Source organism: Clavelina lepadiformis, chromosome 5 (assembly GCF_947623445.1).
Source record: "Clavelina lepadiformis chromosome 5, kaClaLepa1.1, whole genome shotgun sequence".
In the NCBI taxonomy this organism is placed as follows: Eukaryota; Metazoa; Chordata; class Ascidiacea; order Aplousobranchia; family Clavelinidae; genus Clavelina; species Clavelina lepadiformis.
This window is the reverse complement of record NC_135244.1, coordinates 1,019,626-1,232,604: the sequence shown is the minus strand read 5'-3', so window position 1 is coordinate 1,232,604 and position 212,979 is coordinate 1,019,626. Positions and strand designations below refer to the sequence as shown.

Genomic DNA, 212,979 nt, shown 5'->3' with positions numbered 1-212,979 from the left:
CAACTAAACATTGCAGCAAAATGAACGACTTTTTTTCACGAAAGACGTTTTATATAACCCTGCAGCCAATCACAATGTAAGGAAACATGTTAGAAATCATCACAAAATCCAATCAAATCCAATGGTAACAGCCAATCATATTGTGCCGCTACGTATATAAAACCGCTTCAAAATAAAGTGACGTCATCAGTTTGATTGTGATCACACCTGAGTTAAGATGTACAGCAGCAAATCTTTCCTAGTGCTTTTTCAACATCTAGTGAGCGAAAATTGATGTAACATCTCAAATAAAACAACGAAAAGTACAACAAGCAATGAACTGTTTTGTATGAACTGTATGCATAGAATCAGCACGCGTGAGGTTTGGATCAGTTTCAAGTGTGGTAATTTTTTATGTATAAATCAAATTTTAAATGATAGATATCAAGTACCAGTATAAGTTAGACCTACGAGGACACGCTATTGGCCTACAGGCAAGACAACTACAACCTTAAAATCATAAGTCAGATTCAGAGATAGGCTTACAACTCCTGGGAAAAAATTGTATTTTATGAAATTGATACCCAGTAGACATCCAAATGTTGTAAATTGTTTGTAAGTCATAACATTGGCTGATGGTAAAATTTGGCAAGTTTGTTTGCATTCTGAAACAAGTTCTTGAAACTAAAATATGATTCACAAGTAACTACAAATGTTGGTAAGGTGTTGGAATATTTGTCGTCAGACTGAGAAAAGTTTTCACGATTTAAACTTGAAAATGATTCCTCACTACTCTAGCCCATGTTACCAAGCTTGTTGTCTGCGTGCATTGTTAAATATATTTTTTCTTTTTTGCTATTATTGTGACCTTGTCTGAACTTTTGTATAAATTTTTTTTACTACATTTCTATTAATTTGTTATCATATGTTTTTCAAATATAACACCTTTACATAAAATCTTTACTATGTTAAGTGCAAGTGGAGAATGATGATAGCTAAAGCATATGTGCACAATCAATTTTCATGTTTATATAAGTTATGCTAATATACTGTATATATTACACCAATTTTGATGATGATGAAAAGAACAAATTTAAATTGTCTTCGAATTACTAAATCTTTTTCAGGTTTTATAAACAAAGTTCACTGTAGGTTCGGCTTAAGTAGTATTCTCATGTTTAGAACACTTCTTTGTTCATGTTGTGATATACTGCAGGATATCAAATAGATATTATTTTACTGGAAATTTTGTATCAACATATACAGATACATTTTCCTTAAAAGCGATTTATTGTAAAATGTACAATTTGTTTTAAAATGCAAACAAACTTTTCAAATCTAACCATCTGCCAATATTACGACCTCATAAATATTTACAACCTTTGGATATTCACTGGATATTAATACCATAAAGACAATTTCGTTGCAGTAGTTATAAGCCTAATTCTGATTCCCGTTTACGGTTTTAAGGTTGTAGCTGTCTAGCCTGTAGGCCAATAACGTGTCCACATAGGCCTAACCTATACCAGACCTTGATATCTATCAATTAAGATATAATTTATACATATACATACACGTCATACAAAAAAGAACACACAAAACAGTTCCTTACCTCTTGTACTTTTAGTTGCTTTTATTTGAGATGATTCAACAGTTATCGCTCATTTAGTGTTGAAAAGCATTATGAAGGATTTACTCTTGTACATCTAATCTCTGTAATGATCACAATCAAACTGATGACGTCACTTTTTCTGAGACACTTTAATGTACGTACCGGCGCAATGTGATTGGCTATTTGAGCACCTATTGGAGATTTTTTGATTTTATTTCTAACTGTGTTTCTTTACAATGTGATTGGTTTCAAAGTTATTCAAAAGGTCTTTTGTGAAAAAAAGTCGTTCATTTTGCTACAATGCTTCGTTGTTTAAGCACTGCACCTAATGCTTTAGTACAAACTATTTCATCATTGATATAAGTTTTGCGGCTTGTTTCTACACGGAACTTCAGATATCTTGCTGTTGAAGTTGTTATAAATGTGGCATAACATTCGTTGCCTATAGTAGTTACATATAATAACTTTGTTCAGCCTAACAACTGAACGATGTTTTTTGCTCTTTGTTTAATTGAAATGGCTTATTTGAGTTATACAAGTAGCTGGAGAATTCTGCTTTAGGCTACGAGGGTTTTGCGTGTGATAAATTATCAAACAACAGCTTGCAAAAATTTCCCAGATCAAAGTTCTGATTCCAACATTCATAAATTGCACGTAGCCAGCCAGGCGATCCTAGTAGCCTACCTGAACTAAAGCAAACTGTACACAGTATTTATACTGCCTGTCAACGATTCTACGACAGTGTTCAAGAATACTTTCTTGTTGTCTCCGAGCGGACTTTAAGTGTAAATATTCGCAGCAGGTGGTAGTTTGCGTGTCACTCCAACATGTCTGTTGTGGAGTGTGAAAATTCATTCAACTTACTTTTAATTCAAATCACTGTTTGTATAAAACCTGTTGGTTTCTTGAGACTTTGAATGATGCCGAAAAATCCAAGGATATTCAACTACTATTTGTTCGAATGTTTCTACGTGTAGTCATCAGATCCAACGTTTTAATGCTACTGTGTATTCGGTGGCTTGAGCTTGCAAAAATAGGGAAAATGTGAACTTCATTAAAGGAGATACAGTACATTTAAGCAAGCATTTTCCTTTTCAACGACAAGGCAATAATCCATACAGACATTTTGGTACTACTGAGGTTCGGCATTTTCGTGATATGTGTTTTGGTACTTTCGAACATTTCGTTCACTTTTGTGAACGCTTTTTGCTTCTCACTTTCCTTTCACCTTAACTTGCAGGATAAGTTTGGCAATACCATTAGTTCTAACGTTGGTTTCAGTTCAAATTGTCGAATTCAATTTTTAATTTAGAATTGTACTTTTGCACAACTCTAACTATTAAGTTGGGATGAAATTTATGTTTATTCTTTTCCTACATTGCCTGTAAAGTAGGAGAAGCAGTTAGCGGCGCACTATGAGCCGTTAAATTTTGTTTAGACAATATTTGATTAGCTTAATGAGGCACTATGAGGCGTTAACATCTTATGAGCTTAATTGTTATTGTTGTTACAGATTCAGATTTTATTTGTTTTTTGATTAATTTGACGAAATGATTACATTTTTATTACAGAGTACCAAATGTGTTCGATGCTGACTTGTCGGTTTTACAGCTTTTAAAATGGGTAATTATGGGATGGTATAAGCCTACTTTATTGCATGCCATATTGTTTTTGTAAAGTTTACCATCCTAGGAAAGTCTCATGTAAATGTATTGACAACGAAAACATAAGCGGCAACGATTATATATATTTTCCCATTTCATCAGAGAAACAGAAAAACAAACTATGCGAAAAAAGCTCATTATCTGAAGGCAGAAAAATCTCCTTCATTGATCCCAGCGACCTTGCTTCGTCAAGTCCAATATTGGTGTCATCAGCTGCATCGGTAGTTTTACAACAACCTCTCTCTGTAAGTTCGACGCCGAAAATCAACGTGTCCTTCAGTGAAACAACAGCTGTAAGTGAGTGGAGTTCTAGCAGGTTAAGTGGAAGCTTCAACAATATTTCTTACCAGCGACGGGATGGAAAACCAAAAGCCACGATCTCTACAGATAGAATTGGACATTACAGTGAAGCTACGGCCAGAAGTTTCTCGTTGGGTAAATGTAACGTAACAAGTAATTTAACAGTTTTATTATTGAAATCCAATCCTATTTTATATTTGGATTTTCGCAGCAAGATTGAAAAACAAAACTGTAATCGAACCCGGCGACCGACCTTTAAGTTTTTTACCGTTTCCTTTTTCGGTGCCAATGTTTCTACCGCGAATACCACTGCCACCAAGCTCTATATTGGCTCCAAATTACGCATCAGTGATGCCACCACTTCCAAACTTGACTAGTAACGTGACATACATTGAAGTAATTGACGGTGTAAGCAAAGTTTTGCGGCACAATCCTTACTTGCCTCCAGATCATACGCCCAATGTATTGCCATCAGCAGAGAGCGTAAGTTTTAATCAAGCTGTGGTTGGCGAGTTTTTTCTCGGTATCAATGTTTCAACGCAAATATTATATAGTAGGCTAAGTCTTTTCATTATTGAAATCGCAGGAAGTAGTGCCAAAAAAGGCTTGCTTACTCGGCAACCAGGAAGTCGAACACTCACTCGAAGCCAGCCAACAAGCTACGTCAAGTTTATCTTTGGCATCATTGTTCCCATCAATGATCCCACCACAAGCCCAAAGCTATTCTTCAAATCGGACGTCGACTATCAGCATCACTTCCACTGAAAGCAATGTCGTGAGTAGACGTGTAGCCTCATAGCAGCTTGTGCAGACGTTTCATTTCTATTTCTTAATAAAGCCAATATCAGAGAACAACGGAGACATTTTCCACAAATAATGAGAATATCTCTGCACCTGCTGCCAGCTTGTGAGCGCTGCTTGAAATCCAAACTACAATTTTAACTTGCATTTTTAGGAAGTCATTACACGCATTGGTGAAGGTCAAACGAAAACTCTGACGTCAGCCACAAACAGTTTGGGTCAAGCCACGTTCAGCAACTCCACGCCTGGTATCATTGTTCGACAAAGCTTTTTAAGAGTTTTATTATTTGTGAACTAACAATCAAAATTTCGTTTTTTAGCTCAGAAACTACAATCCTTGGCCAAATTGACACATAAATTCTCTAAAGACCAGTTAGATATTTTGAGAAAGGAGTTTGATATGGACCAGTGCCTTTGGTTCGGGAGAAAAGGCAAAATTGCGATCAAGGTCAATCTTACACCAAAACAGGTGAAAAGTTGGTTTGAATATCAAAGAAGGAAATTAAAAAAGGTCAAAAAAATGCCATAAAAGGGAAGCAGCGAACTGACCCATTTTTAAGTCTATGGGAAGCCAAGTAGTTTCGTCCAACTCATCAGCGTTACCACCGACATCTCATATCTACAACACGGAAATACCTCAGCCGGTGCAGATTGTGGTCAACTGCTGTGAGTGGAAGCGACTCCAGTGACGTAACCACTACTGCAACCAATCCGAAAGAAAACAGCGATGCGCCAAATTAACACACCATCCCGAACTTTCATGACGAGTTGTCTAAAGGCAACTAATATGCAGAAACAAGTTCTGCTTAAACTGAGTGTCTATCACCGTTTATATTTTAATAAATATAGCCTATATGTTACTTACATTGCGGAAACTTTTCAGATTTTATTGTTCAACTTTTGTGCTTTTGGGAAATGTCTTAATGTGTTTTACCGCAAAATACAAACAATGTTTTTATGTGTATTTCTTTAAGCGCTATATACCGAATTTCTATCGTAAACGTAAACTAAATTTGCATAATAACATTATTTCGGAAACACCAAAGATAACTACAAGTAAACAGGAATACAATACGGAAGTACAAATTGATTTACGCAACAAGATCTTTGTTTATTAGAAAAATTCAATGATCTTTTCATCATATATACGTGGATTATATGGCGTTGCAAAATTCTTGTACGTACTACGTAGTGTTTCAAAATTTTTCCCTCAGATCTATTCATCGCTGTTGAACAAGAAATACTACGGTTCCCCATAAGCGCTAATTAGAGTAGTTCTGGGGATCCTTTTTACAAATTACAATGTCCAAATAAAGTGTACGAAATTGTCAGGAAATTAATATTTTGAAGTTAGCAACTGTCTTGGCCAACAATCGTCTTAGATTGAATAACATTTCATGCTAATATGCCAAGTCTTTATTTATAAGTCTTGTATAGCAATTATGAATTAATCATCAATCATGTTCTGGTCAGTTGAATAAAACTTTACAATTTGATGATTTGAAAAATGAATGAATATTTGAAATATTCTTTTAAACTTTACACATTTCATTTAACGATGAAACTATCAAGTTACAAATAAATCACATTTTAAACATACAAGTTATAATTGAGGAAAAGTTTCTTATCAAAATACAACAACGCAAATAAACTTTCCAAATCTAACCATCAGCTAATATTATGATTTATAAACAATTGAGAACCTTTTGATGCTCGTTGGGAATCATTTTCATAATAGATAAGTTATTTCCATCAGTTAAACGCTTAGCTTTATGAATCTGAATCTCGTTTATGGGTTTAAGGTTGTAGCTTTGTATTCCAATAGCGTGTACTCGTGGGCCTAACCTTTACCTGTACTTGATATATATCATGTAAGATATGATTTATACAAACAACTACCACACTTGGAATTGATCCGAACCTCACGCATGCTGATTTGGAATACAAACGCATGCACTTTCCGGTGTTTTATTTGAGATTTTCCAACAATTATCGCTCACTTTGTGTTAAAAAAGCATTAGGAAAGATCTGCTGCTGTACATCTTAACTCAGTAGTTATCACAATCAAACTGATGACGTCATTTTTTCTGACGCGTTTTTATCTACGTACCGGCGCAATGTGATTGGCTAGAAAAAAACCTATTGAAGAATTTGTGATTTATTTCTAACTATGTTTCTTTATCATGTGATTGGTTGCAAAGTTACATGAGACACCTTTCGTGAAAAATTGTCGTTCATTTTGTTGCAATGCTTGGTTGTGTAACCACTGCATAGTGATGCTGTAGTGCAAAGAGTTTCATCATTGTTATAAGTTGTGTGGTTTATTCCCCAACGAAACTTGAAATTTGTTTTTGCGGTTGTTGAAGTGCTTTTAGTATTTTGAGTGATCAATACACCACAAAGTGACGTAATTGTCTAATTCATTGCTAAATATTGCTGGCAAGATGGTTTAAGATGTGCTTTGACCCTTTACAGGAGCAACAGATATTAACTTTGTTCTGCCTGAATATTGGAGGTTTTTTGCGCTATATTAGTTTTTGAAAAGCCAGTTGGAGATATGTATGTTGCTGGAAATTCTGCTTGAAGCCAAGAACTTTTCGTGTATGAAGAATGAGCAAACTACAATTTGCCAAAATTCCTCGGTCGAAGTTCTGCTTCAAACATTCACACATATTGCTCGTAGCAGCACCCAGCCAATCAAAGTAGCCTACCTCAACAAAAGTAAACCATATACAGTATTTATTCTATCTGTCAACGATTCTACGGCAGCTATCAAAAAAACTCTCAAGTTGGTTACGAGCAGCTTTTGAAAGTTTATCTTTGCAGCCTGGGATAGTTTGTCTGTAGCCCCCAACAAGTCTTCCGTGCAATCTTAAAACTCTAACTTATGTATTTTAACTCGTGTAACTGTTGGCATGAAACCTATTGCTTTTTTGAGATCTTGAAAAGTGAAAAATATTCCAAGTGTATCCATCTAACCTTCCAATGTTTCTAGTGTAGTCGTAAGATCCAACGCTTCAACGCTACTGGTTGTTCGGTGGCTTCAGCTTCTCAGCATCGGAGAATTGTTCGCTTAATTGTGGTTGATACATTACTCAAGCATTTTCCTTTTCACAACAAGGTAATAATTCATAAAGACGTTTTGGTACTCCAGAGATTTGGCATTTTCATGACGTATGTTTTGGTACTTTCGAACATTTTTGAACGATTTTTGCCTCTTCACTTCCACCGTTACATTGTACCATGTAGGCGAAATTTTGCAATACCATTAGTTCTAACGGTGTTTTCAGGTCAAACTATCAAACTCAACTATTTAAAATAGGGCTTTTTTGGGAAAATGTGGGTCCGTCACCATCCTATTACAGTAGCTTAATTCTTGTTGTATTTCCAGATTTAATGTTTATTTTGATTAATATAACTCTTAATGATTTCAATATTATAACATGTTTTTAAAGCTGACTTGTCTGTTGAACAACTGTTAAAATGGGTAAGCATGGAATGGTAAAAGGCTTCTTTATATTGTTGCCATATTCGTTTTGTAAAATTTATCAGCCTAGCCAAGTCTCATCTAAATACATTCATAGTGAAAACATAAGCGGCTTCGACGATATTTTACTATTTTTATCAGAGAAAACCAATCCAAACGGAAAAAAGGCATTATCTGAAGACAGCGAAACTCCCTCAATCGATCACAGCAACAACCATGTTTCGTCAAGTTCGTTATTGGTATCACCAGCTGCACCGGTAGTTATACCAAACCTCCAACCACAATCTCAAAACTCTTCATGCTCGATATCGTCTCTCTCCACTGGCAGAAATGTCGTGAGTAGGCGTGTAGCGTTACAACAGCTTGTACAGACGTTTCAGTTATATTTCTTATTCGAGCCAATGCCATAGATCAACAGCGACATTATCTACAAATAATGAAAATATACTTGCACATGCAACCAGCTTATTAGCGCTGTTTAAATCTAAAGTATAATTCTAACTTGCTTTATCAGAACGTCATTCCGCCTCTTGGTGAAGGTGAAGCATCAAATCTGATGTCAGCCACAAACAGCTTAAGTTCGGGTGGAGTTACATTCACCAACACCACAACTGGTACCACTGTTCGACAGAAAGCATGTTAAGAGTTTTATTATTTATGAACTCAATCACATTTTCGATTTTTAACAGAAAAACGGCAACAGGTGCCGAAAGAAAAAAATGAACACTCCGAACACCAGTCAAAGGTTTTACAAGACGAGTTTAACTACGACCAGTACCTTTGGCTGGGAAGCAAAAAGGAAATAGCGATGAATGATAATCTTACCAACATGCAAGTGAATAATTGGTTTAAACCTACAAGAAAATCAGAAACAAAGCCAGGAGAGGAAGAAACGTCACCAAGCCAAGAACAAAATAGGGATAGTTTTGACGAGATCAAACAAAGGCAACGAGCTTTGGCCGGATTATCGGTACCAGTAACTTCATCACAAGCACAACATTCATCATGTGATTGGTCGGTTCCGATTTCTGTATCATGGACTTCACCGCAAGTACAACATTCGTCAAGTGGTTGGCCGGTTCTGATTCCGACATCAGAATCTTCACCGCAAGTACGACAATGGTCAAGTGGTTGGCCGGTTCCGACTTCAAAATCAGGGTCTTCACCGCAAATACGACTTTGGTCAAATGGTTGTCCGGTTCCGACTTCGAAATCAGGGTCTTCACCGCAAATACGACATTCGTCACGTGGTTGGCCGGTTCTGATTCCAACATCAGGGTCTTCACCACAAGTACGACACTCATCAGGTGCTTGGTCAGTTCCCATTTTGTCATTAGCGACTTCACAGCAAGTACAATATTTTTCAGGTGCTTTGTCGGTTTCCATTTTGGCAACAACAGCTTCACCGCAAGTACAACACTTGTTTGGTGCTTTCCCGGTTTCCATTTCGTCCTCGGCGACTGCACTACAAGTACAACATTCGTCAGGTTCTTGGTCGGTTTCCATTTCAGCATTAGCGACTTTAACACAAGTAGGCCTACAACATTCTTCAGTCGGTTCTAATTTCGTCATCAGGGAATGCTCCACATGTATAATATACTTCAGGTGGTTAGTCGGTTTCGATTTGCCTAGGAAAATGTACTTGTTTTGAAGTCACTGTCACATTTGACAATGCTGTCATCAAACATCAACTCTGACAACAGCCAGAAACCGAAAACATTTTGGTCAAGTAACAGTCATTAAAAAATGCCAAGTATTATTGTTTTCCAAAAAAATATTTTAACATATTTATATTATTAAATCATCTCATATTGACAAGTTCCTATTTTTGTAACACAAAGAGAAAACAACGCGGAGGCAAAACGACAAATCGATTCACTTCTGAGCAGTTAGAAATGTTCCAAAGAGAATTTAATCTTAACCCGGCTCTTTCCAAATTACGAAAGCTCTAGAATGAGCTCATAGAAAAAGTCATTGCATTCGGAGCCAGTCTTACCATAGTGGTTTAAGATGATGATAATCCCCACACAGCTCAGAAGCGAAGAGTCAGAAAAAGGTCAATAGGATTCGTTTTGCTCTTTGTTGTTACCATCGACATCTTATGAAACACTTAAAGTTAATATATTTCTTGAGCATTTCCCTTTCTACAACAAGGAAATAATACAATATCATTAGTTCTAACGGTTATTTCAGGTCAAACTATCAAACTCAATTATTTAAAATAGGCTCGAACTTTTGAACAATACGCACGGTTTTAGTTGGAATAAAACATATTTCTATCCTCTTCCTACATTGCCCTGTAGAGAAGGAGACAACAAATGTAAGGCTTTCTGGGAAAATGTTGGTCAGTCATCATTTAACCATTAGCTTAATTGTTATTAATGTTCCAGATTTAATGTTTACTTTCAACAATTTGACTCAGTGATATTTGCTGCACGCATCACACTGAATACCAAGTACTATTATTATAACGTGTGTTCGATGCTGACTTGACTGTAGTTGTATTGTGTTGTATTGTATTGTTACATGTTGCAGGGAAGATGGTTTCACATGTGCTTTGACCCTTTACACTTTACAGTGTGGCTTAACATTCAGTACCTGCAGCAGCAACAGATTTTAACTTTATTCTGCTTGAAACTTGGCCGGCATTTATTGCGCTGAATGTCATATTTGAAATGGCCTATTGGAGGAATGCAAGTTGCTGGGAATTCTGCTTCAAGCAAAGAGGGTTTTTCGAATGAAGAATGAGCAAACTAAAGCTTGATGCCAAATTCTTCGGTCGAACTTCTGCTTCAAATCTTAGCAGCAGGTGAAATTATGCCCTGTCACTCTTCTGCTATCAACGTTCATACATTGCTCGTAGTCAGCACCCAGCCAATCCAAGTAGGCTACCTCAAATACAGCAAATCTATCAACGATTCTACGACAGTTATCAAAATAACTTTCTTGTTGGCTACGAGCGGCTTATGTCTAATACCTACTGATTTTTCGAGACTTTGAAAAGTGCCCAATAATCCAAGTGTTTACACCTAACCTTTGTTAGAATATTTATACGTGTAAATCGGTTTAATGTTACTGTCAGTTCGGTGGCTTGAGCTTCCAAAAATCAAAGAATTGTGCGCTTCATCAAAGTGGAGACATTGTTAAAGCATTTCTCTTTCCACGACGAGGCCATAATCCATAAAGACGTTTTGGTGGATAGACGTTTCCAGATACTAGGCATTCCCGTGTCGTTAGTTTTGACACTTTCGAATACTTCGTTCCTTTTTTGAATGCTTTTTGCTTGAGATTTATTATTATGCTTCTCCTACATTGGCAGTAAAGAAGGATACGGAGCTAGCAAATGTAAAGCTTTCTTGGAAAATGTGGACCAGCCACCATCTTATCAACTTAATTGTTATTATTGTTACAGATTGAATGTTTATGTTGATTAGTTTGACCATATTTGCTCGACACATCACACTGCATATAAAATGCTAATATTATAAAATGTTTTCGCTGCTGGCGTGTTTGTTTTACAACTTCTAAAATGGGTAAGCATGGGATGGCCTAAGCCTACTTTCTTGCATGCCATATTGGTGTTGTGATGTTTCCCATCCTAGCCGAGTTTCAACTGAATGTATTCACAGTGAAAACATAAGCGGCAGCAACAATACATTTAACCGTTTTAATCAGAGAAAACGAAAATCAAACCTAGTGGAAAAACTTCATCATCTGAAGACAGAAACATTCCGTCTATCGATCCCAGCGACCATGCTTCGTCAAGTTCGTTATTGGTATCACAATCTGCACAGGTAGTTCTACAAAAACCTCACTTTATACGTGCGTGTCCTGTAGTGAAACAACAACAGCTGTAAATGAGTGCAGATCTAGCTGGGTAAGTGGAAGCTTTAACTACATTTCTTACTAGGGACTAGAAAAAAATCCAACAAATTTGTTATCTGAAGAAAGAAGTGGACATGCCAGTGAAAATACAGCTGGAAGTTTTCCCATGGGTAAGTTATGTAACAAGTAATTTAACGGAAATATTATTGAAATTCAATCCTTGTTTTATATTAGAACGAAACATAATCTCAAATGTGATTGTGTTCTGCAGATCCCCAGACAAATGAGAGTACAATGGAACCCGGCAACCGAGCTTCAAGTTCTTTACCGGGACTATTTTCGGCGTCAGTGTTTCCATCGCTTATACCATTTCGGCCAGGCCCTTCATTGGCTCCACGTTACGCATCAATGATGCCACCACTGCGAAATGTGGGTAGCGACGTGACATACATTGAAGTAATCAACGGTGTAAGCAGAGTTTCGAATCACAATCCTTACTTGCCTCCAGATCAATTCCCATATACAACACCAGCAACAGAGAGCGTAAGTGTCAATCAAGCTGTGGTTAGCGAGTTTATTTTGGGTACAATTGTTTTAACACACATATTATATAGTAATCTAATTATTTCACAATTATATTTCACAGGACCACACGCAGCAAAAGTCGTGCTCACTCGGCAACCAGGAAGTCGAACGTTCAGACGAAACCAGCCAACAAGCTTCGTCAAGTTTATCTTTGGAACCATCGTCTTCATCAAAGCTCCCACCACAATCACAAAACTCTTCATTAAGCCTGACGTCGACTATCAGCATCATTTCCGCTGAAAGCAATGTAGTGAGTAAACGTAAAACGTTACAGCTGCTACAGAAGCTTGTACAGATTTTCAGTTTTTTTTTTGAGCCAATAACACAAATCAACGGCGACATTTTCCACAAACAAGGAAGTATGTTTGCACCTGCGACCCGCTTGTTGGCGGTGCGTAAAATCCAAAGTATAATTCTAACCTTGTTTTTTTTTCAGGAAGTCATTTCCTCCTTTAGTGAAGTTCAAACATCAACTCTGACGGCAGCCACAAACAGCACTATTTCATATCAAGCCACGGTCACCAACAACAACCCTGGTAAGCTGTTCGACAGAAGTCATTTAGAACAATCTCAAAATCAGATTCAGTTGATAGAAAAACGTCACCAAGCCCAGAAAAGAACAGGGAAGTTTTTGACGAGTCCGAACAAAGTGAACGAGATTCGACGGGATCGTCAGTCTCAGCGATTTCACCACAACTAAAACATTCGTCAGGTTTTTGTTAGGTTCCGAATTCGGCATCGGGGACTTCATCACAAGTACAACATTCTTCAGATTCTTTGTCGGTTTCACTTTCTCTGGAATGTTTTATTTGTGGTGAAGTTAATGATGCCGTCACTTATTGGAACGTCATTTCACCTCTTGGTGTAGGTCAAACATTACCAATGAACAGCAAACGTTGTGATCAATCAACGAAAATGTCGAGTACTTATAATTAACATATTTATAATAAGTCACCTCATAAAAACACGTTCGTTTGTTTTTAGCAAAAAAAAGAAAGAAACACTGGAGAAAATCGAGAACTCGATTCACTCCTGAACAGTTAGCAATACTCCAAAAAGAATTTAATCTCAACCCGGCTCTTTCTAGACGAAGAAAAAAAGAAATTGCACTCAGGACCAATCTCACCGAAGAAACAGTACAATCGTGGTTTAGTAATAATCGATATAAAATGAAAGTCAAGATGAATGAAAACGCAAGAAATCCCTGCAACAAACAGGAAGTTTTTGACGAGTCGGGTCAACAGGCTTCGTCTAGCTCTTCGGTGTTACCATCAACATCTCATGAACACGACACTGAGGTGTCTCAACAGGCGGAGATCGTGATTAACTACACTGCGCCAGCTAGTGGGAGTTTTAGTAACACTGATGACGTAAGCAATGTCGTACGGTTTCTGCAAGAAAACAGCCATGCGTCAAGTTAACATATAATGCCGTACCACCATAAAACGTTAAAGGCAACACCAATGCATAAATGGGTTTTGCTTAAACTGTTTTTATATACGTTTGATTTTAATAATTATAGCCTATATGTTACTTAAATTTGAAACGTTTTCAGATTTTATTATCAATGTTTGTGCTCGTGCTAAATGTTTTAATGTGTTTCACCTCAAAATACAAACAACATTTTTATATGTATTGTTCTTTAAAAAAGGATTTACAAGCGCTACATATCGAATTGCTGCTGTAAACGAAAAACATATTTGCATATGAACTTTATTGCGAAAATAATTTCAACTCTGTAACAATTAAAGGGTAGGAAGCACAAGTACGTCGGTCAGTTAGCTATTGACATAAAGCTGCTATAGGCTGCGATTTTTTTATTTCAATCTGATGCTCATTGCTGTTGGTATTGTGCTTGGACGTGCGTTCGCAAATCATAGAAAATCTTGTAATTCCAATTAAAAATGTCAATTAATTAATAATTTTGGTCTTAAATCTTTGTGTTCGCAAGTATCTCAGAATATTTGTTTATCAGAAAAATTCACTGATGTTTTCTGATTAATATTGTTTTGGTTTAAGATATCAAATTATATCTGACAAATATAAAGCCACCTGATCATAATACTTGCAACTTCATAATATATCAGAGCAACAATTAAGGCAATGTTTCCAACCACATCAACATTTCTAACTCAACCAGTTATTTAATCTGTATTCAACCCATTGCTTTGTCTCATCGCCCTCATGTTTGTTTAAGTTTTTGTGTATTGTTAACTGGAGCATTTAACAGTTTCTTGGTAAAGTTAATTTGTGTAGGTTTGGCTTGATGTCATTGAACGTTAAACATTTTATCATAAATCGCTTTTAAGGAAAATGAATCCCGAAAGAATTTGCCACTTCTGCACATGTTGAAGTGACGTTTCCTATAAGATAATTTCTATTTGATATCATGGAGTATATCACAAGATGAACATAGAAGTGTTGCAAGTGTAACAAAGAAATCAGATTACTGCTTTACCCGAACTTACAATAAAGTTTGTTTATACAACCTGACAAAGACTTGATAAGTCGAAGACAATTTAAAATTGTTCTTTTGATCATCATGTAAGTTGGTGTAATATATATATTGACATAATTCGTATAAACATAAAGATTGATTGTGTGCATATGCACTAGTTATTATCATTCTACAGTTGCATTTAACATAATAAAGATGTTATATCTGAAAAAAATTTAAAAACAAATTAATAGAAATGTGGTAAAGGTAAAAAGTATGCAAAAATTCGGGAAGGATCACAAAAGTCGCAAAACATAAAATTCTATTTAACAATGCACGCAGACAACAAGCTTGGTAACATGGGCTCGAGTAGTGAGGAATCATTTCCAAGTTTAAATCGTGCAAAACTTTCCTCAGACTGACGACAAATATTTCAGTATCATACCAACATTTGTAGTTACTTGTGATTGATATTTTTAGTTTCATCAACTTGTTTAAGAATGCAAACAAACTTGTCAAATATATCTATCAGCCAATATTATGACTTCTAAACATTTTACAACATTTAGATGTCCGCAGGGAATCAATTTCATAAACAAATTTTGTTTAAACTTTATAATATATCAGGACAAAAATTAAGACAATGTTTTTAACCACATCCACATTTCTAACTCAACCAGTTATTTAATTTGTATTCAACCCATTGCTTTGTCTGATCGTTCTGATGGTTGTGTAATTGTTTGTATATTGTTAACTGGAGCATTTAACAGTTTCTTGAAAAAATTAATTTGTTTTGGCTTGGCTGCTTGATGTTAATCATTGAAGATTTTAAGATAAATCGCTTTTAAGGGAAGTGAATCCCGAAAGAAATTGCCACTTCTGCACATGTTGAAATGAAGTTTCCTATAATATAATTTCTATTTGATATTCTAGAGTATATCAAAAGATGAACAAAGAAGTGTTGCAAGTGTAACAAAGAAATCTGATTGCTGCTCCTGACGGCCGAGGTGTCGAAATCGACACCAAGATGATTTTAGGGGTGCAATAGATACAACATCGTATTCATCTTATTCTTATTCATCAACATCTTATAGGTACAACATCTTATTACATCGCGCGTTTGCACTTGCAACTATCATATACCTGAGATTACCCTAATTTTTATCTTTTCGATCATCATACACGTACTTTGTCGGTGTACGTTTGCACAATTCAAAATTTCTTTGTTTTGCAGTGAAAACTAACTGTGAAATGCACACGGCAGTTTTTGCGCAACGTATGGATTTTATGTTACAGCAGTAAGAATAAGAGCATTATACGTTTGCCATATTATAAAAAGGATAATTAAAAATAAAAACATCCAGTAATAGTTTTTTTTTATTTCATACGCTATTAGCAGAGCTAGGTTACAATCTGTACAGTAGGCAACAAACTGCAGGCAACAAGCAAAAAACTATTTTACGATATTAATGAATATTTTCATATGCAGATTTACAATTAGTTTAGATAACTTTTAGATAAAGATGTCATCACACAAATTTAGGGTTAGGTACACAGCGGCGGAAGCCGTAACAATCCTTCATGAAGATTCTGACATTGATGAGTCTGATGATCCAGAAGATATGCCAGATGAAGTTTTTCAAGTATGTGACAGTGACACTTCAGGTGACGATGATTTGTATGATGCTGGCAGTTCTTCAGACCATCACAGTGATGGTGGAAGCTCATCTTCGGTTCAATATACAGATAGAATTGGAGCAATGTGGACCTCTTTGTTGTGTGCAAGAACATTGCGTTTAAATCCTGCAAACTTAGTGCGGGTGAGACCAGGTGTCAATCCACGTGTTCGCTTCCAGTAGCTCTTACAATTGCAGGAAATTGTTTGTTGACAACACTATTTTGATCCCCATAAAAACACTTACAGTAAGAGAAGCTACCAAAAATGAGCCCAACTTCCTTTTACCAATGGAAAAGCTGGAGGCCTTCATTTCCTTACAGTACGCAAGAGGGATTTACGGTAAAAGCCATTCTGTTGACTTTTTCTGGAGTGAAATATACGGCCCTCCTATCTTCAGGGAAACTATGTCAAGAGCTGACATAGGAAAAGATATATTAGATTTGATAACAAAGATTTCCGAAGTCAGAGATTGTTGGCCGATAAATCTATACACATTCGTGAGCTTATGGAAGCATTGGTCTCTAATTGCATAAGAAACTACAGGCCGGATTGGAGTTTAACAGTGGATGAGCAGTTGTTTCCGATGAAGAACAGATGTCCTTTCATTGTTTTCATGCCAAACAAACCGGACTAATTTGGGATAAAATTTTGGGTACTAGCTGAGGTGAGCTCCAAATATGTTTGTAATATCTTGCCATACCTCGGCGCTCTGGAAAAAGATCAGCGAAATGGCAGACCTCTTGTCGAAGATGTTGTGATGAGACTTACCAGCAACTTGGATAGAAATGGCGGATGCAACATCACAACAGATAACTTTTTTTGCTAGTGTGCATCTTGCTGTTTTGCTAAGCCGAAGAAATATGACAATTGTAGGAACAGTTCGACCTAACAGCAAAGGACTTCCCAAAGAGATAACCAGAGGAGAAGAATAAAAGTTTTCTAGCAAGTTCTTCAACAATTTACCGAAAAACTGTTTGCTTGTGAATTTCCAGTGCAAACAAAAGAAAAATGTTAACCTTTTATCGACAATGCACAACAGCCCAAGCACTGATGCAACAGAAAAAAAGAAACCTACAGTTATACAATTCTACAACCAAAACAAGGTAGGCGTGGACGTTTTCGACCAAATGGCAAGAAAATACACAACGTATGCAGCAAGTAGACTATGGCATTTGGCTGTTTGGGCAAACGTACTGGACATAGTAGAGCTAAATTTCCTGGATTCTGTACCGAAAAAGTTCCGGTAGCAACATCAGCCGACGAAGCTTCATACTCCAGCTTATTGAGGGGTTGAGGGATGCTTACGTGGTGAAGCGGAAGCAAGTGGTCCAGAGAGAAGTTAACCCAGCACACAAAAGACCATCTGGAAAGCGAAGGAAATGTGCGAGACGAGGTAAGTTACAGTTTGCAGTCACTGCAGCAATCTGCCAACTTGCGGAGTGCGTGGTAACGGCGACTGGAAGCATACAGAATGCAAAAACTGCACGACGTAAATTGATCAACATGGGTCCTGCTGTAAACTCTAAAGAATTATCATATTGTGTGTAGGAATCATATCACCTTTATCTACAATAGTTAACGTTTTGTTAAGATACCTACCATCAGCATAGCGTTTGATATTTTTTTTAAATCATAAATGTTGTTTTTTTTCGTTCCTTACAAATCTGTGCAACGTCATACAAGATCGACTTGCTGTAGCTATGTTAGTTTTTGTTTCAATTGAACAAGCAAAATACATCCTAAACTCATTACGGAAGTATTTAGTTTTAAATTTTTCACTAAATTTAGTCAAAAATTACATTTTTAGGATAGTGTCGTTTTCGACACTACCGGCTGTTGGAGGTAAACTTGATTTCCGGCCGTTCTAGTGTAAAATAACTACACTTGTGAATGTAGATTACAAATCTACACCAAAATTCGGGCCAACAGAATAAAGGAACTTTTACCACTTTTAAATTGACAAAACCCAATTTGCCACCACAGGAAAGAACATTGGCGACGCAACGGTGCTGTTAAGAGATATCTATGACCACAACCTAGATAAAGGACAAAAGGGCCACCTAGTCTCACTAGATTTTAAGAAGGCTTTTAATTCCATTGGTCACAGATGGCTTTTAAAAGTTTTAGGCCAAATGAGTTTCCCAAGTAGTTTCTTACAAGTAGTAAAAAACATGTGTACAAATTGTTCAATCAATGTAATGGTAAATGGTTTCTAGTCGCCGGCTTTTGAACTAAAATTTGGGTTCAGACAAGGAGACTCTTTGAGCCTATTTTTTTTTTAATCGCAACCGAACCACTGATTGCTAAAATAAAGTCTAAAAGCGAAGTTAAAGGTTTTCAATTAAGCGGCAGACGAGAAATAAAAAAACGTCTGTAATGCCAACGACATTACGCTGACACTTAAAGACCACCACTCAGTCGATGCGACCCAGGCGCTTGTCCAAAATTTTGCTGCGGCATCAGGCCTACATTTATAAATAAACAAACAACGCGAGACTTAACGATAATAATCGGCGCCATACCAACTTACCCCCTTACGGAAATAGAATGGAATGTTAAATCACTTGACCTGCTGGGCGCAAAAATAGGTAACACAAATGTACCACAATACTGGAAAAAACCGCAAAAAGAATTAAAGAGGAAATAATAAACATTAACCAAACGTATGCCACGTACGGCGCCAAGGAGACCCTCATAAAAGCTATACTTCTGCCAATAACCAATTTTGCGGCCCAAATGTACCCCGCCTCACGATCGGAAAAAACAATAATAAACAACCAAATAACAAGAAAGTTGTTGGCAATAACACTTATATAACGATAAACGAACTGCAGCAACCGAAGCTTCAGGGAGGACACAGAATCCCCAATTTCGAAATATACGCTTACCTTATGTATGTAAGAGCAATAAAGAATTACCGCCGCGCAAGGATATTTAACGAACCTCTCTCTACGCATGACTGCTATGTAGAATATCAAATTGGCCATGCGATGTCAGACATTCTGGGAGTAATAAGACTAAACAACCTGCCACACGCGCAAAAACGTTCACCTTTTTATGAAAGCATAATCGAAATTATAAAGAAATATCACTTCCAAACAAATGAGTTGGCCGGTGGTAAAATAGGGAAAGCATATGACCGCATAATAGGAGAAAAGAAACAGATAGCAGCAACATGATTAATCAATCGAAAAGAGTCTACTTGCTTTCATTGCCCAGCTATTTAAGAACTTTTGATTACCGATGCGTTTGGAACATTCTACCCTACCACATAAACGTGGGAACCTACGCACCTAACACCGATACTAGTTGCAAAATTGGTCCAATGGCGCCAAATGCAAAAATTTGTTAAAACCATCCTAAATTGCAACTTATTGTCGTATCCACTAAATGACATAGGATACGAAAGACAGGACAAAATTCTAACGGAAATTATAACAACAACTAGACACCAAATATGGAAATTTAGGAATAGCTGCTTGTATGAACAACAAAAATTTCCCCTGACATCTTGAGTTCTTGACCCAAAACATAAAAAGAGCGTTAGATAATAATCGATTAAACCGAAACACAGACCCTACCCCTTCGCTTATTTCCAGTTGATATACACCGTGTAATTTCTTTTATGAACATGCTTTCGCAATACGCGGCCTGCGATTTTGACGATATATTTTGTTTTTTACTAATGAATTCTTTGCAGCCTAAAAGCTCATTCAAGTTACTTCAGGTCATGTCACTGTTTGTATAAAACTTGCTAAATTTTTGAGACCTTCAAATGTATCAAATGTAGCATGTTGCAAACAACCAGGGGAATAATACTAAAATCCTTCTTTTTCGAATGCTTCTACGTACGGTCATCAGATCCCAATATACAATGCTGCTGTGTTTTATGGTTTGAGCTTCCAAAATTCGGAAATTGTGCACTACATTTAGTGTCATTTTCCTTTCCAAAGCAAGGCAACAATCAATACAGACATTTTGGAATACGGCGATGCTTCATTCTCATGGCATGACATGAGGTTGAAGTAGAATTACCGGTTCTGCTGATGATACCAATAATGAATTTAACGAAACAAGGTCGCTGGAATTCGATTGAGGGAATTTATGTCTTCAGATAATGATCTTTTTCCGCTTGGTTTGATTTTCTTTTTGTAATGAAATGGTGAAGTATATCGTCGTTGCCGCTTGTATTTTCACTGTGAATACATTCAGATGAGACTTGGCTAGGATGGGAAACATCACAACACCAACATGACATGAAATAAAGTAGGCTTATACCATCTAAAACTTACCCATTTTAACAGTCGTTTAACAGACAAGTCAGCATCGAACACACGTTCTAATAGTAGCGTTTGCTATATTCAGTGTGATGTGTCAAGTATGAAATCACTGAGTCAAATTAATCAAACTAAACATTAAATCTGTAACATTAATAAGAACTAAGATGATGGTGACTGACCTACATATACCCAAAAAGCTTTTTACATTTGCTATCTTTTTTTCCTTCTTTAGAAGCAATTAGAAGCAATGTGGGAAATAGATAAATATAAATCTTGTGAAGAGGCAAAGAACGTTCACAAAGGAACAAAATATTCGTACCAAAACATACATCATGAGAATGCCCAATATCTGGAGAAACAAAACGTCTGTACGAATAATTTGCCTTGTCGTGGAAAGGGAAATGCTTAAGTAATGCTTAAGTTATTTTGATAACTGTCGTAGAGTTGTTGTGGGACAGTACATATACTGCAGATGGTTTGCTTTAGCTCAGATACAGTAGCCTGAATCGTTAAATTTTGGTAAGTTGTAGTTTGCTTATTCTTCATGCGCAAACCCTCCTTGCCTAAAGCAGAATTCCCAGCAACTTGCATACCTCCAATAGGCCGTTTTAAAGAAAACAATTTGCGCAAGAAATTCCGTTCAGGTATCAGGCATAACAAAGATAAAATCTGTTGCTACTGTATGTACTGAAAATAATAAAAGTACTTCAACAACAACAACAACATATTTCAATTTCCGTTGAAGATTAAGCCACATAACTTTCAACAATGAAGAAACTTTTTGTACTAAAGCATCACTATGCAGTGCTTACACAACGAAGAATTTCAGCAAAATAAAGGGAGATTTTTCACGAAAGGTCTTTTATAACTTTGCAAAAATCATTGTAAAGAAACACGGTAAGGAATAAATTACAAATTCTCCAATAGGTGATTTATAGCCAATCACATTGCGCCGGTACGTAGATAAAACCGCGGCAGGAAAAATGACGTCATCAGTTTGATTGTGATAACTACTGAGTTTAGATGTACACTAGCAAAGCTTTCTTAATGCACTTTCAACGCTACGTGAGCGACAGTTGTTGGAACATCTCAAATAAAAAAAAGAAAATTACAATAAGCAGGAACTGTTCTGTATGATATGTATGCATAGAATGCATGCGTGAGGTTCCGTGACGCGACACCTTATCGAAAGACACTTTATCGAACGACACTTAATCGAACGACACTTTATCGAAAGACACTTAATCGAACGACACCTGATCGAAACGACACCTGATCGAAACGACAGTTGATCGAACGACACTTTATCGAACCGAAAGTTGATCAAACGACACTTTATCGAACCGACAGTTAATCGAAACGACAGTTGATCGAACGACACTTTATCAAACCGACAGTTCAAGCAAGATTTTTGCGTGTTTCTCAAACATTGCAACAATGGGTCATTGTGATGTTCAGCTATCTGTCCATGTTTGTTTGATAAAGTTGGATTTTGTAATTTTTGAGATATTGTGATATTTATATAATTTTGCTCTCTCTCCGCATTGAAACGTATTACTCATTTACGCACCAATAACTTGACTAACTAATCTTTTTCGTTCTCTTTTCACAGCGGGGGCGCGGCGTAACAAGAAGAATTTATAGAAATGTGACACTTTTAGAAATACCTAATTTACACTAAATTCACTTTCTTTAGTTTTACAATTATGATGTATACAGGAAGCCAGATGATGTTTCTACTAACCTGTAATAATCTCATCAGTCTACGACGCATAGGTTTTTAGTAATTAACGATTGCAAGTGTGTGTGCGGGGTTGGCCACACCTAGTTTTTTTAGTAAACTCGCGAGCCTGGTTAGGATAGGGTTAAAAGATCCACAATTTATTGAAACAACTGACGATATGCACTGTTAAAAGAACGACAATTTATTAAAAGAACTGACAACATGCACTGTTAAAAGCACGACAACTGACGAAGTGCACATTTCAATCGCATTCATTTAATTACAAGTTGTGTGCAATTGCTCGAAGATAACTTTTTATGTCCATATTTGTTGAGTCATAATTTTCAACTATGCTCTTCAGCCGTTGGTTGACAGCGTCGTAGCGCTTCTTCCGAGGTGGGCCATCGATTCCAGCACTCAATTGCTCAACTAACATTTCGTTGGAACCTTGTTCCCGCTTAATTTTTTTGACGAGTCTTCGAAGCGTCGGATGGGATAATGAGACACGCTTGCTGAACGCATTGTGCCATCCTTCAATGCTATTATTCGTTCTTGGAAGGTCATCTTGAACCCGGTGGAAAACATTCCAACACCGGATAGGAAATAGAGATTGACGACGATTCCTGCGACACAATCGTCCAATCCAAGTAGTTTCAAAATAGTCAATGTATTCAGACAAGACAAGACTACTCATAAATAAATAATAACATATAAATAAATGAAATATTTCCTGTTGATTATGAATTTATATCACAGACTACGGTAACACTTTTTCCCTTCTAGCGGTTAGTCACTTTATTTACTTACCTGATGCCTCATTAATACAATAATTCACACTCACTTCAGTACATTGACTCTGCAATCTCAATCGTACCAATCACAAGAAGAGCAAAATATCTGTATTCACACTTCAACAACACAGCATTAAAGTGACACTTGATGCTGCTTGCTTTGTGAAAGTTTTTCAACATCTGGTGACAAGTCATATGAAGCAATAACCAGAACATTTTCTAAATAGGCGTCGGAAATGCGTGATCTTAGCTTGCTTTTCGTGAATTTCATTGTTGAAAATATTTGTTCACATGTGTACGTGCTACCAAGCATCGAAGCCATTTATTTTGCGCTGTCGGTCAAGCTGGGATAAAGACTACTTTCAAGAAGCTACTTTGTGTAAAAGTCAGGCAGCGACATGCCCCTTGCCATAAAATTTTGCCTTCAATTCCTTACTCTTTGTATCTATAATGACTAGTCTAGTCTACTGTACAGACAATCTCGTACTTAGTAATTCTCGTGCGTATTCTTGTGATATCTTATTAATATGTGGGCGGGCCGGCCGCCATGCGAAATCGAACACTTTATGATACAAATATAAAATATAGACATAAAATATAAATTGTCAACTTTATGATATATACATCACAATTCATTAATGCACACCATTACAAAGACCGCACATCACAATGGCTCATTGTTTCAATGTTTGAGAAACACGCAAAAATCTTGCTTGAACTGTGGGTTCGATAAAGTGTCGTTCGATCAACTGTCGTTTTGATTAACTGTCGGTTCGATAAAGTGTCGTTCGATCAGCTGTCCTTTCGATAAAGTGTCGTTCGATCAACTGTCGGCTCGATTAACTGTCGTTCGATAAAGTGTCTTTCGATAAGGTGTCGTAGTACCGTGAGGTTCGTGTATAAATCATATCTTAAATGATAGATATAAAGTCCCGGTATAGGTTAGGCCTACGAGGATACGCTATTGGCCAACAGGCATGACAGCTGCAATCTTAAAGCCATAAGCATAAGCAATATTCAGAGCTTTTAACTGCCGGAAAAAAATTGTTATTTATGAAATAGATACCCAGCGCACATCCAAATGTTTTAACTTATTTAAAAGTCATAATATTCGCTGATGCTTATATTTGACAAGTTTGTTTGCATTCTTAACCCTAGAATGCATAACAGGGGTCAAAATGACCCAAACGTTGCTATTCATCGTAACTGCTTAACACATATTGTGAATTAACTCCTGGATTTTCTTGACTTTGTTAGCCTTTTATACTTATACATGATGAGAAAACGGTTGTTCTGTAAAATTTTACCTTTGACAAGAAAAATGCATTTTTCATTAAATACCCCTAGAATGCATAACAGGGGTCATTTTGACCCGCAGCATGCATCACGATATAAGCATTGACGAAGAAGACACAAAAAAGAGGCCTGAGATCATCAGGTTTTATAACAAGACAAAGATTGGTGTTCACTTGGTTGGCCAAATGGTTCAAACATATACTTGCAAACGACAAACCCGCCGATGGCCTCTAGTTCTCTTTTACACTCTGCTCGACATCGCAGCTCTAAATGCATATACCATATGCAGACAAGTATATCCTGATTATCAGAGTGGACAAGGTTCAAAGCGACGAGGTTTCATAACAGATCTTGCTAACTGCCTCATTTTGCCCCACATGATGACAAGACAGAAAATTCCTCAACTCCACAGAGCCACAAGAGAGGCTATGGTGAGATGTGACTTAGCTTCTCCAAGTACATACCTGCAAACAGCAAACACGTTGCAGCAGTAGAAGCGATGTTCCTTATGTCCACACGCAAAGGATAAGAAAGTTAGTTGCAAAATGTTGCAGACCCGTGTGTCCAAAGCACAGCGTGACCATGATCACATGCAACAAATGCAGTGAATGACTCAGGCTATTCGTTGTAATGTGAACTGTTTTGGACTTTTCTTTCATTTTCTCATCGACTTCTTTATACTGTTTTTCGTCGATTGTTTCATTAAAACGCAGCAAAAACTGTACATATGTCATCATAACACCAACGGAAGAGACAAGGAAAGAACAAGAAGAAAAACATTCAATTTCTTTAAAGTAGAATTGCATGTAATAGCATTACGGGTCAAAATGACCCCTGTTATGCATTAGCGTAAGTTTTTTCATGTATGCATTCTAGGGTTAAACAAGTTGACGAAACTCAAGACAAGGCTATCAAGCTTGTTGTCTGCGTGCATTTTTAGATAAGTTTTTTTTCTTGCTCTTTTCGTGATCCTGCCTGAATTTTTGCATACACCTTTTCTGTACCACATTTCTAATAATTTGTCATCATACTTTTTTCAGATATAACATCTTTATTATGTTAAATGCAACCGAAGAATGATGATATCTGGTGTATATGCACTCAGTCAATTTTCATGTTTGCACAAATTGTATCAATATCTATATTACACCATTTTTAATGATGATCAAAAAAACAAATTTAAATTATCTTCAACTTACTAAATGTTTGTCAGGTTGTATAAACAAACTTTATTGTAAGGTCGCATTAAGCAGCAATCTGATTTCTTTGCAACCTTTCTTTGTTCATCTTGTGATATACTTCAGAATATCAAATAGAAATTATATTATAGGAAACTTCATTTCAAAATGTGCAGAAGTGGCAATTTTTTTCGGGATTCATTTTCCTTAAAAACGATTCATGGTAAAATGTTCAATGACATCACGCCAAACCTACACAAATTGACTTTATCAAGAAACTGTTAACTGCTCAAGTTAACAATACACAAAAATTTAGACAACCATCAGGACAACCAGACAAAACAAAGTATTGAATACAGATTAAATAACTGGTTGAATTACAAATGTTGATGTGGTTGGAAACATTGCCTTAATTTTTGTCCTGATATATTATGAAGTTGCAAGTATTATCATCAGGTGGCTTTATATTTCAATGATTCCGAAGACTTACATATAATTAAGATTTATGCAACTGCTATTTTGCAAGTAATGTCAAAATTAAATGAAGTGGCAACACATGATTTCGCTGTATGATGTGGGTTTTTTTTAAATGTACAGTCGAATCCGCTTAATTCGGACACCGGATAACCCGGACAACCGCTTTATTCGGCCAAAATGCTCGGGAACGGAACAAAAGTAAAAATTGAACGTAAAAACTCCCGTTAATTCGGACACAGGTTCGCAATTCCATCGTTACATCGTTAGGTTATGAAACAATAAACAGTACTTGGTTGGTTTTAACACAAGATGCAGTTGCATTATGAGTGATTTTGGTGAAAAAATGACGATTGATGCGGTAACAATCGACAATGAACTCATATAACGCCGTGCCAGCTTCATAGTCGCTTTTACTTCGGTACAATTGCGTCCATCTTGTAGGACAGAAGGGTACAGAAAAGTTTTGAAGAAAAAGTGAAATTGCTCACTAAAGTAAACGAAGAAAAAAATGACGACGCTTCCTTGACAGTTCGGCAGTTAGTTGCGTTGGTGGGGATATCAAAACGTACTTTGCAAGATTGGCAGAAAAATGATGCAAATCTGCGTGAACAACGTGAAGAGACTATGCTTCGTGGACGAGGTTTAAAGAGGAAGCGGCTCAGAATGTGCGTTTTATGCGTACTCATTTACTCGTACTCTTGTGCGTTTTATGCGATCAGTGCCAATTACTGCAGTATAGCGCAGGTGCAATTCATTTATTACGCAACACTACAGTATTTTAAATGCGTTGTTTGCCTTTACGCATGACCATGAAATGAACAATCGATTTTCCGCTTAATTTGGACAAAGCCGTTTCTCCGCTTAATTCGGCCAAAAGTGAGCGGAACCAAAGTGTCCGAATTAAGCGGAGTCGACTGTATTTAAAATCATTTGTTTAAAAACTTTTTTATTTTTTAGATTGATATCAATATTATTCTCACTCATTGTCAAATGATACATTTTTGATTAGATAGGGCTTTTGTTTTGCAATAGAGATGATAAAAAGTTTAGTTTTTGGGTCCTGAAAGTTAATTACTAATATAATTTATTACTTTTTGTTATTTCTTAGTTGAAAAAGACTTTAACTGTTGACTTTACCGTGTGAAATTGCGTAATGATACAACACTTTTTATCAAATATGCAACTACTTCGTTTTCAATTGGCAAGTCCTTTTCTTTTCAGAGCATTATTTTAATTATCTTAAACTGTAATTTGATTATATTTTGATTAGTAACTAGTCCTCAAATATATAAATTTTAAACGAAAATTTCATATGTTAATGGAAAAATTAACTAAACCGAATTTTTCATGAACTTTGCTGATAAACAAAGATTCTGGGATTTTAAAGAATTTTCGCAAGCATAAAGATTAAGATTAAGATTATTTATTAATTAAAATTAGTAATTAGGACTAAAAGACTTTAAAAGACTTTGCATTTACAAACATTTGCAAGTGAATGTCGAAGCACAATACCAGCAACAATGAGCATCAAATTGAAACACCTGTAGCCAGGTCCTTAACTAATTGTGTAAGGGTCCAATTTGTTTTTATTTTCTTCAAAAATAATTGCTAAAGTTACGATTGCTTAATCAACGAAAGATAAACTCCTGGTGAAACATCGCATAGCAGCTTTATGTCAATAGCGAACTGACCATACCAATGTGTTTTCCTGCTTCTAGTTGTTAGAAAAGTTTACATGCAAATGTATTTTTCGTTTATTGCAACAATTGGGTGTGTGACGCTTGTAAATCGTTTCTTAAAGAACAATACAATTAAAAATGTTGTTTATACTTTGTGGAAAAACACATTAAAACATTTCGCATGAGCACAAAAACATGGGACAACAATAAAATCTAAAAACTTTTTTCTCAATTTAAATAACATGTAACCTAGGCCCTAAGCAGAAGAGCTAAACGAAACCTATTGACCTTGTTCGGACTAGTTAAAAACTTGTTATTTGCTGCTGGGCTTTTTAGGCGTTTTCATTAATTTTGACTCTCTTTGGCGTTTATTATTAAACCACGCTTGTACTTGTGGTTCGGTAAGATCCGCCTCCTCCGCAATGACTTGTTTCCTTCCACGGTAAAGGGACTTGTTGCGAGCATATGCTGCTTCTAAAATATTTACCTGGAAATCGGTGAACTTACTTCTCGATCTTGGTCCGGGTTGCCGTTTTTCTATTAAAAAGAGAACTTGTGATTAGGGTCCAAGAATAATAGAAATCTTTAAATGATTTCTATCGAACAGCGGTACCAGGCGTGGTGTTTTTGTCCGTGGCTTGATCCCAAATTGCGCTGTTTGTAGCTGCCGTACTAGTTGATATTTGACTTTCCAAGGGTGGAATGACTTGCTGAAAAGGAAAGTTAGAATTTTACTTTGGACTTAAACAGCGCTAACATGCTGGCTGTAGGTGGAAACATTTTTTTCTTGTTTTGCGGCCAATGTTGCATTTGTTCTGTGACTTTGGCTCAAATTAAAAACATAGTTGAAATTTCTCCTCGGGCAGCTATTAAGCTACACGTCTACTCACGACATTGCTTTCAGTGGAAGTGACGTTGATAGTCGACGTCCGATTTGAAGAATAGCTTCGGGCTTGTGGTGGGATCATTGATGGGAACAATGATGCCAAAGATAAACTTGGTGTCGTGTTTTCCTGCGAAATACTTACTATGGTACCCAGAATAAACTCGTTAACCACAGCTTGATTGACACTTACGCGCTCTGTTGCTGGTGTTGTGTATGGGAATTGATCCGGAGGCATGTGAGGATTGTGATGTAAAACTCTGCTCACACCGTCAATTACTTCAATGTATGTCACGATGTTAGACAAATTTCGCAGTGTTAGCATCATTAATGCGTAATTCGGAGCCAATAAAGGGTGTGGCAACGAAACCGGTAAAGAACTTGAAGCTCGGTTGCCGGGTTCCATTGTACTCTCAACTGTCTGGGGATCTGAAGAATACAGTTCATGTTTGAGTTCTTCCGATCAACTATAAAATAATATTTGGATTTCAACAATATTTCCGTTAAATTACTTGTTATATAACTTACCAAGCGGGAAGTTTCTGGCCGTTGCTTCACTGGAAGGTCCACTTCTGTCTTCAGATAACGTAGCTGTTGGTTTTTCATCTTGTCCCTGATAAGAAATATAGTTGAAGCTTCTACTTACCCTGCTAGAGCTCCACTCACTTACAGCTGTTGTTTCACTACTGGACACGTGGACTGTCGGCGTCAAACTTTTAGAGGTTGGTTGTTGTAAAACTACCGGTGCAGCTGATGATTCCAATAACGAACTTGACGAAGATTGGTCGCTGGTATCGATTGAGGGAAGTTCTCTGTCTTCAGATGATGAACTTTTTCCGCTTGCTTTCATTTTTGTTTGCTCTGATGAAAATGTTAAAATATATCGTCGCTGCCTTATATTTTCACTGTGAATGTACTCAAATGAGACCTAGCCATGATGGTAAACTTTACAAAACCAGTAAGCTTATACCATCCCATACTTACCTATTTTAACAATTGTAAAGTAAACAAGTCAGCATCAAACACTTGCTTTAATATTAACTTTTGGTATTCAGTGGGAATTGTCCAGCAAATTGGAGTCAAATTTATCTAAAAACTAAACATCTATTAACTAAAACATTAAATCTGTAACAATAATAAGAATTAAGCTAATAATTTGGTGACTGTGGCTCACATTTACCAGAAAGCCTTACATTTGGTAGCTCCTTTTCTTTTTAGAGGCAATGTAAAATACCATAAAAGCAAAAATAAATCTTGGAAGAAGCAAAAAGCGTTCACAAAAACAACAAAATGTTCGAAAGTATCAAAACATACGTCATGAAAATGCCCAAAATTCTGAGTTCCCAAACGTCCACACAGATTATTGACTTGTCATGAAAAAGGAAATGCTCTTAAGTGATGCATCAACTTTGATCAAGTGCACATTTCTCTGATTTTTGGATCTCAAGCCACAGAACCCAAAATAGCATTGAATCGTTGGATCTGATGACTACACGTGGAAACATTCGTGGAAAGGTTAGGTTATACACTTGGAATATTCGGCACCTTTTAAGGTCTTGAAAAAGTAATAGGTTTTCCACAAACAGTGACAAAAATTAAACTAAGCTTGAAGGAGTTTTCATTTACACTTGCACTGCTTAGAAGACTTGTTGGTGAGTGACAAGCGAACCATCTCCTGCTGCAAAGATTAGACTACTCGAAGCCGACAAGAAAGTTTCGTTGAACACTGTCGTAGAATCGTTGACAGATAGAATAAATACTGTATATGGTTTGCATTTTCGAGCTAGGCTACTTGAGTTAGCTGGGCGCTGGCTATGCGCAAGTTAATCAATGTTGGAAGCAGAAATCCGACCTTGGAATTTTGGCAAGCTGCAGTTTACTGATTCATCACACGCAAAATCCTAGTAGCCTAAAGCATAATTTCCAGCAACTTGCATACCTCCAATAGGCCGTTTCAAATAAACTTATAACAAATAGCGCAACAAATTCCTCCAATTTTCAGGCAAAACAAAGTTACTATCTGTTGCTACCACAGGATTGAACGTTAAGCCAAATTCAATATAACTTCAACAACAACATATTTCAAGTTCCAAACAAGCAAACAAACGTAGTACAAAAAAGTAGTTTGTACTAAAACATTACCTTGCAGTGCTTACACAACGAAGCGTTGCAGCAAAATGAAGAACATTTTTTCACGAAACGCGTTTTATGTAACCCTGCAGCCAATCAAATTGTAAAGAAAAACAGTAAGAAATAAATCACAAAATCTCCAATAGGTAATTTCTAGCCAATCACTTTACGCTGGTACGTAGATAAAATCGAGTCAGAAAAACTGACGTCATCAGTTTGATCATGATAACTACTGAGTTAAGATGTACAACAGCATATCTTTCGTAATGCTTTTTTAACGTGACGTGAGCGACAATTGTTGGAAAATCTCAAATAAAACTAATAGAAGTACAACAAGCAAGGAACTGTTTTGTATGAACTATATGCAGAGATTCAGCATGCGTGAGGGTCGGATTACTTCCAGGGCTGGTAATTTTATGTGGAAGCTTTGTTTTGTAATTACAGTAATACATTTTAAGAAAGCAATTACCCGTTGCAAAGAAGATTTATTTTGATCACTTAGATTCACAAGTTACGGTACATTTACTACTCATGAACACACATAGGCTTGATTGCCACTTCATGCCAATCAAATTCAAAATAGAAATTATGCAGACTAGTGGGCACGTGGTACTAGTAAGTACGGTAGGTGAAGATTGTAATCTGACCCATATTAGATCATGTCTCTGACTCCGTTGTTACGTAACCGTTTCCCGCCTAATTCAAACTCAGTCTAAGTGCATTGTCATCTTATTTTGGGTTAACTTTCTTGAATTGAGTTGCTAATAATTTCACACTTTGAGGCGGAAATTCAGTTTGAAGCGTTTGTTGTAAATTCTTCAATATCGTTTTTATTTCGCGGTAAAACACATTAAAACATTTCGAACGAACCATATACGGTAAAATATACAATATGCAATAAAATCTGTTTGTGCAATTTCTGTCGCATTATTGGAAGCAAGCTGCAAGAACACAAATACTTTAACTGGAACACTTTAGTAGATAGTTAGTTTCAGTGAAACCATTTGTACATAGTATTTGCCTCAAGCCTACTTGCCTTGAAAGGTAACGGCATGTGGTGTTAAGTGCAGATTGTGTTCGACATAACTTAACTTCGATTCACATCGCCCAGTAAAGACATCGTTCGTTTATATAAGATGTCGATATTATGGCTGATGAGCTGAACGATGCATATTAGCAAGCTGCCTTCGAGTTCGTCAAAAACTTCATGGATTCCGGCGGGGTAACTTTCTTCTACGTGTTAATTTTCAGTTTTTGGCGATGGTTGTCAAAATACACTATAACTTGACGTTCGGTTAAACCGATCTGTTCCCCAAGTTCTTTTTTCTTGGCGGCGGTAAGATAGACATCTCGACTGAACGCGTCCTGCAACGCCCTCAATTGCTTTCTTGAATAAACTGTTTTCTTTCTCCACTTGTGTTGCAAGTTATTTGCTGAAAAACAAATCTGAAGTTACGAATTGCCTTACTATAAAACTATTATAATATTTTTTATCAAGAAATAGTACCTTGGGCAGAGCTGAACGGTGTGGCCTGAACCGAACTTGCACTGTTCCCTGTTGACGTCACACTTGCTGTTTGACCGTCACAAACGCCTCCGAAACTTCTGCTTGTGCCACTACAGCTACAGCCACTCACAACAGCTGTTGTCGGTGCCCGAATTACAGGAAAGTTATTAAATTGAGTTGGTGCCGCCCATGGTACAAATGATGGTCTCGACCAAGCTTGGCCACTGGTTCTCATTGAATTTCCAAATCTCTGATGATCTAAAAAATAAAACTTGGTTGGTCGTTGTTTCATTGCTTAAGTGTTAAACTTTTCACTGGGTTTAAACAACGTTTTGAAAAAGATGTATGAAGCGAAGGCACTCGGTGTGGACATGCTGAACGCACTTGCAGTATATGTCGGTGGCATCGCGGTCGTTGGAGGCAAGTAAGGATTATGATGTAAAATTTGTGGTACACCGTTGGAATCCATTTCAACGTAGGTCACAGTGTCAGTTGGAATCAGGTTTGTTGTAAATCTGCGAGGGACTGGCCGAAACATTGGTGGAGCCGATGGTACGAAAAATGAGTTTGACGAAGGTTGTCCACTGATTCCAATTGATTGCTCAACCATCTGAAGACCTGCAACGCCGCAAATTATTAGTATTTTGTTGAACATGTTAACTTATTTATGTGGAATGCTGTACCTGGTGTGGAATTTATGACTGCAGCGCCATTGTAACTCGCACTACCCGTTGTCGACGTCACAGCTGATCTTTGACCTTGACCCTGGTTAGAAATATAGTTGAAGTTCGACCGTACACCGCCAACCGTCAGGTCACTCATAACGTAGGTTGAGCTGCTTGTCGACGTCACAATCATAGAACTCCCAGAGTGTGATGCGACCATTGATGCAGCGCCCGGTAACGACGGTAAACTCGCTGAACTTTGGTCGCTTATCACGTTGTTTCCAGGGTGTTCAAATAAAGTTCCTTTTTGAGACATCATTTTCTTTCTCTCTGCTGTAGAAATAAACGAAAAAAATTACTTGTGTTTCTCTTCTGCTGAGTTATTTGTTGTCACTGAACTTGTTGCATTTACATCAGCGTATCGAGTTAATGAACTTACTGATATTGCTAAGCTTGAAAAGGCTGCTTTTACTTTGTTTAAAGTTTCCAGCAGCGATATAATTTTGAACCTAACCAAATTAAATCATTTACACCTAAGTCAAACGTAACATCTGTAACCATACCAACTTTTTAAACTGTTTCATCTTTACTGTGTTTCTTCACTGAACCAGACAAACCCGGACCAGAGCCTTTAAACCGCTTTGGGCGGACAGACGCAAAAACTTAAAACAGAATTGCAGCTTCTTCGGCTGACCCACTCCTAATGAACTTAATTGAACTAACAAAGTGAGTTTAAGTGATCGTGACAAACGTGACAAAGTGATCTTCCCAAACGATAAAACAAATCTTCCAAAGTAATAAAATAACTCTCCACACGTAGGAATAACTCCACTGAGGTTCGATTTCCTGAGTAGAACTTCACTCAAACGACTGTATCAATGGATGAACATTTTGGGTCAAGTGACCATTCCTTGCATTGCACGAACCTAATTCACCTTTTTTATAGAACATAACCACGAAATTACAGATGACCGAAAATTAATTGCAATCCCGATCGCAATCCAAAGAAGAGGGATTTTAAGGGTTCATGGTGTAACGTTGTAAGTTTCAACATTTTCTGCTCTGCAAATTTACTTCATTTACTCATTCCACCACACTGAGCTGACCAAATGACCTAAGTCTGAAACGCGCTTTGCTCAACTTGCCTATAGAGCTGTACACAAGTATTCCTTTAACTGACTTGGCAAAAGACTGTTTAGGAAAATTCACAAATTGTTTAGAGACATCGAAGAATTACGTTTTAAAGCACACGCTTTTGTTACTTCGATGAATGAAAAATCATCTTTAAATTGTCTGAAGAACAAGAATAAAAATACGTTTAACTTGGCCAAACTGCAGAATTTAGGACTGTCTATTAAAGAGCAGTAAATTGTTGTTGTGGATCTTAGCTACTTTTTAGTGGAAAACACTGGACGTTTGGGCATTACAGTATACCTGAAACCATAACGCAAAACAAGAAAGAACTTGAAGAAAAAGTCAATTACGCCACAGTGTTAAACCAAATCTGCATGCATGTAATGAACGAAAAAATGATAAGACATGACATTTATAGCAAACTAAGCTAAATTCTGACCAACTTGTCTGCGAGTCAACGCTGAAAATACCTTGTACAGCCAATTTCAAAACTTCGAGTTCAATAATATTGTTTTTTATTTGTCAGGTAGCCTAAGGGTGAAACCTGCGACTACTTCAGTTCATAAAGTTTAGCTACATTGAAAAACGGTTAACAAAGATATAAAGCCATCATGTCAGCGGCCGTTATGAGGCAATATTTGTACAAGACATAACAGCAACTGTTATTTAAGCCGTCAACAACAGGTTTCTTCAAGTTTTACAGGGGAATTTGTGACAAACCTTACAAAAAAAACTTTTCAGAAAGAAATACTTCACAATAATTGGCTCTGCTAACCGAAAGAAGCACCTCAGTCAACTGAACAACAGTTTTTAACTAAGTACTGGATTGCGGACTTCCAGTCAATCAGATTGCACATGAAGACAATTAGAACGAAGTAAAAAATTCCATTTGATTTCTCAGCCAATCACGTCGCACCACTACTGGAATATACCCCTTTCGTGAAACGTGACGTCATCAGATTGAATGAGACGTAGGCTACCGCGCGACCAGCAAAATTTTGTATTCTTTTCAAACACTGGCGATCTTCTTAAAGTGAACAATAATAACTCAAGTGACATAGTTTTAAGCCAACAATAGGTTTTAATATGTTTGAAACAATAATTTTGCTTTTTTGTTTGTTTTTATGTTTTTTTATGAAACATCTTATTAAAGTGTTACCTTATTAAGTGGTTCTCTAACTCCCTTAGCATGAGGTCGAAGTAGAAAACTGTCATTAGAAATCGCACAACAAATTGATGGGTGTTTCAAAGGAAGAGCTTAATGCAAACCGGTTTTATTTAAAAGTGATAAATTAGATTACATCGAAATAGGGCGTAAAAACTATATCCAATAAAAGTTTAAAATAAGGGGCAAGTCTAAAACAAGTTGACCTTAAATAAAAATGAAGTTGATAGTAAATATACTGTTGAAACAAAATTTAATAATATGTAGTGGTTAAGCAGTTATTGCCAAAATTGTATCACAAATTTGGCCTTCTTTCATGAATAAGATGGCGGCACAATGGAAAAACAATACACTTGATGAGTAAGGTTTGTATTAGGTATGGTAGTAGTGTTGGTGTGGTAAAATGTACCTGTAAAATCATCTAACTCTATTGCTGCGTGCGGTTAGATAGAATACTCTAACCTTTTGTCGGCGGAAAAGTTTTAATATTGCAATAGAAATAGTTTACAAGAAAAGGTTTTTATTGTAGGTGCTTTACACTTTCTAAGTAATACGAATAAGCAAAACATAAGTGATACTGCTGCGTATAAGATGTCTATTTACTTGTGTCCATTAATACGAAGCGGTTATTTAAAAAACGTAAGATAACAATCACAATTAAATTAACGGCACACATTAAAGTTACACGCAAAGTCCCAAAGCAGCAGAAACATTTCAAGATTTAAAGCAGGTGATAATATCATCTACTTTGCAAAACACTAACCAAACTTTGCAGAGAAAATAAAAAGTCACATTTTCCGAATTAAAACAACAATGATTGTGAGTCACAATGAATGTTACGACGTCGCCAACTGGTTTCTACACTGCACGCATAGACATCACAATAATATATAAATGAAATTATACGAAGCAAACGATATCTTACACAGTATGTCTACTGACAACTGCTCATTGATTTAAAGCTGACTTGTTTGTGAACTTGCATTTTACTTTAGGAAAGTAGCTTTTGTTGATAATAACGTTACAATCATCATTGTAGACAAGATCACAGTAAAAATAATTAAGCAATAAAAATATACAAAAGTGATGACTTTTTTCATCGTGGTTTGGTTTTTACTACTTTTTTGCAATTTTATTAGGAGCTGAGTTTGTAATAAAGGTTTAAACGAGACAAAATGTTTCATTCTGACGTCACTATCGCCTCTTTGAGCTCAGTACTACATCATCATCATCAACTTTAACTTTCAACTAAGTTTGAATATCGCCTAAAGATTCTTGAATTCTTTCTCGTTCATCTTTCCCCCATCGTGACCAATGAAGCAATAATGTATTCACAGCTTATCTCAACAACCCAATGCATCTGTGTTTGATGATTGAAGGTGGTTATAGAGATTCTTCATCCTTCCTATCTAAGAGTTGATATATTTGTTATAAATTATATTTGTTATATAAATGACTTGGTTTAATAGCACTAAGTCTCAAACCAAGAAGTCTCAAACCAATAAGTCAGCGACTCTTTGCAATCTCAGAAATAAAACTGCTTGTGAAAGCTTTTTTCCTTGTTCCTTCCTTTCCTTTGCATTGATTCTCATGAAGTTAACTGCTCAACGACATATTTATTCAAAGTCCTGAAAATAAATTGTACAATCAAGTAAAAACTGTTGTAAAAACTGTTGTAAAAACTCATCAGCAACAATGCTAGTGTTAACAATGAATACCGCTGTTATTTATAAATAACAATGACTGAGATAGAACACAAAGTAATAACCATCAGTATCGTATGCAAGTTAGTATGAAAAAAGGAAAATTCTGTAAAATTGTTGTTATGCAATCAATTTGTTGTCGGCTGCTCAAATTGACAGGGCATTTGGCTTCTTGACAATTCTGTTGGTAGTCACAATGTCAAACATTTTCTTCCCTCTCAGTGCAATTGTACAGTATCTCCAACAATCATGATGGCAGTTGAAGTCACCTGCATAAAGAATACATAAGAATAAAGTACGGGACTACTGACGACGATGCCATGTACAAGGGTGGAGGCTTGTACAGTACACGTTGATGATTTTACAGCCTGTATTTGTGGGGTTAGCTATTAAATTGGACCTTGTGATGTTTTCGGGATATTGGAAACTTCGTCCTTAATTTCTTCTTTAGGCTGAAATCTCAGCAATTACATCTGACAATGCAATAGCTGGGATGAGTATAAATATGGTTGACTGCTGAGTGAAGTAGAGTTGTTTGTTTGTTGTTTATTTACAGTTGTTTGTTGAGCTGTTGAGTGTAAATTCGACTCAGTGATTATGAAAATATTGTGGCAAATAGAATTGACCGAATTGATCCTCAATTATCCAAAGTTTACAACCTTCGAATTAACAATGACATGCATCACGTGACAGCGCCCTCGCGATTTTACCAACACGCGCTAAAATTGAGAAATATGCACCAGGCAACTTTGAAAGAACTCTGCACGGGAAAGATTAAAACAACATATTGGCGTTTACGGAAGGATAAAAGGGACGGTGGGCAGGTAATCACCAAACGTGGAAAAATGTCCACATCCCAATTTCAAACAACTGACAAAAAACGGTTAATTACAGATTTGCCAGGAATGACCTAAGCTTTAGGTCAAATACGTTCAACTTTCATCCTTTTTCAGACACCGCATGTCGGTTCTGCTTGATCGGCCCCGGTGCGCCTTCGCATGTTTTATTTAAATGTAAAAGAAATCGCCGCTACATGGCGCTACGCATGCAGAGTAGGTACCGTTTCCACGGGAACTGCAATCTCCTTTAACGACGTAACAGAAATAATAAACATGCATCGCCCCGAAAACCTTGATCGTGAAGTGCTCGACATGAGCATTCGACATTTCTTTCACAATGGTTTCTTTTCTCATCCACTGATGTACAACACTGAAGCAAGTTTCATTCATCAGTTGTTTGGACACATCACCTGCTCGTCTGCTTAATTTCGCTTTTTCTATTTACGTTTTATGGATTTAACTAATTATAGGTTTAGTGGCCGTGCTAGTTGTTACCAGCAAATAGCAACGTTATTTCTCTTGAGCACGTTTTAGGCCTTCTGGGATTGTTACTTTTTCCTGTTCATTGGCGCGTGTTAGTAACAACTGGCTCGATTTTTCGTCCTCACCGCGCTTTTGTCGAAAAATAAAATGATTGATTGATGACGATTTTACTGGTTACAGTAATTAAACATCAAATTTGGCGCCACAGGAACGCCTTCATTTTTGAAGAGGAGATTTTTAGCACAAAAACCATAATTGCTGCGATTGAACGTTCCCTCTACGCGAGACGAGCCAGGGCCTTTAATCAGGACACGACCTATCACGACCAAATAGTTAAAATTAGGGAAGTCCTTGGACGCGAACCCGCATAAACGTTTGTATGTATAAGGATCGTGTTGTATCTCACATTGCTAGACACCGTTGTATTTTGTTGACATGCGCACTTGATGCGTTATTTGTGAATGAACAGTGATTTGTAAATTCTTTGTGTTTTTTGCCTCAATAAAATATGCTGTACATCACGCGCTTCTATGACGTAATAAAGTAAATTGTATTTATATTTTAACTGGAATCATAGAGAGGAGTTGTAAAGCACAGAACACGTCTTCAACAATTACATAAGAAATCGCGATCATAAAATGCAAATTTAAAAACAATTTGAAGAAATGTAGAAGTGACCACGACATTGCTGCATTGACCACTCGTAATCGCGCTCAAGTAAATGAACTTCTCAATGCATGAGTGACGTCATCAACAACGACCAAAATTAATTTCATAGTTTTAATAAAATTTTGAATTTCTCAGAATGGTTATGAACAATTTAACTATATCTGCTTGTTACGCCATAATAAGTAAGATGTTTTCGCCTAAGTTAACAAATTACATAAAACAAACAAATAAATGCAAGGTTGTACAATGACATCACAATTAATAGTTATCGCGAGCGTAACGTGGTGCAAGGATGAAGCGATCTTGTGTTTTCCGCATCATTTAGCGCAGGGGCGGGCAACATACGGCCCGCGACGGGATTTTGAGCGGCCCGCAGACAGTTTCTGGTCTTACATGATAATGTGGCCTACAGCCATATTCTGCCGCAATCTACATACATTTATGAGCAAACATTTTCGACCATGAACATTAATAAGACAAAGCTGCGTTCCAATCTATTCAGAAATCCGGCCCGCCAAGTACTTCATTTTCTCATATCAGGCCCGCCGAAGAAGTTGCCCCTGATTTAGCGCTTCTTGGAGTTTGTCTCGTTCATCCCGATTCACTTTTGTGAGCGAAGTATGATGAGACCATCAACGCCACCACCAACAACAACTTCCAACCTGGTTTGAATCTTGCTGAGATCAGTTTGGATTTTGTTGATTTCTTCCTGATTAGCTTGATGATTAACTTGCCTCCTTTCATCATCACCAACGAAACAACTGAACATCGACAGCCGATCTCTCACGACTCTCAACAACCCGATGACGTCATCGATGTTTGATGGTTGCAGATGGTTACCATGGATACCCATCTCTCCAATCTACAGTTGAAATATTTGTGATGACGTCAACTATAACTTTGTCAACTAAGTTCTAATGATGTCGATGCACAGATTCTATATTATTACCTCAAATAATATGCGTTTATATACAAAAGTACAGAATAAATTTTTCATTTGTGGTACCGATCAAAGTAGCAGCTGATTTGTTATGTTTGTTTCTAATAATACCTTAACTATGATTCAAGTTAACTGCAGTATATTGACATAAGTTGTCACTACAGTAATAAACAAGGTAAATAAACACAAGGTGGCGCATATCACAGGTTACCAAATTATCAAAACACCAATTGGGTGACTGGGGCCGGTTATTGACTTAAAGAGAGGGAATTGTGATTGTTGATATTTTGACAAACAGGCTTCGACAAATCTCCGCGTTGTTAAAAACTTGTGCTTCTTTGTGACGTAAGAATAATCTAGTGACGTAATCGGTAATTAAACAGAGCAACGTTAAAGGCGTGATTTAAATCGAGTTTGGAAAGAAAAACTTTTCTAGTTCACAATTTTAAGCGATAGTTTTACGAATTTTAATTTTAATAACTAACCAGTTACCGCCATAACAATGTGATGTGTGGAGAAGTTAAACAATGATTGTGTTGTGAAAATGACGTCAGAATAGATGACAACGCATGAGTTCTTCCATTTCACCAACATTTCAATGAGGTAAAAACAGCAAAGGCTTGAATATATACAGTGACATCAAATTACTTCAAAGATTGCCTCAGTTATAAGTGACTCATAGACATGACCGCACACATGACTTTTTGCCAACCTTACATGGGACAAGTCAGCAATTTAATATTTTGATTGGTCGGGAACAATTAGTCGGAATGTAAACAAACAACAATAGGTAATTGATGTCAATAATATCTTACTTGTCCTGGTTTCATCTCTTTTATGACCGAAGCGATCTCGTGAAATGAATTCGCATCCAGGCGACAGTAACTCAGACCGAGTACATCCAATTGCTTTGTGACGTGTTTCATGACGAAGCAGAACCCAGGAACCAGGTTTGAATTCATCGGCTGCGATAATGGGATTGCTGTTGGAAAATGCTCTGCTGCTTTGGTTGCAATGGACGAATCTTTTCCTTCTCCAACGCAAGCGTACAGGTCCAATAGTTTGTCTGTCAGTGCTTCATAACCTAAATAAACATAATACGTAGTTATAAAGCGATTATGTCGGTTAGAATTGCTACAATAATACATCCATAAAAGATGGACTATTCAGATATGTTTGGTGGTCAGCGGGAAATTAAACAAATAAAAATATAAACTGCATTGCTGTGTAGTCTCGTAAATCTGCAACCACACATGGCTAAACAATCAGCAATCCAGAAATATTAAAACTATAAATTATGATTATTACATCACAATTTCAAGTGTTACGTAAAGGTTGATGATAAACTTGCATATCTATAGAAGCATTATAGAATTCTATTAAGACACGGAAAAAGTCACCAGATAACCATACACGTAATAGGAGGTAAAGAGTAACGTCAATACATCGCGTTATGATGACACAAACATATTGTAAATAATTATGACGTGACATATCTTTGCTGTCACATTTGCTAAAATTATATCCAAGTGTGAGTTAAAGTATTGACATCAGCTCCCTATGTACACATGTGGAGACATGAAGACGGCTAGAGATGTACCGATGCCGATATATCACGTTGACTCGAGTATTTTCATCTCTGCCCTGTACACACGTGTTAAATAACGAATTATCACAACCGGTCTTATTTCTTATTTCGTCTGTCTTGCTTCGCTTTTGAAGACGTGGTAATTTAACACAGTTGTAAATCTTTATGCTGCGCAGTGTTATCGCTTTAGTCAGGTAGTTCTGTTCACGTCACAGTCTTCCATTACCGCGATACATTGCTTTGTATTCGCCTTTTTCCTTGAAAGTCTTCAGCGAAATGACAATGCAGCGCCTTGTTGCCAACACGAGCAGCTGAGACGCTTTGTTTGGTGAAAAATTTAACCGCATTTCCGCCGAGGCATCGTTTATATTAAAGCGATCTTTTTCAAACATGGTCGACAAATCAACCAAGTGAGATACTTCAAAGCGTCAATGATAAACCATAGCATTCATCTCATTCTTTTCGTATAAAGATGTTGATATCAAATGATGTAGTTGCAATAACTATCATCAGTATTCACAACGTAATAAAACCTAAGATAAAAGTAGGCTACGAATGCAACGACGTTAATAACGGAAGTTGAATGTTAGCCAAAAATCATCTCAATTATCTGTACGTCGACGCTCATGATTGTCAACAACACGTCAACAGACTTGAACAATTACTTCACGAGAAAATTTCCTTAATTGTATTGTTTAAAGTTGATCACGTGTGGTCTGTTTATTGCACGAACAGAATTGGGCCGATGAGACAAAAACATTTTCCAGACTTTTAGATGGGGCGAATAAACGTAAAACTTCATGTCGTTTTTGGCCAAATTATTTCGTCAAAATCGACACATTACACATCACAGACTGTAGGCTCAAAGTAGCCGTCACTCTAAACACGTGTCATTAGCGGATCGTGTTACAGAGTTTTTATTCAGTTTTGCTTTTAAGGCGAACGTTAAGAAATGTTAAAGGAACGCAACCAATTAAAAAATAACCGGTGACCGATAATTTTCTGCTGTATCAGTTGCAGAAATGTACATTTTGAGAGATCGTTAAAAAATTTTAAGTTTCGGTTCCAAAAACATCTCCAGAAAACGCTGTGCGCATGCGTATAAATACGGATTTACAACCGCAAAAGTTGCAAGTTAGCTGTTTGGTTTAGAAAACATAAAAATCCTATCTTACACGACACAGAGCGCAAGAAAAATACCACATCGCATTAAATGCTACTTTTGTGAAAAGTCACAAACATCGACCGATGCCGATGTTGAGAAGGCAGATACATCGGGATCAGTAACATCGGTAAAACCCCGGCATCGGTACATCTCTATCCTCGACCAATACTTGGTAACAAGGTGTCTGCACTTTATACACAAATCACAGTATCACCTTTTTTAAACACAAATCATCACAGCACATTTTTTCACCTCGTTAAAAACTGATTTAATTTACCTCGGAAAGCAAAAATATGATGTTCCATAAGCTTTTCTTTTTTATGGTGTTTCATAAGCTTCTCTAAATTGACTGCCAGCTGCTGGATGAGATGTTTCTTCAAAGTTTCCTTTTTCATTTGAAGATCTCCTGAAAATAAATCGTAAAGTCAGTAAACTTAAACACACTCGTTGCAAACTATCAATGGCGGCCATACTGCTGTTATTTTTAAATAAAACTGATATAGCAATAAAACAAAGCCACAACCATGGCCACCACATCCACATGGTATGGAAAGGAAAAACTTTTCAATGCTTAGTCATACAATGATATCAACTTGTAGTTTAATAACTAATCTGTTCAGAGCCCAACATGCACAGAAAAATGTGGGTTGTTAAAAAATTATATTATGAGTGTGAGATAAAGTTAAGTATCCATAAAATAATGGACAAAATGCCAAAACGACAGTGAATTACCAGCACAACATCGCATAAATTGCACATTTCTCATAACACGGCACACACTTAATTATGCGACAAAGTTGAAAAGAGTGAGAAGTATGAGATAGGGGGGAATAATACATGCGCTGTTTTATCGTATTTACTCGATTGTAAGCCGCGGAACAAAGTATCTTTTATCACCATTTGTGCGGTTTACGACGGAATGCCGCATGCAGTAAACGCGTCATCAGTGCACGATACGATGATGCTCTGTTGGTGAGGCAATTTTTTTTTTTTTTTTATCGGGAGTGGGAGAGGAGCAGGAGGAGCGGGAGAGGAGCAGAGAAATTCAACACAATGACAGATACCACTTATGTTGCGCGGCTTACAATCGAGTAAATACTGAATATAGTACACGCATTGTTCAAAATCTCACGACACCCCTGACCACTTTCATGGCAGCCCGGTTGGAAACACTGCTTTAGTTCATGGACATGGTGAGTTAAACAATAACAAAAATGGAAGGAAACTGTCCACACAAATGTGATAATAAAACACAACTTACTAAACATAACTTGTATTGACTTTATCATATGTTTATGTTTTTGTTGCTCTATGTGAAATATGAATTTTGCACAAAATTCCCATGCATGGTACTAAATCATACAGAGCATAAAACGTGACACATTGGAGTCAACAAAACTCTAATTGACAGGTCATTGCGAATTGCGAAATATTATTGAACAAGTTTCATTTAAAACAAAAAAATAAGTGTCACAAAACAGAAAAATTACAAGTAGAAGAAATAAAAAAGAATACAACTATGATGACACTTTTGCAGTTGTAATGACGTGTTTGGAACTACAGTAGCTCAAAGTTGAATGGAGTTAAACTAAAATAACCAAAACAATCAGAAGCAAATGAGCAAACACCACAACAAAAATATCAAACAAAAGTGAAACATCACAGTCTTTGAAGAAATTTCCCGGTTTAAGGTGGATATATGGCAGTGCCATACTGTGCAGTGTGCATGGCAGGACAGATATTAGGAAAATAACAAACAGATGCACAAAAGATGTCGAAAAGAAAATAAACACAACCTTTTTTCTTGAAAGTCTTCAGCGAAATGACAATGCAGCGCCTTGTTGCCAACACGAGCAGCTGAGACGCTTTGTTTGGTGACAAATTTAACCCCATTTCCGCCGAGGCATTGTTTATTTTAAAGCGATCTTTTTCAAACATGGTCGACAAATCAACCAAGTGAGATACTTCAAAGCGTCAATGGTAAACCATAGCATTCATCTCATTCTTTTCGTGTAAAGATGTTGATATCAAATGGTATAGTTGCAATAACTATCATCAGTATTCACAACGTAATAAAACTAACATAAAAGCAGGCTACGAATGCAACGACGTTAATAACGGAAGTTGAATGTCAGTCAAAAATCATCTCAATTATCTGTACGTCGACCCTCATGATTGTCAACAACACGTCAACAGACTTGAACAATTACTTCACGAGAAAATTTCCTTAATTGTATTGTTTAAAGTTGATCACGTGTGGTCTGTTTATTGCACGAACAGAATTGGGCCGATGAGACAAAAACGTTTTCCAGACTTTTAGTCGGTCGAATAAACGTAAAACTTCATGTCGTTTTTGGCCAAATATTTTCGTCAAAATGACACATTACACATCACAGACTGTAGGCTCAAAGTAGCCGTCACTCTAAACACGTGTCATTAGCGGATCGTGTTGCAGAGTTTTTATTCAGTTTTGCTTCTAAGGCGAACGTTAAGAAATGTTAAAGGAACGCAACCTATTAAAAATTAACCGGTGACCGATAATTTTCTGCTGTATCAGTTGCAGAAATGTACATTTTGAGAGATCGTTAAAAAATTTTAAGTTTCGGTTCCAAAAACATCTCCAGAAAACGCTGTGCGCATGCGTATAAATACGGATTTACAACCGCAAAAGTTGCAAGTTAGCTGTTTGGTTTGGAAAACATAAAAATCTTATATTACATTACACAGAGCGCAAGAAAAATACCACATCGCATTAAATGCTACTTTTGTGAAAAGTCACAAACATCGACCGATGCCGATGTTGAGAAGGGCAGATACATCGGGATCAGTAACATCGGTAAAACCCCGGCATCGATACATCTCTATCCTCGACCAATACTTGGTAACAAGGTGTCTGCACTTTTATACACAAATCACAGTATCACCTTTTTTAAACACACATCATCACAGCACATTTTTTCACCTCGTTAAAAACTGATTTAATTTACCTCGGAAAGCAAAAATATGATGTTCCATAAGCTCTTTTTTATGGTGTTTCATAAGCTTCTCTGAATTGACTGCCAGCTGCTGGATGAGATGTTTCTTCAAAGTTTCCTTTTTCCTTTGAAGATCTCCTGAAAATAAATCGTAAAGTCTGTAAACTTAAACACACTCGTTGCAAACTATCATTGGCGGCCATACTGCTGTTATTTTTAAATAAAACTGATATAGCAATAAAACAAAGCCACAACCATGGCCACCACATGCAACATGATATGGAAAGAAAAAGCTTTTCAATGCTTAGTCATACAATGATATCAACTTGTAGTTTAATAACTAATCTGTTCAGAGCCCAACATGCACAGAAAAACGTGTGTTGTTAAAAACATTATATTATGAGTGTGAGATAAAGTTAAGTATCCATAAAATAATGGACAAAATGCCAAAACGACAGTGAATTACCAGCACAACATCGCATAAATTGCACATTTCTCATAACACAGCACACACTTAATAATGCCACAAAGTTGAAAAGAGTGAGAAGTATAAGATAGGGGGGAATAATACATGCGCTGTTTTATCGTATTTACTCGATTGTAAGCCGCGGAACAAAGTATCTTTTATCATCATTTGTGCGGTTTACAATGGAATGCCACATGCAGTAAACGCGTGATCAGTGCGTGATACGTTGATGCTCTGTTGCTGAGGCAATTTTTGTTTTTTTTTATCGGGAGTGGGAGAGGAGCAAGAGGAGTGGGAGAGGAGCGGAGAAATTCAACACAATGACAGATACCACTTATGTTGCGCGGCTTACAATCGAGTAAATACTGAATATAGTAAAATTGTTAAAAGCTAAATTGTGCAAAATCTCACCATGCCCCTGACCACTTTCATGGCAGCCCGGTTGGAAACACTGCTTTAGTTCATGGACATGGTGAGGTAAACAACCACAAAAATGGAAGGAAACATTCCACACAAATGTAATAATAAAACACAACTTACTAAACGTAACTGGTATAGACTTTATCATATGTTTATGTTTTTGTTGTTCTATGTGAAATATGGATCTCGCACAAAATTCCTATGCATGGTACTAAATCATAGAGGGCATAAAACGTGACACATTGGAGTCAACAAAACTCTAATTGACAGAATATTGCAAAATATTATTGCACAAGTTTCATTTAAAACAAAAAAATATGTGTCACAAAACAGAAAAAATACAATTAGAAGAAATAAAAAACAAATCACAATTATGATGATACTTTTGCAATTGAAATGACGTGTTTGGAACTACAGTAGCTCAAAGTTAAATGAAATTAAATTAAATAACCAAAACAATCAAAAGCAAATGAGCAAACACCACAAAAAAAAATACCAAACACAAGTAAAACATCACAGTCTTTGAAGTAACTTTCCCGGTTAAGGTGGATATATGGCAGTGCCATACTGTGCAGTGTGCATGGCATGACAGGTAATTAGAAAATAACAAACAAATGCACAAAAGATGTCGAAAGAAAAATAAACATAACAAATACCAACAATAGAAGCAATTGGCCACTTTCAATGAAGTGAATGACAAACATGGCAAAATACAAGTGCTGGTAGATAATCACTGCTTTGATTGTTGCGTATTAAGTAGCAAGACAAAATGTGACAAATACAAGCACGGTACTTAATCACTGCTTTCGTTTGTTGTGTATCGTGGTAAATTATAACTCATTATTACCTGAAACAGCTTTCGACTCCAAATCAAACAACAGGCCACAGACAAATCTTCTAACCACTGTCCAATGCTCTTCAAACAGTGATGTTTCTACAAAAGCTTGAAATTCCTCCACTGGCATTCCGTAAACAACATAGGATGCTGTGAGATGTTCTTGAAAGGTCTGATGACAGAAGAGGAACTTGGTGTTGCCTTCCAAGAGACGACTGCTTATTGGACGTCGATGACAATGGAGTTGAACCACTATGTCATGGATGGTTGTCGGGTCCACGCCTTCATCTCTCAGCTCTTTAGCAGTTAGGACAACTTTTCTGTGCTTTGTTGCAGCAAACGCAAGGACCTGCAGTTTCCGGGCCAACTCATCCATGGTTTCTGGGAATTGAAAATTGTGACTGTATGTCAGGTTCTTCATCACTGTTGCAAATAGCCTTGTAGGGGTGGAAGCATTACCAATGTCTTCTGATGGATCGGTGTTGCTGGAAATGATCATCTGGAGCATCAAGGGATTTCTACACATTGACAGCATTTGACTTGAAGTTGCATTTATCTTCCTCCAGAGATCTTCATCAGCAAATGCGAGGAACAACTTCTTTGCGTCTTCAAGACTGAGGTCACTCAGAGCATAAGTGACCTGGGGTCTTGCTAGTTCAGGGAGGTAGAGAAGTGCATGTGGCCTGGATGTGATGATGAGGAGACTGTTGGGGAAGAAATGTTTTCTACACAAGTTAAAAACCAGGTCTTTGACAGGGACACAGGCATTGTCATTTCTATTTGGTGAAGTTTCCTTTAAGGAATATTGCGCTTGATCCAATCCATCCAGGATCATCACAATCTTGTCGGCGTTCTTCTGCATCCAGGAGAAGCAGGCGGCGTAAAACTCCTCATTATGTCCTGGAAACATGTTGTCAAGCAATAACTGTCTAAGAGTCAATGGTTCTTCATAATTGGCATCCATGAATTTCAGGTGGATACAGAGTCGCTTAAGCATGGAAAAAGCTTTTGCCAGCCTCAGGCTGAAGACGGTCTTTCCAGAACCAGCGCTGGCAACAATGCTGATGAATTTGTCTTTTTCTTCCAACAGATCTTCAAAACAAACTTCCTTTTTCATCTTATTTTTGAATAGTTCGTTCTGAACTTTTGGATCGTATCTTTCATCAACAGGAACTGTATCTTTGCCATAGTATGTAATCTCGTGAATTTTTGGATGGACTTCTGGAATTTCTTTTTTAGCAATGACACCTTGATTACGTAACTTTCCTTCTATCTCAAGGTAACTGATGCACAACTTCATCAATTTTTTAATGGAATTCCGCTCTGCAAAAATAACACAAGACTGATTAAAATTACAGCACATTTTGTAGTGAAAGTGTGAGGCAAGTGTTGAAATAAGTTGACTGAAAATGAAATAGAAATGTTACTTAATTATGCTGGTGGAAGAATTTTCAAAGATATTCTGCAATGACATCATTAATTTATACCTAAATTTGGAGAATATTATTACATCATAAAGGAAATTATGATGCATGACAACAAGGTGGTAAAGATCAAATTGTAGGTGACAACAAGCCTTAGGTTTCATTAGGCAACATTAGCTTCAAAGTAGATTAAATATGAAATATATTGCCTTGTCATACAAACCCAAAATAATACTTGCAACGTCACACACATTTAATTCATCAAATGTTTTGAGCTATAGCTTTGTGAGCTATAGCTACATTTTGTTTTGAAAACGTGTCCATAACAAGGTACAGAGTACAGGTTATATACCGACATTAACTAAACAAGGTTTTTATTTTGGCACATACAATATGTATATGATATAACTCATAACATAACTCAAGACATAACTTGATAACTCAGGCTCTATTGAGATAACTCATAAAACTTTGAGATAAATGCTGCAGATGCACTTCGCTTTGTTTTCTTCGATTTTGTCGTGTGGGAGTGAGCAGGTATTAGATATGCAGTAAGCAGATATAAGATACAGTCTATATAAGGTTAATCTTTTGTGTGAAAAGTTATTTTGTAGTATGTCATCGCTGCCAGCAAATGGATAGCAACTTTCTTGTTTTACTAATCATGCATTAAATTCGGGACCAAAGTTTAATCATTCACGCAACATTACAGCCAGAGCATGATGGTTCATGTGTAACCGAGAGCGTGATAATAAGTAACGGCCAGTGAGCAGCGTAATCATCCGCTGCAACCACAGTCTACACGTTACGTCAAACAATTGTTAGTTGTCCTGATGCAGTGATGAATAAGAAACGAGACATAAAGAGAATAGAGGATAATGCAACACACAGAAGCGCATGATGACTAAACACCACATAGAAGTTTATTATCTAAACAATGGGTGCAGGTTATACACCAGTGCGGGATATACTCCAATAAATACAGTAAGGCTTATTGATGAACTAGGAAAAGGAGAAACCACTATTTTGTGTAAAATTATATCCGCTCCGTTCTCATTTGCACTATGTATGTGTTTTGCGCTATTTTAAAAAAGTTTTTGCGTTTTTAAAAATGTTTTCAGTCACTCTCCTCGGAAGGCGCCGCCTCCGCTAATTAATGACGCAAATGGATTGCTCAGTTTTGTTTCCGAAGTGGATCTGAGTTCAGTTGCCTTTTGTTACGGCTGCAGAAGCCAGTATTTAAAAACCGTTCTTTGTTCGTCATTCCTTTGATCGTGGAAAATACATCATCTCCTTTTTCAATCGACTTGTTAATGTAAAGGAAACAGTTAAAATTTGGGAACTCGTTGTTCAATCATGGTGACTTACGTCCCATACAATCTGCCTAGCGCCCCAGCCGTTGCTAACGACTAGCAGATTTTACATTTCATTTCATTTCATTCCATTTCATTTACACATTTTACACTTCCACATTTCCCTTACAGAGTGAACAGAAGTATTTTCAGTTGTTAAAGCACAGATTTTCATTCCCACAAAGTACATTAAATTTATTGCACAGCCAGGGTGGGTGAAGTAAATGGGGAAACGTAACGAAAATTATCTTATTAACATAGATTGTTAATTCAATCAGATCGGCAGTTATGAATTGGTTGGATTGGTATATGAAGGATATCGGTGGTTATCAGCGCAAGGAAAAGATACAATGCAGCCTAACACTGACATCTAACGAAACATACGGTATCGGGTTTCACATTCTACGTTCAAAGTAATCACCACCTGATGCTTGCTATGACCAACACGCATCAATTTGATATTATACAACGTTGCTTGCAACTTGTCGCCACACACCATGACATCATCATGACATCAGACGTTAAATGAAAACACAACTTGCAAGTAATTTCTTTTGCTCGTAACAATAAGATGTTTGAATTATTTATTATTACTTCATGACATTTAAATTTCAATTTAATGAGAAGTGATTACTGACCATCTTCATCAGATGAGCTTGTGCTGGGTGGTTGCGTGTAGTTGACGTTGACAATCTTAGCATCTGGAAATAGATCACTTGACATTTATTGTTGTGTTACCAGCAAAAATATAAACCAACCAAACATGAACCGATTAAAGATTATATACTTTATATATAGTTTGTACTACTTTTTATATAACCTACCTTTTATAACTGGTGATTGGTTAAAAACAGCATCAGTAATATTTACATTTGAGCTTGTGCTTTGCTCTGCCATGACACTTTTCAGAGTTTTATTTGATACCTCACAACATACCTATTTGTATTATTTTATACCTTAAATAGTTTGCTCTGTAGAAACACAAATATCAGTTAAAGATTGCTAGATACTACCAACATAACATATTGACCTATAAAGGTATAATTTGCATGAAATATAACCACTTGATATCTGAAAGTTACAGAAACAAGTTAAATTACTTTAAAAGTTATGCGTGATTAGCAAAAGTGGCGACAAGTTTCAGACTGGGCGATACTGGTAATGACCCAGCCTATTTAAAAATCAGTAAATCTGCGTGGGTTTGATTTTATTTGATTGACAGGTTTATCAATAAAACCTGTTCATAACCTGCTTAATTCCATTTAATTAAAATTTAGCACAAAACAAAGTTGAGTTTAATTTCAACAAAACATTTTTAATTTATAAACTATATATATAACTATAATTACCTATACTATATATATAATAACTATATGTCTATCTCAATGAGTTTGAGATATTGTTGTTAACATGCAATTTTATTATAAGGGATTCTTTACGATCTACAAACTTATTTCCAGTTATTCAGAATTTAACATCAAGCAATGTTGAGTTAACGAATTTCCGCTGAAATTAAATCCATTAATTTTAATAAAACACCTTTATATACAAAATTTAGAACATTTTGCACATTCATCTTTCATCTGAGGAACAACATTACAACTGGTCGTAGCAAAGCTCAAACTTGTCATAAACGCAATTCCTTTCCAAATATGGAACTGAATTCGATTTATAAGTCCTCATAATATTGGTTAATCATTACACAAGATCATAAATAACCCAGTGGTCGTTTGTCTTTTGCCAGCTTTTATTGTATTATCAATCCAGTGTTTGAGGAAACGTTTACACAAAATATCAATCAATAACTAGAACAGGGCTACTCAACTATTTTTAGCAAAGGTCCAGTTACAAAAGTTCAAAATTTGCTTAGGTCCGTTACAACTCCCATGAAATAATTTACAATCGTACAAATGTATTAAAATACGGTACATAAAAAATTATAATTCCAAAGCTTAATGGTTTTGTATTAAACCTGTGTAAACATTGTTTTATCAACAAAACATGGCGCAAAATAACTTTTCCCTTTAACTTTGGGAACACTGACTATACAATAAACCTGTTGGGTTATATCATACTTTTGGTGCCTTGTACCAGGTACCTTTTATTGACTACACAATACCATTTGTATGGTCAAAAATATTGACGATACAAATTGACAATTAACTTTTGATAACCTGAATGTTTTACATAAAAATGCATCACCAATGTAAGTGATGTAACAATGTTATAGTTTAAACCAAATTGCAACAGTAACTCTGACAGTGTTATGCGTGGTACCATACATTCCGCTACTAGGGTTGTGTTCTTTAATCCAAGTTATTTATTGGGCATTAGTTATTCATATCATTATATCACAACAAACTGAAAAAGTTTGTCGGTCACAAAGCCTAATTTAAAGGTGTGTGACCCAAAGTACTGTATAAATGTGATATCGGTAAATTATTATCACTTAAACTTGGTCAATGTCCAATGATGCATCGTATTTATTTGTTTATCTGCCTGTCTCACTTTAACATTTACTAATTACTACCACGCACAAAATTTGTGAACATGCTTCATTTTTATAATTAGTTGTAAGTTATTGCCTTTGTGCTGAAGGTTTAGTGATATGTTACTTAGGTTTAAAATAACTCACCATTTCAATAGTTTTCTTGACATGTTTATCAGCTTTTTGACGGGTTTAAATTTATCCCTTTTTAGCACAAATCAGTGGCAAATATTTAACCAAATTTGGTTTTTACATTTTACAAGCATCTGAACAAAATTACAAACATACGTAAGCAATTTATATTTTGCTACAAAGAACATACTAACAGTAATATATTTCACCTTAAATTGCAAACGATGTAGTATCATAATCTTTATTCTTGGACTGAGGAAACTTTTGTGCAAGTTATGATTGTCACACATTTATTATTTATTGGTATTGTCCAAAGTTGAAATGGTTCATCAGGTTCACTGAAGAACAGTAAGTGCCATTAATGCCTTGCCCAAGGACATTATAATCATTGGGTGTCGAACGTGGGCCACACTATTGCACTCTAACCATTCATATTAATGGTGAACGTTTTGACCAATATACTGTGAATTGTCTAAGAATGCTTAGCAGTGAAGGACAATATGATTTCTCTGATTGAAAAATCACAAAGTCAATCAAATAATAAAATAATAAAGTGGTGTCTTCAAAGTGTACAGGTTTGCTTGGACCAACCTAAAATCATTAAGTTTGCTTGGATGGGTTGAAATTGTTGTTAAAACTTAACAACAAACGATGTGGTAATGTGGATGATGCGCATCCTGTGGTTGTGCACTTGTATACTAGACCTCAAATGTTTTATTTTTTTTCAATTACCACTGCGATTATAAAAAATTTTACCGTGTTAGTAATTACAATCTTCGCAATTTAACCTTATTTTCATAAATTAGAAAACTGTTGTTTATCTGCATACGTGCTGTACAAGCCTGTTCCTGGTTTCCTTGTAGTCGTTACAGTGTAGTAATGGTGTAATCTTGTAGTGGTTGTGGTGTAGTAGTAGTGTGGTAGTAGTGTCTTGTAGTGTCTGTTGGTTTTCTTGTAGTGAAGAATAAAAGGTTGGCTCATTTACCGTGGTCCATTGGAAGTTAATTAGTTCTTAAATTTGATCGGATGTTCCTTGTATTATTGCGGAGATGTTCTACATTTTATCAAGACCTATTCCATCAATCTGACTTTAGGAATGCAGCCGACAAAGAACAAGCACTAAGTTTCTTTTTAATTACAATGTCAATGTTATTTAACTTGCATGGGTGAATCCATGAATCCATGTCATGCATTTCAGACAATTAATTCCACAAGTGCACCAGTGAATTAAGGAAAGGTCGTGACCTCTCTCATGAACCAATTGTTTTTGTGGCACCCTGTAGGCGTTTTTAAGTCTTCATTACTTTTCATTTATCAAATTTTCTTGTTTGCGTCCGCTTATCTGCGGTCATCTAGAAATCCTATAATAAGCAGAGAAACAACGTTTCAAAATTGTACACGATAAATTTCCGCTATTTTTGTTTAAATATTTAATTAAAATTCCTTTTGAGGCGTAAAAAATCAAAAATTTACACTCCGCATATTTTCGATGAGCTTAGCAATGCTGGTGGTTCAGGTATTGTGTCAACAAACATTTGTCTCCCTGTCCTCAACCCAATCTTAAATTCGCCACTAGACACTGAGTAAGCGTTTGGTGGCATTACGTGTCCTCCTTTTCGGTGATTAAAATATGGTAACCCTGACATAACATTTGCGAGCATAATTTAACGAAAGAAATTTGTTTAATAAATCAAATTCTAGTTAGAACTTCCAATAAATGATATAAGTTTCATCATTGCCGCTTTGGTAAACGGGGATTTCTCTGCTTAGAGATAATTTGTGATTTCATTTATTTTAAGGGTTCATTTGTCCCAAGATTTTACCGACTTCGGCAGAAGCGAAAGTTTGTTTTCTTAACAATGAAAATCTGGCGAAGTTATATCATGACGTGAAATACATTAGCAGAAAAATAATTATTAAGTTAAATTTTTGTATATATACCAGACCTGCACAACATGCGCTCTGATAACACACATTAGGATTAGGTGGAACATAACGAAAGGGAATATTTTCTTCAATAATAAAGAAAGCAGAACACGGATACGGTCAAACGGTGACAGAGTGCGCGTTAATTAATGAAAAGCAAAAGAGCATTTCGTGGTCGTAGTCTTGGGAACTACGCGTAGCTTAGCAACAAGACAAAAGTGGGAAAAACGTCTCGATCGCAGGTCTCGATCGTTAAACTTTTTATTGTTTTATTTTCAAAGTGTTTTGAAACCGTCCACCCGGTCCACTGAGCAGAAGCAAATGACGTCAGTGAAGTGTCGTCAAAATCTTCCTCAAGGGAATTACAATGATTTGGCGCCACTAGGTGTCTATGCACAGCTCTAACACGAGGTGCATTTAATGCGTTTGAACCACTCGGCTACCAAGCTAACTTGTTTTGTAGAGTTCGTTGCCAATTTTATTGTTTTTACTTCAGTGGTTTAGGAGATACAACCGTTTAAGTTATGAACGTGGTTTTGTGTTCACTGAAGCGGAACAATTCTGCTGTTTTCACTTTAGTTGTCACTATGACAAGTTATATTTCGTTCGTTTGTGTATAACTTGTGTGAAGTATTAAATCGATCACATAATAAGGGGCTTATTGCATACAACATAAGTGTATATATAGGGGCACACCAGTTCAAACGTGGTAATTTATCTGACGTCATTGTGCAGTCTTAACAAGTGAGTGAGAACAGTAACAACCAACAACTCGTGACGTAACCGTCACATTATATAACACTTGCTTGAAAGCAAACCGTTAAGTTTAACTTAAAAGATTAGCATGACGTCATATCAACTCATCCAGCTTATATAGAGGAGCAGATTTCTTCTTCTCGCTGCAAATCATTGGTTTTGACTCACTGCTGCCACCAGCTGACATCAGGTTATGTTGAAACATGTGGTTTAGTAATTTTACATCTAACAATTCACAGTGACCTTAACTGGAATAATGACGGTTTCTTCCGAAAACAAAAGTTGGCGCCGATGTAGGAGGATTGCTATTTTATAAGATGTCGATGTGATCTACTTTTAAATATATTCTTTGTATCAGTTTTGCAGGCTCAATATTTGCAAAGGCCAAAGTCATAAAATAACGAAGGACAAATAGGCTAAATCGAAAAACCACACATTTCAATTTAGAAGGCTGAACTTCTTTGGCTAAGTTACTGTAAATATTTCATAAATTTTGTTTTGAAAACGCTTTTATAACATTTGACATTTATATCATGTTATTTAGTAACATGTTACGGATTTTGTGTCTGGCTGGTGTTGGAATATACTGCATTTCCCTTTCAGTGAATTATTTCGCAAAATTGTTAATTAAAACTTGTACAAGCAGTGCTGAGGCTGATGCAAGTGACAAGGTTTGAATAAGCGGCAGCAAATAATTTGACCAGATGTTCTTTGAAACTACACAGCGATTATTTTGCGAGTGACGCAAAAAATATTTTCTAAGAGAGCATCAAAATACGGTGTAATGAAAGTGGTATATTTTACCTTAGCCTGTAAGGTTTACCCACTTACACTACAAAGTCTGTTTCCTTGTGTATTAATTGACAGTGAACTTTGATAGACTTCAGCAATAATGACACAGGAATGACTGCTGTATAATTTGATTATATTTGAAGCTTCTTTGAACGAATACATCAAGATAGAACATTATGACAGCAACATCACAGAGACATGTTGCGGCGTTGAACGTACGACTGAAAAAAGGGACTGAATGAATCAAAAAGCACGCACAAGGGAACAATCGATTACGTCACGCAGTGTTATGCTTCACTGATTCCATAGATGAGAATTCTATGTAGTAAACAATTTTATATTACATTAAGTGATATATTTATCACATAACCTCCTCCTAGAAATTGTTTTAAAATGAAATTTTAAAGCAATTTATAAACGAAATAGAAACAATTCTCGATAAGCAATAATTAAAACAATAGTGTTGATAACAAAAGTCAATATAACACGTTAAATGTATATCAAATAACAATAAACGTTGAAACATAGTTACAATACAATTTATATTGGCAATATATTCGCAAAAAGACAGTAATATGTTTTCTGTAACTCAAAATTAGTATACAAAACAAACAATGATGACATTTATGTCACGACTTTGAATAGAAAACAGAATATCCTGACACGTCACGCGAATGCTTGCAAAATGAGGAAACGTCGGCAAATGTTTCATCTCACGTTTTTTCACGCCGTTTCCGTAAACAAAGTGGTATAAAATTCTCTTATGCTCACGCGATTTCAGCATCTGGTTTTACCAGTATAGCTGTGTGAATATTTCACTTGGAAATACGCGTATTACAAAATATATATAAAATTAGTCAAATACGTTTTGTAATTGACATTCAACATAGTGTATCGGTGTTAGCCTTGGGTATTTGTTTAACCTTCGAAAACAACCGCTATGTTTAAAGCATAACAAAATAACACAAAGAAATATTTCTCTCCGGTATGGTTGAACCGTTAGAGAGTATGGCAACTAAGCCACCATCAATTAAGGTAAACTACACAATAACGCTATAATATATACTACATAGAGAAAAAAACAAACAAAAAATCATTACTGAATGTCCAAATACCGACAAAGTGTTTTCACTGGAGTGCTTTGTTCGTCGGTCATTCTTGCATTCGAAGTTGGTCGAAGTCCAGGCGATTCTTCATCACCGTCGTTGTAGTTGATTTGTTCGAATATCAAATTGTCGAGATGTCTGTCGGCTATATCCAATGAGTGTTGTATGAGTTGTGGATGAGACATATCTTCGAAACTTCTAGTCTGAGATCACTAGACTTCTCTCAACCTCAAATTTAATTGTTCATAGGTTGCTCAAAAAAGAAAAGCGTAGTTCTCAGCGATTTCGGCTCCACCACACTTGTAATGGAAATGTCTTCTTTTATCGTCAATTCGTCCTCACTCGGTTGCATCAGTTTGTAATGAAAGTGGTATATTTTACCTTAGCCTGTAAGGTTTACCCACTTACACTACAAAGTCTGTTTCCTTGTGTATTAATTGACAGTGAACTTTGATAGACTTCAGCAATAATGACACAGGAATGACTGCTGTATAATCTGATTATATTTGAAGCTTCTTTGAACGAATACATCAAGATAGAACATTATGACAGCAACATCACAGAGACATGTTGCGGCGTTGAACGTACGACTGAAAAAAGGGACTGAATGAATCAAAAAGCACGCACAAGGGAACAATCGATTACGTCACGCAGTGTTATGCTTCACTGATTCCATAGATGAGAATTCTATGTAGTAAACAATTTTATATTACATTAAGTGATATATTTATCACAACGGCTTAAAAAATAAAGTTTTGACAAAATTCAGCAACTTTAGAAAAACAAGAGCCGAGGAAAAACTTCTGTATCAAATCATTTTTAAGAAACAGAACTTAATAAACGAACATTAACACGCATACATCTTATATCGGCTTCACCACAATGAAGGAAGGTCAAAGGTCAACCATAGAGTTGGAAAACCTCATTTCGTTCAACTTGTTTTGAAGATGAATCTTTCTCAAAGCCCCGTCCCCGCCCCTCTAACGTCACTCTCCCCCAGTGCCCGGGAGAAGCTGGAAGTTCTTGAGGACGACCGGATATCTGGATATCAGGGTCGAATATAACGTCATAACCCACCATGCACCTGAGCCAGTAGATGATGGCAGACTTGCTGATCGCTCTCGGCGCGTTCAACTTGTTTATCACCATGGGGGATGTCACCTCGAAATGGAACGTCACGCTTCTCTCCTACGAGTCGATCTCCACGCGGAGGTTGATCCTTGATCCGTCGTCCATCTTGTCCGACGCGTGTAGTACGCCGTCCGTTGTCATGGAGACGTCGCGCAGCACATTTCCGACCGCGACCTCGTAGTGGTGTTGGATGTGCGCCAAGTAAGCTTGGACCACTTCCAACCCACAACTCGACATGAACTCTAAGACCAGGTGGATTCCCTAAACAGAAAGCCTCGTTGAAATGTCTATGATTGATATAGTTGTGACGTCACAAAAACACAGAAGTCCCCAAAGTTGCCATAGAGATAGCGAGTCCCGCAGCACCAAGGTAATTCCCCGGGAGCCGCGAGAACCCGCGATACTTGAGTGCGCAGATAATTATGCCGCGCATCTTTAAAGTATGACGTGGCAGGTCTGACTCAATGACAATGAAAAGCTGCAGATTTTGATCTTGCGTGGTGGCCGCGAAAAATATCGGCTTCGTGTGTTCAGGGATGAAAACCTGGTGTGTGGTTGAAAATAATGACGTTATACTGCATAATGTTGTGTGATGTGATCAGGCAATTTCATATGATATCGACAATCATTAGTGATTTGTTAGAAACCAGAAACCAATTCATCGTTTCACCTAACAACTACCATGAAATTTTTCAGCATCATATGAAGCATCATTTTCAGCATATAAGGTCTGCAATGACAGAATTACAACCGAGCCATTGGTTCAGATAAGTCAGAAGCATCTCAGTGTTTCTCAGTTACATAAACCAATTCATAGATCCCCCTTTCTGTAGTATGTGGGACCTGGGTGGGCAGAAGCATATTTGGGGCCGACTACAAACATCCCCGATCAGAAAATATAGGCACAAATGGTGTCAAAAAATAGTTTGAACCGTTATTTGCTTCTACATCTGCATTCCTCGGTCCAAAACACAGTTTTCAACGACAAGCATCGCTGCTCGCAAATGAAGATGACTCCATGTGGTTGCCCTTCATATTATTATAATAATAATCACTATTTTACGAACAACTCACTGATCAATAGGAGTGAGGCCACCATCAGACTGCATAAAGAGTACGTTGATGTCTATGTTGCTGACGTCAGACTGAAAGCGTGCATATATTCTTTAACACACAGTGTGAGGTAGGCATCCACGCATGTAGTGAAGTCGTGCGGAACAATCTTGACCATGGACTTGATAGTGAGACTTGTTTGAATCCCATCTCCAAGTCAATAGTTTTAAGTGCTACTTGATGCTCGGGAAAGCTGCATGCATAGACATCTGATATCACAGTTAAAATTTATACATATTAACTAAAACTTAATTATACCAAAGCTTAATTACTAATCAATATATGAACACTGTCACTAATGCCAGAAATAGTGAAAAATGCTGAAATAAAGAAAATAACTATATCTCGAAAACTAGAACCAATTCAGCAAAACCAATGCCAAATTCGGAATCGGCGACCTCAAATTACCCTAAATCTGTTGAAACATCGCTGGCACCTCAAAAAAAAATTTGTAATCTGTAATTTTGTGAAGACGACATAAAGCAATCGAGCTCAAACTCAACATTCTTTTACTTTTGCTACCAAACAAAGCAAAACAGTTGTAGGCACCAAAACAGGTTGTATGTAATTTCATGCTGGAGGTGGTGGAGGTTTCCTGTTACTCACTCTTATGTCTGACTGCACTTGATTAACCTTTATATTTATTTGTAGGACGGGTGTTGTCGAGAAGGTCGTTTTAAGTTTTTGATTTGACTTTCAAGCTGGCTGACTTTCAATGTCATAGAAACCAATCAAAATGAGAGAATGTATTCTAGTGTCTATAAAAATTATGCAAAATGGGACGAGTACAAACGAGACAAGTTGTCTTTCTCCAAATTTTGAAATGTCACATTATTTTGCGAAAGTTTAAAGGTTAAAGCTCGTAAAATGATTGAAAAAAAACAAGATAGTCAATACAATATATAAACAAAAATATAACGAACCATGCAGAGTCCAAACAACACAAATAAGCACATATCAGCACATTGAGATAGAAAACACACTTTGTCCTGATGTTAACATTAACAGGAAAATTTGTGCCATTGTTGAAGTTTTGTCTTAAAATAAGATTTCAAAATAAAATACCTGCGGTGCTTGTATGGTGACACCAGCTGTAGTAGACTTGAACACATGCTCATATTCCTCGTCGTATCGACTTATATCTGTTGGTACTCCTGTATAATAATGGAAAAAAAATTATCACAATGCAAGTTTTTTCATGTCACAAAACATTTATTACAGAACAAAGAACTTGTCAGGATATCCACAAATCACATAAACAAGTGTCCGGCTACGTGTTTATGACGCCAAGCACTGGAATAAATGGTTCGGACACCACGATGACAACACAAGGACATAACTGACGTAATCTTAATATAATGTTTGCGTAGCTTTCGCATGCATGCAACGTACATACTCATACTGATACTGGATATCCTAGCGGCACCATACCTCCCATGTCGTACCAAATGCTGGGTTGGTCATCAAATGACGTCATAGCGTACCACACTACGCCACCTGCAGTACAGAAAACATGGCTCTACTTCTATTGAACTTGTAAATGCTTATATTGATACTGGATGTCTTAGTGACGACATATTTTCCATGTTGAACCCATTGACAGGATGGTCTTCAAATGAGGTCATATCGTAACCCATAGATTGCATTCAATATCTTGAAAGTGAAATAGATTAATCCCATAAGTGTTTATATAAATGATGTCTATGAATTAGAATTATTAAATTTTTTCATAACCGTAACAACATTGTAATGTTTATTTTTTTAAGCTATAAAGCTAAATCTGTTTCGTCTTGAGCTGCTCTCATTGTTTCTTGCAACCACTTAAAAAGAAAACGTTCAATCTATCGAGAAAGTGGTCTACATACGACCCACGATCTGGCCTAACCTTCGGCTGTGCTTGCTTTGCTGTCCCTTTAGCTGTGCTTGCTATGCTGTCCCTTTAGCTGTGCCCCTTTGCTACTACGTCACTGTTTTGGCATTTTATACCAACATTACCTAAGAATTATGATTTGTCACAAAGCAGTCAAAACTGACAGAACATGTAAGCTGCAAACTGCGTTCACAGCGTTTTGTGCTAACAATTGTCCTAACAACAATTTGTATTTTGTGCTTTGAAGTAAACAAAGACGAAGACTGCAAAGATGTGAACTCGCTCGAGAACAAAATCGAATTTGGCAAACGAGTGTTACTCATGCAATTGCAAAAACATCAATCTCAATAATCATCGAGCGCAATCGTACCCAGCTCTGGAATATTTAAACTAGAACTTTGGTAACTATGAGACTCGATGTGAATAAAGAAATACTCATCGAAATTATCACAATAGAAATTATCGCAACACCAGGTCGAGTACTCAGCCACGGATTCAACCTCATCCCTAGTGATAGTTCACATATATAAATAAATATAATGTAGATAATTACAGGAATATTACAAAGTTTTTAACTGATTAGATATATTCGAGTTTTCATAACAAACCACAGATGACAATAATTCATGACATGTTTCGATTATTCAAACCGGAATTAAAAGATTTTAGATTTACCATACAGCAATAGAAAGAAGTGTAACGCAAACACCAAAGCAACAGGACATGAGATACAAACAGAGCGAGAACCAGCTTCAGGTGTGTTTTATGATAATTTAGTGGACTGGCTGGGCAGGTGTACTAGGCTTAAACAACATCATCATCAATATCGGTTTATATTGAAGTGGTAAATCACGCTTTGACTTCAATTTTCCTCCAGAGTTGAACATAATTTCATTTAATAAAGATTAATTTTCCATGTTCTGATATTTAAAGCAACTTCGTCATTAACAAAACCCTTTGTTCAAGGAACTTCAATAAAGCTGACAATCATAGAAATAAAACTTGGTCAAACAAACCCAACCAACAACGGTCAAACAACTCACTCAACATAACTCAACAACTCACATTCCTTTTAAGCAATTTTGCTCCATTCATTAAACGATAAATCACAAACATAAATCAGACAAGCTGCTTCTTAACACTAACTGGTTCTCATTTATTGGCATCAATCTAGCACGAATCTTGGCCATAACTTGTGTCAATAACTCGGATACGTTTTCCCGTGAGCTTTGCGTCATTCTTGTATTTATTTCATCATGACATAATTTTCTTACTAAACCTCAGTCTAACAAATGTTGTTATTTTGCTGTCAAAAGTTGATATTGTGCATTTGTTTTATCAACGAAGAAACAAAATAAAAAAGTTAAATCAAAATCAACATTGTTTTTAATTTTGATGTCAAGGCAATAAGACAAATATTAGCGACTCATTGTTAATTTATTCTCATTGTTTAAATGCTAGTTTATAATAAATAAACAAATATCTACATTTTCCAATTGTGCACTTCTATCAATTTTTGTAATATTTGGTGTAAATTTGTTAAGCATAGGAACTATTTTGTGGGTTTGGTGGCCATGCTAACCTATCATCTAATTGCACAATTTTATTATTGCTATCCTGCATGTTTTAAGCCCTTGGGCTTTGCCACTTTTTCCTGCTTGTTAATTGTTCGTGAGCATGTGTTTTGTTGTGGTGTAATTGCAACAGTTGGCATCGTAACTTTTGCTCCAGACAGCTAAAGGCAAAAAATAAACAACACAATATTCAAAGGTGGCTAACAACTTAGTACCTACCATCTTATAGCAGTCAGCATCGTAACTTTTGCTTAGCATAGTCAGTGGCGGAAAATAAACATTATGGCGAAAATGCACACAACAATAATTGAGCCTTCCGTGCCAAAATTATCATCTTTGCACGCACAGGTTTCCATAAAAAATCGCCATACTTTTTATTCTGCCAAATAAAGAAAACTAGAATTTTAAAATTGCAGACTAGGTCAAAGGCGGTCTCCTAAGTCATCATCATCTCCTCAGTTAGTCAATTGGTGTTTAATGTTGGTAGTGGGTATTGCCAGAGGTGCACAGCAATACCCGGAGTTCCGGATCTGCTGGAGTGCAGTGTAACGCTTTCCTATTGCTACGTTACATACTTTTGAATGTCAGTCAGACAACAGACAGGTGGTTATTGACGAGGAAATTTCCAGAATAACGAGCATAATCCAGACTTTTATTCACAAGTTCGCTGCAATTAACCGATTATTAAATCTTCAACTTCCGGATCCGGCGGCAAGGGACGAAAGAAAACTACAACGAACCCGTAACCGAAGACAACAGGACAAAAAATATCCTGTAGCGAACCTTTAAATTTTATTGTTTTAGTTTTCTACACTCACAGACTCACTGCTTTTGTGTTTAAAATCGAGCAAAATCTGGGCATAAACATGCTCGATTAAAAGCGTTTTTGGCGACTTCTAATTTCACCTCCGGGAGATCCGGACCTGCCGTTTCTACACAGCACAGCTTTAAAATTTTTATATAAGTGGTTGCTTTACATTTTACATTTTACACTTACAGGCTCTAGTCTCTGCAATTTTAATTAGTATTAAACATGGGTATTCCCCTAACTAATCTCCAACAAGACCTGAGTTTAAAAACTTACGAGTAGAAAACAATTTAAAACAATGTTTAGGTAATGAGCGCCTCTCATATTAGAAAAAGTGATACTTGTTAAATTTGTAGTTATTCTTGTATTTATTGATACTTCATGTGGAATAAATATCAAAAATCCGTTCTAGTTGCCAATATGTTTTGCCTAGAAAAAGCATGATGGGTACAAAGAGCAAGAAACCAAACATGAAACTGGAAAAGAGTTAAAAAAATTACAAATTTTCACAACTACGCCAAAAAAACAGTAAAATAATGTGAACTGCGCACAAAAAAAAATATCCAAAAATGCAATAGAAAAAAGTGCGCAAAGTATTATCAGCAAATTAAAAACTTCTTGCTATTTGGCTAACAGAAAAGTAAAACGTTAATAGAAACTTAAAACGTTCAATTGCTTACATTATAGGTAATAGTCTGGTTTAGTGACTATGAAGGCAAAAAAGCAAATTCTACAAAAATTTGAAAACACAAAGTTGTGGGAGGAAATTTACAGCAAAACGCAAAAAAATTCCTTAGTAATCGTATCCGGGGAAAAAGTAGAGAAACTTGTCAAGATGTGATATCACCACCGATAGCTGCTTTGATTCATCGAACGACAAACGAGCCATCGCTTTTGTGAGCTAATAAACAAATATCATGAGTAAATATTTGCTGAGATCCGTGGCGAGGTGAGTCGAGGTAAAATAATTGTCAGTTGTGACGTTTCTTCCTTTTCCCAAGTATGGTTCCACCACCTTCATAACCACACTCTCAGACACTCTTTGCGTAGATGGTCTGTTTTCATCTTTGCCAACATATGATATGGTGTTCAGTATATTTAGAATCTACATCAACACCTCGCAAAAATTTGATACCGAATTTGTCCGGCTTGTTGACCATGTACTGTGTAAATCTGCAGCGGGGCAGTCTTGTGCTCCGCAAATCAAATCGAAGAAATCTCATGATTTCGTAAAAGCGATTTCTGCTCGTGGTTGCTGGAAAATAAAGGTACTCCCCATTTTTTATCCCAAAATCCAACGAATTGTCGGTTCTTTCCACATATTGTTCCTCGCACGTACAGCAAGGAAATAAAAGCTTTCAGTTTACTGGTAGTTTCCACTCATCCCTGTTTTGCACTCTATGCGCTTCTATGCATTGTTAAACATGGATAAGCATTGCATTATTGACAAGTAGCTCAAACACACTAAGCGGATCATCTGGCATGCGGTTGGCATCTCATTAGGCATATTGGCATATCCCACTTTCTGTTAGCACGTTCTGGGCTTGTAGCTTACCTCTCGATCCTGAAGAAAATTCGATGTATTCCCATTTTGTTCCGTCCTTAGCAACCAATCCATTTTTCGCCGTGTTTGGAGTAAGTCCACCCTGCGCTTGCGCTGAAGTTCTTGTATCATCGCTGCCATTGACAGAGCTGACAAGTTGACATGATGCAGAGTCAGTTTGCTCCAGGTTATCAACATCAGTCTCTGAATCCGAATCATCTGAAGCAATCACTTCCCAGGGAGGTCGAACTTGGTCTGAATTTGCCAACCCTTGATCTAATACTAATCCTTCATATTTAATGTATCGATTATACGGACGAAACGAAATCATCCGGAACGATCTAAGTTTTAGGTCAAATGCTTTCAACTTTACTGTTTTTTCAAACACCGCATGTCGGTTCTGCTTGATCGGCCCCGATGCACCTTCGCGTGTTTTATTTAAATGTGAAAGAAATCGCCGCTATATGGCACTACGCATGCAGAGTAGGTACCGTTTCCACGGGAACTGCAATCTCCTTTAACGACGTAACAGAAATAATAAACATGCATCGTCCCGAAAACCATGATCGTGAAGCGCTCGACATGAGCATTTTACTGGTTACAGTAATTAAACAACAAATTAGACGCCACAGGAACGCGATCATTTTTGAAAAGGAGATTTTTAGCACAAAAACCATAATTGCTGCGATTGAACGTTCCCTCTACGCGAGACGAGCCAGGGCCTTTAATCAGGACACGACCTACCACGACCAAATAGTTAAAATTTGTGAAGTCCTTCGACGCGAACCCGCATAAACGTTTGTATGTATAAGGACCGTGTTGTATCTCACATTGCTACACACCCTTGTATTTTCTTGACATGCGCACTTGATGCGTTATTTGTGAATGAACAGTGATTTGTAAATTCTTTGTGTTTTTCGCCTCAATAAAATATGCTGTACATCGGGCGCTTCTATGACGTAATAAAGTAAATTGTATTTATATTTTAACTGGAATCATAGAGAGGAATTGTAAAGCACAGAACACGTCGTCAACAATTACATAAGAAATCGCGATCATAAAATGCAAATTTAAAAACAATTTGAACAAATGTAGAAGTGACCACGACATTGCTGCATTGACCACTCGTAAGCGCGCGAGAGTAAATGAATTTCTCAATGCATGAGTGACGTCATCAACAACGACCAAAATTAATTTCATAGTTTTAATATAATTTTGAATTTCTTAGAATGAATATAAACAATTTGTCTACATCTGCTTGTTACGTCATAATAAGCACGATCTCGTCGCCAAAGTTAACAAATTACATAAAACAAACAAATAAATGCAAGGTTGTAGAGCAGAGGTGACGAACCTGCGGCCCGCCAAACCATTTTGTGCGGCCCACCAAACGATTTGACAAACGCCCATACATGCAAGGCATATAGGACTTATAGGAAAGGGTTGCTATACCGTCCGGAAAATTCCGGACATGTCCGGAATTTAGGGTTGAATTTTGCGTCCGGGAAACCAGCAGTCTTGAACGAAGCGTCTGGTGAGACCAGCAGTCTTGAACTTTCTTTCACCTGTTTCTAATTTTTGCGCAATGCGATATCAAAAGCTGATAGCACAATTGAGTCGCAGCAGTATGTCTTCAATAGATTGCCGCACTCAATCGATGTATTTATTGCGGCCGCGGGAGCAGCTAAAAATCCGCCAAATGAAGCGGTTGTGCTTGAATGCTAATTATTATGCAAAATGTTAAAAAAATTTTGCGGCCTGCTTGCTCAGCCGTAACTGACAAAGTGGCCCGCGTCATCGAATAGGTTCGTCACCCCTGTTGTAGAGTGACATCACAATAAAGTTATCGCGAGCGTGGTGTGGTGCAGGGATGAACAAGGATCTCCGATCTAGAGTTTTCCGCATCATTTAGCGCTTGTTGGAATTCGTCTCGTTCATCCCGATTCACTTCTGTGAGCGAAGTGTGATGTCAAAATCAAGAACAACTTCCAACCCGGTTTGGATCTTGTTCAACGCAGCTTGAAGTTTTTTTCTTTCATCCTGTTTAGCAACTCGCCATATCCTTATTCTTCCATCATCATCAATGAAGCAATTCAACATCCACAGCTCATCTCTCACGACTCTCAACAACCCGATGACGTCATCGATGTTCGATGGTTGCAGTTTGTTATAATTGATATTCATCTTTCCAATCTAGAGTTAAAATATTTCTGATGACGTCAACTATAACTTGGTCTATCTCGGTTCAACTCAGTGCTTCAGAGGTTAACTCAGTTATAAGTGACTCATAGACATGACCGCACTTACGACTTTTTGCCAACCTTACATGGGACAAGTCAGCAATTTAATATTTTGATGGGTCGGGAACAATTAGTCGGAATGGAAACAAACAACAATAACTAATTGATGTCAATAATATCTTACTTGTCCTGGTTTCATTTCTTTTATGGCCGAAGCGACCTCGTGAAATGAATTCGCATCCAGGCGACATACTGCCAGACTGAGCACATCCAATTGCTTTGTGACGTGTTTCATGACGTACAAAAACCCAGGGACCAGGTTTGAATTCATCGGCCGCGGTAAATAAAGTTTTCTTGGCAAATGCTCTGCTGCTTTGGTTGCGATGGACGAATCTTTTCCTTCTCCAACGCAGGCGTACAGGTCGAATAATCTGCCTTTGAGTGCTTCATCAACTAAATAAACATAATAGTTATAAAGCGATTATGTGGGGTAGAATTGCTACAATAATATATCCATAAAAGTGAGACGATACAGATATGTTTGGTGGTCAGCGGGAAATAAAACAAATAAAAATATAACCTACATTGCTATGTAGTCTCGTAAATCTGCAACCACACGTGGCTAAACATTCAACAATCAAGAAACATCAAAATTAAAAATTATGATTGTTACATCACAATTTCAATGGTTACGCAAGGGTTGATGATAAATTTGCATATCTATAGAAGCATTGTATAATTGTATTAAGGCAGGCGTGTACAACCTTTTTCACTGGAGGGCCAAATACAAAATTTTGAATGACAACGCGGGCCACATGATTTTTTCAGAAAAAATTAGCATCGTAAAACGACTTTCCTATGCAGTTTATGTAGTTAAGAAATAGATTTAATGCAGTCCACGACACACTTGTGCGACAATTTATTGAAAAACTATTTATGCAACGCAGCATTGTTGCATCACAAAGGGCAATATTTCTATACACAGCGTGCGAAAATTTCCATTGCTTTGATGTAAACTGCATGAAATAGTGATGGCTAGAATGAAGTTCTAACATTTTGCTGAGCACCACGCGGGCCGCACGGAACAACCTGGCGGGCCGCAGTGCGGCCCGCGGGCCACTGGTTGCACATGTCTGTAATAAGACATGGAAAAAGTCCCCCGAAAACTATATACGTAATAGGAGGTAAAGAGTTACGTCAATACATTGCATTATGATGTCACAAACATATTCTACATAACAATGACGTGACATATCTTTGCTGTCACATTTGCGAAAATTATATCCAAGTGTGTGTTAAAGTATTGACATCAGCTGCCTATGTACACATGTGGAGACATAAAGACGGCTAGAGATGTACCGATGCCGATATATCACGTTGACTCGAGTATTTTCATCTCTGCCCTGTACACACGTGTTAAATAACGAATTATCACAACCGGTCTTATTTCTTATTTCGTCTGTCTTCGCTTTTGAAGACGTGGTAATTTAACACAGTTGTAAATCTTTATGCTGCGCAGTGTTATCGCTTTAGTCAGGTAGTTCTGTTCATGTCACAGTCTTCCATTACCGCGATACATTGCTTTGTATTCGCCTTTTTCCTTATAAGTCTTCAGCGAAATGACAATGCAGCGCCTTGTTGCCAACACGAGCAGCTGAGACGCTTTGTTTGGTGACAAATTTAACCCCATTTCCGCCAAGGTATCGTTTATATTAACGCGATCTTTTTAAAACATGGTCGACAAATCAACCAAGTGAGATACTTCAAAGCGTCAATGATAAACCATAGCATTCATCTCATTCTTTTCGTATAAAGATGTTGATATCAAATGGGGTAGTTGCATTAGCTTTCATCAGTATTCACAACGTAATACAACCTAACATAAAAGCAGGCTACGAATGCTATGACGTTAATGATGGAAGTTGGATGTCAGCCAAAAAGCATCTCAATTATCTGTACGTCGACGCTCATGATTGTCAACAACACGTCAACAGATTTAGGCCGATTAGACATAAATTTTGACCACATTTTTAGTCGGGCGAACAAACGTTAAACGTCATCTCGTTTACTGGCCAAATATTTTCGTGAAAAAGACAGATTACACATTATAGAACAGCGGTGGGCAAACTTGTTCAATGAAAGAGTCACTTGCGGAAAACCATAAACACCAGCGAGCCGCAAAGTCAGTAATGATTGTCAATTTGGTTATTATACTATTAGTAGTCATTTTGGGATATTACTTTTCAGCTAGAAGACCCATAAAAACATGTCGGTTAGGCGCACTTTGACCACCTTTGCCATAGACTTTATGGCATAGGGCAGGGATGGCGAACCACTGACCCGCGGGTCACGAAGTGACCCATCACAGATTTTCCGTGACCCACTTATTTTTTTTTAAATAATGAAATTTAAACAAATATTTAAGCAAAGAATAAATGTTTCACTAAATATTTGTAATAAGGTCCCAACCTATTTTAATCTAGTACCGTACCGAATTGCCATATAGCAGTCTGACACAACTAAAGCCGTAGTAGTGCGTTATCAGTATCACGGCAAGTTACTGGGTGCTTATAACGTAATAAAGCTATTGTGCTCTTGATGTTAGAAAATCATGTTACATTTTTGTACTCTTTAGTGACTGCATGCCTTTTGGCTGTTCAGGATTAGTGTGGTCTGGTAAGCAAGTTTTTAACCACCAGTTTTTATGACCCACTTTTGCTTTTTCAAGGATTAAGGTCTCTTTTGTGACCCATGCACTAAAAAAGGTTCGCCATCCCTGGCATAGGGCATAGGCCATAGAGTATAGAATCTATACCTGAAAACAATGTTGGATTCTATGTCTACTGTTACGTCATAAAGGAAATGCTGGCCTAAATGAAGAACAAAATAGACAAAAACGTTCATAAACGATACTCTTGGTAGCCTTAACAATTTTTTTGGAATTTTACGATTCGACTAGAAGAGCCACAAAAAACATGCCGGTGAGCCGCAGTTTGCCCACCCCTGTCACAGAATGTAGGCTCAAAGTAGCCGTCACTCTAAACACGTGTCATTAGCGGATTGTGTTACAGAGTTTTTATTCGGTTTTGCTTCTAAGGCGACCGCTAAGAAATGTTAAAGGAATGCAATCAATTGAAAATTAACCAGTGACCGCTAATTTTCTGCTGTATCAGTTGCAGAAATGTAAATTTTGAGAGATCGTTGAAGAATTTTAAGTTTCGGTTCCAAAAACATCTTCACAAAACGCTGTGCGCATGCGTATAAATACGGGTTTACAACTGCAAAAGTGTCAAGTTAGCTGTTTGGTTTGGAAAACATAAAAATCTTATTTTACATGACACAGCGCGCAAGAAAAATACTACATCGCATTAAATGTTGCTTTTGTGAAAAGTCACAAACATCGACCGATGCCGATGTTGAGAAGGGCCGATACATCGGGATCAGTAACATCGGTAAAACCCCGGCATCGGTACATTTCTATCCTCGACCAATACTTGGTAACAAGGTGTCTACACTTTATACACAAATGCAAACACTGGCTACCGTCACTGTACTTTTGACGTGATTTCAAGTATTTTTCTGAAATGATTTCCAGCTGCTGAGTGAGATATTTCTTCAAAATTTCCTTTTTCTGCAGAAGATCTCCTGAAAATAAATCATAAAATCAGTCAACTTAAACACACTCGTTGCAAACTATCATTGGCGGCCATACTGCTGATATTTTTAAATGAAACTGATATAGCAATAAAACAAAGCCACAACCATGGGCACCACATGCAACATGATATGGAAAGAAAAAGCTTTTCAAAGTTTAGTCGTACAATGACATTAATATCAACTTGTAGTTTAATGACTAATCTGTTCAGAGCCCAACATGTACAGAAAAATGTGGGTTGTTAAAACAATTATATTATGAGTGTGAGATAAAGTTAAGTATCCATAAAATAATGGACAAAATGCCAAAACGACAGTGAATTACCAGCACAACATCGCATAAATTGCACATTTCTCGTAACACGGCACACACTTAATAATGCGACAAAGTTGAAAAGAGTGAGAAGTATAAGATAGAGGGGAATAATACATGCGCTGTTTTATCGTATTTACTCGATTGTAAGCCGCGGAACAAAGTATCTTTTATCATCATTTGTGCGGTTTAAAATCGATGGCGGCTTACATTTTCTTCTGGTTGCGTGCCAGACGTCGTAAAACTATGTTCATTGCTGCTGCATGCAGTAAACGCGTGATCAGTGCGTGATATCATGCTGCTCCGTTGGCGAGGCAACTTTTGTTTCTTTTTTATCGGGAGTGGGAGAGGAGCAGAGAAATTCAACACAATGACAGATACCACTTGTGTTGCGCGGCTTACAAACAAGGGTCGCTTTACAATCGAGTAAATACGGCAAATATAGCACATGCAGCTACTGCAAAACCGGTTACCGGTGATATGAAAATGGTCTACGTCGAAGCTTTCAAAACAATATTGTTCGTGATTAAAAGACACAACGCTTTTCTTATGTATTGTTCAAAATCTCATGATGCCCCTGACCACTTTCATGACAGCCCGGTTGGAAACACTGCTTTAGTTCATGGACATGGCGAGTTAAACAACAACAAATATGGAAGGAAACTGTCCACACAAATGTAATAATCAAACACAACTTACTAAACATAACTTGTATAGACTTTATCATATGTTTATGTTTTTGTTGTTCTATGTGAAATATGGATCTCGCACAAAATTCCCATGCATGGTACTAAATCAGAGAAAGCATAAAACATGACACATTGGAGTCAACAAAACTCTAATTGACAAATCATTGCGAAATATTATTGCACAAGTTTCATCTAAAAAACCATATGTGTCACGAAACAGAAAAAAAATACAATTAGAAGAAGAAATAAAAAACAAATCACAACTATGATGACACTTTTGCAGTTGTAATGAGGTGGTAGGAACTACAGCAGCTCAAAGTTATATGAAGTAACAGTGAAATAAACAAAACAATCAGAAGCAAATGAGCCAACACCACAACAAAAATACCAAACACAAGTAAAACATCACATTCTTTGAAGAAATTTCCCGGTTAAGGTGGATATATGGCAGTGCTATACTGTACAGTGTGCATGGCATGACAGGTAATTAGAAAATAACAAAGAGATGTACAAAGGATGTTGAAAGGAAAATAAACACAACAAATACCAACAATAAAAGCAATTGGTCAGTTCAAATGAAGTGCATGACAAACATGGCAAAATACAAGTGCTGGTAAATAATCACTGCTTTGATTGTTGTGTATTAGGTGGCAAGGCAAAATGTGATAAATACAAGCACGGTACTTAATCACTGCTTTCATTTGTTGTGTATCATGGTAAAACATAACTCATAATTACCTGAAACAGCTTTTGACTCCAAATCAAACAAAAGGCCACAGACAAATCTTCTAACCACTGTCCAATGCTCTTCAAACAGTGACGTTTCCACGAAATCTTGAAACTCCTCCAGCGGCATTCCGTAAACAACATAGGATGCTGTGAGATGTTCCTGAAAGGTCTGATGACAAAAGTAGAACTTCGTAGTGCTGCCTTCAAAAAGGTTGCAGTTCACCGAGCGTTTGGGTGCGTGAAGTTGCACAATAATATCATGAACAGTTGTTGGGTCAATGTCTGCATCTTTCAGCTGCTTATCAGTAATAATAACTTTATGGTTGTTTGTTGCAGTAAACGCAAGAACCTGCAGTTTCAAGACCAAGTCATCCATGGTTTTTGGAAATCGTATGTTTCGACTACCTTTTAGGTTTTCCATCACTGTTGCAAACAGCCTTGTAGGGGTGGAAGCATCACCAATGTCTTCTGATGGATGGATGTTGCTGGAAATAATCATTTGGAGCATCAAAGGATTTCTACACATGGACAACATTTGGCTTGAACTTTTCTTGATCTTACTCCAGAGATCTTCGTCAGCAAAGGCAAGAAACAACTCGTGTGAGTTGAAAACACTGAGATCACCTAGAGCATAAGTGACCTGGGGTCTTGCTAGTTCAGGGAGGTAGAGCACTGCATGTGGCCTGGATGTGATGATGAGGAGACTGTTGGGGAAGAAATGTTTTGTACACAAGTTAAAAACCAAGTCTTTGACAGGGACACGGGCATTGTCATTTATTTTTGGTGAAATTTTTTCCAAGGAATATTGCGCTTGATCCAATCCATCCAGGATCAGCACAATCTTGTCGGTGTTCTTCTGCATCCAGTAGAAGCAGGTGATGTAAAACTCCTCACTATGTCCTGGAAACATGTTTTCAAGCAAAAACTGTCTAAGAGTTAATGGTTGTTCATAATTGGCATCCATGAATTTCAGGTGGATACAGAGTCGCTGAAGCAGGGAAAAAGCTTTTGCCAGCCTTAGGCTGAGGACGGTCTTTCCAGAACCAGCGCTGGCAACAATGCTGATGAATTTGCCTTTTTGATCCAACAGATCTTGGAAACAAACTTCTTTTTTGATCTTATTTTTGAACAGTTCGTTCTGACCCTCTGGTTCGTATCTTTCATCAACAGTAACTGTATCTCTGTCATAGTAAGTGATCTGGTGAATTATTGGATGAACAACTGGAATTTCTTCTTTAGCACTGACACCTTGAAGACGTAACTTCCCTTCTTTTTCGAGGTAACTGATGCACAACTCCATCAATTTTCTCATGGAATTCCACTCTGTAAAATATAAACAAGACTGATTAAAATTACGGCACATTTTGTGATTAAACTGTGAGGCAAGTGTTAAAATAAGTTGACTGAAAATGAAATAGAAATGTTACTTAATTAAACTGGTGGAAGAATTTTCAAAAATATTCAGCAATGACATAATTTATATCTCAAACTTATAGCAAACTTGCCATGAATTATGATACACTTGTAGAATATTATTACATCATAAATGAAGTTATGATGCATGACAACAACTGATTAAAACTAACTGAACTGAAACGTTAACTGTAACTGAAAAGGTGCTAACAAGTAATGGCCAGCGAGCAGCGTAATCATTCCCTACAACCACAATCTACACGTTACGTCAAACAATTTTTAGTTTTCCTGATGCAGTGATGAATAAGAAACAAGATGTAAAGAGAATAGACTAGATCACTAGAGGATAATGCAACACACAGAAGTGCATGCTGAATATTCACCACATAGAATTTTATTAACTAAACAATGGGTGCAGGTTATACACCAGTGCGGGATATACTCCAATAAATACAGTAAGGCTTATTGATGAACTTGGAAAAAACAGGAAAATCACTGCTTTGTGTAAAATTCTATCCGCCCCGTTGTCGTCTACACTATATATGTGTTTTGCGCTTTTAAAATTGTTTAAACGGTGCCCCCTCCGCCAATTAATGACGCAAATGTAATTGCTCAGTTTTGTTTCCGAAGTGGACCTGAGTTCAGTTGCCTTTTTTACGGCAGGAGAAGACAGTATTTAAAAACCGTTCTTGTTTGTCATTCCTTTGATCGTGGAAAATACATCATCTCTTTTTTCAATCGGCTTGTTACAGCAAAGGAAACAGTCAAATTTGGGAACGCGTTATTCAATCGTGGTAACTTTAGTCCCGTACAATATACATATAACGTTATATACAATATATATACGTTATATACAATATAACGACTGGCAGATTTTACAGTTTCCATTTTCCTTACAATTTGAACACAAGTATTTTCAGTTGTTAAAGCACAAATTTTCATTCCCACAATTTTACAGATTCCAAAAGTACATTAAGTTATTGTACAGCCAGGATTGGTGAAGTAAATAGAGAAACACACTGACAAATAAACAAATGTTTTATTAACATAGATTGATAATTCAAGGAGACCGTCGGTTATCAGTGCAAGGAAAGATACACCGGAACCTAACACTGACATCTATCGAAACATACGGTATCGGGTTTCACGTTCTACATTCAAAGTAATCACCGTCTGATGCTTGCTATGACCAATACACATCAATTTGATATTTACCACCTGATCGGCAAACTGCTTCTACATTGCAAGCAGAGCAACTTGTCACCACACACCATGACATCATCATGACATCAGACGTTAAATGAAAACACAACTTGCATTAAATTTCATTTGCGTGAAACAATAAGATGTTTGAAGTATTTATTATTATTTCAAGATATTTAAATTTCAATTTAATGAGAAGTGATTACTCACTATCTTCATCAGATGAGCTTGCGCTGGTTGGTTGCGTGTAGTTGATGGTGACAATCTCAGCATCTGGAAATAGTTCACTTGACATTTATTGTTGTGTTCCCAGTAAAAATATAAACCAACCAAACATATACCGATATAAGATTATATACTTTGTATCTATACTATATACTACTTTTTATATAACCTACCTTTAATAACTGGTGATTGGTTGAAAACAGGATCAGTAATATTTACATTTGAGCTTGTGCTTTGCTCTGCCATGACACTTTTCAGAGCTTTATTTGATATCTTAAATAGTTTGCTCTGTAGAAACAAAAATATCAGTTAAATATCACTAAATACTACCAACATACCATATCAATCTATGAAGGTATAATTTGAGGGTAATGTAACCAATCAATAATTTCAGGTTATAGGATCTGTTTAAATTACTGTGTTTAATATTACGCTGTAATGAAAAGTGGGTATATGGTACCTTAACCTGTAAGGGTGTCCCACTACACTACAATGTTGGCTTGTCGAATTGTTTATTGTGGTCGATGGTATATGAGTCTCATAAGGTCGTTGTCTGCTTTTCTCACCCTCAGACTTAATTGTTCACCTTGACAGTCTATTGTCTGATGACAGGCTTCAATTTGCGGTGATCAATATTATAATGACTTGTTTTCCGCTGTTATAGCACTCGATCAAAGTCTTTATCACCTTGTGAAAATGACAATAAGGTTGTCTGTCTTAACACTGAACTTCTTCAAATTGAATTCAGCAATGGTTACACAGGAATGACAACTGTATAAACTGTTTATATTGAAGCTTCTTTGAACGGTTACATTTAGACAGAACATTGGCAGAATAAAGCTGCTGCTGCAGCCATGTTGCAGCTATTTTCTTAATACACACGCTGAATGAATGAATGAATGAATAACTCACGCAATATAGGCAGGCGCAATATTCAATCACGACCTAAAACGATAAACAGGAAATTATGAATAGGCAACACTACGCAGATTTGCAAAACCAGGAAGTATGCTTTAAGTCAACCTGTATGGCACATCATGCGCCGATCATCACATTACTTTGCATAAATTACTTGATCTGCAGAAACGTGATCTTGCGTTAAATAAGCCAAAATAAACGTTACCTGCAACCAATTGTCTACCTACGACATATGTGTCAAACTCCCGGCCCGCGGGCCACATCCGGCCCGCTTTTCAATAAAACTTGGCCCGCAATGCTATTTTATACATTGAACTATTTCCGGCCCGCGAGATTATTGTACAGTATAACCTAATTTTTTCAAGCAAGAAACAAGATTATAACAAATCGCACAATAGAGTAGCACAGCAGTTGCCCCATCATATGATAAAATAAATCGATTTATTCTAACGCTTGTAATCTGGGCTGCTTTTTTCTTTATTATTTGTTATTTCTTTAATGCTTTTGCAAGGAAATGAATGAAACATAATGATGTAACATGTATGTAAGAGAAGAATAACTTAATCAAAAATAGGCCAGTCAAAAATCGTCAGAAACATCAAAAATTTGGTCTTTTTTCGCTGCCTGTTCCAATTCATGTACTCGTGTCACGAAACGTTCAATAAAGTTTTATCCTTACGGCCCGCGGCGTTAAATAAGTTTTGAGTTTTGGCCCCTGGTGGGACTGAGTTTGACACCCCTGACCTACGGAGACGTCCAAAGTCCTTATTAGCTAACTTACATCCACTGCATTACCATACTTTATTTAAATGGCACCAGTTAAACATGTTGATTTGAAATTGTGACGTCACCATCACCGCCATCTTCGTTATAAATGCAAAATGGGTTTTCCGCAACAGCTACTTAACTAATTCATAATGCTGAAAAAATGTTTCTTCAAAATATGTTACTTGCTTAGTTTCAGATTATTTTAACAATTGTTCTTCGCCAAAATAAATTTATTCTAGAGCCTGCATATGCCTAATACCATTTTGTCAATACTCTGCTACGCTTGTCATCTTTCCTTGTAGTAAGTGCTGAAAGTTTTTGGAGCAAGCAAACACTTCTGCCGAGCAACAGTGAATAAAAAAGATAAAATTGCTTGTTTTACTTCTAAGCCATGGATCGAGATTAACCACTTCGCTTCGTTCCGGACATCCATCGAAATAAAAGAAACTCACTGAAGCGTGAGTGGTGTTTTGACGACTTTTGCGTCTTTAGGGCCTGTAGGCCTATCCGAAGCCCTATCTAAAACAATGCAAAGTACCATATTTCAATTTGAATTTGCTTCTAAACAAGCCCGGTCACCTGGCTGAGTTTTTGTATCCGCCGAGATGTAGGACAAAAGGTCTTAACGCAGTATTTTGAGCTAATTCTCGTATCTGGAATTCTCACACCAAATGCTTCAACTTTTTAACAACTTTTTTCCTTGTATTTTTCCAAAAAATCCGCCAAAAAGCCTTAACTTTGAACCAACACAAAACGTCAACTTTAGCCTGAATCTACACTCCGCACCCGCCATGACAACAGCAAACATTCACAATTTGAGGTCGCGTGCGCACTGGACCGGAACCATTGATACTTTTTCTATAGTGACGTCTTGCGACATTCGTCACAATCGCCGGGTTGCCGTTTTAAAACTACTGAAAATCGTACTACAGGCCCTTTAGCAACAAAGAATACCAACTATTAAGCACCCACGTTCAGTCGAGTTTTCTTTAGGGAATATAAGATATTACAGATGTTTATGCACAGAATATATCGAGGCGGGAGCGCTTGTGGAAAATCCATTCTTTATCTCTTGCTTATAATCTGTCTAAAATTTTGTGTCCAATCACACCTAGTAGCGCTTTTCAATGTACAATGAATTTATCACGTTTTCCTTGGTTCGGATGCTTCAATTTTCATCTTCACTCAACTAATTTTGTTACGTAATAACAGCAGAAGTAAACGGTTCTAAAATTTTGTTAATGAACAAAATGCTAAGAAACATGCGGATATCCCATTTATTGTTAACTAGTTAATTTGATTAAATCAAAGTATACCGATATGCAAATACTACAATGATGGAGAAACCTCTTTTCCACCATATGTTTATTCACCATATGTCTAAATTTATGGACTTCATTGCAGACACAATTTTCATTGAAACAAATTTCCCAAGCTCAGGTAAAGTTTAAATGTAAGCTTCCTTTGATAGTTTTATAATACTTCTGTGTTTTTTCTCATATACCCAACACTCATACGCAGCAACTTGAAAGAAATCTCATTGTAGCGGGAATTTGCTACTGCCGGCTTCCATGATGGATTTTAAGTTATGGTTTGTGCTGACATTATAATATAGCCAGCAGATCCAATGCAGCATAGAATTCTGTTTACGGAAATCTGCTTTACGAAACGTGGCGTTTATGATAGATAATGTTGCATACCAATAACTTCCTGTTTTCCGTTTTAAGCCGTGATTGAATATTGTGCCTGTCTATATTGCGTGAGTTATTCACAGTTGTTCATTCATTTGTGTACAAAATATCATTGCTGCAACATGTACGTCTTGTTGCTGTTGCTGTTCAAATGTTTTATCAAAATGTAATTACTCAAAGAAACTTCAATATAATCAGTATAAACAGTTGTCATTCCTGTGTAACCATTGCTGAATTCAAGTCATTATAATATTGATCACCGCAAATTGAAGCCTGTCATCAGACAATAGACTGTCAAGGTGAACAATTAAGTCTGAGGGTGAGAAAAGCAGACAACGACCTTATGAGACTCATATATCATCACTAGGGCAACCAGTTTTTTGACCTAAAAATTTTAAATTTTGACCTTAAAATTTGCAAATTTTGACCTCATTTTGACCTAAAAAGTTTACATTTTGACCTTATTTTGACCTAAAACGTTTAAATTTTGACCTCATTTTGAAAAACGCTATACTGATAGTCTCTACACTGTCTACAGCAACTTTCTAATCTAAAGCTGCATTTAAAAATGACAAAATGCTTTTCTAGTGTTGACTTTTTTTTCGTTTCTGCGTATTAAGATTGACAACTTGCAGTTTCAAATGCAATGCCGTCACATCGTGACGTCACCAAACGCGCTGAAAAGCCTTCCCTTTCTTTGTGTCTTTGGTTCTAAGTAAAATTTGCGGGACTGGAATTGTTTGCGGTGCAAGAAAAGAGAAAAACGGAAGAATAATATTACAAAATGGTTACATAATTACAAGTTTAATAGATTTTGACCTAAAAAAAGACCTAACGAAACAATTTGACCGTATTTTGACCTAACGTAACATTTTGACTTTATCTGACCTAATAACTTCTATACCACACGTCGTACAAAGCTGAAATTTGTTTTGTGCTTGTTTCATAGCATTCTGAGCAGGTAAAAAAAAATTGACCATATTGACTTTTGGTTGCCCTAATCATCACCTGCAATAAACAATTCGACAAGCCAACATTGTAGTGAAGTGGGACTATGGCGAAGGTTAACGCTGGTTACGTTGGTGGGTTGCTGACTCCTGACTCAGAAGGTTGCTGCTTCAGTTGTATGCTAGCTTCGCTCATATATTGAATAGAAAAAGACACGACCTTCTTAGTTCAAGGCTTTAATCGAACTCACGTCTTGTGCGCAAGCAGTGCAGAAAGGAATGGGATGGAAAAACGGACATGCAACGGGGAGTATTCTGAGTGCGCGAACCAGCGACAAAACAAGAAACACCCAACGGCCGCTAAATACATAACATCTTTCCTTCCCCGGCAAGAGTGAAAGAGGGGCGGGAAGCGACTAGGAAAACATAATGCGATCTAACAAAACATGCGTTTTCAACGAACGTTGAATAAAGCACAACTTACATATAGCCTACACCAGCTACAACTATGATTACACACAAAAGTTGCAAAAGTTGAACGTAGCACGCATATATGCGCTGAACTGCAAAAATAAGAAAATTTCAACATGTATCACAAATCATCAGATGTAAAATTTTTGTAGAAATGGTATTACGGTCTCGTCATATATTGTACAACAGTGAATTTGGGTGACATCTCAGCGCCACTGTCTTAAAGTATCGTGCAAAAAATAAGAATAAGTGTAGTAGCGTCAGCAGCGGGTAGGTCGTCACCTTCCCAAAACAGCCACTATGTGTACCGCATAACAAATGAACAAAAAGAAATATTTCTCTACGGCTGGGGTCAACCGTCAGAGCAGCATGGCAATTAAGGCCATTAAGATAAGCACAATCGGCAATATAACGCCATTACACGTAATAACAGATTGTGAGAAATATTTACCAAAGGTTATAATAAACCCTTGACAGGCACGACAAAGTGACAACTGGGCAATAAGAGACTAGGTCGAACTAATTTGAATTTAAATTTATGCGATAGTACATGATTCATGGACTGTAGGGCTATAGGCTAGGCGTCAAACTTAAGTTACCCTTTGTAGGTTTGAAAAAAAAATATACAACAAAATGGAAACGCTATACGCTATGGTACATATAAAAAAAAACAAAAAATCATTACGGAGTGTCCGAATACCGCGCAGGTTTCTTGACTGGCCTTCCACGTGTGGTGAATTGTTCAGCGTGCGATGTTTCGCCGTCATCCTCGCATCCGGGGTCAATTAAAGTATCATCAACCACACTATCGGCCTGCGGTGGCTCAGACACGCCAAAACCTTGCATAGGTTGTAGATACGACATTTCTTCAAACTTGTAGTCGGAGGTCACCACAATATATGGCGAAGGGTTTGTAGAGGTTGGTAGTTTGTCGAGGTTGTTGGAATGCAGAGGTTGATGGCGACAGGTGCAGATGCAGAGTTTATCAATCTTATCTTACGTTATTGACTTTAGTTAACCTACTACATTAATATCTGACTCTATTGTTGCGTGCGATTAGAATTCTCTAACCTTATTGACAGCCGAACGTTCTTATTATATTATAAGAAATACAGTTTACCAGAAAAGGCTTTTATTGTAGGTGCTGTACACTTTCTCAATATTACGCATAACCAGAAGTATAGCAAAACCACTGCTATTAAGATGTCTATTGATTTGCAATCACCACGATTACCGTAGTACGGTATTACATCTGTCTATAACTTTACGTCTGCGCCATCTTGCACAGAAGTTCGAGCTTATAAAACATTGTGCGATGTGCCGGAAATATATGACAAAAAAGGCATGAACATTTCAAAGCGTGTGAACGAGAAAAACAGTGCGTTTGTAATGCAATTTACATTCGGTTAAAGCTGGAAACAGTTTCTTGGAAGCGACTTGGTAACGTACAAAAAGGAGTTTTCACACGAAGTTATTCAGAGCAAGTTTCCAAATATTCCAACGATAATTGCAGTGTTTATGAAAGCTAGTTCATTAACTCAAATAAGTAACTGGAAAACACATTTCCAAGAATGATGTGGCGGAACTGAAAGTTTAAAAACTCCAATTGTTAACTGGAAAACACATTTCCAAGAATGACGTAATGGTATTACAAAAGCCACCCAGGCCGCCACATTCCTCCCCCGCTACGGAAGGAAAAAGATGACAATTAAAATGTAACATACTGAAGATGGCAATGGCGAGCAAGCACAAACAACAAAATGAAGTTATATACAAATGAATGAACTCTTACAGATGGTAAAATAACTACATAACAGAGGGTACCTCCGAGAGCAACAGGGTATGCAAATATAGTTTGAACTGGTCGTATAGCAGAAGTTTATCTGAAATTCTGCCTGCTTTGTCGTTAAGCGTCTCCAGCAAGTTGACAGAATGGACAGCAGGTGTGGCTGCTATCATGGAAAATATTTTCGTCACAAATTCAAGTTGTGGAACCAGCTCGAAGATCTCCTAATGAGATGGGTTGAGACAGCTAAACTCATGCGCGGGAATAGTGAACATGCAAGAAGGCTGGACCATTGAAAACGATACAAGCACAGGAATAAGCTACTAAGCATGCAACGAAGCAAAACAGTTACAAAATTGAAAGCGGCGACAAGGGAAAACGGCAAAATTGTACATGCAAAAGACATTAACGGTATTGAAAAGCAAGGTGATACACATAGTGAAACTTAAAGTGTGTGGGTGTTTGCGAAATCATCACGAGAAGATGAAGCGGGTGGTGCGTCATCCGAAGATCCAGACGGAGACGGTTCATCACGAGAACGCCGAGGCAAGGGCAACGGTCGTGGTAGCTGTGGACTTGCAACTGGCGCCTGCTGTTGGTGGCGCCAAGCGCGAATACGGGACACAAGGGATCTGGCATACTGCAAATGGTGCGGAGCTGATCGGATAAACCCGATGGTATGGAAGAGGGCCCACATCATGGCAAGGAGTTGCAGGATGAATATAAGGGCTGAGAGAAATGGATTCGTAATCTGCGACAGAGCAAGGAGTAACGTTTGTTTCGCGGCGTGTGCGAATGTGTCTGCGACGTAGGATCCGTTGATCATGGTTTCATCAGTAGTAGTAAGGCTTGTCATGACATGTCGCATCTGTTCCTTGAGAAGGTTGGCTTCAGACATAGAGCTGAGCAGCGATTGTAGATCAGTAAACGAATCAGAGTCAGGTAGCTCGTTGAGAATTTTCTCGTAGTCGGGTGCCTTGTAGTTGACGTGTATAGGCGACAAGGGTAAGTTGAGTTGGTGCACCTGCACATTTTCGTGCGATAAAGTATAGTTGTGATAAAGGACAGTGTGTCCCAGAACTCGGAAGACAAAACTTCTTGCTGGTCGATACGATTCCAGCAGGTGTACTCCCGGTAGGACAATGTTGTCTGAAATGAGTTGGCCGTATTGACTGTGGCCGTTTTGATCGCGATATTTGATGAGAGGACGTTGGCTGAATGCGTTTCGGTACGCAAGTGACGGTAAGACGGTACCGTTGATAGAGTGACATGCTGCTCTGGACATAAAATCTCCAAGGCTGGAACCCATGGTTTGATGTCCAAGAGTAGTAGTGAGTATCTCAGTAGGGAAGATCTTCCCAATTGCTTTGTAGAGTGTGCCAATTAGCTTCGTGAGCTGGCAATGTAGGAACTTGTTCTCTTCGTTGAAGGTAGTGAGAACTTCTGAAATAAGGTCGTCCTGTTGTGTGTCGAAGGTTGCAAAAAGTCGCTCGAATTGAGAGTATTGCGTGTGAGAAGGTCCACGCCTTAGCCGGTTAGGACGAAAAAGAGCGAGTCTGTCGAGCTCTGTACATTGTTGGTAGCGAAAGATAAAGTTGTTGTTGTCGCAGTGAATATGTTTGCCATAGCAGTTTTTTGCACGAGAGGAGCATTTCCTCCAGTGATGTACCGAGATCCCGAGATCAGGTAAGGAAACTCTATATAAGGACGTAGAGTTGTAATGGAGGAGCATCTTGTGAGTCCCAAGAGGCTTGGTTGGTGGGCAGTTTATATGCGAAGGTACTCGCCATATAAACATACGATTGCCCGTTAAGCAGTATCCACGCTCGATTGAGCACGATGCAAGAGATCCAAGAGACGACGTCATTGTGTCCGTGACGTAATCGTAGTAAATTGTAGTGTGAAACAAGAAGTCGTTGGTTACTGTTCCAGAAGCTGAAGTCGGCCAGACAAACTTATAATGGACTGCATTGCGTGTGGAGTACGCAGCAGGGTTAGACAGGATCAGTGGGCCATGTGATGAAACTTTGGTTTCATTCCACGATGAACATTCTGGGTTGTACGGTGGGTGTGCGTCAAAGGTGTTGGCCGATTTTTGATAACTCCCAAAAAAGAAGTAAGTTGTGCTCCAGGAAGTAATCTGTAAAGTGCAAACTGTTGCAGGAATCTTCTGGAGATGCAGATCTGGAGCAAACACGGTAGCAGAGCAGTTATGTATGTAGAAAGGTGTCTGCGTTTGACAATGTATGTCGTCATCAAAGGTATATAACCCAAGAGAATGCGAACGCTGACATAACAGAAATTTCTGTGTGTCCGGATGAAGATTCGTCTGAGCGGCGGATGTGAACAAAAAGAAACACGTAAGCAGCAGACAAACGAACATGTTGTGTTTTCAGTCAGAGAAACGTTTCGGTAGAATGATTTTGCGACCGGTCCGAGAAGTCTTTACAACTTCAGACGGTTTTATAGAATCAGGAGCAGTGACAGTAGGTGGTGTCGTTTGCTGTTTCGCTGAAGTAGCGGAGACTGACTGAGGAGCAGGATGTCGAGTCTGCAAAGAAAAATTTTGTTGATGCGAGGAGGATGATAGTGAGGGAGCATCAATATCAATTGTATAGCTAGGTTTGAGACGGTCAAGTGAGACGCGATCCGGTTTGCCATGGCGGGATATTACAAAATATTTTTCGTATCTTTCCAATACTGGAAAAGGACCAACATAAGGGCGTTCTAACGCACGTTTGACATGATCGCATCTAACATAAACGCGGTCACAATGTTTCAAATCCGGATGCACGTAGGACTGCATGAATTTTGTATGAGCTGTCGTTGGAGTAAACTGAAGGTCGTTGATGAAGTCTCGGTAGGCACCGAGGTAGCTGGATGTAGGAACTGCAGAGGCAAGTTTGGAGTCTGAAAAGAAACCACCTGGGAGCCGTAAGGTGTGTCCAAAAGCTAATTCAGCAGGTGTACATTTCAAATCCTGAAGATAGCGATTACGCAGGGCCAAGACAATAAAACCCAATTTGTGAAACCAACGTTCAGGTTCGTCTGAACACTTGATGGCGCGCTTGATTTCTGCATTTGCACGTTCTGTAATTCCATTGGAAGTGGGGTGGTAAGCTGTAGTCAGATTGTGTTGAATACCAAGCGAGCGCATAATTTCCGCCCAAGCGGAACTTATGAAACATGGTCCACGATCACTTGTGAGGATGATTGGAACACCGACCAAGGAACACCAGTGATTAACAAAGTAAGCAGCAACGGTTTCCGTGGTGGCATCAGGGATTGGTATGGCTTGAACGAAACGCGTATATCGGTCGATACACGTAAGGATGTATTTGTAACCGTGTGAAGTTGGAAGTGGTCCAATCAAGTCAACTGCAACATCAGAAAATCGTCCGTAGGGAATTTTAAATGTCCCCGGTGCGGTTTTTGTGTGGCGGAAAATTTTTCCTTCCTGGCAGTTTGGGCATTGTTGAACCCAGGTAGCGATTTGTTTACACATCCCCATCCATATAAATCTTTCCTTGATGAGCTTAATTGTGGCTTTTTTTCCAGGATGCGATAAATTATGTAAGTGCAGAAAGACTTGACGTTGGAAGGAGGAAGGAACCAGAACACGCTCTGTGTCAGTGGACACGTCACAAAGAATGGTAAAGTTATTATTGGGCAGCTTGCAGTCTTGAAGTTCGAGTGATGTTGTTGCGGTGCGTAGTCTTTGAATAGCAGGATCATTGGCTTGTGCTTGTGCTATTTTCTCATACTCTAAAGGAGGCGGAAGATCGGAGAGAGTATTAATGTTGGGTGCCGAAGGTTGAGACCTTGAAAAGAGGTCCGCCACAACATTGGCAGAGCCTTTGATGTGCTCAATGGTTGTTGTATATTCTGAAACGAACAACAATTGTCGGAACTGTCTTGGAGAGTAATGTTCGGAGAGCTTACCGAGACTTGAAACCAAGGGGAGATGGTCTGTACGCAAAGTGAATTGTCGGCCTGTCAAGAAGTAGCGGAAATGACGTATTGACTTGTAAGCGGCCAACAGCTCTCGGTCAAAGCAACTGTATTTACGTTGACTAGCGTTCAGCTGTCTTGAAAAGAAGGCCAAAGGAACAAGTTGATTTCCTTGCAATTGCTCTAATGTCGCTCCAATACCGGTCAATGAAGCGTCTACTGTTAGATAAGTTGGAGCATGGAGTTTCGGAAACGCTAATGTGCTAGCATTTGCAATAGCTTGTTTGCTGTTGGCGAAGGCGCGTTCGGCTTCGGCATTCCATGTTAAAGGGGCCGCGCGCTTGCTGCGACTGTTCGGAACCAGCTTGTAAAGCGGTTGTAAGGTTGTGGAACAATGCTTCAGGAAACGAAAATAATAGCAATAAATTCCCAAGTAACGTTTCAGCTGTTTGCAGGTTTGTGGCTGTGGGTAATCAAGAATGGCCTGCACTTTTTCTTGAGTAGGTCGTATACCTTCAGAATTTATGTGATGGCCAAGGTAGTCAAGAGACTTGCGGTTGAATTCACTTTTGTCTAAATTCAGCGTTAAGCCAAATTCCTCAAGACGTTGAAAAAGCAGTTTAAGATGTTCAAGATGTTCTGACAGGTTACTACTTCCAATGATGATATCATCGAGGTAAGCAAAGATTCCAAGGTGCTGAAGGGGACGTACCACTTCTCCTATGAGTCTGGAAAACGTCCGTGGGGCGCCGGACAAACCGAACGGAAGTCTTGTATATTCAAATTGTCCAAGAGGGCAAACAAACGCCGTTTTATGGACGTCTTCTGGAGCCACTTTTATTTGATGAAATGCAGCTTGAAGATCGCACTTAGAGAAGACAGTTTTACCATACAAAACATCGGAAAAACTATGTAAGAACGGAAGAGGATAACAGCTGTCGATTGTTTGTTTATTGACTAATTTATAATCAACGACAAGACGATATTTATTGCCAGAAGAGCCTTTAGGAACGAGCAAAGCCGGACTTCCATAAGGAGAATCACTGTAGCGGATAATTTCACGTTCCAGCAAGCTGTCAATTTCTTTCTTCAAGATCTGCATTGTTTCTGGGCTATATCGACGTGGACGCGCACGTACAGGAGAACCTGTGGTATGGATGTGGTGAACGATGGAATGCTTCACCGGTTTAACAGCTGACATGGGTTTTTGCAAGTCCGGAAATTGATGTAAAAGGTCTGCAACAGGATCTATTTGGCTGAGAATGGATATGTGAACAGGATCACTTTCAACAGGCTCTAACGTATATTGCTGTTGGTTTGGTACATCGACCAGATGCTTGGCTTTAAGATCCAAAACAAAGTTGTATGCAGTGAGAAAGTCCAACCCCAATATGCAGAAAGGTGTGTCCGCAAGCACAAATTCAAAGGGATAAGAAAAACGAGGGTGAAGAGAAACATTAAGTTGTGTAGTGCCATACGTAGTAATTGGCGTGCTGTTAGCGGCGAAAAGCGGAGTTTGCGGTTTGCGGTTTGATACGTCAGCTAAACTAGCGGACAAAAGCGAAGTTGCTGCCGCGCTATCTACATAAAAGTGAATACTATTTGCGTGATCATATACAGTTAACAAGGGGCAGCCTCTTTTTATAGTTGATGCGACCGACGGGACTGACAGGGTTAACGTTGCGTCGATCGCCACGCGTTTTTTGTCGGGCTGGATTGGTTTTCCCACATGCTACAAGTTGGGTGACAGCGGCGCGCATCCCTACCGAAGCGGGCGTGGTAATAACATAAGCCATTAGAAGCATCAGACGCGCAAGGGTAACTGCTACGTTGGTAGTCTGGTTTCTGAAATGTGTGGGATGAATGTGAAAAATTATATTTGCGTTTATTAGGAAAAGAAGAACCGTTTTGGCGGCGATTATCTCGATTAAAACCGTTGTTGCTGTACGATTTGTGAAACTGTCCATTGTTTGTGCGTGGTGAACGTTGTTGCCATGTTGAGTTAAATGAATTTCGTTGGTTTGGTGAATTATGATTTGTGAAATTTGTATTTCTTTGTCCGGAACTCTTTGTTGCATTGTTAGCGATAGATCGTGTATAATGCGGTGCTTCAGACAATTGAATTTGCTGTATTTGTGGTTGCATTGGGTAATCAATGTCATCCGTATCAGTGATAGCAAGAGAAAGGCTGTGAGAAGAAGTTTTCGGTTGTTTAAGCAGCAAAATTTCGTGCGCCTTGCTTGCAAGGTTCTGGAGATCGTGATGTTCCACGCTGGCTAACGCAATTGCGACGTCTGGTGGTAACGCTTTAAGAAACTTAGCACGAATTAGTTTGACGACTGGCGGAGTAAGATTCTCTTGACCTACTGCGCTCATTAATTCGCGCATTAAATGTTTGGGGGACTGATCGTGTAGCGTCAGGTCCGCCAACAAAAAATCTAAATGGTCCTCACGTTTATCAAAGTTTCTCAAGATTTCATTGATCAGTGTGTCGTAGCAGTTCTGTGTCGACGCAGAAGGTAACCGAAGGAGCGCGAGGTCTTTCGCAGGAATTGCCTCTACCGCTAACAAGTAACGATTAGTTTGAGAAGTGATTTGATAGAGAGAAAATTTATGTTCAAGGTGAGAAATCCACGCTTCGGGATTGAATTTCCAAAAGGTAGGAAGTTTAACGTGTGAAAACAAATCGTTTCGCAAAGTATTGTTCTGTGGTTGCGTATTTGTCCGTAATTGGTTATTTGCACCCAGACCAGATGGTCCAGCGGTGTCATTATCGGGAGGATTTGCAGATTCCTCCCCGTTTTCGTTCGACATAGTTGTATTATTAATTGACTCGTTGGAACGGTCGGTTGATCGTGTGCTCATGTGGAATTCTGTCTTAGCTCTGCCAGTCACCGAAGTAATTTTTCGTTGTGTCGGCGTGGGGGGTGGCATTTATCAAAACGGATGAAAAATGTTTTAGGCGGCGCACCGCAAAAATTGTTCACAATTGAACCAAAAAATATTTTACAACAAGAAAACTTTTATTTCAAACTGCAGCACAATGCAGCACAATAAGAATAGCCTAAGCTAAGTTAATAAGGTACAAGCTGATGAGCATGCACTACAAGCTATGTTGCAGCTAGTTAGCTAGTTGTATAAAAAGTGAAAAATCCACTTACCAGTGAAGAGCGGCTGTAAGGATTGGAACGCGTCGTTTTTGACACAAGAACGTCGGTGGTCACTGGAAATGTCGGTGGCTATTAGAACGTCGGGTTGTCACCAGAAATGTCGGTGGCTATTAGAACGTCGGTGGTCACTAGAAATGTAGAGGTTGGTAGTTTGTCGAGGTTGTTGGAATGCAGAGGTTGATGGCGACAGGTGCAGATGCAGAGTTTATCAATCTTATCTTACGTTATTGACTTTAGTTAACCTACTACATTAATATCTGACTCTATTGTTGCGTGCGGTTAGAATTCTCTAACCTTATTGACAGCCGAACTTTCTTATTATATTATAAGAAATACAGTTTACCAGAAAAGGCTTTTATTGTAGGTGCTGTACACTTTCTCAATATTACGCATAACCAGAAGTATAGCAAAACCACTGCTATTAAGATGTCTATTGATTTGCAATCACCACGATTACCGTAGTACGGTATTACATCTGTCTATAACTTTACGTCTGCGCCATCTTGCACAGAAGTTCGAGCTTATAAAACATTGTGCGATGTGCCGGAAATATATGACAAAAAAGGCATGAACATTTCAAAGCGTGTGAACGAGAAAAACAGTGCGTTTGTAATGCAATTTACATTCGGTTAAAGCTGGAAACAGTTTCTTGGAAGCGACTTGGTAACGTACAAAAAGGAGTTTTCACACGAAGTTATTCAGAGCAAGTTTCCAAATATTCCAACGATAATTGCAGTGTTTATGAAAGCTAGTTCATTAACTCAAATAAGTAACTGGAAAACACATTTCCAAGAATGATGTGGCGGAACTGAAAGTTTAAAAACTCCAATTGTTAACTGGAAAACACATTTCCAAGAATGACGTAATGGTATTACAAAAGCCACCCAGGCCGCCACAGGTTAACGCTGGTGTTATGTTGTTCCGTTGCTGACTCCTGACTCAGAAGGCTGCTGCTTCAGTTGTATGCTAGCTTCGCTCATATATTGAAAAGAAAGAAACACGTCCTTCTTAGTTCAAGGCTTTAATCGAACTTGCGTCTTGTGCGCAAGCAGTGCAGAAAGGAATGGGATGGAAAAACGGACGCGCAATGAGACAATTACCACGTGCGGGGGAGTATTCTGAGTGCGCCAACTAGCGACAAACCAATGAGCACCCAACGGCCGCTACAGGACAACCTTGCAGGTTAAGCTACCATATACCCACTTTTCATTACAGGTTCAAAAACAGTTCCTGTACATCAGCTCCTAAAATTATTTTTCAACATATGCCATAAAGGCTTTTACGCCTCAGCGATCTCCAGTTGTCAGATCTCGTGTCTACGTCAATAAACTCCGCTTGACCTGACTTCCATGAAGGCTGCGTGTTCTGCTCTGCCTGCGCTAACTACAGACAAAGAGTAAAACTCAAACTAAAACGTTTATTGGAACTCGTAAAACATTAGACAGTCTGTCAACATAAGCATTTACATAGCATGCCCAATGAAAATTATATGTGAGGAATGCGCCGAGAAGCTGGTAAAGCGAGATAATTCCATGTTGCATGACGGCGTGGCATTAAACGCCACACTAGCTCCCTCCCCTTGCAGATTAGGCTTGGGGTACAAACAAACCGCAATCGAAAAAGAAATAAAAACCTTAAAAGTGTGAAATCGGACTCCCAAGAGCTCCTCGTCGGTCCTCCTCAGTTAAAAGCGTCAAAGCCAAATCCGCTAAAACTCTATCAACTTAGCCACGCAACAGTACAACAGTTATTAGGCCCATGTTGCAAACTATTGTGTCAAATTGTTACGTCATACAAGGCAATGACCAACTACGCCGCATACATTTTAGCAAATTACATTGACATGCGACTAGTAAATTGCACAAAACATAGCACACACGTTTCAAGGCAATTAAATTGAATTGAAATCTTTGAAGAGGATAAAAAGAATAATACGCTAATGTTGGAAATAAAAAATTTGCATAAAAAGGCAGGAAAAAACTATATTTGATAGGAATGAGAAAGTAGAAATGTACACAAAAATATGCGGGGTCGGAACTTCTTAGTTGAACTATTGTATTGTTGCTCCCTCCTTTTCTGTTGTAGCGTCAAAATCTGTCTTCCAAGTGTGACGTCTTAGATTTAAATTTAATCACCGTTGGCAGAAGCAGAAAGGAAAGAAGAAAAAGAACAGAATCCCAAATGGCGCAGATGGCCGAGTTGGGATAACGAACACTTCGTCTTCAAGTTCTTCTAAAAGCTGAATTCTCGTCACTTATATCTTATCTATATCAGCAATGCAATAGCTGTGATGAGTATAAATACGATTGACTGCTAAGTAAGGTAGAGTTTTTGTTGTTTATTTACAGTTGCTTGTTGAGCTGTTGAGTGTAACCGTGATCTAGTGATTATGAAAATGTTGTGGCGTTTGGAGCCACACGATCATACCACATTCCATGGCTCCATTCAAATTTTCGGATCTTTCGACGCATTCCTCGGGTTTAAATATTATTGGTTTGTGCTGAACCGTAAAAGAAAGGGGGGCTACGAAATGTTAAATATCTCGCTGTATCGGGACCTGCTCTACTTAAAATCGATTGGATCATTCAGCCAGGAATTAATGATCGGACAAACAACAACCGAATAAAACAAACAAACAGAATTGACTAAATTGGTCATCAATTATTATCCAAAGTTTACAATCTTCGAATTAACAATCACATGCATCACGTGAAAGCGCCCTCGCGATTTTACCAACACGCGCTAAAGTTGAGAAATAAGCACCAGGCAACGTTGAAAGAACTCTGCACGGGAAAGATTAAAACAACATATTGGCGTTTAAGGAAGGATAAAAGGGACGATGGCAGGTAATCACCAAACGTGGAAAAATGTCCAAAACCCAATTTCAAACAACTGACAAAAAACGTTTAATTATAGATTGACCTGGAACGATCTAAGCTTGAGGTCAAATGCGTTCAACTTTCATCGTTTTTCAGACACCGCATGTCGGTTCTGCTTGATCGGCCCCGATACGCCCTCGCATGTTTTATTAAATGTAAAACGATCGCCGCTACATGGCACTACGCATGCAGAGTAGGTACCGTTTCCACGGGAACTGCAATCTCCTTTAACGACGTAACAGAAATAATAAACATGCATCGCCCCGAAAACATTGATCGTGAAGCGCTCGACATGAGCATCCGACATTTCTTTTACGGTGGTTTCTTTTCCATCCACTGATGTACAACACTGAAGCAATTTTCATTCATCAGTTGATTGAACACATTACCTGCTCGTCTGCTTAATTTTGCTTTTTCAACTATTGTTTTATGGATTTAACTAACTATAGGTTTAGTGGCCGTGCTAGTTGTTACCAACAAATATCAACGTTATTTCTCTTGAGCACGTTTTAAGCCTTCTCGGCTTTGTCACTTTTCTTGTTCATTGGCACGTGTTAGTAACAACTGGCTTGATTTTACGTCCCCACCGCGCTTTTGACGAAAAATAAAATGATTGATTGATGACGATTTTACTGGTTACAATAACTAAACAAAAAATTTGGCGCCACAGGAACGCGATCATATTTGAAGAGGAGATTTTTAGCACAAAAACCATAATTGCTGCGATTGAACGTTCGCTCTACGCGAGACGAGCCAGGACCTTTAATCAGGACACGACCTACCACGACCAAATAGTTAAAATTTGCGAAGTCCTTCGACGCGAACCCGCATAAACGTTTGTATGTATAAGGACCGTGTTGTATCTCACATTGCTACACACCGTTGTATTTTCTTGACATGCGCACTTGATGTGTTATTTGTGAATGAACAGTGATTTGTAAAGTCTTTGTGTTTTTCGCCTCAATAAAATATGCTGTACATCAGGCGCTTCTATGACGTAATAAAGCAAATTGTATTTATATTTTAACTGGAATCATAGAGAGGAGTTGTAAAGCACAGAACACGTCGTCAACAATTACATAAGAAATCGCGATTATAAAATGCAACTTTGAAAACAATTTGAAGAAATGTAGAAGTGACCAAGACATTGCTGCATTGACCATTCGTAATCGCGCTCAAGTAAATGAATTTCTCAATGCATGAGTGACGTCATCAACAACGACCAAAATTAATTTCATAGTTTTAATAAAATTTTGAATTTCTTAGAATGAATATAAAGAATTTGTCTACATCTGCTTGTTACGTCATAATAAGCACGATCTCGTCGCCAAAGTTAACAAATTACATAAAACAAACAATAAATGCAAGGTTGTACAATGACATCACAATAGTTATCGCGAGCGTAGTGTGGTGCAGGGATGAACCGATCTGGTGTTTTCCGCATCCTTGTCTCGTTCATCCCGATTCACTTCTGTGAGCGAAGTATGGTGCCATAATCAACATAAACTTCCAAACTGGTTTGAATTTCGTTCAGAGTTGATCGAATCTTGCTTCTTTCATCCTGATTAGCATCTCGCAATCCTCCAACATCGAAGCAGAACAACATCCAAAGCACATCTCTCACGACTCTCAACAACCCGATGACGTCATCGATGTTTGATGGTTGCAGAAGGTTAACACCGATATTCATCATTCCAATCTAGAGTTGAAATATTTGTGATGACGTCAACTATAACTTGGTCTATCTCGGTTCAACTCAGTGCCAATGATATCGATGCACAAATTCTACGTTAATATAACATACTGTGTGCGTGACTTATATACGAAAGTATAGAAAATAATTTTCATTTGTGGTACCGACCAAAGTTGCGGCTGATTCATTATGTTTGTTTCTAATAATACCTTAACTATGATTCAAGTAAACTACTGTAAATTTATATAACTTGTCACTGCAGTAATAAACAAATTAAATAAACACAAGGTGGCGCATATCACCGGTTGCAGGTTACCAAATTATCAAAACACCAATTGCGTGACTGGGGCCGGTTATTGACTTAAAGGGAGGGAAATGCGATTGTTGATATTTCGAAAACCAGGCTTTGACAAATCTCTGCGTTTTTAAATACTTCTTTGTGATGTAAAAAAAATCTAGTGACGTAATTGGTAGTTAGACAGAGCAACGTTAGATTCGTGATTTAAATCGAGTTTGGAAAGAAAATGTTTTCCAATTCACAATTTTAAGCGATGGATTTACGAATATTAATTATAATAACTAACCAATTACCGCCATAAAAATTTGATGTGTAAAAAAGTTGAACAGTGATTGTGTTGTGACTATGACGTCAAAATAGATGACAACGCACGATCTCTTCCACTTCACCAACATCCCAATGACGTAATAATAGCAAAAGCTTGAATATATATGTTGACATCAAAAATATGTATATATATACATATTTTTGACATCAAATATGTTTGAATATATACAGTGACATCAAAATTTCTTCAGAGATTGACTCAGTTATAAGTGACTCATAGACATGACCGCACTTATGACTTTTTGCCAACCTTACATGGGATAAATCAGCAATTTAATATTTTGATTGGTCGGCAACAATTAGTCGGAATGTAAACAAACAACAATAAGTAATTGATGTCAATAATATCTTACTTGCCCTGGTTTCATCTCTTTTATGACCGAAGCGATCTCGTGAAATGAATTCGATTCCAGGAAACAGGCGGCCAGATTGAGCTCATCCAATTGCTTTGTGACGTGTTTCATGATGAAGCAGAACCCAGGGACCAGGTTTGAATTCATCGGCGCAGGTAATTGGATTGTTGTTGGAAAATGCTCTGCTGCTTTTGTGGCGATGGACGAATCTTTTCCTTCTCCAACGCAGGCGTACAGGTCGAATAATTTGTCTGTATATCCATTTGTCTGTATATTTGTCTGTATATCTGCCGAATAATATATCCATAAAAGTTGGACGATACAGATATGTTTGGTGGACAGCGGGAAATAAAACAAATAAAAATATAAACTACATTGCTATGTAGTCTCGTAAATCTGCAACCACACGTGGCTAAACACACAACAATCCAGAAATATTTAAGTTATAAATTATGATTGTTACATTACAATTTCAATTGTTACGCAAAGGTTGATGATGAACTTGCATATCCATCGAAGTATTGTATAATTCTATTAAGACATGGAAAAAGTCACCAGAAAACTATATACGTAATAGGAGGTAAAGAGTAACGTCAATACATCCCATTATGATGTCACAAACATAATAATGACGTGACATATTTTTGCTGTCACATTTGCCAAAATTATATCCAAGTGTGTGTTAAAGTATTGACATCAGCTGCCTATGTACACATGTGGAGACATGAAGACGGCTAGAGATGTACCGATGCCGATATATCACGTTGACTCGAGTATTTTCATGTCTGTCCTGTACACAGGTGTTAAATAACGAATTATCACATTCGGTCTTATTTCTTATTTCGTCTGTCTGTCTTCGCTTTTAAAAACGTGGTAATTTAACACAGTTGTAAATCTTTATGCTGCGCAGTGTTATCGCTTTAGTCAGGTAGTTCTGTTCATGTCACATTCTTCCATTACCGCGATACATTGCTTTGTATTCGCCTTTTTCCTTGAAAGTCTTCAGCGAAATGACAATGCAGCGCCTTGTTGCCAACACGAGCAGCTGAGACGCTTTGTTTGGTGAAAAATTTAACCCCATTTCCGCCGAGGCATCGTTTATTTTAAAGCGATCATTTTCAAACATGGTCGACAAATCATCCAAGTGAGATACTTCAAAGCGTCAATGCTAAACCATAGCATTCATGTCATTCTTTTCGTATAAAGACGTTGATATCAAATGGTGTAGTTGCAATAACTTTCATCAGTATTCACAACGTAATAAAATATAACATAAAAGCAGGCTACGAACGCAACGACGTTAATAACGGAAGTTGAATGTCAGCCAAAAAGCATCTGAATTATCTGTACGTCGACGCTCATGATTGTCAACAACACGTCAACAGACTTAAACAATTACTTTGCGTGTAAAATTCCTTAATTTTATTGTTTAAAGATGATCACGTGTGGTCTGTTTATCGCACGAACAGAATTGGGCCGATGAGACATAAATTTTGTCCGCATATTCCGCGAATAACCTTAAAACGTCATATCTTTTTTTTGGCCAAATATTTTCGTCAAAAATCGAACATTACACATCACAGACTGTAGAGCAGACATGTGCAACCAGTTGCCCGCGGGCCGCAGTGCGGGCCAGGTTGTTCCAAGCGGCCCGCGTGGTGCTCAGCAAAATGTTAGAAGTTCATACTAGCCATCACTATTTGATGCAGTTTACATCAAAGCAATGAAAATTTCCGAAATTTTCGCATTTTCGTGTCGTGGACTATATTAAATCTATTTCTTAACTATATAAACTGCACAGGAAAGTCGTTTTATGATACTAATTTTTTCTGAGAAAATCATGTGGCCCGCATTGTCATTCAACATTTTGTATTTGGCCCTCCAGTGAAAAAGGTTGCACATGCCTGCTGTAGAGTGTAGGCTCAAAGTAGCCGTGTCATTAGCGGATCGTGTTACAGAGTTTTTATTCCGTTTTGCTTCTAAGGCGACCGCTAAGAAATGTTAAAGGAACGCAACTAATTAAAAATTAACCGTTGACCGCTAATTTTCTGCTGTATCAGTTGCAGGAATATAAATTTTGAGAGGTCGTTGAAGAATTTTAAGTTTCGGTTCCAAAAACATCTTCACAAAACGCTGTGCGCGTGCGTATAAATACGGGTTTACAACTGCAAAAGTGGAAAGTTAGCTGTTTGGTTTGGAAAACATAAAAATCTTATATTACATGACGCAGCGCGCAAAAAATACTACATCGCATTCAATGTTACTTTTGTTAAAAGACAAAAACATCGACCGATGCCGATGTTGAGAAGGGCCGATACATCGGGATCAGTAACATCGGTAAAACCCCGGCATCGATACATGTCGCCATTTTTTCGCCTCGTTAAAAACCAATTTTATTTACCTGGACGTGATTCCATGTACTTTTCTGAAATGATTTCCAGCTGCTGAATGAGATATTTCTTCAAAATTTCCTTTTTTATCTGAAGATCTCCTAAAAATAAATCATAAAATCAGTCAACTTAAACACACTCGTTGCAAACTATCATTGGCGGCCATACTGCTGTTATTTTTAAATGAAACTGATATAGAAATAAAACAAAGCCACAACCATGGGCACCACATGCAACATGGTATGGAAAGGAAAAGCTTTTCAAAGTTTAGTCATACAATGATATTAATATCAACTTGTAGTTTAATAAGTAATCTGTTCAGAGCCCAACATGTACAGAAAAATGTGGGTTGTTAAAACAATTACAACATGAGTATGAAATAAAGTCAAGTATCAATGCAAAAATGGACAGAATGCCAAAACGACAATGAATTACCAGCACATCATCGCATAAATTACACATTTCTCATAACACAGCACACACTTAATAATGCGACAAAGTTGAAAAGAGTGAAAAGTATAAGATAGAGGGGAATAATACATGCGCTGTTTTATCGTATCGGTCTACTGCAAAGCTTTCAAAATAATATTGTTTGTGATTAAAAGATGCAACGCATTTCTTATGTATTGTTCAAAATCTCACGATGCCCTTGATCACTTTCAGGGCAGCCCGGTTGGAAACATTGCTTTAGTTCATGGACATGGCGAGTTAAACAATAACAAAAATGTAAGGAAACTGTCCACACAAATGTAATAATAAAACACAACTTACTAAACGTAACTTGTATAGACTTTATCATATTTTTATGTTTTTGTTGTTCTATGTGAAATATGGATTTATGACACCACAACAAAAATAGCAAACATACAAGTACAAGTATAAAACAAATACAAAAAACATACAGTATACAAAAAATACAAGCACGACACCAGTACTTAATCACTGCTTTCATTTGTTGTGTATCGTGGTAAAACATAACTCATAATTACCTGAAACAGCTTTCGACTCCAAATCAAACAAAAGGCCACAGACAAATCTTTTCACCACTATCCAATGCTTTTGAAACAGTGATGTTTCTACAAAATCTTGAAACTCCTCCAGTGGCATTCCGTAAACAACATAGGATGCTGTGAGATGTTCTTGGAAGGTTTGATGACAGAAGAAGAACTTTGTGTTGCCTTCCAAGAGACGACTGTTTATTGGACGTCGATGACAATGGAGTTGAACCACTATGTCATGGATGGTTGTCGGGTCCACGCCTCCATCTCTCAGCTCTTTAGCAGTTAGGACAACTTTTCTGTGCTTTGTTGCGGCAAACGCAAGGATCTGCAGCTTCCGGGCCAACTCATCCATGGTTTCCGGGAATTGAAAATTGTGACTGTATGTCAGGTTCTTCATCACTGTTGCAAACAGCCTTGTAGGGGTGGAAGCATCACCAATGTCTTCTGATGGATGGATGTTGCTGGAAATGATCATCTGGAGCATCAGGGGATTTCTACACATGGACAATATTTGGTTTGAGCTTTTCTTGATCTTCCTCCAGAGTTCTTCATCAGCAAAGGCGAGGAACAACTCCTTTGTGTCCTCAAGACTGAGGTCACCCAAAGCATAAGTGACCTGGGGTCTTGCTGCTTCAGGGAGGTAGAGGACTGCATGTGGCCTGGATGTAACTACAAGGAGAGAGTTGGGAAATAAGTGTTTGATAAAGAGATTATGGATCAGCTGTTTTTCAGGAACGCATTCGTCATAATTGATTGTGGAGCACTTTTTATCAAGAGTATACTCAGCTTGATCGAACCCATCCAGTACTAAGATGAGTTTTTCGTCATTCTTCTTCAACCAGTTGAAGGCATTTTCGTAAACCTTTTCATCCTGACCTGGAATCATATTGTCCAGGAAGAGTTTTCTCAGTGTCAATGGTTGTTTATTGTTCATATCCATGAATTTTCTATGAATACACACTCGATGAGATGGAGAAAATGCCTTGGTAAGTTTCTTGCTCAAGACGGTTTTTCCAGACCCAGCCCTTCCGATGATGCTGATAAACTTGCTTTTAAGCTTCAACAAATCTTGAAATTGGACTTGTGTTATTATCTTGTTACTGTAAAGTTCTTTGTGGTCATCCGGATCATATTCTTCATCAGCAGGAACTTTGTCTTTTTCAAAAAAAGTTATTTCGCTGATCGATGGATGGACTGGCGGAATTTCTATTTTAGCACTGACACCTTGAAACTGTAAAACTCCTTCTTTTTCAAGACGATTGTTGTGCTCTTTCATAATTGTTTGAACTGCATCCCACCCTGCAAAATAAAATCAGAATTCATTAAAATCACGATATTTTTAATCATTTCCATAAATACTTAACTAGCACTAAGAATTCCATGATGTTAATAAAACTGACCATGTGACACGCATGACTAATCGTGTGTTAAATTCGTGGCCAAAGTTTAATCATTCACGCAACATTACAGCCAGAGCATGATGGTTCATGTGTAACTGAGAGCGTGATAATAAGTAACGGCCAGTGAGCAGCGTAATCATCCGCTACAACCACAATCTAGACGTTACGTCAAACAATTGTTAGTTGTCCTGATGCAGTGATGAATGAGAAACGAGACATAAAGAGAATAGAAGATAATGCAACACACAGAAGCGCATGATGGCTATACACCACATAGAATTTTATTAACTAAACAATGGGTGCAGGTTATACACCAGTGCGAGATATACTGAAATAAATACAATAAGGCTTATTGGTGAACTTGTAAAAAGAAGAAACCACTGTACTTTGTGACGAATCCGAAGTCCCGTTCTCGTGTACACTATTGTAAAGACGCAAATGTGATTGCTCAGTTTTGTTTCCGAAGTGGACCTGAGCTCAGTTGCCTTTTGTTACGGCTGGAGAAGCCAGTATTTAAAAACCGTTCTTTGTTTGTCATTCCTTTGATCGTGGAAAATACATCATCTCTTTTTTCAATCGACTTGTTACAGCAGAGGAAACAGTGAAATTTGAGAACGCGTTATTCAATCGTGGTAACTTAAGTAACGTACAATCCGCCGAGCGCCCCAGCCGTTGCTAACGACTGACGGATATTACATTTCCTTTACAAATTGAACAAAAGTATTTTCAGTCCATAAAGACAAAGGCAAGATTTTCATTCCGACAATTTTATAGAATCCAAAAATAGGTTAATAGGTCATTTCAAAAGTAAAAATTTCATATCATTCATTTCATTTCATACCAAAAACAATCTTTTCATGACAAAATAGGATTTTCAAATAGAAAATAGGATTCCTACATTAAATTTGTTGCACAGCCAAGTTTGGTAAAGTAAATCGGGAACATAATGACAAATATTTGATTAACATAGATATATATGAAGGAGACCAACGGTTATCAGTGCAAGGAAAAGATACAACGCAGCCTAACACTGATATCTAACGAAACATACGGTATCGGGTTTCAAATTCTACGTTCAAAGTAATCACCACCCGATGCTTGCTATGACCAACACGCATCAATTTGATATTTACCACCTGATGGACAAACTGCTTCTGCATTGCAAGCAGAGCAACTTGTCGCCACACATCATGACATCATCATGACATCAGACGTTAAATGAAAACACAACTTGCATTTAGTTTCATTTGTACGTAACAATAAGATGTTTTTGTTTGATGTTTGATGATGTTTATTTATTATTATTTTATGATAATTAAAATTTCAATTTAATTAGAAGTGATTTTCTCACCATCTTCATCAGATGAGCTTGTGCTGGGTGGTTGCTTGTAGTTGATTGTGACATTCTCGGCATCTGAAAATAGATAACTTGACATTTATTGTTGTGTTACCAGCAAAAATATAAACAAACCAAACATATACGGATATAGGAGTATATACTTTATATCTATACTTTGTATACAGTTTGTACTACTTTTTATATAACCTACCTTTTATAACTGGTGATTGGTTCAAAACAGCATCAGTAATATTTACATTTGAGCTTGTGCTTTGCTCTGCCATGACACTTTTCAGAGTTTTATTTGATATCTTAAATAGTTTGATCTGTAGAAATGGACATATCATTTAAATATTACTAAATACTCCCAACATAAACATATCAGACCTATTAAAGTATAATTTGAGGGTAATGTAACCACTCAATAATTCCAGGTTATAGGATCTGTTTGAATTACTTTGCATAAATTACTTGATCTGCAGAAACGTGATCTTGCGTTAAATAAGTCAAAATCAACGTTACCTGCAACCAATCGTCTACCTACGCCCTACGGGGACGTCCGAAGTCGTTGTTAGCTAACTTACATCCACTGCATTACCATACTCTATTCAAATGGCACCGGTTAAACAAGTTGATTTGAAATTGTGACGTCACCCTCACCGCCATCTTCGTTATAAATGCTAAATGCCTTTTCGGCAACAGCTACTAAAGTATTTAATAACGCTGAAAAATTCCTTCTTCAAAATATTTTAGCTGCTTAAGGTCAGATTGTTTTAACTATTTTTCTTGATTAAAATAAATGGATGTTAGACAGCTAGAGCCTACATACGTCTAATAATATTTTGTCAATACTCTGTTACACTTGTCACCTTTCCTTGTAGTAATTGCTGAACTATTTTCGAGCAAGCAAACACTTCTGCCGAGCAACAGTGAATAAAAAATATAAAATTACTGGTTCGACCTCTAAGCAATGGAGCGAGATTAACCGCTTCGCTTCGTTCCGGGCATCCTTTGAAATGAAAGAAACTCAATGAAGCGTGGGTGATGTTTCGACGACTTTTGCGTCCTTAGCAACAAAGAATACCAACTATTAAGCACCCACGTTTAGTCGAGTTTTCTTCAGGGAATATATGATATTACAGATGTTTATGCACAGAATATATCGAGGCGGGAGCGTTTGTGGAAAATTCATTCTTTATCTCTCGTCTAAAATTTGTGTCCAATCACACCTGGTAGCGCTTTTCAAGGTATAATGAGTTCATCACGTTTTCTTTGGTTCGGATGCTTCAATTTTCATCTTCACTCAAGTAACTTTGTTACGTAATAACAGCAGAAGTAAACGGTTGTGAAATTTTGTTAATGAACATCACAATTGGAATCACTGCAGGTAAAAATGGTAGAAAAAAGTTGACTACGGTTCATGAGTTTGCTTTTTTGCCTTCAGTGCTTCAGGTTCGGTTTGAGATGTGAAAAATGTAGCATATTAAGTTCTGGATTGTTTTCTTAAAAGTTTCTCCCTAATTCAGAAGATTCAAGTTCGATTTCGCTTCTGCTGTTTCAACCATAGACATCGGAAATATAAAAACTAGATGCCTAACTAGATTGCGTTGCTAAGGGAAAAAAATGAAGCAATCATGCGATTGACAAAAAATTCCAAAAAAACGCAAAAATGCATGGGCGTATATGGGCGTAAGGGAACGTTTCAAAGCATTGCCAGCTGTAGAGCAATTTTCGTGAGTTAAAAACACTTTTATTTTTTTAAGCAAAGTGGAAGTGACTTATCGAAAGCTTTATCTCCAGATTTTGCTTATACTTTTGATGTCTATGATATCAACCTTCGTGTTTGGCAACGACTTTATATATCGGTACTTCCCCTTTTCTGGGAATGACGCACTTTTGTACAAATACATTGATTTGAAAAGAGTGAAATGATTTTTTTCACCGACTTCTGTTTACCAAAGTTACCTAATTTTAAATTTGTTAAAGTTAAGAATTACTTCGTGGGTTTGTTGACAATGCTAACCTACCATCTTATACCAGAATGGCACAATACTATTATTGCTATCGTGCGCATTTTAAGCCCTTAAGCTTTGTCACTTTTTGCTCTTTGTCTGTTCGTGAGCATGTTTTTTATTGTGTTATAATTATAACTACAACGACTAGCATCGTAACTTTCGTTCCGCACAATTAATGGCGAAAAATCGACAACACAAGTTGAAAAATCGCAAAAAGGTTAAGCGCAGGTCTAACGAAGACCACCCTAATCTATTGAAGTGAGGAAATATTTGGGCCTGGGTGTTTTATTGTGTTATAAGTACAACGGTTAGTATCCTAACTTTCGTTCCGCATAATTAAGGGCGAAAAATGACCAATACAAGTTGAAAAATCGCAATATGATAACTTCAGGTCTAATCAGGACCACCCTAATCTATGGAAGTGAGGAGGTATTGGGCCTGGGGTAGTTTTGTCATAAAAAGTGAGAGTTGGTAACAGAGGGAATTAGTTTTGCAATAATTTAGTGATGCTGTTTCGTGACTTAATTCCCCACCTGGGTAGATTAGTGTTTCCGCTATTTTTGACCATTTTTTCAACTTTATTGTTGAGATTATTTCGGCTACTATCCAACCTGAATTGAAAATAAAATAAACGCATAATAATGGCCACAGTGCGCACGTGGTACGTCTGATGTTACTCACCGTGGTCCAAGGGACCGTTCAGGGAGTTACTGTGTTTGCTCAGACTCGTGAAAAATTAGAAGGAACATTGCTTCCAGGCCTGGCTTAGTTTAAGTCATGCAAAAGACATCAAGTATTACACACGCAGTGTCACATACATCAATAGCCTGTGATTTATCAACACATGTAACGTCAAACCTTTTTCACTTTTGCTAACCTATAATAAAAAAGAATCAAAGTTTTTTTTGCCAATTTATGAAATAAATGTGGAAATGAAACTTGAGCCAAATATTATGCCTTTACTTGCAGTTGCTATTTTCCTGTAACTGACATTATTTTAGTTTTTAATCTGGACGGTCTAAGGGTGCACGTGGCTACTTGTGGTGAAAACCTGTGCTTCTCTTTCTGGCACGCACAAAGATCTTATTGAAATCGGCTTTTCTTTAACGTCTAGTCTGGGACCTGGCTGCTGGTTGCAAGGATAATGGAAGTTGCAAATCGTGAACAAATTAAATAGGATTTATAGATGCCGTACATACCAGTTTTGTTTTTCCGTTTGCATATTGGTTGCTAGATTTAAATCAACAGAAATGAATTTGTGAAAAGCTTTTTTTTAAATTTTACTTTTGCATAATTTATAGCAGATGATTTTATTATTAATTTCTGTTATTAGTATCGTATAAGCAAATTGGTTAACCTTAAAAGTGTCAAGCATACAAGTGTTTTAACAGGTGCTATTCAATCTTCCAATTGCTAAAATGACTGCGTTTGGACGAACTACATTTGAAATAATCCAGTGCCCCACTGAGGAAAACTTAAATATGACCAACTGTGCCATATTGAATAAATGGGATATTAAAGACGTCTCGTAACTTGGCTGTTGAATCATTAAGCTGTGTTGAATCATTTATAGCCTAATCTTGTATGTTACATGATACATGATTAACCACCGAGCCAAAACAGTGTTTCCATGCTAGGAATTGTAAGAACTATTTTGTTCGATTAAAATTTACATTGGAGAATCTTTAAATGATTGACAATATGGTAAAGCAAGGCAATGGGAACATTGTTAGTAAAAGTTTAAAAAGTTTTAATTTGGACATTCGCCAATGAGGCAATAGTCCGTATATATTCGAAAAATTTGGTGAATTTGTAAAAATCTTTTAACCTGTTAAAATTTGAAAATAATCTTCACATGGTAATTCCTCAAATGTAACATAGTTGTTCAACTTGCTGAAACTCAACACAATTGATGTTGGCCTACTCCAAAGAGTAAAATATGTTTATTTTATAGTTGTTTGAAGTCTGGCCATATAGAGGTGAAAAATAAGCAAGGCAGAAGTTATATTTTTACCACTTCTTCGCATAGCAGCATAGAACCAGGATCAATAGGATTGCCACAGTTGCAGGTATTATGCAATAAAAGTTACTTCTTTAAAAGATAGACTATCACGCTATGATTTCCCTCGTACATGCCAACTTTTTGTGCTGTGACTAAAACTACATAAGATATGGTTTTAAATATTTCTTTAAATTTAATGTTTCCAAATGAACAAAAATCTTCAAACTATTTGCAGATGGATTGGGCAGGTCTTGAAATAGGTCACCAGGTTGTTGGTGAGTGTAACTTTTATTTTGTTATTCCAGAAATACCATTATCACTATTATTATAAAATCTAAGTAATTCTATGCAAAAAGTTTTGAAAATCTAAGTAATTCCACGGCATCTTATCAGAAGTTTTGTGTGACTTATTTTTTGAAACTGTTCTATTTCAGTCGATCAGTTTAGGTCAAAAAAGGCATTGGCACAAGAAGTTTCATTTGAAATTGGGATCTCAACTCCAGCTACAGACTCAAAATATTGCTTTTTTACTAACTCTATCAAAGATGTCATTTCCGAGGAGTTTGAAAAGCATAATTTGGTGTTGATGGAAACACAACAGGTTTTTTTCATTAAACAATTTGATTGATTGATCAGTTTCAGTTTTAATGTTGAACCTTTTCTAGAGACTATGATTATATTTTGAAATTAACTAACATGGTTTTGTTGGAATGCTTCCATATCAAAATATTTTGTAGCTTCAGTTTGTCATATCTGATGTTCTGTTGATATTCACCGTCAAATCCATTAAAAGTGACGATTCAATAACCTCAGTGTTTCAAAACCACAAGGTTGCAAAGTCACATAAAGATCTAACAAAGATGGATTTCAAGGCATCAAATAAATCCATCACTCTGATAGGTTTGTTTAGATTTCAATGGTAAAGTTAATACAATGATCAAAATTGAAGCACACCCATAAAAGTAACAGGTTGTTAACAAGTAATTTGCTTGTTTAACTATGTATTATATTACTAGGACAAGAATTACAGAATTACATTTGAATAACAGAGTAAAATTACAGAGTTACAAGTTTTTTCTATCTATTAAAATGGTACAAAGTCTCATGTTCATTCGTTATTCTTATCAAAGATGAGCCAGAAAGGAAAAACGATAAAGGAAATTCAAACATTATCAACCCTGACTTTGACTTTAAAGATCTTGGTATCGGAGGTTTGGATAAAGAATTTGGAGAGATGTTTAGGTAAAAATAAGTAACTTGTTGGTTAAAATGTGAAAGGAGCAAAACTACAACTCACATTTCGACAAATTTAAGTAAATCAACAAAACTCACTTCCACATTGTTACAAATTTTAGACGAGCATTTGTATCTCGCCTATGTTCACCCGAAGAAATTGATCAAATGGGGTTCGAGCATGTGAAGGGAATGTTGCTTCATGGACCTCCAGGTTGTGAAAAAACACTTCTGGCTCGACAGATTGGGAAAATGCTCAATGCCAGAGAACCACAGGTGAAAATCTACATTCTCCATTTTTATGTGCTTACCTGTGCATTGCGCACTTAAGTAAAATAAATTTGCTCTATTGCGTTTTTCGGGTAAATGGATGCCAACTTATCCCATGAAATGCACAAAAGATTAATGATGACAATAGCATATGTAGGCTATAATCTGTGGTGGTTTAAAACCAGTCTTGATTATATTTATCTGCTCCACCGTTGTGCTAAAGTTTTAAATATTGCAAATGCACAAGTTTGTCGTGTAATGCTGCGTGCTGTGCAGATTGTAAATAGCTCAGAAATTTTAAACAAACACGTTGGTGAATCAGAAGAAAATATCAGAAAACTGTTTGAGCCTGCTGAAATAGAACAAGAAAAGGTTTGTGCATTGCATTAATGGTAGAAAGTTTAGACAAAATTTCAAACTACTACTCATAAATAAAACAACTCTTTCAATTTTCAAATTAAATAGAAATCTCTATTGCTGCTTTTTTCTAGTTTGGTATGAAGAGTGGACTCCACATCATCATCTTTGATGAGATTGATGCGATCTGCAAACAAAGAGGCAGTGTGGCTGGTAGCTCGGGAGTCAACGACTCAGTTGTTAATCAACTTCTGTCAAAGATTGACGGAATGAATCCCTTGAACAACATTCTTATTATTGGTCAGCGTTAGAAGTTTTGGTGATTGCAGCTGTATGCGTAATGTAAAACGATAAGATCCACGCCATTACAACAACATGCAAAAAGTTTCGAGGTTAATTAAAAGCAAATGTGTTTGAGGACAGAGCTCTGTCAAAATATCAGTATTCTGAAGTTCACTTTATTTATCTTGTCTGATTTATAGATGCCACTTGCGCTTGCAATTTCACCTTTTTCTTAACACAATAACAGACAAAAAGTGTTGCTACATAGCCCATTTATTTTGATTAATTAACCTGATTTAATTCAACACAGGTATGACAAATCGTCATGATATGATCGATGAAGCTCTTCTCCGACCTGGACGGTTAGAAGTTCATTTAGAAATAGGTAAGTTTTACAAAAAATAACTGAATTGTATTTCTAATTTCGATATTAGTTAAATGTTTTCTAGGAATAGAATCTTATTGGATTCGTTTACAATTTCACAAACTTTGATGCTAAGGTCTTCCGGATGAAGAAGGTAGGCTGCAGATCCTCAGCATGCACACACAAAAGATGAAAGATTCCCAGACGATATCTGATGATGTCGATGTTAGGAATATCGCCGAACTCACTGAAAACTTTACCGGTGCTAAGCTGGCGGGTTTAGTTCGAGGCGCACAGTCTCGTGCTCTTGTGCGCCACAAAGGCCAACTTCAGGCCAGAAGCGATGTTGAAGCCGACCACAAAATCCTGGTTTGTGATCAAGACTTTATGGATAGCCTAGAAAATGATACAAAGCCTGTGAGTAGTTCAAAGATTTTTTAATTGCTGGTATCTCTAAAGGTGACCATATTACCTAGTTTTGACCTGGCCAGGTCAGTGATCTACGCGTTTGATCTAGTAGCGTTGCACCATTAACCGCACTTTAAAAACCCATTTCTGAAGCTTGCACTCGTGAACGCACTCGTTCAGTCATTGTCTAAGATTCTTGACTATAGATGAGAATTGGAAGGAAAACTGACTTAAAAATTGAGAGCTTTGTGGTCTTAGAAAGCTTTCGGCTTCATGACAAGCCAACATTGAAGCTCATGCATGACTGCACTTGCTTTGCCACTTCTGGTGTCTAATTCAGCCTTCCACCACTCGTGAGTTGCACTCCCAGATACTTGATCTTCTTCATCTTTTTAATTGTTTCTCCCCACAGTTGCAGTGAGCACTTTGAAGGGATACTTAATAAGCCGAGTAACTCAATTTTCGTCTTCACGTTTACTTTTCATCCCAGATTAAATGCAAGCCGTTGCAAAACGATCGAGTGCATGTTGAAGATCAGGTTCGAAAAAAGCCAGAAGAACCAGGTCATCTGCAAACAGCAAATGACTAATCCTACTTTTATCATTTATGACTATGACCAAGGCTGTGCTTCTTTATCCAGCTCAGGTAAACCATGACAAGGAGAGGTGACACCACACACCCCTGGCAGAGTCCAACATCCTCTGTGAAAGGTTTTGACTTAACACTGTTCAAGCGGACAGAAAGTTTTTGGCAATCCAACATTGAGTTAATTGTCATCAATACCGTGTTCTTCCAGTAGTCTCCAGAGCTTATCTCGAAGAATTCGTTCATACGCTTTTTTGAGATCAATTCATGTTCCTCCCACTTGTTTCTATAAGACCAGTTGGTTTTATCGTATCATGAAACATATCAATTGTGTGTCATTTGATGTTTCTACGACAAGTTCAATAGATTTTTAAAGCATTCTCTCCATGTACCAAGGATGTCATCCTCTTTAGTTAGGAAACCACCCTGTTGGTTTTTAACACAATTTCCAGCATATGATCTTTTGCCCCAAAGTCAGCCGATGGTTTGCTAGAATTATTTTTAGCCGTTCTGCAGTCAGACTCCAACTTTTGTCCAAGTTCCTTCCAGATCTGCTCTACGGCTTTTCGCACCTCTGTGCTCACGACTCAGACGAAGACTTGTCTTGGAACCAGAATTTGTCGTCGCCTTCTTTGCTTGATCTGCTTCTTTAACCCCTTAGTTCCACCATGGGGCTCTTTTCTTTCCATTCCTTGCCACACCGAGCCGTTTCCACCTGCAAGCACTGGTAGCAGGTGCCAGGACCGCAAATTTGTATGGCAAATATTCCGCCTCAATATCCTCCGTGCATCCTGAAAGTTTCTTGAACTTGGTTGACCTGTTGCCAGCAAAATTTTTGTACATCCTTGTCTGCTAAGGCTTCCCACTTGATTCTATAAGACCAGTTGGTTTTATAAGCTCTTGGGGTGCCAGAGGTTTTGGGAGATGTGAGTTGCAGACAGGTGGTGAGTCATCCCTAGTGATAGTTCACATTTATAAATAAATAAAATGTATATAATTTCAGGAATATTAAAAAGTTTTTAAGTGATTAGATATATTCGAGTTGCCAGAACAAAGCACTGATGACAATAAGTCATGACATGTTTCGATTATTCAAACCGGAATTAAAAGATTTTAGATTTAACACACAGCAATAGAAAGAAGTGTAACGCAAACACCAAAGCAACAGGACATGAGATAAAAACAGCGAAAACCAGCTTCAGGTGTGTTTTATGATAATTTAGTGGACTGGCTGGGCAGGTGTACTAGGCCTAAACAACATCATCCAGTCAATATCGGTTTACATGGAAGAGGAAAATAACGCTTTGATTTCAATTTGCCTCCAGAGTTGAACATAATTTCATTTAATAAAGATTAGTTTTCTATATTCTGATATTTAGAGCAACTTGGTCATTAACAAAACCCTTTGTTCGAAAATCTTCAATAAAGCTGACAATCATAGAAATAAAACTTGGTCAAACAGATCCAACCAACAACGGTCAAACAACAACTCACATTCTTTTTAAGCATTTTTGCTCCATTCATTAAACGATAAATCACAAACATACATTTATTTCAGACAAGCTGCTTCTTAACACTAACTGGTTCTCATTTATTGGCACCAGTCTAGCACGGATCTTGGCCATAACTTGTGTCGATAACTCGGATAGAATTTCCCGTGAGCTTTGTGTCATTCTTGTATTTATTTCATCATGACATAATTTTCTTGAGCCAGTGAGTAAAACGCTGCCAGAGTTGTAATCTTATGAGCCCCATCATTCGTTTCACTAAACCTCAGTCTAACAAATGTTGCTATTTTGCTGTCAAAAGTCGATATTGTGCATTTGTTTTATCAACGAAGAAACAAAATATTCAAGTTAAATCAAAATCAACATTGTTTGTAATTTTGATGTCAAGCCAATAAGACAAATATTAGCGACTCATTGTTAATTTATTCTCATTGTTTGAATGCTAGTTTATAATAAATAAACAAATATCTACATTTTCCAATTGTGCACTTCTATCAATTTTTGTAATATTTGGCAAAGATTTGTTAACATAGGAACTATTTTGTGGGTTTGGTGGCCATGCTAACCTATCATATAATTGCACAATTTGATTATTGCTATCCTGTATGTTTTAAGCCCATGGGCTTTGCCACTTTTTCCTGCTTGTTAATTGTTCGTGAGCTTACGTGTTTTGTTGTGCTATAACTACAACGGTTGGCATCATAACTTTTGCTCCGTACAGCTAATGGCGAAAAATAAACAATACAATATTCAAAGGTGGCTAACAACTTAGTACCTACCATCTTATAGCAGTTAGCATCGTAACTTTTGATTAGCATAGTCAGTGGCGGAAAATAAACATTATGGCGAAAATGCAAACAACAACAATTGAGCCTTCCGTGCCAAAGTTATCATCTTTGCACATACAGGTTTCCATAAAAAATCACCATACTTTTTATTCTGCCAAATATAGAAAACTAGAATTTTAAAATCGCAGACTAGTTCACACACGTTCTCCTAAGTCATCATCATCTCCTCAGTTACTCAATTGGCGTTTGATGTTGGTACTGAGTATTGCCAGAGGTGCACAGCAATACCCGGAGTTCCAGATCCGCTGTAGACAGTGTAAAGCTTTCCTATTGCTACGTTACATACTTTTGCATTTCAGTCAGACAACAGACTGGTGGATATTGACGAGGAAATTTCCAGCATAACGAGCATAATGTAGACTTTTATTCACAAGTTCGCTGCAATTAACCGATTATTAAATCTTCAACTTCCGGATCCGGCGGCAAAGCACGAAAGAAAACTACAACGAACCCATAACCGAAGACAACAGGACAAAAAATATCCTGTAGCGAGCCTTTAAGTTTTATTGTTTTAGTTTTCTACACTCACAAACTCACTGCTTTTGTGTTTAAAATCGAGCAAAATCTGGGCATAAACATGCTCGATTAAAAGCGTTTTTGGCAACATCTAATCTCATCTCCGGGAGATCCGGACCTGCTGCTTCTACACAGCACAGCTTTAAAAATTTTATATAAGTGGTTGTTTTACTGGTTCTAGTCTCGGCAATTTTAAGTAGTATTAAACATGGGTATTCCCCTAACTAAGTTTCAACCAGACTTGAGTTTAGAAACTTTAAATAGAAAACAATTTAAAACATTGTTTAGGTCTTTAGGCAATGAGCGCCTCTCATATTAGAAAAAGTGATACTTTCTAGATTTATCCTTATTCTTGTTTTTATTGAGACCTCATGTGGAATAAATATCAATAATCATTTCTAGTTGCGAATATGTTTTGGGCAAGAAATAGGCTTACCATACGTCCCGTTTTAGCCGGGACAGTCCCCCTTTTTTAACGTCGTGTCCCGGCGTCTTGTCTCGGTCGGCCAAACGTCCCGGTTTGGCATTCAGTCAGCCAGCATAGGCATACCGCATAGAAGCCAGAGTAGTAGTACTTAGTACTTCAAATACCAGAATGCTGTAATGTAGTTATAAAGGTTATAGGCCTATGTCTAAAAACAATTCTTTAAAGTATAATTAAGTTTAGGTGCAGCTTACATATTGTATTTTGAGTGTGGCAACAGTGCAACATTATCTGACTTTTACAATTATTTTATCAGACAAAACAATCACTGCATATGCTAATACATACGTAATTATGATCGCTGTGGAGGTATCTGTGTCTGACAATTGCCATCAAAGCTAATAACACATCACAACAACAATCTCTAATAGTAACATAGCATATTCTACATGATACAAACATAATTTGATTATATTTTATCACACACAACTGGGTTGGAACACGAGTGATTGAAGATATATAAAACGGTTGACATTCGCAGCACACAGATTGAACACGATTGGAAGCTCGAAACATAAATGCAAATAAAATCAACTTTTAACTTATATCCAATGAGTTACTATGTACATTGGCCTTTTTCTTCAAGTTCGATCGACTACGATGACTGACTAGAAATCACACTATAGTAACACAACACGACTGACCGCATGATGTTGCCAGAGCGCAATTCTAGGTCCAATGACTCAGTGCTCGCCGCCAGAGCGACCTGGGACAAAACCTGCTTGTTGCGATCGTTACTTCGATCTTACAACATTCCAATGGGATGAACGCAAAATTTTCCTCGCATCGGAAAAAGAGTTGCATCTCGATGCGGAGCAGTAAATCTTCATTGCGCTTCTTTAACAGCAGATTGATATCGCGGTCCCAGTTGATCAGCATCACTCATGCTGTGAGGTCGTGATGTGAAGAGGAGATCAAAATTTAGCATCTCTCATCCCATCTCTGGTCACACAAGCTGCAACATTCAGGTGTGATGGAGGATGTATGTGCAATGGAAAAAGCCAATCACTCAATACATCGCACTCACATATTATCAGCAAGTTACAACTTCTTGCTATTTGGCTAATAGAAAAGTCGTTAAAACGTTCAATTGTTTATATTATAGGTAATAGTCTGGTTTAGTGACTATAAAGGCAAAAAGAAAATTCTACAAAAACTGAAAAACACAAAGTTGTGAAAGGAAATTTACAGCACAAGCAAAAAAAATCCCTTAGTAATCGCATCCGGGGAAAAAGTAGAGAAACTTGTCAAGATGTGACATCACCACCGGTAGCTGCTTTGATTCATCGAACGACAAATGAGCCATCGCTTTTGTGAGCTGAGAAATAAATATCATGAGTAAACATGTGCTGAGCTCCGTGGCGAGGTGAGTCGAGGTAAAATAATTGTCAGTTGTGACGTTTCTTCCTTTTCCCAAGTATTGTTCCACCACCTTCATAACCACAAGCTCAGACAATCTTTGCGTAGGTGGTCTGCTTTCATATTTTCCAAGATATGATATGGTGCTCAGTCTATATTTAGAATCTACATCAACACCTCGCAAAAATTTGATACCGAGTTTGTCCGGCTTGTTGACCATGTACTGTGTAAATCTGCAGCGGGACAGTCTTGTGCTCCGCAAATCAAATCGAAGAAATCTCATGATTTCGCAAAAGCGATTTCTGCTCGTGGTTGCTGGAAAAAAAAGGTTCTCCACATTTTTTATCCCAAAATCCAACGAATTGTCGGTTCTTTCCACATATTGCTCCTCGCACGTACAGCAAGGAAATAAAAGCTTTCAGTTTACTTACCGGTAGTTTCCACTCATCACTGTTTTGCACTCTTTGAGCTTCTGTACATTGTTAAACATGGATAAGCATTGCATTATTGACAAATAGCTCAAACGCACTAAGCGGGCCATCTGACATGCGGCTGGCATATCGCATTACGCATATTGGCAAATCCCACTTTCTGTTAGTACGTTCTGAGCTTGTAGCCTACCTCCTGATCCTGAAGAAAATTCGATGGACGAAACGTCGGACGGACGGACGACGGACGGACGAAACGAAATCATCCGGAACGATCTAAGCTTTAGGTCAAATGCGTTCAACTTTACTGTTTTTTCAAAAACCGCATGTCGGTTCTGCTTGATCGGCCCCGATGCGCCTTTGCATGTTTTATTTAAATTTGAAAGAAATCGCCGCTACATGGCGCTACGCATGCAGAGTAGGTACCGTTTCCACGGGAACTACGATCTCCTTTAACCCTATCCTAACCAGGCTCGCGAGTTTACTAAAAAACTAGGTGTGGCCGACCCCGCACACACATTTTCAATCGTTAATTACTAGAAAACTATACGTCGTAAACTGATCGGATTTTGACAGGTTAGTAGAAAAATCATCTGGCTTCCTGTATACATCATAATTGTAAAACTAAAGAAAGTGAATTTAGTGTAAATTAAGTATTTCTAAAAGTGACACATTTCTAGAAATTCTTCTTGTTATGCCGCGTCCCCGCTGTGCGGAAAACCAGCTGACCGCGAGAAGAAAACGAAAGAGAATAGTTAGTCGAGTTATTGGTGCGTAAATGAGTAATACGCTTCAATGCGGAGAGCAGAGCAAAGCAGAGGAAAATTATGAAAATATCGCAATATCTTAAAAATTACAAAATCCAACTTTATCAAACAAACATGGACAGATAGCTGAACATTTTTTAGGAAAAGTCACCAAATTTCAAGTTTCTACAGCAAACAATGCAACTGTACGCCACGTTTTGCTATGACAGTGTGCGGGAGAAGCCAAGCTTAGTGAGAATAGGGTTAACGACGTAACAGAAATAATAAACATGCATCGCCCCGAAAACCTTGATGCACTCGACATGAGCATTTTACTGGTTACAGCAGGGGTGGGCAACATACGGCCCGCGGGCTGGATCCGGCCCGCGACGGAAATTTGAGCGGCCCGCAGACAATTTCCGGTCTTACATGATAATGTGGCCTGCGGCCACATTCTGCCGTAATCCCTGTATTGCGTCACTGAATATGTCCAAGTTTGCCAACCTGAGAAAGATGGCCTTAAATCTACTTGTTCTGTTCGGGTCTACATACATTTATGAGCAGACATTTTCGACCATGAACATTAATAAGACAAAGCTGCGTTCCAATCTATTCAGGAATCCGGCCCGCCAAGTACTTCATATTCTCAAATCAGGCCCGCCGACCGAAGAAGTTGCCCGTTCCTGGGTTACAGTAATTAAACAACAAGTTTGGCAACACAGGAACGCGATCATTTTTGAAGAGGAGATTTTTAGTACAAAAACCATAATTGCTGCGATTGAACGTTCCCTCTACGCGAGACGAGCCAGGATCTTTATTCAGGACACGACCTACCACGACCAAATAGTTAAAATTTGTGAAGTCCTTCGACGCGAACCCGCATAAACGTTTGTATGTGTAAGGACCGTGTTGTATCTCACATTGCTACACACCGTTGTATTTTGTTGACATGCGCACTTGATGCGTTATTTGTGAATGAACAGTGATTTCTAAATTCTTTGTGTTTTTCGCCTCAATAAAGTATGCCGTACAACAGGCATTTCTATGACGTAATAAAGCAAATTGTATCTATATTTTAACTGGAATCATAAAGAGGATGTGATAAATATATCACTTAATATAATATAAAATTGTGTACGACATAGAATTCTCGTCTATCGAATCAGTGAAGCATAACACTGCGTGACGTAATCGATTGTTGCCCTGTGCGTGCATTTTGATTTACTCAGTCCTTTTTGGTTTCTACGTTCAACGCCGCAACATGTCTTTGTGCTGTTGCTGTCACAGTGTTCTATCTTGATTTGTTCGTTCAAAGAAACTTCAATATAACCAGATTATACAGTGGTCGAGGTGTACAATTGATTCTAAGATTAAGAGAAGCGAAACAACGACCTGAGACTCATTTATCATCGAGGACAGACAACAAATCAGCAGACAAACATTGTAATTGAAGTGGTCGTCCTTACAGGTTAAGGAACGATAAACCCCCATTTCATTACAAGGAGTTGTAAAGCACAGAACAAGGCGTCAACAATTACATAAGAAATCGCGATCATAAAATGCAAATTTAAAAACAATTCGAAGAAATGTAGAAGTGACCACGACATTGCTGCATTGACCACTCGTAATCGCGCTCGAGTAAATCAATTTCTCAATGCATGAGTGACGTCATCAACAACGACCAAAGTTAATTTCATAGTTTTAATGAAATATTGAATTTCTCAGAATGGTTATGAACAAAATGAACTACATCTGCTTGTTACGTCATAAGTACGATGTCTTCGCCAATGTTAACAAATTACATAAAACAAGCAACAAATGCAAGGTTGTACAATGACATCACAATAGTTATTGCGAGCGTAGTGTGGTGCAGGGATGAACCATCTGGTGTTTCCCGCATCGTTTAGCGCTTCTTGGAGTTTGTCTCGTTCAGACCGATTCACTTCTGTGACCGAAGTCTGATGCGATAATCACGAACTACCAACCTGGTTTGAATCTTGTTAAGAGCTGATTGAATCTTTCTCCTTTCATCCTGATTAGCAACTCGCCTCCTTCCATCATCACCAATGAAGCAATTCCACATCACCAGCTCATATCTCACGACTCTCAACAACCCGATGACGTCATCGATGTTAGATGGTTGCAGATCGTTACCTTGGATATCCATCTCTCCAATCTAGAGTTGAAATATTTGTGATGACGTCAACTATAACTTGGTCTAGATCGGTTCAACTCAGTGCTAATGATATCGATGCACAGATTCTATCTTATTATAACAGAGGTCGGGAACCTATGGCTCGCGAGCCAGATATGGCTCTTTTGATGACGGCATCTGGCTCGCAGTGAAATCTAAGCTGGCTGGCATTTCTTAGCACAATTGTTACGAATAAAACTTTTCTGTTATTTGTAGTTTTGTAATTTCTGTACCATGCAGCACCTGAAATCGCATTAACCTTAAGTAGCATGATATTAAAGAGTAAATTCAGACATTTACCGTTGTCTAAAATTGTAGGTTTTGCATAAAAATGCACAAGTTAGTTGCATTAAGTGTTGAAAAATATTATATGGCTCTAACGGAAATAAATTGAACAATATGTGGTTTTCACGGCTCTTTCGCCAACAAGGTTCGCGATCCCTGTAATATGTGATAACATAATATGTGCGTGATTTATATACAAAAATACGGAAAATATTTTTTAATTGTGGTACCGACAAAAGTTGTTATGTTTGTTATGTTATGTTTTTTTCTAGTTGTTTTTGAAAGTTGTTATGTTTGTTTCTAATAATACCTTAACTATTATTCAAGTTAACTACAGTATATTGATATAAGTTGTCACTACAGTAATAAACATGGTAAATGAACACAAGGTGGCGCATATCACCGGTTGCAGGTTACCAAATTATCAAAACATCAATTGAGTGACTGGGGCCGGTTATTGACTTAAAGGGAGGGAAATGCGATTGTTGACATTTTGACAACCAGGCTTCGACAAATCTCCGCGTTGTTAAATAATTGTGCTTCCTTGTGACGTTAAAAAACTTTAACGACGTAATGGGTAGTTAGACAGAGCAACGTTATATTCATGATTTAAATTGAGGTTGCAAAGAAAAAGTTTTCAAGTTCACAATTAAAGCGGTAGTTTTTCGAATATTAATTGTAATAACTAACCAGTTACCGCCATAAAAATTTGATATGTAAAAAAGTTAAACGATGATTGTGTTGTGAATATGACGTCAGAATAGATGACAACGCATGATCTTTTCCATTTCACCAACATCTCAATAACGTAATAATATAGAGACATGAATATATACGTTGACATCAAAATTACTTCAGAGATTAACTCAGTTATAAGTGACTCATAGACATTACCGCACTTATGACTTTTCGTCAACCTTACATGGGACAAGTCAGCAATTTAATATTTTGATTGATCGGGAACAATTAGTCGAAATGTAAACAAACAACAATAAGTAATTGATGTCAATAATATCTTACTTGTCCTGGTTTCATCTCTTTTATGACCGAAGCGATCTCGTGAAATGAATTCGCATCCAGGTAACAGTAACGCAGATTTAGTATATCCAATTGCTTTGTGACGTGTTTTAAGACGAAGCAGAACCCAGGGACCAGGTTTGAATTCATCGGCTGCGGTAATTGTATTGTTGTCGAAAAATGCTCTGCTGCTTTGGTTGCGATGGACGAATCTTTTCCTTCTCCAACGCAGGCGTACAGGTCGAATAGTTTGCCTGTGAGTGCTTCATCATGTAAATAAACATAATAGTTATGGAGCGAATATATGTGATAAAATTGCTACAATACACTATATCCATAAAAGTGGGACGATACAGATATGTTTGGTGGTCAGCGGGAAATAAAACAAATAAAAATATAAACTACATTGCTATGTAGTCTCGTAAATCTGCAACCACACGTGGCTAAACACTCAACAATCAAGAAATGTTAAAGTTATAAATTATGATTGTTACATCACAATTTCAATCGTTTGCAAAGTTTTGTGATAAACTTGCAAATCTATAGAAGCATTGTATAATTGAATATAATTTGCGTATAAACTTTATGCGTAATAGGTGGTAAAGAGTAAAGTCAATACATCGCATTATGATGTCACAAACATAATTTACATAATGATGACGTTTCATATCTTTGCTGTCACATTTGCTAAAATTATATCCAAGTGTGTGTTAAAGTATTGACATCAGCTGCCTATGTACACATGTGGAGACATGAAGACGGCTAGAGATGTATCGATGCCGATATATCACGTTGACTCGAGTATTTTCATCTCTGCCCTGTACACACGTGTTAAATAACGAATTATCACAACCGGTCTTATTTCTTATTTCGTCTGTCTTGCTTCGATTTTGAAGACGTGGTAATTTAACACCGTGACCCGACACCTTATCGAAAGACACTTTATCGAACGACACTTAATCGAACGACACTTTATCGAAAGACACTTAATCGAACGACACCTGATCGAAACGACACCTGATCGAAACGACAGTTGATCGAAAGACACTTTATCGAACCGAAAGTTGATCAAACGACACTTTATCGAACCGACAGTTAATCAAAACGACAGTTGATCGAACGACACTTTATCGAACCGACAGTTCAAGCAAGATTTTTGCGTGTTTCTCAAACATTGAAACAATGGGTCATTGTGATGTTCAGCTATCTGTCCATGTTTGTTTGATAAAGTTAGATTTTGTAATTTTTGAGATATTGTGATATTTATATAATTTTGCTCTCTCTCCGCATTGAAACGTATTACTCATTTACGCACCAATAACTTGACTAACTATTCTTTTTCGTTCTCTTTTCACAGCGGGGGCGCGGCGTAACAAGAAGAATTTATAGAAATGTGTCACTTTTAGAAATACCTAATTTACACTAAATTCACTTTCTTTAGTTTTACAATTATGATGTATACAGGAAGCCAGATGATGTTTCTACTAACCTGTAATAATCTCATCGTCTACGACGCATAGGTTTCTAGTAATTAACGATTGCAAATGTGTGTGCGGGGCTGGCCACACCTAGTTTTTTTAGTAAACTCGCGAGCCTGGTTACGATAGGGTTAAAAGATCCACAATTTATTGAAACAACTGACGATATGAACTGTTAAAAGAACGACAATTTATTAAAAGAACTGACAACATGCACTGTTAAAAGCACGACAACTGACGAAGTGCACATTTCAATCGCATTCATTTAATCACAAGTTGTGTGCAATTGCTCGAAGATAACTTTTTATGTCCATATTTGTTGAGTCATAATTTTCAACTATGCTCCTCAGACGTTGGTTGACAGCGTCGTAGCGCTTCTTCCGTGGTGGGCCATCGATTCCAGCACTCAATTGTTCAATTAACAATTCGTTGGAACCTTGTTCCTGCTTAATTTTTTTGACGAGTCTGCGAAGCGTCGGATGGGATATTGAGACACGCTTGCTGAACGCATTGTGCCATCCTTCAATGCTATTATTCGTTCGTGGAAGGTCATCTTGAACCCGGTGGAAGACATTCACATGTGTACGTGCTACCAAGCATCGAAGCCATTTATTTTGCGCTGTCGGTCAAGCTGGGATAAAGACCACTTTCAAGAAGCTACTTTGTGTAAAAGTCAGACAGCGACATGCCCCTTGCTATTAAATTTTGCCTTCAATTCCTTACTCTTTGTATCTATAATGACTAGTCTAGTCTACTGTACAGACAATCTCGTACTTAGTAATTCTCGTGCGTATTCTTGTGATATCTTATTAATATGTGGGCGGGCCGGCCGCCATGCGAAATCGAACACTTTATGATACAAATATAAAATATAGATATAAAATATAAATCGTCAACTTTATGATATATACATCACAATTCATTAATGCACACCATTACAAAGACCGCACATCACAATGGCTCATTGTTCCAATGTTTGAGAAACACGCTAAAATCTTGCTTGAACTGTCGGTTCGATAAAGTGTCGTTCGATCAACTGTCGTTTTGATTAACTGTGGGTTCGATAAAATGTCGTTCGATCAGCTGTCGTTTCGATAAAGTGTCTTTCGATCAACTGTCGGCTCGATTAACTGTCGTTCGATAAAGTGTCTTTCGATCAGCTGTCGTTTCGATCAGGTGTCGTTCGATAAAGTGTCTTTCGATAAAGTGTCTTTCGATAAGGTGTCGTAGTACCATTTAACACAGTTGTTATTTAACACAACACAAATCTTTATGCTGCGCAGTGTTATCGCTTTAGTCAGGGGGTTCTGTTCATGTCACATTCTTCCATTACCGCCATACATCGCTTTGTATTCGGCTTTTTCCTTAAAAGTCTTCAGCGAAATGACAATGCAGCGCCTTGTTGCCAACACGAGTAGCTGAGACGCTTTGTTTGGTGAAAAATTTAATCCCATTTCCGCCGAGGCATCGTTTATACTAAAGCGATCTTTTTGAAACATGGTCGACAAATCAACCAAGTGAGATACTTCAAAGCGTCAATGGTAAACCATAGCATTCATCTCATTCTTTTCGTATAAAGACGTTGATATCAAATGGTGTAGTTGCAATAACTTTCATCAGTATTCACAACTTAATAAAACTTAATATAAAAGCAGACTACGAATGCAATGACGTTAATAACGGAAGTTGAATGTCAGCCAAAAATCATCTCAATTATCTGTACGTCGACGCTCATGATTGTCAACAACACGTCAACAGATTTGAACAATTACTTTGCGAGAAGAATTCGGTAATTTTATTGTTTAAAGATGATCACGTGTGGTCTGTTTATGGCACCAACAGAATTGGGCCGATGAGACAAAAACTTTTTCCAGACTTTCCAGGCGAATAGACGTAAATCGTCATCTCGTCTTTGGCCAAATAATTTCGTCAAAAAAGGCACATTACACATCATAGACTGAATAGTCAAAATAGCCGTCACTCTAAACACGTGTCATTAGCGGATCGTGTTACAAAGTTTTTATTCGGTTTTGCTTCAAAGGCGACCGCTAAGAAATGCTGAAGGAAGACAACCAATTAAAAATTAACCGGTGACCGCTAAATTTATGCTGTATCAGTTGCAGAAATGTAAATTTTGAGAGATCGTTGAAGATATTTAAGTTTCGGTTCCAAAAACATCTTCACAAATCGCTGTGTGCGTGCGTATAAATACGGGTTTACAACCGCAAAAGTGTCAAGTTAGCTGTTTGGTTTGGAAAACATAAAAATCTTATATTACATGACACAGGGCGCAAGAAAAATACTACATCGCATTAAATGTTGCTTTTGTGAAAAGTCACAAACATCGACCGATGCCGATGTTGAGAAGGGCCGATACATCGGGATCAGTAACATCGGTAAAACCCCAGCATCGGTACATCTCTATCCTCGAAGAATACTTGGTAACAAGGTGTCTGCACTTTATACACAAATGCAAACACTGGCTACCGTCACTGTATGATTCAACAAGGTTTAAATTTTTATTTTAAACAAATATGTTGTTTTTTGGTATTGCATTAAAAAAACACTGATAATTACTATTTATGATAATTACTATTTATTTATGAAAAATCACTATTTATGATATCGCCATTTTTTGACTCGTTAAAAACTGATTTAATTTACCTCGATATGATTCCATAAACTTTTCTGAAAACAAAACAATACGACGTGGTACCATTTCCATGTTCTCTTCTGAAATGATTGCCAGCTGCTGAATGAGGTGTTTCTTCAAAATTTCCATTTTCATCTGAAGATCTCCTGAAAATAAATCATAAAATCAGTCAACTTAAACACACTCGTTGCAAACTATCATTGGCGGCCATACTGCTGTGATTTTTAAATGAAACTGATATAGCAATAAAACAAAGCCACAACCATGGGCACCACATGCAACATGATATGGAAAGAAAAAGCTTTTCAAAGTTTAGTCGTACAATGACATTAATATCAATTTGTAGTTTAATAACAAATCTGTTCAGAGCCCAACATGTACAGAAAAATGTGGGTTGTTAAAACAATTATATTATGAGTGTGAGATAAAGTTAAGTATCCATAAAATAATGGACAAAATGCCAAAACGACAGTGAATTACCAGCACAACATCGCATAAATTGCACATTTCTCATAACACAGCACACACTTAATAATGCGACAAAGTTGAAAAAAGTGAGAAGTATAAGATAGAGGGGAATAATACATGCGCTGTTTTATCGTATTTACTCGATTGTAAGCCGCGGAACAAAGTATCTTTTATCATCATTTGTGTGGTTTACAATCGATGGTAGCTTACATTTTCTTCTGGTTGCGTGCCAGACGTCGTAAAACTACGTTTATTGGTGCTGCATGCAGTAAACGCGTGATCAGTGTGTGATACTATGGGATTGGGTGGTGTGGTAATGATGGTTTTGGGATGGCCTAAGCCCAACCCAGTCTTTCAGTTTTATTGTCTGACTCCTATGATTGTCTTTGACTCCGTTGCGTTTTACTGTCTCATTTGCTTCTTAAATCAACACCAACTTCATAAAATTTAGTTGTTATATTGTCCGAATAAGTTGTATCGAATTAGCAATATTTACACCATGATCCCACTTTCATAATAATTCAGTAATAACTTCAATTTTACAGAACAAGGGAAATAACTCAGAGAAGAGAGAATTTCCAAGAGAGCGATTTTAAACAAAACATTTCTTTTTATACTAAAGTATTGACCAATCAGCTTTTAGCCAATCAGCCCATAATCACGTGTCAGTTCCAATTTAAGCCTTTTTCTCACAAAGCATTCAAACCGCTTTACACCAGTACAAAAAAAACCACTTGACACACTTACTATATCACATATTGGTTTGAAACTACGCTTGTGATTAAAGATACTAGAACAATACCTGCTACCATAAACCACGTGTCGCATATTACACCACGAAAACAAGGTACTTGAAACACTTCAAACTTTACGCCGTAAAACAACGCTACTTGAAATACTGCAACTACCGTCAGCACGCTACAAGCTTTGCACATTATTATCTGCCTGGAGAAAAATCAAACTTTATGCAATGCCAATATATATAATTATTGCAATTATGAAATTGTCCGAACGCCACAATTAACTCCCCCAACCCAAAAAGCTTCGAGGTAGGAATATTGGCGTTGGCAGCTTGCAAGATTGTTGTTGTCAGCTTGCAATGTGAATGCAGAATTTGTTTTCCCTCCAGTCATATTTGTGCAGTCATCACAGGTCACACGAATTGATACATGCAATAGAAAAAATAGCAGTAAATATTCTTCACTAATACTATGTTATATAGAAGGGTTTTTTAATATTTTGATATATTTTTTTTTTTATGTTTTTATTTTTTTTTATATATATAGCTTTTACCACAAACCAAAGTAACATAAAAGAATCGTAATTGTAATTTCACACAAAACCTAATACCACACTACATATAAGTAGACACCTACATATAAAAAATAACACACAAACACAAGGTATGAATCAGCTATGTGAACCAGAGGAAACGCAAATGTAAAGGTAATTCGTTCGAAATAAACGTTCGCGCTGTACCTACGTCATAACCGTAATAGGACAACGCCGCGACAAGGCCTAATGCTGACGTAAATCGGGGTATAGCGGTTCATTGGGGTTTTCATCGGTATGCCGGACCTCTTGCGTTACAACTAAGTCCTCTCTGTTTTCTGGAGCATCGTCGGGAGGGACGTTTTCTTCCATGGCTGGCTGACGGATGCGACGGACACGAGAGATGAGAGATCGTGCCAAATCGACTACATGTCCTCTGTAAAACTTAATTGCCCAAATAGTTAAGACAAAGCCCCAGAACATTGCCATGAATAGTAAAATAACCAATATCCCGCCTAAAACAGGATTTGTAATAGAAGATAAAACACTCAAAAATACATTGGAGAAGGTATTCTCGATTGTGTGTCTGACGCTAGAGAAATCGTAATCCCTAGTTTGATCAGTATTGGCATCTAGAAAATGGTAAAATTTATCATGTGCGAGCTTGAAATGGCTCATCGACACTAACATATTTTGGATGTCTTCAAATCCTTGGTCTTCTTCTGAAGGATAATCATCGATAAAGGTTTCAAAATCAATGTCTGGTTCTGTAAAGTTCACTGGTGCGAAAGACGGCCGTAAAGCTTGCACATCCGAGTCTATTTGACTCAGAGAGTAATTCTCAAATTGATAGAATTGGTTACCAATGTTAAATGAGAATATGCGACCAGGAACATAGGATTCTACATATCGAACTCCTCTATAAAGATTTCCGTCTCGGTAGATTTGACCGAGCGATTTGGTACCATTATTATAGAAGAATTCAACTAAGGGCCTAGCAGAAAACTGACCCTTATATACCAGACTTCGTAATACGGTTCCCGATACTGGGTAACATTGAATTTTTGTTATAAGATCACCTATGGTGACGGCTGCTTTTTTCTGTCCGCTAATTGCGGTTAAAGTTTCCCCGGGGTATTGACGTGCGACCAGCGCATAAAGAGATGAGACGAGTGTTTCAACTTGACACTCTAGGTAATGTATATCGTCCACTAGATTAGACACATGGTCAGCCATATTGTCATTGCTTTCCGTCATGAATCTTGCAAGGGCACCGGCTTCCGAACTGGACGAGCGGCTATGTACGTCGTTGGATTGCTGTTTGATTGTCGCGGGTTTGTAAAAGTCTAAAGCTGCAAGCTCCGAACAATTTTGCGGAACCAGAATCAATCCTGTAGGCGTGCAAATGGCGTTTTGGCTGTAGCATTGAAATGTCTTTTCAGCACACTTTGCACGATGATGCACACTAATCCCAAGAGCTTTAATTTGCACTCGGTATAAATGTTCTTTGTGGTAATGTAGTAACAGTTTATGGACTCCCTGAGGAACAGTCTGAGGACATTGAAACGATTGTTTAAATTTCCATATAAATGTTCTGGCTCTCACAATACAGGAACCCGAAGACACTTGGCACTTCGATAAAGTGGCAATACTCGACATCAGTTTCTGCGTTACCGGATCATACTTTAAAATCGATTTGTTCAGGATGCCATTGATTGTTCGTGTAGTGGTAGTAGAGGGCCAGCTGTAACTGCGTTTGACTTTGTTTCTGGTCGCCCATGTGAATTCGCTTTGCTGCTTCAACTCTCCAACATTTGGTGCTTGAAAAGTTCTTCTCCAAAGATCGCAAGCATCCGGGTTAGGTGCAGGTCCTGCGACTGTACTATCATCGTGACTTTTGGATCCAAAGAAATAATGGGTTGCTATTGAGGTAGTTATAAACGTACGGCATACAAAAACCTCGATGTCGATTAGGCGGTGACTAGGATCATAAATTTTGGCTGTGCATTGGTGAATTGCAGTATGTTTCTTATGCAAACATGGTTCCGGCGGAGGTATAAAATATTCTCCCTTTTTGTAATGTGGTTGACACAGGTTAAAGGTTTGTAGGCCAATTGTCGGTTGGGAGACCACAACTATGCAAATCAAGTACAAGGCAAGTGGCACGTACATGCTTAGTCTTGAAAACGCTTCGGCAAATGAATTTGACGTCCTCGGCTTGTGGTGCGTAAAGGTGGAATGTCGGTTAAGGCGTCCCGATATATGTCGTCGACTGCAATGTCTTCCGCAGTGTCTACCGGAGAGGTCGGAAGTCCACTCAACTCAACGTTGGAATCTGCAGCGATAGAGATATCATTAGTATCACGAACCACTTCATCAACTATATCCGTCTCTTTCATTGGCGGAATGCTTATATCTACAGAATCAAAAACAGGCAAATGATTAGTATCACGAACCACTTCATCAACTATATCCGTCTCTTTCATTGGCGGAATGCTTATATCTACAGAATCAAAAACAGGCAAATGAGCTACTTTAAGACGGTCTACTGACACATTAGGATGCTGTCCTACAATAGCTAAGGTGAAATACTTGTCATATTTGGCCAAAACTTTATAAGGTCCTGCATACGGAGGAGATAAGCTAGGCCTAGAAGCGTCAACGCGAACGAACACATGCGTACAGTCCGCAAGACTTTTGTCTATGTACACTGGCGGAGTATCGTGATGTACTGGCGGTGTGCACCGCAAGGTAGCCATAAAGTCCGTTAAATGTTGCACATATTGAGAAGGTGAAGGCGTGTCATCGTCCAGGGCTTCGAAAAACTGCCCGGGAACTCGTAAGGTAGAGCCATACACAAGCTCAGCTGGGGAACAATTTACATGCTCCTTCAGCGATGTCCGTAAACCTAGAAGAACTAGTCCCAAGTTGGCCGTCCAATTCTGCGGAAATTCACACGCTCTCAAGGCACCTTTCAACGTTCGGTGGGTGCGTTCCAAAAATCCAAGACAGGAAGGCCGGAATGACAGGGAATGAACAAGCTTGACTCCAAGGGTCCTGCATACGCCTGTGAAAAGTTTGCTCATAAACACCTGACCACGATCGGTGTGAAGTTGCTCAGGTACTCCGTAGCGTCCAACAATGTGCAGCAGGAAATTTCTGGCAATGGTTGCTGCAGTGGCGTCTGGTATAGGAATCGCTTCAACCCATTTCGTGAACCTGTCAGCAAATGTTAAAATGTAACGACAATTGTCACTTTCCACCAATGGTCCAACAATATCTGCCAAAATAAACCGAAATCGTTCTGTGGGTTCACTGTGCGGCTGTAAGGGTGTTTTGTTATGTCTGCTAACTTTACTTTGTTGACATGGCAAACATGTGCGACAGAAATTTTTGATATCCGTTTTCATACCACTCCATACAAAGCGTTCTCCAATCTGTTTGAGTGTACTCTTATATCCACTGTGTGAGAGCGAGTGAATGTTGTGAAAAATGACGTCACGATACGCGGTCGGCACAATCGGTCGAAATCTCTTCTGTGAAATGTCACCCAGAATCGAGAGGTCCGAATCCGGAAGTTTACGGCGTTCCAATTTCAGGCCAGTTTGGTCGGTCAGCAGTGCTGTTACAGATGCGTCAGCCATTTGATCCTGAGCGAATTGTTCATAGTCGATAGTATAGTCCTGTAACTGAAAAGTATTGATTTCTATACGGGACAAACTGTCCGCTATAACATTACTAAGTCCACTTTGGTAAATGAGCTTGTCTGTAAACTGAGATAAGTAACTGAACTGACGGGTTTGTCTCGGGGACATTGATGTGCCGGCTTTTTGGAAAGCCTGTGTTATGGGGCGATGATCGGTCACCAGGGTAAGTGACCTGCCAATCAGAATATCTGCAAAGTGCCGGGTGGCCAAAAACAAAGCAGTTAGTTCTCTATCAAAGGTGCTATAGTTTCTTTGTGCTGAGTTGAGCGCTTTTGAAAAGAATGCCAAAGGCTGCCATTTATTGTCAATGCATTGAGCTAACACAGCACCAACTGCTTTTCCCGAAGCATCGCATGACAAAACATAATTTGCATTGATTTTTGGAAAACAGAGCTCCGTCGCTGAAGCTAAACGTTCTTTACAGTCCTGAAAAGCTTGCTGAGCTTCTTCAGACCATGCCAATTTCTGACTGGGCCGTTTGACTTTACACAACATCGAATTAAGGGGAATGAGTAAGGCAGCACAATGCTTAATGAAGCGTCTATAAAATCCAAACATACCCAAAAATCGGCGAAGCTCCTTTACCGTGTCGGGCAATGGGTATTTCCGAATAACAGCTACGCGGTCTCGTAAGGGAAGAATCCCGTTTTTGCTCACCATATGACCCAGAAACTTAATTTCCTCCTGGAAGAAAATGGATTTCTCTCTGTTAATCACCAGTCCGAATCTGGAAAGTCGTTCAAATACAGTGCGTAAATGCTCCCTATGCTCTTCCGGCGATTTGGAGAAGATCAAAATATCATCAATGAAGGTTGCCACGTTGGAAACACCTTGAAAAACATGATTCATTAAGCGCTGACAAGTCTGTGACGCGTTTTTGATCCCGAATGGAAGCGAATTATAGGAATAATTCCCAAAAATCGTAGTAAAGGTAGTTTTAATGACATCTGCAGGGTTTACGGGGATTTGATGAAATGCCGCCTTTAAATCGCAAACCGAAAATATGGTACTACCATCGAGTTCATTGAGAAAATCTTGCAGATGAGGTAAGGGGTATGTGTCTCTCGGAATTTGAAGGTTCGCCTGACGAAAGTCTGTACAAAGACGATATGAACCGGTTTTCTTTTTGACGAGAACAATGGGTGATGCCCATTGGGATTCCTGTGAAACGGGTGTGATGATTCCAGCTTCCAGCAGCTTGTCCAGCTCCTTTCGTAGTACGCGAGCCAGTTCCGGTGACATGCGTCGGCAGCGGCTGAAAACAGGCGGTCCTGTTGTATTGATATAATGTTTAATGTTATGTTTAGGGTTTAATTTTAGCCGTAAGGGTGCAGTAATCTCTGGAAACTCCTCCAGGAGCGCCAAAGGTGGCTTAGAATCGCTGTTGTTCGCGTCCAGAACGGGTTGTGTCGCCGAAGGGTCCTTATCTTCTGAAGTGCTTCGGTCGCAACGTGACGTATTCGCCGCTGAAGCTTGAAGTGGTCCACATATGCCCACGTCATCGTCACTGATAATATGATCCAGAGCAGTGCTAGATATGCCAATTTTCTTCCTGATTCCTCCGCAATACTGGGCGGAAACCTGTTCATGAGAATATGGATGGAGTAAACGTCTGTGCTTAACATCTACCAAAAGACCGTAATGGCGTAAGAAGTCAGCTCCCAAAATTGGCTGGCGTAACTTATCACAAATATAAAACGACCATGGACAGCAGAAAGAAAAACCTAAATCCAACTTGAGCTTGGTTGTCGCAGAACAACGGATGCTGGAGTGTACAGTGGGGCCTTGCATCGTGATTGGATGTCGGGCTCCCGTGCCTTTAAAACTACTGGGTAAGACACTGACATCGCTACCGGAATCTACTAAAAATGAAAGGGCAGAATTACAATCATATACATAAAAGGTAGCTCTTTGACTTCTGTTCTCCTCCACCGAATTTAATAAGGGCCGGGAGGAGAACCTTGGCCGTTTTTTGCAAATCTGGCATGGTAGACACATGGTTCCTTGCATTTGTAAGCATTTCGGCCGAACATAGCATGATAATAGCATACAGGTGGTTGGTTATGCTGTTGCGCAACTGGTCTGTTGAAGTGACTACTTCCATCCCTACGTCCGTCCTGGGCAGGACGAAAAGCTGGACGAAATGTTGCTTGGTGCGCAAACGGAACTCTCTGACGAAAATTTGTATGACCTGCATGGTCCTGCGTATGTCGATATCTTTGTGGTGCACGATAAGACGGATTTGAACGGTACACGTTATCTGCTGCTGAACCTCTTGTATCGTTTTGTCTTTGATTTAGAGCAGTAGTAAGTTGAGTAATACGTTGTTCAAAATTGTCATTAATAAGCATTTGCGTAGCATCCGCCCGTGGAGGTTGATGAACCCTTGTTTTAGCGTCTAATTTGCCTTCTGTCGTTTCCGCAAACATGTGTGGGTTAGATACTTGCAAAATGTTATCTGCTCTATCCGCCAATTCACTCAAAGTCAATTCTGGTGAAGCCGCTAAAATTTTGCGAACATCCGCTGGAAGTCTATCGAGTAAAAGCTTTTTGAGAAGCGTTTCCACCATCGGATCAATTTGACCATGTTGATTAAGTGTATTTCGCATATCGCGCAGCAAATCACTAGGACGCCTAGTCGTGCTGTTTATGTCCGTATCAGACAATAACTTGTTCAAGCGCAAAGCTTCACTGGCCATAAACTGCTTGATTAACTCATGTTTCAGATGTTGATACGGTGCTTCGGCGTTTGGTTGCAAAATTACATGGTTGACACGATCTATATGCCCAGAATCCAAAGCCGAAATAACATGTAAGAATTTTGAACGTTCGGATATAATGTTATGTTCGACAAAGATGTTTTCAACCACAGACACCCAGGCAAAAATATTCTTAGGCCAAAGCTTAGGTATATTCAGCGACGATCCTGAGGCGCGTACACCTCTATCGACTGGTAACCCATCGGAAGCGAAGCTACCACGTGGCGGGACTACGAACGTCGACATGACGGGGTTTTGTCTGCTCGATGTCGATGGAGAAACTGTCAGTTCACTCAAAACCGAAGTAACGACATTTGAATCCGGCAACCGACTTATACTACTATCGGGTACAGTTACGTGGGAGGTTACAGTAGCGAAAGTTTCCGTTGTAGGGTTAGACATTATACTGGTTCTAGATGTAGGACTTGTTTCTATAAGCGACTTTACAAAATTTGGGGTAGGCGTCGGTCGCGTTGTCCTATTAAAGATAGGCGATAACGTAGGTTTGGTTTTAGTCGAGCGCAAATTATACTTAGTGCCGAAAATTGGTGGAAAAGATGCCATAAACTAACAATAAATGAATAGAAAACTACCAAGGTAATGAAGAAATAATAACAAAGACATTACCGCAATGTTAAGCAGTTCGATAGATATCCCAAATGCATCCAACGTCGCAGAGTAGTAGTAATCCGAGTACGTTGTGGCCTTGAACTTCTTGTCTTGTTACTTGCTCTTCAGAGGTGCGTATTCTTCTTCTTGTTGTAGAAGAAAGTCGGGGTCACCATTTATGGGATTGGGTGGTGTGGTAATGATGGTTTTGGGATGGCCTAAGCCCAACCCAGTCTTTCAGTTTTATTGTCTGACTCCTATGATTGTCTTTGACTCCGTTGCGTTTTACTGTCTCATTTGCTTCTTAAATCAACACCAACTTCATAAAATTTAGTTGTTATATTGTCCGAATAAGTTGTATCGAATTAGCAATATTTACACCATGATCCCACTTTCATAATAATTCAGTAATAACTTCAATTTTACAGAACAAGGGAAATAACTCAGAGAAGAGAGAATTTCCAAGAGAGCGATTTTAAACAAAACATTTCTTTTTATACTAAAGTATTGACCAATCAGCTTTTAGCCAATCAGCCCATAATCACGTGTCAGTTCCAATTTAAGCCTTTTTCTCACAAAGCATTCAAACCGCTTTACACCAGTACAAAAAAAACCACTTGACACACTTACTATATCACATATTGGTTTGAAACTACGCTTGTGATTAAAGATACTAGAACAATACCTGCTACCATAAACCACGTGTCGCATATTACACCACGAAAACAAGGTACTTGAAACACTTCAAACTTTACGCCGTAAAACAACGCTACTTGAAATACTGCAACTACCGTCAGCACGCTACAAGCTTTGCACATTATTATCTGCCTGGAGAAAAATCAAACTTTATGCAATGCCAATATATATAATTATTGCAATTATGAAATTGTCCGAACGCCACAATACGATGCTGCTCTGTTGGCGAGGCATGTTTTGTTTCTTTGTTTTTATCTGGAGTGGAAGTGGATGCAGCACGGGTTAGAATCGAGTAAATACGGAGCATAGTACACGCAGCTATTGCAAAACCGGTTACCGGTGATATGAAAATGGTCTACTGCGAAAATTTCAAAACAATATTGTTCGTGATTAAAAGATACAACGCATTTCTTATGTATTGTTCAAAATCTCATGATGCCCCTGACCACTTTCATGGCAGCCCGGTTGGAAACACTGCTTTAGTTCAAGGACATGGTGAGTTAAACAATAACAAAAATGGAAGAAAACTGTCCACAAAAATGCAATAATAAAACACAACTTACTAAAGGTAACTTGTATAGACTTTATCATATGTTTATGTTTTTGTTGTTCTATGTGAAATATGGATCTCGCACAAAATTCCTATGCATGGTACTAAATCATAGAGAGCATAAAACGTGACACATTGGAGTCAACAAAACTCTAATTGACAGATTATTGGGAAATGTTATTGCTCAAGTTTCATCTAAAACAAAAAAATATGTGTGATGAGACAGAAAAAATACAAGTAGAAGAAATAAAAACAAATCACAACTATAATGACACTTATGCAGCCAATGACGTGTTTGGAAATACAGTAGCTTAAATTTAAATGAAGTTAAACTTAAATAATAAACCTAAACTTAAACTTAACAAACTAAAATAACCAAAACAAATAGAAGCAAATAAACAAGCATACAAGCACAAGTATACAAAAAATGTACAGTATAAAAAAAATACAAGCACGGTATTTAATCACTGCTTTCATTTGTTGTGTATCGTGGTAAAATATAACTCATAATTACCTGAAACAGCTTTCGACTCTAAATCAAACAAAAGGCCACAGACAAATCTTCTAACCACTCTCCAATGATCTTGAAACAGTAAAGTTACTACAAAATCTTGAAATTCCTCCAGTGGCATTTCGTAAACAACAAAGGATGCTGTGAGATGTTCTTGAAAGGTCTGATGACAGAAGAAGAACTTGGTGTTGCCTTCAAAAAGACAGCTGTTGACACTAAGTCCATGAGTGTGGAGTTGAACCACGATATCATGGATGGTAGCTGGGTTAACTTGGGCATTTCTCAGCTGCTCAGTAGTTAGCACAACTTTTCCTTCCTTGGTTGCATCAAACGCGAGAACTCTCAACCTTTTAACCAGCTCATCCAAGCCTTCTGTGTTACGGATATGTCCACTTTGAGTCAGGTTCTTCATCACTGTTGCAAACAGCCTTGTAGGGGTGGAAGCATCACCAATTTCTTCTGATGGATGGATGTTGCTGGAAATGATCATCTGGAGCATCAAGGGATTTCTACACATTGACAACATTTGACTTGAAGTTGTATTTATCTTCCTCCAGAGATCTTCATCAGCAAAGGCGAGGAACAACTATTTTGTGTCCTCAAGACTGAGGTCACCCAGAGCATAAGTAACCTGGGGTCTTGCTGGTTCAGGGAGGTAGAGCACTGCATGTGGCCTGGATGTGATGATGAGGAGACTGTTGGGGAAGAAATGTTTTCTACACAAGTTAAAAACCAGGTCTTTGACAGGGACACAGGCATTGTAATTTATTTTTGGTGAAATTTCCTCCAAGGAATATTGCGCTTGATCCAATCCATCCAGGATCAGCACAATCTTGTCGGCGTTCTTCTGCACCCAGCAGAAGCAAGCTGTGTAAAACTCCTCACTATGTCCTGGAAACATGTTTTCAAGTAATAACTGCCTAAGAGTCAATGGTTGTTCATAATTGGCATCCATCAATTTCAGGTGGATACAAAGTCGCTGAAGCAGGGAAAAAGCTTTTGCCAGCCTCAGACTGAAGACTGTCTTTCCAGAACCAGCGCTGGCAACAATGCTGATGAATTTGCTTTTTTGATCCAACAGATCTTGGAAACAAACTTCTCTTTTAATCTTATTTTTGAACAGTTTGTTCGGGCCTTTTGGATCGTAACTTTCATCAACAGGAACTGTATCTTTGCCAAAGAAACTGATCTGGTGAATTGTTGGATGGACGACTGGAATTTCTTCTTCAGCACTGACACCTTGAAGACGTAACTTTCCTTCTATCTCAAGGTAACTGATGCACAACTTCATCAATTCTTTCATGGAATTCCAATCTGCAAAATATAAACAAGACTGATTAAAATTACGGCACATTTTGTGGTTAAAGTGTGAGGCAAGTGTTGAAATAAGTTGACTTGAAATGAAATAGAAATATTACTTAATTATACTGGTGGAAGAATTTTCAAAAGTATTCAGCAATGACATGATTTATACCTAAAACTCGGAGAATAATATTTCATGATAAAGGAAATTATGATGCATGACAACAAGATGGTAAAGATCAAATCGTAGGTGATAACAATGATTAGGTTTTATTCAGGCAACTTTAGCTTCAAAGTGGATTAAATATGAAATATTTTGACTTGTCAAACAAACCCAAAATAAGAATTGCAACGTCACACATTTCAAAATTTTGTGAGCTATAGCCACACTTTGTTTTGAAAAAAGTGTCCATAACAAGGTGGGTAAAGGTTATATAATATATATATGCGGGTGTAATATATACATGCGGGTTATATACCGACACTAACTAAACAAGGTTTTTATTTTGGCACAAGACTTGTCGTCGATGCCTCTCGTATCCTGTTGCGTCGCCAGCAAATAAAATAAACACAAGCAAATAAAATATAAATCATATCTTGAAAACTCAGGTTCTATTGAGATAACCGACAAAACTTTGACAAAAATGCTGCAGATGCACTTCGCTTTGTTTTCTTCGATTTTGCCGTGTGGGAGTGAGCAGGTATTAGATATGCAGTGAGCAGATATATCATACAGTCTATATAAGGTTAATCTTTTGTGTGAATAGTTATTATCATCATTATTATCTCTTATTGTCATCGCTGCCAGCAAATAGATAGCAACAGTAACTTTCTTGTTTTACTAATCATGCGTTAAATTCGGGACAAAGTTTAATTGTTCACGCAACATTACAGCCAGAGCATGATGGTTCATGTGTAACCGAGAGCGTGATAATAAGTAAAAGCCAGTGAGCAGCGTAATCATCCACTACAACCACAGTCTACACGTTACGTCAAACAATTGTTAATTGTCCTGATGCAGTGATGACGAAGAAACGAGACATAAAGAGAATAGAAGATAATGCAACACACAGAAGCGTATGATGGATATACACCACATAGAATTTTATTAGCTAAACAATGGGTGCAGGTTATACACCAGTGCGGGATATACTCAAATAAATACAGTAAGGCTTATTGGTGGACTAGAAAAAGGAGAAACCACTACTTTGTGTAAAATTCTATCCGCCCCGTTCTCATGTGCACTATGTATGTGTTTTGCGCTTTTTAATTTTTTTTCAGTCACTCCCCTCGAAAGGTGCCGCCTCCCCTAATTAATGACGCAAATGTGATTGCTCAGTTTTGTTTCCGAAGTGGACCTGAGTTCAGTTGCCTTTTGTTACGGCCGGAGAAGCCTGTATTTAAAAACCGTTCTTTGTTTGTCAATCTTTTGATCGTGGAAAATATTTCATTTCTTTTTTCAATCGGCTTGTTACAGTAAAGGAAACAGCCAAATTTGGGAACGCGTTATTTAATCGTTGTAACTTAGATCCCATACAATCCGTCGAGCGCCCCAGCCGTTGCTAACGACCACTAAGTGGCGGATATTACATTTCCCTTACAAATTGAACACAAGTATTTTCAGTTGTCAAAGCACAGATTTTCATTCCCACAAAGTACATTAAATTTATTTTACAGCCAGGATTCGTGACGTAAATGGGGAAACACAATGACAAACATTTGATTAAAATAGATTGATAATTATTAATTCAAGGTGATCGGCGGTTATCAGTGCAAGAAAAGATACAATGCAGCCTAACACTGACATCTAACGAAACATACGGTATCGGGTTTCACATTCTACGTTCAAAGTAATCACCACCCGATGCTTGCTATGACCAACACGCATCAATTTGATATTATGCAACGTTGCTTGCAACTTGTCGCCACACACCATGACATCATCATGACATCAGATGTTAAATGAAAACACAACTTGCAAGTAATTTCATTTGCTCGTAATAATAAGATGTTTGAAGTATTTATTATTATTTCAAGATATTTAAATTTCAATTTAATGAGAAGTGATCACTCACCATCTTCATCAGATGAGCTTGTGCTGGGTGGTTGCGTGTAGTTGATGGTGACATTCTCAGCGTCTGAAAATAGATGAATTGACATTTATTGTTGTGTTACAAACAAAAATATAAACCAACCAAACATACACGGATATAAGAGTAAATACTTTATATCTATACTTTGTACTACTTTTTATATAACCTACCTTTTATAACTGGTGATTGGTTGAAAACAGCATCAGTAATATTTACATTTGAGCTTCTGCTTTGCTCTGCCATGACACTTTTCAGAGCTTTATTTGATATCTTAAATAGTTTGATCTGTAGAAACAAAACTATTAGTTAAATATCACTAAATACTACCAACATAAACATATCAATCTATAAAGGTATAATTTGGGGGTAATGTAACCACTAAATAATTCCAGGTTACAGGATCTGTTTAAATTACTTTGCATGAATTACTTGATCTGCAGAAACGTGACCTTGCGTTAAATAAGCCAAAATCAACGTTATCTGCAACCAATCGTCTACCTACGGAGACGTCCAAAGTCGTTATTAGCTAACTTACATCCACTGCATTACCATACTCTATTTACATGGCACCAGTTAAACAAGTTGATTTAAAATTGTGACGTTACTATCACCGCCATCTTCGTTATAAATGCAAAATGCGTTTTGCGCAACAGCTACTTAACTATTTAATAATGCTGAAATAAATCTTTCTTCAGAATATGTTAGCTTCTTAGGTTCAGATTGTTTTAACAATTGTTCTTTACTAAAATAAATGGATGCTAGAACCAGCATATGCCTAATGCCATTTTGTCAATACTCTGCTACGCTTGTCATCTTTCCTTGTAGTAAGTGCTGAAACTTTTTGGAGCAAGCAAACACTTCTGCCGAGCAACAGTGAATAAAAAAGATTAAATTACTGGTTCGACCTCTAAGCAATGAAGCGAGATTAACCGCTTCGCTTCGTTCTGGGCATCCATTGAAATAAAAGAAACTCACTGAAGCGTGAGTGATGTTTTGACGACTTTTGCGTCCTCAGCAACAAAGAATACCAACTATTAAGCACCCACGTTCAGTCGAGTTTTCTTTAGGGAATATATGATTACAGATGTTTATGCACAGAATATATCGAGGCGGGAGCGTTTGTGGAAAATCAATTCTTTATCTCTTGTCTAAAATTTTGTGTCCAATCACACCTGGTAGCGCTTTTCAATGTACAATGAGTTCATCACGTTTTCCTTGGTTCGGATGCTTCAATTTTTATCTTCACTCAAGTAACTTTGTTACGTAATAATAGCAGAAGTAAACGGTTGTGAACTTTTGTTAATGAATAAAATGCTAAGAAATATACGGATATCTCAGTAATTGTTAACTAGTTAATTTGATTAAATCAAAGTATACCGATATGCAAATATTACAACGATGGAGAAAGCTTTTTTCCACCATATGCTTTCGTGTTTTTTGATAAAATTTCTATATTACTTAAACAATACAAATGAGGGTTAGCTGCAGCAAATCTGACTCCAAGCTACCAAGACTGCTGTTAAGATCCTCGCTCGTGTATTAATTAATAGCTAAGCTCATCTGTGCTTTATTGAAGACAGACGCTTCACGAGCTCACTACAATTAATAATAGAACCACAGAATCGTTGAATGATAAACTGAGAAGAACAAGAATGAGAATAACAAACCTGCATGCAAAGATTTATAATACAAAATTTTCGCACAAAACGCAAACTAGCCTGAGAGCGCCCAACTGATCATATCTCAATGGCCGCTACAAGCGAACTGGTTTCGACTTTCGTTGGCTGACAGTGCTTTGTTCTGATTAGAAATGGGTTCAAAGTTTTGTGGCTTCGCAATATTTATCTTCGGACTGAGAAGAGTCTTTGTACGACTTAAACCCGACGATGTTCCCTCATCGCTCAAGCCACGGAGCTATGGCCTTAGTGCAAATTGCGTTTGCGTCCCATCAGAAGACTGGCCGAGATAATCGTTGTTAAAGAATAAGTTTATGGACTTCATTGCGGACACAATTTTCATTGAAAAAAATTTTCCAAGCTCAGGTAAGGTTTAATTATAAGCATCCTTTGATAGTTTTATAATACTTCTGTGTTTTTTCTTGTATAACCAACACTCATACGCAGCAACTTGAGTAGAAATCTCATTGTAGTGGAAAAGTTGCTACTGCCGGCGTCCACGATGGATTTTAAGTTATGGTTCAAAAACAGTTCCTGTACATCAGTTCCTAAACTAAGTTTTCAAAATATGGCTCAAAGGCTTTTACGCTGCAGCGATCTCTAGTTGTGAGATCACGTGTCTACTGTACGTCAATACACTCCGCTTGACCTGACTTCCATGAAGGCTACGTCATGGATGGTTGTCTGGTCCACGCCTCCATCTCTCAGCTCTTTAGAAGTTAGAACAACTTTTCCGTGTCTTTTACGCTGCAGCGATCTCTAGTTGTGGGGTCTCGTGTCTACGTCAATAAACTCCGCTTCACCTGACTTCCATGAAGGCTGCGTGTTCTTCTCTGCCAGCGCTAACTACAGACAAACAGTAAAACTCAAACTAAAACGTTTATTCGAACTCGTAAAACATAAGACATTCTGTCAGCACAAGCATTTACATAGCATACCCAATGACAATTATATGTGAGGAATGCTGCGAGAAGCCCGTAAAGCGAGATAATTCCATGTTGCATGACGGCGTGGCAATAAACGCCACACTAGCCCTCTCCCCTTGCAAATTAGGCTTGGGGTGTTAATATCGCTACTCTCGTGATATTATTTGTTGTTTTAAGTCGATAAGATGTTCGGCAGAATCTCTTGTATTTTAGACAGTCTTGAACATGAACGTTATTACTCCACATACGAATCACAATGCGCAACCAAGAGAGCACATGGCTGTAACATGGCCAACATAGAAATCTTATTAATTAGTTCATACCTATCAACATCCTCCTTTCTTTAAGTAAAGACTAACAGTGAGAAGGCTTTATGAGCACGCAGAAAATACTGAAATAACATCACACAGAAAATACTGAAATAACATACTACTCGCAATATATGTGAGGCACACTTGAAGTTTAAAACTACATGCATAATGTGTGGCAAGAAATAAAGCAGTGAAGGCAAGGTGACACAAACACAGTATTTACAGTACATAATCATTATATCTTACCGGTATTCTATGTGTACGATTAGGTCGTGTGTTAGCAACAGTGTAGTTGTTAGCTGTGGGTTGACTGTTTTGGTTAGGTGTCGAAAATGTAAAGTTAAAATCAGTATCTTCATACACATTGTTAGGCTTGCTATGGTCAACACGAATATGTACTCGATTACGACAATAACGAAAACCATCCAATGATTCTACAAAATATGAACGAGGCCCAAGTATGCGTACTATTTTACCCTTTTGCCATCCCTTCTTTTCCGCACTTTGGAAATAAACTCGTTGGTTGATATACAATTTTGACATTGGTTGACTTTAGCTATCGTAGGTTTGCTTGACTGAGGTGCGGCGTTGATGACGACGATCGACGTCAAAATGCTTTTTGGAATGTGAATCGGTATCACTGATCGAGTTGGTCTACCAAATAATATCTTTGTAGGACTGCAGTTGACGTCTTGTCGTAGTGTATTACGCAATTCCAGAAGTGCCAGCCACTGATCTTTCCCATCTTGTGCGGTACGTCTCAGCATGTTCTTTAGTGTTTTCACAGCAGCTTCTGCTTTTCCATTGCTTTGTTGGTGTCCTGGTGATGATTTGTAGTGTTGTATGGCCCATTTTTGACAGAATCTTTGAAATTCTGTAGAGATGAACTGGGGTCCAGAGTCAGATACAATGCATTTAGGAATTCCATATCGGGCAAAATGACGCTTCAACGAAATGATGACGTGCTTTGCGGTTGTTGAGGTCATGACATCAATTTCAGCAAAATTTGAAAAATAGTCAACCGTGACTAAATAAGACTTTTGGTTCAACTCAAATAAATCAACACCAACTTTTTCAAATGGTGATAAACCTTCGGGATGTAGCAGTAATGGTTCTTGTTGGTTGTTTGGCTTTTCTTGTTGGCATATTGTGCAATCATGAGCCAGTTGTTTTAATTCGTTTGGCATTCCTAGCCAGAAAACGGTTTCGCGAGCTCTTCGTAACATGCTATCAGCACCAAGGTGAGCTGAATGGAGTTGAGATTTGATTTCTGATCGAAGAGGTTGAGGGATGAAGGTTCTCTCGCCTTTCAGAATGATGCCATTTTCTTGACTCAGTGTGTCACGAATGGAGAAGTAGGGTTTGATGATGGGAGGCAAATGTTCTTTGTTGTCAGGCCACCCATTCTTGATGACTTCGAGCAGGAGTTGAGATTCCTCATTCTTTTGTATTGCATTCTTTATTTCTTTTAATCGTTTATCAGGAATTTCATCTAGAATTGGTTCTGTAACCACTTGTGCGATTCGGTTTGGTTGATCGAGAAGTTCCGGGTAGGCACGACTTAATGTGTCAGCAATTACTAATGCAGTGCCTGGGACATATTCAAAAACAATATTGTAACGATTTAGGCGCATAATGAGAGCTTGAAGACGCTTTGGTGCTTGACTCAAAGGTTTTTTTAAAACAGACTGTAAGGGTCGATGATCATTGTGAACTATTACACTGGCCAACAAAAAAAAATTTTTTTTTGAGTGCCAAAGATATTTTGATGGGTTCTGGGTAATTTTGGGCTGCTGAGTCCGAAAATAACATTCGTTTCTTTGAATTGGCTCTAGTTTTTGAGATATCGATATTTTTTATTTTTGACAAGAGAAAAATCGTTAATCGTACTTAGGATACTGAATTTTACGTATTGGTTTGCGCAGTTGTATTTAAGAGTTATGAGTTCATCACGAAGAAGCTGTCGCAATGATCCTGACAAGTTTTGTTATATCTGTGGGGAATATATCTTCAAAGACCAAAGGAAAGCTATCACCGATTTTGTGAGGAAGGTGTATCTTTCGTATTTTAAAGTGAAGCTTGGTGACCAAGACAAGCCATGGGCACCTCATATTGTCTGCAAAGCATGTGTAGAAAGCTTGAGAAAGTGGACTAAAGGTACCCTTAAAAATCTCAAGTTTGGTGTACCGATGGTCTGGAGAGAACCAAAAAGCCATTTTAATGACTGCTACTTCTGTTTGCTAGACCTAAAGGGGTTTAATCGTCGTAAGAAGAATACTTGGAATTACCCAAATTTAGAATCTGCTCGGCGACCTGTGCCTCAATTGGAGGAAGTACCTGTGCCTAAATTTAGTGATTTACCTGACACATCCTTGGAAAATGATGAGTTTCATGAAAAGGTAGAAAGCTCTGCAAGTGACAGCAGTGGAAGTGTGTTCGAAAGCCGTCCATTAATTCTAGAGCCATTCAAGCAGGAGGAGCTGAGCGATCTTATCAGGGATCTCAACTTATCCAAAGAAGCAGCAGAAATTTGGGCATCCCGACTCAAAGACAAAAACTGCCTTGGAACCGGAGCTTCAATAACATTCTACCGTACAAGAGAGAAAGAATTACGTCCGTATTTTAGCCAACAAGATGATCTTGTTTACTGCAAAGACATCGAAGGGCTTCTGCTGAAAATAGGAGTGCCACAACATAGACCTCAAGAGTGGCGCTTATTCATAGACAGTTCGAAAAGGAGTTTGAAATGTGTATTGCTACATAATGGTAACAGTTATGCATCTCTCCCAATTGGCCACTCAACAAAACTAAAAGAAGAGTACAACAACATTAAAACGGTATTACAGAAACTGGATTATGACTCTCACCAATGGTTAATCTGTGTAGACTTGAAGATGGTAAATTTTTTGCTTGGCCAGCAAAGCGGCTATACAAAATACCCATGTTTTATCTGCTTGTGGGATAGCCGAGCGCGCACTGATCACTGGGTGAAGAAAGGGTGGCCACCTAGAGATTCCATGAGAGTAGGTGAAGATAACATCATAAATGAACCTTTAGTTGCTAGAAAGAAGATCATTATTCCACCGCTGCACATAAAACTTGGTTTGATGAAGCAATTTGTGAAAGCCTTGCCTGCAACTGGGCATTGCTTCAACTATATTTGCAGAACATTTCCTGCTTTGACCATCGAAAAGCTTAAAGCAGGCATTTTTGATGGCCCTCAGATCCGCAAACTCATAAAAGATGTGTGTTTCGTGCAGTCCATGACAGACACAGAGTCTGCTGCTTGGCAATCGTTTGTTTTAGTCACACAGAACTTTCTTGGTAACCGAAAAGCTGAAAATTACCAAAAATTGGTGGAAGATATGCTTTCCAAGTTGAAAGATTTAGGTGTGAAGATGAGTATCAAGGTTCACTATCTCTTCAGCCACTTAGATCGTTTTCCTGCAAACCTTGGTGATCTAAGTGAAGAGCAGGGAGAAAGGTTCCACCAGGACATTAAGGTCATGGAAGAGAGGTATCAGGGCAGGTGGGATGCCCATATGATGGCCGACTACTGTTGGAGTCTCCAACGTGACTGCTTGGCTGCATCACATTCCAGAAAGTCGTACAAAAGAAAATGTATAAGCATCGACTAATTTTTTTGTATTACAGTACCGGTATATGATTGATTAGCGTGCTTTGACAGCTTACTAAATGTACTTTGAGCGTTACTAAAAGTAGTGTTTGTGCTTTGACGTCGCCTGTTTTTGCGTTACAAAAATCTGTTGTTTACTGCTAACATCGCCTAAGTTTTATAATTTTTGCTTGATTTTCACATGAAACATGATTCGCGTAAAGAAGGCTCTCTGTGTTAACGATTGCGTCTTTAACAATATCGCATCAGAAATAGAAGAATACTGTATGCACATGCTTGAAAACACAGATGTAGACTCATCAAAGTTGTAGTATAAAGAGAATTTTACCTATGTCAAAATTTGCGTATTTTTAGCACTTTTTGAAACAAAAATATGAAATATCTCAAAAACTAGAGCCAATTCGGAAAAACTAATGCCATTTTTGGATTCAGCGACATGAAAATACCCTAAAACCGTTGAAACTTTCTTGGCACCAAAATGTGTGTTGACTAGTGTTATCTTTCGTCCATACGTATACTGATCAAAACGTTCCAGACCAAACACAACAGAAAGAAGCTCTTTTTCAATCTGAGCCCAATTTTGCTCTGTCTTTGTCAGGGCTCTAGAAGCATATTCAATGGGTTGATCATTCTGAAGCAACACTGCTCCCAAACCACTTTTGCTACTGTCTACTTGAAGAATTAGATCTTTTCTTTGATCAAAAAATGTCAGAATAGGAGTTTCGCAGAGCTTTTCTTTAACTTTATTCATTGCTTTCTAACACTCTTCGCTCCACTTCTATTTTTCATCCTTCCTTGTCAGTTTCCGTAAGGGTTCCAGGTCATTGCCTAGGTTTGGCAGGAAACGAGCCAAATATTGTACCATGCCACAAAATCGTTTCACACCGGAAACATCTTCAGGAGAAGGCATACGTTGAATTGCTTCGATTTTCGCAGGATCAGGTGCTATTCCGTTGTTTGAGATCAAGTGACCCATAAATGTGATCTGCGAAGCTTTAGTTAGTTTTTTCTTCATTTAGTAAAATGTTACTTTCATGACATCTCTCACGTAGTTTTGTTAGATTTTGGTCATGGTGTGTTTCAGCCTCGATTGTGGTCTTTCCACAACCAATAACAATCACATCATCTGCCACTGCAAATACACCTTCCAGTCCAGACAGGGCTGAGTGTAGTCTTTTTTGGAAGATCTCACTGCTCACTTTGAGACCAAACGGAAGTCTGTTCCATCGGAATCGACCGTGAGGGGTAATCATAGTAGTCAGTCGGCTGGAGTCATCATCCAACTTAACGTGCCAGAAGGCATGCTTAACATCAAGTTTGCTGAACACTTTTGCACCCTTCAGAGCAGGCAATATATCATCCAAGGTAGGCAGTTTGTAATGTTCACGCTGTAAGGCGACATTGAGAGGCTGCGGATCAATGCAGATTCTTATTTTTCCATTAGGCTTGGATACAATAGCCATTTGGCTGACCCATTCAGTCGGATCATCGATGACTGAAATGACATTACTAGCAACCAATTTGTCAAGCTCTTGCTTAACTTTTTCTTGCAAGGCTACAGGTATGCGGCGACATAGTAAAATTTTCGGTTTGACACTACTATCAACAGTTAAAGATACAGTACCTAAATCACCCAAAATAACATCATCATGTACAACATTTGCAATAAACGAATCAGCATTAACAGTTACCAAATTCATTTCTGTTACTGTGCTATAACTTAGCAAGCAATTCAAATTATTATCAACAACATGAAATAATACAGGATATACCTCGTTTGTTTTTGTGTTGGTGACATTTAACGTTGCAAGACCAGCTATCTTAATTTTGGTTTTGTTCCACATTGTCAGCTGTTTGGTGCAAGGTTGGAGTTGAGTAAATCGCACATACTTCTTACATATGGTATTGACGTCAGCACCGGTTTCCAATTGAAAACGTACCGTGCAACCATTTACTTGAAGTAAAGCAGTCAGTCTGTCTTTTCCATCATGCACAGCATGCAAAAATTCTTGTTCGGGTTCATTTTCCACCTCTCGTAATGTATCTTCAATGCAGTGAACTCGTGATCGACATTTTGATTTGAAATGATTCAAACCATGACATTTTGCACATTTCTTCCCATACGCAGGACAAAATGATTTTCCACGTTTATGGCTTTTACCACAAAAGTTGCACTCTGACAGGAGTGATGTGTGACGACGGGTTCCTTTGTTGGCATATTCATGCTTGTTGCTACTGACTTTTTGTACGGCTCCATCTTCAACTTGCATTTGTTGCGATTGTGCACCAGACGAATCAAAAGAACGACAGATTTGAATGGCTCTGTCAAGAGTGAGGTCATTTTCTGTTAGTAGCACTTGGCGCAACTTATCAGGAACAGTGAAGATGATCTTGTCACGTAGCATGCGACTTTTCAGGTCTCCAAAATTGCAGGTTTCTGCACGACTTTGAAGCTCTATTAAAAAGTGATCAAAGTTGCCTGTTGACCATGTGGCTCTCCAGAATTTATATGCTTCAAGGGACTCATGCTGCCTTGGGTTGCAATATGCGGCCATTTTGTTGAACAGTTCTGCCGGGTCGTCCTTGTCTTGACCTGTTGTGTAAATGAAGTGCTTGGCTACACTTATCATACCAGATCCAGCACAATTAAGAATGATTGATCGCTGAACTTTGTTAGGTTTGTCTTCAGCTCCACTGGCTAAGTTATAAGATAGACTTCTACCTGTTCTTTCCAACGTCGGTAGTCTTCCGCTAAAGACGCTGAATGTATGTCTAGACTCTAGAGGTTCTGGTAACCGTAATCCTTCCATTGCAGATGGATACCATCAGGAAATAGGCTAGTACGGTACAGTATTGTAGGTCTATGTTAGTATACTTCATAGGATCGACTTCTTACAACACAGGATTCGCTGCCACCATGTTAATATTGCTACTCTCGTGATATTATTTGTTGTTCTAAGTCGATAAGACGTTCGGCAGAATCTCTTGTATTTTAGACAGTCTTGAACATGAACGTTATTACTCCACATACGAATCACAATGCGCAACCAAGAGAGCACATGGCTGTAACATGGCCAACATAGAAATCTTATTAATTAGTTCATACCTATCAACATGGGGTACAAACCATAGATATCTTATATATAATAACTAGATATCCAACTACCTTGCGCTTGCGCTTTAAGAAGTGAAGCCAGTATGGGGCCGCCATTTTGTCAACATATGCGACCAGAAATGCTCTGGCGCATATGTGTTGAATGCAACATATGAAAAGATTATGTGACATTGGAAAATAGTTATGAAATGGAAAGACGTTTTTTGATGCAGACGATGCTAAGCAATATTGCTAAAGCTCAATTGCATAGTTAAAGGGTGTTTGGCGTTTAAATATGGGCCCAGATACTGGAAGGGCCCGTACCGTACCGGTATCATTAGCGATCAGTTTGTGCGAATGGTAGGATGTTTCTGGCAATAAATTGTTGAAAGAAATTATTTGTGTATCAATTATTTGCTTTGGATCATGCAACTCTTACTCAAATGAAGGGCAATCACATTGCCTTATGCTAGGCCTATACGGTACCGGTAGGCAATTAGCCTAGGCAAGCTTACTCATTGATACAGCTAAAATACAAATATTTATAAACAATCTTTAGAAATATTATAATAATAATAAAAAATAATTATAAAACAATCGGTGATAGCGCAATGCAAACAGCTCGGCTTTTCGAAAAACTTCAATAGAATTAGGCCTATATAGAACGAATTTACAATCGGCTTTTAGCCTTTCTCTCACTCTCTCCCAACGCTTTTGGGCGCATGTGTCATCGCAGGCTTGCTTCACTTTTCAGCGAGAGTTGGATATCTAGTTATTATATATAAGATATCTATGGTACAAACAAACTGCGATCGAAAAAGAAATAAAAACCTTAAAAGTGTGAAATCGGACTCCCAAGAGCTCCTCGTCGGTCCTCCGCAGTTAAAAGCGTCAAAGCCAAATCCGCTAAAACTCAATCAACTGAGCCACGCATACAACAGTACAACAGTAATTAGGCCCATGTTGCAAACTAATGTGTCAAATTTTTACGTCATACAAGGCAATGACCAACTACGCCGGGTACATTTTAGAAAATTACATCAACATGCGACCGGTAAAATGCACAAAACATAGCACACACGTTTCAAGGCAATTAAATTGAATTGGAATGTTTGAAGAGGATAAAAAGAATAATATGCTAATGCTGGAAATAAAAATTTTGCATAAAAGGGCAGGAAAAAACTATATTTGATAGAAATGAGAAAGCAGAAATGTACACAAAAATATGCGGGGTCGGAACTTCTTAGTGTATTGTATTGTTGCTCCCTCCTTTTCTGTTGTAGCGCCAAAATCTGTCTTCCAATTGTGACGTCTTAGATTTAAATCTAATCACCATTGGCAGAAGGAGAAACGAGAAGAAGTAAAGTAGAGTTGCTTGTTTGTTGTTTATTTACAGTTGCTTGTTGAGCTGTTGAGTGTAAATTTGACCCAGTGATTATGAAAATGTTGTGGCGTTTGGAGCCACACGATCATGCCACATTGCATGGCTCCTTTCAACGTTTCGAACCTCTCGATGCATTCCTCGCGTTTAATTATTATTGGTTTGTGCTGCACAAAACGACACAGAAAGTTTTAATATTTCGTTTGGTTGAGTTTTCATCTGCGGTCGATGTTTCTCTGTAGTTAGCGCTGGCAGAGAAGGACACGCGGCCTTCATAGAAGCCAGGTCATGTGGAGTTTGATTGATGCCGACAGACACGTGATCTACCAAACTTACACTTTAAATTCTTATTTTGGTTCAACATGTCACTGTTAAGTGTTTAATAGAGCATTCAATATTCAAACGGCGCTGGCACTCGTTTTCAGCTGATTCAAAAACCATAAACAAAAGAATGTTTTTGACGTCACAAAGGGGGACAAATTTGGTATTACACTGGTTTATTACATTTATTGCATATTCTAATTAATTAATAAATTAATCAAACATTTTTTGATAGCCCTGCCGACATGAACATCTTGCAAAGAGCAAAAGATGGAGGGGGGGGCTATGAAATGTTAAATATCCTGCTGTATCGGGACCTGCTTTACATAAACTCGATCGGACCATTCTGCCAGGAATTAATGATCGGACAAACAACAACCGAATAAAACAAATAAACAGAGTTGACCAAATTGGTCATCAATTATCCAAAGTTTACAACCTTCGAATTAACAATGACATGCATCACGTGACAGCGCCCTCGCGATTTTAACAAACACGCGCTAAAATTGAGAAATAAGCACCAGGTAACGTTGAAAGAACTCTGCACGGGAAAGATTAAAACAACATATTGGCGTTTAAGGAAGGATAAAAGGGACGGTGGGCAGGTAATCACCAAACGTGGAAAAATGTCCACAACCCAATTTCAAACAACTGAAAAAAAACGTTTAATTACAGATTGACCTGGAACGATCTAAGCTTTAGGTCAAATGCCTTCAACTTTCATCATTTTTCAGACACCGCATGTCGGTTCTGCTTGATCGGCCCCGATGCGCCTTCGCATGTTTTATTTAAATGTAAAAGAAATCGCCGCTATATGGCACTACGCATGCAGAGTAGATACCGTTTCCACGGGAACTGTAATCTCCTTTAACGACGTAACAGAAATAATAAACATGCATCGCCCCGAAAACCTTGATCGTGAAATACTCGACATGAGCATTCGATATTTCTTTTACGGTGGTTTCTTTTCCCATCCACTGATGTACAACACTGAAGCAATTTTCATTCATCAGTTGCTTGAACACACCACCTGCTTGTCTGCTTATTTTCACTTTTTCAACTTTTGTTTTGTGGATTTAACTAATTATAGGTTTAGTAGCCATGCTAGCTGTTATCAGCAAATATCAACGTTATTTCTCTTGAGCACGTTTTAAGCCTTCTCGGCTTAGTCACTTTTTCTTGTTCATTGGCGCGTGTTAGTAACAACTGGCTTGATTTTATCCCCACCGCGCTTTTGAAGAAAAATAAAATGATTGATTGATGACGATTTTACTGGTTACAGTAATTAAACAACAAATTTGGCGCCACAGGAACGCGATCATTTTTGAAAAGGAGATTTTTAGCACAAAAACCATAATTGCTGCGATTGAACGATCCCTCTACGCGAGACGAGCCAGTACCTTTAATCAGGACACGACCTACCACGACCAAATAGTTAAAATTTGCGAAATCCTTCGACGCGAACCCGCATAAACGTTTGTATGTATAAGGACCGTGTTGTATCTCACATTGCTACATACCGTTGTATTTTGTTGACATGCGCACTTGATGCGTTATTTGTGAATGAACAGTGGTTTCTAAATTCCTTGTGTTTTTCGCCTCAATAAAATATGCTGTACATCTGGCGTTTGTATGACGTAATAAAGTAAATTGTATTTATATTTTAACTGGAATCATAGAGAGGAGTTGTAAAGCACAGAACACGGCGTCAACAATTACATAAGAAATCGCGATCATAAAATGCAAATTTATAAACAATTTGAAGAAATGTAGAAGTGACCACGACATTGCTGCATTGACCGCTCGTAATCGCGCTCAAGTAAATAAATTTCTCAATGCATGAGTGACAATTAATTTCATTACTGTTTGTCTACATCTGCTTGTTACATCATAATAAGCACGATCTCGTCGCCAAAGTTAAAAAATTACATAAAACAAACAAACAAATGCAAGGTTGTACAATGACAATAGTTATCGCTAGCCTATTGTGGTGCAGGGATGAACAAGAATCTCCGATCTGGTGTTTTCCGCATCATTTAGCGCTTCTTGGAGTTGTCTCATGTCAACATCAACTTCCAACCCGGTTTGAATCTTGTTGAGAGTTGTTTGGATTTTGCTTCTTTCATCCTGATTAGCAAATCGCAACCTTCCATCATCACCAATGAAGCACCACCCCATCATCAGCCGATCTCTCACGACTCTCAACAACCCGATGACGTCATCGATGTTTGATAGTTGCAGATAGTTACCAATGATCTCCATTTCTCCAATCTAGAGTTGAAATATTTGTGATGACGTCAACTATAACTTGGTCTATCTCGGTTCAACTCAGTGCTAATGACGTCGATGCACAGATTCTATCTTATTATAACATACTATGTGCGTGATTTATATACAAAAGTACGGAAAATATTTTTCATTTGTGGTACTGACCAAGGTTGTAGGACGTATGCAGGAAATCAATATTCCACTTTGTATCAGGGAACTCAACATAATTTGGATTAATTTATCTTGGTATAACTTAACAGTAATTTTAATAGGAACATCGCGTTTGGAAAGTAAATCGAGAAATAAAATAAATCGATAAATAAATAAATAAAATGAGAAAGTAAATCGGAAATTGAGTTTGGAAAGTAAAAGTTTTCAAGTTCACAATTTTAAGCAATAGTTCTACGTATATTAATTGTAATAACTGCCAGTTACCGTCATAAATTTGATTACCGTCATAAATAATACCTGAACTATGATTCAAGTTAACTACAGTACTGTATATTGATATAAGTTGTCACTGCAGTAATAAACAAGGTAAATAAACACAAGGTGGCGCATATTTCACCGGTTGCAGGTTACCAAATTATCAAAACACCAATTGCGTGACTGGGGCCGGTTATAGGAGGGAAATCCGATTGTTGATATTTTGACAACCAGGCTTCGACAAATCACCGCGTTGTTAAATACTTGTGCTTCTTTGAGACGTAACAAAACTCTAGTGACGTAATGGGTAATTAGACAGAGCAACGTTAGATTCGTGAATTAAATCGAGTTTGCAAAGAAAAAGTTTTCAAGTTTACAATTTTAAGCGATATTTTTACGAACATTAATTGTAATAACTAACCAGTTACCGCCATAACAATTTGATATTAAAAAAGTTAAACAGTGATTGTGTTGTGAATATGACGTCAGAATAGATGACAACGCATGATTTTTTCCATTTCACCAACATCTCAATGACGTAATAATAGCAAAGGCTTGAATATATGCAGTGACATCAGAATTACTTCAAAGATTGACTTAGTTATAAGTGACTCATAGACATGACCGCAATTATGACTTTTTGCCAACCTTACATGGGACAAGTCAGCAATTTAATATTTTGATTGATCGGCAACAATTGGTCGGAATGTAAACAAACAACAATAAGTAATTGATGTCAATAATATCTTACTTGTCCTGGTTTCATCTCTTTTATGACCGAAGCGATCTCGTGAAATGAATTCGCATCCAGGCGACAGTGATTCAGACTGAGCACATCCAATTGCTTTGTGACGTGTTTCATGACGAAGCAGAACCCAGGAACCAGGTTTGAATTCATCGGCCGCGGTAATTGGATTGTTGTTGGAAAATACTCTGCTGCTTTGGTTGCGATGGACGAATCTTTTCCTTCTCCAACGCAGGCGTACAGGTCCAATAGTTTGTCTCTGAGTGCTATATCATCTAAATAAACATAATAGTTATAAAGCGATCATGTCGGTAGAATTGCAATAATAATATATCCATAAAAGTGGGACGATACAGATATGTTTGGTGGTCAGCGGGAAATAAAACAAATAAAAATATAAACTACATTGCTATGTAGTCTCGTAAATCTGCAACCACACGTGGCTAAACACTCAACAATCAAGAAATATTAAAATTATAAACTATGATTGTTACATCACAATTTCAATTGTTACGTAAAAGTTGATGATAAATTTGCATATCTATAGAAGCATTGTATAATTGAATATAATTTTAAGACATGGAAAAAGTCACCAGATAACTATATACGTAATAGGTGGTAAAGAGTAAAGTCAATACGTCGCATTATGATGTCACAAACATATTCTACATAATAATGACGTGCCATATCTTTGCTGTCACATTTGCTAAAATTATATCCAAGTGTGTGTTAAAGTATTGACATCAGCTGCCTATGTACACATGTGGAGACATGAAGACGGCTAGAGATGTACCGATGCCGATATATCACGTTGACTCGAGTATTTTCATCTCTGCCCTTTACACACGTGTTAAATAACGAATTATCACAACCGGTCTTATTTCTTATTTCGTCTGTCTTGCTTCGCTTTTGAAGACGTGGTAATTTAACACAGTTGTAAATCTTTATGCTGCGCAGTGTTATCGCTTTAGTCAGGTAGTTCTGTTCATGTCACAGTCTTCCATTACCGCGATACATTGCTTTGTATTCGCCTTTTTCCTTGAAAGTCTTCAGCGAAATGACAATGCATCGTCTTGTTGCCAACACGAGCAGCCGAGACGCTTTGTTTGGTGACAAATTTAACCGCATTTCCGCCGAGGCATTGTTTATATTAAAGCGATGTTTTTCAAACATGGTCGACAAATCAACAAGTGAGATACTTCAAAGCGTCAATGATAAACCATAGCATTCATCTCATTCTTTTCGTATAAAGATGTTGATATCAAATGGTGTAGTTGCAATAACTTTCATCAGTAAAACCTAACATAAAAGTAGGCTACGAATGCAACGACGTTAACAACGGAAGTTGAATGTCAGCCAAAAAGCATCTCAATTATCTGTACGTCGACGCTCATGATTGTCAACAACACGTCAACAGACTTGAAAAATTACTTCGCAAGAAAAATTACGTAATTGTATTGTTTAAAGATGATCACGTGTGGTCTGTTTATCGCACGACCAGAATTGGGCCGATGAGACAAAAACGTTTTCCAGACTTTAAGATGGGGCGAATAAACGTAAAACTTTATCTCGTCTTTGGCCAAATATTTTCGTCAAAAAAGACACATTACACATCACAGAGTGTTGGCTCAAAGTAGCCGTCACACTAAACACGTGTCATTAGCGGATCGTGTTACAGAGTTTTTATTCGGTTTTGCTTCTAAGGCGACCGCTAAGAAATGTTAAAGGAAGACAACCAATTAAAAATTAACCGGTAACCGCTAATTTACTGCTGTATCGGTTGCAGAAATGTAAATTTTGAGAGATCGTTGAAGAATTGTAAATTTCTGTTTTAAAAACATCTTCACAAAACGCTGTGCGTGTGCGTATAAATACGGGTTTACAACCGCAAAAGTGGCAAGTTTGCTGTTTGGTTTGGAAAACATAAAATTCTTATATTACATGACACAGCGCGTAAGAAAAATACCACATCGTATTAAATGTTGCTTTTGTGAAAAGTCACAAACATCGACCGATGCCGATGTTGAGAATGGCTGATACATCGGGATCAGTAACATCGGTAAAACCCCGGCATCGATACATCTCTATCCTCGACGAATACTTGGTAACAAGATGTCTGCATTTTATATACAAATGCAAACAATGGCTACCGTCACTGTATGATTCAACAAGGTTTAAATTTGTATTTTAAACAAATATGTTGTTTTTTGGTATTGTTTTTAGGATGTCACTATTACATTCAATAAACACTGATAAATATCACTATTCATAATATCGCTATTTTTCGACTCGTTAAAAACTGATTTAATTTACCTTGCGAAAGTCTCCAAACTGGTCCCATTTCCATGAACTTTTCTGAAATGATTGCCAGCTGCTGGATGAGACGTTTCTTCAAAATGACCTTTTTCTGCAGAAGATCTCCTAAAAATAAATCATAAAATTAGTCAACTTATACACACTCATTGCAAACTATCATTAATAGCCAGCTTTTCAAAATTTAGTCGTACAATGCCAAAATGACCAGCACAACATCGCATAAATTGCACATTTCTCATAACACGGCACACACTTAATAATGCGACAAAGTTGAAAAGAGTGAGAAGCATAAGATAGAGGGGAATAATACATGCGCTGTTTTATCGTATTTACTCGATTGTAAGCCGCGGAACAAAGTATCTTTTATCATCATTTGTGTGGTTTACAATCGATGGCGGCTTACATTTTCTTCTGGTTGCGTGCCAGACGTCGTAAAACTACGTTTATTGCTGCAGCATGCAGTAAACGCGTGATCAGTGCGTGACACGATGCTGCTTTTGTTTCTTTTTTATCGGGAGTGGGAGAGGAGCAGGAGGAGTGAGAGAGGAGCAGGAGGAGTGGGAGAGGAGCGAAGAAGTTCAACACAATCACAGATACCACTTATGTTGCGCGGCTTACAAACAAGGGTGGTTTACAATGTAGTAAATACGGCACAGAGCACACGCAGCTACTGCAAAACCGGTTACCGGTGATATGAAAATGATCTACTTTGAAACTTTCAAAACAATATTGTTCGTGATTAAAAGACACAACGCATTTCTTATGTATTGTTCAAAATCTCACGATGTCCCTGACCACTTTCATGGCAGCCCGGTTGGAAACACTGCTTTAGTTCATGGACATGGTGAGTTAAACAACAACAAAAATGGAAGGAAACTGTTCACACAAATGTAAAATAAAACACAACTTACTAAACATAACTTGCATAGACTTTATCATATGTTTATGTTTGTGTTGTTCTATGTGAAATATGGATCTCGCACAAAATTCCCATGCATGGTACTAAATCATAGAGAGCATAAAACGTGACACATTGGAGTCAACAAAACTCTAATTGACAAATTATTGCGAAATATTATTGCACAAGTTTCATCTAAAACAAAAAAATATGTGTCACGAGACAGAAAAAATAAAATTAGAAGAAATAAGAAACAAAACACAACTATGATGACACTTTTGCAGTTGTAATGACGTGATAGGAACTACAGTAGCTTAAAGTTGAATGAAGGTAAAGTAAAATAACCAAAACAATCAGAAGCAAATGAGCAAACATACAAGTACAAGAACACAAAAAATGCACAGTAACAGACTAACAGTATACATGAAATACAAGCACGACACCAGCACTTAATCACTGCTTTCATTTGTTGTGTATCGTGGAAAAACATAACTCATAATTACCTGAAACAGCTTTCGACTCCAAATCAAACATAAGGCCACAGACAAATCTTCTTACCACTATCCAATGCTCTTCAAACAGTGATGTTTCTACAAACTCTTGAAACTCCTCCAGTGGCATTCCGTAAACAGCATAAGATGCTGTAAGATGTTCTTGAAATGTTTGATGACAGAAGAAGAACTTGGTGTTGCCTTCAAAAAGACAGCTGTTGACACTAAGTCCATGAGTGTGGAGTTGAACCACGATATCGTGGATGGTAGCTGGGTTAACTTGGGCATTTCTTAGCTGCTTAGCAGTTAAGACAACTTTTCCTTCCTTGGTTGCATCAAATGCGAGAACTCTCAACCTTTTAACCAGTTCATACAAGCCTTCTGTGTTATGGATATGTCCACTTTGAGTCAGGTTTTTCATCACTGTTGCAAACAGCCTTGTAGGGGTGGAAGCATCACCAATGTCCTCTGATGGATGGATGTTGCTGGAAATGATCATCTGGAGCATCAGGGGATTTCTACACATTGACAGCATTTGACTTGAAGTTGTATTTATCTTCCTCCAGAGATCTTCATCAGCAAAGGCAAGAAATAACTTCTGTGAGTTGAAAATGCTGAGATCACCCAGAGCATAAGTGACCTGGGGTCTTGCTGGTTCAGGGAGGTAGAGCACTGCATGTGGCCTGGATGTGATGATGAGGAGACTGTTGGGGAAGAAATGTTTTCTACACAAGTTAAAAACCAGGTCTTTGACAGGGACACAAGCATTGTAATTTATTTTTGGTGAAATTTTCTCCAAGGAATATTGTGCTTGATCCAGTCCATCCAGGATCAGCACAATCTTGTCGGCGTTTTTCTGCATCCAGGAGAAGCAGGCTGTGTAAAACTCCTCACTATGTCCTGGAAACATGTTTTCAAGCAATAACTGTCTAAGAGTCAATGGTTGTTCATAATTGGCATCCATCAACTTCAGGTGGATACAGAGTCGCTGAAGTAGGGAAAAAACTTTTGCTAGCCTCAGACTGAAGACGGTTTTTCCAGAACCAGCGCTGGCAACAATGCTGATGAATTTGCCTTTTTGATCCAGCAGATCTTGGAAACAAACTTCTTTTATGATCTTATTTTTGAACAGTTCGTTCGGACCTTTTGGAGTGTATCTTTCATCAACAGGAACTGTATCTTTGTCATAGCAATTGATCTCGTGAATTATTGGATGGACGACTGGAATTTCTGTTTGAGCACTGACACCTCGAAGACGTAACTTTCCTTCTTTTTCAAGGTAACTGATGCACAACTTCATCAATTTTATCATGAAATTCCACTCTGTAAAATATTAACAAGGATGATTAAAATTACGGCACATTTTGTAGTTAAAGTGTGAGGCAAGTGTTGAAATAAGTTGACTTAAAATGAAATAGAAATGTTACTTAATTATACTGGTGGAAGAATTTTCAAATATATTCAGAAATAACATAATTTATACCTAAAATTCGAGAATATTATTACATCATAAAGGAAATTAAGATGCATGACAACAAGATGGTAAAGATCAAATTGTAGGTGATAACAAACATTAGGTTTCATTCAGGCAACATGTAGTAGCTTCAAAGTAGATTAAATAAGAAATATATTGCCTTGTCATACAAACCCAAAATAAGATTTGCAACGTCACACACATTTAATTCATCAAATGTTTTGAGATATAGCTTTGTGAGCTATGGCCACATTTTGTTTTGAAAACGTGTCCATAACAAGGTACAGAGCACAGGTTATATACCGATTACCGACATTAACTAAACAAGGTTTTTATTTTGGCACATATAATATATATATGATATAACTCATAACATAACTCAAGACATAACTTGATAACCCAGGCTTTATTGAGATAACTCATAAAACTTTGAGATAAATGCTGCAGATTCACTTCGCTTTGTTTTCTTCGATTTTGTCGTGTGGGAGTGAGCAGGTATTAGATAAGCAGTGAGCAGATATTTGATACAGTCTATATAAGGTTAATCTTTTGTGTGAATAGTTATTATCATCAGTACTATCTCTTATTGTCATCGCTGCCAGCAAATAGATAGCAACAGCAGCTTTCTTGTTTTACTAATCATGCGTTAAATTCGGGACAAAGTTTAATTGTTCACGCAACATTACAGCCAGAGCATGATGGTTCATGTGTAACCGAGAGCGTGATAATAAGTAAAAGCCAGTGAGCAGCGTAATCATCCACTACAACCACAGTCTACACGTTACGTCAAACAATTGTTAGTTGTCCTGATGCAGTGATGACGAAGAAACGAGACATAAAGAGAATAGAAGATAATGCAACGCACAGAAGCGCATTATGGCTATACACCACATAGAATTTTATTAGTTAAACAATGGGTTATATGGGATTGATTGATAGATAGATTGATAATTTAATTCAAGGAGATCGGTGGTTATATGTGCAAGGAAAGATACAATGCAGCCTAACACTGACATCTAACGAAACATACAGTATCGGGTTTCACAATCTACGTTCAAAGTAATCACCACCCGATGCTTGCTATGACCAACACGCATCAATTTGATATTATACAACGTTGCTTGCAACTTGTCGCCACACACCATGACATCATCATGACATCAGACGTTAAATGAAAACACAACTTGCATTTAATTTCATTTGCACGTAACAATAAGATGTTTGGAGTATTGATTATTATTTCATGATATTTCAATTTAATGAGAAGTGATAACTCACCATCTTCATCAGATGAGCTTGTGCTGGGTGGTTGCGTGTTGTAGATGTTGACGATCTGAGCATCTAGAAATAGATCACTTGCCATTTATTGTTGTGTTCCCAGCAAAAATATAAACCAACCAAACATATACGGATATAAGAGAATATACTTATATCTATACTTTGTACTACTTTTTATATAACCTACCTTTTATAACTGGTGATTGGTTCAAAACAGCATCAGTAATATTTACATTTGAGCTTGTGCTTTGCTCTGCCATGACACTTTTCAGAGCTTTATTTGATATCTTAAATAGTTTGCTCTGTAGAAACAAAAAAATCAGTTACGGATTGCTAGATACTACCAACATAAACATATTGAACTACAAAGGTATAATTTGCATGAAATATAACCACTTGATAACTGAAAGTTACAGGAACCGGTTAAATTACTTTGAAAGTTATGCGTGATTAGCAAAAGTGGCGGCAAGTTTCAGACTGGGCGATACTGGTAGTGACCCAGTCTATTTCAAAATCAGTAAATCTGCGTGGATTTGAGTTCATTTGATTGACAGGTGTGTCAATAAAACCTGTTCATAACCTGCTTAATTCCACTTAATTAAAATTTAGCATCAAGCAAAGTTGAGCTTAATTTCAACGAAACTGATTTAATTTCTAAGTAAACTATATATATCACTATAACTACCTATGCTATACTTCATCTATAAAACACCTTCATCTATAAAATTAAGAACATTTTGTAAATTCATCTTTTATTTGACGAACAACTTTACAACTGGGCGTAGCAAAGCTCAAACTTGTCATAAACGCAATTCTTTTCCAAATATGGAACCGAATTCGATTTTTGAGTCCACGTAATGTTGGTTAATCATTACGCAAGATCATAATTAACCCAGTGGTCGTTTGTCTTTTACCAGCTTTCATTGTATTATCAATCCAGTGTTTGAGGAAACGTTTACACAAAATATCAATCAATAACTAGAACAACGACGGTGGCTGGCACCTTATTTGTCTTGAGGATAATTTTGTGATTTCTTATCGGTAATAAAAGCTGGTTTGATGTGTTGAAATATTTGTATACCACAAAATAGTCAAACAATAGAACCTTATATCATAAATAAGCAACAGAAAAAAGTGTTGCCTAACTCAAACAATAAAAATTGCCAAACTATATTAAATTGCTATATCTGTGGGTTCCCCCTTTAACTTTGGGAACACTGACTATACAATAAACCTGTTGGGTTATGTCATACCTTTGATGCCTTGTACCAGGTACCTTTTATTGACTACACAATACCAGTTGTATGGTCAAAAATATTGTCGATACAAATTGACAATTAACTTTTGATAAATTGAATGTTTTACATAAAAATGTGTCATCGATGTTTGTAATGTAACAATGCTATAGTTTAAACCAAATTGCAACAGTAACTCTGACAGTGTTATGCATGGTACCATACATTCCGCTACTAGGGTTGTTTACTATAATCCAAGTTATTTATTGGGCATTAGTTATGAGTTATTAAAATGTGACAAAGCATAACTATATGTTGTCAGCTCGGTAGATGACTGGTTAGAGTGCTCGACTTTATTTATAACAAAGCAAATGGAAAGTAGAAAGCTCTTTTAGAATGGACACTGCCTCAGTTCCTGTTTTATTTTGCTGGTTTTGGGAGCATCAAGATAATTGCAATGGACTCAATCAAAAAAGGGCGTCAGCAATCTACTAGCGATGACATCATGACTACCTCACCTCAAAAACAGAATTATGATCTCCGCCTCTTCCAAGTCTATTTTCGTGATCGCTTCAATTGGTACGTCGTCAATTAAATATTACCTTCACTAGCGTAAGGCATTTTTGGGCATATACAAGAAAAGGTTTTTAATCCCAGTTGTTTTTAGGAACAATGAGTTTTGTGCTGTTTTAGATAATTCCATTTGCTTTCATGCTTTTGTACAACTGAGGACTCCAATATTAAGCTGTTGTGGAGGCCACAGAAATGGGATTTTGATCCCCGGTATGATGGTTTAGTTTTACCATCCATGTGCACAATAACAACCCCTAATCATGTCCTTGAAGTTTTTCTGAACGGTGTTTTGGTGAAAATATTCGGAAGCTTTCACAAACCTGGTGTGCTCCGTAACCAGGTGACTTGAAGGGGAATTTCGTTATATTTTGTTCACAGAAGCAGTAAATAAAAAGTTAATTTAGTCGTCAGGGTCATAGAAAATAGCAACTGAGTTGTTTAAAAAAATTCTTTTTCTAAAGACATAGTTTTGCATTTATCTTAACTTCTTATGTTCATGCAAACTTCTTTCGCTTCCTCTTCTGATTGTAGAGGAAGAACTTGTAAAGGAATAAACAGAGAATGTTTGTCTTCCTTAATATTAATTTTGCAGAATTTCTGCCAATTCCTGAATCGAAAAATGCTACAAATGTAGGCCTATAGTGTGATACTAGCAATATGAGCCATTCACAAATAACTTTTCATAAAATTGTTTACTTGAGCATTTAATAATATGACATCACAAGTGTGTCATTATGATGCTGATTAAACTCAAAATAAGATGAAAAGTTCATCAATAAATCTTCTATTTCCCAACAAAGTAACTTGTTTTCGAAGAAATGTTAAAGAAAATGTAAAATGAATAACATCAGTCATAGAAAACATATTATCCTAAAAATACTTGAGTCTCAATATGTCATTGTGTCATCATCTCGGTTCTTCTCTGCTGCAGTTGTTCATGGCTTGCAGAGATTCTGTGTATTTCATGTATACGCTTTTCCATGGTTGTATTTGCAATAAAGCCATGATAACGAGTTCTTGGGCCTAGTGCAGAAGTGCACAACCACAGACCATCCACGACCCAAATTCTTTATCCTCGGTGACATAGAATGGTTAGAGTGCTATACTTACAATAATGTGCCTCGGGTTCAACTTCCAACAGCAATGCTACTATAGTGCCCTTGAGCAAGGCACGAACGACGCTTGCTTCTGTTTGATCATAACATGACGTAACAAAGGAGTTGCCATATGTCCTCCTTTTGGAGGATTTGTTCTCTTTTATATGACAATTGAATTGTCCTCTGAGGACGCTTTAAAACCCCAAAATGTAATTTTTTCGCAATAACATTTTTATATTTGTCGTTTTAATTCGAATTGGCAGCACCAATAAATGTAAATGCACGTTGTGTTTTTTAGATATATGGAATATATGGAACTTGGAAAGCATTCTGAAAGTTTAAACCTCTGTTGGCAACAAGGCAATGGGTTTAGTGGCACCCAGCATGTTGCATGATCAGAAACGTTGCATTGTGTTGTCACAAACGCTTTGTTATAATTGTTCAAAGAGTACGATGTTTGCTTGATACATTAGTTTTGAAAGATAAAGCAGAACAAATGTCGGGTCTAACGTACAAGTGCACAACTAGATGACGTCACTATTTGAGTAGCTGGGGTCTAGTATACAAAAGCATCCTGTCGTTGTGCACTTCTATGCTAGACCCCAAATGTCTTATTTTTTTCGATTACTACTGTGATTATAGAAGATTTTACCATGTTAGTAGTTACGAAGTTTGCAGTTTAATAATGAATAATAATTAATGCCACAGGTGCATCAGCGGATTAAGGGAAGGCCGTGGCCCCTTCTCATGACCCAATTCTTTTTGTGGCACCCTGTAGGCGATTTAAAGTCTTCATTACTTTTCATTGATACAATTATCTTGTTTGCGACCCCTTATCAGCTGTCATCTAGAAATCATATAATAAGCAAATAAACAGCGTTTCAAAATTGTAAACCATAAATTGCCGCTAATGTTGTTTAAATAAATATGAAAATAAATTCCTTTTGAGACGTAAAAAATCAAAAATTTTCACTCTGCACCTTTTCGATGAGCTCAGAATGTTCAGGTATTGTGTCAACAAACATTTGTCTCCCTGTCCTCAACCCAATCTGAAATACGCCACTAGATACTGAGTAAGCGTTTGGTGGCATTACGTGTTCTCCTTTTTGGTGATTGAAATATGGTAACCCTAATATAACATTTGCGAACATAATATCACACAAGAAATTATGCTAATAAATCGAATTCTTGATAAAACTTCCAACAAATGATATAAATTTCATCAAATGCCGCTTTTGTAAACGGGGATTTCCCTGGTTGGAGATAATTTGTGATTTCATTTATTTTACGGGTTCATTTGTCTCAAGATTTTACCGACTTCGGCAGAAGCGAACGTTTGTTTTCTTAACAATGAAAATATGGCGAAATTATTTCATGACAGAAACATAAATTAATAGAAAAAAAAATTTCGTGGTCGTAGTCTTGGGAACTACTAGTAGTTTAGCAACATGACAAAAGTAGAGAAAAACGCAGCAGAACTTGGCGGAGTCATCTGGCGAAAATTATTCATCGCTCGTGCCCTGGTTACCGAGGTAGCTTTTGTGCAGGTCTCTATCGTTAAACTTTTTATTGTTTTATTTTCAAAGTGTGTTGAATTTAAAAGTGTCCATCAGGTCCACTGAGCAGAAGCAAGTGTCGTTAATGTCTTCCTCAAGGAATTACAATGGTATGGCGCCACCAAATGTCTATCACGGAACACGAGCTGCTTTTAATGCGAGGTCAGCGTTTGAACCACTCGGTTACCAAGCTAACTTGTTTTGTAAAGTTCGTGGCCAATTTTCTTGTTTTTCCTTCAGTAGTTTAGGAGATACAACCGTTAAAGTTATGAACGTGGTTTTGTGTTCACTGAAGCGGAACAACTCTGCTGTTTTCATTTTAGTTGTCACTATGACAAATTATATTTCGTTCGTTTGTGTATTACTTGTGTGAAGTATTAAATCGATCACATAATAAGGAGCTTATTGCATACAGCACAAGTGTATATGAGGGCACACCAGTTCAAACGTGGCAATTTATCTGGTTCCACTACAATTAATTAGGACGACCGGATATCAGGGTCGACTATGACGTCATAGCCCACCATGCACCTGAGGCAGCAGATGATGGCAGACTTGCTGATCGCACTCGGCGCGTTCAACTTGTTTATCACCATCGGGGATGTCCCCTCGAAATCGAACGTCACGCTTCTCTCCTGCGAGTCGATCTCCACGCGGAGGTTGATCATTTGTCCGTCGTCCATCTTGTCCGACGCGTGGAGTACGCCGTCCGTTGTCATGGAGACGTCGCGCAGCACATTTCCGACCGCAACCTCGGCGTGGTGTTGGATGTGCGCCAAGTAAGCTTGGACCACTTCCAACCCGCAACTCGACATGAACTCTTAGGCCGGATGGATTCCCTACACAGAAAACCTCGTTGAAATGTCTGTGATTGATATAGTTATGACGTCACAAAAAACACAGAAGTCGCCAAGGTTGCCATAGAGATAGCGAGTCCCGTAGCACCAAGGAAATTCCCCGAGAGCCGCGAGAACCCGCGATACTTAAGTGCGCAGATAATTATGTCGCGCATCTTTAAAGTATGACGTGGCAGGTCTGACTCAATGACAATTAACAGCTGCAGATGTTGATCTTGCGCTGCGCGGTGGCCGCGGTTTGCCACGAAAAATATCGGCTTCGTGTGTTCAGGGATGAAAACCTGGTGTGTGGTTGGAAATAATGACGTCATGCTGCATAATGTTGTGTGATATGATCAGGTAATTTCATATGATACCAATAAAACAAATGATTATTATGATTCATGAAAATAAAACCATGATGAAAATATAAAATTGTCACAAGGGTATGTGATCAGGTAATTTCATATGATATGAATAAAACAAACGATAATTATGAAATTATATTTGACCATTCATATGAAACGAAATGGTTGCGATTATTTACATGAATTGACAATCGACAATCATTAGTGATTTGTTAGAAACCAGAAACCAATTCATTGTTTCACCTAACAACTACCATGAAATTTTTCAGCATCATATGAAGCAACATTTTCAGCATATAAGGTCTGCAATGACAGAATTACAACCGAGCCATTGGTTCGGATAAGTCGGAAGCATCTCAGTGTTGCTCAGTTACATAAACCAATTCATCATTTTACATAACAACTACCATGAAACTTTTCAGTATCATATGATATGATAAAACATGTCATTCACAACATTATCACATAAATCACAATCACATCCCAGCATAAATAGCAACCTTCTGATAATGCTTCAGTTAAGTAGCACAAACATTGCTACTATACAACCATGAAATGTTTTGAACATCATATGATAAACTTTATGATCAGATCTATAATATTTATCACATCACCAAGCAAATCATACTCATGGTGAGATCAGGAAGATGAACTCCTCCAGCACAAGGATGAATGGAGAGGATGCAATCTCCCTCGTTGATCTCTATCGCCCTCATCTGGTACTGCACAGCATCCTGCATGGCCCCTCGGTGGACTGGGATGTGAGGAGCGCTGAAAACGAGACCACCCTCGGGTCCAAAAATATCGCACAGGAAGTCAAGTAGCTCCTGTCGGTTCATGCAATGTTACACAAAGAATATTGAGTGCTTTCACGACACACAATGATCATAATAGAACTACACCTACTCAGTTATCAAGAACATATTTACACAAGCAAGTCTTGCAATATAAACAAGACTATACAGGACTTTCAACAACTGAACCACAAATAAAATGTCAAGGGCTGAGAAATCTTGGTTCAATAAATTCGCAGAAATTATACCAAACAAGAAAAAGCAGTGTTGGACGATTATCTAGACCAGTGATGCATGAATAACAAACATGTACAAAAAATGACAAATACCTTAATGTTAGTGGATATCGCTGTCCGCTGTAGAATCCTACCCATCTGTTCTCCATCTACTCTGCAATGATCATGAACCTTGTCATATATATATTTTTGGGGGTCAGTGATTCCAGTCTAGCACACATCCGATCAAAGAACTCAACTACGCCAGCAACCTCCATAATCATTGCATGCATTTGATATTCAACTTTCCAGTTATTGTCACTCGGGTAAATTGTCAGTTATAAAAATCGCTTCGAGAAATTTAATCCACGAAATAACACTGACCTGTGTGAAAATATAGAGAGTTGCATGGCGTCCAATTCCTTGCCAATATGCTTCGGCTTTCCCTTCCCTGGTGACGTCACCTGAATAAACAAATTTCCACAAAATTACAATTTCTAATCAGAGCAAGCTACAATCCAGTTGTCAACCTATCAAGTAAGAAAAAGATCACCTTTGTTAAGGTCCTAAGTGATGTCACCATGACTTCATAATGTAATACCTTTCTTAGTCATTTCTGCCTTGCAGTCGGGTTTACCACTCGATGTCACTAGAGCATGATCTTCAACCCCGGAAAGTCTGATACCTCCAACTCTGCCCCCGTCGTTGATGATGTCACGTCCTGGATTGGCAAAACCAAATTCTCTCTTGTATCTGCAGATGCATGAATGAGTTTGATGTTAATGAAGTAAAATATTGATGTTTGAAATATCTAAAATTTGGATAGGAAGTTTTAATCAAACGACAGCGTAGCTGTTGCATAGTAATTGGTTGTGAACATTCTACAAATATCATTCGACAACAACTTATACATGGATGAGGTTCTTTGCAACTAAATGTGGAAAATACTTCAAACTGCATCAGTTTGAAGTTCAAACAACCCACTTGGCTTGGAAAGTCGGCAAAAAGTCACCAAACTTTGATGCAACGAAGTCCAAGTTTTTCACCGTGGAAGGCTGACACATGAGGGCGCAGTCGGTCCGCCCATACCTCAGATTCAAATAAACGTTGGTTTTGATGCTTTCAGCGGAAACCGTGATCTGATAATGCTAGCACACATTCGGTTATAAGCTCATCAATGGTGACATCTAGTGTTGGAATGGTCTCTATGATCGAAATACAACGGAATTGTTCTCAAACCAGTTAAAGTGATTAATTTCATCTGTGAAGTAATAAAAACAAAAACTAAGGCAAAATAAGAAACTGAATTGAACCAATGCAAATATTGATTTGAAATTACAAAAGTATGGAACTTTCTACAAACCTTGTAATTTTTCAAACACTTTCCTGGCGGCATCAACATCGAAACACTGGTTCTCATCTGGGCCAAATAGTTTTGGAAAATATCTTTTATAAAACACACACAAATGTCATGTTGCATTATTTGTAGCAATGAACATATGAACAGAGAAACAGAGCATACTAAGGTGTGTAAATTTTGCCATTTTAAAAATTTAATTAAAGTTTATTGCCAGTAGTAGCATGAGCTATGATCAAGATATAATTTGCAGCATGTTATCTTAACAATCGCTTCAAAAGTTACCTTGGATTGATGCAATTATGCATGTTTGTGATTTAATCACTTGTAACAAGACAATAGCACAGCATGCGCATAGGTGCAACAAATTAAAAGTAAACAACATACAACACTTTATGTCATAACAGGCCATATTGTTAATGCTTAGATACACATCATGGAAGGAAGGAACACTTACCATGGCAACAACCTTCCCACTAACAGATTGACGTCAGTCACAGTTAGGGGATCCCCCTTTCTGTAGTATGTGGGATCTGGGTGGGCACAAGCATATTTGGCACCGACTACAAACATCCCCGATTGGAAAAACAGCATGGACCAGTCCACTGCTGTGACTGTGTCCATGTTAAGCTGCAATGAAAATGTTCAACTGTCATAGAAATCAAATAAAATGAGAGAATGTATTCCAGTCTCTGTAAAAATTATGCAAAACGAGACAAGTCATCTTTCTCCAAATTTTGAACTTCCACATTATTTTGCGAGAGTTTAAAGGTTAAAGCTCGTAAAATTATAGAAAAAAACAAGATAGTCAATACAACATATACACAAAAATATAACGAAGTATACAGAGTCTAAACAACACAAATAAGCACATATCAGCATATTGAGATAAAAAACACACTTTGTCCTGATGTTGACATTAACAAGAAAATTTGTGCCATTGTTGAAGTTTTGCCTTAATTTAAGATTTCAACTAGAACTCAACTTTACATTAATCAGTGGACAGTCGAGTTTACTCTAGTCTAGTAGTCACAGTCTATGTAAAGACAATGTAAACTACAATGACTGCAAAGCAACATGTGTAAGCAGGCAACTTAAATCAGCGCGAACACTTTCCGGGGATGAAAGGAATTCAGGACCTTTTCAGACTCAACTTTTGCCCAGAGCTTACAATTAACCGCGTGTTACAATTCGTATGATGTCGGTGTGATAGCAAGTTCTATTACAAGTTAAACTGCACACACCGGCTAATTGTTACACAATTAAAACAACACCTATTTTTTTATAGACCCTGTCCGAGTTACGGCCGTCAATTTTTGGATTTAGTTTTGGAATAACTCTGATATAATTTCCCATGAGTTTTGTGTCATTCTTGTATTTATTTCATCATGACATAATTTTCTTGAGCCAGTGAGTAAAACGCTGCCAGAGTTGTAATCTTATGAGCCCCATCATTCGTTTCACTAAACTTCAGTCTAACAAATTTTGCTATTTTGCTGTCAAAGGTCGATATTGTGCATCAACATGTTTTATCAACAAAGAAACAAAATATTGAAGTTAAATCAAAATCAACATTGTTTGTAATTTTGATGTCAAGCCAACAAGACAAATATTAGCGACTCATTGTTAATTTATTCTCATTGTATGAGTGCTAATTAATAAACAAATACAGTATCTACATTTTTTCCAATTGTGCACTTCTATCCATTTTTGTAATATTTGGCATAGATTTGTTAAGCATAGGAACTATTTTGTGGGTTTGGCGGCCATGCTAACCTATGGTCTAATAGCACAATTCTATTATTGCTATCCTGTATGTTTCCAGCCCTAGGGTTTTGCCACTTTTTCTGCTCATTAATTGTTCGTGAGAATGTGTTTTGTTGTGATGTAATTGCAACAGTTAGCATCGTAACTTTTGCTCCAGACAGTTAATGGCAAAAAATAAACAATAAAATATTCAAAGGTGGCTAACAACTCAGTACCTACCATCTTATAGCAGTTAGCATCGTAACTTTTGCTTAGCATAGTCAGTAGCGGAAAATAAACATTATGGTGAAAATACAAACAACAAGAATTGAGCCTTCCATGCCAAAATTATCATCTTTGCACGCACAGGTACCATAAAAAATTGCCATACTTTTTATTCAGCCAAATATAGAAAGACTAGTTTACACACGTTCTCCTAAGTCATCATCATCTCCTCAGTTAGTCAATTGGTGTTTAATGTTTGCCAGAGGTGCACAGCAATACCCGGAGTTCCGGATCAGCTGGGGGTAGTGTAAAGCTTTCCTACAGCTACGTTACATACTTCTGCATTCCAGTCAGGCAACAGACTGGTGGATATTGACGAGGAAATTTTCAGAATAACGAGCATAATCTAGACTTTTATTCACAAGTTCGCTGCAATTAATCGATTATTAAATCTTAAACTTCCGGATCTGGAGGAAAAGGACGAAGGTAAACTAGAACGAACCCATAACTGAAGACAACAGGACAAAAAATATCCTGTAGCGAGCCTTTAAATTTTATTCTTTTAGTTTTCTACACTCACAGACTCACTGCTTTTGTGTTTAAAATCGAGCAAAATCTGGGCATAAACATGCTCGATTAAAAGCGTTTTTGGCAACATCTAATCTCACCTCCGGGAGATCCGGACCTGCCGCTTCTACCAACTACCACTGCATTGCAGTTTTGGAATTTTAGTAGCTTACTGCCCTCTGTCGAGGAAGATGTTTCCCATTTTGAATTCGGGAGCAACCTGCCAGTGAAACAAAACAATTTCCGTCTTTTACAGCGATTTCAACATACGTACACTCCAGTAGCCCAGGGTAAAAATTTTTGCGTAAGTGACTGGTTTACAACTTTACAGGCTCTTGTGTCGGCAATTCTAAATAGTAAATAGTATTAAACATGGGTATTCCCCTAACTAAGCTTCAACAAGACCTGAGTTTAGAAACTTAGGAGTAGAAAACAATTTAAAACAATGTTTAGGCAATGAGCGCCTCTCATATTAGAAAAAGTGATACTTGCTAAATTTATTGTTATTGCTGTTGTTATTGTTACTTCATGTGGAAAAAATATCAATAATCATTTCTAGTTGCGAATATGTTTTGGGCAAGAAACCAAACAGGAAACTGGGAAAGAGTTAAAAAAAATAACGAAATTTCACAACTACGTCAAAAAATTGTAAAATAATGTGAACTGCGCACAATAAATTAACCAAAAATGCAATCGAAAAAGTCAGAGTAGTACTTCAAATGCCAGAATGCTGTAATGTAGTTATAAAGGTTATAGGCCTGTGTCTAAAAACAATTCTTCAAAAGTATAATTAAGTTTAAGTACAGCTTACATATTGTATTTTGAGGGTTAACATCCTTCCAGTCGCGTGACAATAATATTAAATAGCGGTAGGCCTAGATATCTATGATCGTCCGTATGGCAAGGCCAGCATTATCCATGTAATCAACCACTGGGGGCGTGGTGGACAGTGTTGCTGCAGAAGTCAAATGCAACAACGCAATTTTACCTCACACCACAGACAAGTGGTCGAAGGTGCTGGTGACGAACACAACGCAGCTTAACGAGTTATTGCGGAGCATTCCAAATAAACAGCAAAGCTTGACGTAAACAGCCAGCGTTTACGTCAATGCAAACCACGTGTCCAGTTCCACCGAGATCTCCGATTGCTTGGTGGGAGGTAAAGTTGTAATCAATGATAGAGTTTGGCAACAGTGCAACATTATCTCAATTATTATTATTACAATTATTTTATCAGACGAATACAACACTGCCTATGCTAATACAGACGTAATTATGATCGACGTGGAGGTATCTGTGTCTGACATTTGTCCTCAAAGCTAATAACCCTACAATAGTCTCTAGTAACACAGCATGTTCAACATGATACAAACATAATATGTCTTATATGTTGTCAGTTATCAGTTATCACACACAACTTGGTTGGAACTCGAGTAATTGAAGATACATAAAATGTTGACATTCCCAGCACACAGATTGAACACGATTGGAAGCTCGAAAAATGAAAGCAAATAAATCAACTTTTAACTTTCATCCAATGAGTTACTATGTACATTGGCCTTTTTCTCTAAGTTCGATCGACTACGATGACTGACTAGAAATCACACTATAGTAACACAACACGATTGACCGCAAGGTAGTCATTTTCACTCCAAAAGTATGTACTTCATTCACCCATTTTTTCTTGAAATTTAATAGGTTCTGCGGCCCATTCAATTATTTCAAGTGACAATACGGCCCACCATAATAAAAGGTTGGACATCCCTGGACTATACTATAATGACTGACTAGAAATCACACTATAGTAACACAACACGATTGACCGCATGATGTTGCCAGAGCGCAATTCTACGTCCAATGACTCAGTGCTCGCCGCCAGAGCGACCTGGGACAAACCTGCTTGTTGCGATCTCTACTTCGATCTTACAACATTGACAGATCTTTCCAATGGGACGAACGCAAAGTTTTCCTCGCATCGGAAAAAGAGTTGTACCTCGATGCGGAGCAGTAAATCTTCCTTGCGCTTCTTTAACAGCAGATTGATAACGCGGTCCCAGTTGTTCAGCATCACTCATGCTGTGAGGTCGTGATGTGAAGAGGAGACAAAAATTTAGCATCTCTCATCCCATCTCTGGTCACACAAGCTGCAACATTCAGGTGTGATGGAGGTTGTATGTGCAATGGAAAAGCCAACCACGCAATACATCGCGCTCACATATTATCAGCAAGTTACAAAATTCTTGCTATTTGGCTCATAAAAAAGTCGTTAAAACGTTCAATTGTTTATATTATAGGTAATAATATGGTTTAGTGACTATAAAAGCAAAAAAGCAAATTCTACAAAAGCTAAAAAAGACAAAGTTGTGAAATGAAATTTACAGCACAAGCAAAAAAATCCCTTAGTAATCGTATCCGGGGAAAAAGTAGAGAAACTTGTCAAGATGTGATATCACCACCGGTAGCTGCTTTGATTCGTCGAAGGACAAACGAGCCATCGCTTTTGTGAGCTGAGAAATAAATATCATGAGTAAATATTTGCTGAGCTCCGTGGCGAGGTGAGTCGAGGTAAAACAATTGTCCATTGTGACGTTTCTTCCTTTTCCCAAGTATGGTTCCACCACCTTCATTACCACAAGCTCAGACACTCTTTGCGTAGGTGGTCTTCATCTTTGCCAAGATATGATTTGGCATTCAGTAAAAATTTAGAATCTACACCAACACCTCGCCAAAATTTGATACCGAATTTGTCCGGCTTGTTGGCCATGTACTGTGTAAATCTGCAGCGGTGCAGTCTTGTGCTCCGAAAATCAGATCGAAGAAATCTCATGATTTCGCAAATGCGATTTCATCTCGTGGTTGCTGGAAAAAAAGTTCACCCCATTTTTTATCACAAAATCCAACGAATTGTCGGTTCTTTACACATATTGCTCCTCGCACGTACAGCAAGGAATCGAAAGATTTCAGTTTACTTACTGTTAGTTTCCACTCATCACTGTTTTGCACTCTATGAGCTTCTGTACATTGTTAAACATGGATAAGCATTGCATTATTGACAAGTAGCTCAAACACACTAAGCGGACCATCTGACCTGGGATTGGCATCGCATTAGGCATATTGGCATATCCCACTTTCTGTTAGTACGTTCTGAGCTTGTAGCCTAACTCTCGATCCTGAAGAAAATTCGATGTATTCCCATTTTGTTCCGTCTTTAGCAGCCAATTCAATTTCCGCCGTGTTTGGAGTAAGTCCACCCCCCTGCGCTTGCGCTGAAGTTCTTGTATCATCGCTACCACTGACAGAGCTGACAAGTTGACATGATGAAGAGTCAGTTTGCTCCAGGCTATCAACATCAGTCTCTCAATCCGACTCATCTGAAGCAATCACTTCCCATGGAGGTCGAACTTGGTCTGAATTTGCCCACCCTTGATCTAATCCTTCATATTTAATGTATCGCTTATGCGGACGTCACGACATCATCCGGAACGATCTAAGCTTTAGGTCAAATGCGTTCAACTTTCATCATTTTTCAGACACCGCATGTCGGTTCTGCTTGATCGGCCCCGATGCGCCTTCGCATGTTTTATTTAAATGTAAAACAAATCGCCGCTAGACGGCACTACGCATCCAGAGTATGTACCGTTTCCACGGGATCTGCAATCTCCTTTAACGACGTAACAGAAATAATAAAGATGCATCGCCCCGAAAACCTTAATCGTGAAGCTCTCGACATGAGCATTTTAATGGTTACAGTAATTAAACAACAAATTTGGCGCCACAGGAACGCGACCATTTTTAAAAAGGAGATTTTCAGCACAAAAATCATAATTGCTGCGATTGAACGTTCCCTCTACGCGAGACGAGCCAGGACCTTTAATCAGGACACGACCTACCACGACCAAATAGTTAAAAATTTGCGAAGTCCTTCGACGCGAACCCGCATAAACGTTTGTATGTATAAGGACCGTGTTGTATCTCACATTGCTACACACCGTTGTATTTTGTTGACATGCGCACTTGATGCGTTATTTGTGAATGAACAGTGATTTGTAAATTCTTTGTGTTTTTCGTCTCAATAAAATATGCTGTACATCATGCGCTTGTATGACGTAATAAAGTAAATTGTATTTACATTTTAACTGGAATCATAGAGAGGAGTTGTAAAGCACAGAACACGGCGTCAACAATTACATAAGAAATCGCGATCATAAAATTCAAATTTAAAAACAATTTGAAGAAATGTAGAAGTGACCACGACATTGCTGCATTGACCACTCGTAATCGCGCTCGAGTAAATGAATTACTCAATGCATGAGAGACGTCATCAACAACGACCAAAATTAATTTCATAGTTTTAATACAATTTTGAATTTCTCAGAATGGTTATGAACAATTTAACTATATCTGCTTTCTACGTCATAATAAGTAAGATGTCTTCGCCTAAGTTAAGAAATTACATAAAACAAAGAAATAAATGCAAAGTTGTACAATGACATCACAATAGTTATCTCGAGCGTAACGTGGTGCAAGGATGAAGCGATCTTGTGTTTTCCGCATCATTTAGCGCAGGGGTGGGCAACATACAGCCCGCGACGGGATTTTCAGCAGCCCGCAGACATTTTCCGGTCTTACATGATAATGTGGCCTACGGCCATATTCTGCCGCAATCCCTCTATTGCGTCACAGAATAAGTCCAAGTTTGCTAACCTGAGAAAGAAGGCCATAAATCTACTTGTTCTGTTCGGGTCTACATACATTTATGAGCAAACATTTTCGACCATGAACATTAATAAGACAAAGCTGCGTTCCAATCTATTCAGGAATCCGGCCCGTCAAGTACTTCATTTTCTCATATCAGGCCCGCCTAAGAATTTGCTGATTTAGCGCTTCTTGGAGTTTGTCCCGTTCATCCGGATTCACTTCTGTGAGCGAAGTGTTGGGCCACCACCAACAACAACTTCCAGCTCGGTTTGAATCTTGTTGAGAGCAGTTTGGATTTTGTTGATTTCATCCTGATTAGCAACTCGCCTCCTTCCATCGTCACCAACGAAACAACTATACATCGACAGCTCATCTCTCACGACTCTTAATAACCCGATGACGTCATCGATGTTTGATGGTTGCAGATCGTTATCATGGATCTCCATCTCTCCAATCTAGAGTTGAAATACTGGTGATGACGTCAACTATAACTTGGTCTATCTCGGTTCAACTCATATTGATGCACAGATTCTATATTATTACATCATACTATGTGCGTAATATATAGGTAAATCTACGAAAAATAATTTTCATTTGTGGTACAGACCAAAGTAGCAGCTGATTCGTCATGTTTGTTTTTAATAATACCTTAATTATGATTAAAGTTTACATAAGTTGTCACTACAGTAATAAAAAAGGTAAATAAACACAAGGTGGCGCATATTTCACCGGTTGCAGGTTACCAAATTATCAAAACACCAATTGCGTGACTGGGGCCAGTTATTGACTTAAAGGGAGGGAAATGTGATATTTCGTGATATTGATATTTTGACAAACAGGCTTCGACAAATCTCTGCGTTGTTAAATACTTGTGCTTCTTTATGACGTAAGAATAATCTAGTGACGTAATCGGTTTTTAAAGTTAAACAGAGCAACGTTAAAGGCGTGATTTAAATCGAGTTTGGGAAGAAAAACTTTTCAAGTTCACAATTTTAAGCGATAGTTTTACGAATTTTAATTTTAATAACTAACCAGTTACCGCCATAACAGTGTGATGTGTGGAGAAGTTAAACAATGATTGTGCTGTGAATATGACGTCAGAATAGATGACAACGCATGATTTTTTCCATTTCACAAACATCTCAATGACGTAATAATAGCAAAGGCATGAATATATACAGTGACATCAAAAATACTTCAAAGATTGACTCAGTTATAACTTATAAGTGACTCATAGACATGACCGCACTTATGACTTTTGCCAACCTTACATGGGACAAGTCAGCAATTTAATATTTTGATTGGTCGGGAACAATTAGTCGGAATGTAAACAAACAACAATAAGTAATTGATGTCAATAATATCTTACTTGTCCTGGTTTCATCTCTTTTATGACCGAAGCGATCTCGTGAAATGAATTCGCATCCAGGCGACAGTAACTCAGACCAAGCACATCCAATTGCTTTGTGACGTGTTTCATGATGAAGCAGAACCCAGGGACCAGGTTTGAATTCATCGGCTGCGATAATGGGATTTCTGTTGGAAAATACTCTGCTGCTTTGGTTGCAATGGACGAATCTTTTCCTTCTCCAACGCAGGCGTACAGGTCCAATAGTTTGTCTGTGAGTGCTTCATAACCTAAATAAACATAATATAGTAGAATTCGCCTATAGTGACTTTGGCTATAGTGACACTTCGCCTATAGTGACACCTGTTGCAAAGTCCCGTTTGCAAACCATAGGTTTTACATAGAAATGACTTCGCCTATAGTGACTTCATGTATAAGAACACTTTGCTTACAGTGACACCACATTTCCGTCCCTTGGGCTCAAAAATTTCCATATAAGGACACTCGTTAGTTTGTGACGCAATAATATATACTTTATCCATGCGCAAGCAAGATGATAGAAAAGGTTTATGAGCAGGCTTCATAATGGTGATGTAATAAAAGCGTAGGCTACTGTGGCTGCTAGGCTAGTTCCAGGCTTTTGTTCTTGTGAGTTGTGATCTCAGTTCTCTCCGCAAAAGCCAGGTTGATTGTCATTGTATAAACTGTGGGTAGGCAAACTATTTGAACCCGAGAGCCGCTTTGGTTGTTAAATTTTTACTGACGAGCCAAGTCATAAGAACTTATGACGTCATAAATAATTTATGTCGTTTAATTGTTCCATATCTGCATTCCTCAATGGAAAAATATCATTAAATTTGCATAATTAATAATTTGTCATCAATGCTGGCCTAAATAAGGAAAAGAAAAAGCGAGAAACGTTCATAAACAGTACTCTTGGTAGTGTTCGCAATTTTATTGAAATTTTACGATTCGGCTAGAAGAGCCACAAAAAACATGCCGAAGAGCCGCATGTGGCTCGCGTCTGGTATAGCATCTAGCCCTTTGAGGAAAACAATGTAAAATACCTCGTATATAACGAATATCGCATATTACGGACAAATTTCGCTGGTCCCGACTGGTCCGTTATATGCGAGTTCTACTGTAGTCATCTGCGGCCATTTTACCTTAACTTCGTCTATATAGTGACACTTCGCTTATAGTGACACTTTTTCCGCGGTCCCTTCAGGTGTCACTATAAGCGAAGTCTACTGTAGTTATAAAGCGATTATGTGGGTTAGAATTGCTACAATAATATATCTATAAAAGTGGGACGATACAGATATGTTTGGTGGTCAGCGGGAAATCAAACAAATAAAAATATAAACTACATTGCTATGTAGTCTCGTAAATCTGCAACCACACGTGGCTAAACACTGAACAATCCAGAAATATTAAAACTATAAATTATGATTATTACATCACAATTTCAAGGGTTACGTAAAGGTTGATGACAAAGTTGCATATCCATAGAAGCATTATAGAATTCTATTATAATACGAAAAAAGTCACCAGATAACCAGATACGTAAGAGGAGGTTAAGAGTAACGTCAATACATGGATTATGATGTCACAAACATATTCTACATAATAATGACGTGACATATCTTTGCTGTCACATTTGCTAAAATTATATCCAAGTGTGTGTTAAAGTATTGACATCAGCTGCCTATGTACACATGTGGAGACATGAAGACGGCTAGAGATGTACCGATGCCGATATATCACGTTGACTCAAACATCGACCGATGCCGATGTTGAGAAGGGCCGATACATCGGGATCAATAACATCGGTAAAACCCCGGCATCGATACATCTCTATCCTCGACGAATACTTGGTAACAAGGTGTCTGCACTTTATACACAAATCACAGTATCACCTTTTTTAAACACAAAACATCACAGCACATTTTTTCACCTCGTTAAAAACTGATTTAATTTACCTCGGAAAGCAAAAATATGATGTTCCGTAAGCTTTCCTTTTTTATGGTGTTTCATAAGCTTCTCTGAATTGACTGCCAGCTGCTGGATGTGATGTTTCTTCAAAATTTCCTTTTTCATTTGAAGATCTCCTGAAAATAAATCATAAAATCAGTCAACTTAAACACACTTGTGGCAAACTATCATTGGCGGCCATACTGCTGTTATTTTAAATAAAACTGATGTAGCAATAAAACAAAGCCACAACCATGGCCACCACATGCAACATGAAATGGAAAGAAAAAGCTTTTCAATGCTTTGTCATACAATGATATTAACTTGTAGTTTAATAACTAATCTGTTCAGAGCTCAACATGTACAGAAAAATGTGGGTTGTAAAATAATTATATTATGAGTGTGAGATAAAGGTAAGTATCCATAAAATAATGGACAAAATGCCAAAACGACAGTGAATTACCAGCACAACATCGCATAAATTGAACAATTCTCATAACACAGCACACACTTAATAGTGCCACAAAGTTGAAAAGAGTGAGAAGTATAAGATAGAGGGGAATAATACATGCGCTGTTTTATCGTATTTACTCGATTGTAAGCCGCGGAACAAAGTATCTTTTATCATCATTTGTGCGGTTTACGATAGAATGCCGCATGCAGTAAACGCGTGATAAGATGATGTTCCGTTGGCGAGGCAATTTTTGTTTCTTTTTTATCGGGAGTGGGAGCAGGAGGACTGGGCAAGGAGCGGAGAAATTCAACACAATGACAGATACCAACGACAGACAATGACAGACAACCAACGACAGACAATGACAGATACTTATGTTGCGCGGCTTACAATTGAGTAAATACTGAATATAGTACACGCATTGTTCAAAATCTCAGGACACCCCTGACCACTTTCATGGCAGCCCGGTTGGAAACACTGCTTTAGTTCATGGACATGGTGAGTTAAACAATAACAAAAATGGAAGGAAACTGTCCACACAAATGTGATAATAAAACACAACTTACTAAACGTAACTGGTATAGACTTTATCATATGTTAATGTTTGTGTTGTTCTATGTGAAATATGAGTTTCGTACAAAATTCCCATGCATGGTACTAAATCATACAGAGCATAAAACGTGACACATTGGAGTCAACAAAACTCTAATTGACAGGTCATTGCGAAATATTATTGCACAAGTTTCATCTAAAACAAAAAAAATGTCACAAGACAGAAAAAATAAAAGTAGAAGAAATAAAAAAGAATACAACTATGATGACACTTCTGCAATTGTAACGACGTGGTAGGAACTACAGTAGCTCAAAGTTCAAAGAAGTTAAAATAAAATAACAAAAACAATCAGAAGTAAATGAGCAAACACCACAACAAAAATACCAAACAAGTGAAACTTCACAGTCTTTGAAGAAACTTTCCCGGTTAAGGTGGAATATGGCAGTGCCATACTGTGCAGTGTGCATGGCATGACAGGTAATTAGAAAATAACAAACAGATGCACAAAAGATGTCGAAAAGAAAATAAACACAACCTTTTTTCTTGAAAGTCTTCAGCGAAATGACAATGCAGCGCCTTGTTGCCAACACGAGCAGCTGAGACGCTTTGTTTGGTGAAAAATTTAACCCCATTTCCGCCGAGGCATTGTTTATATTAAAGCGATCTTTTTCAAACATGGTCGACAAATCAACCAAGTGAGATACTTCAAAGCGTCAATGATAAACCATAGCATTCATCTCATTCTTTTCGTATAAAGATGTTGATATCAAATGGTGTAGTTGCAATAACTTTCATCAGTATTCACAACGTAATAAAACTAACATAAAAGCAGGCTACGAATGCAACGACGTTAATAACGGAAGTTGAATGTCAGCCAAAAATCATCTCAATTATCTGTACGTCGACGCTCATGATTGTCAACAACACGTCAACAGACTTGAACAATTACTTCGCCTGTAAAATTTCTTAATTTTATTGTTTAAAGATGATCACGTGTGGTCTGTTTATCGCACGAACAGAATTGGGCTGATGAGACATAAATTTTGTCTCATTTTAGATGGGCGAATAAACGTAAAACGTCATCTTGTTTTTGGTCAAATATTTTCGTCAAAATCGACACATTACACATCACAGACTGTAGGCTCAAAGTAGCCGTCACTCTAAACACGTGTCTTTAGCGGATTGTGTTGCAGAGTTTTTATTCGGTTTTGCTTCTAAGGCGAACGTTAAGAAATGTTAAAGAGAAACGCAACCAAATAAAAATTAACCGGTGACCGATAATTTTCTGCTGTATCAGTTGCAGAAATGTAAGTTTTGAGAGATCGTTAAAGAATTTTAAGTTTCGGTTCCAAAAACATCTTCACAAAACGCTGTGCGCGTGCGTATAAATACGGGTTTACAACCGAAAAAGTGGCAAGTTAGCTGTTTGGTTTGGAAAACATAAACATCTTATATTACATGACGCAGCGCGCAAGAAAAATACCACATCGCAATAAATGTTGCTTTTGTGAAAAGTCACAAACATCGACCGATGCCGATGTTGAGAAGGGCCGATACATCGGGATCAATAACATCGGTAAAACCCCGGCATCGATACATCTCTATCCTCGACGAATACTTGGTAACAAGGTGTCTGCACTTTATACACAAATCACAGTATCACCTTTTTTAAACACAAATCATTACAGCACATTTTTTCACCTTGTTAAAAACTGATTTAATTTACCTCGGAAAGCAAAAATATGTTGTTCCACTGATATGTTCCAAATATGTTTTTCTTTTTTATGTTGTTTCATAAGCTTCTCTGAATTCACTGCCAGCTGCTGGATGAGATGTTTCTTCAAAATTTCCTTTTTCATTTGAAGAATTCCTGAAAATAAATCTTAAAATCAGTCAACTTAAACCCACTCGTTGCAAACTATCATTGGCGGCCATACTGCTGTTATTTTTAAATAAAACTGATACAGCAATAAAACAAAGCCACAACCATGGGCACCACATGCAACATGGTATGGAAAGAAAAAGCTTTACAAAATTTAGTCGTACAATGACATTAATATCAACTCATAGTTTAATAACTAATCTGTTCAGAGCCCAACATGTACAGAAAAATGTGGGTTGTTAAAAAATTATATTATGAGTGTGACATAAAGTTAAGCATCCATAAAATAATTGACAAAATGTCAAAACGACAGTGAATTACCAGCACAACATCGCATAAATTGCACATTTCTCATAACACAGCACACACTTAATAATGCGACAAAGTTGAAAAGAGTGAGAAGCATAAGATAGAGGGGAATAATACATGCGCTGTTTTATCGTATTTACTTGATTGTAAGCCGCGGAACAAAGTATCTTTTATCAACATTTGTGCGGTTTACAATCGATGGCAGCTTACATTTTCTTCTGGTTGCGTGCCAGACGTCGTAAACTCCGTTTATTGGTGCTGCATGCAGTAAGCGCGTGATCAGTGCGTGATACGATGCTGCTCTGTTGGCGGGGCAACTTTTGTTTCTTTTTTATCGGGAGTGGAAGAGGAGGAGAAGTGGGAGAGGAGCAGAAGGAGTGGGAGAGGAGAAATTCAACATAATCACAGATACCACTTATGTTGCGCGGCTTACAAACAAGGGTTGTTTACAATGGAGTAAATACGGAATATAGTACACGCAGCTACTGCAAAACCGGTTACCGGTGATATGAAAATGATCTACTTTGAAGCTTTCAAAACAATATTGTTTGTGATTAAAAAATACAACGCATTTCTTAGGTATTGTTCACAATCTCACGATGCCCCCTACCACTTTCATGGCAGCCCGGTTGGAAACACTGCTTTAGTTCATGGACATGGTGAGTTAAACAATAACAAAAATGGAAGGAAACTGTCCACACAAATGTAATAATAGAACACAGCTTACTAAACATAACTTGTATTAACTTTATCATATGTTTATGTTTTTGTTGTTCTATGTGAAATATGGATCTAGCACAAAATTCCCATGCATGGTACTAAACCATAGAGAGCATAAAACGTGACACATTGGAGTCAACAAAACTCTAATTAACAGGTCATTGCGAAATATTATTGCACAAGTTTCATGTAAAGCAAAAAATATGTGTCACGAGACATAAAAAATAACATTAGAAGAAATAAAAAACAAATCACAAATATGATGTCAGTTTTGCAGTTGTAATGACGTGGTAGGAACTACAGTAGCTCAAAGTTCAAAGAAGTTAAACTAAAATAACAAAAACAATCAGAAGCAAATGAGCAAACACCACAACAAAAATACCAAACAAGTGAAACATCACAATCTTTGAAGAAACTTTCCCGGTTAAGGTGGAATATGGCAGTGCCATACTGTGCAGTGTGCATGGCATGACAGGTAATTAGAAAATAACAAACAGATGCACAAAAGATGTCGAAAGGAAAATAAACACAACAAATATCAACAATAGAAGCAATTGGTCACTTTCAATGAAGTGAATGACAAACAAGGCATAAATACAATTGCTGCTAGATAATCACTGCTTTGATTGTTGTGTATTAGGTGGCAAGACAAAATGTGACAAATACAAGCACGGTACTTAATCACTGCTTTCATTTGTTGTGTATCGTGGTAAAATATAACTCATAATTACCTGAAACAGCTTTCGACTCCAAATCAAACAGCAGGCCACAGACGAATCTTCGGACTACTGTCCAATGCTCTTGAAACAGTGATGTTTCTACAAAATCTTGAAACTCCTCCAGTGGCATTCCGTAAACAACATAGGATGCTGTGAGATGTTCCTGAAAGGTTTGATGGCAAAAGTAGAACTTCGTAGGGCTGCCTTCAAAAAGGTTGCAGTTCACCGAGCGTTTGGGTGCGTGAAGTTGCACAATAATATCATGAACAGTTGTTGGGTCAATTTCTGCATCTTTCAGCTGCTTATCAGTAAGAATAACTTTATGGTTGTTTGTTGCAGCAAACGCAAGAACCTGCAGCTTCAAGACCAACTCATCCATGGTTTTTGCAAATCGTATATTTCGACTACCTTTTAGGTTTTCCATCACTGTTGCAAACAGCCTTGTAGGGGTGGAAGCATCACCAATGTCCTCTGATGGATGGATTTTGCTGGAAATGATCATCTGGAGCATCAAAGGATTTCTATACATTGACAGCATTTGACTTGAATTTGAATTTATCTTCCTCCAGAGATCTTCATCAGCAAAGGCAAGAAACAACTCCTTTGTGTCCTCAAGACTGAGATCACCCAGAGCATAAGTGACCTGGGGTCTTGCTGGTTCAGAGAGGTAGAGCACTGAATGTGGCCTGGATGTGATGATGAGGAGACTGTTGGAGAAGAAATGTTTTCTACACAAGTTAAAAACCAGGTCTTTGACAGGGACACAGGCATTGTAATTTATTTTTGGTGAAATTTCCTCCAAGGAATATTGCGCTTGATCCAGTCCATCCAGGATCAGCACAATCTTGTCGGCATTCTTCTGCATCCAGGAGAAGCAAGCTGTGTAAAACTTCTCACTATGTCCTGGAAACATATTGTCAAGCAATAACTGTCTAAGAGTCAATGGTTGTTCATAATTGGCATCCATCAACTTCAGGTGGATACAGAGTCGCTTAAGCAGGGAAAAAGCTTTTGCCAGCCTCAGGCTGAAGACGGTCTTTCCAGAACCAGCGCTGGCAACAATGCTGATTAATTTACCTTTTTGATCCAACAGATCTTGGAAACGAACTTCTGTTTTGATCTTATTTTTGAACAGTTCGTTCGGACCTTTTGGATTGTATCTTTCATCAACAGGAATTGTATCTTTGCCATAGCAATTGATCTCGTGAATTATTGGATGGACGACTGGAATTTCTTCTTTAGCACTGACACCTTGAAAACGTAACTTTCCTTCTATCTCAAGGTAACTGATGCACAACTTCATCAATTTTCTCATGGAATTCCGCTCTGCAAAATATAAACAAGACTGGTTAAAATTACGGCACATTTTGCGGTAAAAGTGTGAAATAAATATTGAAATGCAAATGTTGAAATAAATGACTTAAACTTAAATAGGAAAGTTACTTAATTATACTGGTGGAAGAATTTTCAAAAGTATTCAGCAATGACATAATTAATTTATACCTAAAACTTGGAGAATATTATTACATCATAAAGGAAATTATGATGCATGACAAGAAGATGGTAAAGATCAAATTCTAGTTGATAACAAGCATTAGGTTTTATTCAGGCAACATGTAGTAGCTTCAAAGTAGATTAAATACGAAATATATTGCCTTGTCATACAAACCCAAATTAATACTTGCAACGTCACGCACATTTAATTTACCAAATTGTTTGAGCTATAGCCACATAATTTGAAAAACGTGTCCATAAAAAGGTGGGCACAGGTTATATACCGACACTAACTAAGCAAGGTTTTTATTTTGGCACAAGACTTGTCGTCGATGCCTCTCGAATCCTGTTGCGTTGCCAGCAAATAAAATAAGCACAAGCAAATAAAATATAAAACATAACTTCAAAACTCAGTTTCTACTGAGATAACCGAAAAAACTTTGAGATAAATGCTGCAGATGCACTTCGCTTTGTTTTCTTTGATTTTGTCGTGTGGGAGTGAGCAGGTATTAGATATGCAGTGAGCAGATATATGATACAGTCTATATAAGGTTGATCTTTTGTGTCAATAGTTATTATCATCATTATTATCTCTTATTGTCATCGCTGCCAGCAAATAGATAGCAACAGCATCTTTCTTGTTTTACTAATCATGTGTTAAATTCGTGGCCAAAGTTTAGTCGTTCACTCAACATTACAACCAGAGCATGATGGTTCATTTGTAACCGAGAGCGTGCTAATAGGTAACGGCCAGTGAGCAGCGTAATCATCCGCTACAACCACAGTCTACACGTTACGTCAAACAATTGTTAGTTGTCCTGATGCAGTGATGACGAAGAAACGAGACATAAAGAGAATAGAGGATAATGCAACGCACAGAAGCACATGATGGCTATACACCACATAGAATTTTATTAGCTAAACAATGGTTGTGGGTTATACACCAGTGCGGGATATACTCAAATAAATACAGTAAGGTTCATTGGTGAACTTGTAAAAACGGGTAAATCACTGCTTTGGGTAAAATTCTATTCTCCCCGTTCTCATGTACACTATGTATGTGTTTTGCGCTTTTTAAATTGTTTAAACGGCGCTGCCTCCGCTAATTATTGACGCAAATGTGATTGCTCAGTTTTGTTTCCGAAGTGGACCTGAGTTCAATTGGCTCGGCTTGTTAAAGTGAAATTCGGGAACACGTTATTCAATCGTGGTGACTTAGGTCCCGTACAATCTGTCGAGAGCCCCAGCCGTTGCTAACGACTGGTGGGTTTTACAGTTTCAAATTTACTTACAATTAAAACTTAAGCATTTTCAGTTGTTAAAGAAGAGATTTTCATTCCCACAATTTTACAGATTCCAAAAGCACATTAAATTTATTGTACAGCCAGGATTGGTGAAGTAAATGAAGAACACAGTGACAAATATTTGATTAAAATAGATTGATAATTAATTAATTAATTGAAGGATATCAGTGGTTATCAGTGCAAGGAAAGATACAATGCAGCCTAACACTGACATCTAACGAAACATACGGTATCGGGTTTCACATTCTACGTTCAAAGTAATCACCACCCGATGCTTGCTATGACCAACACGCCTCAATTTGATATTTACCACCTGATGGGCAAACTGCTTCTGCATTGCAAGCAGAGCAACTTGTCGCCACACACCATGACATCATTATGACATCAGACGTTAAATGATAACACAACTTGCATTTAACATTTTTTCCTCGTAACAATGAGATGTTTGAAATCTTTATTATAATTATTATTTCATGATATTTAAATTTCAATTTAATGAGAAGTGATCACTCACCATCTTCATCAGATGAGCTTGTGCTGGGTGGTTGCGTGTAGTTGATGGTGACATTCTCAGCGTCTGGAAATAAATAATTTAACATCTATTGTTGTGTTACCAGCAAAAATATAAACCAACCAAACATATACGGATATAAGATTATATACTTTATCTATACCAGGGGTTCTTAAACTTTTTGGCACACGCCCCCCTTGACGGTACCTAAAAATTTCGCGCCCCACCTCATTGCAAAATAAAAAAGCATTAAACAAAACAGCAATTTATTTTCAATTAACTTTCATTAATGAGAAGGATGTAGTTGTTTTTTTGGGAAACCAAACGTTTAATTCGAGGCTATGTGGAAGATAATGCACATCTTAGGTCGGCTGCACAGTCAAGTTTGTTCCTAGGTTTTGTCTTTATATTCATGAAGATGACGCTGCAAACGACTTGGTCTCAAAACGTCGTTGCTTAGCTTTTCTAAGCATATCACGCATTGCGGTACGACTTTTTCGTTCACTGTGGTATCTATACAGCCATACGTCAGATAATTTTGGTCATACTTTCTCTTTTTTCCACTCAATACAATTAGCTTAATTACTAAAATATCTGGTTATTAAATCAATACTAAATTTAAGTTTTACCTCATTTTATGGTTTTAATATTGGCTGACGTTGGTTTTATTGTATTTAAGCCGTGTGCGCGACATTACTATATTATGTGTGGCCGACACTGCACACAAATTTTCAATCGTTAATGACTCGAAAACTATACGTCATAAATTGATCGGATATTTACAGGTTAGTAGCAAAAACATCTGGTTTCCTGTATACATCATTATTGTAAAACTAAAGAAAATGCATTTAGTGTAAATTAAGTATTTCTACAAGTGATACATTTGTAAAAGTTTTTCTTGTTACACCGCCCCCCGTTGTGAGAAAAACAGGTCGCGCTAAAAGAGAACAGTTAGTCGGGCTAGGATTGCATGAATGAGTAAAGGAAAACAATACGCTTCAACGCGGAAAGACGCCAAATATTATGACGTAACAATTGACGTATTTCAGAATCAAATTTCAAAAATACAATTGCCATCGTGACACACTTTAAAATTTTAGTAAAAATAAACCTATAGCGAAAGTCAAGAAAGCATGTTTAGACATAGCTCATATAATAATAGACAGTTTGTCATCTCTCGCGCTCCCCTTATGAATGTTACACGCCCCCCAAGAGGAGCGCCCCCGAGTTTAAGAACCACTGATCTATACTTTGTACTACTTTTTATATAACCTACTTTTTATAACTGGTGATTGGTTCAAAACAGCATCAGTAATATTTACATTTGAGCTTGTGCTTTGCTCTGCCATGACACTTTTCACAGCTTTATTTGATATCTTAAAAAGTTTGCTCTGTAGAAACAAAATATCAGTTAAAGATTGCTAGATACTATCAACATAAACATATTGACCTTTAAAGGTATAATTTGCATGAAATATAACCACTTGATAACTGTAAGTTACAGAGACCGGTTAAATTACTTTGAAAGTTATGCGTGATTAGCAAAAGTGGTAACAAGTTTCAGACTGGAGGATACTGGTAGTGACCCAGTCTATTTAAAAATCAGTAAATCTGCGTCGATTTGATTTCATTTGATTGACAGGTTTGTCAATAAAACCTGTTCATAACGCCAAGTTATTTCGCCAATCACTTAATTCCACTTAGTTAAACTTTAGCATCAAGCAAAGTTGAGTTTAATTTCAACGAAACTGTTTTAATTTATAAGTAAACTATATATATAACGATAACTACCTATACTATACTATATATATAAATATATAATAACTATATACCTATCTCAATGAGTTTGAGATATTGTTGTTAACATGCAATTTCATTATAAGCGATTCTTTACGATCTACAAACTTATTTCGAGTTATTCAGAATTTAACATCAAGCAATGTTGAGTTACCGAATTTCCACTGAAATTAAATCCATTATTTTTAATAAAACACTTTCATTTATAAAATTTAGAACATTTTGCAAATTCATATTTCATCTGAGGAACAACGTTACAACTAGGTGTAGCAAAGCTCAAACTTTTCATACACAAAATTCCTTTCGAAATATGGAACCGAATTCGATTTATAGGTCCTCATAATGTTGGTTAATCATTACACAAGATCATAATTAACCCAGTGGTCGTTTGTCTTTTACCAGCTTTCATTGCATTATAAATCCAGTGTTTGAGGAAACGTTTACACAAAATATCAATCAATAACTAGAACAACGACTGTGGGTGGAAACTTATTTGCTTTGAGGATAATTTTGAGATTTCTTATCTGTAATAAAAGCTGGTTTAATGTGTTGAAATATTTGTATACCGCAAAGTAGCCTTGTACCAGGTACCTTTTATTAACTAACCATTACCATTAGTTTGGTCAAAAATATTGACGATATATGTTGACAATTAACTTTTGATATTTTGAATGTGTTTCATAAAAATGCATCACCAATATTAGTGATGTAAAATGTTATAGTTTAAACCAAATTGTAACAGTAACTCTGACAGTGTTATGCGTGGTACCATACATTCCGCTACTAGGATTGTGTACTTTAATCCAAGTTATTTATTGGGCGTTAGTTATTCATATCATTATATCACAACAAACTGAAAAAGTTTGTCGGCCAAAAAGCCTAGTTTTAAGGTGCGTGACCCAAAGTTCTGTACAAATGTGAGATCGGTAAATTATTATCACTCAAACTTGGTCAATGTCCAATGATGCATCGTATTTATTTGTTTATCTGCCTGTCTCACTTTAACATTTACTAATTACGACCACGCACAAAATTTGTGAACATGCTTCATTTTATAATTAGTTGTAAGTTATTGCCTATGTGCTTAAGGTTTAGTAATATGTTACTTAGGTTTAAAGTAACTTACCATTTCACTAGTTTTCTTGACATATTTATCAGCTTTTTGATGGGTTTAAATTTATCCCTTTTTAGCACAAATCGGTGGCAAATATTTAACCAAATTTGGTTTTTACATTTTACAAGCACCTGAACAAAATTACAAACATGCGTAAGCAAACAGCAAACAGTATGGTATCATAATCTTTATCCTTGGACTGAACAAACTTTTGTGCAAGTTATGATTGTCACACATTTATTATTTGTTGGTATTGTCCAAAGTTGAAATGGTTCATCAGGTTCACTGAACAACAGTAAGTGCCATTAATGCCTTGCCCAAGGACATTACAATCATTGGGTGTCGAAGGTGGGCCACATTATTGCAAGTCCAGCGCTCTAACCATTCATATTAATGGTGAACGCTTTGGCCAATATACTGTGAATTGTATAAGAATGCTCAGCAATGATGGACATTTATGATTTCTCTGATTGAAAAATCACAAAATCAACCAAATAACAAAATAATAAAGTGGAGCCTCCAAAGTGTACAGGTTTGCTTGGACCAACCTAAAATCACTAAGTTTGCTTAGCATTATGGACTTTACTGTCATAAATATAACTTCGAAAGTTTAATACTTGCAGCTAACAACATAAAAATTCATATGTTTGTTATCCTTAATATTGATTTTGCCAATTCCTGAATCAGCAAATGCTACAAATGTAGCCTATAGTGTGATACTAGAAATATGAGCTTTTCACAAATAACCTTTTCATAATTGTTTACTCAAGCATTTAATAATATGACATCACAAGAGTGTCATTATGATGATGATTAAACTCAAAATAAGATAAAGAGCTCATCAGTAAATCTTCTATTTCCCAACATAGTAACTTGTTTTTCACAGAAATGTTAAAGAAAATGTAAAATGAATAACATCAGTCATAGAAAACAAATTATTCTAAAAATACTTGGGTCTCAAAATGTCATTGCGTCATCATTTCGGTTCTTCTCTGCTGCAGTTGGCCTTGGCTTGCAGAGATTCTGTGTATTTCATGTATACGCTTTTCCATGGTTCTATTTGCAATAAAGCTACGATAATGAGTTTTTGGATCTAGTGCAGAAGTGCACAACTACAGACCATCCAAGACCCAAGTTCTTTATCCTCGGTGACATAGAATGGTTAGAGTGCTATACTTGCAATAATGTGCCTCGGGTTCAACTTCCAACAGCAATGCTACTGTAGTGCCCTTGAGCAAGGCACGAACGACGCTTGCTTCTCTCTCAACATAACATGACGTAACATAGGGTTGCCATACGTGCGCCTTTTGGAGGATTTGTTCTCTTTTACATGACAATTGAATTGTCTTCTGAGGAAGCATTAAAATCACAAAGTGTATTTTTTTGACGATAACATTTTTATTCTTGTCGTTTTAATTTGAATTGGCAGCACCAATAAATGTAAATGCACGTTGTGTTTTTTAGATATACTGCTGTAAATATATGGAACTTGGAAAGCATTCTGAAAGTTTAAACCTCTGTTGGCACCAAGACAATGGGTTTAGTGGCACCCAGCATGTTGCATGATCAGAAATGTTGCATTGTGTTGTCACAAACGCTTTGTTACAATTGTTCAAAGAGTACGATGTTTGCTTGATACATTAGTTTTGAAACACAGAGCAGAACAAATGTCGGGTCTAATATACAAGTGCACAACCAGATGACGTCACTATTTGAGTAGCTGGGGTCTAGTATACAAAGGCATCCTGTGGTTGTGCACTTGTATATTAGACCCCAAATGTCTTATCTTTTTCAATTACCACTGCAGTTATAGAAGATTTTGCCATGTTGGAAGTTACAATCATCGCAATTTAACCTTATTTTCAGAAATCAGAAAACTGTTGTTTATCTGCATACGTGCTGTTCCTGGTTTTCTTGTAGTGGTTGTAGTGTAGTAATGGTGTAATCTTGTAGTGTTTCCTGGTTTTCTTGTACTGAAGAATAAAAGGTTGGCTCGGCTATCATGGTCCATTGGAAGCTAATTAGTTCTTAAATTTAATCAGACATTCCTTGTATTATTGCGGAGATTTTCTAAATTTTATCAAGACTTATTCCATCAATCTGAATTTAGGAATGCAGCCGACAAAAAACAAGCACTAAGTTTTTTTTTAATTAAAATGCCAATGTTATTTAACTTGCATGGGAAGTTAATCAATGTCATACATTTCAGACAATTAATGCCACAAGTGCACCAGCGAATTAAGGGAAGGCCGTGGCCCCTCTCATGAACCAATTGTTTTTGTGGCACCGTGTAGGCGTTTCCAAGTCTTCATTAATTTTCATTTATCGAAATATCTTGTTTGCGACCCCTTATCAGCTGTCATCTACGAAATCATATAATAAGCAGATAAACAGCGTTTCTAAATTGTACACCAGAAATTGCCGCTATTGTTCTTTAAATATGAAAACGAAATTCCTTTTGAGACGTAAATGCTGGTGGTTCAGGTATTGTGTCAACAAACATTTGTCTCTCTGTCCTCAACCCAATCTTAAATACGCCACTAGACACTGAGTAAGCGTTTGGTGGCATTACGTGTCCTCCTAACATTTGGGTGATTAAAATATGGTAACCCCAACATAACATTTGCGGGCATAAAATCACAAAAGAAATTTGTCTAATAAATTGAATTCTAATTAGAACTCCAGAGAATAATTAATTAATTGATATAAATTTCATCAATTGCCGCTTTTGTAAACGGGGATTTCCCTGGCTGGAGATGATTTGTGATTTCATTTATTTTAAGGGTTCATTTGTCTCAAGATTTTACCGACTTCGGCAAAAGCGAAAGTTTGCTTTTCTTAAGAATGAAAACCTGGCGAAGTTATATCATGACAGAAAATACATTGGCAGAAAAATAATTAGTAAGTTAAATTTTCGTATATATACCAGACCTGCACAATATGCGCTCTGATAACACACAAAAGAGAGGATCTTTTATCTTTTCTTCAAAAAAGTTTTAAAAGTTCAAATTCCAGGGAGAAAAATTCCAAAAACCTTGTCGCTGTGTAGGTTCAAATTAACTCAAGCGTAACCATTTTCTCTCTCATATTCTAAATGGTGAGTAAAGGAGTCGGCCCCAACATATTTGTTATTTGCCATCAGTAACTTCAGTCTTCGTGCTGCAGAAACACCACAAAAGAAAGCAGAAAACGGATACGGTCAAACGGTGAGCAAGTACGCGTTAATTAATGAAAAGAAAAAGAGCATTTCGTGGTCGTAGTCTTGGGAACTACGCGTAGCTTAGCAACAAGACAAAAGTGGGAAAAACGCGGGAGAACTTGGCGGAGTCATCTGGCGAAAATTCTTCATCGCTCGTGCCCTGGTTACCGAGGTAGCTTTTGAGCAGGTCTCGATCGTTAAACTTTTTATTGTTTTATTTTCAAAGTGTTTTGAATTTAAAACTGTCCACCAGGTCCACTGAGCAGAAGCAAGTACCGTCAATATCTTCCTCAAGGGAATTACAATTGTATTGCACCACTAGGTGTCTATCACGGAACATGAGCTGCTTTTAATACGAGGCCAGTGTTTAAACCACTCGGCTACCAAACCAACTTTCTTTGTAAAGTTCGTGACCAATTTCATTGTTTTTGCTTCAGTAGTTCAGGAGATACAACCGTTAAAGTTATGCACGTGGTTTTGTGTTCACTGAAGTGGAACAACTCTGCTGTTTTCATTTTAGTTGTCACTATGACAAATTATATTTCGTTCGTTAGCGTATTACTTGTGTGAAGTATTAAATCAATCACATAATAAGAGGCTTGCATACAACACAAGTGTATGTATAGGCCACACCAGTTCAAACATTGTAATTTATCTGACGTCATTGCGCAGTCTTAACAAGTGAGTGAGAAAAGTAACAACCAACAACTCATAACTCGTGACGTAACCGTCACATTATATAAGACTTGCTCGAAAGCAAACCGTTAAGTTTAACTTAAAAGATTAGCATGACGTCACATCAACTCATCTAGCTTATATAGAGGAACAGATTTCTTCTTCTCGCTGGAAATCATTGGTTTTGACTCACTGCTGCCACCAGCTGACATCAGGTTATGTTGAAACATGTGGTTTAGTGATTTTACATCTAACAATTCACAGTGAACTAACTGGAATAATGACGGTTGGAATTTACACACAAGACTTGTGGATAGTTAGGACTTTTAACAAAATGTAAGAACTTTATTCAATGAATTCAGTGTAAATTGATTTATATTTTTAAGTTATCTGGAATTTAGTACATATCTCACATTTTTCTTTTGACTTGTTTCTTTACTAAACAGAAAGCTACATATGCTAGCTTATTTCTTTGCATTTGTTTTCACTACGACTATGATAATTATGTCTCTAGCTACAAGTCGTGGTTCGTTATTCAGTTCCACATCGCACAATCAATCTACGTCATCAATCATTGAACGGAGTTGTCTAAAGCTGCCCTGAAAAGCAGCTTACGTGAAAATTCATGCAGTGAAAATCACAAAATTTTACTGCATTCCATTACAATTTGAAACAACACCATTTTGGTTGGTTGGTGCTTAAAGTACTTTACATAAATTGAAGATGATTTAAAATCAATTAGTAATGTTATACGTTAACAAAATCTATCGGCCGTAATTGTTACGTAATGCTTCATGACGCGAATATGAACAACAGCGGGAATCGTCCGGTTGAAAGTCATCTCGCATAAACTGGAATGCCTAAAAACCCCAGATTCCAATTTTCAACCTGGGAACGAACAAATACCATAGTTACGTCATGATTGCAACATTTCTTTGGTTAAAACCATTGCCAGGAAATGTAAATTTATCACATATCTGTTCGCAAATGACGTCATAAACCAACAGAATTACTTCCGAAAACAAAAGTTGGCGCCGATGTAGGAGGATTGCTATTTTATAAGATGTCGATGTGAACTACTTTTAAATACATGCTTTGTATCAGTTTTGCAGGTTCAATATTTGCAAAGGTCGAAGTCATAAAATAACGAAGGACAAATAAATCGAAAAACCACACACTTCAATTTAGAAGACTGAACTTCTTTGGCTAAGTTACTGTAAATATTTCATAAATTTTGTTTTAAAAACGCTTTTATAACAGTTGACATTTATAACATGTTATATACGGATTTAGTGTCTGGCTGGTGTAGGAATTAGCTGCATTTCGCATTCAGTGAATTATCACGCAAATTATTATAAAATTAAAACTTGTACAAGTAGTGCTGAGGCTGATGCACGTGACAAGGTTTGAATAAGCGGCAGCAAATAATTTGACCAGATGTTCTTTGAAACTACACCGCGGTTATTTTGCGAGTGATGCAAAAAATATTTTCTAAAAGTGGATCAAAATACGGGTTAAAAATATAAAGTTTTGACAAAATTGAGCAATTTTAGAAAAACATGAGCCGAGGAAAAACTTCTGCGTCAAATCATTTGCTAGAACAGAAGTTAATAAACGAACATTAAAACGCATTCATCGTATACCGGCTTCACCACAATGAAGGAAGGTCAAAGGTCAACCATAGAGTTGGAAACCGTCCTTTCGCTCAACACTGACAGCGTTAAGTTGTTTCGAAGATGAATCTTCTTCAAAGCCCCGTCCCCGCCCCTATACCGTCACTCTCCGCCAGTGCCCGGGAGAAGCAGGAAGTTCTTGAGGACGACCGGATATCTGGATATCGGGGTAGAGTATGACGTCATAGCCCACTATGCACCTGAGGCCGTAGCCAAGATGATGGCAGACTTGCTGATCGCTCTCGGCGCCTTCAGGGGTCATATCAAGGGCTGGAAAATCTTGGTGCAATAAATTCGCAGAAATTAGAACAAACAAGTAAAAGCAAAGTTGGACGATTATCTAGACCAGTGATGCATAAATAACAAACAAGTAAGTTTATGGATATGACAAGTTCAAGCCAGACAAATACCTTAATGTTAGTGGATATCGCTGTCCGTTGTAGAATCCTGCCCATCTACTCTGCAATGCTCATGAACCTTTCATGTCAAAGGTCAGAGGTTATAATATAGTGATGGGGTCAGTGATCCCAGTCTAGCACACAGCCCATAAAAGTTAATCGGGAATGACAAAGAACCCAACCACATTTACAGCTACCCCCATAATCATTGTATTTGATCAAACTTCCAGTTATTGTCAGTTATAAAACTTGCTTCGAGAAATTCAAACCACAAAATAACACTGACCTGTGTGAAAATATATAGAGTTGGATGGCATCCAATTCCTTGCCAATATGCTTTGGTATTCCATTCCCTATCATGGTGGTGACGTCACCTGAATAAGCGAATATTCACAAAATTACAATTTCTAATCACAGCAGTTGTCAACCTATCATGTAACAATAAGATCACCTTTGTCAAGCTCTTAAGTGATGTCACGATGACGTCATTATGTAATACATTTCTTAGTCATTTCTGCCTTGCAGTCGGGTTCGACCAAGATTGTGCTGTTCTTGTCGATGACGATCAGTGGACCATGAATCATGTGATCACATGACATGCATTTGCTCTTATGTCCAAGACACGACAACTAGATGTGAAAAAACTGTTTACTTTTTCGACATATGGTGGTTTACCACTCGATGGCACTAGACTGACTAGAGCATGATCTTCAACCCCGGAAAGTCCGATACCTCCAACTCTGCCACCATCGTTGATGATGTCACATCCTGGATTGGCAAAACGAAATCCTCTCTTGTATCTGCAGATGCGTGAATGAGTTTGACGTTAATGAAGTAAAATAATGATGTTTGAATAATCTAAAATTTTGATAGGAAGTTTTAATCAAACGACAGCGTAGCTGTTGCATAGTAATTGGTCGTGAATATTCTACAAATATCATTCGACAACAACTTATACATGGATGAGGTTCTTTGCAATTAAATGTGGAAAATACTTCAAACTGCATCAGTGTTGATCTTAGAACCCACCTGGCTTGGAAAGTCTGCAAAAAGTCACCAAACTTTGCTGCAACGAAGTCTAAGTTTTTCACCGTGGAAGGCTGACACATGAGGGCGCTCATACCTCAGATTCAAATAAACGTCGGTTTTGATGCTTTCAGTGGAAACCCTGATCTGATAATGCTAGCACACATTCGGTTATAAGCTCATCAATGGTGACATCTAGTGTTGGAATGGTCTCTGTGATCGACAGAATATACATACAAATAGAATACAACAGAATTGTTCTCAAACCAGTTAAATTGATTAATTTCATCTGTGAAGTAATAAAAACAAAAACTAAGGCAAAATAAGAAACTGAATTGAACCAATGCAAATATTGATTTGAAATTACAAAAATATGGAACTTTCTACAAACCGCGTAATTTTTCAAACAATTTCCTGGTGGCATCGACATCCAAACACTGGTTGTCATCTGGGCCAAATAGTTTTGGAAAATATCTTTTATAAAACATGAACAAATGTCATGTTGCATTATTTGTAGCAACTATGAACAGAGAAACAGAGCATAGTTAGGTATGTAAATTTTGCCATTTAAATTAAAGTTTAGTTCTGGTAGCAGCATAAGCTATGACCAAGATACCATTTGCAGCATGTTAATCTTAACAATCACTTTATAAGTTACCTCGGATTGATGCAATTATGCAGGTTTGTGATTTAATCACTTGTAACAAGACAATAGCACAGCATGCACATAGGTGCAACAAATTAAAACTAAACAACATACAACACTTTATGTCATAACAAGCCATATTGTTATACATAATAGAAGGAACACTTACTATGGCAACAACCTCCCCACAAACAGATTGACGTCAGTCACAGTTAGGGGATCCCCCTTTCTGTAGCACGTGGGACCTGGGTGGGCACAAGTATATTTGGGGCCGACTACAAACATCCCCGATTGGAAAAACAGCATGGACCAGTCCACTGCTGTGACTGACTGACTGACTGACTGCGTTGATGTTAAGCTGCAATGAAAATGTTCAACTGTCATAGAAATCAAATAAAATGAGAAAATGTATTCTAGTGTCTGTAAAAATTATGCAAAATGGGACGAATACAAACGAGACAAGTCGTCTTTCTCCAAATATTGAACTTCCACATTATTTTGCGGTCAAAGTTTAAAGGTTAAAGTTCGTAAAATTATTGAAAGAAAACAAGATACTCAATACAACATATACACAAAAATATAACAAAGTATACAGAGTCCAAACAACACAAACTAGCACATATCAGCACATTGAGATAGAAAACACACTTTGTCCTGATGTTGACATTAACAAGAAAATTTGTGCCATTGTTGAAGTTTTGCCTGAAATTGAGATTTCAAAATAAAATACCTGCGGTGCTTGTATGGTGACACCAGCTGTAGTAGACTTGAACACATGCTCATATTCCCCATCGAATCGACTTACATCTGTTGGTACTCCTGTGTAAATAATGGAAAAAAAATTATCACAATGCAAGTGTTTCCATGTCACAAAAACATTGTTTATTACAGAACAAAGAACTTGTCAGGATATTCACAAATTGTATAAACAAGTGTCCAGCCACGTGTTTACGACACCAAGCACTGAAATAAATGGTCGGGATACCACGATGACAACACAAGGACATAACTGACGTAATCTTAATAATGTTTGCGTAGCATTCACGTGCATGTAGCGTACATGCTCATACTGATACTGGGTATCCTAGCAGCACCATTCCTTCTATGTCGTATCAAATGCTGGGTTGGTCTTCCGATGACGTCATAGCGTACCACACTACGCCACCTGCTGGGCAGACAACATGGCTCTACTTCCATTAAACTTGTAAATGCTTATATTGATACTGGATCTCTTAGCGACAACATATTTTCCATGTTGAACCCATTGATAGGATGGTCTTCAAATGACGTCATGTCGTAACCCATAGATCGCATTCAATATCGTGAAAGTGAAATAGATTAATCCCATAAGTGTTTATATAAACGATGCCTATGAATTAGAATTTTTTAATTTTTTCATAACCGTAACAACATTGTAATTTTAATTTTTTAAGCCTATAAAGCTAAATCTGTTTCGTCTTGAGCTGCTCTCATTGTTTCTTGCAACCACTTGAAAAGAAAACGTTCAATCTATCGAGAAAGTGGTCTACATACGACCCACGATCTGGCCTAACCTTTGCTGTGCTTCCTTTGCTGTGCCTTTAGCTGTGCCCCTTTGCTACTACGTCACTGTTTTGGCATTTTATACCAATATTACCTAAGAATTACGATTTGTCACAAAGCAGTCAAAACTGACATAACATGTAAGCTGCAAACGGCGTTCACAGCGTTTTTGTGCTAAAAATTGTCCTAACAACAATTTGTATTTAGTGCTTTGAAGTAAACAAAGACGAAGACTACAAAAATGTGAACTCGCTCGATAACAAAATCGAATTTGGCAAACGAGTGTTGATCATGCGATTGCAAAAAATCTAGCTCAATAATCATCGAGCGCAATCGTGCCCAACTCTGGAATATTTAAACTAGAACTTTGGTAACTATGAGATTCGATGTGAATAAAGAGATGCTCATCAAAATTATTAAATAGAAATTATCGCAACACCAGGTCGAGTATTCAGCCACGGATTCAACCTCATCCCTAGTGATAGTTCACATTCATAAATAAATATAATGTAGATAATTTCAGGAATATTGCAAAGTTTTTTAGCGATTAGATATATTCGAGTTTCCAGAACAAAGCACTGATGACAAAAATTCATGATATTTTTCGATTTTTCAAACGGAATTAAAAGATTTTAGATTTAACACACAACCATAAAAAGAAGTGTGACGCAAACACCAACGCAACCGCACATGAGATAAAAACAGTGAGAACCAGCTTCAGGTGTATTTTATGATAATTTAGTGGACTGGCTGGGCAGGTGTACTAGGCCTAAACAACATCATCTAGTCAATATTGGTTAACATGGGAGAGGAAAATCACTCTTTGACTTCAATTTGCCTCCAGAGTTTAACATAATTTCATTTAATAAAGATTAGTTTTCTATATTTTGATATTTAGAGCGGCTTCGTCATTAACAAAACCCTTTGTTCGAGGTACTTCAATAAAGCTGACAATCACAGAAATAAAACTTGGTCAAACAGATCCAACCAACAATGGTCAAACAACAACTTACATTCCTTTTAAGCAATTTTGCTCCATTCATTAAACGATAAATCACAAACATAAATCAAACAAGCTGCTTCTTAACACTAACTGGTTCTCATTTATTGGCACCAGTCTAGTACGAATCTTGGCCATAACTTGTGTCGATAACTCGGATAGAATTTCCCGTGAGCTTTGTGTCATTCTTGTATTTATTTCATCATGACATAATTTTCTTGAGCCAGTGAGTAAAACGCTGCCAGAGTTGTAACATTATGAGCCCCATCATTCGTTTAACTAAACCTCAGTCTAACAAATGTTGCTATTTTGTTGTCAAAAGTCGATATTGTGCATTTGTTTTATCAACAAAGAAACAAAATAATCAAGTTAAATCAAAATCAACATTGTTTGTAACTTTGATGTCAAGCCAATAAGACAAATATTAGCGACTCATTGTTAATTTATTCTCATTGTTTGAATGCTAGTTTATAATAAATAAACAAATATCTACATTTTCCAATTGTGCATTTCTATCAATTTTTGTAATATTTGGTGTAAATTTGTTAAATATAGGAATTATTTTGTGGGTTTGGTGGCCATGCTAACCTATCATCTAATTGCACAATTTTATTATTGCTATCCTGCATGTTTTAAGCCCTTGGGCTTCGCCACTTTTTCCTGCTCGTTAATTGTTCATGAGCATGTGTTTTGTTGTGCTATAACTACAACGTTTGGCATCGTAACTTTTGCTGAAGACAGTTAAAGGCAAAAAATAAACAATACAATATTCAAAGGTGGCTAACAACTCAGTACCTACCATCTTACAGCAGTTAGCATCGTAAATTTCGCTTATCATAGTCAGTGGTGGAAAATAAACACTATGGCGAAAATACAAAAAACAAGAATTGAGCCTTTCGTGCCAAAATTATCATCTTTGCACGTATAGGTTTCCATAAAAAATTGCCATACAGTCAATTGGTGTTAAATGTTGGCCAGAGGTGCACAGCAATACCCGGAGTTCCGGATCCGCTGTAGGCAGTGTAAAGCTTTCCTATTGCTACGTTACATACTTTTGAATGTCAGTCTGGCAACAGACAGGTAGATATTGACGAGAAAATTTCTAGCATAACGAGCATACTCTAGCCTAGATTCTAGACTTTTATTCACAAGTTCGCTGCACTTAACCGATTATTAAATCTTCAACTTCCGGATCCGGCGGCAAAGGACGAAGGAAAACTACAGCGAACCCATAACCGAAGACAACGGGATAAAAAATATCCTGTAGCGAGCCTTTAAATTTTATTGTTTTAGTTTTCTACACTCACAGACTCACTGCTTTTGTGTTTAAAATCGAGCAAAATCTGGGCATAAAAATGCTCGATTAAAAGCGTTTTTGACAACATCTAATCTCACCTCCGAGAGATCCGGACCTGCCGCTTCTACACAGCACAGCTTTAAAATTTTTATATAAGTGGTTGGTTTACACTTTACAGGCTCTAGTGTCGGCAATTTTAAGTAGTATTAAACATGGGTATTCCCCTAACTAAGCTTCAACCAGACCTGAGTTTAGAAACTTAGGAGTAGAAAACAATTTAAAACAATGAGAGCCTTACATATTAGAAAAAGTGATACTTGCTAAATTTATTGTTATTCTTGTTTTTATTGATACTTCATGTGGAGTAAATATCAAAAATCTTTTTTAGTTGCGAATATGTTTTACCTAGAAAAAGCATGATGGGCACAAAAAGCAAAAAAACAAACAGGAAACTGGGAAAGAGTTTAAAAAAATAAAGAATTTTCACAACTACGCAAAAAAATGTAAAATAATGTGAACTGCGCACAAAAAAATATCCAAAAATGTAATAGAAAAACATCAGAGTTGGTAGTACTGTACTTCAAATACCAGAATGCTGTTATGTAGTTATAAAGGTTAGCCTATAGGCCTATGTCTAAAAAATAATTATTTAAAGTATAATTAAGTGTAGATACAGCTTACATATTGTATTTTGAGTGTTAATTTCCTTACAGTCGAGTGACAATAATATTAAATAGCGGTAGGCCTAGATATCTATGATCGTCCGTATGTCAAGTCCAGCATTATCCATGTAATCAACCACTGGGGGGCGTGGTGGACAGTGTTGCTGCAGAAGTCAAATGCAACATCGCAATTTTACCTCAGACCACAGGCAAGTCGTCGAAGGTGCTGGTGACGAACCCAGTGCAGCTTAACGAGTTCTTGCGGAGCGTTCCTAATAAACAGCAAAGCTTTTTCTCGGTCCAGAGACATCTCCGCAGCCGGCGTTTAAGTCAACGCAAACCACGTGTCCAGTTCCACCGAGATCTCCGAATGCTTGGTGTGGTGTAAAGTTGTAATCAATGATAGAGTTTGGCAACAGTGCAACATTATCCGACCGTTGCATTTATCTTATCAGACGAATACAACACTGCATATACCAAGACGTAATTCTTGATCGCTATGTAGGCTATCTGTGTCTGACAATTTCCCTCAAAGCTAATAAAACATCACAACAACAATCTCTCGTAACACAGCATGTTCAACATGATACAAACATAATATGTCTTATATGTTGTCAGTTATCAGTTATCACACACAACTTGGCTGGAACTCGAGTAATTGAAGATACAGTACATCAAATGGTTGACATTCCCAGCACACAGATTGAACACGCTTCGAAGCTCGAAACATAAATGCGAATAAAATCAACTTTTAATTTGTATCCAATGAGTTACTATGTACATTGGCCTTTTTCTCTAAGATCAATCGACTACGATGACTGACTAGAAATCACACTTTAGTAACACAGCACGATTGGCCGCATGATGTTGCCAGAGCGCAATTCTACGTCCAATGACTCAATCCTCGCTGCCAGAGCGACCTGGGACAAAACCTGCTTGTTGCGATCTCTACTTCGATCTTACAACCAGATTTTTCCAATGGGATGAACGCAAAGTTTTCCTCGCATCGGAAAAAAAGGTTGTATCTCGATGCGGAGCAGTAAATCTTCCTTGCGCTTCTTTAACAGCAGATTGATAACATGGTCCCATTTCTTCAGCATCACTCATGCTGTGAGGTCGTGATGTGATGAGGAGACCAAAATTTAGCATCTCCCATCCCATCTCTTGTCACACAAGCTGCAACATTCAGGTGTGAGGGAGGTTGTATGTGCAATGGAAAAAGCCAATCACTCAATACATCGCACTCACATATTATCAGCAAGTTACAAACTTCTTGCTATTTGGCTAATAGAAAAGTCGTTAAAACGTTCAATTGTTTATATTATAGGTAATAGTCTGGTTTAGTGACTATAAGGGCAAAAAAGAAAATTCTACAAAAACTAAAAAACACAAAGTTGTGAAATGAAATTTACAGCACAACGCAAAAAAAATCCCTTAGTAATCGCATCCGGGGAAGAAGTAGAGAAACTGGTCAAGATGTGACATCACCACCGGTAGCTGCTTTGATTCATCGAACGACAAACGAGCCATCGCTCTTGTGAGCTTAGAAATAAATATCATGCGTAAATATTTGCTGAGCTCCATGGCGAGGTGAGTCGAGGTAAAAACTGTCAGTTGTGAGGTTTCTTCCTTTTCCCAAGTATGGCTCCACCACCTTCATAACCACAAGCTCAGACACTCTTTGCGTAGGTTATTTGCTTTCATATTTGCCAACATATGATATGGCGTTCAGTCTATATTTAGAATCTACACCAACACCTCGCCAACATTTGATACCGAATTTGTCCGGCTTGTTGACCACGTACTGTGTAAATCTGCAGCGGGACAGCCTTGTGCTCCGCAAATCAAATCGAAGAAATCTCATGATTTCGCAAAAGCGATTTCTGCTGGTGGTTGCTGGAAAAAAAAGTTCTCCCCATTTTTTATCACGAAATCCAAGGATTTGTCGGTTCTTTCCGCATATTGCTCCTCGCTCGTACAACAAGGAAATAAAAGCTTTCAGTTACTTACTGGTAGTTTCCACTCATCACTTTTTTGCGCTCTATGGGCTTCAGCTTCTGTACATTGTTAAACATGGATAAGCATTGCATTATTGACAAGTAGCTCAAACACACTAAGCGGATCATCTGGCATGCGGTTGGCATCTCATTAGGCATATTGGCATACCCCACTTTCTGTTAGTACGTTCTGGGCTTGTATCCAACCTCTCGATCCTGAAGAAAATTCGATGTATTCCCATTTTGTTCCGTCTTTAGCAACCAATCCAATTTCGGCCGTGTTTGGAGTAAGTCCACCACCTTGCGCTTGTGCTGAAGTTCTTGTATCATTGCTGCCACTGACAGAGCTGACAAGTTGATATGACGCAGAGTCAGTTTGCTCCAGGTTGTCAACATCAGTCTCGGAATCCGACTCATCTGAAGCAATCACTTCCCACGGAGGTCGAACTTGGTCTGAATTTGCCCACCCTTGATCTAATCCTTCATATTTAATGTATCGCTTATGCGGACGTCACGACATCATCCGGAACGATCTAAGCTTTAGGTCAAATGCGTTCAACTTTCATCGTTTTTCAGACACCGCATGTCGGTTCTGCTTGATCGGCCCCGATGCGCCTTCGCATGTTTTCTTTAAATGTAAAAGAAATCGCCGCTATATGGCGCTACGCATGCAGAATAGGTACCGTTTCCACGGGAACTGCAATCTCCTTTAATGACGTAACAGAAATAATAAACATGCATCGCCCCGAAAACCTTGATCGTGAAGCGCTCGACAAGAGGATTTTACTGGTTACAGTAATTAAACAACAAATTTGGCGCCACAGGAACGCGATCATTTTTGAAGAGGAGATTTTTAGCACAAAAACCATAATTGCTGCGATTGAATGTTCCCTCTACGCGAGTCGAGCCTGGACCTTTAATCAGGACACGACCTACCACGACCAAATAGTTAAAATTTGTGAAGTCCTTCGACGCGAACCCGCATAAACGTTTGTATGTATAAGGACCGTGTTGTATCTCACATTGCTACACACCGTTGTATTTTCTTGACATGCGCACTTGATGGTTTATTTGTGAATGAACAATGATTTGTAAATTCTTTGTGTTTTTCGCTTCAATAAAATATGCTGTACATCAGGCGCTTATATGACGTAATAAAGTAAATTGTATTTATATTTTAACTGGAATCATAGAGAGGAGTTGTAAAGCACAGAACACGTCGTCAACAATTACAGAAGAAATCGCGATCATAAAAAGCAAATTTAAAAACAATTTGAAGAAATGTAGAAGTGACCACGACATTGCTGCATTGACCACTCGTAATCGCGCTCGAGTAAATGAATTTCTCAATGCATGAGTGACGTCATCAACAACGACCAAAATTAATTTCATAGTTTTAATAAAATCTTAAATTTCTTAGAATGAATATAAACAACTTTTCTGCATCTGCTAGTTACGTCATAATAAGCACGATCTCGTCGCCAACATTAACAAATTACATAAAACAAACAAATAAATGCAAGGTTGTACAATGACATCACAATAGTTAATGCGAGCGTAGTGTGGTGCAGGGATAAACCGATCTGGTGTTTTCCGCATCATTTAGCGCTTCTTCGAGTTTGTCTCGTTCATCCAGATTCACTTTTGTGAGCGAAGTATGATGTTATCGTCAACATAAACTTCCAACCTGGTTTGAATGATGTTGAGCGCAGATTGAAATCGGTTTCTTTCATCCTGATTAGCAGATCGCAATCTCCTTCCATCAACACCAATGAAGCATCTGGACATCCCCAGCCGACCTCTCACGACTCTCAACAACCCGATGACGTCATCGATGTTTGATGGTTGCAGAAGGTTGTCATTGATCTTCATATTTCTAATCTAGAGTTGAAATATTTGTGATGACGTCAACTATAACTTGGTCTATCTCGGTTCAACTCAGTGCTAATGATATGGATGCACAAATTCTATCAAACATGTGAGTAAGTTATATACAAATGTACGGAAAATAATTTTCATTTGTGGTACAGACCAAAAGTGTAGACGTATGCAGGAAATCAATATGCTTTAATATCAATATCACTTTGTATCAGTGCACTCGACATAGTTTGGGGTAATCTATCTTGGTATAACACTAATACTAATAGGAACATCGATTAATTATGATATCAGAAAAATAAACACAAGGTGGCGCTATTTCACCGGTTGCAGGTTACCAAATTATCAAAACACCAATTGCGTGACTGGGGCCGGTTATTGACTTAAAGGGAGGGAAATACGATATTTGATATTTTGACAACCAGGCTTTGACAAATCTCCGCATTGTTAAATACTTGTGCTTCTTTGTGACGTAATAAAACTCTAGTGACGTAATGGGTAGTTAGACAGAGCAACGTTATATTCGTGATTTAAATCGAATTTGGAAAGAAAATATTTTCAAGTTCACAATTTTAAGCGATAGTTTTACGAATATCAATTGTAATAACTAACCAGTTACTGCCATAAAAGTTTGATGTGTAAAAAAGTTAAACAATGATTGTGTTGTGAATATGACGTCAGAATAGATGACAACGCATGATCTTTTCCATTTCACCAACATCTCAATGACGTAATAATACCAAAGGTTTGAATATATACAGTAACATCAAAATTACTTCAAAGATTGACTCAGTTATAAGTGACTCATAGACATGACCGCAATTATGACTTTTTGCCAACCTTACATGGGACAAGTCAACAATTTAATATTTTGATTGGTCGGGAACAATTGGTCGGAATGTAAACAAACAACAATAAGTAATTGATGTCAATAATATCTTACTTGCCCTGGTTTCATCTCTTTTATGACCGAAGCGATCTCGTGAAATGAATTCGCATCCAGGGAACAGCCCCACAGACTGAGCCAATCCAATTGCTTTGTGACGTGTTTCATGACGAAGCAGAACCCAGGGACCAGGTTTAAAGTCATCGGCATAGGTAATTGGATTATTGTTGGAAAATGCTCTGCTGCTTTGGTTGCGATGGACGAATCGTTTCCTTCTCCAACGCAGGCGTACAGGTCGAATAGTTTGTTTGCGAGTGCTTTACCACCTAAATAAACATAATAGTTATAGAGCGATCTTGTGAGTAGAATAGCTACAATAATATATCCATAAAATGAGACGATACAGAAATGTTTTGTGGTCAGCGGGAAATAAAACAAATAAAAATATAAACTACATTGCTATGTAGTCTTGTAAATCTGCAACAACATGTGGCTAAACACTTAACAATCCAGAAATATTAAAGTTATAAAGTATGATTATTACGTCACATTTTCAAATGTTACGCAAAGGTTGATGATAAACTTGCATATCTACAGAAGCATTGTATAATTCTATTACGACAAGGAAAAAGTCACCAGATAACCAGATACGTAATAGGAGGTAAAGAGTAACTTCAATACATCGCATTATGATGTCACACACATATTCTACATAATAATGACGTGACATATCTTTGCTGTCACATTTGCTAAAATTATATCCAAGTGTGTGTTAAAGTATTGACATCAGTTGCCTATGTACACATGTGGAGACATGAAGACGGCTAGAGATGTACCGATGCCGATATATCACGTTGACTCGAGTATTTTCATCTCTGCCCTGTACACACGTGTTAAATAACGAATTATCACAACCGGTCTTATTTCTTATTGCGTTTGTCTTGCTTCGCTTTTGCAGACGTGGTAACAGGTATTGTATTAATTGTATTTAAAGAAGGGTTGAAAAATAGAGCGCCAACCTCTAATTGAACGTCACCTCTAATAGAACGCCACTTTTAAACAAGAGTTGAAAAATAGAGCGCCATGGCGGTGAAATAGAGGTTTTACGGTAACCCCATTTCCGCCGAGGCATCGTTTATATCAGGGGTGGGCAAACTTTTTGTACTGAGGGCCGCATTAGAAAAAATGTTGCAGCCGGCGGGCTGCACACTCTCATTACAAAGTAGGAAAATTTACCCGGTGTGTAAATAAACGCATATTCATATTAAACACAATTTTTGCACTTCACACTCAGTTACGTTTAAAGCTACGCAATCTTCATCACAAAGGCCTACGGTAGCCGCTACCGTATTTGTATTTTATGATCAAACAATTGAATCAAACAATGCGTGAGAAGTGTACGGCTAGTTGCTGAAAGCATGTTGCATAACATGCGCAACTGACGTGTGTGTGTTTACGCACTAAAAGTGAAGAGAAAAACACACTCGTAAAGGGAATAATATTTTATCATGTAACCTGTTTAATTAAAACAATAAGTGATGAGTAGGAGTTTCTGCAAGTGCCGGCGGGCCGCATAAAATGGGACCGTAGTTTGCCCACCCCTGGTTTATATTAAAGCGATGTTTTTCAAACATGGTCGACAAATCAACCAAGTGAGATACTTCAAAGCGTCAATGATAAACCATAGCATTCATCTCATTCTTTTCGTATAAAGATGTTAACATCAAATGGTGTAGTTGCAATAACTTTCGTCAGTATTTACAACGCAATAAAACCTAACATAAAAGTAGGCTACGAATGCAACGACGTTAATAACGGAAGTTGAATGTCAGCCAAAAAGCATCTCAATTATTTGTACGTCGACGCTCATGATTGTCAACAACACGTCAACTGACTTGAGCAATTACTTCGTGTGTAAATTTTTTTTTATTTTATCATTTAAAGATGATCACGTGTGGTCTGTTTATCGAACGAACAAAATTGGGCCGATGAGACAAAAACTTTTTCCAGACTTTTAGTTGGTCGAATAAACGGTGTACCGACACTTAATCACGCGACACTTAATCACGCGACGCTTAATCACCGACACATAATCACTAGGACACTTAATCACGCGACACATAATCACTAGGACATTTAATCACGCGACACATAATCACTAGGACATTTAATCACGCGACTTGGATACTTAATCACGCGACACATAATCACTTAGATGTCGGAAAAGCGTGAGGAAAATTCAGTAATTCAAGCTCGTGTGCATCTCTCTGTGGAGTCTAATGACGAATTAAGAACAGCTGTTCGGTGTTTACCAGCCTTAGCCATGGTCCCTTCCTCTGACGTAGTCGAGTCATTTCTGATCTTAGCTGATAGCATGCCCGATCACGAGAAGATGCCTGAGCTGCTTTCGTATTTCGAACACACATATATCAGAGGCAGACGACGTCCGGGACGTGGTGAAAATTACGGCTCAGCCATCTTTCCAATCGAAAGTTGGAATTATTACGAAGCCGGGGCAGGTTGCATTGCAAGAACCACAAATGCAGTCGAAGGTTGACATTTCGGTCTCCAAGTGCTTTTTCAATGCCACCACCCGACATTGTGGACTTTCATACAGGGAATTGAAAAATACATTCAAATGCAACGTGCAACGTTTCTGCAAGGAATTGCTGGTACTCAACCTTCTATTCCAATGCGGTACAAGGCACTGAAACTGCGTGTGCAAAACACAGTTGACCGTTATCTGTCAAGCGAGATTTTAGTCTGTGATGATATTATAAAATTGCTTGCAAATCGAATGCTGCATAGAATACTTGTTTACGGAAATCGGCAAAGCAAAGCATTGCGTTACGTAATCGATTCCTCTCTGCTTATCGTATTAAGTCGTGACAAAAATGTCGTGCATGCCTGCTTTGCGTGTGTTGTTATTCATAGTTGTTCAATGCGTCACAGTCTACGAAGTTAACCATAGAAAGTGGTCGACTTTATTGTGTAGCTGTCACAATGTCTTATTTAATGTAATCGTTTAAACAAGAAACAATATAACCAGTTTTTACAGTTGTCATGGTGTACAATTGATTCTAAGATTAAGAGAAGCGAAACAACGACCTGAGACTCATTTCACTTCGAGGACATTAAGCAATTCTACAGACAAACATTGTAATTGAAGTGATCGTCCTTACAGGCTAAGGAACGATAAACAATCATTTCATTACAAGTCTATCTTCGTGCAGTTGCTTACATTTCCCATGCATAACATTGCTGTAAATTGTAAATGTAAAAAAATATTGTAAATGTGTGATTAAATGTCGCGTGACTAAATGTCCTAGTGATTATGTGTCGCATGATTAAGTGTCGCGTGATTAAATGTCCTAGTGATTTTGTGTCGGTGATTAAGCGTCGCGTGATTAAGTGTCGCGTGATTAAGTGTCACCAAACCGAATAAACGTAAAACGTCATCTCGTTTTTGGCCAAATTTTTTCGACAAAACTGACACATTACACGTCACAGACTGAATGCTCAAAGCAGCCGTCACTCTAAACACGTGTCATTAGCGGACCGTGTTACATAAGATTTTGCATAGGTTCTTCGCTTTTGTTTCTTAGGCGAAAGCTAAGAAATGTTAAAGGAACGCAACCAATTAAAAATTAACCGGTGACCGCTAATTTTCTGCTGTATCAGTTGCAGAAATGTAAATTTTGAGAGATCGTTCAAGAATTTTAAGTTTAAGTTCCAAAAACGTCATCACAAAACGCTGCGCGCGTGCGTATAAATATGGGTTTACAACCGCAAAAGTGGAAAGTTAGCTGTTTGGTTTGAAAAACATAAAAATCTTATATTACATGACACAGCGCGCAAGAAAAATACCACATCGCATTAAATGTTGCTTTTGTGAAAAGTCACAAAGATCGACCGATGCCGATGTTGAGAAGGGCCGGTACATCGGGATCAGTAATATCGGTAAAACCCCGGCATCGGTAAATCTCTATCCTCGACGAATACTTGGTAACAAGGTGTCTGCACTTTACATACAAATGGAAATACTGGCTACCGTAACTGTAGTTTTGACTTGATTTCATGTACTTTTCTGAAATGATTGCTATCTGCTGAATATGATGTTTCTTTAAAATGTTCTTTTTCATCTGAAGATCTCCTGAAAATAAATCATAAAATCAGTCAACTTAAACACACTCGTTGCAAACTATCATTGGCGGCCATAATGCTGTTATTTTTAAATGAAACTGATATAGCAATAAAACAAAGCCACAACCATGCGCACCACATGCAACATAATATGGAAAGAAAAAGCTTTTCAAAGTTTAGTCATACAATAATATTAATATCAACTTGTAGTTTAATAACTAATTTGTTCAGAGCCCAACATGTACAGAAAAATGTGGGTCGTTAAAACAATTATATTATGAGTGTGAGATAAAGTTAAGTATTCATAAAATAATGGACAAAATGCCAAAACAACAGTGAATTACCAGCACAACATCGCATAAATTGCACATTTCTCATAACACAGCACACACTTAATATTGCGACAAAGTTGAAAAGAGTGAGAAGTATAAGATAGAGAGGAATAATACATGCGCTGTTTTATCGTAATTACTCGATTGTAAGCCGCGGAACAAAGTATCTTTTATCATCATTTGTGCGGTTTGCAATCGATGGCGGCTTACATTTTCTTCTGGTTGCGTGCCAGACGTCGTAAAACTACGTTTATTGGTGTTGCATGCAGTAAACGCGTGATCAGTGCGTGATATAATGCTGCTCTGTTGGCGAGGCGACTTTTGTTTCTTTTTTTTATGTTTATAGATAATTAGATATTCTTTATTTTTTATAGAGAGGAGCAGGAGGAGTGGGAGAGGAGAAATTCAACACAATGACAGATACCACATATGTTGCGCGACTTATAAACAAGCGCAGTTTACAATCGAGTAAATACGCAATATAGTACATGCAGCTAATGCAAAACAGGTTACCGGTGATATGAAAATGGTCTACTTCGAAGCTTTCAAAACAATATTGTTCGTGATTAAAAGATACAACGCATTTCTTATGTATTGTTCAAAATCTCACGATGCCCCTGACCACTTTCATGGCAGCCCGGTTGGAAACACTGCTTTAGTTCATGGACATGGTGAGTTAAACAATAACAAGAACGGAAGGCAACTGTTCATCTTAAACTAAAAAATATGTGTCACGAGACAGAAAAAATTAAATTAGAAGAACAAAAAAGCAACAAATCACAACTATCATGATACTTTTGCAGTTGTAATGACGTGGTAGGAACTACAGTAGCTCAAAGTTGAATGAAGTTAAATTAAAATAACAAAAAAGAAATCAAAATCAAATGAGCAAACGCCACAACAAAAATACCAAACACAAGTAAAACATCACAGTCTTTGAAGAAATTTCCCGGTTAAGGTGGATATATGGCAGTGCCATACTGTGCAGTGTGCATGGCATGACAGGCAATTAGAAAAATAACAAACAGATGCACAAAGGATGTTGAAAGGAAAATAAACACAACAAATTTCAACAATAGAAGCAATTGGCCACTTCCAATGAAGTGCAAGACAAACATGAAAAATACAAGTGCTGGTAGATAATCACTGCTTTGATTTTTGTGTATTAGGTGGCAAGGCAAAATGTGACAAATACAAGCACGGTACTTAATCACTGCTTTCATTTGTTATGTATCGTGGTAAAACATAACTCATAATTACCTGAAATAGCTTTCGATTCCAAATCAAACAAAAGGCCACAGACAAATCTTTTAACCACTGTCCAATGTTCTTGAAACAGTAATGTTTCTACAAAATCTTGAAATTCCTCCACTGGCATTCCGTAAACAACGTAGGATGCTGTGAGGTGTTCTTGGAAGGTTTGATGACAAAAGAAGAACTTTGTGTTGCCTTCAAAAAGACAGTTGTTGACACTAAGTCCATGAGTGTGGAGTTGAACCACGATATCGTGAATGGTAGCTAGGTTAACGCCTGCATTTCTCAGCTGCTTAGCAGTTAAGATAACTTGTGCGTGCTTTGTTGCTTCAAACGCAAGAACTCTCAACCTCTTAACCAGCTCATCCAAGCCTTCTGGGTTACGGATATATCCACTTTGAGCCAGGTTCTTCATCACTGTTGCAAACAGCCTTGTAGGAGTGGAGGCATCACCAATGTCCTCTGATGGATAGATGTTGCTGGAAATGATCATCTGGAGCATCAAGGGATTTCTACACATTGACAGCATTTGAGTAGAAGTTGTATTTATCTTCCTCCAGAGATCTTCATCGGCAAAGGCAAGGAACAACTCCTTTGTGTCCTCAAGACCGAGGTCACCCAGAGCATAAGTGACCTGGGGTCTTGCTGGTTCAGGTAGGTAGAGCACTGCATGTGGCCTGGATGTGATGATGAGGAGACTGCTGGGAAAGAAATGTTTTCTACACAAGTTAAAAACCAAGTCTTTGACAGGGACACAGGCATTGTAATTTATTTTTGGTGAAATTTTCTCCAAGGAATATTGCGCTTGATCCAATCCATCCAGGATCAGCACAATCTTGTCGGCGTTCTTCTGCATCCAGGAGAAGCAAGTTGAGTAAAACTCCTCACTATGTCCTGGAAACATGTTTTCAAGTAATAACTGTCTAAGAGTCAATGGTTGTTCATAATTGGCGTCCATCAACTTCAGGTGGATACAGAGTCGCTGAAGCAGGGAAAAAGCTTTTGCCAGCCTCAGGCTGAAGACGGTCTTTCCAGAACCAGCGCTGGCAACAATGCTGATGAATTTGCCTTTTTGATCCAACAGATCTTGGAAACAAACTTGTCTTTTGATCTTGTTTTTGATCAGTTTGTTCGGGCCTTTTGGATCGTATCTTTCATCAACAGGAACTGTATCTTTGTCAAAGAAAGTGATCTCGTGAATTGTTGGATGGACAATTGGAATTACTTCTTTAGCACTGACACCTTGAAAACGTAACTTTCCTACTTTTTCAAGGTAGCTGATGCACAACTTCATCAATTTTCTCACGGATTTCCACTCTGCAAAATATAAACAAGACTGATTAAAATTACGGCACATTTTGTGGTGAAAGTGTGAGGCAAGTGTTGAAATAAGTTGATCTAAAATGCAATAGAAATGTTACGTAATTATACTGGTGGAAGAATTTTCAAAAATATTCAGCAATGATATAATTTATATCTCAAACTTATAGCAAACTTGCAATGAATTATGATACACTTTGAGAATATTATTACATCACAAAGGAAATTATGATGCATGACAACAAGATGGTAAAGATCAAATTGTAGTTGATAACAAGCATTAGGTTTCATTCAGGCAACATGTAGTTACTACATGTAACTACATTGTAATAGCTTCAAAATATATTAAATATATTAAAACCACATTTTGTTTTGAAAAACATCCGAGTTATAAACCGACACTAACTAAGCAAGGTTTTTATTTTGGCACAAGACTTGTCGTCGATGCCTCTCGTATCCTGTTGCGTCGCCAGCAATTACAATAAAAACAAGCAAATAAAGTATAAAACATAACTTGATAACTCAGGCTCTATTGAGATAACTCATAAAACTGTGAGATAAATGCTGCAGATGCACTTCGCTTTGTTTTCTTCGATTTTGTCGTGTGGGAGTGAGCAGGTATTAGATATGCAGTGAGCAGATATATGATACAGCCTATATCAGGTTAAACTTTTGTGTGAATATTTATTACCATCATTATTATCTCTTATTGTCATCGCTACCAGCAAATAAATAGCAACAGTAACTTCGTTGTTATACTAATTATGCGTTAAATTCGTGACCAAAGTTGCAACGTTCACGCAACATTACAGCAACAGGAAACAAATGATTGCTAAAATATTGCTATACAAAAATATTGCTCAAATTTGGGAACGCGTGATTCAAGCGTGGTAACTTACGTCCCGTACAATCTGCCAAGCGCCCCAGCCGTTGCTAACGAAAAAGAATTTTCAGTTGATAAAGCTCAGATTTTCTTTCCCACAAAGAACAATAAGTTTATTGCACAGCCAGGGTTGGTGAAGTAAATGGGGAAACGTAACGAAAATTATTTTATTAACATAGATTGTTAATTCAATCAGATCGGCAGTTATGAATTGGTTGGATTGGTATATGAAGGATATCGGTGGTTATCAGCGCAAGGAAAAGATACAATGCAGCCTAACACTGACATCTAACGAAACATACGGTATCGGGTTTCACATTCTACGTTCAAAGTAATCACCACCCGATGCTTGCTATGACCAACACGCATCAATTTAATATTTACCTCCTGATGGACAAACTGCTACTGCATTGCAAGCAGAGCAACTTGTCGCCACACACCATGACATCATCATGACATCAGACGTTAAATGAAAACAGAACTTGCATTAAATTTCATTTGCTCGTAACAATAAGATGTTTGAAGTATTTATTATTATTTCAAGATATTTAAATTTCAATTTAATGAGAAGTGATTACTCACCATCTTCATCAGATGAGCTTGTGCTGGGTGGTTGCGTGTAGTTGATGGTGACATTCTCAGCGTCTGAAAATAGATCACTTGGCATTTATTGTTGTGTTCCCAGCAAAAATATAACCCAACCAAACATATACTGATATAAGAGTAAATACTTTATATCTATACTTTGTACTAATTTTTATATAACCTACCATTTATAACTGGTGATTGGTTCAAAACAGCATCAGTATTTTTTACATTTGAGCTTGTGCTTTGCTCTGTCATGACACTTTTCAGAGTTTTATTTCATATCTTAATTAATTTGATCTGTAGAAACAAAACTATCAGTTAAATATCATTAAATATTACCAGCATAAACATATCAATCTATAAAAGTATAATTTGAGGGTAATGTAACCACTCAATAATTCCAGTTTATAGGATCTGTTTAAGTTACTTTGCATAAATTATTTGGTCTACAGAAACGTGATCTTGCGTTAAATAAGCCAAAATCAACGTTACCTGCAACCAATCGCTTACCTACGGAGACGTCCAAACTCGTTATTAGCTAACTTACGTCCACTGCATTATCATACTCTATTTAAATGGCACCAGTTAAACATGTTGATTTAAAATTGTGACATCACCATCACCGCCATCTTCGTTATAAATGCAAAATGGGTTTTCCGCAACAGCTACGT

At 37.7% G+C, this 212,979-nt stretch overlaps 14 protein-coding genes, 1 long non-coding RNA gene and 1 pseudogene across 30 annotated transcripts; 5 read left to right on the top strand and 11 right to left on the bottom strand.

Annotated features, from left to right (window-relative positions):
• The first annotated feature begins 2,012 nt into the window (after positions 1–2,012).
• LOC143459958 (uncharacterized) lies at positions 2,013–5,655 on the top strand. 2 transcript variants are annotated; one of them, XM_076957284.1, is made up of 7 exons: positions 2,013–3,214; positions 3,358–3,548; positions 3,606–3,690; positions 3,767–4,038; positions 4,142–4,330; positions 4,511–4,604; positions 4,677–5,655. In XM_076957284.1, the coding sequence occupies exons 1-7, from the start codon at positions 3,211–3,213 to the stop codon at positions 4,883–4,885; spliced, it is 1,044 nt and encodes a 347-aa protein (XP_076813399.1). In that variant the 5' UTR covers positions 2,013–3,210; the 3' UTR covers positions 4,886–5,655. The 2 variants fall into 2 exon arrangements, with proteins under 2 accessions (XP_076813399.1, XP_076813398.1); XM_076957283.1 differs by having other exon boundaries at positions 2,014–3,214; positions 3,358–3,690.
• A 965-nt stretch (positions 5,656–6,620) lies between these two features.
• On the top strand, positions 6,621–9,382 carry LOC143461229 (uncharacterized). The gene is made up of 5 exons (XM_076959064.1): positions 6,621–7,843; positions 7,985–8,178; positions 8,358–8,457; positions 8,533–9,134; positions 9,211–9,382. Exons 1-5 carry the CDS (start codon positions 7,840–7,842, stop codon positions 9,358–9,360), a joined length of 1,050 nt encoding a protein of 349 aa, XP_076815179.1. The 5' UTR covers positions 6,621–7,839; the 3' UTR covers positions 9,361–9,382.
• A 1,871-nt stretch (positions 9,383–11,253) lies between these two features.
• Positions 11,254–12,965, top strand: LOC143461230 (uncharacterized). The gene is made up of 6 exons (XM_076959065.1): positions 11,254–11,376; positions 11,519–11,637; positions 11,754–11,838; positions 11,940–12,211; positions 12,315–12,503; positions 12,690–12,965. Exons 1-6 carry the CDS (start codon positions 11,373–11,375, stop codon positions 12,951–12,953), a joined length of 933 nt encoding a protein of 310 aa, XP_076815180.1. The 5' UTR covers positions 11,254–11,372; the 3' UTR covers positions 12,954–12,965.
• Positions 12,966–27,803: 14,838 nt separating this feature from the next.
• On the bottom strand, positions 27,804–29,796 carry LOC143460005 (uncharacterized). Of its 2 annotated transcripts, XM_076957356.1 has the most exons (7): positions 29,660–29,796; positions 29,346–29,536; positions 29,204–29,288; positions 28,869–29,104; positions 28,683–28,805; positions 28,406–28,502; positions 27,804–28,329 (listed from the first exon to the last, which is right to left on the bottom strand). In XM_076957356.1, exons 2-7 carry the CDS (start codon positions 29,523–29,525, stop codon positions 28,106–28,108), a joined length of 945 nt encoding a protein of 314 aa, XP_076813471.1. In that variant the 5' UTR covers positions 29,526–29,536; positions 29,660–29,796; the 3' UTR covers positions 27,804–28,105. The 2 variants fall into 2 exon arrangements, with proteins under 2 accessions (XP_076813471.1, XP_076813469.1); XM_076957354.1 differs by having other exon boundaries at positions 28,683–29,104.
• A 1,841-nt stretch (positions 29,797–31,637) lies between these two features.
• On the bottom strand, positions 31,638–33,530 carry LOC143460287 (uncharacterized). Its single transcript, XM_076957740.1, has 5 exons — positions 33,417–33,530; positions 32,996–33,310; positions 32,697–32,930; positions 32,313–32,570; positions 31,638–32,238 (listed from the first exon to the last, which is right to left on the bottom strand). Exons 2-5 carry the CDS (start codon positions 33,294–33,296, stop codon positions 32,039–32,041), a joined length of 993 nt encoding a protein of 330 aa, XP_076813855.1. The 5' UTR covers positions 33,297–33,310; positions 33,417–33,530; the 3' UTR covers positions 31,638–32,038.
• A 3,267-nt stretch (positions 33,531–36,797) lies between these two features.
• Positions 36,798–51,101, bottom strand: LOC143458632 (protein NLRC5-like). 2 transcript variants are annotated; one of them, XM_076955451.1, is made up of 7 exons: positions 50,960–51,101; positions 50,774–50,836; positions 47,372–48,682; positions 45,651–45,776; positions 42,941–43,069; positions 40,726–40,994; positions 36,798–36,904 (listed from the first exon to the last, which is right to left on the bottom strand). In XM_076955451.1, the coding sequence occupies exons 1-7, from the start codon at positions 51,030–51,032 to the stop codon at positions 36,893–36,895; spliced, it is 1,983 nt and encodes a 660-aa protein (XP_076811566.1). In that variant the 5' UTR covers positions 51,033–51,101; the 3' UTR covers positions 36,798–36,892. The 2 variants fall into 2 exon arrangements, with proteins under 2 accessions (XP_076811566.1, XP_076811565.1); XM_076955450.1 differs by lacking the exon at positions 36,798–36,904 and adding an exon at positions 38,828–39,832.
• A 5,240-nt stretch (positions 51,102–56,341) lies between these two features.
• LOC143458635 (uncharacterized) lies at positions 56,342–163,899 on the bottom strand. Of its 6 annotated transcripts, none has more exons than XM_076955462.1 (4): positions 61,011–63,996; positions 60,645–60,733; positions 59,541–59,788; positions 56,342–58,727 (listed from the first exon to the last, which is right to left on the bottom strand). In XM_076955462.1, exons 3-4 carry the CDS (start codon positions 59,563–59,565, stop codon positions 58,402–58,404), a joined length of 351 nt encoding a protein of 116 aa, XP_076811577.1. In that variant the 5' UTR covers positions 59,566–59,788; positions 60,645–60,733; positions 61,011–63,996; the 3' UTR covers positions 56,342–58,401. The 6 variants fall into 5 exon arrangements, 5 of the variants coding, with proteins under 5 accessions (XP_076811575.1, XP_076811577.1, XP_076811576.1 ...); XM_076955460.1 differs by having other exon boundaries at positions 59,541–60,337; XM_076955461.1 differs by having other exon boundaries at positions 59,541–59,772.
• LOC143458634 (NACHT, LRR and PYD domains-containing protein 3-like) lies at positions 66,325–101,544 on the bottom strand. 4 transcript variants are annotated; one of them, XM_076955454.1, is made up of 7 exons: positions 76,307–76,777; positions 76,014–76,128; positions 75,826–75,888; positions 73,009–74,322; positions 71,158–71,259; positions 67,799–68,067; positions 66,325–67,567 (listed from the first exon to the last, which is right to left on the bottom strand). In XM_076955454.1, exons 2-7 carry the CDS (start codon positions 76,084–76,086, stop codon positions 67,319–67,321), a joined length of 2,070 nt encoding a protein of 689 aa, XP_076811569.1. In that variant the 5' UTR covers positions 76,087–76,128; positions 76,307–76,777; the 3' UTR covers positions 66,325–67,318. The 4 variants fall into 4 exon arrangements, with proteins under 4 accessions (XP_076811569.1, XP_076811568.1, XP_076811570.1 ...); XM_076955453.1 differs by having other exon boundaries at positions 76,301–76,776; XM_076955455.1 differs by lacking the exons at positions 73,009–74,322; positions 75,826–75,888; positions 76,014–76,128; positions 76,307–76,777 and adding exons at positions 98,472–99,782; positions 101,235–101,297; positions 101,434–101,544.
• Positions 105,475–106,239, top strand: LOC143459894 (uncharacterized). Its single transcript, XM_076957210.1, has 3 exons — positions 105,475–105,514; positions 105,674–105,840; positions 105,977–106,239. Exons 1-3 carry the CDS (start codon positions 105,475–105,477, stop codon positions 106,160–106,162), a joined length of 393 nt encoding a protein of 130 aa, XP_076813325.1. The 3' UTR covers positions 106,163–106,239.
• On the top strand, positions 106,370–108,742 carry LOC143458692 (vesicle-fusing ATPase-like; annotated as a pseudogene). Its single transcript, XR_013117695.1, has 7 exons — positions 106,370–106,481; positions 106,595–106,748; positions 107,019–107,114; positions 107,234–107,399; positions 107,692–107,766; positions 107,882–108,162; positions 108,644–108,742. The product of XR_013117695.1 is annotated as a vesicle-fusing ATPase-like (transcript).
• LOC143458636 (uncharacterized) lies at positions 116,658–122,999 on the bottom strand. The gene is made up of 3 exons (XR_013117683.1): positions 122,266–122,999; positions 118,127–118,386; positions 116,658–116,796 (listed from the first exon to the last, which is right to left on the bottom strand). It is a non-coding gene; the product is annotated as an uncharacterized LOC143458636 (long non-coding RNA).
• On the bottom strand, positions 149,201–157,762 carry LOC143458633 (protein NLRC5-like). Its single transcript, XM_076955452.1, has 6 exons — positions 157,651–157,762; positions 157,464–157,526; positions 154,724–156,034; positions 153,320–153,427; positions 151,013–151,281; positions 149,201–149,838 (listed from the first exon to the last, which is right to left on the bottom strand). The coding sequence occupies exons 1-6, from the start codon at positions 157,721–157,723 to the stop codon at positions 149,545–149,547; spliced, it is 2,118 nt and encodes a 705-aa protein (XP_076811567.1). The 5' UTR covers positions 157,724–157,762; the 3' UTR covers positions 149,201–149,544.
• Positions 163,900–164,455: 556 nt separating the features above from the next.
• On the bottom strand, positions 164,456–165,494 carry LOC143458762 (uncharacterized). The gene is made up of 3 exons (XM_076955618.1): positions 165,122–165,494; positions 164,739–164,890; positions 164,456–164,601 (listed from the first exon to the last, which is right to left on the bottom strand). Exons 1-3 carry the CDS (start codon positions 165,199–165,201, stop codon positions 164,456–164,458), a joined length of 378 nt encoding a protein of 125 aa, XP_076811733.1. The 5' UTR covers positions 165,202–165,494.
• Positions 165,495–171,993: 6,499 nt separating this feature from the next.
• LOC143458630 (uncharacterized) lies at positions 171,994–187,041 on the bottom strand. Its single transcript, XM_076955445.1, has 8 exons — positions 186,922–187,041; positions 185,275–185,389; positions 184,002–184,064; positions 180,702–182,015; positions 178,786–178,929; positions 176,061–176,189; positions 174,100–174,368; positions 171,994–173,185 (listed from the first exon to the last, which is right to left on the bottom strand). Exons 1-8 carry the CDS (start codon positions 186,922–186,924, stop codon positions 172,946–172,948), a joined length of 2,277 nt encoding a protein of 758 aa, XP_076811560.1. The 5' UTR covers positions 186,925–187,041; the 3' UTR covers positions 171,994–172,945.
• A 4,658-nt stretch (positions 187,042–191,699) lies between these two features.
• Positions 191,700–196,609, bottom strand: LOC143458631 (5-oxoprolinase-like). 3 transcript variants are annotated; one of them, XM_076955448.1, is made up of 10 exons: positions 195,587–196,608; positions 195,257–195,345; positions 194,696–194,884; positions 194,272–194,354; positions 193,884–194,093; positions 193,552–193,654; positions 193,306–193,483; positions 193,141–193,228; positions 192,867–192,933; positions 191,700–192,735 (listed from the first exon to the last, which is right to left on the bottom strand). In XM_076955448.1, the coding sequence occupies exons 5-7, from the start codon at positions 193,973–193,975 to the stop codon at positions 193,343–193,345; spliced, it is 336 nt and encodes a 111-aa protein (XP_076811563.1). In that variant the 5' UTR covers positions 193,976–194,093; positions 194,272–194,354; positions 194,696–194,884; positions 195,257–195,345; positions 195,587–196,608; the 3' UTR covers positions 191,700–192,735; positions 192,867–192,933; positions 193,141–193,228; positions 193,306–193,342. The 3 variants fall into 3 exon arrangements, with proteins under 3 accessions (XP_076811563.1, XP_076811564.1, XP_076811561.1); XM_076955449.1 differs by having other exon boundaries at positions 193,141–193,282; positions 193,354–193,483; positions 195,257–196,609; XM_076955446.1 differs by having other exon boundaries at positions 195,257–196,608.
• A 5,557-nt stretch (positions 196,610–202,166) lies between these two features.
• LOC143459723 (protein NLRC5-like) lies at positions 202,167–212,602 on the bottom strand. Of its 2 annotated transcripts, none has more exons than XM_076956972.1 (6): positions 212,491–212,602; positions 212,303–212,365; positions 209,524–210,834; positions 207,840–207,941; positions 203,846–204,114; positions 202,167–202,905 (listed from the first exon to the last, which is right to left on the bottom strand). In XM_076956972.1, the coding sequence occupies exons 1-6, from the start codon at positions 212,561–212,563 to the stop codon at positions 202,663–202,665; spliced, it is 2,061 nt and encodes a 686-aa protein (XP_076813087.1). In that variant the 5' UTR covers positions 212,564–212,602; the 3' UTR covers positions 202,167–202,662. The 2 variants fall into 2 exon arrangements, with proteins under 2 accessions (XP_076813087.1, XP_076813088.1); XM_076956973.1 differs by having other exon boundaries at positions 207,846–207,941.
• Between the last annotated feature and the right edge of the window lie 377 nt (positions 212,603–212,979).

Excerpts from the sequence above, each read along its gene's own strand:
- LOC143459958 (XM_076957283.1), top strand. Across the intron at positions 3,691-3,766 it reads GGCCAGAAGTTTCTCGTTGG|CAAGATTGAAAAACAAAACT; the intron begins GTAAATGTAACG and ends GGATTTTCGCAG. Across the intron at positions 4,039-4,141 it reads TATTGCCATCAGCAGAGAGC|GAAGTAGTGCCAAAAAAGGC; the intron begins GTAAGTTTTAAT and ends TTGAAATCGCAG.
- LOC143461229 (XM_076959064.1), top strand. Across the intron at positions 8,458-8,532 it reads ATTCACCAACACCACAACTG|AAAAACGGCAACAGGTGCCG; the intron begins GTACCACTGTTC and ends GATTTTTAACAG. Across the intron at positions 9,135-9,210 it reads CATCAGGGTCTTCACCACAA|GTGCTTTGTCGGTTTCCATT; the intron begins GTACGACACTCA and ends AATATTTTTCAG.
- LOC143461230 (XM_076959065.1), top strand. Across the intron at positions 11,638-11,753 it reads TGGTATCACAATCTGCACAG|GGACTAGAAAAAAATCCAAC; the intron begins GTAGTTCTACAA and ends ATTTCTTACTAG. Across the intron at positions 12,212-12,314 it reads CAACACCAGCAACAGAGAGC|GACCACACGCAGCAAAAGTC; the intron begins GTAAGTGTCAAT and ends TATATTTCACAG.
- LOC143460005 (XM_076957354.1), bottom strand. The coding sequence starts at position 29,525 with ATGAAAGCAAGCGGAAAAAGTTCATCATCTGAAGACAGAGAACTTCCC. Across the intron at positions 29,105-29,203 it reads GGCCAGAAACTTCCCGCTTG|ATCCCCAGACAGTTGAGAGT; the intron begins GTAAGTTATATA and ends TGTATTCTTCAG. Across the intron at positions 28,503-28,682 it reads CTTCCACTGAAAGCAATGTC|CAAGTCATTCCACCCTTGGA; the intron begins GTGAGTAGACGT and ends TTTCCTTTTCAG.
- LOC143460287 (XM_076957740.1), bottom strand. The coding sequence starts at position 33,296 with ATGATGTCTCAAAAAGGAACTTTATTTGAACACCCTGGAAACAACGTG. Across the intron at positions 32,571-32,696 it reads GCCACCGACATATACTGCAA|ATCATCAGAGATTTGGAAAT; the intron begins GTGCGTTCAGCA and ends TTTATTTTTTAG. Across the intron at positions 32,239-32,312 it reads ACCGTTCAGCTCTGCCCAAG|CAAATAACTTGCAACACAAG; the intron begins GTACTATTTCTT and ends TTTGTTTTTCAG.
- LOC143458632 (XM_076955450.1), bottom strand. The coding sequence starts at position 51,032 with ATGGCAGAGCAAAGCACAAGCTCAAATGTAAATATTACTGATGCTGTT. Across the intron at positions 45,777-47,371 it reads GGAGTCGAAAGCTGTTTCAG|GAGATCTTCAAAGGAAAAAG; the intron begins GTAATAATGAGT and ends ATTTATTTTCAG. Across the intron at positions 39,833-40,725 it reads AAGAGATGAAACCAGGACAA|ATTGGAGAGATGGGTATCCA; the intron begins GTAAGATATTAT and ends TTTCAACTGTAG.
- LOC143458634 (XM_076955454.1), bottom strand. The coding sequence starts at position 76,086 with ATGGCAGAGCAAAGCACAAGCTCAAATGTAAATATTACTGATCCTGTT. Across the intron at positions 71,260-73,008 it reads GGAGTCAAAAGCTGTTTCAG|GAGATCTTCTGCAGAAAAAG; the intron begins GTAATTATGAGT and ends ATTTATTTTCAG. Across the intron at positions 67,568-67,798 it reads AAGAAATGAAACCAGGACAA|ATTGGAAAGATGAATATCAA; the intron begins GTAAGATATTAT and ends TTTTAACTCTAG.
- LOC143459894 (XM_076957210.1), top strand. The coding sequence starts at position 105,475 with ATGGATTGGGCAGGTCTTGAAATAGGTCACCAGGTTGTTG. Across the intron at positions 105,515-105,673 it reads AATAGGTCACCAGGTTGTTG|TCGATCAGTTTAGGTCAAAA; the intron begins GTGAGTGTAACT and ends GTTCTATTTCAG. Across the intron at positions 105,841-105,976 it reads TGTTGATGGAAACACAACAG|CTTCAGTTTGTCATATCTGA; the intron begins GTTTTTTTCATT and ends AATATTTTGTAG.
- LOC143458633 (XM_076955452.1), bottom strand. The coding sequence starts at position 157,723 with ATGGCAGAGCAAAGCACAAGCTCAAATGTAAATATTACTGATGCTGTT. Across the intron at positions 153,428-154,723 it reads GGAGTCGAAAGCTGTTTCAG|GAGATCTTCTGCAGAAAAAG; the intron begins GTAATTATGAGT and ends ATTTATTTTTAG. Across the intron at positions 149,839-151,012 it reads AAGAGATGAAACCAGGACAA|ATTGGAGAAATGGAGATCAT; the intron begins GTAAGATATTAT and ends TTTCAACTCTAG.
- LOC143458635 (XM_076955459.1), bottom strand. The coding sequence starts at position 163,868 with ATGCAGGATGCTGTGCAGTACCAGATGAGGGCGATAGAGATCAACGAG. Across the intron at positions 58,728-163,756 it reads TCTTCCTGATCTCACCATGA|GGAATCCACCTGGTCTTAGA; the intron begins GTATGATTTGCT and ends CTTTCTGTTTAG.
- LOC143458762 (XM_076955618.1), bottom strand. The coding sequence starts at position 165,201 with ATGTGTCAGCCTTCCACGGTGAAAAACTTGGACTTCGTTGCATCAAAG. Across the intron at positions 164,891-165,121 it reads TTGCCGACTTTCCAAGCCAA|ATACAAGAGAGAATTTGGTT; the intron begins GTGGGTTGTTTG and ends ATGCATCTGCAG. Across the intron at positions 164,602-164,738 it reads GGCAGAAATGACTAAGAAAG|GTGACGTCACCAGGGAAGGG; the intron begins GTATTACATTAT and ends TTGTTTATTCAG.
- LOC143458630 (XM_076955445.1), bottom strand. Across the intron at positions 184,065-185,274 it reads CCAATCACCAGTTATAAAAA|ACGCTGAGAATGTCACCATC; the intron begins GTAGGTTATATA and ends ATTTATTTCCAG. Across the intron at positions 174,369-176,060 it reads TCATATTTTTGCTTTCCGAG|GTTATGAAGCACTCACAGAC; the intron begins GTAAATTAAATC and ends ATGTTTATTTAG.
- LOC143458631 (XM_076955446.1), bottom strand. The coding sequence starts at position 193,975 with ATGAGCGCCCTCATGTGTCAGCCTTCCACGGTGAAAAACTTAGACTTC. Across the intron at positions 193,655-193,883 it reads TTGCAGACTTTCCAAGCCAG|ATACAAGAGAGGATTTCGTT; the intron begins GTGGGTTCTAAG and ends ACGCATCTGCAG. Across the intron at positions 193,484-193,551 it reads GGGTTGAAGATCATGCTCTA|TTGTCGTGTCTTGGACATAA; the intron begins GTCAGTCTAGTG and ends TTTCACATCTAG.
- LOC143459723 (XM_076956972.1), bottom strand. The coding sequence starts at position 212,563 with ATGACAGAGCAAAGCACAAGCTCAAATGTAAAAAATACTGATGCTGTT. Across the intron at positions 204,115-207,839 it reads AAGTCAAAACTACAGTTACG|GTGGTAAAGCACTCGCAAAC; the intron begins GTAGCCAGTATT and ends ATGTTTATTTAG. Across the intron at positions 202,906-203,845 it reads AAGAGATGAAACCAGGGCAA|ATTAGAAATATGAAGATCAA; the intron begins GTAAGATATTAT and ends TTTCAACTCTAG.